We start from the raw sequence: 243,793 nt of genomic DNA on the forward strand, positions 1-243,793 counted from the left end.
TTCAATGATGCGTCATTTAACTGAATGCTTCTACAGTACTCTTAAAGCCATAATCACCCATTTTCTGAATACAAAGTGGGGTAAAAACAAGATACACTATGGAGGCAAAATCAATAAACTCGCATTCACAGTACATGAAATACAGTAAATGGTGAATGCCAAGATTATTTAATAGTTTAATGACAAATATTGCAAAAAAAAACACTGTCAGTTCTCTCCATGGAAACAATAAATCAGGAAACAACAACCTGACAGAATCAGAATATTTACATCACAATAAGGAACATGATAAAATTACTTATGACTAGATTTTTTTGTAAACCACAGTGATAATGATTATTGCCAATGAATCAACGTTAGTGAAATACGTCAACAAAATTTAATGACATAAATTGCAGTTCTGTCAGAAGCGATTAAATACTGTCAGATCTCCTAAGCAAGTCAACTGCCAAGTTGTACAGCAATAACAGAAAAAGCCCTGTCTTCTTCAACGGATTTTTGGAAGGTTTCCTGAATTGCAATCTATTTTTGTATGGCTAGAGAGCTGGATTCAATAACCTGAAGTTCATGGCAAAAGCAGGGGACATTCTGTTTTTCTAAACATAACATTTTGGTCCTAGGCATATTCTCCATGTGACACTGAAAATGCATCCGAGCAAGTCATGGAGGCCAGCCACTTTGGAGCAGTTTTCATTGAAGACATATATTGGAAATTAGTTCTTGAACTAAATGATCACAATAAGAATGGTCTTTCCCCACTGGACAGAACATTCATTGAGGATGGGGGTGGTCTGCTGGCAGGACAAGATGAGTGAGTAGATATTGCTTCAAGTAACCTTAGTCTTTCGGTACTCAAAATTTAAACAACTTCTCATTTTCAGAGTGCAATTTTAAGTGAAATCTTTCACCCACATGCTCTTTAAAATTAAGAAAAAAACATAATTTATTTGCTTGGAAAGGAACAAGAAACTCTTGGGCAATTAAGTCAAAGTTGTGGGCCTTCAGTAAGTTAGCAGTATAGAAAGTCTGGCTGAATGGCAATGGATGGGTTAATTGTTAGTGTTAAGTGAACAGCAGATGTTCATAATGTGTAACCGTTCATTAGCCACACATAGCAGATGATGAATTAACTACAAACACATCATTGTTGACACTATGTAAAAATGAATAAACAATTAAACTCTTCCTCTATGGAAAAAGTGTATCCATAGTCAGGTTTAGTACATAGATAAAGGGATAACTCAATTCATGCCACATAAACCACAAATGGGCCAGGAAGGGAGGTGCATTTCCTCACAGAACATTTGAGGGCTATAACTCAAGGAAAGCTCTGTTACTGTTGTCAGCAATAGCACAAAGAGAATGAGCACAACTTCTGCTTAAGTTTTTTACTATTTTTTTCAACAGCATTTTAAAATCTTTTTGAGGCATTTCACATTTGCTAATTAAGTTCAAGTTAATTGCAAAGGAATAACAGTAAAATACAGTGATTTGGTATAGGGGAAGCTGTTTTGTAGCAGAGTTGTCTAATGAAAACAGTCAAACCCTTTAAAATGACCTATGTGTTTAAACAGTGAAAGCATGTTCTCACATACAAAAAAGGGTCTTGGCACTGAACTTTCTTACTCTTCTTACTCTGTCAGAGACTGTCTCAAAGTCAGGTTGTATTCCAACAAACTGCTGGGTCAAGGCAAACATTTATGAAGACTGACATCCATCAAGTACCAAACATGTTGAACGATAATCTCGTGACTAGTGACTGACATTGTCATGACAACATGCAAGGTCCTTAATTCTCTTTTTCTCCTGGAAACTGAAGAATGTTCCTGGGTAACCCTAATCCATAATTTCCATCCATGTATGTTTAAATGGAATTAAAGAAAAATGAAGAATTATTCAGAAGAACAGAAAAAACAACAAACTTCATACAGAATTTACTCTCTATAGTTCATTCTGGATCTACAGTCTCTAATTTTCGTTTTGTAGTTTCTCATGTGTTGAATGCTGACCACTTGTCATGTCCTTCAGCTTGTTCCAGCCCAGCAATTGGTTTGTGTCTATTAATATGAAGGATGATTATTTTCAGTTGTCACATTGCAATTCTGGAAAAGCAAAGGTGCTTTCTCAGATTTGCACTGAAGGCATGGATCTTTCATTTTTTTTTTCTGAAGTCTAGGTGCAGGGTGCACTTTTCCTCAATTATTTAAATGACTGGCATCTTCTCAGTCAGTAGTGGGAGTTCTTCCCCAAGTCTTAATTCACGTTACTTATTTGTTCTATTCTAATGAGTCCTTTTGTTATGCTTCTATTTTGTTTGCATGCATTTTTCTTTTCCTTAAGGTTTTCTAACCATACACCTTCTTGACAAACTTTGTTCCCTTGGGCAATTCCCTCTGTCTCCAAATTGGGAGATCAGACTCCTCCTTGTAAGGCTGGGACTTACATGCAACGGTCTATGAAATGGACAATGAGCTTGGGGAGCATGGTGTCTTCCTTGGATGGCTGCTCCCATCAGGGCATGTTCTGTAGTTTGTAAGGCTTATTTTCTGGCCTTCTATTTTCCTAGATGGAAACTGCATTTCAGCTCCAGGCTTCTCTCTATATATTTACCAAGTTTTATTATATGAAAAGGAAATTTCAGGATAGTCCACTCCTGTTAGTCAACACTCGAGTTCTAGAGACTGTTTTGGAACCCTCTGACTCCTGTTTGACCTTTTCATCATCCATCTGTTTGTGGTATCTTGGGTACGCCTATCCCATCATTCACAGCACCTGCAATCCGTCTTCCATATGGAACCCTGGGCTATCTTCACAGCTCCAGCTCCCTGTGAAAGGATACAGTCATCAGTTTCTGTGTCGCTCTCTGCTAGCCTCTGATGCAGGTAAAACTGACACAGGTAGAACCACGCACACTTCAAAACACCTGAAGAAGGCTCCACAGCTGAAACAATCTGTTTCTTTTCTTCTCTTTTCAGCATGGAATAAACATTTACTTGTTTCTTTACAGGTAAAACCACATCACTGCCAGCTTCAAGACAAGAGTGATGTGACAGTGTCCCATTGGCCTGATTTGACACACACTAGCTTATCAAAGGAGAGTGATGTAGCACTTCCCTCATTGGTGAAGACTGCTACTTTCAAGAAACCAATGCTGTGAAGACAAATGAGTGCTTCAGCTGGAAAGGTGATTTGCAATTATAACAAATACTGCAAATGTGTCCCAGAATACCAAAATCAAGATTCAGTTTAAATACTGAATGTCAGCTCATCAGCCCTATTTGTATTTTGGCACGAAAAAAATATATATAAAAGGTGTCACGTATGATAGAAGAAAAACTGGAATGACTACCAGCTTATTGATATACCTACTCAACTTCGTATTTTTTTATGAATTGGTTCACATTTGCTTGTTAACGCATTAACTTCTGTTTTGCTAAAAGTCAACAGAGAGAGATTAAAATTTGTTGGGTACAGTTTGTACAATTCAGTGCCATGGAAACATCCTAATTCCAATATCACATTTTTGCACAGTAGTATGAAGTTTAATACACTGTGGGCAACGACAATTCATGTTTAAAAAATAAAATAAAAAACAACTTAGTAGTTTACTTTTTTAAGAGTCCGTTTCAGTAGTGTATTGGATAATCTGTGTATGTGTAGCAAACATGATGCGTAAGGGCATCTGCGCAGTCATGAGCAAAACAATCTTACACCTAAAAAGGCTAACGTCACTTTTAGCATTAAGAATTTAAGAGAAACAGGAAATCCTAATTTCCTCAATATCTTTTTTAAATAGCTGGAAAGGTCGCTCCCAGTAGGTTTCTACCCTACTGCTGCGTTTTTTTCTCAGCTGCGAATGACTGACGACTGAGAAGGATTATGCAGCTAGTATGCAAAGTGTAACAGGCTACAGTTTACTGCACCTCCCGGAAAAGCATAGAGTGATATCCCTCCATTATTTATTACCCGCTACTTTTCCATTCTGTGGTGTCAGCCTGCGGTGCTGAAAACGCTGAACAGGGTGGGAAGAGAGGTGGGTTCAGTGTTAGCGTCAGCCTGTCATAGCAAGGAACTAGAGCTAGCGAGAGGAGGACGGTGCAGAATCAGCCCAGCTCCCCCCTCCTCCAGAGACTACTTGGCCCTTTGACGTCATGTGTGCTCCTTTAGGTTTCTATAGCAACCCATTTCCCTAACCCCTCTTTCCATCTTCCTCTGGTAGGTTCCACAATGGTACAGCCAGCATCTTGCAGCACAATGGTTGCAAGACGGTGAAGGGGAGTGTGATTCAGCAAGGAAATCTCTGATTCCCCCCCCTTTTAATTTATTTATTTTTTTGTTGTTGTTGTTGTTCGGAGGCTATCCTTTCTTTCCTTACAAAAATAAATCCTTGGCAGAGATAACTGCGTCCCTTTGCTTGCACCTCGCCCGGCGGAATGTATTGAAAAGGACTGTGTCAACTGGACCAGGATCGTCGTCAGCTGGCACGGAATGGTAGGTGATGTTGATGTTGATGCAGAGAGGCTAACCTGCCCGAAGGGTGGGGTGGTGAATATTGATTGCTGCAAAGGTTAATGAAGTCGACTGATGCCATTGTAAAAAAAAAAACGGACGGAGAAAAATAAGTAGAAGTGTAGCTGGCTAAGACACGTTGTAATAATATGAAAATAGACATACATCTTTCAAAGTAGATGTACTAGATCATTTACCATTTGCATTTAGATGTCTGAGATTAAACACGCTTCGTCACATGCATCGATTTTTTACATTGTTTTCTCAGTAATGTCCAACCCAGTTTAAGATTTTTTCATTTTCAGTTTCAGAATTAGCTCCTGCATTATTGTGTTATGTTAATTGTTAGTCCGTTTTTCAGTCATTCTGCGATTTCGGTGTGCAAAGCTATCAGTGTGTAGCGTAACTCAATTAAGGTACTGTATACATAGAAATATACAGAAATAGAAACAGGCGTTACACCGGAGCAATACTTGACCACGAGCAGAATCACACAGCAGGTGTGTGGGTTTAGCTACGTTTAGCTAGTCGGTGTAAAGGGTATTTATTAATCGGTCTCTTTTTAAATCAGGGTAAAGTTAGAAAAATAGCTAGTTAAAATCGTTCATCGCAGTATCACCTAGAATCTTAACGAGTATTAGTTTGCGTGTTCATCTTCAATAGCAAAGATTTTTAATGCATTACGCCCTCAACAGTGTACGGTGTGCACAGTATACTGCTGGGGGTTGTGGGGGGTCAATCTTTGGTCTTTTCCTCCTGCAGCGGTGTAAGAAAAATTGTATGATACAGTGGAGTGATGATACAAAAAAAATGGCCAATAATAGATTCCGTTATACAAGCGCTGTCACTGACTGTGGACAGTATAACAATCATTCTGACAACATAAATATCTTTCGCGTTTATTTTTGTAACTCCATTTCTGATATATACAATGCCATATATACTAGCAAAAAGAAAAATACTACTATTTCACATTTATTGTATTGCAATCACAGTATGTTCTATACTTACACATTCCACCGTTTGAAATCAAAAAGGTGCATTGTTTCTACATTACATTTCATTGTATTACGTGTAAAATAGAGAACAAACGCTCCTCTTACAGACTTTATTATTAAAACGTGGGAATAAAAACATTAATTGCAAATATAATTTTATTTTATGTAACTGTCCACAATTCCCTTCTGTTATTTTATTTTTGTCTCTTGTAGTTCGTTTGATGTCTCAGAATCCAGTGCAATAAGGAATGTAAGTGCTCTTAAGAATCGTCAAGAAAAAGTTTGCTTACAAGCCGAAGAGACAAAGTGCATTTGTTTCTGGAATTTGTGGTGTCTGGCAATAGAAATAAGGGTGGGATTTCATTGTCTGAAATAATAAGGCGTTTGTGGGGATACACTGTTTGAAGTCTAGATCATCCACGCTTTCTCACTTAACAAATTCTCACTCGTCAGTCGTTTATAGCGCAGGGAGAAATAATAGGCCATAGCCAGTGTATTGAAGCGCAGGAATATTTTTGCATGTTCTGTGAAAAGACCTTGAGTCGAAGGTTTGTATCAATGTACAGTAACTCTCTGACCTGTCCCTCTGGACTGCTTGCGCTGAAGTCAATTGTTATTTTTCATGACGGTGCTGCTCAGTCAGATTTTGAAGATGAGGCTCAAAAACAACTGACCTGTCAAAAGACGTGTGGTCTGTTAGAAACTCGTTTCCGATCTTTTTAAATGAGACACTTTTAATGGCACACAAAAAATACGGGAAAAAATGTAATATAACATCTTTGTTAGAGTTCCAGGAAAGGCTCCAATGGACACATTGTAGCTTTTCTTCGTTATCATCACGTCTTTAGTCATTAATACAAATGTCTTCACAGACCTATTGTTGCCACTTTGTAAACTTCATTATTTATGTTAGTTCTATAACTATTATATATCAGTTTGCCATTGTAAGCTAATTCAATTATGTGACTTGAAATTGATCACCCTCTACCAGAAAAAACATCGCTGTGATAGGGTATGATCCTATCCTAGTGCAAAATTTATGTGCAGTTAAATATTCTTAGGGCTTAGTGCTCACAGGTTTCAAAGATCAGTTATAGAGCTTTTGTTATTTAATTAGCAAGGCAGAAGATGCTAGAAAAAATTATAGGCGTGTGAAGCATTATTCCAATAAAGTTTTACTGAGTTTTAACATTTTTATTAGTTTACAGAAATGTATTGCAATGATTAGTTTTCACTTGCAAGTTGTTGTAACTGACATACTGTAATATTCTGTATTGAATATAAAGGTTGTACATATATAACATCTTACAAGGAACATCTTTCAGAACTTTAGTGTCTTTTTGGGAACAGTCTCTCAATTACAGTAATGTGAATATTAATTAGCTCTGACATTTTTACATCAGAAAGCTGAACCTTCTAAACAGACTATTTTCTTCTGTATATAGCCATGGACAGCTGTTTAACTCAGCTTAGGGCTCACCAGCCTACAGTACATACAGTATAAGGAGCAAAAGCAACAGACCATGGGCCTGTACCATACACATCCTCAATCCTCTGCTGATGAAGAGTTTTTTGTCAGGCTGTCAGACGCCAGATGTTCTAACCCAACTTGTTATAGCAAATGTCTTGATTTAATCTCACTTCTTCCCTCAGAATCTCACTTCTCTAGGTCATTCCAGGTTTCTTGTCAACAATGACCTGTTCTTGCAGCTTGTCCTAACTATTGTCATGTTAATGACTTCCCAGTTGTAATGCTGTGGTAGCTCAAAACTGTGGTTACAGATCTTTTCTCTCGAAAAGCCACAAATTCCACTTTCAGGTGCGGACAGTCCTGTTCCTTAAGCAAGATAATTGACCAAATGTATAAATGGAAACCTGAACTGACTGTAGATGCAGCAATTAGGTAATGGTACGTCTAAATTCTGTAATTCCCTTTGGACAAAAATATCAACCAAATAAATAAGTATTAATATCACTAATTTCTGCTGTCACCTATTCCATTAATTTTTACATTTTGCTACTTAGGTACATTTTCCATACTTGTTTGGATGGTCTAGAGGTTTTCTGTTATTTTGCTTTTATGCTCTGTGTTTGTATCCATTACATGCAGGGAGCACACATTAGTTGTGGCAAAAAGGTAGAATCCTCTTTGGAATTATGGTTGAGGTCTCCATATCACTATAGCGTATGACCCTAGTGACTCTTCTCTTTATTTCAGACATCTGTTTCCCAGCTGATTGGACAAAGTGGTTGATTTTAAAATTGATATCTTTCATTTTGGTGGCCTTGTAAGAAAAATACCTTATAAGCTTTATAGCAGATAGCTATCATGAGTAGGGAAAGATTGTGTACTTTTTTCTTGTAAAACAAAAGCAAGTTTAATATAGGCACACAGGAAGTAGGAGTTAGAGGGTCATTATGTAACCCAGTAGCTCAGTATGCTAAGTGTACTTTATAGAAAATGGAAAATAAATAAAGTATAGAATAAGTGTCTGCAGTAGTATTAACACAATAATAAATAAAATATGGGTTATTTGAGCTATCAACATGGTATGTCAATAAATTCAATATATTATATAATTTTATTTATACATTCTACATAAATTGAATACTTTGTTGGAATTTGGCTTGTAAAACAAAATATGTACATATGTTACATATGTGACATGTTATTTATGTTATTCAATTGGAAACTAATATACAGAATACTATTGTAAATACTTTTTGGTCATACAGTAGATTGATCAGCCAATCTATTGGTCAATCAACATGGTTCTGTACCATGTACGCAAAATACGAGGAAAAGCATTTTCTCTCTATTATATTATAGTATGAGATACAAGTGACGTAACCCTGTTGTATTTAATTCATTAAGTAATTAACCAATTAACTTATTTCATGAATATATTCCCTACCCTCTTAGATCCTGTAGACGTTTATATTTTGATTGACACTTTCCTCTTTATGTTTAAAAACATATTTCAGATATGTTTGTTTCACAGATTTTAAGGGTCCAAAAATTCGAATATGCTTTTTCTAGATGTGTAGCAACATTTAGTAAAGGACTCTTAAACATCAGTTAATATTCCATTAACTGTTGTCTAACTTGTATAGTTTGGTTCTTTTAATATTATAATATAATGCTCTGAAACTCTTTGTACTTGTTCAATACTCCAAAACAATGATTAGAGTTGTTAAATGGTGATTTGTAGTCCCCGTTCTCTCTGCACAATTTCATTAAAATAAAGTAAGTGGGTCATTAAGACCTACTTTTGCCTGTAGCATTGTACAGTAGATAGAAGGGAGTGGCAGGATGAAACCCAACTTCTCTTTGAATTAAATCAGTGGATCTGAGGCTGGAGTCCTCTGAAACACACGTGCTGTGGTATTGAACTATAACCATGTGTCCAGGTAAATCTGTTCACGAAAGTGTGATGAAATGTAGGGATGGATGTGGTGTTAATACAGTATTAGTTTTAGGGTGAAATTACTCACTCTAATGTTATATCTACTTAAATTAATGAAAATACTTTGATCACATTTTTATGCTTAAAATCTAAAATGATACTGAGAGCTTTGTCTTAGCAGACTTGTTTTACTATTTTAAATTCTTAAAATATATGTACATTATACTGTATATGTAAATGTCACTATTTTGAGAGGAAGATGAGCAGAACATCTCAAGGTTTCTGTGTTACCCTCTGGAAACATACTCCTAGTTTTTAATAAACTCAAACTTAATATACAAAAGTTTCAAATGGTGTTAACACATTTAGATATTCTTACCAATAAATAAAGGCTGTATTTACTGTTTGTAGAGAGGATTTATATATATAGCAATATGCCTTGATGAAGACGTTTCATGGTCATTTATTTTTTATCGAAATCTGACATTTGTGAACTACAAAATGTGTATTTACCATTTGCAAGCTGCAAAAACTTATTTTTGTGATGTTTTACACTTGTCTTCTTAGAGAAAATTCAGTAATGTAACGTACTGTATAACTTCTTCAGATTCTAGAGATTTTCCCATTTGTCTTAATGAACACCCCTCATCGGTCTTGTGGAAGAGATTTCCCTTTAACCCACATCGACAGTGATGACTTCAGAATTGCATTAACCTCTCAATTTATAAAGCAGCATGATTGTCCTTGATCTCTTCTGCTGTTTTTCATGTCTGGAGAAAGAGGTGTTGAGCAGTCAAACATTTTGCCTTGAAGGGCTTAAGGGCTTTTCCAGTCATCAGTGAATTGCCGGTGCATTTTCAAAGCAGGATTAACATACTCAAATATGTACAAATCGGCTTTTAATAAAGATTAATATTACAGTAAATTTATTAGCCTTTTTAGGTGGCTAGAGCCTTTCATCTCTGATCATTAAATTTTACACTAATGTTGAAGAGGCTTGTTTTTTCTTTAGGTGCTAAAATATAGTGTATGTTATCCATTTTTTCTGATTCTTCTTGTCAAAAAAGTGCAGTTCTCTTGAAAGCAATTTTCATGGCATGCTGTTGCCATAAGTTATTTTCTATTTTTTAAGATTTACATCAATCATGAAAAATAACAATGTAGTCATTCTTGAGCGTGAAAGTATGAAATGAGATCACATTTTTTATATAACAGGACTCTGTCCTTGATACAGAGTTTAAAGGGCCTGATACAAGATGGCTGTAATTACTTCGATGGCTTTAATCAAACCAATATTCAGTACTGCACATTCAAAATAATTACTGAATTGTACAAATTTCTGTTGTGAAAATGTTGCATATTTTAGGTTGAATAAATGAGAATTCAGTAAAATGCAGTAAGATACGGCACTACTTTACAAAGCAAGGTGGGTAATTATAGACAAAAAGAATAAGGATTAGAATTTATCATGCCTTCATAGCAAATGTACTGTACAGTATATCCATTACAAGGTGTTTTAGATCCACAACTTCTATAGTGAGTGGGGGTGAAGTAGCACTGCAAAGGTGAGAGTTATGTTGTATAAGCAGATAAAGTATGCATTGTAGGATTTACATGTGCAGTCTCGACAGGTTGGTCTTGAAGAGATTCTTGAAAAAACAAACCTGAAGGTTTTCTCCTGATGTACCTAGGTATCTGCTTTGGGCACAGGCTCATGGGAGTCAAGAATGAGCTGGCCTGACAGGTAAGCAAATTGTACAGTTTTGGGTGAGTCGGAAGGGTTGCTGATCCAAAGTGTGTCATGTAAAAGATCTGCGGAGAGTAGGAATGAGGTAAGATAAGTAAGGTAAAGGTATGTATTGTAGGAAGGGGAGATGGAACCAGAAGTAATAGGGATGAGAGGGAGCAGGGGAAGGAGGCATTGTTATAGAGTAGATTTTGAAAGGCTGAGTTGAACATGACGTACAGCAAATCTATCCAGGAAGAGACTGGGTATTAAGTTTGAAATTTGTGAGTAACGGTCAGTGTTACCAAGATGGGAAAGACAGCAAACCTAAATGTGATAAATCAGAAAGTGGGGGTAGAGAGAAAAAAAAAGGTCTTTAGATCCTTGGCAAATACTGTTGCTGTAGAGAGGGAAGGTTGAAGAGATGGAGCTACACCATGAAACCCGGAAGGAGCAGAGAAGAGGTAAGAAGAGCAATTCCTGAATGTTCAAGGTTAGAGAATGGCAGAGGGTGACGTTAAACATGTGGCAAGCTGATAAATGTGGTTAGTCATGTAGGAAGCACGGGAACAGTCAAGGAGAATTGAGAGAGGTGAAAAAGAAGAGATGGATGAGGAATGGTAGCCTGAAACAGTTTTGATTTTTTTGTTTATGTGCTTTAGTGCAGGCTGAATGCAGAGGAGATGAGATTTGAAGATGAAGAGTGGAGAAAGTTGAATGGTGTTATTAGTAGTATAATCCATATGATGTTTATGACAAATAATAATAATTAAAAGCAGAATACTCATCTGAAACAAAGTCACATTGTACCTTTGTGTCTTTGATGGAGACACAATGCTGCTAAACCTGTGTGCTGTGAAGTTCTGAAATGCAATATGGGAGACTCATACTTGTCTTACAAATGTCCTTGCTTTGAGTAGTCAAAGAAGAGGAGCCTGAAGATCCAGATAATTTATTCACTGCTTTTTTCCTCCTTGGCTTTCACTGAGTTGTCTGTGTTCAGACAATCACATCAACTTGTTCTTAATGAAAAAACAAAGATTACCTTCACCAGTGCCCAGGATCTATAATGTAGAATCCAATCAAATCACCCAGGTTTCTTTGTTCTAACTTAAGCAAAGGTTATTACCCTGGGGAAAAATACCTTTTGCTATAACTAAAGGTCCAAAGCCTTTAAGATCAATTTTAAAGTGATTTTGGTATATACAGTACTGTGTACTTCTTTCCTATTCTGTAAAGAAATAGCAAAAATATGTATGACAGCACCTCCAGACATAGTTCATTTAATTGCTTGCTCCCATCTATAGTCTATTGTTATGGATTATATAGAATATTATCCTGAACAGTGAAATGGCTATGAATGTTTTGCAATGTTTTTATTTACAGTGTATTTAGCACATATTCAAAGTTATACTAGTGTGAAAGCTAATTTTAAATACCATAGTTTTAAGTTGTTTTTGAATAAAAACATCAAATAAATGCAATGCTGGTAACATTTGGGGCTTAAGCTTTAGTTTTAATGGTAAATTAATTAATAGAATTAATGGCCAAGGTTGCATGTCATTCTATATGCTTAAAGTTCAAATCATGCATTGATGTCCAAAAAAGCTTCATTTGTCATCAAGTCCAGTGGAGTAATGCTAAGATTATAATAAACACAGTATGCAGCACTACAACATGACATCATGATTAAAAGCACTAAACTAAAAACAAAACTGCTCAGAATATGATGTGGATATGTAATAAAAGTGGGATTTTCCATTGTGCAACACCTTTTAGTTAAGTGGTGTTGTCTGACAGAGTCTTATATTTACTGTAACTGCACACCATCTTTCAACTTTGCTCTGTGGAGTAACTTATGAAAAGTGAATGGTTCTAAGAACCAAAAGTAGGTATCTTGTTCACTGTCTATATAAAGTACTCTGTCATATATACTTTAAAAATAGATCATTTTATCAGCTAACTAAAAGCAACCCAATGAAAGTCAGCCTCCTTTTGTGTGCAATCTTTCTTATATTCATTTAGTGAAAAATTATCCCTTCAGACATCAATATTAAATCACTTAAACATTTTCAGATTAATTATAAGGAACTTTACTTTTTATGTTTTGTTAGTCAGTTCTCAGCAATATGAAGGTGAAGCATTGTTCTGTTAAATGGACTCTAGCAGTAGCATACTCTAAAGACAGTCTTCCTAGTCTGGGGTCCACTGGTTTAGCAAACATTTTTTAAGGTTCATGAATGTCTGGCCACATTAAATAGGAAGCTGTATTGGAAAACAGAAAAAACAATCTTAACCAGAAAATCCAAAAGTATAAGGACAACGCAATCATTTGTGATTACTCTAGAGACAGTTTTCATAGTTCAGGGTCCACTAGCAATGTAGAATGCGGTTTCTAAAGTCCCCATAAGATATGGTTTCTGGTGTTTAATGAAATTTGGTATCAATGCACATTAACTGTAGAATATTCTGTCAAGGACGATTAAGCAAATGTATTAAAATTTATTTTTTAAATGTAGTTAACTATAATTTTAAAATGTCTTATATATGTTAAATACTCTGTAAATAAAAACGTATATATTTATGGAAGAATACTGATTTTTTTTTCCTGTCTCTACAGTATGTTTTTCTACATAGCCACTCAAAATGTTAGAATTGCCCAATAGTCTGGCTTTTCTGCCCCTAGGAAACATTTTGATTAATTAAAACTAGATGCTTACTGTTTGTGTGCATCTTCCACTGCAATAGACTGCAGCAGCTTTCTGTTAAACTGCTGGAGAAATGCAGTGAATCTGCTGTCTGTGGCAATGCGCTGCACTGAAGGGTATTGCATGTTGAGTAAGATTAATTACTTGGAGACCTCCATTGAGCTGGACTGGCCAGAGTTGCACAGTTACATGGAAAGACTGTTATAGAAATTAATTAACTGATCATTTTGAAACAAGTCATTGTCTGTTACGCTGGAGTTTAGGCAGAAGTGTGGTTTGAATCTTTCTGTTCGGTCTTATATGATTAAATCATAGAACCATCACAATGTGGATTAATTTAGGGTATTCCTACAGTATGTGCATACTGTACTGTGTCAGAACTGGTTACAAAGTGCTCTTGACTGATTTGACTATTTTAATCCTGTGTTAATCTAATGTAGATGGAAAAAAAGTTTCATTGATGATTCCTGTCGGTCATTTTGTTTGATAAGTGAAGAGGTTAGTACACTGCCTTTAGGGAGAACACTCTGGAGTGACGTGACACCATGAGGATTTTAATAACTATTGGTGCAGTTTGCTCAAAGGTCAGAATGGTACAGGGGTCAAGGAATTGGTAAGGACCTTCCTGGCCCCCATTTAAACTTTAACACTGTTGTCATAAACATTGTCAAAAAATTGTATTAGGTCTGCCCTTTGCACACCACTGTCCCTTGAGAGATTGCAGTTTTAGAATGGAAGCACTTTTCTTTGATGTCATAAATGGTAAAAATCCTCCCCTCCATTATGCATTGAACAGATACAGTGAGTTTGTTGCAGTGGAAATGTTTAAGAAATGAACATAAGAGCTCTAGATCTTTGAACTTTTATGAGAACTTTAATTGTGAGGGGCAGCATATGTCTTTTCCATTCTATTTTGTCACTGCTTTACATGCTTATATGAAGATGGTACTGTACCTGAAACTGTAGAAATCTAAGTGTGACTTGAATGATCACCTTTGTGATAGTCTCTTGTCTTAATGTAAGCGGTTGTGTCCTATGTGTGGGACAGAAGGATTCAAAATGAATTATGATTATATATTACCTTAGTTAATCTACATCACTATTAATGTTTCAGCTATATGATTGCTTTTTTATGGACAAGCAATGACAAAAGAGTAGCCTCTGTTTAACAGTTCTGTAAAAGGAGTTTGTATCTTTTTTCTTTTGAAAGAACATTTTCCAGAGACAAATCTATCTCAGGAATTGGTGCATAGCACATAGCACATAGTACATAGCACATTCTCCATTTGTTATCCTCTTAGGGTTGTGGTGGTAAAGCCATCATAAAGTTTAATCAGATGTCAGGGATCAGCCTCACATCTGCACAGAAATGAAAACCAGTTGGATATGATATTGCAGCGCAGCAACAGTAGGATTTGAAAGAAGGTATTAATCTGGCTAGGAAGCCTAGAGAAACCAAATAGCTTATTCACATATTCAGCCCTAGATACAGTAGGTGTGCAGTGAAAGGCTCTGATCGATCACGCTAGAGTAGCTTTGTCATGCAGTCAGCACAGAGAACCTGGGCAGGCTTGCTTTACCTTTTATATAACATGTACTGTAAGATGAAGTGGTGAAGTTCACAGAAATGAAAGTGGAACTGACAGAAATTGAAGTACTTTGTCAGCGATTTATTAAATCTCTGTCTTGCTTTTTACCCCCTTTCAAATATTCATCTGTGTTACTTTAGAGGGGTTCACCATAAGGAGAGATCAAGATACACCAGAGATTCTGAAAATGTCTGCGGTTACTGTGAAATCTGACAAATCTGAATGAATCTTTTTGGCCTTGTTATTAGACCTACAGTATGTAATGAGTTGCAATTAAATGCACCACGCACCTTATGTACTGTAAAATAGTACTCATGAAAATTTCTGGCTACCCTTTTTTAAAGTGAACATGATGTATTTTGATTGGAAACAGATAGAATTGTGTGGTAGCTTGTACATAATTGGTTACTTGCAAGTTACAGAATTAGGTGTTCCTAAGGTCATAAAGACTGAAATGAAGAATATGTATTTTATGTGAGCAAACAGAAATTTGATGCTAGTGACTTTACTTTTGGTTTACACTGTGCTATCACATTTTAATTGTTTCAAATAATTAAGTAAAAATGAAATACAACTGCTTAGACCCATCTAGCCATGCATTTTGTACTTCCTTTATAATCTTTTGTACACAGCCTGTATAATAAGTCTGTATACCTATTACTTATGTAGTGTACATTACATTGTATACATATTATTAAGTCTAATTGCGTCTACTAAACAGTTTCAGAAAATGGTTTTAAAAGCAAAAAAAGGTTCAGATTTATCTGTTAACATTGTGTGTTAATATCGTGTGTCCTAAGTATTAATATGTCCAGCACTGTATTTGTTTTGGCCTTGAAGGTACATTCTAGTTGAAGCCAGAAGCTTTTGTCACAGTCAAGTCTGGGAGCTGAAGGATAGATTCCAGATGAAAAATCAGCCCGAGCTTCTCTGAGCACATAGAAGGTTATATCGAATGCAGTGGGACTAGCTGCTGAACGAAGCACTTGTGGTGGTGGGGGGCGGGGGGGAGGGCTGGAAGAAGAGGAGGGAAGAGAAATTCCAGTACCTCTGCCGCAACGCGCAAGTAAAGAGTTCACTGACCTGTTCAGTGATGTGATGAGTATCTGCTTTGACTTAATGGCTGTCGTTGAAACAGCTTGCGGTAGAAAACAAAACAACAACATCATGAGGGAGAAAAAAAAAACTGAGCTGAACTTTACATGATAAATGGGGAAGTTGTATACAGTACATTTTGTTTTAATGCTGAAAACCCCCGAAACGTTTTAGCTGTCTGTTTGTTAAGGCTGGAGTTATTGTGTGAAGCCATCCTTACGAAAGCCGACCTTGGGAACTTTGGCTTTTTTCTATGTACAGTATACTGTAGATATTGCTTTAGAAATACAGTAATATTGCTTTGCACTGTTTTACTGTGTTTTACTATTGTGAACTTGAAAATGAAAATGAAAATACAACTGCTTAGACCCATCTAGCCATGCATTTTGTACTTCATAGACAATGACTTGCAGCAGTAAACTTAATTTAGGGTAAAGATGTAGAGTTCGTAAAAGCATTTTCTATTTTAAATCACAGCATTATTATTATTACAGTGTAGTGCAGTAAATCGCAATGAAACATGAGAAACCTATTAAAAGAAAAGCAGATTGCAATGAAGGCAAATTATTAGAAAATATGAAAGAAAACCACAGTAGAAGTGCAATATTAAGCTGCAAATTAAATCCTTCTGTGCTACTGCAACCTTTTAAATGGTCATTTCTAGCCATCTAAAAAATGTTTGACAGAGTAAGCATGAAAGATGATGTACTATGACAGTAACTTCATAAAAATATTTTATTTTCCCATCTACTGTGCTGTTTCACGCTGCTGCTTTTAGCCCAGTGCTATTATTTTTCTTGTTGTGTCACAAAAGTGCATAATTTCATATGGAGATGTCATACGTACGTGTTGTGCTGCTGAAGCATTTTCTATTTAGCACTTAATCATGCAGTCAAATTCTTAACAGGTGTGATGTGCACTTCAGAATGATATGCTGTGCGATTGCCAAATTTGACAATTGACAATCTTTATCTAGACATGAAAAAACACTTCAGTTTACGAACTACTGTGAAAGGCACAAGGATACAACCTTTTTAGGGTGAAAAAAAGGTTTTGCTGACTTTCAAGTACTGTATAATTTAGTGATCACGAGTGTAGTGTGTTGCTTCTTGGAATTTTGTCATATATTCCTAATATCTGATATTGAAACTGTTTCCATTCTGTCAGTGTCAGTTTTACAAACAGAAAATCAAGATGGCCTCTTCCTATTTAGAACCTTATGGAAGTTCTATATACAGTATACTGAGATGTGGAATTATTCTAGATTATACTAGAAAAGGGAAGCACCTAGTAACTTGCAGCACATTGGACTATGAATTGGACTATTTTTCATTTTTAGCACTTCAACACTTTAAAAAAACAAGACAGAATAATATTGTTTTTTTATTTGGACTGAATAACATAAATTGGATGGTGCAATATCCATGCTGATCTGCACAGCTACAGTACCTCATATCTCTTGGGTTGTATGTTCAATTTCAGACCAAGAAGCCTTCCATTTGTGTGTTCTACCCATTTTCATATACTATAGGTGTTCTCCCTCAACCTTCCAAAGACATGTGCTGTATATGTTCCCTGGGATGGAGTGGTATCCTGTTCAAGGTGTAGGACCGCTCTGTGCCTTTTGGTTGGAGGGAAGGCTTCACGTAGCCGTGACTCGTACCAGGAGTGATTAAAAGAATGATAAAAGGATGGCCAAAGCTTGATTGTACACCAATTTTAACAAACATGGAATGCTCCAATTTCAAGTATATAATGTATGCATTTTGAACTTTTTTTTAGTTTTAATTTTTTTTTTACTGTCATCACCCTTCCGTTAATTGAGCTGAACACTCCTAATGTCAATAACCACTAGCTCCTATGGTTTCTCTTTAATTTCATGTTTATGCTTTGCCCTGATTTCACCAAAAATAGCTGTTGCTTGGAGAGAACAGTGTAAGTAATACCCATGCCGATAATCCTCTTAAGCCAAAACCCCATAGATGGGACATGTCTACGCTAGTGCTTTCTGTACAGACAGAATGTCTGTGAGTAGTGTTTCAAATTGAAAAAGAGAATCAATAAGATATTTAAAAAAACGTTTGGAAGGTAGATAATGAAAGAAAACCTACTGACAGCAAATGGCTCTTCAAAATGCTTCTGTTTTCGTTGAAATAACTTAGTAAAACAGCATAACAGTTTACATAATCTACTTATATACATTATTTCAACATATCATCATATTGTAGTCTCTGAATTGAAGCATTAGAATGAACTGATAAGTTCAACAATGCCACATGAGGAACAATGGAGGAACTACTTGACTTGATCAGGTCAGTCTGTCTCACTAGGACCACAATGTGGCATTGGCAGCAAAAGGGAAGGCAGGAAAAGGAAACTTGGAGAAAAGAGCTAGTACTGCTATTTGTATGTACTATGTGTAGCATGATTTTGGCAATAGAGCCTCTGTGAATCAGCCATGTTGATGACAAATGTTAATCAGCATAATGATTTGCCTATACAGTATGTCTGTTGAATAAAATGTTTGTGTACCTACAGTACTAATACAATATACTGTACTACTACAATATATTTATGTGATAGTGACTTTATGACTTTGTTGTTAAAAGCAATGTTATTCTTCTGATGCTCAGGATATTGGTACTTATGCTAAGAATGAGCTAGATATTAGCAGCACATGTGTACAGCCTCTTGCTAACTAGATGGGGAAACAAGAAATGTCTTTTCAAGGCTTGTATGTGTCAGAAGGCAAATGACGGAACAGGATATATGGACCCTATGCGAGGCAGTAGGTGGAATGTCTCTGAGATGATTCCGTAAAATTCCAAAAGTACCAAAACCTAAACGTGTAGCAAAGCCGAAATCTAGGAGTCGATTTAGAGCTGAGTATCTGATTATTTCCAAAAGGTAACCAAATCCAAACGTGAAGCAAAGCCGCAGTCCAGAGGCAGAGCTATGGAAAACTAGAGCCAAGAATCCGATAAATTCCAAAAGGTAACCAAATCCAAACTTGAAGCGAAGCCGTAGTCCAGGAGCAGAACTAGGAAAAACTAGAGCCGAGAAGGACAAAAAAGGTTTCAAAGGAAAATATCCAAAAGGACGTTTACAGGTGAGAAAACCTCAATAGTGAGCGGGGACAGGAGTGGAGTGAGAGGGTATAAATAGGGAAGGGTGTGTGGAATAAAAATTGATTAATTAGTCCATGAGCGTTAGCATGGAGAGGTGCTCGTGAGAATGCAGTGACATTTAATTGTACAGTATCCTCCCCCCTGCCCACGGGCGGCTCCTGACACCGCAGACTGGGTAGCAGAAAGGGAACGATGGAAGTCTTTGATGAGGCTCCTGGCAGGTACTGTATGTGTCTTTCAGGGACCCAGGACCTCTCTTCTGGTCCGTATCCTTCCCAGTCAGCCAAGTATTGGCAGTGTCCCCTGTGCCAGCGAGTGTCCACAATCTTGTTGACTGAAAAGGTAGGTGAGCCATTGTGAGCCGGGGAAAGGGTGGCTGAGGTTGAGGTTTAGAGAGGGGGGAATGGTGATAAGGTTTATGAAGGGAATCGTGGAAGGTTGGATGAATACGGAGGGTTGGGGGAAGAGCGAGACGGTAAGTGACCGGGGTTATCCTGGAAACAACTCAGAAGGGGCCAATAAAGTGGGGGCCCAGCTTGTGAGAGGGTTGACGTAGAGGTATGTTCCAGGTGGACATCCACACAAACTGCCCCTTTCTGAGGCATTCTGCCTCAGGAGTCCACTTACCCTGATTGGGACCTTTGTGGGTTAAGGCCGTAATTGTCTAATAATGCGACAGTAAAAGTTAGCGAATCCTAGGAAATGTTGAATCTCTTTCAAATTCCTGGGAGTGGGCCAGTCCCAGATGGCATTGGTCTTGGTGAAATCCATGATGTAACCCAGGAAATGTATCTTAGAAACTTGAAAAATGCATTTCTCCATCTTGGCATAGAGATTGTTCTGTATAAGGCGATTAAGAACCTCTCAGAAGTGGATAATGTGCTCCTGAAGGTCACTGGAGAAAATTAAGATGTCATCCAAATAGATCAACACGAATCTATGCAATATATCCTGGAAAATGTAATTCATGAAATTTTGAAAAATGGCCAGAGTGTTGACTAAACCGAAGGGCATGACCTGATATTCATAATGGCCATGGGTGGTAATAAAAGCCGATTTCCATTCGTCTCCCTCGCGGATGTGGATGAGATTATATGTGCCGCGAAAAGCTAATTTAGAACAAAATGGTAGCACCCTGGACAGATTCTAAGGCAGCACGAATAGGAGGTAGGGGATAGTGATTCTTTACAGTAATAGCATTGAGACCGCGGTAATCTACACACGGTCTCAAAGATCCGTCCTTCTTCTCAACAAAAAAGAAGTTGGCACAAGCAGGAGAAGAGAAGAGATGGATAAAAGCTGATTTCAGAGTATCCTGGATGTAAGTTGGATAGGTGCTTTGGATTCTTGTAAAGAGAGCGGTAGATGCGCCCCCTGGGTGGTAAGGTTCCCGGGATTAACTCAATGAAACAATATAAGGTTGATGGGGGAGAAGGGAGAGTGCCTTTTGTTTACAAAAAGCCAGCTGTAGATCAGAGTAAGTGGGGGGAATAGAGAAGGAATCTTCCTTGGCGATGAGGGCAACAGAAAGTTTCTGAGGGAGTTGACAACAATGTTTAAGGCAACGAGGTCCCCAGGCTGTGATATCATGGTGAGACCAGGAGATATGAGAATTGTGTGCTTGTAACTAGGGGTAACCAAGAATGAGCGGAAGCAATGGTGATTGGAGGAGGAGAAACCAGATCTCTTCCTTGTGAGTACTGTAGCTCCAATATGAAGAGATTGAGGAATTGTCTTCCATCGAATGAGACCAGGAGACAGGGATGATCCATTAAGAATCTGGAGGCAAATGAGAGCATAGGCCGGCTGCAGGGGAATCTTCAGTGAAGAGGCGAGTCCAAGTTCCCCATGGCACCTAAATCAATGAAAGCCGGAAGAAATTTCTTGTATTTGCCCCAGGAAAGAGTTGTTGGGAGGTAGAGCACGGATGCAGAAGAAAAATTAGAAAGGGTACTGACCATGGTGGATGGAGATGAGGTGATTCCTCAAAATGCGGGGAGAGGTGGTTGTGAGAATTTGGTGACGTTTAATTGTATGCGTTCAGTTTGTGACTATGTTAAACCTACTTTTAGCCTAAACAGTAATTTATGTGTTCATGTCAATGAAGAATGAAACACAGCTGGTAATGAACCAGAAAATATGGACAGAAAAATGGCAGCAACTGCTGCCACAGTCTCCAGAAAGGAGCCAGAGGTGAGAGCATGCAGGGTGGATGATAGCCATCACCGTTGTAGGTGTGATATGGCTTCCTTGAGTGAAAGACTCCAGGTCATACTGTACCTGATTGTGATTCAGTCTTCAAAGAACTGGAAGAAGGCAGTGAGGAGATATGATGCTTTTCTGGTCTTATTCTATGGTTAGCTTGTTGCTTAAGATGATGTTGCCTTTTAGTTGCACTTAAAAATGTTTTTTCCCCATTGCCTTTTAAAGAGGGAAATTTGTGATTTTTTAATATATGTATTTTCTGAAGTTTTTAACAAAATGGCACAACTAAGTGTTGAGATTTTCAGCTCTCAAATATAGTTAGATTTGAAAAATATGATTTGCACAAACAACAACCCCTTTTTTTGCAATTTCTTACAGGAATGCCCAGAATTAAATAGTCATTAAGAATATCAGAGCAAAAACGGTGTCTTCAAAGGAGGACATTCCTTTATTGCATCTGGCACTATAATTCCTTGTATAAAATGATCTTTTCCTTTTGGTTTGTGTTTGAAGTTCAATAAATTGATAAAAGGCAAGAGTTGTAAACCTGAGAATGTAATCTAGAAAACATTTTGCCTAAATTTAAGAATTGTACTGCTTGGTTTAAATCCTGTGTAGTGAAAAATCATGTTAACATATAGTAATGAATCATCATTGTATCAGATATTCAAGTCCATGCTGTTTTTCTAGTGGCTATACTGTACCACCTTAAACCGTTCTCTTAAATCTCTTCTTTCAGCTGCTGAGCAATGTTGGGCCTGTGCATGAGAAGATCCAAAGCAATGCCCCATAGTGTTGACATGGATTACTGTGTTCTAAGAAATGTGTTTTCTTTGGATGATGTGTTAAACTGAAATCCAGTCCTCACTGTTAGCAGTACAGATCCCAAGGTACTCTTTAAAAGAGTAAGATGTTAACCCCAATGTCACTATCGACAGTGGTACTGTAGATCACGGATGCTGGCCTATTTGAAGTTGATCTATTAATAAAACTTTCAGTTGGATCTTGATCTCTTCTCTCAGGCATTGTTATAGTCAGGATGTAGTTGGTGTGCTGCTTTCATATCCACTTGATTGTATGACAGTTGGTTCATGTGCAACTATGTTTAATGACAAAGTGCATTAGGACCCTGGTTGTGATGAAAGGTCCTGTCTACAGTACGTATTAAAATACACTGTATACTGTATATATATATTTATTTCTGGATGAAAACTGTGAATTTGAAATTCCACTTTTATAATTATTTTTTGTGTTACTTTACATTTTATGATATGGTCAAGTTTTTATATTTGTAAGTTTGATTCTCCAAAATTAATTCCATTCTCAGGGCTTTTGTGCTCAAACTACAGAAGCAGGATAACAAAGTGAATGCCAGTAGTAAAATATTTATGAGGTTAACTGAGAAGGAAAGAGGGTGAAGTATCGTAAAGATGTTTTTAAATTGATGGAGGGTTTGGAACAATCTGCATTTTCTTGGTTAGATGCTCCCATGATTAATGAAGCATCATTAATTTAATTTAATTTTTATATATCAAACACTGGCTTAAAAACGTCTGCAGTGGTATATGTGATTAAAATGCCCTCATTTCCAGCATGTGCAATGCAACAGATTGTACTTGTCTCAGCGTCATTGAGCATTATTTTATATTTGTAGAAAGCTACTTGTTTTGAAGTAAAAACAGTGACTACATAATCTTCTGAAAGAAAGTGTTTTGTACAGGACAGGTCCTAATTGAATTAGAAATACAGTATGGTAATACTTCTGTCTTTACAGCTTCACCACAGAAGGGGCTTCCAATTTAAACAGGTTTTCCATTTAGAATTAAATTAAAAATACAGTTAGTAGCCTTTGTGTTTGAAGGCATTGAGGTCACTCTTAATCCTTGGAGGACAGTGTCTAGTTAAAATATAAGTGTAAAGTAGAGGTTCTGGATTTTAATAAATTTGGTACATCTCGGTGTAGGTGCTTGGATACAATTATTTGAATATTTTGTAAGTCGTTGACAGCTGTAAGGTTTTATAAAAGTGTCAAGGGGTATTAAAATGGAGGGAAAACAGAAAAACTAAACCTTTAAGTTTGCCCTGATTGACAGTATGTGGATCCATATACATGTTTACTGTTAGAGGATAACTATTTTTCCCCACTACAATTCTTCTAAATCTGTCAACATGTTTATAAAATCCAACAGATAAAAATGGGTACATGAAGATAAATTAATCTTGACAGACAGCTCAATAAAAGGTGACAACTTTGTTGCAGTGAACAGGGCGATCTTGAGGACATCTGTCAGCCCTGTACAGGGGTGTTACAGTACATGCAGCACCAGTGAAACAATATGTGAACAGACATGCTGGTCCTATAGATTTTAAGAATTCTTTGTTTATTGGTCTCATTCCTTCTGTGACAGCACTTGAAATAATAAAATAAATTATCACAATATTGCATTTATAGTATGTTTTAAGCTCTCAATTCTTAAAAAAATCTATTCTGTGTTAATATATGCCATTCCATCTGTTTGGATTGGCTTTCTGGATTTTTAAAATCTGTTGAAAAGCTTTGAAAGATTATGCTGCTCATCAGACATACATGTATAGAATTAGGCCTACTAATGGGAATGATGACTAATCTTTATGTAGGGCTGTTCAGCTTATGGTTATTGTGCTTTGTCAATATGTAGTAACATTAACGCATTGTCTGATCTGTTTATGTGTGAATTGGTTCTAATACAAACATTCTTTGATATAATGCAATTTGACCTTTTTGTGTTTTAGCAATAAATCATTCAGTGATAAGACCTCTGTTCTTTGTTTGCTTTATGTTACTGTAATTGTTATTGGTTTACTTAGACCGAAACTATATAACAAAGTAGATCATACAGTATCTGATGTGAAAGTGGACCACACCTCCCACTGCACTCCCCACTCTGCGGCGTGTGGGAATGCACAGCTATCACACTGGAAGCTAATCAAGACTGCGCTTTAACCCCCACGCGCCTGCAGACGGGGTTCATCATAGAACTGAATGTGTTCCCCTCACCGGCGACACAAACATTTACTCTGATCCACAAAAGGATTCTCACCTTTACTAGAGAACAGAACATTGGCAGACGGTTACACACCGGCACACCGCACAGAAAACAACAAGCGCTCTGCCGGTGCTCAGGCAGCTTCCTATTACATCCGACACTATCACACTGAGGACAATCAAATGTCTTTATTTCCCACTTTTAAGTGTCAGTTCTGGAGCAGTACCACCGGCTAAATCTAAGTGTTTCCTCAAAAAGGTTTTTTATTGTAAGATCACATTTTTGTACGGGAGTTATACAATTATACAGTAGTTGCACTGTATTGAGGTATTCTGTAACAATAAACTACAAAACTACAAAAAGTACAAAAGCCTAGACAGACCCAAGGAGACATTAGTAAAGGACAAGCATGAAAACCAACTACACCTCTTTGGTAACACTTGGGATTAAGTTGTATAAAATGTTTAAATAGATATTCTATTCATAAGCATGTCAGATGATTGTCGGTTCCCTAGAATGTGAACAACGTACTCATAGATACACTGTATTGATTATGCTACCCTGAACTCTGACCATAGCACTAATCCTAACCCTGACACTAGTCTTAATTGAAACTCATCTCCACTGAATATCTATTGATTTTTGTTAACGTTCTATAGCACCCTGAGTTTTAAGATTTGAATGTGCATTAAATCTTTATTCATCCATTTTAGCCTAAAGCATGACCATCTATGGTCCCTTAAAAGAGTTAAAATAGCTCTTTTAACAGCTTGGATTTATTTGGGTGGGAGGTACTGCCCAGCTCACATACTGTAGCTGTGCTCATTTGCTCTGCTCTCAAGTTAATATTCAGAGCTTTTTGTATAAAAGAGCATACAAAGAAAGAAAAAAAAGCCCATGTACATTTTTAAGTGGATGGTTAAAGGACATACAAATGATTCAATCTGTATTTTGACTTTAATGTTTTTGTTACTAAGTGTTTTCAAGCTCAACACTTAAAATTCAGCATTGTTTCAAAGTTTTCATGAAATGGCTGTGTGTAACACAATGTTTCCTATTTAGCAAGAAAACAGGAAAAGGTCTGACAGGAATACACCATTTTGTTGGCACAGCATCAAGAGTGTAATAAATAATGGAGCTACAGGATGAGGTAGTTAAATTGTTGTTTCTAGATCTATCTTGTATAGAGTACTATTCCTTTCCTTAAAATTGCTTAAATTTATCACTTGCCTTCTTTAACATTATTTATTGAATATTATACTCCATAATGGGCTCTGTTTTTGTGATCCCTTATAAAATGTCTACCTTAAATTTAAAAGATTTTAATTGCCATGAACTCTAAAGAAAGAGGATAGACACCTGTTTGTATGCTATCATTTTCATACAGTACATCCATGTTATGAAGAGAGCTAACCAAATCCACAGACCAATCTCTACAGTTGAATTTCACAATCATTTTATAGTTATTTAAGATATTTCATTGCTGTTTGAAGAGCAAGTCTGTTGAAAGTCAATTAAAATGAAAAATTAGTCCGATGAGTTCAAATCTCATTAATCGTGAATGAATCAGACAAAGGGCACATCAAGTAGCTCTCCTGATGTAGCTACTCATCTTTGACAAGCTGAACAGGATTGGTAAACTTAACTTTCACTTCTAAAAATGTAAACTGAAAAGATATTTTTAGTGAAGGCACATTAACTGAAAGGTTTTTGGTATGTATGTATTATTTTTATATACATTAAAGTTACTGTATATTTTCTTTACATTCATACCATGATTATTTAGTGAGTACTGTAAACTTTGGCAATAGAAGTGTTATATGCAGGTGTACTGTAAATTAAAAGAAATATGCAACCATTTAATTTATTTTAATTCCCTGGACATTGTTTTCCTTTTCTTATAAACTAATATTAAATACAGTGACCAACTTAATTTAAATTGTAATTATTTATTTAAAAGTTGTTTCTGTATTTAATCTTAGTATATTGTTACAGTATATATTTGCAGCTCTGTAAACTACACAATAATATAGCTTTTGGTCTGCTCCACCTGGAATTAATGTCTGCAGATTTTCTAAGATGAAAAAAGCTGGCTGTTTACATCAATAGAATATGCTCAAAGATTCACGCTGTACTGCACTTGTATATGATATATAGATTATATTTTGTTTTGCTGCAGGGCGTGACTATTCAGAAAAAAATATCTAACACTTTTCCTTATTGTTATTAATATGCAGTTCATGAAATACATTGCTTGTAAATCAGGTTCAGCTTTACAGTGGCTGGGATGAATAAACAGCATTTGCAGTAGTCAGCCTTTATACTTGTTTAATCCATCAAAACATTTGATATTTTATTCTCAATACTTGCTGTTTCTTATTAATAACCTTATTTATATTAATCTACTGTAAGTTTTAGTTTTTTCTTTTGTGTGTGATCTGCATTTAAAATGCTTATACATATTACACACCCTATGGAACACAGACAATTTTGAGAAAGGAAGTCTATGAAAAGGCTTTTACTTTTAACCCATATTCTTTTATCACCTACTTAACTTCATCAAGGTCCCTGTGTGATCTTGAAAGCCTGGAAAATATGAAACTTTGCAGCCCCAGAAAAGTTGTCCTAGAAAATGTAATGGAAAATAAATAACTTATTTTTAATTTACAGACCTACAGAAGTGTTGAGCAGACAATTATGTACTTAAACACTCGGGAAACATAGTTAATATTTTATTTTTTGTATATTGTGGTTATTTGAAAAGTGAAAAATTCATTCGGATCAAAATAAGCTCAATTATTGTACAAAAATGCTGATTTCACTTAGAAATGTACGGACAATTATTCTAGTGAAATTGAATCCAGAGAACCCTGCTTATTTTTGATTGTTGCCGAGATAGAAAAAGCCATTAAGACAGTCACCAGCCCTGATCAATGTCCGTTTTATTTCACCTGGTCCTGCTCTGTATTATAAGTAAGTATTACATCATACTGTATGTATTATTAAGTACCCAGCTGATGGTACTTCCCTTCGGGAGTGTCTTCCTTTGTACCTCATGTAAATCATTAGACACTGTCAGCTGCACTTTTGCTATTTGTAGCCATCCTGGAAGAATACCAGTGAATTTAGTGTAATTTCATATCTAAGTGTCTTTAAGACCAGACAAAGTGTCTAGGTTAGGATGTGAATGAACAGGTATTCAATTCAGTTGTTTTCCCTGATGGGGCTGGAACAAGGTGTTGTTTAGTAGGACTGGGCTACTGTTCAAACAATCAGACACATGGCAGGTTGTAGGTTTTGTGGTTGGAGATGGAGGGAAAGTCTAATATGGGAGATGAGCAAGGATATTTTTTTTGCTGAATAATGTTTCCTCTCTGCAAGTAGCGAGAATATCTTGAAGTGGCAAGAGTATGTGGTAAGAGCAAAAAGAGCCAATAAATGTATTCTGCCAGAGTTTGACATATTTGTAGTCAGTTCCATCCCCTTCATTCAGCAGACTCAATTTTACTGTGGTTTTGAGCTGAATGTTTTGCAGGTTCTACCAGTTTTCAATTGGATTGAGATGTACTATAGGGCATTTTTCTACTTGGAGAAGTTGAGAGAAATCTGTCTCATGGTTCTCATGTCAATAACAATAACAGGTCAGTAATATCACCCTGCAACAGGTTAGCAGCCATATCACCCTGCAACTCACAACTGGCAACCCACTGAAGCTAAGCAGGCGTGAGCCTGGTCAGTACCTGGATGGGAGACCTCCTGGGAAAAACTAAGGTTGCTGCTGGAAGAGGTGTTAGTGGGGCCAGCAGGGGGCGCTCACCCTGCGGTCCATGTGGGTCCTAATGCCCCAGTATAGTGACGGGGACACTATACTGTAAACAGGCGCCGTCCTTCGGATGAGACGTAAAACCGAGGTCCTGACTCTCTGTGGTCATTAAAAATCCCAGGGCGCTTCTCGAAAAGATGTCCTGGCCAAATTTCCCCCCCCTGGCCTTTACCCCATCATGGCCTCCTAATAATCCCCCTCTATGAATTGGCTTCATTACTCTGCTCTCCTCCCCACTGATAGCTGGTGTGTGGTGAGCGTTCTGGCGCACTATGGCTGCCGTCGCATCATCCAGGTGGATGCTGCACATTGGTGGTGGTGGAGGGGAGTCCCCATTACCTGTAAAGCGCTTTGAGTGGAGTGTCCAGAAAAGCGCTATATAAGTGTAAGCAATTATTATTATTATTATTATTAGTAACACAAAAGACCACTCAGAGGGCTTGCTCATTTGACTGAGGTAAATATTTTGGCTATTAATTCTTCTATGCACTCCTATTTCATTTTTGCGCTCATAATCACAATATAGACATTGTCCATGGCATGAAAATACGGTAGTGTGTAACGTCCCAGTGTGTGTTCTGTGTGTTTTTTCTGTTATGTCCACACTGCTGACCCTTGATTGTTCTCCCTTCCCCATTGGCCAAACATCACACCACTGTTTCAATATGATGTCATCACCAATCAGCCCTCAGCCAATCAGAACTCATTTTATTCTCTATTTAACATGGAGGCTTTCAGGCAGAAAAGGCCTTTCGTTTGACTTTGGTCCCGTTTGGTTTTGGTTATCGCTTTGCTTCGCTTCTGGTTATTGCTTTGGCTTCGTTTGTTGGTTTGTTTTGCTTTGTGTGTGTGTGTGTATTTTCGTATATCTTCGGCTTTGTTGTTTTGCTGGTTTTATGTTAGTTTCTTTGCACTTTCGTTTGTTTGTGTGTTCATCCTTGTTTTGTCATTACCTTGCCCCAGTGTTACAGTACATGTTCAACTTTTGTGTTCTTTTGTACCCTGCTCCTATTGATTATTTGTATTCCTGGTTCACTTGTGTTTTTGTGTGAACTTTTGTATATAAGGTTAGTTTAGGTTGTTGGGTACACTTACACACTTAGTTGATTTTGTATTAGTACACTAGTTTAGTACGGGTGAGTGCCATTTGTCTTGTATGGTTTTGGGTAGTCAGTGCAGGTTAGCTAGGGTTTTGAAGACGCAGAAGTTTGTGTTTCAGGTTTTCTTTTGTAGTCAGATTAGCTTTCCCTCACTGTCCTAGCCAGCTCCATTTTGTTTGTTATTTTCTTTCCTTTGGCACCACTCTAGTTCCTTACCCTTCTCACGCTTCCTAGTCCCTCACCAAAACCCACCTGCTTCCAAAAGAATTATCCTAAATGTTACACCCCTTTACCCCTAGACACTTGGGGTAGTAACATAGTGCTTGAAGCTTTGGAAGTCCTCATGATTGTTAATTAGTCCTGATTAATAACTCATTCTAACAAGTTGCTGAACTAATGGCATCCTTGGCATATGATACAATATAATGCTAGTTTCAGGCAGTATCAATTGAGTGACTAGACCCTATCAAAATGACATTTATTTCATATTTATATCCTAAACCTGTACTGTAATAAAAGCATCAAAAGACACGCAGACAGCTTTCAATGTTCCTTAAGTATACTAATTGTGCACCATTACAGTCAGAACAATTAGTTTTGTCACTTAACACTTTCAATCATATTGATTTGAAAGAACTAGAAGAGCTGTTCTAAACAGTATGTGAAAGCCTTTGACAAGTCAAAATGCCACAGTTCTTAAAATGTTCAAAATAAAAGACTTGAAAGGTTAGAAGATAAAAAAATGCATCACTTTTTCTTAAAAGACTGTTTTGTCTCCTTTTTTTAATACCATTGAAGTCATTCAGCAATTCATATTTAAAAAAAAAAACTGTGTGACTCATTTGAAACAGTTATGAAGGTGTATGAATAGTACAATGGAAATGTGCAGTACTTCCTGTGCTGTTTGAGCAACTAAATGTATATATTTTTTTTGGTGTTAGGAATTGTTCAGTACATAATTTATACAGTCTAATCCCTGAAAATTACAACTGAGTACATTGTTGCTGGTAAATGAAAATGTTAACAATATTTTTTACTTTAGTATAAGTTTGTATAATGATTACATGAGTATGTTTATGAAAATAACAGCACAGCTGAGTTGCATAAGTCAATAGGCATTGATTTAGTGGATGAAATCTGATGGCCTTGACCATGCTCAATTGCTGAATACTTGAGAATGGAACCAGAGCCTGTATTTGATACAACAGTATATGTATATGTACTTCATATGTTAATAGAGAGAGGTTGAAGTAGTTAGCTATGTCAGCATGCGTAGGCTGCAAAGAAACAAGTAAAGGTTTATTCTATGATGAAAAGAAGAAAAAAAACATTATTTCGGATGTGTAGCCTTCTTTGGCTGTGGAAGGGTGTGCACACCCCAAGAAGGCTCCACAGCCGAAACGTTGTGTTTCTTTACTTCTCTTTTCAGCATGGAATAAACCTTTAAAGTTCCTAGAGAGAGGTTTTCATGGTTTTCAAACCTGAACTTAAACCGATCAGTGCAATTGATTGGTTTAATTAAAAGAAAAAGTAGGTGTTGATATTAGAACTGACCTTAAAGTTATTTTTCAAGCTTTTCTTCAACAACCCAAAAATGTGATGTCAACTGTAAAGGGCATGAATACAAATGAAAATAATAGATCAAACCAAGACTAAATATAATTTTAATAGCGAATTCAAAATGTCTCATTTAATGAAGGTTTTCTGTTTTCCAGAACCTCCTTGCTTCTGGACAGTTGACATACTGTACAGCTTCAGGTGTTGGGTTTAGAATTTGCATTGATGAATAAGCTGTAATTCAATTAAAGCCAAATAATCCAGTTTGTTTAAATGCATTGTGTGAATATCAGTAAATTTACATTGTACTTGAAGAACATCTCATAATAGTTAATAATAATTGGAGAAAAAATCTTCAGCTTAAGTTATGAGTTATAATAACCAGAAAGTGGAGTGTTCCAGGTCTTCAAAATTGGCTTATCTACAATATGTGCAGCATCCTTGCCTGTTTCAGCTTAATATGTTATCTACCAACAACAATTAAGTCTGGAGTTCTTCTTGCTTCTTTTAAGAAAAACAAATCTGAAGAAAACAATATGAATGTACTTTAACCTTGGGAGTATTTGTATTTTCTATTAAACCATGGAGAACGTCAACATTTTGTTTCATTTGGAATTTTCTAGGCAGCTGTAGGAGGCTGGCTGTTGAATTTTATTTATGATGCGGATCGATATTTGCACTGCAGCTGTATTCATAAATCTATCTCATAAATAAATAGTAATACACATACTGCATAATATTAGTAAATATTTTGTTACACTTTTTCTTTTTTAGGCTTCACTTACTTAAAAATTAATAATGATATTAGAAAATCCAAAAAGTAATTATTTGAAAACCCCCACAAAAATCGATGACATGCCACTTTTACCAGTGAGCAATGGAGAACCCGTTGGTTCTTAAATAGGAAAGGCCATCTATCTAAAACTCCAGCAGAATTGTGTTCTTCATGATTTGTGTTTCCAGACAATTCTACAAAAAATACTATTTAGAATAAATTCTGATACCACTGTATGGTCTTCGTCAAAAAGATATAGGTGGATATTTGTTAATAATTTCAAGAAAAATGTCTTGTTGGCTATTAAAACTATTACTTGATGCTACAGAGCTCCTTGTTGTGCTGTAGTGAGGATATATGTGTCTTGATTCATCTGTGTGCAGTTAAGCATGTGGAGCTCCCTTAAGCTTATTTAAAGTGGCTCAGTGTGAAGGCTGTCACTTTATGTTGCAGTAACAAAGAAATTGTCTTGACAGAGTTGTACAGAACTCCCCAGCATTTCTGGTTGGTCATACAAAAGCTGCAGTTTGCAAAAAATATAGAATTAATGATTCTGGTGTACATTCTATATCTATACAATATGTATTACATGTATTTATTCTGTAAATATAAAAGCTATGTACACAAGAAAGGCAATTGTGTACCTTCTACTTTTGTGTTATAATTATTTTTGTTATATTTTCCAAAGATTTGAAGCATACAAAAGTTAAAGTAGAAAACAAAACTGCAGTACAGTCATTGACACTTGTCACAATGCTAGGAATTATAAATGGAACAGGAAGAATGCCTATATATGCTGTCTGCAAAAGTATTAAAACCTTCATACACAAGCCTTGTTTATTTCCAACACCTATACAGTAGCTGTGCTTTCCCTTAAAGTCATTTTGAACAGTTGAAGTCATTTTATTCCTGTCAGAGGGACAAACTGAAAAACAGTATTAGATGTGTTAAATGCTCTTAAATGTCATACTGTAGCTAACTTTTTATTTGACATTTTATTCTTTACATTATTGATAACTTGCAGCATAGGTACAACTTTTTTGTACCTTTCTAAATTAGTTTCACTGTTTGTGCATAATGCTTCATAATGAGTTAATAATAATAATAATAATAATAATAATAATAATAATAATAATAATAATAATTGCTTACACTTATATAGCGCTTTTCTGGACACCCCATTCAAAGCTCTTTACAGATAATGGGAACTCCCCTCCACCACCACCAATGTGCAGCCCCACCTGGATGATGCGACGGCAGCCATAGTGCGCCAGAACACTCACCACACATCAGCTATCAGTGGGGAGGAGAGCAGAGTAATGAAACAAATTCATAGATGGGGATTATTAGGGGGCCATGATTGATAAGGGCCAATGGGAAATTTGGCCAGGATCCGGGGTTACACCCCTACTGTTTTCAAGAAACGCCCTGGGATTTTTAATGACCACAGAGAGTCAGGACCTCGGTTTTACATCTCATCCGAAAGACAGCGCTTGTTTACAGTATAGTGTCCCCATCACTATACTGGGGCATTAGGACCCACAATGACCACAGGTTGAGTGCCCCCTACTGGCCCCACTAACACCTCTTCCAGCAGCAACCTTAGTTTTTCCCAGGAGGACTCCCATCCAGGTACTGACCAGGCTCACACCAGCTTAGCTTCATTGGGTTGCCAGTTGTGAGCTTCAGAGTGATATGGCTGCTGGAAAGTTGGAAAGAAACCATTATTTTCTATTGCAGTTTTATGAAACCATGCAAAATATTGATTCTAAAAGATACTTCATATATTCTGACAAATTCAATATAGTTAATTACAGCACATCTGACTGTGAGAATGAAGCATTATTGTTAAAAATATATCAGGCATACAAGCCTTCTCTTTTCATTGCAGTTATCAGCTCTGTACAGTTTGATTTAATACTGCATCTAATATATATCTAATATAAACAGTATATCTAAACTATTGAATTGGCTGCAGATATAATGCAGCTCATAACAAAGTTTTTCTAATTTGCAATTAGTGGCAGCAATACAATATTGATTTATGAGACCGCAATGCATGATTATTAAGTTCCCCTTTCTGCCTTCAGCTTCACAAAGTTGAATTAAGTCAAATGAAAAATTGTTTTAACTAACAATGTGGCCTTGCACAATTTTAAGGCCTTAGTTCAGGATTAAGGATTCAGGATTTTTATTTTTCATGGTCATCTTGACCATTGACTTAAGAAGGAATATGAGTTTAATGCACATAAAAGTCATTAATAACTCAAACCCAAAGTAGTAACAGCTACTACAATTACATAATGAAACTTCTTAAGTGTGTAGATGTTAGGAAGAATTTAAAAATGATGTGTTATAATGAGATTTGGCTCTGAAAGGAAGCCACAGTTTTGGCTCAGAATCACACCAGTGGGGCCAGGGGTTTCAGCCAAGATGAAAGCTTCCTCATAGCACTGCACTTAATCCTCAAAGTGTCTTTGGTTTATGTAGGCTTGGTTCTACATGGCCAGCTACAGAGACTGTAACCCAAAGATCCTTCAGCACTTGTCAGACTGAGGAAGCTACACCCCATGAATAGGATACCGTGGATTTGAACCAGCAGCTTCAAGGCTGTAGAAAAAACACTGAGACTCCAAAGTGAGTGGCTGATGTTTGTAATACATTTTTTAAATTTAAGCTATCCAAACCATCTCAGTAAACATTAGTTTGTGTGTTTATAGTAAGGTGCTGTATTATAGACCTGTAGGGCAACCGGTTAAGAATGATGCAATCAGCAGATTTAGAGCTATTGATGGTTTCTGCTGGGATTCTGTCTGCAATATGTCACTGCTGATTATAGCTAATAAACACTTCTTAATGCTTTCAATAGTTACTCTGAAATACAGTACAGTCTCCCCCACCTCCCAAGTGAAAAATAAGCATTAAAATGTTTGTTGATTTCTTAACCCATCTGAAGTTTCTACAAATTTCCCTATGGATTCCTGACCTTAATCTTAACAGTAATCCCAACTCAATTACATAATATTATAACTAAAGAAAGAGCATGTTAGTGCTTTGTTAGAATATCTGTGGTTTTAATTAACATATAAATCTGAACTTACATCAGTATGATTGATTATTCAGTAGCACATTTTGTAGTTGGTGCATGGTCCCCCCATTTATAATAATTCAATGCATGTCTGTATTGTTAGTGCAGCCTGACAAATAGTAATGCTGCCACTTTGTACTCTTTCTTAGGTGTAGTGTAGGATGTCCATTAGATTGGACTGCAGGAGACTTTTGAAGGAATACAAAGCACTGTACTGTACACTGCATGTAGGGGGGTTTCTGGTGATTTGCAGTGGGTTGTAAAAGCTCTGCAGAACAGTACAAAAGGCTGTACTCTTCTTTATCAAAGAGGATTGTAGGGTTGTTTTCACTATGCACTAAAACTTCCCACCATTTTAGGTCTGGAAAGGTACCTTTCTGTTTCCTTAAGCTAATTAACTATACATTAAAAACAGTACAGAGCTTGGAATTATAAAAACAAAACCAGGAGTAACTGTTTTAATACATTTCCAGGCTTTAAACCTATAATAACCAAGGTATTTCAAAAGCAGAATTTACATTAGGTTCAATCCATAATATTCCTATCAAAATTGAAACAAATTCACCTTCCTCAGATTAGATTTGCAATACAGTGTATGTCTGGTTTGACAGTCAAGAAAGGATTTATTAAGAAAGCTGGGAGAGATTGTGAGGTACAGTATGTCAAGCATTGAATTCCACAATGATGTCTCAGTCTGCTTATTTTAAAAGATCTTTCAATAGTCTCCTGTGAGAATACTTCCATGGAGCAGCAGTTTTGGATACTCTAGACTATGGGCATTCTAATTGTGCATAGAACAATTTCAGTATTGAAACCTCTGCAGCTAGTCATTAGCAGTTGTCGTCAAAGAGTACTACCATGGCAAGTTTAAATCTTTTTGTACAGTACCTTTAAAGAAACAACCCAGTGAAATCTCTCAAGATGCTAATCGAAACTTAGCAAAGTTCCTAAAAATGTTTTATTCTGATTTTTCAACATTAAGGAGATTTTTAGAAAGTGAACATAGGGTCTAATTTTCCATAGTTATTTAAGTGCTTTACTGATGAGTAAAGAGATCAAAATCTAAATTTAAATTTGTAACTTTCGTCAAAATTTAGAAATGTAAAAAGACAATAATTACTCAGCTCTCAATCTTAAATATGTATAATTAAATACATATTGGCCTATTTGAACAATGTTCAACAACAAAAATGGAAAATTAGTAAATTAGCTCAAAATGGTTTTAGCTATAAGTAGATTTTTAAATATTCTTGATTGTAAAGCTGAAACCATTCATTATATATTAGATTCACTATTTTGTGTATTATTTTATTAATTTTGATAAAAAAATGTCTTTGTCAAGCTTAGAAACTTCATCAATCAATCACCAAGAAGCTCCAGAAACGTCTACACACAAAAAAAGTGTGAAAGTGGTTCTGCTGATTCAGATTTGGCAACTATTTTAATTCTCTTTCGAATTGCCAGTTAGTTGAAGATAAGGGAATCTGTCTTTAACATTACTGATAAGATGTGCCTCACGTTAGCAGTTTTAAATGCACTTTTACATATTTCCCCTTGTGTCTTCTGGTTTGCATTTCACTGTTAACTGTAAACAAGTTTGTAGATTTAGTTTTGTCAGTGCTTTTGAGGGATATGATTACTTGAATCAGGTCTTTTCTTTTCAAGTCTAAAATCTTTTTATATGGTTGCAGCACTTTTCCCATAATGAAACATTAATTGGGAAATGTTCACAGAGAAGAGAGACTTTTAGTGGTTGACTAATACCACCTCTGACAACAGCCTGCTTTTCCTTAGGAGTTTCCCATCAAAATACTGACCAGATCAGCTCAACTTTCAAAATCAAGATCCGGTTTTAATTGACCTGTTCAGAATTAAAACAGAAAAATATTCATCATACTGTACATAACAGAAATATTAGTGCAATTTATATGATCACATTGTAAGAACTTGCAGAAGTGCAATAAAACAGCATGTTTTTAGATAATTTTTAATTACCTAATTATGAATTGAATGTATAATGTGATTGATATTAAAATTATACCTTCCCACAAAATATGACACAACTACAGTACTGTACATACTGAATATGAAGAAGACAAACTGTATTGGATAGAGAAACCAGTGTATTTAGTATTGACTGAAATACATATACTGTATAGATATCTTAATTTTTATTGTGTATTAAGCAATAGTGAGTAAATCCTCATTATGAAATTTAACATTTTTAAAGTACCAATGGTTGAAAATTTAGCTTTTACATTTGACAATATTGATTTTTTTTTCTTTAAGTATATACCAATGCTATCATAGTAATTAAAATACATTTACAGACTACAGATTTGCTCAGAATAAAATGTAATATGGAAGAGAAGAAATGCTTATTTTAGTTGAAATCTTGGTTTTGCTTCACTTAGCAAAATAACACTTATGTGTTTTTGCATTCATTTATCTTATAAAGTAGGAGAAGGCCTTAGAAGAAGAAACAGTGTCTTAATAAAGAAAAAACAGACTTATTTTAAACACAATTCCTCTCCACTGGTACATTTTGTAGAAAGAAAAAAGGCATACTTTTAAACTTGTTAGAATGGCTCTCTCTTGTAATTGTAAAGAGCAGATTTATTTCACAGAATCATGACAAGTTTGGTTAACCGAGGTTCAGAGTTAGTACAGGAAGAAATACAGCTCATTCCTCAAGCCTGAATCTTTCCAACACCTGTATGTTTGTACAGTAAATGCTTACTGTACTTGAACATAATGCTTGATTAGTCTGGTTAAACATGCATTTAAAGTTGTTATACAGTAAATACTGGATGTAATAAAGTCAGTGATTAAGCTATTGAACTACTAAATTAAGTTCAGCTTGGATTACTTGCAGTATGGGATCTGGCATTAGAATTGTTATTTAAATCTGATGCACAGATAAATCTAAGACAGGGTAATTAGCCTAGCTGTTAAATACTTCAAATGTTTAGAATTTTAAAATCTGCCATTTAAAACTGGCCAATTTAAAATTTCACGGACTATATACTTTTTGACTGAAACAAGAAAGCAGGAACTGTAGAACATGGAATCTGACTTGATTTGAAGGAGATGTGCTTCAAAACACAAAGAATACCTAAGGTACTGGGCTTTTCAGTTCTGAATTCGGCATGGGAATTGGGGATAATTCTTCTCTTTTTCTGAAAGTGACAGTGATGCCTAGATCTCAATTAACACTCAGTGAGGGTATGCCTCTCCCTCTTAAATCTAATTTACTACAAAGCCTAGTCTGTCTGAAAGCTATAGAAAACTGAAGCATTTTTTTTTATGGTGGAACACAGTGAATGCCCGGTGGAGTGGAAAAGGAGACTGCGGCAGAAAACAAGAAGAAAAAAAAGATTCTCTTTTAGTGTGAATCTGTGTAAGCTTTCCGTGCTTCTCCATTTAGTATTTCTTAGAATTATTACCTTATTCAGCCGCAAAATGTTTCAAAAAGTGATGCCCGGCGTGTTTTCTGCTCTTGTCAGATACTAGGTTATGCAACTGTAGAGAGAAATATCTGCTGCTATTATTTACTTGATCAATACACAGTAATGTCTACAGCAAATGCAGAATACTGTTTATAAATGCACAGCAGTGTGGTTATTTAACTATATTGCTTTGCAGTATAGTTATTTTATATTTGTCTGATCTATTATGAAATATTAATACAGTGATTACTGCATTGTATCTTTGAATCATTCTATTACTGGCATCTTAATCTGTTTTTCTTTTTCCTGGAAATAAACTGAACACTATTGGGTTTGTTTGCTCTACCTTGCCATTTTCTCTTTTCATATTGTAGGCTCGCCTGGCCCATATAATGCTTCATAAAAAGCCCTGCAATCCCAAGAAGGAAATCTTTCATATTAAAAGTTTCTCTCACTGGCTCTTGAAAAGCTAAATGTCAGTACAGGCTCACATGTTTATTACGAAAACACAAGCAAAATTAAATTGTATTGTGTCACCCTAAATAAATAGGAAATGATATCAGTTCAGCAGTTCTAGATGTGCCAATCAGACAGATCCCAGAGAACCAAGTACTGTACTGTCTGTATGCCTGCACCACACTTCTTGGAAGCAGTATAAAAAGCATTGCTTACTGTCAGAGAGAAATACTGCTGTGCTTATATACTTTTTTCCTTCTGTGCATGATGTCAATAACAGAATTACAACAAGGATGACATATGTATAAGTACTTGGCAATTACAGCTACCCTATATGTACACTTTACCAGTGACAATTTACAGTCCTACCTTAGAGATCTACTGTACTGTAGCTGTCTCTTATTTTCTTCTTATGCCGGAAGAGGCCAATATTGGCATTTGTCCATAACATATACTGAGAATCAAAAGAAAGTCCTCTTTTGTGTTCAAGGCTTTATGTAGAACATCCCAAAATCAATGCAAGTGGGCACAGTCCAATGTGCAAAACAATACACTAACACTGTTAGTATCAGTCAGTGGTTATTTTTCTTTTGTATCTTTAATATTTGTAACAAATTGTCAAAATACTGGTCAACTAAGAAAAAATAGCCTATAAAGTAGAAAACGTTCCAAGTGGTAAGCAAATATATATATAATATTCTTAAACACCACATTTCCAGCAATGTTTTCAGTGGGGATGTCTGAGTTTGATGGCCTCAACAGGACTGTCTAACCTCATACTTATATTTGTTTAACCACAATAGAACAAGTGGAGACCCCCCAGATCCCAATTTCATTTCTCTCACCAAGGATGAAAACACATTCTACTGATGTCAGGTGTTAATCAACATAATGATACTAACAGTACCTACGTGAGACAGTATTTGTTCCATAAAAAGTCAGTGAACCAGACATGTTTACCATTTTGCCAACAATAAAAAGGTGAATTTTATGAAGTTATATGTTGCTTTTGATGCTTAGTATATATTTTCTTCTGGGCATATCTGTCTCCCCACAGCTGCTACATTGGATCAATGCTGAAAGAACCAAATAATAGAGGAATATTTGTTTTCCTTTTAGTAATTATTGCTTTGGAATCTAAAGCAATTAAGCTTAAATGATTCAAAACATCCTGTATTAGAGAAGCTTTGGGCAGCAGATAGTTGGATATAGGAAATTAAAATTAAATGCTAAAGGGATGAAAATTCTCCAATAAAGTGACATAATCTGCTGCTTTCTTATCTCAAACACCCACTTAAATTGCCAGTATAAGCATACTATTAAGTACTGGAGCAGCATGTTGCCTTTACATTCCCGCTGCTGTGAATCTTGGTTTTTAATTGGCTCTGCAATTCACATTGCTTCTTCATTTTGTGCATATACTGTGGATTATTTTCTTCTTGAATTTAGATCGAACTAGTATTAGTCTGAGATTGAGAAACTATGCATTAACACATATCCCGTCTTAATTAAGATTTAAAACCTCTTTGCTTCAGTAGTGATTGCACAGATTAGATAAAAAGTCCAGCTGCTACTGCATGGTGGCCTCGGCTGTGAGCATGCTGCGCTCCTTTGTTAGGAATGATGGCGGTGAGTGTGGAGAGAAGCTTATTAGGGCTTTCTTCATCTGCTGAATTGCTCAAGGGAAAAGGTTAATTGCTTTAACAAATTTAGCTACCCATAATCTTCATGATGTACAGAGTTCAGTGGCAGGATTGCTAATTTCATTAGATCCATAAATGCATTTTTTGTGGTCTCTTTTAGAACCCCTGCACATTAAGTATGTTGTTGATTGTAAAATACAAGGAGAAGGCCAAGATCTTGTTTTATTTAATGAAAAAGAACCAAGCAAACAACACCAACTCTATAACTGCTTGTCCTGAACCAAATCGGAACTTCAACTTCAAATCACAAGCGTTAAACACGGTATTTCATGGATTTAAAAGAAATGCACAATTGTCACATTGGCATTTGTCAATTAGTTTGATTTCCCATAAGAAATACAGTACTGTATGACATCAAATGGGTTTGTAATTTCCAAACGGCAAATGTATTGAAGTTTTGATTTGGTTATCAATCTCTGCTTTTGCATGGCCATAAATTACATAAAAAGACTTCCAATTAATAAAATATGCCTAATAAATTAAAATTTGTTAACAAAAATGATAGAACTGAATTCCTATGCCTAACGAGTCTTACAATGAATTTTAAGGCCTTTATCAACATTAAACAATTTTTAAGAGGCTGCTCCTGTCCTAAATTCCTTATATTACAGTATTTCATCTTCTAGATCATGGTACTGTACATTTTGTAAATGATAAAGAGAGGAAGAGATGCATAGATTTTAGATAGTGTCTTTTTAGCTATCATTTTACATATCACTTAAGTAGTTGACTCCGCACAGGGCATGGTCAGGCTCCCATTCTCTCCTGTCACACCCCTTTATAAGCTCTTTTGGGTTCCTTTTCTTTATCTTACACACACTCTCCTCCAAGAGTGGTGATCATACTGACCCTCCCATTATGGTAACAGGATACATGACTCCACATTCCATTACTTCTGGACGCTTTAACTTCAGAGTCTCAGGTTCACCAAGTTCATCCTGTTGTCCTCACTGCTAGGAACCTCCTGCTCCCAGGCCCCAACACAGAGCCTCCTGCTCCTACTCCATTGGGCCACTGTTTCACACACAGCCAGTTCCTCAGACTCCCAGGTCCACCTCCAGCCCTGATGTCCTCTTCCCACAGCCACCAGGCTGGGTAACATAAATACACACTACCTACATCACCGAGTCTCTTTGGCACTACACACCGTGCCGAGACCCAACACACTGTCCCTCTCTAACACCCACACCCCCTCTCTGGTGCCTCACTCTCACACCCTTAGGTAGTGCCCAGCCACCACTGTGTTACATCTATGCAGCTGCCAGCACACCTCACTGTGCCCAGCCACCACTGCACTGCCTCCCAGAGGTGCAATTAGATAGACCCCACTCCCTTCCCCGATACCACTGTATTGCCAGGGGGAGGGTCCATCTACCACACAACCCACTCTGGTCCACCCACACTACCTCATTTATCAAATCACAACTCACTCATACAGTCCTGCCCTCACACCCTAGCAGGATGCTGTCCCTTTAAATCTTTCAATGATCTCATAAAGCTCCGTTTCTTCTGTTCGTTTCCTCACAGACTGACGTTTTCACTCTTTTCCTCGCAGGCCATTCCTGTCCACAATCCCCTCCATGATTGTCGTTCTTCTCCACCCCCTCACGGGGTTACTACAGCGGCTAATCAAGTCTTTGCTCACTCATACCGTACATGGCGGCACACCTTTCTAACAGCGCCGCGACTAGTAGCGTCTCACACCCGCTACTGTCATGCTTCGGCTCGGCTCGCAGCAGAACCTCCGCATTTGTTCTCTCACCACTACAGCCACAGCAAAACCGAGGTCCCCCCTGCCTCTTTCCCCCTTTAAATCACTTCTACACCTGGCGTTCATTCACATTCACGTCAGGTGTGGTTTCCACGGCAACGCGTCTTCCTTAATGCGGGGCTCAACCCCCCCACACCAGATACTCCCTGCATTGTACCACAGCATCTAAAATTTTATGAACAGAAGATTTATTTGACCTTTATTTCAACTAGCTGAAGAAATCCACACTAATACAATGAAAACTGTGATATGTTTTGCACTCTCCACTCATCCAATATCTGCATCAGTTGACAAAGTATGTTCTCCCAGATGCATACTAATCAAATTCTAAACAGAAAGAATAAATGCAAGAAGTTTTTTTAAATAGGAACACTGATAAAAAATAGCCATTTTAATGGATCTTAACTTAATATTCAACACTGAGACCTTTCTTATCAAACTCTCAGTGAGATCTGTAGCATTTCAATAAGCTTTCCTTCCACTGGCAGGTTATTTATTCATTCTCAGTGTTACTCCTGTACTAACCAATACTTCCAAAGTGGTTATTGGTACAGTCTGCTGGTGACACACAGTAGAAGTCATATTTAAGCAATTTGAGCTAATATTCAAGTTAAACAGTTCAGATAATACATACTATCAAAACACAACACAAGCCCTAACAATTATCATTTTATTCATTATGAAGATTGTAGCTTTATAGATGTGTACTACAAAAAACACTGCAATATTGATGATTGCCTTTTTTATTGTTTGTTTTATATGATCTTTTATTATACTCTATTCTGTGGGAATAATCAGATGTATATAGAGCAGCTGCATACACCATAGCAAGTGTCTTTGACTGTTAACACATACAGTACAGTATTTCAGTACAGTACATACTGTACTTAAACTGTAGTCCTTAGATTGAAATCAAGAACCAAAAAAAGCTATTATCACATTAAAAATCTCATTAATGTTATACCTATTATTTCTTCCTTAAGAAACCTGAAAAAGGTGGTGGCAATAATTTATTTCACCTTGTGTTTATAACATATTATTCGATATGAATTACCCAGCAGTCTTGGGAAAGGTCAATGGGTCAGGAAGGCAGCATAATAACCATCAGTCAAGTTAGCCTTGAGAAACATGAACAGCAGAAAGTAGTGTAATTAAATTTTAAGGTTAAGCAGGATTTAATTCCTTTCACCACGTCACTCTGACAGTCTTGTCCTACTAGCAGCCTTATGAGATATGACTTCCTGATCTCGCTGATCATTTGTTTTCTATGCCCTTAACCAGTCAGCTGTGTGAGGCAAAATACACATAACACCATTGTGGTCAGAGAAAGGTATCTTTGTTGCTTTGTCCTTCATTTTGTAAGTAGGCTGCTTCCTTAAATATTTTTCTAGATTATACAAATTGAGAGATTGTTGGTCATGGTTGTGAATAAAATGTTGTGATGTGAATAAATGTTCCTGAGTTGTTAATGCAGGATAAGTCAATACTGAGTTTCCAGTCTCCTTTGTTGCAGGATTCAAGTACTGTGTAAGACAATGACTGGGAAGCTTAATGCGGTTTGTACTGAAATGATTTATGAGGGCACATGCTGAATAGCCCCATCTGACATGGTGATTACATGGTATGAAAGCAGTGTGAAATATAAGATTTTCAGTGTAATCCAATGGGACAGTTCTGTGTGTTTATCCTTCATATTTTCTGTATTTCTCAGTTCTAACTCTCTTGTAACTCTTTTAACTTGTATGCTGGCTTTGCACCAGGTTGCAGACACTGGGTTATGGGATTATGTTGCTTTCCTCTCATAGCGCTTCTTACAAGCATGTTCACTGAGATGTCAAGCATCATCCCAGCTCACCCCATCAATGGGGCTCAGGTCTACAGAGTAGGGCACCTCTTTCATAGCTGTCACATTCTCATCTTGTACAAAAGCTGTGTAAGAAAGCTTCTCGTTAAAAGGTTGCTGTACAGCAAGTAAAGCCCTAGGACTTGATTAATATAGTGCCATCAATTGCTACAAGAGAGACATCTGCCTAGATCATCACACATTGCTCCATCAATTGGTGTTTTGCAAAAAATAATTAGCATACTGTATCTTTCTGCTGTATAAAGCACATGTCTATCATGTTGGTTTATACAAAGCCTTGATTTACTGTTAAAAATTACATGGCTGCACTGCTGGTAAGTCCACCTGTAAATACTTCATCCAGTCTCCAACATACTGATGGCATGAAGGTGTTGTCTTCTTGATAAGTGAGGTATTTTTTCCTTTCTGTGTTTTTCTAAATATTCACCAAGTTTGAAATTCAAAAGGTTAAATGGCCTCTCATCTCCTGTGCCAAATCAACTCGCTCACGAATGAGGTGATTTGGTGTTTATTCTACAAAGTGACTTCATTGTATCAAGATCAGTAAGGAATGATCAAAATTTTCTTGATCAAAAATTGATCAAAATGACACCAACAACAGTTTCATTAATATCTAAAACTCATATACTTGATTTTTCTAAAAACATAGACACATAGAGTGATAAAGTTCTTTTGATGCTCTGTGTATCAATAGAGACAAAACGTAATAAATAACATGATGAAAATGAGACAAATATACTTCAATGGGTTGAATTTAGGACCAACTCCATAGTGTAGCTTCTGTTCTTTAGAGAAGTATCGTACACTGGTCACAGTAGTCCAATGCAATATTATACAGTAAGTGATTACCAGTATATGCATTAACCAAGATGCACTTTTTCCCATTCAGGGTGTATTCTTCTCCTAGTTCAGCTTAAAACTGCAGAGAACCTGACATATTCTGAACCTCTAAGTTTCTCATTTTTGTCTAATAACCTGTGTAGAATACCCTTTAGCTAGGAAATCAATTTCAAACTTAAGATGTCCATGTAATATAATGTCCACAATTCTAATGAGCATGAAATACACAACTAAATAACACATACAGTAGCCAAGTTATAGAGTATCTCCTTTATTCATGTTTTTGGTAAAATTAAAGTTCAAATTCACTGTGACAGGCCTCTTTAATGTTATTCACCTAACATACATTTCAAAATTCCTGTGAATGTTGTGTGCTGTGAATCAATGTGGATCACATAGGTGTGACTTGGAACAGCCACTGTTTCACTGTTTTGTTTTGTGAAGATTCAGCTGTTCTTTGCTGTTCTTTGTACAGATATTCTTTGCTGTAGTTTAGCATTCAGTGGCATTGTTAAAGCATTTTTGGACATTTTCAATATTTTCATGGCTGAAGCCTTTCTAGTGATATACTGTGTTGAGTACGTAACATAATCTGACTAGATGGTGGTGTAATAGGTTTTCTATTTGTGCTTTTGTCTGTTTTATTTAGAATGTTCATACCAGTACTTTTATACTATAGAGAATAATCTACTTAAGGAGACAACTTTGAATAATATTATTACATACCTTAGACAAGGTTAATTGACTTGGCTGAAAATGTAAGAAAACTACCTTACATCTTATATCTATAGTGATTCTTGGAGATCACTACATTCATACTGCAGTAGGAGGGTCACAAATATAATCCTGTTCCATTATGTTGCCAGTCGGTAGGCTCTAGCAAATGAATGTGAGCTCCTCAGCTGTTACATCCACATGGTCATAACAAACCTGTACCATCTAATTGTTCTTCCTAGTCTTATGTAAAAATGCTAATTCAGTGCATCTTAAACTGTACCCATGAGCAACACATCATCGCTGTACCAATATATCTATTTAGAGACGTTTTATTCATGTTAGTAACAGAACATTAAGAGGTAATTTTAACATGCATTATGTGATATTTAAAATTGATGATAACAAATAATTTTTCTAAGCAAGTTGCACTTGTTTGGCCTGTAATTTTTCAAGACGTTGTGTTATTTTGTGGCAGGCAAAGTGCTTTCAGTGGATGGTCCTTCTTCAGCACCTTTGGGTCCCAAATTATGCTGTCATGACATGTATTTAGTTCACTCCTGTTATTACTGGCCTAATTAAATTATCCAATTTCTTTGCATTGTACACCGTCTTTCAGTTTAGTAATAATGAGATAGTTTAACCTGTATTTTGAAAAAGAGCTGCTATTTTTCCTTCAAGGAACAATAAACAGAAAAATACTATGTTAATATACTGTATTGTCTATTGAAGTTTAGAGAGACTGCTGCTACTCTACATTTTAAACATTATTTAATATCCAATTTATATAAGTAGTGTTCAACGTGCTGTTCATTTTCAGAGTTTCAGCTCTCCTTTTTCTATGGCAATGAGCTGTTCTATGATAATGAATGCATTAATTGCAATAATGACCCTAAAACATCATATTTTTAAAGGTTATATACGGGAAACCATTCGAAAAAGACCCTAGTTTCTCAACTATTACCGTAAGAACATCATGCACACCATTTTCTAACTGATATAGCAGGTAGCTGTCATTTTACAGAGCACTGAACAGAGGGGGCTTTGAAAATGTATGTACATCTAAATGGTGTACTTTAGTCCATACAAACTTTTTTACAACTATAGCATTTCTATTTTCAGTAATAGTTCTGTCAGAATCAATAGTATAAGCTTGGAAATAAATTTCAAAATGTCTAGTTTGGGGGAAAATTTGATATTTCATGTTAATATTTTTATTTTTATTTTTTATATTATTTTGCAAGGAGAATCAATTAAAACAATGTCTTACTTTAAAAGAGTAATTTATTTACATTTTAGTTGTAATATTATGTGTTAAATTACTGTGTGTACTAATTTACAAGGGCAATGGCATCTTTGTAGGACCCTAAAGTAATTTGAATTCTAGAGTACTTCTAATCAACTTTGAAAACTGTTTCAGAGTTATTATTTCTTTCCTCACTGTGCAACAGTGAAAAACAAGAAGAAAAACATTAAGAACACAAAAGTAAAGTAACACAGAATGTAATAACAGGACAGTGATAATGCACATTATCTCTCTTTTAAGAGGTGCCTTTAGCTCTGTACACAAAGTAATACTCTGTTGTCCACAGAAACTTAAGAGGCATGTTTAAGAAGGAGAGGGTTCTTTGTTAAAAAAGCGCAGGCTCAGTTATATCATTTTGGGTAACTGTTCTAGGTCTTGCATTGATATGGATTTTAGCATAGTTTTGGATTAGAAAATTAAACGCTGGTCATTTTCTGTTCTCAGGTATTTTTGAGTCGCCATTTCTTGTATTACTGCAGTGAACCGATCCTGGATGTGAAGATTGCCTTTTGTCAGGTGTGTGTTCCTTACAGGTAAACAAGGTACAGTATTCATTCACTTCCATTTCCCCCTCATTACTGTATATTACTCTGTGTTGTATATGAAACCACTGGTGTCAGTGCAAAAACACTTAGCTGACTGATGTGTGAAGCAGGTCAATCCAGTTGTCTTCAGTAACGTGCAGATGTGGGTTAAAAATGCTTTAGTTCAATGTTGGGCATAGCAAGACATGTGCAGTGAAGAGATAGCCTGTGTTCAAACAGCATGTCTGAAGTGATATCTGGCTAGAAAGCCAGAACTCTGTGTGCTATTGGAATGATACAGTAAATTACATTTTTATCTTTTATTACTTATTTAATTACTTTTATTTTATTTATTTATTATAATTCCCTAAGTTGTATATTTACTTTATTTAAAATTAAGAGACAGGTAAATGAGACGCACATTCATAGAGAATGGGGAGGAATTGGGAATTATATTCATACCTGGAAAAAATCTATTTTCAGCAGACAGGTTTGATTGCTATTGTTAAGGTTTGGTTTATGACATATCGCACAAGGACACATCTGTCTTCCATTTTGGTTGGTTAGAGAGCTACAAGTCCATTGCGCATTTGGGATTCAAACAAGATAAAAATAGGTTATTTATTGAATAACATTATTTATTTTTTAATCCTTAAGAAAGTAGCATAGCATAGTGGGTAAGCCTCTGCACTCATTACTGAGAAGTTGTGAGTCCAAGTCTGAGTTCAGAGCTGCTGTGATTTGAATACAGTACTTCAGTTCCTCCTATCCACCCAGCTGTTAGTGGGGATCAGCACTGATGAACCAGTGTCTTGTGCTCTCTATTCTGTTTAACGATACAGAAACCAGGATGAGCTCTGGTCCAGTGAGCTGTTGTGACTGGTCTTTTTCAATAATCCAAAACAGGCAAAGGAGGACTGAATTTCTTACTTTGAATGAAATGCACTTGGCATCCACATATCATTTCAGAACTTTGTTGTTCGATATAGTCAGTTGCTTTATTGGGCTATTGAGGTGTGGTCACTCAGGTGTAAAAACACAAAAACAATCATGTCATGTTTATAATTAAATGGAATTGTGTAAATTTGGTAGTGTAAAAAACAGTACATCTGACAAGGTGATGAATCAAAAGAAAATGTCAAACATTTCTTTTTAACAAGATTAATGAACTCAATCTTCGGACCAGACTTACCTTAGGACCAGAAATTGATAGGTTGACTTTGCAAGACCGATCCAAGTTTCTCATTACTATTAGCTTATTCTGGGGAATCCTGAATTTATTGTAAGCTTGCTTTTTCATTTTTCAATTAGAGTAAGCACTGAGGGGTCATGTTGGCCTTGAGAAAAAAAAAGAAGATTTTTATACCAGCTCTGGGGAAAATATATTTAGTTGCACCAGTTTATTAACCTTCTAGATTTGAAAAGCTCTTTCATTCTCAAAACACACCATCACTGAAGCAACCTAAGTGTCTAAGGGACAATAGTAGCTTATCTCTGAAACTCTGTTAGTCTATGCAAGAAAAAAAACAAAACAACAAAAAGATCATTAAAGGCTTCCGCAGTGGCAGTGCTTATTATAATATTAATTGCTCTTAGGTTTGCAGCCTGAGTTGCTCTGACCAACATATTCTCTAAAGAAACAAATGAATGAAAGGAGCACATTTTTTTAAATGTAATAATACATGGAGCCCTGTACTGTCCTTCTCTGTATTTGATATTAGTTTCCAGAACACTTATAAAATTGAGTAACAGCAGATCTTTAATTTTACAGCAAAATATTTAGCTTAATCATTAATATTTTGTACAAGGTGGAAATCAAATACTGTATATCTGACTAGACCCAGTATGGCAAATGTTTTCTAAAATGAAATATGATTTCCATATTGGAAACACTCACACACTTGTTGTATAGTTGTTTAAAATCCAAATATATCTAAAGAGTATTATAAGTCTCTTCATGTGTTTCTTTTAGCTTCAATAATTGATTTATTTCACATATCCATGAAGGAAAATTACAAGAAAAAAAACAACAGGGCATTTTTAGAGGACATGTGTGAAGCTGTTCAATTATTTAGAGAAGAAATGTCAAACAGAAAATGGAGATAATGAATGATGGCTGCAGCTTTCCTCATTGCAATAACAGATTGCAATTACAGCAAATCTTTGTTAATCAGGATCAAATTAGTTATGTCAGTTTAATTGTGAGACACTGCAGTGAAAAATGGGCTTTTAATTTACAATAGATTTTATTATCTCTGGATGATCTTTCCGGTCCCATACATCACGGAGAACAGATTTCATCTTTACTTATTTAAAACATTATTTCTTTCTGGGTTTTACGCTATTGCTTTGCAATAATAATTCAGTTGTGGCTCAGCTGGTTTAAACACATTTCTGATAAAACCAAGTTTCACATAGAGGCTTGGTGATGGATATACTGTAGATTGTGGTGTGATATGATACAAATGGATTTGAAATAAAGGAAGACAATACAATGCTTACATGTAGAAATGTTACTCTTTCTGTGATACAGTATGTAGTGGGTTGCTGTTTCCGCACAAGATATTTGTCAGGGAGACACACTGGGGGTAGAGCTGGGGGCAGGGGGAAGCGTGAGGTTTCCAAGGTGACAGAGGGACGCTGAAGGAAGAGTCAATGAACTTGTGTGTGTTCATGCCAGAACTCCCCAGCAGCTAAGAAAGACTGTCCTGTGCAAATTTTCTTGTATTCACAGTCACCAGTTCAGTTTGGGAATAGCTCTTATGTACATTACAAGACCATTAAAAGTTCTTTCTCTGTACACCACTGTGTCAAGCTCAGTGATTCCATGCTACAGTATAATATCATCTATTGTTGTTTTTTATGTACCATTAGATTAGTGGTTTCCATTGCATGGTCCTTATAGCAAGGAAACAATCAAATGTCACCAATGAGAACCAGTTTGTTAAGGGAGAATGGGCCAAAATTCATAAAAGCTAATGTGAGAGATATAAAGTTACAGGAAACGTCTTGTAGAAGTCAATGCAGCTCAAGGAGGTGCCACCAGTTACTGAACCTAAAGATTCACCAACTAATTCACAAAAGGAAATTTACTTTTTGAACATTTTGTAAATAATCTATATATATATGTTTTAATATGACACACAGGCGGGGAGAGAGAAGCTTGGGGTCAGGGTGCAGGGTCAGCCATTTATATGGTGCCCCTGGAGCAGCTGAGGTTAAGGGCCTCACTCAGGGGCCCAATGGAGTAGGATTCCTCTACTGGCAGCAGGATTTGAACTGGCAACCTTCCAGCCACAGGCGCAGATCCTTAGCGACAGAGCCACCGCTCCACCCAAAAAATACTCTACAAGAATAAGCTGTAAAAATAGCCAATGTGCACAAAAGTCATAGACCTGTGATAGGAGATACCATTACAGCAAAGTTAAAATTGAATATTGAAGAAACAGTTGTCAAAGTTGCTCAGATGAACTTGTGTAAGTACAGTATCATTTTTAATCATTGCTCCATATTATCTAGTAACAGAGATTGCATCTATTTGCATATTTATTGGGCAAAAAAATCTTCTGTAAGAAAACATTTCAGCACAGAAAAACAGTATTGACCTGGTTTAAGGACAAAATAAGGATTTTACACAGCCACAGGAATGTTTGAATGCCTACTGGGTTCGTTATCCTTCCATAGATGCCTTTGACAATGACAAGAATGAAGGTAATTGGAAGGTTTTGTAATTGCCAAGGCAAGACCAAAGAGACTACTAATGACAGAAATTCCCAAGTCATAAAAGGATTTTTGCTGTTGAATGTCTGTACATTTGGTTCTAAGACAGCCCCAATTAACACAATAAATGCAGGATCCGGAACAAGTGCTGTAAATGTGATGTTTTTCTTACTTGCTTTTTATTTAACTTTGTATGTAAGTTTGGTTAAAAAGGTTATGAGTCTTTTGTTGCAAATGTTTTACACAAATCTGAATATGTAATATTAAAAAGAATGATGAAATCATTAAAGTAAATCAATCAGAATTTAAATTGCTAGTATGTTCCTTGCTTTTATGAATTGCCTTTGGATGCCCATATAGTGCTTTCTTGCTGCACAATTTCTTTACCCTTTTCAAATCCTAATTAGCTACTTATGAATTCTGGGTATTGTATTGCTGTCAACAGTATGAAACTCTTTCACATTGTACATCACAGATGTGAGTTAATTATAGCTGAAAAGAAGTCTCATAAATAAAGCTTTTAGGGGAAATTATGCACCAGGCACAGTTTTTAACAGAAAGGTACAATAATCACAGAACTCCAAGTTGACAGCCCATTTTTCTGATATTGATCGAAAATTTGCAAAAATAAAAAATAAAAACCTCCTAAAACAATGATTCTCCATCTATACAGTTTACAACAAAGGGTACAGGATTTTCTGATCGGTACTGTATGTGGCTGAAATTTCTGTAAGATGCAAGTCTGTAAGAAGCAAGAACAAATTAGTCACTATCTCAGTTTTGTCTCAGCCCACACTGTGTCTGTGAGAATGCTTTAATGCCATGTCCCTGTGGAGTTCAAAACTAAAATTTCCTCCTTTGCCTTATTAAAGACTGAAAATCAGATGTAGTGTACAGTGTTCAGTTGTCATTTCCATAGGCTAAACTATAACAGAAACAAGCCTCTGACTCTGTTCTCCCTAACTGAACAGTTAATTTGATTTCTTCATTCCAATGTTAATATCTTATAGAATAGACATGCTTTAGAATCTGTCCATAAAAGAGCAACCAGATACATTCTGGTTCTCTGGGTTTAAGGGAATGTTCTACAGTGACATGATGAACTGAACCTTTCTCAAAGAGAGAACACTGAGGGGACCTGATATGAATATTCAAAATCCTGAAAGGCATTGACAAAGTCATTTCAGAATAAATTGTGAATCACAAACCAATGTGCACAAATGGAAACTACAGTACATGGAGGTACTTCTTCACCACATGGTTGTGAGAGTATGGAACAAGCTACCCAGCCATTTTGTTGAAGCTGGCTAGATGAGGTCATTGTGTCAACTATTACCTTTAACTACCAAATGGGCTATGTGAGCTGAATGACCTCCTCTCATTTGTAACATTTCTTATGTTCTTCCTTCATAATATACAGTATACGCCTGTGAAACAGCCATGGTCTATGCAAATGCTAGAGTTATTACATTGAAATTGATGTTAAAAGTAAGGACCAGGGTTTATGTCTGGGCAATGGGAGAGGTCGCTTGGATCAGAGGGTTTAGAAATATCAGTTTTATGATCTTAATATTTTCAGAATGAGAAAACAAAAAAGCACAAAAATCTAAAACCTAGAGAGCAGGAAGCATTGCTAAAAAGTAAGGTAACACCCGCAGATGTTAAACTCAACTCTACTACCAAGATACTCTACCCAAAGGCAACTCAGCTTTTCAGAGTTTGTGTAGATGTGTCTCATAGGACAGCAACAAATATCTTAATGATGTCATTAAAAGCCAGAAGCAAGATACAGACAGTGTCTGACTGTGAGTGACAGAAACAGGAATGACTTGTAATGGCTAAGAGATGCACTGTTTTTTGAATGACAGAAATGCCTATGAGATTTACTTACGGCCATATGTCCCCTCAAGGCTTTTTTACTGTTGTTACTGCAAATTGCACGTTACCCGCTAAGAAAAAGAGAGGTAGTTGTTTAACGTTTTTGGACGTGGATGTAAATTAATTGGATCATGATGGATTAGTATGTTGGGTATTGTTCTTTTTCCATGATTGGCAAAACTACTGTATTAGCAAAGTAAATAGAAAATAGGCTCTTTTTCCCCATCATCAAAATTTGGAATATTCATTTTTCCAACATCATGTATGCACTGATTATGATTTGAATTCTGTGTACATTATACAGCACATGTAAACTGTTTTTAATAAATTTTGTTAAATGGAAATAAATGTATGTATTGCCATATTTATGGCACTTTACAATAAAACAAGACAAAAAGGCAAAAGCAATAGTGACAGGTATATACAAATTAATCAGAATTAAAAGATAGAAAGCTAGACTTAAGACAGAATTGTGAAGTGATGACTGACTTTTCAGATCAAATACAAACTAAGAGATCATTTCACAGGCTTAGCCCCACAAAAAAACAATGCAGAATGGGTTTAGACCTTTGGAAACATAAAGAAGGCTCAAGTTAAAAAAGCACAAATGATGTGTAATTGAATAGGGAGTTAGGATTTCCCTGATGCAGTCAGGAACCAAACCATTCAAGCCTTTAAAGGTGAACAGCAGCATTTTGATCTTTATTTTGAACTCCACAGGATCCATTGCAAGGAAGCTGAAAGGGGAGATATACTATGCTTGTGTATTTTGGTTTTAGTTAAAAAATGAACTGCTCAGTTCAAAACATGCTACAAGTTGTAAAGAATGTTTGGGTGTACTAGCAAACATTGCATTAGAATAACCAAGTCTGAAAAAAGATATACAAGCACTATTACGAATATTTACTTAATTATGAAAAGGCAACATTCTGCATTAGAGTTTTAAGTGTGAGACTCAGTTCAAAGATGAAACCAACATTCCTGACCTAAGTTCTGATTCCAATAACATCAACAGTCAAAATAAAGTTTACGCGGATGCAGCTGGTACAGCAATCTTGTTTCTGTTACTTCAGTCTTGTCAGAGTAAATATGGAAAAAACAATTGCTCCTATTCTTAGCTTCATCTACTGTAAATTTGTGTGACAAAGCAGGCATTATTTTATTAGTGCAACAGAACAGAAATAAACAATGACTCTCTACCTGTAAAGTGTCTGATTTAATTATAACAAATAGATACCAATCAGAATGGTACCAGGAAGCCCTATATGATTTTTTGGAATCAGCACAATAGCAGGGTGAGTTTGTATGTTAGTACCTGCTTACATGCCAGCACTGGAGATCTTGATTAGCATAATCCTGTAAAATCATTCATGTGCAGTGGTTTTCTTGCCAAATATCTGCAGACAAGGTTCTGTATGGCATTACTTTAACTCAAGATTAGATTATTTAATTTTAATGAAACTGGATTTCACATGACGTTTTCTTGTGGTATACAGTGGAGTGCAGTAACCTTTGACAAGGCATTTAGGGTTAGCCACGTGTCAACCCCTTGACAACCTTTTAAAAATGCTTCAACACCTCAGACGTGACAATATACCAAATGAGTTTAATTCATTATCAGTTATTGGTATTACCAATGACTGCCTATTCCCATGAATCACAGTAATTACTTAAATGAGATTGATTTGCTTTTACTTCTTTTTGCTTTATTTTTCTGTCTATGCATTGATTTCAGTGCTCTTCCAGTGACAGACAAAATTACACATTTTTATTAATTTTCAGTACAACAGTGTTTTTTTGATTGTCTGCATGTGCCTATCAAGCTGTACAGTATGTAACATCACATGGCCTATGGTGTTTTTACTATAAAATAACAATGAGAAGAATTTTGTTCTATGGATTTTTAAATTCAACAGAGGAGCGCAATGACAAATCAATTGTCAGATACCAAAGAAGCGAGAAACAATATTTCTGATGGTAAGAAAAATGTAAGGGATTATACATTATTAGATTATAAATTGTTATAAGCAATTTGCTTAATACCTCATGTAAGGGCTAAATAAACTGTTGCCTTTTTGACCATTTACATTCTTATTTTCCAATTTTGAAGAACCAGGGTAGCTGTAATAGAAGGCACTTTAAAGCCTTGTAAATCATTTCTAATTTCTGTATTTTCACAGGGGTTTGGTAAACAAGTGGATGTTTCATACATCGCCAAGCATTACAACATGAGCAAAAGCAAAGTGGACAACCAGTTCTACAGTGTGGAAGTTGGGGATTCTACCTTCACAGTTCTCAAACGTTACCAGAATCTAAAGCCCATTGGCTCTGGGGCTCAGGGAATAGTTTGGTGAGTATATGGATTAAACCTATTATATGTAAACATATCAGAGATATTGGTGCCTACGATGGCCTATAGCTAGAACAAGATCCATCTTCACTGTTTGCATGTTTCTTTTTCTCAGCAACAGATTGTGCAGTAATAATTTTCCCTTTAAATTGATACATTAATTATTTTCTTATACAGAAGTATATAAAAAATTGCACACCTCTAAACAAGACCACACTAATACATGCACACATGATTTTATTTGATAATTGGCAGTGTCTTTTTGATTTTGAAGAAGTGCTTCAGCTTTCATATCTTTTGTAAAGTGCATTATGTTCTTGCTCAGTGAACTATAGTTGGTAAACTGTAAAATTCTTAACCTTCACTAGATGAAAACAAATACTGAGAAACTAATTTTAGCATTTTTGATGGTCTGCTGTGTTTTTAAATGCCTGTTATTATTTTAATCTATAGTATTTAGTTTGATTGACAAAGATAAGTTTCTGTTATTGTTCTTCAAAATGCTCTTAGTTATTTACCTGCTGTGGCTAGGAACTAGACTAGAGGTCAGAGAATGTGCTGTCTCAACCACAACCTTACACCCACAACATGAATAAAAAAAACTTCTTGACTAAATACTGTATTCAAGTACCTTGTATATCAAGAATAAACATTTAAATAATGTAGCTGAGTATACAAACCAATGTGTTTTCATACTTTACTTTACGTATGATTATTAACTATTAATGACAACTTTCCCATCTTAGAGAATCTTAGAGGATGATCCCTCCACTGGTACACTTAATGACCCTTTCACAACATTATTGACAACTTCCCCATCTTACATATACTGCAGCACCTGGTGGTTTTACAAAGTTTTGCAGTCCGGCAGCAGAATTTTAAAAAAATACATTGGAACATGCCATGCATACATATTAAAGCACACTATTCATTGTGCATTCTGAATGGCTGGATCTGTATATACAGCATGCATTCTTCCAATTTGCCATGGGGATCTTCCAAAATCATGTTTTTTTGTGAATTTATGTGCACCATTTTGCAATCATAGATTGATCAAAGAAAAACTATTAATCTCTTCAATAATTCTAATACTTTCTTATTATTTAGAAAACTAAGACATTAAAAACATAGAATTGATCAATTTAATTAATTTGAATGATGCCAGGTGGTCAACCTCGCCAAAAAACAAAGGCATACACGACAAGCAAACAGAAGTATGAGCCCCTGAAGCTTTACTCCAATCAAAGAAAACAAAATTGATAATCATCTTTCAAGATCTTTGTCAAACAGACTTTAAAAATAGTACAGTCTTTAGTTTAAATGATGTGTTATTTTTTGAGAAATGCCAACATGATCTGTAACTATCTTCCTGACAGATTCTCAGTTTTAATTGCCTATTCTTTCAGAAGTTTGCCATACAGTAGTTGTGTGGAATTATTTACTGGAGTTTGGGATGGAAATGCAGGAGGAGGGCAAGCCTTAGTTCAAGAAAATCACAGGCTCAGATGTATAAATACCAGCCTCTAGACATTGGTTTCTGTGAATTTGCCAAGCTAAGCATTCTACCATTCCCAACTCAACAACCTCTTGCTATATCAGGAGGTTTCATCTTCCTTGTTATTGTGGCAGGCACTCTTCCCTCAATACAAGTGGGTTAAACCTAAAACAATACAGTTTCCACAATTGCATAATTGAGATTTGACTACATTCAGAAATAGCTGCATGTTACCACTACCTATTATATAAAAAGAAAATCAACACAATATATTTTTCTTATGATAGCCTTAGTTACAGTAATATAGTAACATTTTATTCTATTAAACTTTATTCAATTTAAGAAATGAACGCTTTTAACCACGCACTTGATGATTATTGTAAAATGATCGAAATCTTATGATTTTTACAAGACCTTGCATTTCTTTTCTAAGAATATTTATTTGCATCAGTATCATCTGTTAGATAGAGTCTGTATACTGCTATTATTAATCCAAGTACTGTACCTTTAATGTACAGTATATCGCCTGTATTTCAAGAATTTTCTGAAGAAGCCTTCTTGAAATCTAAATACCATATACTGTATACCATATTGTATGATCAGCTTGTATCTATTACTGCTGTTGCTTCTTAGTTAAAGAATAATAATAATTGCTTACACTTACATAGTGCTTTTCTGGACACTCCACTCAAAGTGCTTTACAGGTAATGGGGACTCCTCTCCACCACCACCAATGTGGTATGACGGCAGCCATAGTGCACCACACATCAGCTATCAGTGATGTAATCACAGATACTCACAGAGCAGAGTAATGAAACTAATTCATAGATAGGGATTATTAGGAGGCCATGATTGGTAAGGGCCAATGGGAAATTTGGCCAGGATGCCGGGGTTAAACCCCCACTCTTTTCGAGAAACACCCTGGGATTTTTACGTCTCATTCGAAGGACAGCGCCTGTTAACAGTATGGTGTCCCCGTCACTATACTGGGGCATTAGGACCCACACGGACCGCAGGGTGAGCTCCCCCTGTTGGCCCCACTAACACCTCTTCCAGCAGCAACTTTAGTTTTTCCCAGGAGGTCTCTCATCCAGGTACTGACCAGTCCCACACCTGCTTAGCTTCAGTGGGCTGCCAGTTGTGAGTGGCAGGGTGATATGGCTGCTGGCAAAGAACACCCATGTTTTCCAAATCCACATTGCCTAACTTATTATGTCTAATTCAATTAAAGTAATTTACTGTAAATAAGAAATACTAGTCTGTAATTGTTTGGTTTGGTTTTGTCACTCATTTGGATTAGCACAGCATAAGCAATTTTCCGGTCACAGGACACATGAGACTATAAGAAGAGTTTTGTTAATGGCCTATAAGTAACATACTGTAAGCTATTTCCTTAAGTATAATTGATAAAACACCTTTGGGCCCTGGTAATTTTTATATTAAGTGCACATAGTAGCTGTAATACATTTTCCTTTTTAATGCTAATAATATTTAATATAGAACTTTGTGCTTGCTGTGCCTTAGGCATGTTTTTATTTCTTCCTTTGTAAACACTTGAGTGCAATAATAGTTTAATACATCAGTCATTTCCCTATCATTACCTGATAGTTAGTGTTCCTATATAGCTGTTATACCAATGAAAACTTCTGCTTATACCTTTCTTAATTAATTAATTTACAGTAATCATTTCTTGCCTGACTTTGGTTTACTTAATTAGGGACACTTTTCTTCAAGCAGAATATTTTTAGTCTGCCATCCATTTTCTACTGAAATCAATAATTATCCTGCCCAACTCTACTCTGATTTTCTGAAATTGAAAACCCCCTGTTTACAGTGGTTAGCATGATTGCCTTGCAGTACTGGAGTCCTGGGTTCAATTCCAGAACTGAGGAGTATCTCTGTAGTGTTTGTCCCATTGTTTGCATGAGTGCTCTGATTTTCTACCACAGTCCAAGAACATACTGGTAGGTTAACTGGCTTGTAGGAAAATTGGCTCTAGGTGTTAGTGTGTTTGTGTCAGTGTCTAACCTGCTCCCATGTGACCACAAATTGGAAGAAGTAGTTAGAAAATGGGTGAATGTTTAAAATTAAACTAAGTAACCTATTTGTTACTTTCAATTTATATGGTCTGTATTGATAAGGTGGTATTTTAGTTCCATTTACAGGCATGTTGGTTTTATGATGTATTTATATGATTACATTCTGGTAGGCACTCATCTGAAATCCTTTATCTAAAGGCTCATTCTGTGTAGGGCTTCTTTCCAAAACACAAACAGATATTTATGCATAGTATAGTGAATGTCGAGCACCAAGCCACAATATGCAGCTGAGAGCTAGCATATCACCAATTTATGAGTACACGTTTGGGAGGTCTGTCACTATTTCTGGCTTTTCGGAGAAGCCTGCTCAGTCCCAAAAACCAGTCCAACACAGATATATTAGTTAATAAAATATATTCCTCTGCTTTTTATCTTCTGTGGATCAACTCTTCAAATGTTCTACCATATAATAGACTGGAAGACTGGAAGAGAAACTCATGAAACTCCATTCCTCTTCTAAAAATTAAAACTATTCATTACATTCACAGGGACATGCTTAACAGGGCTCACCCTTCAATATATGGCCAGGCTTTCCCTTTAATGGGAAGGAATGTATCCCTTGTCTCCTTGGACACCTACTGATGTGCCCTACATGGCTTATTCTTTGGTGCCCCAAGCCTATACACCTGACTGATGACATGCTCTGACTTCTGTTGCTCTTGAGGAATGTCCAATTATGCAAAGGACCAATCAGAGGAACTTTTTCTGCCTGTGCAGTTTCATTTCACAGGGGGCAAATCTAAGGCAGGTGTGTCCAGCTGGAGGAGGATACAACCAAGCTTAAATTTGTACTATCACCTATAGACAGCCAAATGGTAGCAAAAATCTGTATACTGTATGTATAGTTCCTTGAACCATTCTTAAACATAATTATGCAATCTGATGTAAAGATAATGTTTCTGAGATTGTAGACAATTTTCTTACAGAAACATACAATCAAAATCATACACACTGTACAATTAAGGAATCCATTACCAGCAACGCAGTGCAAATACTGTAAGTAAATTATTACTCCATAAGTATTTACGTTTTTAAAAGTGCTGAGCAGCTTTACAATAGCACAAATTACAAGTTGGACTTATTCTGGAGCATCATTATTTCCACATTGTGAAATAGATGCAGTTTGTAAAGTTTTGTTGTGCAGCAGTGTTCTTGATCGTTACTGTATGTATAAAACCTGATCCTGGTGGCTGCTAGACATATTCTTTTCACATGGTCAGGGTGAGAAGATTTGTGCTTGCAATTTATAACATGGGAATATATTCTCAAGGATTTTCTTTGTGTGCATGTGAATATATAAACAGAGTCAATGAATGAGCCATTAAAATGTTTTGGTTTTGTAATTTTGGGAGAAGTTTGCTACTTGGATATTAGAGTACCTTAAAGATAAGTATAGTAGTGGTGCATGCCAAGCACATCAGTTGGAAGAATATAACTTTGCTTCCAAACTGTTACGGGACTACAAGACTAAACACTACTAACTAATAGGCTGCATTAAGGAAGATCTTTTTAACCCAGAGTTGAAATGAGTATGACTCTGGTATAGACACCAGCATTTTATTGTTCTTGATGACTTTATTGTGACTTGAAATGAGCAAATAAAATATGTATTTCTGCAGTTTCTTTATTGGAAACATGTTCCTTTATTGGAAATGTGCTTCTGCCTGCTCCTTCTTGCCCCTGTACATCCTTTTCTTGAATTTCACAGATAATCACTAAGACATGTTTTGGAAATTGCATCATATTCCGCCATGACTGAAGCCATGATTTTACTTCCATTTCTTTAGTGGATATATTCATGGATAGATCTACCTTAGTGACAAGGATTGTGGAGCTTTTCAGTTCTCGCCATTGTTCCACATCTTCAGTTTACTTCATCAGGATGCTATCATGTTCTAAGTTCAGAAAACTCCAGTGCTTCCCTCCTTATCATCACCATGCCATTCATTACTGATTGAGGCCATCTGTGGCAACCTTCTGCAGTCATGTAATATTATTAGTCACCACAGACTCTTCAGCAAGACTGTCATCCAGGAGTCTACAAACAGTCATATGTACTCTTATTAAATCAATGCAAGTGTACGTTTTTCCCCACCAAAAGGTATGGAGAAATACAAACTAACCCCTGTACTTTTGAAACCTCCCCCAGTGAAGACAAGTCAAACTTGATTAATATTTGTTGTTTCATTAGTTTAGCCGACATGCTTAAGTTGATTATGAGGAATTACAGTCATTAATAAAAACTACAGTCCTCTTCTGTGGCTTTTAGGTTTTGTATTTTCTGTGTTGTTATTGTGATCAATAGGTGGGTGAAAATAAAGAGGAAGATTGTGAGTTATATACTGCAGTACAGTTAGTTCAGTATCCATAAGACTTCCAGACCACTTGGCATATGGCGCCAAACAAGCAACGCTCAGTCTAATTGTTCATGACAGGTCTATTTGGAGATCTAATCACAACCAAACCAAGAGCTATTTTGCAATGTGCAGAACTCTATGCACAGATCAATGGGCATGATTACAGCACATCAAAGAATAACAAACAATATTTTGCCACAGAGCTTAACACATGCTATAGATATTTTATTGAACAAAACAAATTGATAATGTATCTTAAAATGTCTTACATTCAGTTACTCAAAACATTTGGTTTTGTGATATATCTGTAATGTCATTTGTGATCCACTGTCTTAAATTGCAGAAATGATGCTGGAAGCAATAAAATAATATTTGAGCTTCTGTGCTGGCATTCATTGCTATGAGGTGCCTGCTGTGTTAATTTCCCACTAGTCTACAAAGCTTTGTTTATCTTCACAGTGATTGCTGTGGAGTGTTTGGTTTTCTCCGGTGCCTTGGATATTTTTAAATATAGATGTCTATGAAAACACACAAGGGATTTAACAGTGAAAATGTAATGTTAAAGGCAATTTCTGATTCCCAAATTTCAGCTGTGCCCCAAAGCAGTTAACTCAGTCTCTTTTGTCTTGCAAATATGGCTGACATGTTCTATCATTCCTCACTTTCAATATTTCCCATTATTTTAAAAAATACACTTATTAAAGCAATACACTGATAAATGAATAACTGCCGTGCAGAGTTCTAGGGTTTGTGGGAACATTAAAAATTAATCACTTATTACACTGTGATAAATGTGTTTGTAAAAGTATATATTTTGAATTGCAGAGTGAGGTTGAGTGCACCATTGGTATACAGTAAATGAACCAATAACAGATTTCTCAGCACATTCAAAATATGCCATGTTTGTACAGTAAGTGCTGCCTTATTATCAATAATCTCTAGCTCAAGTGAGGGATTGAGATACAAAATGTCCTGTTAAATCTACTAGACTTTTTTTTACTATTGTTACTATTATAAAAATCAAACTATGCAGTAACATACTGTAGTAAGAACATACAGTTACAAATGAGAGGAGAGCAGTCAGCCCATCTTGGTAGTTAATATCTAACTGATCAGAGGATCTCATCCATCCATTTAGGATACTGTACATGTGTTTTCCCCCGGACGTTGGGTGCAGTATCTGGCTTTCAGTGTGCTTATATCCAAAATGTAAAGTCTCTATGTATTTAAACATTCAAGAGGGGTGGGACTCGAACCCCAGTGTAGGTTTAAGGATTTTCTGATACAAACTTTGCTTAATTATTGCTGAATGAATGACAACAACCCACTGTCACAGATGTCGGAAAGGACGAACCATGGAATGGCAGGAGAGTGAAAATACACCCTATGCGTAGCAGCGAGACGGGGGTTAGCCAGGGCTCAGCTGTTCAGGAAATGCCATGTAGAAACCTATGCCCTCAGGACAGGAGTGACCTGGTGCTAGGTGGGTTCCAAGACATCTGAACCTCAATGCTAAGCGAGGAGCAGAGCAGAAGCAGGAAGTAAAAAGGCTACACAACAAGACACACCAGAAAGACATGAGTAATCACAGGGAACTAGGAACAGGAGAGAAGTAGAGCGCCCTCTAGATGTACTGGGTATGACACCCACAACTATTGGTATCACCGTCATCTAAATATCTGAAGTAATATGGGCGCGGCATTATTGAAAAGTTAAATTTGTTGATTTTTGGTGTGTACTTGCTCCAATACACCTTAGTTGTAATGCATCATAGCCTGTTTATTTTTATACGAACACCTGATTTTAGACTACATGTAAAGAATACTCATTCTTATTTTCAGCTACGGACATTTTGATTTTGGTGCCCTCTCGCTACATAACTGCCATAATTTTCACCATATTCTCTGTGTATTTTGCAATGCATGGTTCAAAACATACACAAAACAATTTTAAAATGTTTCATTTCTGCCAAAGCTTTTCTAGAAGTGTGAAAGCAATATATGAAATTGTGGAACTTTCTGAGACCTGTGTGTTCTGTGGCACAAGTAAGAATTCATTTCTATGAACATTTATATCTACAGTTCCATAATCTAAATGAAACCTTGACTTTCTAAATTTAAGGCAGCTCAAAAGCCTGTTGTTATTAGGGGTGAACCAGTGTAAATGGTTGATAGATATACAATAAGTTTTTAGGGACTGTTCTGGCCAGCAAGTTCAATTTTGAGGCAAATGTTGAATCTGTTTTCAAAAAGGGCCAACAGCCTCTATTTTTTATTAAAGAATCTCAAACATTTTAAGGTTGATCATTCGTTTTTGATCATGATCATCAGTCTTTCATTAAATGTATTGGATTAAACTTTTGCCCTGATCTGCTGGTTTGAGAATCTGAATCTGAGAAGTAAGAACAAATTGGCAAGTATTATCAACCTATGTCAGAAAGTCATTCAGTCCTATCCCATGTCTATTTACACAAGTAAGTCTTGTGTAAAAGTAAAATCCACCCTTCATCCCCTTTTTGATGAATTCCAAATACTCCCCTTGGAACGTCGATACAGATTTCCCAGATTAAAAATGAACAGGTTTATGTTCTCATATACCTATAGCCATAACCCTGTTTAACACACTGATCCTCTGTTGCTTTAAAACAAATTACCCCTAGGGACTAATAAAGACGCACTCTCTCTCTTTATTATTTGAGCTAAGAACATTAGCTAAATGGGAAAGGCAACTGAAGAAAAACTAAAACAGGCTCAGGTTGATGACCTTTGTTCAAAAAATAACCAACATTTACAGTATATCTTTTCAGAAACTCTAGTTAATAACCTAATGAAGATACATTATGTAGTACAGCAACTACTGAACATGAAGTAGGTTGGGGTGGCTGATGTCTTGCGTGTATAACTCTCCTCAAGCCAAGGAGACTTTCGATTGGAATCATTTCATCACAATTGGAATCAGCCTGCCCTCTTTTTATTATGAAGAAAACTAAATGGAAGGTTTGTTTTGACTCCTGTAGTCTAATGTTTTTGATGTACCTTTGCTTTGTATAAAATTATTAGTTTGAATAAAAAATGTTTAAAGTATTTGTGTCACGCCCTCTGCAGCCAGAGGGCGCTCCTTCTCTGTCCTGTCCCTAGTTTCCGGTCTGCTGTCCTTCCTGTCCCTCTCTTCCTTGGGCTATATATTTCCGGGTCTTGCACTCTGTCCTCGCTCAGCATTGACGTTCGGATGTCCTGAGACCCGCCTAGCACCAGGGCGCCCCACGTCCGCTCCCTGAGGGCATAGGTTTCTATACGTCATTCCTGAACTCTTTGCACTAATGAGCCCGGGCCTTTTTCCCGTCTTTCCGCTACGCATATGGGTCTTTTTCCGCTCTCCTACTCCCCACGGCTAGTCCCTTTGGACGTCTGTGACAATTTGGAAGACTTTTAACTATACCTTTTAAGTCAAAACAGGTCTTGTAGTTACTACAATTCCTTTTAAGCCCTTGCTCCTAAGAATTTAATGAAATCTACATGTTACATAAGTGATTATTTCAGTACTGCCCCCAGGAGGTAATAGCTATTGGATGTGATTCTGTGTTATTAATGAATATGGACATGCTGTCCAATACTAAAGTGAAAGGAGCACTCTATCTTTTCGTCATCAGTTATTGCTTCCTACTGTTGGAAACAGATGCCTTTAAAGAAAGGAACATTGATTTAATTTAAGTTCAGTGCATAAAAAGCAGGGTAATAGTCAGATCAACAGCTTTCTCCATTCAGTTTACAATTATAAAGTCCTACATTTACAATTCCAGCAGTTTGCATATAGACCTGTTTTTAATTAAAAACTACAACAGGACCATTTTTAAACCCCCTTTTGTTCCTGACAGACCTTGCTTTCTGTTTTAGAAAGTAGCTGTAAGATTTTGTAACTCGCAAATAAAAAAGGAGAGAGAAAAATACATACATTTATATGTACAGTATGTATACATGGAAAATACATTTTTTCTTCAAACTAATACCTGGAATACGTTTTTTTTATTATTTTGGTATAGCAACTATAGTACTATATACAGTATGAATAGCTTGACTACTTCAGAGTTTAAGCCTAAGAATTATTTAAAATATTTTGTTATGACACTAATTCTAACTTAAAATCCCCTTTATGCAATCATCTAAGTCACCAAAATCATCAATCTTATTTGATTTTTTAAAGTCAAATAAGTGGCACAAGTAAGCTTTTAAGAATTGTACTATTATTATTATTACCACCAGACTAATAGTAAATACATAGTCATAATGGTTCAAAAGCTAGCAACAGTTTTAATGCTATAAAGTACTTTCAGAAATTGACATTTATTTTAACAGGAAAGAAATATATGACTTGTTTAACTGTTAAATGCAAGTCCTATACTGTATATCACTCCAAAGAACCTTAAAAGGCCTCTAAATTATTGTAGTAAAACCTTTAGACTTGTAGCATCTAGAATTAGATGAATTAGTTTCGTAGCTGTTTCTAAGTCAAACACCCAAAATGAAAAAAAAATACCATGTATAATCGTTATTATCTAGATTACAATCATGATCATTAGGATTATGGTCATTATAGTAATGACTGTGATTACTTTTTTTTGGTTGCCTTCAGTGAAATAAAGGCTAAATTCTTATCAGCATGGCCGAAGCATTAATCAATCAGTCATGAATTATTTACTTTTCAAGAAAAGTATTCCTCACAAACTTTACAATGAGTTAAACTGGGCTGCAGAATATATCGTATGAACTTAATGTGAAGATAGCAGGCACGTTTCCTAAAACTAAGAGAAAATTAAGTTTTTAGGATTTTTAAGTTGAGAGTAGGATCCCAGTAGTAGGATCTTATTAGCACTCAACAGTTGTCTGGCCTCCATGCTTCAATGTATTCCACGTATTATCAGGGTTCATTTCCATGGAAAGCTACAGTAAGTGTGTCCAGATTTGGAGTGGAGTAGAAGGCCATGCCAATGATTTACATGTCCAAGAGGAATAATAAAGATGTTAAACAAGAAAAGCTCAACAACAAATCCCTGGGAAACACCACAATAAGATGCTCTGAGTTCATGTTTTCACTAGTAAAGAATACAGATTATGTGACTAGACTTATAGGGGAATCAAGCATCCCAGACAGACCTGCATATTTTAACAAACATGATAATCCAAGAGATGTACATTTTTTGTCCTCTGGTTTGTGTTCACTTGGATTCAAATTTGTAGAAATAAGTGGCCCATCCCCATCCAAGGATATCATTGGAATTTGTTGAAAGACTACAAGTGTGAACAGTTTTGAAGAAAAAAATTGCCACTATGTGATACGGTCTCTGTAGATAATCTCTCTCTCTCGCACAGTCACAACAGATATTTCATCCCAAAATACCCTTTTCTGACATTTTGAATATTATCTGTTGCATGGAGCTCTGGAATATGAACTTGTGAATATCTGATTTCCCATCTCCTTAATAACCTTTTGAATTCATCTCTACTTGTAACTTTACACATTATGTTTTAAATGCTTGTAATGCTTAGGTGGATAAAAAAATTGCCCTGTATGTACAGTAATTATCCAGTGGACGCTAATGTTGGCTTGTTCATCCTTTGCCTTTCGCAGTGCCGGCTATGATGCTGTCCTTGATAGAAATGTGGCCATCAAGAAACTCAGCAGACCATTTCAGAACCAAACCCATGCCAAGCGAGCTTACAGGGAGCTGGTGCTGATGAAATGTGTCAACCATAAAAATGTAAGTCTGTGTTCACAGTACTTGTTTAATTGCCTTATGCATCTCTATTGCTTTAGAATAGCTTCCAAGAAATGAATGTTATTAATAAACCTGGATATCGCTGTGTAAAAATGTAAGAATTGTAAAAAATAAAGCAAGATAAGTAACATTATGTCTGCAAAATTACGAACCACTGCATTGGCACTCGGTACTCAATTAATGAGATGAGACTTGTATTAAAAATTACAGGCATATTTAATAATACTGTACATACTGTATATATTTTGATACTGTTATGCAATTATTAATTTAAAAGCAAGTACAATTTTATTTACACATTTTATATCACCCTAAAACATTGATCCATTTACCAATTTAACTTTTGATAAAGCACAATCTACAATTGTAAGTAATGGATCTACTGTAAAAGAAATAATAAGACCCTTTTAGCACTACCCAAGAATAATTTAAATGGTCCACACCAGCTTTGTTTGGTTCTTGCCTCCTTTGACAATTCTGTGATATTTCAGTGCCTTAAAGGTGTAGTACTGTATTCACAGATTTGTTCAAGAATATTTAATGGTTCTATTTTATTCTATTAATTTTAAATATGTTCATAGTTTAAAGCAAATTAGAATTTGCTATGAACTACAGTATTAATGCTTAATCAGTATGAGCACACTTATGGGATATTAAATAGCCGACATTCAGCATGACAATAATTTTAGTTATTTTTAAACAAAAGGTAGATTATCAGGACTATAACCATTATAAACTGGAATGAATAGTTCTGAAAAATGATATATTACTAGCATTTACAAGACGTCGAAGGATTTCTCCTTTGCTTATTTTTAATATGTGATCATGCTTTGATCATGCTATATGATAAACTTCGTAACAGTCATACAAATCTGAAGAAAAATGTTTTGTTGTCTCTTTGCTGCATTAGAACTCAATCAATTTGAAAACAAATTTCTGTGCCTCTACTTTCACGTGAATTGGATGTTTTGGAAAATGAGCTGTTCAACAATATCGTTAGGCTGCCAGCGCTTTTATAAGATGCTTAATCATTATACAGCCGTGAGCTGCTCTAATGCTGCTGCTTTTCTTTCCCTCAGCAACAGCGTTTAATTCAGCAGTGTCCTTGAACGAGGGTCATTCAAACCAGTGCTGGAGCACTGATCCATTTCATACGCTGTCTTTGTTCACAAAGGAACCGTGTGCTCCTGAAATTGTTATTTAACCAATTGCCTGCTGTGTGATTGTTTCAAAGTACTTTAAAGCTGTGTCTGGTTTTTAATGTTGCATATCAAGGAATATGAGATGGGTGATTACAAGTCAGGGCTTCAAAAATTCACTACTAATGTCCCTTAGCAGTGCCTGTGGTACTCATAACCCTGGAAAATAACCATTCACATTAATATTCAAATAATAACATTGACATTTTCATCTTCTCTTTTATTGTATATACTGTATTTCTTTGCCACTATTCCTACCTGCATCGGATTCTGATTTTTTTGCTGTCTTTTTAGTTTTCTGTGTATGCGTACTAAAACAGGAATCTTTAAAGTTTTTTTCATACTTACACTCCTTAGGATCTTTTGAAATTTTGTCCCCAATTGACAGAGCAAAAAAAAACCCATCGTGTTAGACAGTTCTCTCTGTGCATCCCAAATTTAAAAACCAGAAATGGTTGCAAATGTATTGATGTGCGTCTTGTCCTATGTCCTGTTGATATTCATACTTAAATCTTCAAGACCCGATCTACCTCAAGCAGCAGTATTAGCACCTTGTAACCTGATCTTATCAGATCTCAGAAGCTAAGAAAAGCTTGACCTGGGATAGGAGATCTCCAAGGAAATCCTGGTGACTGCTGCCAATAGTGTTGGTGAACCAGTAGGGACATTTCCCTCTGTAAGACAAAGCATAATAATTGCCACATGCTTACCCAGGTGGGGCTGTGCACCTTCCTATAGGTGAAGTGCTTTGAGATTCTTTGGGATGAAGAGCACTGTACAAATGTAATCAATTTGAAATATCCTGAAATATTAATGTAAATTGAATAACATGACAAAGAATTAGGAGCATTCGCTCTTTTCCTGGGGGAAAAAAGTCAGATCATTTTTCTTCTAAATCTGCTTTTACTGTATTTTTGTGTCTCTGTTGTGCTCTTCTGAGTGAATTCATTTTTTTGTATAACACTGAATATGAATATTTTAAAATAAAATGTTACTATTATCCACATCAATCATACGTTTCTTACTTTATAGTTCCTTTGAGCTTGAATTAATGTTGCAATCTTTTAAAGAATCTGTTTATTTTTGTCTTCTAGATAATCAGCTTACTAAATGTTTTTACGCCACAAAAATCATTAGAAGAATTCCAGGATGTGTAAGTAATCTTATGATTTTCATATCAAAGGCTGTTTCAGTAAAAAATAATCCTGAATACATTATGTAGCACATGTTTGCAGTTAGTCCAATGTGTGTAATAATGGTGTGACAAAGAATATTTCTGAAACTTGGAAAATATAACTCTCACTGTAACAGTGAGAAGCGATGTCCTAGCATAACCTTTTAAAGAAATGCATATTAAAATGGCAGAGATAGAATTGTTTTTTCTGAACACGGCAAAACTCTGGACACCCATAGATACACTGTGCAAAAAAAACAGTTATTATTTTCGTGATTCCAGGACTGGGGTAAATTAGGGTTTGAATCCCTATCATTTGGTTTTGTGAAACATTGCTGTTCTTTGGATTTTTAAGTTCCATTGGGTTTCATTTCAGTAGTGACTTCTGTTTCAAACATCAATACTTGCTTCAAGAACCTACTCTGCTGAAGTCTAATAAGAAATCTAATGAACTGTGCTGGCCTTGTCTTAAGGGGAGTTGTGCTGGACACTGATGCATGAGCAGTGGCACTGCCCTGTTTGCTGCTCAAATACATACTCATGTGATATTTCCCTCTAGCCATGTAATGGCTTTGATTATAATACTGTACTTCAACATGAGACAAACTGCATCATCAAAGGTTTTGTCTAAACCCTGGTCTCTCCTTTGCCCCACAATTTCCGGACATAATTTATGTACCCATAAAACATTAAGATGAAAGATAAGAGTATATAATGAAAAACTGTTCATGAGATCAAGATCACACTTTATAAAACTATAAAGAAATACTTAAATAAAAGTAGAGTTTCAGTCTCTAGTCTGGCTCCTAACCTGTTAGTTGTTCGTTCTTTATTTGCCGGTGTCAGTCAGCACAAAACTCCCAAATTCTTGTTTTGAGTAAGGTAAGAATGTGAACCAGAAATTGAATTGAAAAGAGCATTCAGGTTGTGTTCTTGCAGTCTAACGTGTCACTTATTTGTTAGCCCAGGTATTTGGAACCCTCTTTGCCATACGCTGTTAAAGATAAAATTGCACATACTGTACACACTCTTTGCCCATTTTACATCAGATGCATCTAAATTGTTCTAAAAACTTGTTCTTTTCGACTGATGTCCAGAAAACTTTTGCAGGCTCAAGCCCTGTACTCATACCATCTAAACAAATCCATCACTGAAATTAATCTCTATTTACATTTTTTCATTTTCATTGTATACAGTATGTCTCCCTTCACATGCCAAACAGCCCTCAACTAACTCAGCTCTTTCCTCCCTTGGACAGAGCTGAGAAGCACTGTAATTTATTTGCAAACATGGCCAGAGTTTGCTGAGATTCAAAGTGCCTCAAAACCACTTATGCTCATCCAGACTTGAGGCACTGTGGGTTTATACTTTTAAAACTGTTTAACAGCTCATTTATCATAAACATTCTGAGCTTGACAGCAGACTGATTGTGCTGTGTATTGTCTCGACACACTATGGTGCTTGCCATTGTCATGACTTTTTCACTCGAGGAAAATAATTTAAATGCCTGACAATTTTGCCAAAGACAGTATTATACAGTACATACAGTAAATTGACTGCATGATTAACACACCTATAACACATTCACTTAATGGACCCATAGCTGCCAATACTTGATCAATTTAATCAATTATTTAAAGACTCATAAATAACAATCAACTTCCCTAATAATACTTGTCACGGATGTCGGAAAGGACGAACCGTGGAATGGCAGGAAAGAAAATAGACCCTTTGCGTAGCGGTAAAACTTAATGACAGGTCTCACTTCTTTTGTACTTGTCATAGAACCTTTTTTAAATAGTAAAAAGAAATTGCAATAAATCTCTATTAATAATGGCAATGCCTAGAAACAGACACATGTAAACTTGCTCCTAGTGCACCTAGTGTGTTTGTGGCTATAGAAGTCAGCTACATTTCCATAGATCTGCTTATAAGTAATCTTTGCATGCTATAAGGTCAACAGAGGCTTAGTCATTTGCTTCTTTTGAAAACAAATCAAGGGGAGAGTGAGCCGTCTCAGTGTTCAACAATTGTGTGAAATTTCCTATCTCATAATGAAATAATCTGTTATTCAGTAGGGGGTATTTTTTAAAATGTGAGTTAAGATTTTTTTAAGGACAGGCATTTCACAACTTTTTACCTTTACAGTATGTTTGTTTCTTCCTTTATTAGTATTTATTCATCTATTTTACTGTTTGTATTTCTCTGACGTTGGATTTTATTACTGATTTTATCTTCACTATGTATACATGTACAGTAGGTTTCCACAAAATGAAATTTTCACTTGCTGAATGGATCAAAGCATATTAGTCAAATTCAATTGGACAAATGGGTCCAATTAAACTTGATAAAACACAGTCTGTTTTCTCTGTTTCTGTTTCCATTTTGTGTCAAATAAAAAGAAGTCAATAAACACCAGAATGAGAATGATTGTGATATATTAATACATGTTTGTGCACATATATTTCTTAGTATCCTTAAAAAAACAATCCTGTTGGATGCTCTTGGAATTATGAAAAAAATTGGTACACACATGATTAATTGCTTTTACTTCAATGGACATTCAATTACAGCATAAAAACTCAATTTGCAATGATAAACAGAATGGCACTGGTCTGCTAAGTCTCAAATGTAGTACTTTATTGAGCACACAGAAATTCAGCAGTCACTGTGCAGTTCTACTGATGGAACATACTGTATCAGTGTTTTCTTTTCCCACTGTGCACATCCCAAACAGTAGTCACAATGTTCAATAAAAACCTGAGGCAGCATCACTATCCAACATGCTACCATGCTACAGTATATCCACATTCTTAACATAATTTTCTAAATCAACACTATTCAGTTCAATCAACAATATTATATTATTAGAACTCAATATATAATAATATATAAAATATACAAAATTTTAAATAATAATTACAATAATATAATATATTATGTATCTACAGTATTCTATTATATTATTATTCTGCTTTACTTTTATGATTTTTTATATTGTCTTTCAATCTCATGTGATTTTTCATTGAAAAAAAATAGTTTAAGGCAACATATACGATTGCACAATACTAAACCAGCTTTCAGGAAAGGAACAATGAGACCAGAGGGAGCTGTAAAGAGCTCCCAGATTTAGCTGGTGCACAAAAGCAGAAAATATCAATGAAATTACAGTATATCCCTAGGAAATCATATAGTATCAGTCAGATCAGCCCCATATTTCTAATGTTAAAGATTATAGATTTTAATTCTCAGGTGAGTATAACAATGATATGTAAAGAACTGAATATAGTAATAGCATTGTCTATTTTTTTGTTTGCAAAAAGAGCAAAATGTATGAAAAAAAAACTTGTAAAAAATATATTGTTCTGCATTTCATTTCAGGATTTGATTCCTAGCCTTGTATTATCTCTGTTACCCAGCAATTGAGTTTTATACAACATGGGCTTAATTCATTCCTCACAGGCACGAATTTAATCAAGTGAAAATCAATATGTTGGTAATAAAAATGCATCTGACCTGAAAGTAGATATTTGGATTCAAGTGTTAGTCGGCCTTAATTTAGATGATCATATTAAGTTATATTTAGAATATTTGGTTCATATCAATCTGAAACAGGTGCAAAATCAGTTTTCAAGCAATAATGTTATTGTTTTTTCAAAAAAAGTAATGGTAATCTTTTTAGCAGTTGAAGATTTTTTTCATCCTTAAAAGATTTATTTGTTAAGCATCATTTTTATTTAAAAAAAAACAAAAACAATTATGAGACAAATATAAACTGTTTCTTAGCTTAAGTCTGTAGTTTTTTATCTTTGGTAATGTGATTTATTTATTGAGTGAGATTTATGGTTGAGTCAAAGGTTTGATCTTGTCCGAATCAAGAGTAAAAAGCCTGGAATAGTTCTTCTTGGTGATAATAACTAAACTGCACATATGAGAATAAGAAAGGCAATCTATTCGAAAGAAGAAAAGTGAATCCTTGGCTAAAACCTTGGTGATGTTATTCTGTTCTACATTACAACAGAACAATGTACTGTAGTGACTGAACCCCTGATTTCTATCTACATGTCCAAACTCCTTAGTCGCACTCATAAACAGCATGTGTTCAGCTTTGAAAATAAACGCACAAAAGAAAATTAAGAAAAATAATAATTGAACCTTTTAAATCTAGAAATTATAAGATGGAAAAGTTAGATTGTGAAATGTATCTGTATTATGGAGTTGACTTCATTGAACGATAACATTATTTTGTCTGGCTGAACTGCACTACCAGTTTTCATACAGAAATACAGAGCGCCAATTGTCTTATCTGTGAGTTTCTCGAGGAAATGTGGAGTGGATGACTATAGATTTCATTTACAGTATGTATTTATTGGCACTGTTTTACATAGGTTGATGCTTGCAATTCATGTATAATTGTCTTCTGTAAAAATGCTAAATAAAATGTGTACAGGAAAAAGTGATCAATATGCTGTGTTGAATATTTGCAATTACTGATGGCATACAACATGTTTATGATCCTTTTTTTTAGTTACCTGGTAATGGAGTTGATGGATGCCAACCTCTGTCAAGTGATTCAGATGGAGCTGGACCATGAGAGAATGTCTTACCTGCTCTATCAGATGCTGTGTGGTATCAAACATCTGCACTCTGCTGGAATCATTCACAGGGTGAGCAAGCCACAGCCCACTGTTATTATGGAATGGAACTTTCAGGAATGACCTGCTGTAATACAACTGTTTTGTGTAGCGGATTATACCATATTAAGAAAAAAGAACAAATCATAGAATTTATAACATATGATTGATATTAAATATACCCACTCAAACTGCCATATGCTTTAGTTTATTTTATATACTGTATATCTAAAGAGCTGTGTATCTTTAAGCAGAATTTATATCAGAGAGGATATGTAAGTAAACGTTTTGGTAGGTATTAGATTATATATTTTTATTTTTTTTAGATAGTGCCTGTACTCCTTCAATTAATCACTCATTCAATTCTGTTATCATTTATGAACTTTCTATTAATGCTGTAATAATTTATATTGCTATACTGTATACCCAAACTTGATTCTTAAAGATTCTTTTCTGAAGAGTAAGATCTGATGTTAACTTTCTGAAAGTGAGTTAAAAGAGTAGACGTAATGTGAGTGGAGAAAAGAGTTGTCAAATTTAAGTAAGCACTTCATTTAAATGTAGTTTGGGACATAATTTGAGGTGATTTCATTGTAGCAAAAAAAATTGATATCCATCCTGAAAATCCTGTCCTCATGTAAAACTGTACACACTTTAATTTTCCCAAAGGACCTGAAACCTAGCAATATTGTGGTGAAGTCTGATTGTACACTCAAGATCCTTGACTTTGGGCTGGCAAGGACTGCGGGCACAAGCTTCATGATGACTCCCTACGTTGTGACCCGTTATTACAGGGCTCCGGAAGTCATTCTGGGAATGGGATACAAGGAGAATGGTATGATCTCATTCCCAATGCTTTCCTTTGCAGAGGGACTTCCTTTTTATATTTTCCTCCAAGCTCAAAGTAGGTATCTAGGTATTGAATTCCAGTCAAAAATGGAATTGAATTAAACAAAAAGCACATTATAACACATGAACACGTCTAGCAGAATAAAATAAAAAAGGATGAGAAAATAATTCTCACTTTTGCCTCAGATAATGGGTTAATTAATTTGCACATTATTTTCAAGCTCTTGAGAAGACCTTGAATTACAAAAGAAATAGTTATAACAATTTTCCCTATTTTGTGTAGTTCACTGTCAGGAAATGTCAAGGATTTCCCCAGATTGTAAAATCTATTAAGCAAATGTGCATTTGTAATATTATGTCATTATTAATTTCATAGTGGCGTTGAGTGAATAGGTATGTAAAAGCACATATTACACAAATGAAAAGACAAATGTGAATAATACAGTATGTTAAATATTTATATTAAATAATGTAATGCTTAAGAACATATTAGTATAATTCTTATGTTAAGACTTTAAAATTCATCACTCTGACTTTCAAAAGATCTTACAACTACGTAGTACAGATTACGTAGTACGTAAATGTACACAATTAGAAGACTTTATCAAAATTAATCTTCCACAAATTAGCATCATAAAAATAAAACAAATTATTTTTTAAAACAATGGTTGACCTGACCTGGACTTCCTCTAGGATGCTTTGACATTCCATATAAATGCATTTTGAAATCACTATTAACATTCTCAGATAAACAGTTATAGTTGTGTAAGCTTAAGTCTGTTGCAATCTGACCTTTGGGGATGCTCTGTAGATACTTTTCTTGTATTAATACATTTGACAGAGGACTTTGGGCTCTGGGAAAGTATGGATTTTCTGTCTCATAGGCATTTCCTTTGCGATTTTTTCGGACACCCTTGGTCCAAACAACACTAATGTTTGTACATTATTCCCTTTCTACTAATACTAATTTGTCTTAGGATAACTGCTCCATTCAAATCATTCTTCGCTGTCTATTTGTCAGCAATGTCTTGTTTATGCTAACTTCTCATTTGTTCTCGCAACTCTTCTTTTTTCTGTACCAACAGTTGATATATGGTCAGTTGGGTGCATTATGGGAGAAATGGTCCGTCACAAAATCCTTTTCCCGGGAAGGGATTGTATCCTTGTTCAGCTTGCCATTGTTGATTGATTCAGATATTCTATTTTTTTTTAAATAATAGCAGGCGTCTGGTAAATTAGGCATGATTTTTTTTTTGATGAACACAGTTTGTCTATGCTTTGCTGATTTTTAAATAAAAAATTAACACATCCAGTGATACAAAAAGGAGCTCACAATCTCTTATTTAGCAATTAATTTAATGTCACTATTTAATAGGAAGCAAATTAAATCTGTTACTAATAACTACTCAGAATTCAGAGAAATAATGTAACAAGCTAACAAATAATGTAAATTGGAGTGAATGAGGAAACAAGTTCTGAATACTTTAAACCCGGACTTTTATAACCTTGACAGGGGAAAGTTAATTATTTCATGAGGCCTTTTAGATGACATGTGGATGATACCATTACATATTGATTAAATTCTAAGAAGATATTCCAAGCAGGAAGCTTCACAGTGTATTCAATCCAGAGAAAATCTGAAGGGTGCAGTATATAAGACCAGAGATGCAAGTTTGGATTTCATTTTTCACTAAAAAAGGCAATGCCAGTAAATATTTTAGCAGTTACTTTGTAAAGTTTTACGTGGATACAATATTTCATGTCAAATGTTGTTTTCTTATTTGACTGAATGAACAATTATATTTATCATCATTAAATATGTAGAATAACCTCTAAATCATCTGAAAGTCAAGACATGGTGTTGACTGATCAAATATGATATCACCACCAACACACTGGAGGTAAAAAAAATATAATCTTTCAGTGAATAATAGATATGCAAACAAAAACTGTAAAGGCTTTTCAGTTGTAATTTACGGTTATCTGAAAATGAGCACCAGCAGGTTTCGCTTTTCTAACTGAATTTAGATTGCAGGAGATTACCACTGTCATTGATCCAGGTTGACAGTTATTGTGACCTTGGGGGAATGCTTCTGTATATGATTACAGAAAAGTCATTCTATTGGCTTTCTGTTGGTGCACAGAGAAAACCATCTGAAGTTTATGTGTGTCAGATAGGGTGTGATCGAAACCACGTCACTTACGAAAACCATTTTAGGAAGAAGAATGAGGTCTTAATCCACTTATCTTTAAAGGTTTACTATTAAGAAATTAGTTACATACTACAGTATATGTGTGTTCATGAGAGTTGGGCAACACCATTTCTTTCCGTATAAGTTCCTATGAGGTTATGCACCTCAATATTTTTTTGTCAGAGGTAAATCAGCCCGTATACTTCTGTTAGGTACCCTAGTAGATTTAGTTAATTTCAGTGCTTTTTAACCACAAATGCTATACCATCACTGAAATACCAAATTCTGCTAAGCCAACGACCTTTCTGAAGTGATTGCTTCTCCCACCTTGGGCTACAACCAAATCTTGAATATTAATAATTAGACTTTGCAGAAAGGCTGCAATACAGAATTCTTTCCAGAATGCCTTAAAATAACAAATAATCCAAAATGTTTTTAATGACCTGAAGTCCATTTTGTTCTTGTGATAAAATCTATTAGATCATGTTAATGATTCTTTTACAAGGGACTATGGGTCCTGCTCCAACTTTTAAATAAACCCTAACCCATCTACCCACTGCTACAGTACGGTTGCTCTGTCAACAAACATCCCTTTCTGTTTTGGCATACTCCCAGCTCTGTATCCCCAGGGGGCCGACTTAGCAGAATCCGGAGGTATTTTGTAAATATTAACTAAATTTCATGCTGTTCATCTTCTCTTGAACTTTGCACTAGATTTGTGTGACTGAGCTTTTGATTTTGTTTGCTTATAACTTGCTGTTTCCATTCATTTTTCTTTGACTACTTCTTAAAATGAGATGAATGTGGTTACCTTCACTAATATCCAGTTTGCAAAATGTATCCAGTATTTGTGATGTACCTCATATACTGTATACCATTGAAACAGATAGCAGCCAAGACGAAGGGACACTTCCTAGGGACCTATGGCAGTCCATCAGCTATAAGGTCATACTGTACCACATTGTGTTATAAGTAAATTGTAATCATATTGAGTTTTTAAACAGAAGGTCAGATTGTAATCTTGCACTTCTGCCCTCTTACGTATATATACTCACTTGCTGTCCACAACTACAGTATGCATGCATCTTTTCTAGCTCCCCTCCCTCCACCCCAGCTGCACCCTTGCTCACTTATTCCTCATAAGTGAAGGCGGTTCGTTGTGCCTTCAGCCAGGGCTGTCATTACTTCAACCAGACACCAGGCACCATACACTGAAATATTAAGTATGCTGCCCCTTTATGTTTATCAGCTTGTTTTTTTTTGCAAATAGAATTTAACCGAGAGAAAACATTGGGAAAACTAAACTTTATATTATCAGTCCTTTACAGAAAGTGAACAGATTTCTCTGCCCTAAATTTGCACTCATTCACATTATTATGCTAATAATTTAAATGCTTGTTCACATGAAGTATAATGGATTTTTATTATTAATTTGTTTAACAGATGCCCTTATTAACTTACAGTTACATACAGTATACTCAATAGAATGAGTGTATTGACTATAACAGACAACATAAAAACCATTAACAATAAATAAATCACACACAGCATATCAGCATTAAGATAACACTACAGAAACAAAGTGTACAGTAGGTGCCTAGTAATACGGAATAATGATGGAATATGGGGAGCTGGAGCAGTGGATATAATGGCTGAGGCTTAAATACAGATGAGAAAGGAGATCACTACAGTGCTAATGGATCAGATGGGTTTTGAGGCAAAATCTGAAGGAGGTGAATATACATGATCTCTGTAGGCAGTTTTTTCCAACAGACAGGGCAACAGTAAAGAAAAAAATAGAGAATAAAATGGCCATTAGAGAATGAATTAAAGAGTGTTGCTGGTATAGGAAAAGTGGAAGGATCAAGATGTTATATAGGAAGAAACAAAGGACTGGGGTAGGAAGGAGATTACGGTATATACAGTACTACAGTATATACACTTTCTTGTCTTTTTGCTGTTTTATTATACTGTTATGTACTGTATGAAAAAAATCACAGATTTATTATTTAACTTACGGTTCACATTATTTCTCTGTCATTGGCATTTCCTATTTTCTAATGTGCAATTTTATTGTTATCCCTAGAGGAACTATTTCATTTTAGTTGTTCAAAATGTTGAATTTTCAGCAAGTGCAGGTTATAAACCCAGCCAGTTGATGGTGGCTTTTCATTTGCAAAGAAAATGTGCCATCGGGAAATAGGTATGCAATTTATGAGTGGCAGGTGGGTAAAAGTTTTAATTTGATCTGAGCCTTAATGTCGAAAATGTAGAGTTGGAGAAATTGCAAAGTTAATGGTTTCATAGTGCTTTATTTCTTATTTTTTATGTTTTTTTTTTTCTGGTCAGAAGCACCAGAGCTATAGGTGGCACCGGGGCTATAGGTTATTGCTCTGTCTAGATGTTGATTGTGCCATTTTTTTACAGGGTGAACACAAATGCTCACCCTGTGTTCATTTTTATTTTAAAGGTGGTAGTGGTCTTTTTTCATCTCTTTATTTATTAATAAATAAAGATGTTATTTGATGTCTTTTGAAGATGTTATTTGTAGTACCATCAAGAGCAGAGGGAGATCTTCATTCACCTATTATCAGGAAACTACGTATTCTTTTTATGGGCCACAACAACCTGGAGCCTATCCCAGAAGCTCAAGGCAGGACTGCACCCTGGAGGGTGCATACTGTACACAGCCCATTCTAAGGCACACGTATAAAACTGCAATTTAGAGATGCTAATTAAATGTGGAAGTTGGAGGAAAACAGAGCAACCAGAAAAAAAAAACATGGAAAAAGAGACATTTAAATAGCACTCACCTGCTGTATTTTTGTTCAGAAACATCTGAACAGACATTTGTGAATTTTCACTTTTCACCATGAAATTTTTAGCAAAAAATACAAGCCCACAAAAACTCAAAATTCATAACCATCTAAGATAATGTTTAGAATGTCTTGTGCTACTCAAGTTAAAAGTGGTGTTGAAAATCAGGCGATACTGTATGTTCTAGGTTATATAATGAGTTTAAAATTATATGTTGAAATTAGTTATTTAAGTATCTAAAACTAAACATTCTGTAGCTTTTACAGATTATATGGAAAAATAGTCAAGGAAATATGGTCTTTAGTTTTGTGGCAATATATAGTGCTTACTAAGTTGGCTTACTTAGTTGGCTTTTTCAGTAAAGTTTGAAAAATGGGGGACAATTAAATTTAATCCACACACAAATAGGAGGGTGTGGCAATCAATGTAACTGCCTCACAGCTCTTGGGTCTCTAGTTTGATTCCCGGACTGGGGTGCCTTCTGTGTGGTGTTTCCATGATTTCCTTGTGTCTTCAGCTGTTATTGTTTCTTTTCAATTGGCATCTCTAAATTTTTCCCCATACACTGTACGTTCTTGAGGTAATACCTGTTTTCCCTATGATGGACAGATATATACAGTCGAGGTTGTAGTTTGAGTTTGCTCCTGTGTCTGCTTAGTTAGACTGGGCTTGTTGGGAGCCCCTAAGGATAGTGGTTGCTGAAAATGGATGGTAAGATACAAACTGTATCATCACGAAATTACACATGTGTGACTTCTTTCTGGATAAGGGCATCTAGTAAGCAAATAAATAATAACAACAGTATTAATTTCTTAGGAGTGCAACATTTCCTGGTGATCTTCATACAGTATGTTTATAAATTCTACTGTTCTATCAATAACAAACCAAGATTCTCTTTTCCATATTGTGCAACGTAGAAAACACTGGGTCAATGGAGTTCTGGGTTGAGCAGGTCAACCAAGAAAGATGTGAGCTCTCAGTAAAGGCTACACCAGTCAGCAGGTGATGTGGCCCTGGCTCTATCTGAAGATGTTGCTTTTTAGAGCCAGGGTCACATCACTTGCTGACTGGTGTAGACACATTCTTGACTTGCTACTGGGAGTAGGGTACAGTATGTACAGTATTAGTCAGTTAGGGCTTTCTAGAAACCTAGCACAGGGCACTCTACACTGCAGAGCTTGAATTATGTCAAAACAAATTATTGCCTCATGCGTGAGCAGAGTGGAGAAGCCTGTCTGCACTTCTTCATCCTCCTTATAGGTATACAAGGTATAACAAGACACATTATAATAGATTTTGTGATTCTAAATTTATCATAAAAAACAGGGTAAAAGAGTAGTAGAGGCAGGAAAAGCATTGCATTACATAAAAACAAGATTACTCAAACTATGGTACATGAAAATGACTACAATTTACTTAATAAGGACTTCAGAAGGATTGTAAATTAAAGGAACATATTTGGTCTGAAAACCTTATCCAGCTGTTTTGTGAAGAAAGCTGTAGTATTTGTAATATAACTAAGAGTTTGTTCCTGCATCCAACAATCCTTTGTGAAAAGGAGTGTTTAATCTACTAACAGCATAACATTAAAATTCCATATACTGTAAGCCAAAGAGATATGTTTTTGTATGTTAAAAACATTGGTATCTTAAAAGGAAGTTAAATTTATTATAATTTAATGTAACTATATAATTCTTGAATTGAATGAAAATTGAGTTTCAATTACAAGAACATTGACAACCACAATCATTTAACATGAAAATAAATTTAAAATATGGATTTATTTGCTGTAGTGCCAATACCTCCCTTCTTTGTACAACGTCTAAGTGAAGTGTTCAAATTGGTTTGAAAGAGCTTTCACAGCAATTTCATTTATTATATTTAAAGCATTGATTTTTTTATTGCCTGTTACATTTGATGTTATCTTGGTTTCAGTGGATATGTGGTCAGTGGGGTGCATCTTTGGTGAAATGATTAGAGGTACTGTGTTGTTCCCAGGCACTGATCGTATCCTTCCTGTGAAGCCTTGCTTTTGTAATAAGTCAGCTACGTTTGGAAAACCACAGTATTAAATACATTTTATATCTGCTGTATTATTCTTGAATGATAATGTCCTGGTTTAAGTAAAGAAGTTTGAAATATAAGACTCACTTTAATTTAGATGTCTCCTATATTGGTTATAAACTTTATTGTCATGATATTAATCATATTATTACTGTACACATTACCCTTTATATACGGTATATCCCTTCAGCCCTACCCTTGTGTTAGGAATATAATTCAGTCAACTTGTTACTTACATGTACAGTAAATAAGCTCCTGTAGTGGACATTATCACATTCATGTCAGTTTATGAATATTTTACAAATAATAATGCTTTTTACCAAATGCTCAGAAGTGCTATTTATAATTCCTAATCTAAAATGAAACCAAGACGTCTTTATTTTAACAGAATGTTCTGCAAAAGTTGTGGATGACAACTTGAATGAACTATTAGATTTTTATGTGTTACAGGCAACAAACTTACCCTAATGATGAAAGTCTTCATAAAATATGTAATAAAATCTATTTATATATTTTAGCTTTTATTTAGCTGGGTTTTCTATTTTATATTACACAAAAATGTCATTCTTCACTTTACATTTAATATATTTGTCATGATGTGTCCTATGGGTCTAGAACTGGAAAATATAAAGAAAGTGTTTTTTTCTGTCAACTGTATTTTTATTTATTGATATTAAAAAGTATTGGAGTTGCTATTGTGGTATTGACTGTGGTCTTTGCCACTATAATTAGAATATGTTTGAGCTCCTGATGTTCTTGTGGAAAAAATGTGAATGGCTTGAAGATCCAGCCAAGTAGTGTGATCATGGACTTTGTTAGGGAAATAATATCAGATCGTTCGTTGTTGCAGTGACCAAAGCAATAACATTACTTAATTAAATCAAACAATTTACTAGCTCTTCAATCCAGGAAAACCATAAAAGCAATGCACAAGTAGCAGCTTAGAGTAGTTTTGCCTGGAGCCGAGTCAGCATGTGTAGGCTACCAAGAAACAGGTTAAGGTTAATCCCATGTTGAAAGGCAAAGAAAAGAAACGCTTTTTCGCTGTAGAGTCTTCTCTACAGGGAAAGTAGCAAATAAATAAGGCATGGGAGAGCAAAGAAAAAATGGGAATTGGTGATTCGCTCCCTCTCACCTACTCTCTTTTTTGCTCTGCTATACTTTACTTGTTTGCTAATTTCCCTCTCTCCCTCACGCCTGAACAAGGCACGATGTACAAAGCTGAATTGTTAGACAGTACAGGAAAACATCTTGTGTGGAGCTTGTGGCAGTTCTAGAGATCAGGTTACGGGCTTTCTCTAAGTGTACAGAAGGAACTCAGAAACATAGACAGGCTTTTATCAGTCCAAGTTCTACTGTCAGTTCTTCGTATTTAGATATGATGACACTTTTTAATTTTCTTCAGCTTCATTTTTTAGTTTCAGAGTTTTGAAATTCATGCAAGTCAGCTGACCTACAGTACTGTTAAAGAGTTAATAATTCAAAGGAGACATTCATTAATTGCGTGTTTCCATCCTTGCCTTCTTGCTTTTTGTTTTTACTTTATTTTATACTCAGAAAGTCTGTCTTAGAATTTGTCTGTCTTCAAATTAGTGCAGAGTGCAGAGTTTCTTCATACAGTACTTTAAGTATCTAAAATAATTCGTATATGCATCAATATTTCAATTCACACAAAACAATCCTTAGTAATGGGTTTGTGTTGTTTATAGTCATACTAAATATATTTTCTTTATGAATATGCTAAATCAATTTATCTGTTGTACTATTTTGCCAGATTTTGTTTAATCTTATTGTGAAGGGAGCACCAATGTTACTTTGTTTTCCAGGGAGCAACAGTATCTCATGGCATTTGTTCCAGCTGTGATCTAAATTATACTATTGGTCCATTAATTTCATTAGCCCATTTTTCTGGTTCTTCGGGACTAGGGTTTCAGATCTCTGATTCAGGATACTTCTGTCTTGCCTGCGTCATTTTGGTTGCTGCTACAATTAGGAATAAATATGTTGCTTTCAGCAATTTCTTTTGAGTGTATGAGATCTTAAGGAACAAGAGTTAGCTGTGATAATACCAAATTCCATTTAATTCAGAATGTCAAATAATATACTAAGAGGCATTAAAAACATAACAAATGTTAAATATGGTTCCAATGCTTATTTGTTTACGTTTTTAATTGCTGTCACTATAGGGTTTTAAACCTGTGGGCCCTGTAATGGAGAAACTCATTATAATATATTTTTTTCATTATCTAGCAGGAGTTTTGTAAATGATCAATTCCTTGAAGGTACAGTATTGAAAACTTGGGTCATTGGAATTTATATTTTATATTCTGAAATTACCATTGCAGACCAGACATGAGCTTTTGCATGTTTTAGGAAGAACATGTCAAAGCAATATTTGGACATGTTATGTTCTCTGTGGGTCAGATATATTTTGCCAGTACACCTGATCAAGAATCATTAAGAAAACAATTCAAAGACCACATCTTACATTACACCGACCACATTTCAGTACATGATCTGGCATATACACAACATCATCTGAACTTTAAGGGAGACAGGTATTGTAATATTTTACAGTAATATAAGGTTTCCCTGTTATCTCTCATTATCGTGTGGCTCTATGGTCATATTATATTGGAATACAGTTTTTAGAGTAACATTACATATCATTATCATTAACTAGTGCTTTACAATTATATATTTATATATAAAATGGTTGCATATTCATTGTTTTGTGATTTGTAACACTAGTCATTTGTAAAATGAACCACTGAAAGGTATTCCCTAGCATTTCTAATGCATTTTCTGTGTTTGTTTAATTACAATGCCTCTACTGTATATCATGCTATCACAGCATTTTCTGAACTACAGTTTACAGTAATATCAATAAAATCAGAGAATAAAAAGGATAAGGTATATCCTTCATACTACTAGATCACTAATTATAGTTACAGCTAGATTTCTATTGTATATTTTTAGGCACAGTGCAAATAAAAATGTTTTTTGTATTAAAAGGTAAACATTTTGGTATGTTCTATATTGAAAATCACATGTTGTAGTGAGTCAAAATGAACTTCATTAATTCTTACTAATCATTTTGCTATGTACACCACTTCACAGTAGGTTTTGAAGAAGATCTGGCTTCATCTATAGACTCTGAAAATGCAATATAATATGCTATGGTTTTGCTGAGAGCTACTGTACTGTACCTTCCCTGAAGCATACAGCTGCAGTGTCCATAGCAGGCACTGAAACCTTTGAGCTACTGCATGTTTCCAGGGCACTAATTATGTACTCTGTACTCTGCCCAAGAACATTAAGAGATCTATATTAATTCTTCAGATAATAGAATTTTATTCCATTTATATTCATCAAGCAGAAAACAGAAGTCCAGAAACTGCATCATGGCGATTAATGCTAACATACTGTTAATATTTCAGTGTATACAGTAAACATGTCTTAAACCATTATTTGTGGTAGATTTTCCTTAACCTTGACCATCTCAGACATTGATCAGTGGAACAAAGTCATAGAGCAGCTGGGCACTCCATCCCCGGAGTTTATGAAGAAACTGCAGCCGACCGTACGCAACTACGTAGAAAACAGACCCAAGTATGCAGGGCTTACCTTTCCCAAGCTCTTTCCAGACTGTCTCTTCCCTGCTGACTCTGAACACAACAAACTCAAAGGTAAGGCGTTTACTTATAATACTTTACTTATAGAACCTGCTGCCAAAGGGGACAGTGACCCCTCTCTGAGAGAGGAATTAACACACCATCTGAGAGCTAATTAAGCTTTTTTTTCCTTTTGAAGTATGGCACAGTAGTCACATGAATTTAAGGATAACTAATCTTGTCACATAATTAATAGATTGTGTCTATTTTGAATAGCAAACTCAATCGCGTTCGCTGATAGGGGTGTTATTTGACCAGGAAACCACAAGGCATGATCTTTTGACTTAATCTAGTACTGTACTTTTTATAAAGTAGATCACAAGAAATTGATTTGGAAGATGCTGCATCTGGCCCATACCATTTGTTTCAAGTGAGTTTGTAGGCTGATTGCAATGTTAGCAGGGAAACATCCAGATTAAATTCTGCTTCCCACAGGGTCACTGGATCCTCAATGAATATTGGACTTTCTTCAGAAATCATATCCAGTTACAATGCACAGACTAATCATTTAAAGATCCCTGGTGAAGTCATTGTTATCATAGTTTTATATATATATATTAATTTTGGAGTTCATGAACATAAGCTTACTAAAGAAACAGACATGAAATCCTGCAAAAAAGTAAAATTCTGCATTAAGAATTCTTGCTATTCAGTCATTTCTGTTGTCTGCTGGGTTGTTAGTTCTACCATGTTCAGTTGTGCGTTTCACAAGGCTGAGATATTTGTGCATGAATAATGGAGCAACTTGTTCATATATTTTATCACAAACTGTAGAGATAAAGTAGAGCTTTAAATCTGCCTAAATTAAACCAATGTTTAGATTTCTGACACTGATGGAGGAAACAGATTGAATCACTATAAAAACATTGTGTGATGAATATCTCTTAATGCTCTAGCACCATGTGTTAAAAAATAATACAGTTCCAGTCCTCCAATGCATAATTTAAACATCAAAGTCTCTTATCCTATTTACACAAATAACAATTTCATAACTGCCTGCCTGTGAGGCCAGCAGGACAATGCCTGTTAGCAACAGAGACATGAAGGGTTTTAAATATTCCAACTGCAATTCAGAGACATAAGAAAGGCAGACAGCAAGTGACTGGCAGATTTAGTCAATAGTCCTAAACCGTGATTACTGCTTAACTAATAACGCCTACTAATTATCATGTGAATATCCATATACAAAGTCAAAATCTCTGACTTTTGCTTCCTTTTATGACAACAAACATGCATCTGAATCTGGTGAGCAAGTGGTTCAACATGTACAATGAAGATGCTGTTTTATAGCCTGTGAATTTCCTGCAGGAGTACCAGCTTCCGATTAACAGTATATCCCACCCTGCATTCTTTGCGTGTAGTAACTTATTATGGAATAAAGCAAAATTGCATAGATGATTTTCTACAACATGTCAATATATTGAGTTTGAAATCTGTATTCACAGCCAGCCAGGCTAGAGACCTCTTGTCAAAGATGCTTATTATTGATCCTGCTAAGCGGATATCAGTAGATGAAGCCTTACAGCACCCATACATTAACGTCTGGTATGATCCTGCGGAAGTGGAGGCGGTGAGTGTGATTACTGCTGATTCTCTTCATCATATTGATTAACTTATTTTTTGTGATGAATACTGTAGGGACATTTCCATTTTTGCCAGAGTTAGGAATGTCCATGGTTCTGGTTTAGAAATTGAATAGATAGTGATTTGTTAGATGCTGAAACAAATACAGTACATACCTTAACACAGTGACATTTAAAACACCTCTGTGTTTTTCTGCGCAGTCCTTTGTAACAGTTAAAGAAAGTCCATGCTGATTATAAACTTTGTCACAATTTATTATTTTGTGTTAATATTTACAGCAATCATGTTGTTAGTCATTAGTGTAGTTATATATTTTGATTTTGCCATTATAAGGCATCTAGTGCAAAGAACTTATGTGGAAAATTCTAAACCTACTGAGGCATTAAGGTGTCACATGCCCAGTTGTCCAATCAGTGTTTCATTTTGAAGACTCAAGCAAAGGCCCCTGAAACTGTGAGACTGCAAGAGACCTGTTGTTCCAAAGGGAAAGTAAATCATGTTTTTAATCACAGTTTTCATATACAGTACTCTCTGCAATTACTGTTTTGAACTAAATGAGTGAATTCACAAAGTGCAATATTTGCTATTTACCGTAGTGTGAGATTTGATCTTTAAACCATTCGCCTTATGTAAATAGTAATTAGTACAGTAGTTCCTCCACCAATATTACAATTTGGTGTCTGCCATATCTTTGCTATTCATGGGTTTGAATGTGTTTCTTTGTGTGAAAAATAACTATTTAATGTAATTGATGAAAATCTTCACTGAAGATATTAGGGGTCTCAAAACAGGTCTTCCCAAGGACAAATGAATTCACAAAATGAATGCCAAATTTATACTGATAAACAATTATATTTTAAGAAAATGATTTTTTGGGTATGTGTTCCACTCATTCCATTTAAATTCATTGTATGCATGATATACTCAATTACAACATCAGCAATGTAACTACTTTCAATTATTTTCATTTCTAGTGTTTAAGAAAACATTGGCAAGAAATCAAACCACTGACACTGCTGTGTATATGCAGTGTATATGTATTATTCAAATACATTTCTGAGACCTTCATCAGTGTGTAAATAAGATTACGTGTAGATTGGGTAAAAGTAATTTCTTACCGGTCACTTGTTAGAAATGAAGGCTCACAAGAAATATAACAGAGAGGCAGCAGGGGTAGTGCCTCATTATTTTAACTGTTAGTAAAAACACAGTTGTGAAAGATATTGTGAAAGAAACATGAAATATATACTGAGACTAATGAAGTAGAGTTAATATGGTTTAACTAGAAGAGATACTATAACTTAAAATAGTTCTGTTTTTTAATCTGAAGTAGTATTTTACATTTACCAAATTATTTTCTTCATATAGGCAATGCTTTTTTTAATAAATAAAAATATAAATGTGTTTACTATTTAACTATTTGATTGCTGCTTGGTGTAAGTGGACATTTTTTATTTCTATAATACAGTATATTTTCACAATGTTTTTAGGTTTATTTATGGAAGAAAGTACGATTCCCGAGTTACGGCAGTACTTCAACTTTGTAATTGTCTTGGCCACCTCTGGATTTTGTCCAGAAACAAATAGCATTCCAAATTCCCTCAACCTGTCTATTCTTTTTCCTCTTTCTACTCTTATTTTCACGCTGATGAAGAACCGAGATCTCGTCCAAATATCCATGGTAAATAATATTTGACCTTAGAAAATGTTTTTAATGCTAGCTGTACAAACATGTAGCCAAAATTTTACAAGAGGGGCAAGTACTGTATTTTGCATAAAGATTTGTTTGTGTGCATGTGCGTGTGACGTTATCTGTAAGTGGAAGCAATGAACTACTCTTTTCAAACACTGCGAACTGGTAATGACCCCTTATCCTTGCTGAATTAAATGTAGTAGACTATTCTTATTCTGTTAAAATCAGACAGAGGCACTAAAATGCAAAAAAAATAGTTTTAATTTGACTTTATAATCTTTCACTTCCTTAATAGATAGAAAAAAATATAAATGTTTAATTCACTTTTGTGTGAAGAAGTAGTAATTTCACTACAACAGAGAACTAAGTCAGTGAAGTTATTTAAGTAATTTGGGAAACTGAAATGGTTGAAAACTTAAAGCCCTGATAGGTGTGATCCAGTGAAACTTGCTGTCCTTCCCATTCCTTTCCACAGCCTTGAAAGTGATTGCATAATCTAAATCTGTTTTACCTAGCTGTCCATCCAGCCTGCCTGCTGACTATTCTATTCCTTTACATACTAACATACTCAAATTCTGCCAATGGTTAACCTTAAAGTCAAGTAAAAAAACTTAAAGTACTGTTTCAGTTAAATTGCTGTCTTGGACTTAGTGCTCAGTAATTCTATCTTCCAGTGTGCAATCAACCCTTTTTTATTTTAATCTGTCTAGCTGTAACACCCAAGAAACAAATCATATCTGTTCTGTAATGTACTAGGGCATTGGGATACTATAAAATCAAAAAACATGTCATGTTACCTACTGTAGGTATGGAACGTTCTGTGTGATATTCCTTTGTGTGTAAATGTCAGAAGAATAGATGAGGAGAATACAGTTGCTCTGAAAGTAGCTTTTTGTTAATTCGGCCCTATTGAGAAATGCAGTTTAAAATGTTATAGGAGAATGATTTTCTAATGAAATGATTCATAGACGGCTTAATGATGCTGTTATAAGATCTAGAAGTGCCATGCATTATGTACTTTACAGGTCAATAAGTCCATGTTTCAGATGATGCCAAAGGTTATGTCTGATTGGATATATATTGGATATACAGTATATACATTCCTCTCTATATATGAATTCTGATTCTGACTTAATTGGACTCACAGATGAACTTGTGATTGGACAAGCAGTGTTTAAATGTCTGAGATCATATGGAGGACTGAAACATTTCATTGCCAGCAACTACTGCTGCACGCCGTATTGTTGTGCATTTGATAAATAAACTTTGATTTGATTTGATTTGATAAATCTACCATGCTATAGGTAGGGAAAAATAGATCCAAAAGAAAAACTTTAAGTGGGTGGCAGCTCCAACAAAAAGGCTTATCATCAGGTATTATTAAAAAGGAACATTCTAAGAAGCAGGGCTGCCTACCTGATTTGAGCCATTTTTTTTACATGAACAGGGGATGCCAGTATCTTATTCAGTACAACCCAAGACCCTGTGTCGTTACTTTTTCGAGCTTCCACAATATTAGCAGCATCTGATAAGTAGTATTTTCAGAAGTTGCTGAAGTGCACTTATGTCTAATCTTAGATAGATACAGTACTAATAACATATATACATACAGTACATGCAGGATATGGCCATAGCAAAAATACTGTATGGTTCAGAATTATTTAGCTATCAAAGTAATGGTGTTATGTAACTTGTCATCCATAATAGCCCACATCTTAAACTATAAAAACATAATTGGATGTTCTATAAATGCTGGAATTAATTTATTTTGATCTCTAGCAAACGTTCAGTAGGTCTTACTGTATAGTGTTATTTCTCACATCTATGGAAATCATGGTGGCCTTTGGTAAATATATAATTATTTGGCTCTGTTCAAGATAAAAATTGGAAAAAAAAACTGCTTTCTTCTTTTACTTCATTCTTTTTCATTGTAAAGAATAAAAGTAAGAAGAACCAAGGGAAGAGCCTTTTTCAGCAGCATTTGCTCCTTTTTTTTAACATTAGCAATGCTTGATACTACTCCTTTTCTAACCTTTTCATAATGTTTTCAAATTTCATTTGTTAACTTTTAACAGCATGAAGTTTCTTTATGAAATCAATGGATATTCGTGTTTTGGCAGTGTAAATTTGTGTACAAACATTAACATAAAACTTACATGGCCAATGCAGTATTTCCATTTTGTTGGACCTTACTAGGTTTTTATTTTTGCTTCTGTGTTCTGTGCTGCTTTGTTTATGCTTTGTCAAAATTTCCCATACTCTCGTTTTTTCTGCACTTTTCAACTCGATCAATACTTGCAAATGATTAAAGGTGCATCTTCATGGTTTGTCTCTACCAATGTATGCGAAATAGTTGGTTTCTTTTATATTCCGCTGTAAATCATTTGTAGTTTCTTACAAATTACAGTATATTACAGTTTATGAATGCATAATGAACATGTTGTGTTTAACATTGAAATATGCTTAATGCTGATTATATACAATATACACTGGTGAACATTTAGTGTCATTTTAAGTGCCTTCTACTTCAAGCATTATTTGGTTTCTTAGCTTTTTTTACTGATCTTATAAAGATATGTGCTTACTGTAAGCAAATTGACTTTTTTCAGTTTCATTTTTTAAAAATTGCTGTTTTTAACTTAACAGAAAGGATGTGCTAATTGAGAGACTGGAATGGGTAGAGCATGATACTGTAACTATATTTATTTAAAAATGATTAAAAACATTTACACCATTAATCCATTCGCTGTCTTTTTTTTCTCCTCAGCCCCCTCCACAAATCTATGATAAGCAGCTTGATGAAAGAGAACATACTATTGATGAATGGAAAGGTAAAACCCTGAAATCACTTCCAAGCCGGGAAGAAACATAGGTGTCTTTGATTACAAACTACACTTTTTAAACAGAACAAGAACATGAGGAAAATTCCATATGCCAGTGTTACTAACCACACTTTTATGACAAGAAATTGTGTTTTATGATGGGTAGTTTTTTTCTTTTTCTTTGAACATTAAAATGTAGTTGATGGAAGATCATTTTTCATTTGTCCAAAATAAGTTAAAATAGTTTATTTCTAGTTTTCTTAACTATTTCTTGATAAAGAGAAAAAATCAAACATTTCTTTTCTAATTAATAATATAAAAAAAAGATTAAATGAGACACATAATTGACTATTAAATAGATCTGTATGATTTGCTATCTGTGTCTGTATGCAAAAAATAAATCAAAAATTTAGAATATTGTCTACAATGTTGGCCACCATGGTTTAAAAAAGATTTGTGCTCTGGAATCCTTCCTGAAAACAATGACCAGGTACTGTACATACTCAGGTTCGAAGAAATGTCTTACTACTGTATGACAGGCTTAAATAACTTACTACTGTATATTTACAGCTGTTTTGAATAGAAAAGACTGCTTAGTGGCTTGATTAAAGTATTCAGACTTTTCATACTGTAGCTATTGAAAAATGTAACCCATTGGAATTTTTCACAACTAATAGGGAATACATAAATGGGGAAGGAGATTCAACACTGAGAACAGAAGGTACTATTTTATACAAGGTTTTGTAGGAGTCTGAAACAAGCTACAAGTCTATTTTTGAAGGTGATGCCATTAGTGCTTTCAAGAAACAGGTGGGCGAGATCTTTGGATCAATCAGCTACTAACAACAAAATGAACCAGATGGATCAAAAGGCCTGCTGTCATTGTAAACCATTTTATGTTCTTAACATTTTTAGTGAAGTTTGGCATTGATGATGCAACAGTAGAGTACAAGCAAATCTACAAGATAGCTTGTCACATTGATTGCAATGAAATCCTTTTTTTTCAGAGCTAATCTACAAAGAAGTAATGAACTTCGAGGAGAAAACTAAAAATGGTGTTGTGAAGGGACAGCCATCTCCTTCAGGTACTCTCAGTACATAACCTAATCTTTCTGTAAGTGAATTTAAAAAATAATTAGGTGTGCCTTTTACCAAAAAATTCCATTGTGTTTAGCTCATTTGTCATTGTCTATCATTGTGTTTAAATTCGCATACAGTGGACTTTACTATTGAAATATGGTATCTGAATAAATTCATGTGTGAATTTCATCTGGAGTGTAAAGCAGAATATCTTAACATAAAAAGTAACACATTATTGAGTACAAGGTTCTTATTTTTATATTTTTGCATTTCTTTATAAAGTGAATTTCGACAGTTATTGAGGAAAAAACATGCTCTCTTTCCATTTATAAAAGGTTGTAATCATAGAAAATGCATGCAGTCAGTCATTTACATTATATTGTATTTCCATATCTCTGTATGCTTACTGTGTCATGATATAAGGATGGAGCTTGTGGTCTGTTTTCTGTCAATTCTGTTAAAATCTGTTGAGGTTAATAGTTACATTTAGAGAATAACAGTATGCCATAAATTAAACATAATCCTTAGAAAGTGGTACTTTGTGGTATAGCACCAATGAACTTTATGCTTTGGAATTATGCATATTTATTGGTAAGTACAATGATTTCTTACATTTTCTGTGTTAAGTAACTTTTCACAGCTCTTATATCAAAGGATCTATTTTACAAATAACTACTATTAATACAGTAGCTCTTGATAGAAACTGTGCAACCTGATCTGCTTAATCAGTAATACATAAGGTGAGGTTTTTAATTGTCATGTTCTCAACTTTGAAAATACACTTTTCCCCAACTATTATCAGTGATAATATTAATTAAATCATGTTTACATTCCTTTGTCTCTGAAAATTAATCAATTCTGGGCCAGAATAATAAACTCTGAAACTGAGCTGATGAGTCTGCTTGGTGTATTAATAAACACCAGAGGGCAGTGCTTCACAATATTAGACTGTCTATGAAAAGAAACCTATCTGAGAATCCACAGGAAAACGAAAAGGCTAAGTATGATAATATAGTAGAATAATGTGCAATATATTCATCGGACTGCCTAATTACATGACTATGCAATGTGTTAATTGAGTATTTTTAGTGTCAGAAGTCATTTTACAGGTCTGAACGTTTCCAAATCTAAGGTATTACCAAAGCTGTTTGAAATGATCAAGTGCCACCATTATTGACTTTCCAAGATCAGATCTGAACACATGTTTTTTTTTTAATAGAACCTAATATCTGCTGTGGGTTAACAACAATAAGCTCATTATATTAATATATTAAATACCATATAACAATATATGAACAGATATATAATACATTATGAACAGAAATTACATCTATTAGAGCAAGTGAAGATGTCTAGTCAACATAAAACATTAAACACTTTTTGTATCATCTTTGTCATTATTTTTCTAATAACATGATAAGTATTCTAAAAGCAGGAGCTGTACAGAGACGAATTTGCAATGGATTTTTCAGGAGTTAAGTGCCAATATATCAGTGTAACCTTGCTAATGTAATGGAAAATCTTTCAGCTCTCAAGCAGCACGTCGGACTGCCTTAGGGTATGTTAAGGAAAATGGGAAATTTTATTTCTATGTTATTTATCACATTTTGAAGTCTTCTAAGTGAGATGTGAACAAAATATTTTTCCTATATTATTGTGCATTAATTAAATTGATTAAATTGATACAATAACTAAATTTAAAATATGTTTTTATATTTATCTAGTTTTACTCAAATATCAACAACTGAATTACAGGAAAGCCCATATAAAGATAATAAAAGGAAGAATTAATATTACTCTGCTAAAGGAACACACAAACCACTGCAGCTGTACAATATATTGATATTAAAAATAATCCTGATGCATTTTTTGCATCTCTCAGGTTTAATGTACTGTAGGGGTATTAAAAAATACAATACAGATGGCTTCCTCTAACATTTCCTCTAACATTTTTTAAAAAGACTTCATTAATAAATGGTTCACTGGCATTTACAAGTCTTTTGTCTTGCCTGTCAGATCAGGGCTGCTTGGTGGCGTCTTTTTGTTTGAATATAAACACTAACTGGTGCAGTAGTCGGTGATGTGCTCTCTATTATTGCCACCATTACAGTATGCATCTTTGGTATGGCCAGTCAGGCCATGAAAGTTAAGTAAATCTATCTGGAATGATCACCAGTAAAATAGAAAGCACTATTGTAACACCTAATAATACACACAGCATAATCATGCTGACCTACAGTATGGTTTGATACATCTTAACCATATGGCATTCAGAACAGAACTAAGCAAAAACCTTTCCTCTGCTCTTTTAAAAAGACTTCAGACTCCTCCCAGGAGGCTGATTGAGTGATTGTCCAAAGTAAGAGAACAAGGCATGTAGCCACATTCCCATGCTGTTCAGTCCCTTGACCTCCCTTCCCCCCAGCCTAATCAAGTTATCAGTCACTACCAGTCACAATGTGTTGTAAGCAAATGATTCAATGCCTAGTGTTTTCTACTATTCTAAAAACTGATTTTTATTAATATACCTTAATTTTGGTGAGAAAAAACCAAATTTGCCACTTGTATGATTTGTATGATTTACAGTACATCAGATCAGAATCTTTACAAACCTGTGCACAAAAAGTACTAATTAGCAGCTAATATGACATGTTGCAGTAGCCATTCCAAAACATTTACCAATCAAATCTAATGAGCTCAATTGCACCTGTTCCTCATCACTGACGTAGTTTGTCCTTCCCTACACATCCATGAAGTCTAAAAGACTACATATGGACTACAAAATGTAGTTTTTTTTTAGGATTTACTGTTAGATTAAAATAAAATGGACAAAATGTAATGTATAAATTAATATAAATATAGACATTACAATATATAGCATATTTTATATACAGTAATACTGTATGTATTTTACTTTTATACATCATGTTCATAAGTCTTTCCCAATAGCTGAGACTGTAAGCATGTCCAGTAAGTGCAGAATGTAAGAATTCTTGCTGTAATACAGCCAAGAAACAACCAGTGCCACATCTTCTTTATTTGAAGCTTTACACTTTGATAAACAAGCACATCATTAGAAACTGAAAAGAGCTTTTATCTACTGTATAAACTTTAGATAAAGGGGCATATTGTAGATGTGCAGCTGTTTATCTTGTTTTATTGTAATACAAAAAGTACGATTTGAAGAAACTGTACAGTATTAAGCTTTAGTTATTGTTTTCTTTAATGTTTTACCTTCCACATCTGTTTAACATATTTTCCTTCTCTTGTCTCTGAATGGAAGAAGGCCTTAGTTGTGTGATGTAATATACAGTAGTTGAACAAACTCGAGTTCTTGCTGTTTTTCTGTCTCCAGTATAATTTTGGTTGCATTCAATGAGTTTTGCTGTTTGCAGGGCCTTAAGGGCTTCTTTAACTCTTTTGTGCTTTCATGCTTACCATCGAGAAGAGATTTGCCTTTACATACCATATAAGTAAATAAAGTGAAGATATATGGAGTGCCTACAAGCCGATAGGGAATGCTGAGTGTTCATGCTGAATCTGGGGCTCTCTTGTGTTTTGAAAATCGGATATGTGATTTTCCCTGTTGCATACCACTGTCCTGTTTATGGCTGTAGATGATGACTAAACCTTTTTGAAGAGGTTTTATTGCATTCTTGAAAGTATTTTCTTGTCTGTCTGCTGAGTGGGCTATATTAGATTGTAGCTGCAGGGACTGTGTGGCACAGCTACAAGAGTGCTGTCTTCTAGGCCTCACAGGTCTGGTTCTTTGCTAGAATGAGTGTGTCCACAGCAACACAAAAAAAATACTTCAGTTGTTGTATCCAAATCATATAAACCACCTTAATTCAATTGGTCACGTAATGAACCTGCTATGTAGGGTGGCTGCTGGTAAAGGATGGCTGCAAGGTGTCACTCAGGTGGGTATTGCATTTTAGGTGTAGATAAAGTCATTCTTCTCCTATACTGTATGTGAAGGTACTTTGAGTTCCTTTGCGATGAGAAGGGCTATACAAATCTTACAGTTTGAACTGTTAAGTGTAATTAATTATTAAGAGGACATCTTGGCACCGCATTGTTGTTCAATAGCAGATTTCATTTTAATACAAGTTGGAAGTTTACTTCAACTCATTCAGCTTGGTTCAACTTGGAAGAGTTTTTTTTTTTGTAAGATTATAATGCTAACAGGGCACATTTCCCCTCTGCAGCTAGACCTTGCAAAATGACTGCCCTGAGGAAAGAGCTATAATTTGAAGGACAGAAATGAAGGTTCCTTGCACGGCTCATTTTCATTTTCAATTTAGAGGTTTGAGTGGTGTTATTTTTCATTGCCTTATTATTTTGTTCTCATTTCCCTCCACATAGTTTGCCAGGTTGTGATACACAGTGAGGTGTAAAATCCTCTATTAATATTTTATACATTAAAAATCATTAATACATAACAATGTATGAACTGCCTTATTTATCATATATGAAGTTTTATTATTCTGTGTTGAATATTAACTTTTTATGTTTGTGGCTAATTACTCTTAAACAGCTTTGACCAAAATTTGGTCAGAACCCTCTGGTAATGTGCACAGATGTTTTTAAGAATGTACATGTATCTGCCAGACAAAAATTCCTAAAATAAATTGTTCAGAAGTTTCTGGTCATGACACTACTGCGTATTTTCCAGATATTTTCATAGCTTTGCCTTTGAAGAACACCAGGACAGTCGAGAGACCAGACCCAACTAAAAGGGAATATAAATTTCTGATAGCTACTCTTTATAGCTTATCATATCTGTCATGTAGAATTGTTATGTCGATAGACAGCTTAAAGAAGCATAGATTTAAGAAAAGGCCCGAAGATAGACCTCCCACATGTTTGTTTAGGTTTTAGAACTCATTTGACCTCACATAATAACAGGTTGCCAGCCCCTGCCGATGACAGTTGGGACAATGAAATCAGAGGAAATACTTCCCCCAACTCGCCTACTTATGAGGACAGCTAAAGAGCCTGAGTAACCTTCAACAAAAGGATTGAGCAACGTAAGGAATTGTGGGTGTGATAGTCTTTTAAAGCATTTGTAGGATTAGTATATCATTCTCCCTCATTTACAGGCTGTTTTCTAACCCAAACCTTTGTTCTAATCTAACCTACAGGTAAATATTTTTACCTACAGTAGTTCTCAGTTGTCCAGGTTTTAAACCATTTAATCCTTGCTTAGCTTTAGTATACAGTTCTGCAAATGGCCAGGGCACTTTCCTTGCTTTGCATCTTTAAATCCACCTCCATTTATTCATTTTCTGTGTAGTCTTCAAAGAAGTCTCAAGGTGCTTCCTGCAGTTCACAAGACATCTTTGAAGATGTTTTGCAATTAATTTTAGCAAAAACTTTTAATGGTCATCTTTGTGAGTTGTTTTTGTATGCTTATCTGGGAATTCCTCTCTTTCGTGTACTTTGAATGAGTTAAAATGAGTGTCCTGCAATTATAAATAATAAAGTAAATTGTAAGTAATGAAAATTAAACATCATCATCCAAGTTCTTTTTCCTGTATTATTTCCATTGTTTTTAGATGTACAACTTGTTTGTACAACTGAGCAAGTTATGGTAAGGGGGGTAAATATACAGTACGTCAACAATTCATCATTGCTACAAAAAAATGAATGTTTATACCATGGCACATGGATGTTGTAGGTTTTACAGACTGAAATACAACGTTTTATTCTATATAATAAAAACTATTCTGTTCTGTCACTTTCTCTTTAGATTGTTATCCAGCATACACCATTTAAATGGGTGTTTTCTCTGTGAAAACAATAAATACCAATTTAAATGGTGTACACTGGATAGAAATGTGCTCTTATGCTAAATTTATGTTCACATTCTTTTGTGGGTTATATATTTTAAATAATAGAAAGGGGTAGCATGCAGGAATTTTGGAGTGCATAGTCTTTTGTAAGCATTAAGAAGTTAAAAATATATAGTGAGGAGCATTAAAAATGCAACAAATGCCATTGGATATAGCACTCATTTATTACAAATCTAATGACTCACAGTATAGTATTCAGATCCATTTATTCAATGGTCATGTGAAGCATGACAATATTAATTATTTCCTAGAAGTTTGCACATTCTAAGGATTCTAAGCAGAAAAAACGAAATATGAAAAAGGATGGCATGGTGGTATAATGGTTAGCATTACTGCCTATTGGCACCGGGGCGTTCAATTCCTGGGTAGCTACCTGTGTGGCATTTATATGTTCTCCCTGTGCTTCTGTACTGTAGGTTACTGTTGGGTGTTCTGTTTTTTCTCCCACAGTCCAAAGACAAACTTGTAGGTTAATTGGCTTCTACTGTAGGAATATTGTCGCTGGTACAGTATGTGTGTTTTATCTGTGAATGTCCTGTGATGGACTGGTGTCCCATCCAGGGTGCAGCCTGAATATGCGCCCTTTGTTTGCCAGGATAGTTTCTGGTTAGAAAATGGGTGGATATATATGAAAAAATGTTAGCAAAATTATGAATGCCCATAATGATCAAAACTACGTACTGTAGCTGTACCATATACAGTATACACATGCTCATGTCTCCACCTAGTGGCTTAAGAGAGATTTTGAAACTGTCACATATCTAAACCTTCTCTTCAAGCTGAGCCAAAGGTTTATTAACCTATCATTGACCTTGTTACAGTCTATAGATGCTTTTTCAACTTTGTGTAAAATACTAAAAAATATTTTTAATTGTGTTATTTTTGCCTGTATGGCCCCTTATTACAGCTAACGCGCTTGCTTGTGTCAGCAAAATGAATTAATGACCGGAAAACAGAATTCTAGCTTAAATAAAAATGGAGAAAGATGCTTTGGTATACCTTTTGTACAACCAGAAACATTAAAACAGAGACTAACCTAATTTAACCCATGCTCTTCCCTTTTTACCACACTAAATTTGTAAGAACGTTTTTTTAAGAACTGAGGTAAATCAGTGTACTGGCATCCAAGAAATAGTCATTAAACAATGGTGAAAACATGGACATTGAACACAAAGCAAAATCAGCTTGAAATGTAAAATAAGCTATGGTTGAAGTGCAAAATATATCATGTAAACCATCATTGAATATCTCACAAGATGCTTACCAACACCTCCATCCTTAACTTGCATTCTCTCATGTCTAACACCCTAAAGCTTTAAACCTTTTATTAAGCAATTGGTTTTTTTTTTAGTTTTAATCCCATTGCTGTTGATTTTCTTAGCACAGGTGCAGCCGTGAACAGTAGTGAGAGCCTCCCTCCATCCTCCTCAGTCAACGACATCTCCTCCATGTCCACTGACCAGACTCTGGCCTCTGACACAGATAGCAGCCTGGAAACCTCTGCAGGACCCCTCGGTTGTTGCAGGTGACTAGCCGCCTGCCTGCGTAACCCGATGTTCTTCAGAAGGTGAAATGCTACAGAACACGAAAAAAAAATAACAGATCAGCCTGCGTCTTCATTATAAAATAAAAAAAAATAAGAGAGTGGGAAAAAAATAACAATTTCATGCAGAAATGTATATTTATTAACGTCTAGTTGCTTTGCTTATAACCTCCTTCATATGGCATTGAAAAAGTAAAAATAGCAAAAAAAAAAGCTTAGACGGGCATCTGTAAAGTGTAAATTACTGGCTGAATACCAACAACCCTGCAAGCTTCTGTACTGATATGGCAAGGTGGGCCCCTTCTTTTGTGATTATTACAAACCTCTATAGCCCCAATGTCAGTTACTATTTATTACATTACTAAAACTAGATGTTTTGCCAGCTCCAATAACGAATTAACCCTTCTGAAATTAACATACTCATGCACTGTATGAGACTACACTGGGGAAGGCTTGTACAGCATCCCTTTGTACATATGTAATTCTGTACAGCTGATATGTAGAACAAGTGGGACTATTGGCCAGTATTGGATTAGCTGCAGACCTTGCCATATCATATCTTTGACCTTAGTTGCCCTTGCCTGTAGTCCTGCATGATTAAAATTTTAATAATATGATAAATACGTATGAAGATTTTGTTTATAAACCATGTAAGTGAAATTTGGCCAGGTCAAGAACACGAGAGTTTTGGCAACAGTTGTACCTGAGTTGCAGGGGCGAAGGTGAATTACTGTCATATAAAGAGCTCAAAAATTTATTTCCTAGCTGTTTGTGTTATATAAATCTGTTGCATTACAGTGCTGTCCTGGTTGTCACACATTTTATGCACGTCATAAGGTCCTAATGAAGTACATTCATAACACTGAAGGTTACTTTAGTTGTGTCTGTGTAACTGGGGCAACAAGTTACATTCGCCTTATATAAGTGCGGAGAATACAGAAATGAAGAAGAAATGAACTTAGGAGTATTTACCTCATCACAGTTTTTAGTTGTTGCTAAGGTTGTAAAATACAGGCTGCAATCCTTTTTACTGTGCACTGATTTTTATTATTTTAATTTTGTTTTTATGAATGTTTCGTTACTTAGAAAGGGAAGCAAAGATACAGTGAACTACCTAGTACCAGAAATCTGGATTGCCTAATGTTTTTTTTTAAATAAACTCTAAAATTGGCAAGTGCCTTTAAACATGTAGACGTTTGTAACCTAAAAGAAATCACCAAAAATCACCACTGGTTAATTAAGATAAAGTGAAACGGCAATATATCTTATTGAATCTATTATTCTTCCGGATAACAAATATTATCAATAATATGTAATTCATCCGGAAAGCCTTGGAAGACAGTATGTCTGATCCTCAGTGAGGTTATGTTTGGTTGTAAACTCTAAGTTTTACATCTCTGTATGATTTCAAACATCAAGGAATAAGTCTTTTTTTTTCCATGTCAAACTATGTATTGTCTGTTGTCTTGTGATTGCCTGCCCCATTTACCCTCGCACACAAAACCCTTGGTTGTTTTCAGATGATTGCATTTATTCAGGGTGGCACAGTGGCTAGCATTGCTTTCTTACAACACTGGGGCCCTGGGTTCAATTCCTGGGGACCTGGGGTGCTATCTGTGTGGAACATGTTCATGTGGGTTTCCTCCCACTGCCCTGATTTCCTCCCAGTGTCCAAAGACATACTGGTAGGTTAATTTGCTTCTGTAAAACTGATGTGAGTTTGTGTATACGGTATGTGCCCTGAAATGGCATCCCATCCAGAGTATATCCTGCCTTGTGCCTGTTGCTTGCCTGGTTAGACTGCTGTCTCCCCCTATGATCCTGTACTGGATAAAGCAGTTTAGAAAATGGATGGATGCATTTTTTCATGATCAAAATGTTACACCTTTCTGAATTTAAAGGAATTATCATACACAGTCCTGTATGTAATAATTCATAAAACAGTAATAGATGAGGTAATTTACTTAGTAATTTACTATTTACTCATATGTCTTTCATGCACACCAGTTAATATAATGTTGTTAAAATAAGGCATGTTTATTTATTATTAGCATTAATTGCACAGTGTATCATTCCATGAAATTTTTTAACATTACCATTATTGTTACCCTTATTAAGCCAGAAGAAATGCATGCATTAAGAAATAAAAAAGCTCACAGAGTTCAAAGAAAACAGTATGTATACTTTGTCATAGACATGGATGCAAACAAATGAGATTCAGGCAACGCCCATGACTTCATGTGTTCTTTGGGTTGAAGCTGTTTGGTTACATGTCGGAGAACTAGTCAAGTAGTAGACCTCTGTATGCAGTGAGTCTGTATGCTGATGGAGGGATATAAGACATTGAATGCTGGAAAAGAACCATCAATGCCTCTTTTCATACAGGGTGACATCAGTGCCACCAGTTAGGGATGGCCTTCTCTTTTCATTGTTCAGTTTCTAAGCTACTTTACTTGTCTTAGGTTCCAGTGCAGCAAAGTGTTTAATAAATTACTAGTGCTTTGTCCAAAACATCTTACATATACAGTATATGTATACCTGGGTTACTAAAGCAAGCTGAGTGAAGCACCTTGCTCATGGGTATAACCCAAGACCCATGACCTTCCATTTAATAAGTCTGTCTTACTCATTAGGTTTTCAAGTACCTAATTGGTCCGACAATCTCATCCCTCTGTGCTAGAAAGACCATATACTGCATCCAATTCTCACTTTTGTCAGACTGCTATGCTTTTGTGAACTTTTTTATTTGTGTGTTTCATTCACTACTTTGGAAGTGCAGGCTAATTGTTAATATTGTTTCGATTTGAGACTCTAGAGTTTAAAGGCTATAACCTGTCCTGGATTTAGCTTTAAGCTTTTGAATACTTTCAAAGAGTGATTGGCTGAACTTTAGGCAGGTGGTGATGTAAAAAAATTCCTAAAGTCCAGCAGGACTGCTACTCTTGAGAATTGGTGTTTTACACTGTTGGCCTAGATAACGAAGGCTTGTGAATTTGTCACATTTACCCCATTCAGTTACAGGGCACACCAGTAAATGATGACCCATTCTAGATTGATGTGTGTCTGGATGATCTAACATTCCCAGCTCTCCTGTAGGTTGCATTAACCTAGCTTTTCTGACATTTACTGTACACAAGTCAGTCCAGATCTAATTATATAAAATTAGTTTTGGCACATTCTGTGCCTCTTACTATTTAAACTGTTTGTAACCCTTTTTTCAGACACATCATTCAATATCATAAAAAGTTATTCATCACCTGATCTGAATTGCCATTTTGGAAGAATATCAGCCCCAAACATTGGCTTGAACTTTAAGTTAAGTTAACTTTCCAAGTAATATTCTCTTATTGATATGATACTGAGACTTTGCACTCCCTTAAAAGAGTAGCTGTGAGATGGAGGCATTTCCAGAATTATAAAGTATTCAAAACTAAACTTCAGAGTTTTAACAGTACATAATAATTCAGAATCAAAATACAAGAGGCCAAACTGTCTGTATAGAATGAGCTAAATGAATGTGGTCATTTCTTTATTTTTTTCAGTATGAACTGACAATCAAATGTGTATAGATAGACCAGTAACAAGTGGAAAAAAAGAACCTTTGAAAGTTAAGATTTCACCCAAAGAGAAAAATCACCTTTTCGTATATTTTACTTAGCCGTTAATCATGTCATATGACACTGGAGCTGGACTCCAGCGTAGTACAATATGTGACACAGTGATGATATGTAGTTGCAAAGCTAAACTTGCAGAAGAATCTTGTGAAAGTGCTCTAAGGAAAAAAAGAGCATTCATTACCAGTACCATACAATTTCACTACAGGTGGTTACATTGAAAGTGCTGAGTTTTGGTATGGATTGTCTCCCAAGTGTGGATTGATTTTCTGTGAACAAGTTTACAAATGGCCTCTGTATAATCTTACAAGGTAATTAATAAGGAGCCTGTGCCCTGTAACTGAATTCTTCAAGTGGTATCCTATCTTGCCTTTCGAAATCTATTACATTACAAATATTCATTGAAGGAATCTGCAGTTAAGACATATTTTCATTGGTGCAATGAAACAAGATTTGAATTAGACCTTTGGTAAAAATAAAAAAACACTTTTTAATCTTTAATAGATATTTTAGAGAGCATTAGTTTTAGGACATAATTTATTGTATTAAATGCATGAAGTTGCATTGAATGGTTTCTTGAGCTCACATGAATCTAAATCTACAAAAAACATAATCTTTGATTCAGAGATTGAGGATGGCTACAGTTCAGGGCTACAGTTCAGGAGGAAAGTGCTCATTACAACATTATTTTGCTGATCAGAACAGCTTTCTGTGATTTATTTTTGGTAAAATTTATGATTTCTAACATAAATTGGGGTAAAGCTCTTGTTTGATAATAATCTATCTAATATAGATTGCCCATTTATGATGATAATGGATGTTAGGTGCACAGAATAAGTTGTAAAATAAAACAATATTTTAGTTTAAAGACTTTCTTTTATCATTTTTTACATTAACTGTTCAATTCTTCTGATCCCTTAAAAATTTACAACAATTAACAATTATTTTAATCTGTTAAAAAAGAATAGCATTGTTCTAATACATTAAAGCTATTTACACTATTTTGGGATATTAAACATTTAGAATAAGCAAGCATTATTTTTTTTTGCTTATGTAGTAGTGTGAGTGCATCAAAAAGGCAATGGACTACATTTCCTGGATTTGTTTAAACCGATGACAAGGTCATGCTAATTTCAAGATTAAAACCATTTAATACAGAAAACATTTTAAAGTTGTGGAGTTAAGTACATAAGATCCCCTGGCATTGTCGGACACAATCAATAGGGATCATGGTTGACTTCATAAAGCCAACTTCTGTTTCCCTACTGTTATTTATCCATGTCTGAGAAATGAATACTGAGAATAAAGAAGCTTTATTACTTTTAATTTTTGAGTTACAGGAAATCTTACATAGCTCTATACGGACGTTTATGAAATTAATGTTGTTTTTTCACTAACTTCATTAAAAGGTAGCTGAGCTGATAGTTAGGTCAGATCTTCTTAGAAGCTTGGTTCAGAAATCTACAGTAGTTTTACAGCAGGCAAATTTCAACATTTCAAGCATCAGTGATGCTTAATCCTGGTTGATAGAGAAATTTGTCTTTCCCTTACATTTTCAACTTAACATTTATTTGTATAATGTTAAAAACTGTATATCAAGCAAATCACATCTAATAATAGCTGTTACAGGAAATGCCATAACTCAATAAAAAAAAAATTCTCCAGTGTTTAGGAATGAGACAGAGTCTGTGCTCACATGAATTACCCATCTCACATATAGATCACGACACCTCGCAGTATGACCCCTTTTCCCATTGTATGCTTTTGTGGAACGGTGAAAGGGCTGTTGAAGAAAAATGATACTTGTTAGACTTTTCTTTGTAGTAGATAGAGCTGTTCAGATAGACCCCGTGTGCCAAGTGTGCTGTTTATGTTGTCTGTTTTATGTCCACATTCCATAGGCTAGCAAATCAGTCTTTGGACATTCATTGTTTTTCAGTGAGCTCCAAACTTGACAGTCTAGCAATCATTTTGCATGGACAATGCTCCCAAAACGTAACTTTAGATAGACCTACATTTAAACAGAAATGTCACATTAAATATATATTTCAGCTGTACCTTATACCTTTTGCCAAATAACCTGATGAATTTGTTTTACATGAATAGCCAATGTACGATTCTTGGGAACAGAACACTAAGGTTCACTGGTAAATTAACTGGAGCTGGCAAACAATTCCGATTGGACTGGAAGAATTCTTTACAAAATTGATGGCGTTCATCCTCCATTAATGAAAGACAGTGATTATTGTACCGCAGCTTTGTTGTAATTGAACCACAATGGTCTGTTACTAAGAAAACTAATGTGCTGCTGTATTATTGTATTTGCTTTAAAGAGGAGCTACTACATCCACACGATTCACAGGTCACAAGTGTCAACTTTGTATTACTTTTGTCATTTTTAATGACTAGTCTGGTTTGCCATTATTCATCCTCAGAATTGCAGTCTTGTATTAGTGAAGCTGTAGGGTTTTTCTGTTTTTAGGGGAATCCCCGACTGCCAATAAAAATACATTTTTCAAGCTTTTCAAATAATTTCCCATTGCCATGGAGGTATTTGGTTTTATAGCATAAATTAAAACTTGTTAAAACAATGTTCTTCAAGAGACAGCCCGTTCAGAACACATTGTATCCACGTGTACTGTGACAGCTATTTGTTTGGTCTGACACTTTTCTTTTTGTCCTCTGGGAAAGCATCTTTGTGGCATACAGTACATGGTGCTACTCTAGATTGTTTCACTTTAATTACTTCCTAAAGTTAAACACCTCTGAAACAAAATTTGATGATTTTTGTTTTTGGTACATTAATTGAAAAAACCCATCTTCTTTTTTCATTGTCAAAATGTTCGCTTCAGAAGGTGATTGGAGCTTGACATTTTTATGCTTTGTTATGTCATTACGTTTGTGGTAGTGATGTAGCTTTTATACAAGAACATTTTCTATATATTTTCTTTATAGTGTCAGTTTTATTTCACAGTTTGATAATAAACATGCTGTTCAAGCAGGAAAACATCTAAATGTTGTGGCTTTATTTAAACTCTTGACTACTACAGTATAAAATCTCATTCTCCCATCCCCACACCTACTGTAGGATACCTTTCATCTTAAGATTAGACAGACTTTCACAATTAACTCACAAAATTGTGAACATCATCCCTCAGTATATCTACTTAAGGCACAAAACAAGTTTTAAGCTTTTTTAAGTATATTACCTCAGTTCATATTACCATAGTTGGACAGCTCTAGTATGCAAAACAGTACTTTGCTTAAATAATCAAGCTCTGTCTTTAGCATTGTTTTATTGGGGAAAAAAGCTACGCAGTGCATTTTATATCTCATTAGGCCTCCCTTTGCTAACCCTACTGTATGTACATCAGCACTTTTCTTTACCAAATTTCATTACTTTTATAGATGAGGCAGAGTCATCTTACTAAAAAGACAGCAATACTGGCAGTGATCTAAATGGTCGAGATTCATTTTTATTATCCTCCAAGAAACATTACAGTGCAATAAACAATTGTCTACTGTGGTAGGAGTGAGGGTGGCTGCTTTTCTGACATTTGAAATTAAGTATTTAGAATCTTGTGTCAAGTCTAATTCAAAAGACATTGAAAAATAAATCAGGTGGTGTTTTTTTTTCTTTCTATTCTGTTTTTTCTCCCTACTGTTAGTGAACCATTTTGTTAAGACGTAAGACTGATTTTCTGTATGTGGTTCCTACAGCAGTGCTTTGTAAGTATGCCAGTTTTTCAAACTCCAGCTCCAGGGTAGCGTTTGAATTTAAATTTGAAAAAAAATGAAATGGTTAAAAAAACAACAAAAAATGTAGAAGCACTCAACATTTTAAAGGTACTGTGTATGTAAAAATAAATATATGTATGTGACTGAAAATAAAAACTTTGAACTTGGAAATGGATGTGTTCTTTTTTTTAACAAATTTATTTTTTATACATTTCTGTCCTTTTCTTCATATCCAGATGCCTTCATATTTCTTGCACTCGCACTCACCAGATTGATACATTCACTTGATCTGCAATGTTGTCCTTTTGGTAGGATGAAAATGTATTTATTGCCTTGTTTCTTTATTAACTGCTTGTGATTTTGCTTCTTTCACCACATCTGTAGTCATTGGAACATTTTATTTTGCCCCCTCCATCTCCCCCTGTGCAAACACACACATAATCCAGGTTGCTATGTATCGAGTGAAGATTACTTTCTAGAACCTTCTTGAAGATCACAGAAAGAAAAGAAAAATACTGTAGCACTGGAGACAGGGCTTTACCACAGCATTACAGAGCTGTCTCTAAATACTGTGTGTGTACTCCCATTTCGATGGTGATTTGTCTATGTAACCATAATCTTCACAGTTCTCTAGCTATGTTTTATATTCACATAAAACGTACTTTTAAAAATTCCCCATAACTTAATTAAGTTTATAACGTTTCTTGGGAGTTTTACTTTCTAGAAGGCACCTCCAGGAAAGTGGTGTAAAGCCCACCTATGTCAAACTGGAGTCTTCTGACAGTTATGATTATAGATGGGTAACAAAGAGGACTAAAGCAAACACTAAAATTAATGGTTAGGCAGCTTCAATCATTTATTAGGTGTCAAGGCAAAAGAGCTGAAATGTTACTCCTTGGCAGAGAAGGAAATAAACAATGTACGTGAGAGTCACATTTAGCCTCTATCCATATTTGTCTGTTTGGCAACAAAGCTGAAACTTCATTGTATTCCCTTCAGCAGATGCTGGGATCTTTGCTCTGCAGTGCCATGCGATGTGTGGGTGTGGGTCCTATCTCATGTTGCTTTGATCCCTTTCAACAAAATTGTATCCATTAATCACTACAGAGGAGGCTGCCTGTAAACTGACCAAATAAAACCTGATTTTCACACTACAGTAACACTTCCAGGTCTGTGACACTTACATATCCAGGTGTTTAAAAATGAGTTATCTTAATGTGCAAGATTTCCTTTGAGGATACTGTTTTAAACAGCTTTTTATTCACTTTATCCTTTTTTCAAACTTCAGACCAGTTTTTAAATTATTTTAAATGTAAGCACATCTCTTCTTTAATATTTCCATTTTCACTTCCATTATTACCAGACCACTATTACTGACTATTGGTGGTCAATTATTTAAGTGAATATTTTTTTACTAATCCATTAACAGTCTATCTCATATTTTACTACTTTACATTTTTTTACATTACACATCTAATTTATCTAATCTAACATCCCCACATTTCAACAGAATGTACATAAATGCTAAGTGTGTTTCTCTTTTGACTTCTATAGTAAAAAAAAATACCCCTGCTGTCAGAGTACAGCCGTACTGCATTTTTTTTGATTGTTCTGAGGTTAGGTTCCATTTTGAGCTTTCATATTTATATTGCTGACATACTGTAATGTAGGTACTCACTCTTGAACATTAACAATTATTTTTCTTGCTTAGTTGGGTTTTGCTTGGTTTTTCTACTGAAAATTCACAAGCCACTTACGTTTGTAGGTTAAAATCTGGAAAACCACAAGAATGTGGTCTTGTCCATTCAGATGAAATTTCACTCTAAATAGAAAAAAATCATGAAAGCCAACTATCAAAAAGTTAAAAATATGCTCATAATATTAATGGCAAAATAAATGTTTCTGAAACTGACTAAATAACACAAAATTTAATGCCCAGCATTTTTAGATGTTTGTAATAAATAAGACAAATTGATTTGAAAAACAGATAATAAATTAAAGAATGAGAAGCCCACTGCAGGATTATATTATATAACAAAATATTAACTACTAAACCTACTGTCACTGAAAGTGCTAAGAGTCACACAAACACACATCTCTCTCTATATATATTATTAAAACAGCGTCTAGAGTAATAAAAGACAAAGGCAAAGGCACTGTACATAGCATATTTTATAAAATATTTACATTTTCTTTTTTTGGTCATGGACAAAGTCAAATGGCACAATAAGCACAGCCATGATATATTTTAAATTAAAGATGTTTTTTGTTCCAGGGATGGGGGAAACATAAGAGGAAATGAAATTGATGTACAACTAATTGTACAGTACCACATTAAAAAAAAATAAGTGCAAGGAAAAACCTTGATTTGAAACAAAACACAATTTTCAGCTTAAATACAAGACTTGCATTGAAATATTTCTTATTTCAGATATTTGCATGTGGTTGCTGCTGACATACTGTACAGTACCTTGTATCTATACACACAACCAGATATAACACTTACCAGTAACATAAGCAGGTTATATATTTGTAAAGTACACAATAAAAATACTGGCAATGAAATGTTTCTTTGTTTTCCTTCTAGATTCATGACTCGAGTGCTAGCCTCAGTCAGGTGACCAGTCACCTGATACTCTACTCACACAGCAACAGTGTTCGAGAAATGTTTTTTTGGCCCAGTTCTGCCCCTTCTTACTGAATCCATATAGTGTTGCCTCTCTCTGGTCTCCGGGGCTCCACTGTTAATTCCCCAAATGTGGAGAAAAACTGCTCCATTTCCTTTTGCAGAGTCTCATTTCTTTTTTCAGCATCCTTCTTCGCTCGTTCAGCATTTCTCAGCTTTATTTCCACCATAGTGTACTTCTTCCTCTCCTGATCCAGCTCCTCGTGCAGGGACACCATTTCTGCTTCCAGATCAAGATTCCTGTTTTCCAGGCTGTAGGAGTAACAATAATAGCAACAAGAAATATTATAATTGAGGAAAGGGGCTGGTCATGGTACAAATAACTGTTCAGGCCTGCATGTTTCAGACTGGTGGAGAGTTGCATTCTGTGTGAGCCAATAATCCTCTGACAGCTGCACTTATATTTTTGTATTCTGCGACAATAGACATTTCCACACTGATGTAATGACTTTCAGAACAATATATGCACTGTGTGTTCTGAATGTCATTTAAATGCATAAAGGAACACATTTTAAAAAGAGGACTGTGCATAGAGTAGTCAGACAACCTTTTTTTGTTTTAAATCATGCATACATTGTTTTAGAATGCTTAGTGGAGATAGTATTATAGGAGCTGTTGAAAAATTTTGCTCTTGAGCCAAAAAAACAGTTACAGGTTTTTTTTTTATTGTCTTCTCATTGTCTTCAATCCCTTTAATTTGTTCCTTCATTAGGTGTGATAACTGAATGACTAACAAATCTGAATTTTGGGCAGGTTTTCAAAAATCATGATCATGTATGCTGTTGTTTAGCAGCAATACATACCAAATTGAGCTACTGAGTGTATTAACAAATGTCTGGAGTATTCTTTTCCACTGTGCTAAAAGAACCTTTAGTTACTGAAAATTCGGTAGATACAGATTTTGTTTCATTTGAACATGAGGTTCCTTGTAATGGTTTTTAATCAGTTCTAGATCAGGCGGCAAGACCTAGTGAATCACTAGGATATTTTTACAGTGTGGGCATTCTAAAGCAGTCACATGGGAATATGCAAAGAGTTACTGGAAGGTACTGTATGCAAAGTTTGCTGGTAATAAGCAGTTTTCTAATGTCAGTCAATTCATGACTGCTTATTAGCATTTCCCCTAAAGGAGGTATTGTATACTTATTTACAAATCCACACAGTTTCACCTGATCCCATGTGCAAGGCAAAACAACTGAAGGACAGTCTTTTGTGCTGTTTGTTTTGGTAAATGCTCTTGTTGTGGCACTGAACTCTTCTCATGACCTCTTGTGTCAATATTCAGGCTCATTTTATTTTTCTTTCTATAGTCAGTCCCATTCAACAAATCTGCAAACTGCACATACTGTATATACTGCAGAATGGTCTACCAACAGGCAAAACACTTTATTATTTATATTACAATTTAAATGCAAAGAAATCAAGCCAGTTATATTGGTGGTTCATGTCCTGCAAGGAGTTAAGTCTAATTTTTTTGTCTTGTGCTATTGTAGCTGATTATGGTAACAATCTAAGAGCAAAAGAAAAATATATTCATAAATTAAATACATTGACAAATCTATTTTAAGAAAAAAAGATATAAAACAAGACCAGATTTAGTGTTACTTAACATTGCATTTTCCATGGAGTTTAAAAACTTAGTTAATGAACAAAAATGAATTACTAATCAAATCGTGATTCCTTTATAAACGCAATATACCAATCATTGAAGTAATACTGTTAATAAAAGGTGCTGTGAAAGCTGAAATAGTTTTGTGCGAGAGATTTATAATGCTGGATTTTGATTAGTTATAGTCAGATTGAGTGGTTTATCCTTAGATTAATCAATTGATGTAAGTGTAGTGCTTTGTGGTGGATATAATGTTAAAGTTGTACATTGACATATAAAAGCTACAGAACGCTTTTAAACTATTATGTTACTCTAGTTGCACTGCTTAGTTTTTCACAATAATTACAGTATGTACTAGAAATAATAAATTGCTTGTTTTCCTGTTACACCCTGAAGATGAAATAATGATACTAAGCTGCCGAAGGAATGCCTTTCCAAATCATACAAGGTTTTTTGTATTGTTTCCTTAAATACAGGAGCTCATACCTCTTTAGTCTTGTTTCATATTCAGTCTTTTGCTTCAGCATTTCTTGCTTTAGGCTGGCCACAAGGCTATGCAGGGCACTGTGATTGCTTGTTGTGTTGTTTGCCACAAATGTTTCACTGTTGTCACTGCTGCTAGTGGCTCGGCTGCTTTGGCCTCCCCCACTCTGACGGTCAAACTTGCTGTCGAATTCCCCGGGCTGAGAGATGTCATCTCGGGAGGGTTCATCCAGAACAGGATCTTCAAAGTTCCCACCAAAGAAGTCCTGCTCAGGACAGGTGGTGGTGGAGGAACGGCAGGAGTTAGAGTTGTCCGGTAAGGAGATTTCACAGGATGATGTAGACCAGGTTGCACTGTCTACACTCTGCTTGTCCTCACAGTTGACTGATGAGTACTGCTGTTGAACATTGTCATAAGTGGACAGTCTGTTCTGCTGTGTGGACTGCTCATTCAGTGAGTCCTTCTGTTTATTGTCCCTCATGGTCACATAGCCATTGGGCATCCAGACTCCATTGCGGGTGTTCAGAGTGGCATTCATCACGTCAGTGCTTGAAATACCCATTCTCACCCCTCCATTGGGCACACCACTGGTACCCATTTTAGTCCCCGTCCCTTTCAGTGATGATGTTCTCCTGGCCTGCAGAGTCCCATTAGGCAAAGTCTGGCTCTTCTCCTGCATATCCAGTGAAGAGCTGCTGAAGGAGCCATTGGTCACAATCCCACTGCCCTTACTGAAGGCCGGGTTTTTCTTCACCATGAGAGGAGGGCTCCTGGTGATATCGAACTTACTGCTCAGACTGTTCCGGGGGCTGCTTGACCTGTTGGCCCCCAGGGAAGTTGGAGAGCCATTGTCAACACTGTTCCTCTGGGGAGAATCTGGTTTATCCCAGGAGCACTGCCTCACTGATACTTCTTTGGTGTTGTTGTTCTCTTTATTCTGAAGCTGTCCTGTGGTATATTTCTTCTGAGCCTCAATGTTGTTGTTGGAGACCTCATCAACCATCTCATTCTCCTCGTCTTTGGGAAATAACATGTCGTGTTTCCCGATCATCACAGACATCAACTGCTGCACAAGCACTGTACCTGCCAGAGTGAAAACAAGCCAATATGTTTGTGTTATCTGTACAGTAGTTTTTCATTTATGTTGAAAATGATTTTATTTTTGGGAGGACTAAAAATCTAAGAAAAGCAAAGGGTTCACCTTCCATGATTGCCACAGGGTCCTCTATCTTAGGACGCAGAATGTTTGGCCCGAACACAGTGGCCAGGTTCTGAACACTCATTTTATTCACACCTGAGTACGACTGAACTTCATCAAGGAACCTGGCAAATTAAAAAAATCACAAACAGTAATTAAAAGACAGCTTAGTAATAATTATATTCTGTAATAATGACTACAACCAGAATGTAGTTTTATAATTAAATACATTTTACTGATTTTCTTTAAATTTCTGTCTGCCATCTATTTCTTTATATTATATTTATTAGAATGGGAGATACTCTACCTGCATATGTACTTAAGCAGGTTGTAGTTGACTGGAGGTAGGCTTTTTACTTGTTTCATTAATTCCTTCATTCCCTGGATGAAAAAAAAACAATATTTTTGAAAGATTTGCAAACCTAATCTACAAGTGTATACATTTACATGATTTTTACATGATCATTTTCAGTCTCTGTCAGTCTGGAACACCTTGGAGCTTTCTTTATAAATAGCAGTACACACCAGCCAAGAAGAATGCTTCTCTCTCATTGGATAGTATTGATACAGTAGCTGCAAATGATATACCTTTATATTGTCGTTGATATTGTGCTTCTAATTTTTATAGACAGAACTACATTTTAAATTGATTTTAAATTTGACTAAAATTTAAATAACTTTCACTATGTTAAACGATATTTTAAATTTTCTGTGAAATACTACTTTTCTATCATGTTGGTTTAAATCGATTTTTCATCTGAAGTCCATGTGTTTTATACATTTATAACAACAATATTTTTTTTTTCTGTGAAATTATGGCCCAAACCCAAACAACAATAACTTAATTTTCCAGAAATTTTCCCCAGGAAGAATTTTATCACCTTCGCTCTGAAGTCCCATATGTCTGTCTTTATTTAGAAATGAGTCACAGTCAGGATACAATAGGGTCCTGTACAATATTTCATCCATCCTTTTTTAGCCACTTTATCTAATACTGGGTCACAGGGCAGCAGGAGCCTGTCCCAGCAAGCATCAGGCACAGGGCAGAATACACCCTGGGTGGGACACTAGTCCATCATAGGCATACATAGGAATACAAACACACTCTCTTACACCAAGGACAAATTTCCCATGAGCCAATTAACCTACCAGAATGTCTTTGGACTGTGGGAGAAAACTCAAGCGCCCAAAGGAAACCCACGCAAACATGGGGAGAAGATACAAACTCCATGGAGATTGCACTCCAGGTCTGGAATTGAAGCCAGGGCCCCAGTACTGTGAGACAGCAATGCTAACCACTGCTGCCTACAGCTCTGTAAGAGCTTATAATTTTTTTTTCTTTTGTAAAACAGGCTGCCATGTATGGAAGAAAATACATTTCAGTGGTTGTCTACATTCATAAAACATCAAATCTATGGGTTACTCCTAACAAATGATGATGTTATGAATAACAAAAAAGATGAAGGGGAGAGTATTCACTAGTTATTATTCACCGTGTCTATGTAAACTGAATAGATGATTATTTTAGGTGATTGCTCTGTTGCCTAAATCAAATATAATACCCATGAGGCACGGGAGATTGAAAAAAGCATGAAGAGAGAGGGGAGTGCAATGGTTTGAGTAAAATAGAACAAAAGATTTGACACTAAACTTACAGATTCTTCATCCTTGTTGAAGAGTTTAGTGCAGGTAAGGAATTCTTCATATTTTGCAAATGGTATGACTGGTTCTGGAAGTTCCCTCAGATATAGCTTGAGGAGTGAGGCCACGGTGTGTACATCTGTGTTACTGAAGATAAAAAGAAGATCTTTGTGAGAATTAATTAAAAAGATCAAAGGAATAATGTACAGGGTAAGAACTAGTAACAGCTTACAATATACTTTTACACGCCATCAAAAAGTTCTCACTAACTACAGCTACTCTGCATTTGGGTGTGTACATACAGAAAACATCTCAGCTCTCGTTAAGATCACAGGAGCTGACTTCCCAAAAAAAGCATGAAAAGATTAAATTTTCACAGATTTTAATCTGAAATTTTGTTTCATTTTTCCAGTTTGATTAAAGTGTTTATTTAGAAATGCAGAGCTGTTGTATTTGGCCTAAAAAGTAAATAAATGTTAATAGGAACCTCAGTTTAAATCATTTTAAATGAACATACAGTGGTAACAACTTCTGAAGCAAATACAGTATAACACGTGAGAGGGATAAATGGCAGAGTAGTGGACATCCTGCAACAGGCAAGATTTATAACTCACTTAATGAGAGGATTTCACATAATTCACTTTAGGTGGTGCCATTTCTGAGTTATGGTGTCTGTTACAAATCTATAATAAATTCCAAGGCTCTGGGATTACCCAGCTATGTGCTGTCAGTGGAAAAGACATTCTGTAATTTAATTTGCTAAAAATTTTCACAGGCTGATTTATGACAAGGTACTAACATGCACAATTCCATACTACTGGCACATTTTAAAATAAATTAAAAGTAGGTCACCTTATAAACATAAGACACTTTTTATGTAACATTAACTCATCACTGCTTGTGTCTGCTACTACAATACTTGTTTCATGTAAAACTTGAAAATGCCACTTCTGAAAAAGTTGTAGATGAACTACATCTTCTTCTTCAAAAAAAAGCAGCCATCCAAATCAAAACACTGTGCACATGACAGATTGCCGGAAAAACGAAAATGAAAAAAAGAACAAGCAACAGAATATTCTGATTTGAGACATTGCTTAAGAATGTGTATGCATATTTTCTGAGGTGCTTCCAACAGTGTTTTCCTGCACCAATAACTTCAGTCATGCACAGATTGTGTTCATACATTTTGTGAGTTGAATCCATACTACATAGAGCTTATCTGGGTTTGCATCTACCTGTTGTTGGTGTAAGTGCTACCAAGAGCATGTCTTGTTTCAGGGTTATTTTTTGTTCTACTGGATTTCTTCACACAATCCATATTAAAAAAACTGAGCATTCTTTAGCTCATTACGTTCTCGAAAACTTGCTGTCTAATCACATACCTAGCCACCCTATAACCACTTACTTAGAGGAGAACTCTGTGAGGCTGTTGATATAGTGTAATAACATTAGTTGAGCTGTTTCAACACTGGAATGCAGGAAGCTGTTATTGTTCTTAAACTGTTTGAGCAGCAAAGTTGTTAAGTATTCCTTAGCATCTCTCAATGTCAGATGCAGTAGTGCTTGTCTGAGTTTAGAGGACATGTTCTGCTCTAGGGGTCCTGCTGTCTTGCAGTCTCTGGCTGCAGCATACCACCATGTGGCCTACAATCCGTAACTGTCTTATTTCTTTTTCCAATTTGCAATGTTTAGCCTCAATAGGCCAGGGAAATTAGAAGCAGCCAAGAGAGCTGAGTTTGGCTTGATCAATATTTCCTAATTGAAAAAAGTTCTTATTTTTACAAGGCAGCATCCTGTGCTTTGTAAGGGACCTGCAGAGAGACATTTTATCATAAGCCCACAGATGGTAGCTCTGCACCACTGATTACATACCAGGTACATGCATCACCACTTTCAAATCCATGGTGTTTCTTCAACTGATGGTCATATAGAAACAACCAACAGGTGATTATAAAAAAGTTTGTGCTGTCAGATGCAGTCTATCCTATAAAATGATTTTGTTCTCTAAGATCTTAAAGTACCATCCTCTTTGTATTCCCAAAGAGAATATCCTTTGAAATACTGCACCACAAAATGATCATGATCTGCAATTAATTAGTTATTAAATTAATTTCTTATTAAAGGACCATTCTATATGGAAAATGTCAACACTAAAATTGAAAAGTTTTTAAAATCGGTGTTCTCTCATATGACAATAATAATATTTTGACTATTGGAAATTCAACATGGATGCATAATGGCAGTGTTTAAAAGAAAGTCACATACAATGGTCAGTATTAAGAAAGACATGTACAATGGTCAGTATTAAGAAAGACACATAAAATGGTCAGTATTAAGAAACATACTGTAGGTAAAAATCTTATATTTTTAAAAGCACAATATCAGTCGTTGGTTTCTTTCCTGGAGAGTGTGAAGAAAGTGAAACCTTTCTCTGTATTGGATTAATCTTTGATAGGACATAAGAGGTTTCTGTGAAAAAAGAAGTAATAAGAAAGATACCCAGACAACACTTTTCTTTTGAATGACCATTCTTACCAGTCAAAGGATGGCTTCTCCCCACAGTCAAAGGCATCCTGAAGCTCTTTGACAAGGTTGGCTTGTCCCGGCAGACGGAAAAGCCCCTCCTCCTTGAGCCCTCTCTGGCGAATGAAATCCACGCACTGCTCTACCAACATGGGCGCCATCTTGTTGCCAAACCTCCTCTCATATCGAACGGTCTCCTCCAGCTTCTGACCAAAGATACCTGTATCAAGGGATAAGCACATCTATATAATTAGTATCGCAATAAAGAAAACTGCTGTTGAGTCTACTCTTCATTTTTAAATGGCCGCATTAACTAAAAGATTATACTACATTAAAAAGAAACTTATACAAAAGATCTTGCAAGTGTTTTTTTTTTCATAGGGAAAAGACTACTGTGATCACTACCATAAAATCTTTCTTTCAACTAAGGAATTAAGCTGTTAAATCATGCATGTAACCTCTTGTGAAGATTCCCAGTCAGCCAGTAAAAATTAACCCAAGACTTATAGATGCCTCTGGATTTACTCCTTATACTTTGCTTTAACAACTACTCTTTGCTTTACTTTCTACGTCTATGAATCCTATTATATAATATACGAATATTATATAATTATATTTTTCAATAATTAAAAAATAAGAAACATAAAAAAATTATAGTGACAAACTCTTCTGTAAACTGCTGCACTGTATGTCTAGATAAAAACAAACGTTTGAAAAAAAAAATGTGGCTTCACAGACTGGTATAACAGAATTTGACTTTTTCATCTGCCTCCTTCATAATCCAAACATATTTTATATATTCACACTGTGTATCCTGTTTCAGCTTTTCTAATTGTTATGGATATTTCCTTTATTTAATCTAATTGTCAGTTTTTGCATTTGTGTGTTAATGACTTTATTCATTGTATCCTAGAAGTAAAACCAGTTCCTAAAAGTGAGGGTACTGTATCTGATGTGACATCTTACTGCTGCTGCTCCTTGCTCAAGATTTTGTCTGTGTTGCTCTTTTGAAGACTGCCACACAAATTCAGTTGTTACGTTTTTCATAAGCTAGTGGGGAACAAGAGATGAAGTCTCTTTTTCTCTGGCTGATCTGGAAGCTTTGACTTTACATACTTTCAAGTCTTTGGACAGAAAATAAGCCATGGCCTGGGCACTTACTGTACATACATCATTACTACTAGACAATAAGATTTATAAGAAATGTGTCACTTTTTAAAATGATTGTCTGATTGTGTTAATGTACACATTTGCTTGGAAAGGAATATAAAACAAAAATGTAAAGCTTTGAGAAAGTCAAACAAAAGCAACATTTTAATGTCAAGTTCTGTTAACACACACAGTGAAGTCACCATTTTGTCAATGTTTGAACATTCCACTACTCAAATGCCTAATATGCAGCTAGGTTTGCTGGTAATAGATGCTCTTAAACACCTGCAGAACAGTGGATTACCTAGCATAAATATCCAAAGGTTAAATTTTACATTACATCTATAAACCTAGAACAGTATAAGTGCATTCTCAGCAGTTTTAATTACTGTATATCTCTTCATTACATCTTCATTCTGTCTTAGTTCATAATTCATTGTGTTTTGTTACAGTTGCATTCTCATAATTTGTTCAGAATTCAAAAGCTTTGATATTTGTCTAGATTTTTTTTCCTGTCATAACTTTAAAATGTACAATAAAATCATGTCCTCTCAGTAAATGATTTTAATTGACTTTAAAGTAGTTAAAGAGAGATTCCTAATTAAGGTCTCTTTCTAAAGCCACCTTCTTGTTCCATTTAAAAAATACATTTTACAATTATTGCAGTTTACAATTATTTCATTGCCCTAAAGGGGACTTACCTCTTCTGAAATTGATGCATCTCCTAATTTTCTGGTACATGGTTTTGTGAATAAAAACCTGGTAAACAAGTGCAGCAGAGGTCCTTAATCTAAATTCCCTGCTCTCAAGCCTGTCTGAGAATAGAGCTCACTCTATAGCACAGTCAGTCTTTTCAGGCATTAAAGACACTGGAAAAAACAGGTGAAAAGATATGAAAATGTGCTCCCCGAGGACATTCAACAGACATTTTTTTTTTTAGATGTTATTCTCCTGTGGACACCTAATCCATAGGTTTTTGCTTGGGAATCTAACCCAGTCAACCAAGTGCATATTCGTTTTGTAAATACACCTCATTCCACACCTTGCTATGGTTTCTATGGTTTTTATCCTTCCATCTTATCTGTCTTCACTTTGCTACACATTCGATGTTTAGAGGCCTGAGCTCCACGTTTTTCTGCCTGCTTGCATGAACTATATTAGCATTTTACTTTCTTTGCATTCACTTTATAATGGCAGTCATGAGAGGTGCCACAGGACACAAAAAGCTTAGCATCAAGCATTTATTTTAGAGGCATCACTGGTTTTTAGTGTTTTTGTTCATTTACAGAGAGAATCGAATCTGAACTGTAATTTTTTAAAAAAAGTCTAAATAAAGAAAATATTCATCAGGCCTACATTAATACAATATCATCAAATTACAGCAAATTCACTATGTTGACCATAAAAAAAAAACATAAAAGCCTTTTCCCCCAATGTATTAGCACAGAATTTATACACAATCCAACAGCTCACATTCCTATCTGAATCATTTAATAATGATAATCTTTTAACATGGAACAATAAAAAGAACCTGGAACATCCTGGCATTTCCATAGTTTATAGGCCAAAAAGGAGCTGTCATCATTTTTGTTCCTTTAATTTTATTGGTTTCAAAATATACAATTTAAACTGCAAGGCTTTCGAAGACAAAACTCTGTCCTGGTTTTCAGCAGCTGTCAAATGTAGCTGCATTACAGGTTTCAATTAAAAGCCTCCTTTGGTACGCAGAGGTTATACCAGTGCCTTAAGCCTTCATAGCGTTTTCTGTGTTCTGATCACCTTTTCAGGCAGTTAGGCAGTTTCACAACTCCATAATCCAAAAATCAAAAGTTTTTCATCTTCACAGTCTAATAAGTAAAGGGAATTTGAAACTGAATCAAACTTACTTTTTTCTCCTCCTTTTTCTTTGTCAACCTGCTGACCACAGCACAGCCCAGTCTGCTCCTCCCACAATCACCTTCCAGTTCCTTCTCCTTAACCCTCACCTCCATCATGATTATACATTCAGAGGCAACAACATTCACTTATCCATCCCCCCTTTGCTCCAAGTCAGCATACAATAATCTAATCAGCAGTAAATGATTACAAAAAACCTGCTCTGTCTGGGCTGGAAACAGGCATTTCACACACTCTAAGCAGACAGACACATGTAGGATGTTGACTTGGAGAACCAGAAGTGTTTTTTTTTCCAGTTTTTCTTATTGAAGTAGGGTTAAAGTAGCTCTGTCTGACTCTCAACAGAAGAAAACAAAACGAGATTTTAAAATGTCACTACCCTAGGCAGCAAGGAAGTTGTTTAAAAATGTCCCTGCAAGGTACAGCATGTACTCTTGTAGTTAACTGGCAAAAACGCAAGCCCATCAGTATCCCTCTTCACCTGCCCAGTTGTGAAATGTCTGAAAATGGAAACAGCGTGCTTGTGCATCTCAGCGCCTTCAGCCTTATATTTCACTCAAAATGAGCTGAGCCAGAATGCAGACGCAAGCTCCATGTAAAGCAGGGACAGCTGCAAGAATATTGCCAGTACGAAAATGCAGTTAGCTACAGCAGAATCTCACTAAATATGCCGTTTAAAGACTAGTCAGAAATACATTTTGCCTCCTGTTGTGCTTTTACAATTTGGTGTAAGAGCTACAAAGCCCTGTAAAATATGTTAATGCATTTACATTGGATTTAAATAATATTACTGTGCTTATTTAATAATATTATGTGTTTTAGAGCATCTGTTACACTAACTAGGCTTTTTAATAAAATTATTCCACTTTTTCTGCCAGAATCAGTGCATCTGAATTGAGGTGTCCTTAAATTTGTCTTTGCTAACTACATCATATGGTGAAGGAAGTACAAAGTTGAAAGGCTTCAACTTCTTGATTTCACTACACCTTAGAGGACTTTTGTCTGACACAAAAACACAGATCACATGTTATGTAGTTGCTGAATTAATAAATGCACAGTGAGTACAGCCCCAAGAGTTTTACAGAGTAGGTGCCAAATAAGTAAACAGTGTTTTAAAGGTTTCTATAAAATATTGTTTCTTGAAACACTGAAAATTTCTGCTTCAATAGGCTCTTGCCTTTTGCAACACATGTGAGGGTTTCCAAAGCCGAATTTTTTTTCATCCTCACCAAGTTTATCGCTTGGAAGAAAGTACCGAAATTTAATTGAGTATAATAACAATAGAGCTTAGAGATTACAAACGACATTTCTAAATGTATAAACAAAATCTATGAATATACTGATAGGGAAATTATTAAATAATTGACCTCTACTGTAGGTTAAATTGACTGATTATAAAACCTTAATCCTGTCCATAGCCTGATTGATATCCCTAACTCTAAAACCAGTGATTAAGCATAAGAAAAAACATGTGCAGTATACCTGCTTATTATATCATTAATGTACTTTTGCTAAACTCACTGAAAACTATCATAAATATGATGAGTCATTTCTGGTTCAATTTTTAAGTCCAATTCTTCATAATATACCTTAGTGCATGGTATTTTAAAGCGGTACAGGTCTCTTCTTGTACTGTAGATGAATGTTTTTTCCCTACATATGTACAGTTATTATTGCAACAGAGTCAAAACATATTTAAACAGTAGCTTTAAAATAATGTCTTAGCTGAAATGCGAACATGCTCCAGCTGTAATCATGCTGACCTTATTGAAGAAACTTCTTGCAGTTTAACACGTGTTCTGGGGCTCCAGACCACAGAAACCTGCCTATTAAACATGCAGGTTTCTGGCTCTCCAGGACCAGTGAAGTGACCTCTGATCTGGAGGATCACTTAGACTGTAAGTGTAATGTATTCTGTCACCCTGTTTCCCTGTTAACTGACATATTTAGTGTCTTGAGCAAATACCATTCTCATAACTAATCTTTAAGAGGTTTATATACTGTACTGTAGTACTGGGTGAATTCACTAAGACTTAAGGATTATTCATTTTTACTCACTCAGAGGTATTAAAAAGAAATGTGCTTTGCTTTGAGAAGGTATCTGTCTTAGTTACTATCATTTTGTAAGTCATTTCATCTGTTCATAGTCATTGTACATTTCTTCAATATTTTTGTTTTGTCTTTACTTAGCTTGATCAGGAAACAGACAAGTACAGTATAGGATTCATGCCGGGGAAGTCTAAAATCTCAGTCTTCAAGCCTGTCACATTTACTGCTGTTAGACCAAATGCACCTTTTTAAATAACTACATCCATTCGCAAAACTATTGAGTGATTCAAATTGTGTAGAAATCATATACAACTCATCTCCTATAACAAGTACAGATCTGGTATGTTGCAGCCATTTAATTTTCTTTACTATGTATAAACTATTGGCAGGTTCTTTGACAAAACAAAGACTGTATATAAGTAATTCGACTTACTGTATGTGCTAGAACCTACAAAGGCCCAAGAATAAATCTAAATGGGTTTTAGCATAACAGGATATAGATCTTCCATAATTTGGAAACCACAAGTTACCAGCAGAGAATTAAAAAAAATGGATTAATGTATAATGTGCACAACCCTGAAACTACTTTTAATGTCTTTAAGTTCTATGGATTTCTAAAACTGAAATCCCAGTTTCCTAGCCTGTCCATTTAAATCACAATACAAGGAGGGAAATGTGGAATTCATATGTCAGTTAAAAAAAAAAACAATGGGAATGGCCAGAAAGAAGGAAAGCTCCTTAGAGATTGAATAGCAGTAGACAACAATGGAATTTACACAATTAGCCACCCTCTTTCAGACTTGTACACTGCCCTCCGTAACCTTTAACATGAGGGCAGTGTAGCTTACACTGGAGGATACTTGACTTACAAAGGCCTATGTGGGCATCCTGTTCTGGACTTTTTCCCTTGAGACAGAAACAGTGTTTCATTGCTCCCAGGGGTTCTCTGGACTGGAGGACTTGTACGATTATCAAGGAAAACCCTCAATCATTCCAGGCATAAAGAGGAAACCCAATGCTGATGGAATACTTCCTGACTGAGTCCTACACCTGCTCAAGCCTTTCAGCATTAGGAAGACTATCCTGCATTTTCTGAGAAATTGAATCCATCGTTGCCCAACCTAAAGGCCAGAGGACCAATAATTTGACAATATCTTAAATGAAAACCACCCCTGAGAGAGTTTGTCTTATTTCTCAAACTCCTTCTGTCATTTGTGGCACGTAGCTGGAACGTATTCTATCTTTTACAGTATATTATATTGAACAGCTTTAAAATGATTAAATTGATTATTTAAAGGAAAGATACAGTAAATAGTAAACAAGTGAAATGGTTTTAAATAAACACCATTTATTTAAGCTTTGGATCAGGATTATGTTAGTTTTAAAGTATGATGGTGTAAAATAAAACTTATCAGAGCCCAACTTGTCAAGAGTAGGTGTCCCAAAACAGAATTTAGCAGTGACTCTTAACAGCCCTTGCACAGTTCTTTGACAAGAATGGGACATAGTTCCTCTCAAATGCATTTTGTATGTGATGTTTATCTCTCATGATTACCTAGAGGTTTATAGCACTTTGTTGTTCACCATGTGTTCTCTTGCTGCTCTTTGCAACATAGAACTAGGATGTGTACTGCACAAAGATTTAATAAGCGAGAGACAACTCTTAATACATATCTGACACAGTATGTTGCGCTTTTGTAGAGCTGTCAGCTGCTATGAACATCAAATGCTTTGCACTGAAAACAGCATCCATCCTTTATGCATTCTGGAAAATTGGTGCCTGTGGTGCAATAAACTCACAATCTACAGAAAAGGAGTGTCGGTATTTAAAAACAGTTTTATATATGGCATCCTTAATGTTGTTTCTCATTAAATACATGAGCATATTTTCTTCTTGATACTGGCAGTGATCAATTAGTCTTTCGTCAATGTCTGGTCCATTTATTATCTTTGTCACTTCCTAAATCGTATAAAAAACACAACAAGGGAATGAATGCTCCATTGTATTGTAAGTATTTCTGATAGGTAATTGTAGAATACTACTGAACATATGACAATTTTTATTATACAGTATTTATCCCATGATATTCTAGCATAAGCATAAGAATGTATGCTTAAATGAACTGGTCTGCTGCAGCAATTTTCATTAACTTTTTTTAGCTCTGTGAATTAAAACTCAATAGGTATAAGAAATTAGTTCTCTCACTTATTATTCACAGACATTGCAAATTCAAATTTGTTGACTGGAGACTCAAATGGTGGTGCTCCTACAGAAGGGAAAATATGCTGGTTTAGCAACTTTCTCTTAATAAATTTTGACTGTTTTTACGCACTGTATTAAGAGTAATACTTTAATTGTAACTTTAGAACCACATTTTCCTGTGTTTCTATAAATGACAGTAAATGTAGAATTGAGAAAACAATTCTAATTACTCTACATAAACAACTGAGGCAGTTTGCTGACAAATACAACTCACTTGTTAACTTTGCATGTAGATTACTTTAGAAGATTTCTGCTATGAAATGTCTGCTGCACAACCTACATTACATTAGTTATTACGGTTACTAGTGAGAAAGAAGTATAAACTTTACAATTTGTACAAACTCTTGCTCGTGGCTGGACCAGGAGTTTGCAACAATATGGCAACTATATAGTACTTCCACAAAGTTAATGATTTTGTGCTTAATTTGGTATTTGTAAAATTTTTGTTAACGATATTTAATTACTGGTCTGAGAAATCTCTTTCAATAATAAACAGCATCTGTAATTAAGATGTAATGCTATGCTTTATTAATGGAAAAAAATTAAATCTTCTAATTGTATATTTATATTGTATATACAAATATATTATTTGTAATAGATTTAGATTAAGCTGATTCTCTGTTTTTCTAAGAATGTTTCATATAATGTCTGCTCCAAAACAGCACATACACTTCATGCTTTAATTTAAAAAGTGATTTTTACTTAATTACATGCTAGAATTGTATCTTAAGGAGCACATTTTTATTATTGTGAATTTTTCCTTTCTATTCTTTCCCAATTTTATTCATTTTTTTGTTTCATTCCCCAATGTAGACTTATTGAATCTCTGTTGACGTTTTTGCTTATAATTTTATATGTTGGCCTAACTCTTCAGAAAATCTGCAAGGGAACAAATGAAGCAGTGAGCTATACAGTATAAGTATATCACTGCCGTGCAGACTGAATAAACTCCAGTCTATTGATAAACTGCGAGCACAGCACAATAATCTTTCCCTCATTGTTCATCACAGTTAGTTCTTTTTTTCCTGTCCATCATGGTTATTATGGGAAGAAACTATGCAAGCACAACCAAAACAACACTATTTCTCTCTGAATACAAATAATACGATAAGCAGCATGCAAAAAAAATAAATATTGGGAAAATACAGATACAATATTATAAATAAGTCCTTCCATATAACTGTATACCATACATTATTCACAAATAATATAGAATATATCTGTCAGGGAAAATAGAGTACAAAAGCAATTTGTCCAGAATGTATGAGAGCAAGGATTAAGCAAAATCCTTAACACCAGAGAAGATCTTATACACCAAAACTCAGGAAAAGGCAGTGAAGACAGTGTTTGGTAACAATACCAATTTACTTTTAAATAGGTTCCAGATTACTGCCAAATTACTTTTGGAAGTAATATGGAATCTGAACTTCTAATTAAGTAGTTAAAGTACAAATGACATAAACAGGTGTTGCTTACCCTAGGCACCTGAGATAGAACTCTAGCCAGTTTCACTGAAAGTAAAGCATTTTATTATTGAGGTGTTACACATGTACTGTACAGTAGATCTGTGGTGCAACCACTAGTTAATTATTACCTCCTGATAGTTCTTCCTAAGAAATATTGTCACTCTCTTACATATTAACATATTTTAAAGACAAACACAGTAACAGGTTTTCCCTACCCTGAAACTCAAAACAATGTTTTTTGTTTCGTGTTGTTCTCTTCTTCTGTAGCTAGTAGTCATAGATCAAAGTGTTCCTCTGATTTAGTTTCTCTCTAATACATAAGAATTATTTTAAAATGTGATATTTGTTTTTGGAAAGCCTGACAATTCATGACCAAAGAAGTAGAAGATCTGAAGTCAATACACTTGATAGGTTATAATTAACCATACAAACATATAAGATATACATTTAATAAAAAAAAATATAACTTAAGTTTATCATCTACCCAAAATATAGGCTTAGTCTCCTTGGTACTCTCAGACCTTACATTGTAAGGTACCTTATCTTCATAGGACTTGAATTTGGGTCCACTGCACTTGTCAAAGATCAACAGTACTGCTCCTCGCATTTTACATAGAATACAAATATAGACAGAAGAAAAACAAAAGACACATTTGTTCTGTAACTGCAGATTCCATTCATCCCTTGCATTGTGCAAACAATGATGCGGGTGACTGACCTCCACCAAAGGGAGCCCAGATGACTCTGCGGATGGTCTTCACCCAATCCTCCATGTCATTCTGGGTGCTGGCCATAAGAAGGTAGGTCTCATGATTAGCTGTCATCCGCTCCCGATCTGCCCCTGAGGAAAAGGCACAAGAGTCTTTATTATCATTACAGTGGCATCATAAAACAAGTAAAGCATGAGCTGATAACCTCCCCAGTCAGGAACAGGGCAAAAAACAAAAAAAGGAGAAGGATTTTAATACAAAAATCACACATTATCCTATTCAATTGAATATCACTGGCACTTAACTTACTGGTATTACAATGTTACACTGTGTTTTCTGTGATGAGGACTTTTGGCTCTGCAGCCTCCAAGTCTCATTAGGTTTCTCAAAATTCACAACATCTGCAAGGTGTCTGAAAAACAAAGACTGAGATACTTCCTGCTCAGTGTCTAATTATATTCACAACTGAAAACCTAAAGGAGAATATAGGCAAAATGGGAAGGATGTTCTTGTACTGAAGAGAAAGTGTATTCTTTTCTCCAAAACACATCGTTGTTATGATTTAATAAGTGTTGCTTAGATGAATGTTCAAACATTTTTTCAATTCTCCTATAATGGATGTTGTTACAAATGGTGGGTTGCGAAACTGGTGAAAATCAGGATTTGACCGAGCGGCTTAGTCAATAAGTAAAATAATTATTCATAACCCCCAACTTGTAAGTGATTTTCTAGCAATATACCCAAGCTGCTGGTATAATCAGAGGCACGTGAATTCTTTGTACTCCGGCACAGCTTTCGTTGACAGTCAGATTAGATTTGGATGATCATGAAGTAGGGGCTCTCGGCTGGCCCAAGCTTCAAGTCCCAACTCCTCTGGACTCACCCCACCCCCTCAGCAAACATCTTCTCAGCTTTGAAGTTAGAAGTGTTTACTCTTCCAAGAGTCACAAACTTTATCTAAAATCTAACAGTTTAAAGTACTTTTTTTCTAAATGCAAAGTATGCCAATAGTCATAATTAATTTTGTGCAATCATAATACATATGTCAACATACACAAATGTCAGTATGGTCTCCATTCAACAGGTTGATAATTCCTTCTATAGATATTTCTTAATTGACAAAAACATGTTTTCTACATTTTGGAAAACTGATGTTCTCTTTTTGTATATTTGTAGCACATGGAAGCACTGTGTGAGTAACAGTAGACTCGTAACTTGAACTGAAAGCTGGTAACTTTTACAACAATCCCTTAAGTTGTATCTCTGTAGTTGTACAGACCAAAGTTACATTACAGCTTCTAGAAGAAATACTTTAAAATAATTCTTATAATAAAGCTATATTGCAAATGATTTAAAAGTGTCTGAAAGATAAAATAAACTTTATGTACTTAGAGAAACAATATATTAATTTCTCAAAAGAATATTTGGGTGGAGATAAAATGTCAAAATATTCCACAGCTCCAAAATTCAGATTAAAATACATTTAAAGTCTGTGATGTACTGGAATGTGCAAAATATAGACCAATAGAAGCCCGGGACTTGCACCACTGATGGCTGGTTAGGACTCAGCAGAATTAAAGAAAGGAGAAAATGTATATGACATCCTCACTGATGGATTTACATTGATGTCCATATTTGTACTCACATGTGCAAATATGGTATTCTACAGTAGTAAGAGAATGCAAAGGTGAAATTTGCCAGTAAATAAACTATATGTGGTCTATATTTTGGGACTTTCTTAAGGCATACACCTCAGAGAGTCTTGGCAACAAAAATGTATGTTGTTTTAAGGCTTTGACAATACAAGTTTAAAAATAAAACTAATTCGTAATCTGAAGCAGACATCTCTGAGGATTTCAGATGATAATTGCTCACAAGCCAAATGGTGCTTAAAAAGAAACACGTCACATTGTATCCCAGTTTGGCAGAAAAGTGACAGGAAGTTACTCAACAGTCAGGAAGCAGGACCACTGAGCACACAACTCAAAGAAGAGTTCATTCTCTTCATTATTCAGCCATTAATACCCAAAACACAATAGAGAATAATCTACACATTATAGCCAGTGTTTCTCATGCTTTCTAAGGCACATGCTTACCACCGTATTTTACAAGTTAAGAAATAAAAAAACAAGCAATATACTTAATCAGATGCTATTTCATTGCCCCATAAAACAGCAAACAATCCTGCATGCAAGAGTTGATTTTATAGGGAGATATGTGAAAAAACTTACTTTCAGAATTTACAAAGCTAGAAGTGATAATTTTAAAATAAATATTGTCTAAACCTTGTTATAGTCATTTAGTAATTTTGTAGCTGTGTTGCACAGAACAGAACAGGACTAATGAATTGCTTTTATTGTGTGTATCATTGTTGATCTGAAGATCTTTATGGATTCATCTTAAAATAATACAGAGATGAACAGGTTAATTAGTAATTGGCTATCTGGATAAATTATTCAAGAGGATAGTGTAATGTACTCCAGCTTTATGCTGTATCTCAGAGGAATTTGTAGTCTTTAATGATTTTGTTGGAGAATAACCATGTCAGCAAAAAATATGTATTTTTTATGCATAATATACTGTAAATCAAGGATGATCAACAGTCAAGGGAATTCTAAAATATACATACAGTATTGACCATTTTTATTATATCTCTTGTTCTCTTTGACATTACAATGTCCCATCTCCCCATAAAAAATAACATGTTTCTAGAGAGATGTAAATATTTATATAGATGTAAATATATATGTAAATATTTTAATAATATATTTTATTTTATCTGCATTGGATTATACCTTCGAAGTGCATATACTATAGTCATTCTTGTGTTTAACTAGCCTCATTATCATTAAACAGACAATTTTAAAACAAATTAGACCTTTCTAAATAAAATAATAGTTTAACTCCATGACTACAAGAATAATTTGTCATTGTACAAGCACATGTACACATGTTATAATTATTTTAAAAAATTTTATAATCTCAAGTAGGTGCTATTATTTTATTACATTATTTTTTGTCTTTCTTTCAAGTCAGATAATTAGTACAGTAGTTCCACTGAGTTTCAGTTCATCAGATATACTGTATATGGTTTAGATCATGTCAAAGGTTTGAACTCAGCATTAAGCTTAAGATATCTTAGATAAACAAATTCAGACTGGCTGAAGGTTTGTTTACAGCACATCTGCTATCTGGCATTTGAAAGTCTTCTTTAGGAACTTATTGAAGTTATATCATGATGAAATATGTTAATTTTTTAGATTGTCTGAACTGGGTGATTTGTGATTTACAGTATAATCACTATAAAGTGGTATTCAAAAAACACAACTCTATATATAGTACACTATATTCCATCCAAGACTTTCAAAACAGAGAACTTCAACAGGAGTCTAAAGTCCACAAGGTTTTACAATGCAACACTTAGTCTCAGGATGGAACATGCTGCATACAAAGACTTGTCAGACTTTTCATGTGTGTTGTGTCAGACACAGCAAAATGAGGGACAGGTGGAGTTAATAAACACTAAAACATTTCTACGCTGTAAGAATACTGTTCAAGCAAAAGCCTTCTGCCAAAACCGCTGTTCCACAACAGCCATGTGTACACAGTTTATACAGTACAGTATATTGATCTTTCTTTTAGATTATAAAGTATATTGATCTTTCCTTTAGTGTTATTTTCAGTTTTATAGAAAAATATATAAATTCAGCAACTGTGAGATTATCATCTGACCTTTAAATGCAAAAGTGCTTGGTGTGTGTCTCCTATTTCTTTATAAAGGCCATTCTTTGCCAAGGCCAACACTACTACAAGAGCAGATTAGATTCTAATTTCTCTCACCTGTGTATCTATCCTCTTCCCTTTCTCTTCATTAAAAGCTGATCCATCATGTCTCTTTATTAGGAAAGTAGATTTTTTCCCTCACAAACATTTCATAATATAAATGAGTTGTTTATTTTATGTAGGATTCATAACAACAAATCCACATATGTTTGGGTTTTTTTTGGTCAGCGACCACCAGTATGCTGCTAGGATGTTGCTAATGTAAAGCTGCTTGAGATTTGCTTTCAATGATACATTGATAATAAAAAAAAACTTGCTTACTGCTGACTGGTCACCAACTGCATGCCCTCCAACAGCAGAGTTGCCTACCTTCTCATCCTTAAAAAAATAATATATTTTTGCTCCTTGTTATGGGAAGCCCTTATGAAAGTCAGGACAACCTACTGGCTGCATAGGTCACAAAAAGAAACATACTGTAGGCTGTGAATGTGAGTATTGGACTGTGAAATAGAAGCAACAAGGGTGTGGCTAACAAGACAGAAAGCCCAGTTAGAGATGAATCTGTGTCTGTTGATGACACTCCCATGAGTATCCTAGATTATTTTCTGTTTTGCAAAGAAACTAGGTTACCATGGCCTCTAGGTTGGCCTTTGTAATTAGTCTGATGAAACTAATTAGTTCAGCTGGGTAGCTGCGTCAGTATGTGGAAGCTGCAAAGGAACGAGTAATAGGTTTATTCCGTGCTGAAAAGAGAAGAAAGAAAACACAACATTTCGGCTTTGGAGCCTTCTTCAGGTTGACCTCACCATTGAAAAACTTTATGTTTTCTTTCTTCTCTTTTCAGAATGGAATAAACCTATTACTTGTTCCTGATTCAACTAATGATCTCCTTCTAAGCCGCACCTTGAAATAGGTAGTTAAGAATACTAGTTCATGTGCTGGTGTCAAAAATGAAATGTCTGCATCAAGTTTATTGAGACAGGGAGGGAGGAACTACTGATGCTACAAGGCATGTCAGTTTACTGGTTTATATCTCTTTGGGAACTCTGAAAGAGGTTAAAAAACAGGTTTTGACAAGGCCTTTGTAAGGAAATTGAAAGGTACTGTTATCCGTGCCTGGAGTTTCAGTGTTCCAACTCATGGCTTTTCTAATTCTCTTCCCCATTTAGTCAATGACCACACTCCTCTTATGTACAGTATATGTGTGCTCACACTTCAGGAAATGCACAGGTGAAATGCTGGTTTCAGGCCCAACAGCCTGATAAATTTACAGTCGCCCTCAGAGCAGTGGCATGGCACAGTAATTCTGAGGCCTTACAGGATACACAGGCTCATAGAATTAAAAATTAATAAGCAGACTGAAATGTTAATTCAGCGGGAAAACACAGCTGAAAGAGGCTCCTTTTAACTGATGAATTGCAACTGAAAAGGGAGGCATCGAACTGACCATAATAACCCTTTACAAGAAATTGACAAGTGACAGTAGAAGTCTCAAAACAATATTACTGCAGAATGAAGTGAGGTGTGAATTCCCATATGTTAGGAAAACTAAAGAAGAAAAAAAATTGCAGGGTTATTGGTATCATCAGATCCCTAGACACACTACCACATATAATGTAGGAGTCTCTTATATAAACAGGACAGTACTGTATATAAATGAGAGCAGCTAGGCAGAAATGTTGCCACAGGTGGTATCTCCTCTCCTCAAAATGCAAATGAGTCTAACATCAGAAGTTTAAAGACTACTAATAAAGACTACTAATAGAATTGGCTCATTACATTCCTTTTCATTAGTTTATGTACTGTATCTGGGGGTCAAAATGCAGATACTGTAGTAGGGTTAAGGAGGCCCATAAGACAAGAGATTATTTTGGCTGCAAAGCTGAAAATCAGCACTACCTTAGTGCCACATTAGTAGAAATGTTTCTTTTTCATTTCATGTTATGAACAACAGAATCTCATGCACATTTTTAAATTAATGTTCTTGTGCTAAAGGGTGCTAAAGGTGTGAAGCATTTTCAATGAAAATGAACATGTTATTTACTATCCATGTATATTTGGAACAGACAACCAAAGCAAAGGAGAGCTTATAGGATTTTTCTGCTTCAAATAGCATAAGAAAAAAAAGAAGAAAAAGAAAACATAAATTATGAAGCTGTGATAAAAAACACAAAAATATAGTTGAAAGCAGTTAATTAAAATAAAATCACCAGATTATATTATTAATAAATCTGATATGTAATCATACACATTTATGCTAAATAATTCAAATTAATGTAGTAAATTAAGGTGATGTTCTTAGTATCTTTACTTGATGCTGTAGTTATTGGATAGCACTAGTGATTTCTACTTCTGTACTCTTGATCTCAGTGGGGATGATCTAGCTTTCAGAGAAACATCCATCTTCTACGGAATCATTAACCTTCTTTGATAAGACATTGACTTGCTGTGTCTCTGGGGTCTCATAGATTAACATTCAAAGTGTTCAAAGACAACCCATAAATTACAAAATACTCCACCATTGATAAATGTCTCAATAGCAAAGCAGAAGAGGTAACAAGTGCCTTTCCTGTTTCTGTGGTGAAATTTACTGTATGTTTCTATGATGCTCAAATTCATCATTTAAATTCCAAAATATTTTAAAACCATTATAAGCCACATTGCATGTTTTCATGAATGTTGTAAATTATTCATCATTTATTAATTTTCTATGGAATTTGTGTCCAAACTGTTTCTAAGGAGTAGGATTTTGACTTTCTTCAAAAATACACTAAATACAAACTTGTTATTCTAATGAAAATAATAATAGAAAATAATTAAAAAGAGAAAAATCAAATAATGTGTGTATCACAAGTGAGATTATTATGCATATAGGATCCCAAACTAACTCCATGCTGTTTAAGAATTTGCTAAAGCCTAGTAATTAAACTGCCCTGATGGCATTTAATAATTGCTTCAGACAGTGTTTAAAGACTATCTATTATTTAGATTAATAATATCCTTAGTGTAATGAACAGGTTACTGTCATAATTACAGTACTTTTTCTTAGTGTTTTTTCACATTGTATTCTCTGTGGGGTGGTGAAGATTGAGAGATATTCACTGAAGATGGGAAATACATTTATCTTCCTGAAATAACATCTACTGTGTGTAAAAAATATCAAGTATCCATACCTTCTTAAATGACAGTAATTACTGTACAGTATTGAGGTATGCCAACATTTTTTACAAGGGCAAAATAAATGTGATTTAACACATCTTTTTTAACTAACAATTATGAAGTTCTTCAGTGCATTTTCACACAATGTAATTTAAGTTTTGCCTGCAGTTCTGTTCTCGCCTTTGTTAGCAGCACAGAACAAATCACTTAGAATAAGATGGTAGCTTTTATGTTTAAAAAAGCAAGCAAGTTACTCATAGAAATTTATCTCAGTAAATTTTTCTAATACAGTATGCAGCATTACTCTTTATTAGGAGCACTGATGCCTTGCAGTTTCACTTTTTGGTTATGAGTTAAGCAATTAAGCTTTCTGGGATTGAAAGGCATCACAATGAATAACTGTGATCATTTGATCCAGTAGAGGATGAATGGATTTCCCATGCAATTAGGGTTTTGTTTCATTTCTCAATTGTACAAATCATTAGCAACCTGGAGAACTAGTCATAGCACATAAAACAAAATAAATATTTCACTTCATCTACTGTATATACAGAGATAGAGATAGAGTACATTATATCCAGAATATGGATATATTTCTTAAATTTTCTTGTAATATAAGTCAGCATTATCAAAACATCATCAAACAGAAAAAGCAAACATTTTGTCTCTCACACATTTTTGCTAATTTCAAAGAACATCCTACAGTACATGCTGTTATAGGCTTCTTTTAAAGTAAACACTATGCTGTGCTCAGCACCAGAATTTTCAGCATGACAATCTGTTTTTTAGAACTGTACAGCTCAGCGTTTCAAAATTAGTCAGTCTTCAGAATGATTGCTTTCTTATACTTCATCAGCATTACACTAGCACCCATTGCTTCAAAGTCTAAGAAAGGAAAAAAAAACAGCCTGCTATACTGACCCTTGTCAAACACTCAAGAAGCAGTCACATGGGGTACTGTACGTTTCAGCTTAATAGCCACGGGAAGTCCTTCTTCTCCACAAACTCAGCCTCGTTAAAACATCCACGAGCCACTTCTTGGGTTAAGCTTCATACACCAGCTGCCAGACAATGGGATTAGTGAGCATTCCAGGCCCCTCCCCTTTTGAACTGAACCATTGAGAGTGGAGAGACTGAGCTGTCAGCAACAGCACTGCAAAATTCAGATGGAAAAGCTTGGTGCAGAGAGCTCACCACAGGCAAGGAGGTGTTTAAGGATATTTTCTAATTAATACTGCTTGCAAGCTCGTCTCTCCGCTCTCCACACCTCCTGGGCATTCAGCTGGGACTAGCACAGACTGAAAACCTTGTGAGAACGAGTACAGCACCAGGGAGAAATAATAAATGACCAAATAGGGTGGCAGGCAGTGAAGACCAGACAATCCCCTATGCATTTCTGTGAGACTTATTTAAATATTAGCTCAGTGACAGGTCTATTTATTAAGACTTTCACTTGATATAAAGCTCCATTTTACTCTTTTGACAGCTAGAGCTTCACCATAGTTCACCAAAGTAGTATCCTGGGGCTATCATAACTCTTTGCAGTCATTTCCTTTTGTCTAAGGTATTAAGAAGATCCAAAATCAAGTGATTCAAACATAAATCACTACCGGCAGAAAAATATATTATCAGAAAAATAACTAAATTCATTTTCCTATACATGTAAATGCCTTTTTTTTAGTCACTCTTAGAGTTGAGCTTATTGCCATTAGAAGTTTGCAAAATCATCTAAATGCTGTTCTATTTGTAGCAAAAGCTACATCTCTGTCTAATGTTGACAGATCAACTAAATTAAGTCCTTGACATGGCTGTCATGAGCCTAACTGTTCTGGAACCAACTGTTTCAAAAAATAGACTTTAGTTTGAAAAGCCAATGATGCTAACATTCATGGAAAGGTCTAAAAGTCATAGGCAAATTACTCTCCTTGTTAATGGAGACATGGAGAATTCTGTACCAACAGACTGCAGTTCTTTATGAATTAGATTTGCATTGAGGCTTTGTGGCTTTACGTCTGTCAATTCACTGACAGTACACTCCAACAGGCTTGTCTGTATACAGAACAGGTACAGTCATTTCTTCTCAGAAAACCCTGAATAAGTTGATTACATCGACTTTCTTGCCCAGGTGTAATAGAGACAGCCTCGCACCATTCCCTGAGCCTGCAAGTCAATTTTAATTTAATAAAATAGCAACAACGTGTCCAAAAAGTTGAAAGCAAGGCAGCCATCTGCCACACTCTACATACATACACTAAATTGAAACATTTATGAGCTTGAAAATGACTAGTGTTATTGAGAATACAAATCTGTCACAGTGCTAGGTGGACTGAAATTTAATGTGAAAAGTGTTGTAGTGAAGTAGAAGATGAGCTTTTAAAAGTCCCATTGTTGGCTTAACTGGTTAAAGGCTGCAATGCTACAAGAGTAGGCTAAAGTCATCATCATGACATGGAGCCTGGATCATGTTACTAGCAGGCTAGGATCAGGATTCTTCAAGTAGTATTATTATACAATGGGTTCAGTGCTGTTGGGGAGTAGGTTTAGGTTTAGTCAGCACTTTCTTGGTGTTCAGTGAAATAACAGTTTCTATAGCTTCCTAGGCCCTACAGGAATTCAGTGAGGGACACACATCACTGCTTGTCATTCCGAGCTTTTGATGCAGAAAAGATGAATGTTCCGATGTCTGGTGAGGGGGGTAGTAGGAATAGTCTGTATGAATTTCCTCATTCTCTCTTTGTCCGTATGGGGTTCATTACTGCAAAACTGAAATCCAATGATACAATTGGCAATTTCAAAAAAGGAGGAAAAACGGCAATTCTCTTTTAAGAAAACTAAAACAAAAAAAAAAACATTGTGATTTTTGGTAGGGGGCTGTATTATATTAAAAAAGTAAGTCTGATTTTTTGTCAGATTCGTGATTCCTTCTTGGGTTAACTTCCAGTTGTTTGAATGGAAAACCACGAAGATGGATATGTTTATGGCATTTTGGTTTCATGCAAAATCAGTGTTTCACTGACATCTGGGGTTTCAAATTCTTGGAAGCACCTCCAATATTTTAGTTAATTGAATTATACAAAATCAGACCCCAGTACAAGTCAATTGAGTTACAAAGATAAATTAATCCTAAACTTAAAAGTCATAGAATTAAAATATTTCATAGGAAAATTAAAAATATCTTAATGTCAAGTAAGACAATGACAGAATCAGGTAAACTTATTCATAATACAAACAAAATATCTAGGTGTTGCTTCATTGTGCAGTTGGTGCATGATAATATGATTCAATACTTTGCAAATAATGATTTGCCAGTGCCAGTTGTTTATATTATTCTGATATTGCCTGTAAATGAGTTAGTTTTGTGCTGGTTTAATTATTAATCATGAAATAAGGATTGCAACTCAGAAAGCAGATCTAATTAAATTGAATTGAAATTGTTTAGATGCAGTTTGGGAAATAAATGAAATCACCTTCTGTATCCTTAAACTGCTTCTTTTGTGAATTCCAATTATATTTCTGAAATGTTATCTTAAGGGAATTACATATTAACAATAAATACATTTTGCTTAATGACTTTCTGAGCAATTTAACAGAAACAGATAAACACAAAAGTCCTTTAATACATACAATCATTTTCTATTCAAAGACAAAATATTATTTTCTGTATGTAGTGGATTCCCCACTTTCTTAATATACAGAAGTTTTCTTTTACAATCAAAACAAGGATTAATGTAAAACATTTATAAGCATTATATATTTATAAACTGACTTCCCTTACTGAAGCTTTGATTTTCCAATTTTAATAGGTATGGGCACTGTTAGTACTGTACCTACTTAATGTGTAGATAATACTCCCAATTGCACAGAGCTCTGTCTGGTATAGAAAGTCTTCTACAGTCTTTTAATGAGCAATGAGAGATGATAATGACAGGAACTGTTAAACACTGGCAACTTCTGTATTTTCAACCTGCTATGTTGTATACACCACAGATTTATTCAGACTGTCCTCTGACTATAGTAACTCGGACTTGTAGTAAACCAAGAAAAAAATTCCCTAAACCTACAGTATGAAAAGCTGAAGGCTTATACATACTAGAAGCTGCTTATTACAATGATTCATCCCTAATTCATAATTCATCCCATTCAGCCAACATTCATCCCTAATGCTTTTTGATGGAAACTACAAGATGCCACTTTCAAAAACAATTAAGACTAAATAAATCAGCAGAGACTGATTTGATGGCAATAATTAGCTGCAACAGCCAACCTGCTGGATAAGAAAAAATAACCCTTTCTTTTATATGAGAGTACAGGTACTACCATAAATAATCCACAGTGAAATGTAATATGGTGATGATGCAGTAGTATCAAATACAGTGTATTGTTCTTGGATTGTTTTCAAAAGTTTTAAGCAAGTTCCCTGCCTGCACTACTTTGGTTGATAACTGACAGGCATGAAAACAAATTAAATACAGCAGACTGTATGGATTAAAGCATTTAACCAGTCCTAGATTTAAACTAAATTAAATTAAGTAAGGGGCATTCTTGAAAGATTCATTCTTATAGTAAACTCCTGAATAGACCCTCTAGTCAGTAAAGAGGAACAAGATAGGAATTCTCATCAACTCCTAATACCTCAAGTGGATTTATACATTTTCATACCAGGAATTCAAGAAATTCAAGGAATTCAAGCTGAAAACTAGCAAAACACACAGTTCAAGACTTTCACAAAGTCCTTTGCAAAAAAATAATACAATGACACTTAAGACCTCCAAGGTAAACCTGGGTGTCCACTAATTATTCTACAGGATATTAATTAAATAAAGGAATAATTTTTATTATTATTATTGCTTATACTTATATAGTGCTTTTCTGGACACTCCACTCAAAGCGCTTTACAGGTAATGGGGACTCCCCTCCACCACCACCAATGTGCAGCATCCACCTGGATGATGCGACAGCAGCCATAGTGCACCAGAATGCTGCTACACATCAGCTATCAGCAATGAAGGATCAGTCATCTCCTATCAGTGGGAAGGAGAGCAGAGTAAGGTAGCCAATTCATGGGGATTATTAGGAGGCCATGATTGGTAAGGGCCAATAGGAAATTTGCCCAGGACATTGGGGTAACACCCCTACTCTTTTCAATAAATGCCCTGGGATTTTTAATGACCACAGAGAGTAAGGACCTCAATTTTACATCTCATCCGAAGGACGGCGCCTGTTTACAGTATAGTGTCCCCGTCACTATACTGGGGCATTAGGACCTACATGGACCACAGGCTAAGCGCCCCCTGCTGGCCCCACTAACACCTCTTCCAGCAGCAACCTTAGTTTTTCCCAGGAGGTCTCCCATCCAGGTACTGACCAGGCTCACACCTGCTTAGCTTCAGTGGGTTGCCAGTTGTGAGTTGCAGAGTGATATGGCTGCTGGCTAATAATGTGACAAAAGTGTTTGGAGTTCTCCTGCTGTACCAGTATTGCAATCTATTCTATGTTCTTGTCATTAGAGAGATAGCTTATACTCCTGGGGGCACAAGCACCAGTTATTGAAGTGATGGATACTTATTCAAGTCTCTGCCTTCTTCAAGAACTGTTTGATGTTGACAACTGTTTTCTTTGCCTCAGGTGGAAAGGAGTTATGGAACACTGTCAAAAGAAGTTTCTTGTTGTAGCCCAAGACTTTGGGCTGTCCATAAATCTGACAGAAACAGAAATAATATGTTAAGCTGAACCTAGGAGCTCTAAACAGTAAAAAAAAATCAATAACCATAAAAGGTGTGAAACCAACACAAATACAAAAAAACGGCTTGCTTCAGACATGTTATTAGTGACAGTAGTGTGGCAAGTACTGTAGGGTAGAAGTCTAGATTTTCAAGGACATCTGGGAAGATAAAACTGCTTTAGAAAGCGTTGGGTGTACACAGTATGTATGGCCCCTTGACCTCCTTGTTTAATTGTCCATGTACTGGAGACCTGGGGGGATGTACTGTTACACCCAGTGCTGAAGATAAGATACTGAGGTAAGTGGCATTGAATACTTCTTTAGTATTTTAGTGTTAACATGAAAATTCAGATCCAAAACAGCATGCAACCACTTTTACTTAAACACAATATCAGAACAACTCAACACCCCATTCAAATCCAAATTATGATTTACACAGTATCTTTATTAAACCTGTCATGGCTGTGCTGAATGCAGCTGTTTCGGGATAGTTCTTTCCATTTCAAGAATGTTACTGCTCTCCCATTTCCCATGCAGGCCTATTATTTGTTTCAGAGCTGGAAACTGATTCAATTTATAAGAAATGAACTTACTTTGATTTAAAGGTGGTTGGGGGAAGATTCTAGACCTGTCAGTGCCTGACTGTGCAGCTTAAATGTGCCATCTTAAATTTAATTTGTCAGTCAACAAAATAACCTTCATGAAAAGGAATACTTGTATTTCTCACAGATATAATATCTGGACACCCTGCATTTATGGTTATGCCATAGTTACACAGATATCCACTGATTTATGATAATTGAAGCTATTAGCCTCCAGCAAGAAAAAGATCTACACAACGCTCATTCACATCAATGAGAAATCCACTCCCTCTGAATTTACTATGCAATACATGCATGTATAAAAATCTTCATTTGACACTGTTGAGCTAATTTCCATTTTTTTGTTATTCTGTTCCTTCGGTTTGAGGCAATTTATTCACGGGGCTGTACTTTACAGCTTACATTAATTGTGAAGTCATGTCTTGTATTTTTAATGGTCTCATGATTAATAAATCTGGTTAAAGGGTTTAAAAGGCCTTGTGTGAAAGTCATTTTATTGAGTGAGTGACAAGTCCAGACAACCAGTTGCTGGAAAATAAATATACAAATGAAGAGCATGTTATGATTTTTGATCCAGCTGAAGCAGCTTTCAACCATTGCAAAGCAGAGTAAACAAAGTAAAATGATTGAAAAATGGCAAAAATATAGTGAAAGTTCTACCTCAACACTGGCCTGAATAACTGATAAAATGTATTTTCCTCTTGAAGATATGTGCTTGTGTAACATGTCTGTGATGACATTCACCCAGGTTTGTCAAGAGTGCTCAGAAGACACTGGCAAGGCACCGGCCTTCTGGCATAGACAGTATGGCATACTGTATGTCTGAGCAGTTTGGACTGGACACTCAGTGGTATTGACTATTAAGACAGCAGTTAAAATCCTGGTACTGGCCACATATTTTACAAATTGTTTTTACTACTTCAATGTATGACTTTTACTGACTGTATGAACACTGAAGGTACTCAGTACTTTTTAGCATTATGTGTTCTGTATTTTAGTATTTTTAAAAAATTGCAACAACCACTGAGACTTAACAGCACAGCTTTTCTTTTATTAACACACCGATCACATCAAACACTCACTGCACGCAAAACTCTGTTCCACAGTTGCAGCCTTCCCACAGTACCCAAAGGATGGCAACAGCATTTGCTGAAAAATTAATGTGGCATCTATGATTGATGTAGTCTCAGGCCACATAAATGTCAACTAAATGAGCCAAATGCCACTAACATCTGCAGGAACCTTTTATCTGCATTGTGAATATGTAACACCATTATGAAATGTAAAAGGCATACAAAATTATGATTCAGTGAAGCAAAGCTCACAAAAACATTCCTGTGAAAGGTAAATGGAGTGTAAAAATTTATGTATGGGTGTGTACATTATGTACTTCACAACTTTATGTATGTGTATGTATATGTGTGCATACACTGTATACTGTATTTATGTATCAGTGTGTTATTGCTTCTTGCATTCTCATACATTTATGGTATTCTACTTCAGTTAACTTGATTTTATCTCAAATATTGTTAAATAAAATTGAGACTTGAGATTCTTTATTTAAGGTTACAGCATACTCACATTTTAAAGGTTTGCTAATCCTTAGTAATGTTTGGAAGTCCTACATGTTATTAGTAAATATTGGTCAATAGAGATCAATCCAAGTATATCAGTATTGGATGCTGAGTTACAGAATCAATCTAAAGGTCTAAATTAATATGGATTATTAGAAACTTGATATCACATTTAAAATTCTCCTTCATATCTGAAGACTAAGTCTCTGAAATAGGAAAATCTCTTCTTGGCGATCTTCTTAACTTCTTTAAAAATTATGAAAGAAGAAAACAACGTATTTGAAAATGGGTAACAGCATAACATACAGTATGAACAAGTAATAGGTTTATTCCATGCTGAAAAAAAAGAAGAAAGAAAACACAACATTTCGGCCGTGGAGCCTTCTTCAGGTGTGACCTCACACCTCACACCTGAAGAAGGCTGCACGGCCGAAACGTTTTTTTTCTTCTTTTTTTCCCAGCATGGAATAAACCTATTACTTGTTCCTTTGCAGCCTATGCATGCTGACGCAGCCACCCACCTGAACTATTAAAATAATAATAATAATAATAATAATAATAATAATAATAATAATAATAATAATAATAATAATAATAATAATAATGCCTCTAAAAATCAATAATTCAGTTTTTTCAAAATTAAAAAGGAAATTGATAACATTGACCAGAACTTATGTTTGCTTAAAATTACACCAAGTAGACACAGGATACAAAACAGGAGGCACCTCTTTGAGAAAACAGTGTTTTGTAAAATAAACTGGTGACATTGTGAATTGAAGCCACAGACTTTGGTTCTGTAGCTTCACGTTGTTTACGAATGCATAAATATGGTCTCCATTAATTTTATGGCATTTTTTACTATTTTCTTAAACATGACAAATTGCAGTTCAATAACAAAGCAGATATGTACAAGAAAAGTATGTAAACAATTGCCCCTGTTACATTGATATTTTGAGTCCCCTTTACACAACAAAGGAAGCTTCACCTTGAAGGCACATTTTTCAAGACACCTGTTTCATAGTAACTACAGGTCCAGATTGTGAGTGTGCTCCAGTTTAAGTGACTTCAACTGTTCGAAGATTGAACAGTACAATGCTCATACCAAGATCTCTTTTTTTTTAACTTCTCATGCTGAAAACAAAATTGAAAAATAGCTTTGCTATTACTTTTACACTTTCTATTACCACTTTCATCTTTTAAACCCAAGAGCTGCTGCAGACCACAATTTTATTTGGACTCCAATGAAGCAATTGCTTTTTTAATGTATTTTTGCTTCTTTTTTTGGTGATCTACACAAAACAATGAAGGCTGGCTACAGATATTCGTTGGGACTGACTCAGCACAAAAAAGCAAGATTTAATTTAAGCAATTTCATTTTGCTCCACTGCTGCCATATTACATTATCAAAGTAAATTGAGTTTCACACTCACTTGAAAATAACATTAGGCATTCAGTTGGGAAAGATTTGTATTGTTTTTTGCAGGCACAATTGGCGGTGGGTGTTTTTTTAATCACTATTTGTATTTTTGTTGACAGCAGATCTATTAATGTAACAGTAGACAAACAAGTGCTTTGTTTATTCAGATAGGAAAACAATAATACAACAGCAATAAAATGTGACAAATAAGCATGCTTATTTTGTTTTTTAGGCAAAAAGTGACATCAAAAACTGAATTAAAATTGTAATAAAACCTTTTTACATGGCTTCTCCTTTACTATTACTGTAGCTACAGAAGCAATACAAAAAATGAACAAATGATTTAGGAACTCTAACAGAGACTGCTTCACATAGTTGATAGAACACTCAGAATGAACAATCATTCTAGGTAAAACAAACAATAAAATAGAAGTAAGAGACACAGCATCCTCTGTTTAAGGCTGTTCTACTCATAACACTTACTAAAATACAGTATAGCTGATTTCACAGTTTAGTAAGAACTTATGTTCCACTGACTGCTTAAAGGTTGTTCTACTGAAAACACAAACTTGTGTACCTACAGTACAAGCTATATGTATTTAAGCAGTCAGTGGGACATACTTGTTTAGTAGAACATACTGTACTAAACAGTGCAATATGCTACATACTGTAATAAGCTGTCAAATATATTTTATTAAAAGACGGGTAACTGTTGTCTTACAGTATATATAATTAGTTGGACAGTTAACACACTTTGTAACACAAAGGCAGGTCAAGGGTCTCTGAGGAAGTACACAAATGTTAAACTAACAGTACTATGACACTGGATTCATTGCATACAAAACAGTAACTTTGCTGAGTAAAGATGCATCTACAACAAAGTTGAAAAATTGATCATTAATCTAACAAATGTGAAAGTCAGATCATTCAAGACTGAATGAAAAGCCATGCAGAATATACAGTATATGCTTACATATACTGTTAATAGCCATCCAATTTAACATTATCATGTACACAATATTACATATGACCAGCAGCCATATCACTCACAATATCACTCACAACATCAACTCACAACTGGCAACCTACTGAAGCTTAGCAGGTGTGAGCCTGGTCAGTACCTGGATGGGAGACCTCCTGGGAAAAACTAAGGTTGTTGCTGGAAGAGGTGTTAGTGGAGCCAGCAGGGGGCGCTCACCCTGCAGTCCATGTGGGTCCTAATTCCTCAGTATAGTGACGGGGACACGGGGGCACATATAAAAGGTGCTGTCCTTCAGATGAGATTTAAAACTGAGGTCCTGACTCTCTGTGGTCATTAAATATCCCAGGGTGTTTCTCGAAAAGAGTAGGGGTGTTACCCCGGTGTCCTGGCCAAATTTCCCATTGGCTTTTACCAATCATGGCCTCCTAATAATCCCCATCTTGAATTGGTTCATTACACTGCTCTTCTCCCCACTGAAAGCTGATGTGTGGTGAGTGTTCTGGCGCATCCAGCTGGATGCTGCACATTGGTGGTGGTGGAGGGGAGTCCCCATTACCTGTAAAGCGCTTTGAGTGGAGTGTCCAGAAAACCTCTATATACAGTAAGTGTAAGCTATTATTAAGTGCAGCACTTTATAGAGGGGTATACAGAATACAATCCTTTGCACCTGGAGAAAATCAAAAGTTAGGAAAATAAGTTAAATAAAAAAAGGGGTTATGATTTAGGAAAAATGTTTTCAATCATGTACAGCTGAACATCTGATATAGTGGAACACTGCTTTTCTAAATTTAGGCAATACATTTAATAGTTAATATCATTGTTATCTTGATAAATCTGACTTTATTCTTGCTAGCATTGGCTAACATTACATTTAAAAGTAAATATTCTAGAGAACACAAATCTTAAGACTGCATTGACTCATTCTTTAGATCTCAATATCTTTGCCCACCTTTATTTGACTCAGTCAAAAGAGCATGCTGAATGCCACGGACACGATCACCAAAAGGTTTAAGTAATTCTGGGAAGTAATAAAACTGCCTAATGGAAATACAGAAAGTATTAACAACGTGACACTGACTTAAAGGGTCATATTAGTCTTGTATCTTTATCATTGAAAGTTTTAAAAACATTCAAGACATACATGTCAATCAGCACGACAAAGCAAAACCAGCCAACAATTTTCACCTGAAGGGTTTAGTCACCACTGCAAATTCAGCCTATCTATAATGGACTTTTAAACTGCAATAAGTGTACAGTAGCTGGCGGCATGACTGCACTGACCAAAAATCAAGCCAGCTGCCATTCTGGAGACACTCAATTCGCCTTAATACTATAAATCCGTAATTAAGAGATAAGAAGTGTTTCTCCATCCTTTCGCCATGGCTCCAATATGAAAAATATCACAAAAGGTCAGGAAAAAAAAGTCCCAACCTACAGTATAGAAAAGCAAAAAGTTTTTCATTTTAAAATAAAGTTAAAATGCCAAGAAATAAAATTGTACTTAGGCTGTGTATATACACCATTGAATCCTGGACAGATTCATGTTTGAATAATTATACAACTCGGTTCCTTATAGGTTCCTTCCTGGATACTAGCCAGGATGTAGATTAATTACTTTCAATTGAGAAGAGAAAAACTTCTCTCCAATATCAAGCAGTATTACCAAGAAACATATTTTACTCATCCATCTCTTTTGTAACACATCAACAAATTCATATTTTTTTAACTCAACATAAAAGTTACAATTTCTTAGCCTTTACCTTAGTTGGTATTGGTATACAGACACTTAATCCCCTTATTTTAAGTCAAGAAATGTATTATTTTAATCTTATTTAATATAATCAGGCTTTCCTGTTTCTTTTTTGAAATTCAGATGAGATTTCTAATATAAAACAATAGTAATTGAATTATATTAACATTGATGCTACTGAGTAGGAGTGCAATAACTGAACAACATGTGGGCCACAGTAAAATTAAATTATTGATAATTCAAGCTATTTGTTGAATATTCCTTGCAATTTACTAAAAGCTTATGTTTTTTTATCGTATTAAGCATGCTCCTCTTTCTTTAAAAGCAGTATTATGACTTGGAAGTTTCATCTCTGCAGACTATGCTGTGAAGAACTCACACTGAAATAGATCAGTAAGCTGATCCCACTTTGTCGCCCTTTATTTAGCCATAACTTTCCAACTTGTAATGTGAAGTGTGGCTTTGTTGCACAAGAAATTATCAACAGCTCCAGGCAGCCTAGCATGCACAGTCACCCATGGAGGCAATAACACTCAGGCAGCAATTACTGACTTCAACACGGTCACCAACCCTAACAACACAAGTGTGTCGCCAAAGAGCTGGGATAATTATCATGTTGCTGTGTCAAACTCTAGTCTCAGACATCTTAAAATGCGTTGCCATAATCCCAGCATCATTTTTAGAACAAGCAATTTTTTTTTATCTGGGAGGACTACTGCCAATAGATTATTTTAATTTTACATTTCCAGCTGAAATGTTTTACATAAGAACAACCTGTTGAATAAAAAATCTGAATGTCCATCTACTTTGCCTTTATTGACGGTTTTTCAAACATTTGACTGAAAATAAGTACATTTCCAATTTAATGCAGATGTCTTATACTTCTTATTTGGGTGTAAGGGAATTTGATGTGGCTCAGTGCCTTTTTCAAGTGTGTCACATTTAACAGAACTAAGGCTATACTTAGTGAGCTGACACTGATTTCTTCCTACTAGTTCATCAGGAATTACCCAAATATCAGATTACTTAAGCCTTCCCTAGAAAACCAAACACTAACCTGTGATAAAATGTTCAAACTAATAGTGTTCTTTATTTCTGAATTCAATACAGAATCTTTGTTCTCTGTGTCATTATTCAGTTTTTACCTGATACCTGAAGGCAAAGTGTCATGTAATCTTTAAGCATTTTTTAGGTTATTTTGATACAAGCAAGTTCAAGTTTTCTTTAAAGTTCAAGTATCTAAATTGAACTAATTAAATGGAAACTATACCTTGGTGAAAGAAGACAACTATAGAACAATGGGAACTGATTGGTTACACCCTTTATGGAGAAATCAGAACTGGAATTCATTTACTTTTAAGAATCCTGAATTTTAACTATATAGATATGATGTATAATAATTTCATTCTGCCATGGCAATTGTGACAAAGCAAGTTTTCTAAGCTTCAGTAACTATCAGTAGCTGAAAAATGTCTCAGGCAATTACAGATATTCACATGAGGTTTTTTTGTTGTATTAATACATAATCTGTTTTCTGGATCTTGCACAAATGCAATAACTATGTCTATTTATACATTACTGGGAGTTGTTTGTTTTCTGAGTTTCATAGAAAGTTTTTATTAAGTCCATCTTTAATCATTTAGGCCAAATCTTTAATAAAGTGCTTAACTTAGCTTTATTTAGAATTGAACATAATTTAACATAACAGAATTTAAAAACTAGTACTGTGGCAAGGAATTTAAGTTCAGTTCTTACATTTATACATAAAATAGGATCATAGGTTGTTACAAAAATAACTTGCAGGTGATATAGTTAAAATAGGCAGAGAGAAAGGGCTTATTTAAACTTTGCACATCTAAGTGTACTCTATGTGTAACAGGGTGCAAAAGCAGGGTCTTACAGTGTGCAGAAAAAAATATTTATCTTTCAGAAATGTTAAAAGCATGTATTACTATGGTATAACTTTATCTTTTACTGGTTCATCTTGCAATCAGAGATGAACAGACATATACATGTAGGAACAAGCCTGAATTCAACATTCTCATCTAATAACAGCACTCTGGGAATTCCTCCTCAGTATAGGGTTTGTGCATAAATACCTGCTCTACACTATTGTTTTGCGTCTCTGAGTAGTTAACCAGCTCAATCTACATTCCATTGCTTTATTATAAGTTTATAATGTAAGTAACACAGTAAGAAAGATACTGTATAAAACCCTTAATTCATGAAAATCTACTATACTGTTTTGTATTGTGCTACAGGCATATTTCATAGCATACATATTGTATGAATGTCAGTATAATGATTTGTTTAATTTTATTACTGTGGTGCCACAAGCATTACTGTGAAATTTTAAAAATATTTATCAATACAACTCCTACTTAAATTATCTTCTAGACTATTACTCTTACTCAATAACCTGTCACATCATAAAAAATTACAAAACCAGACAGATAATTTTAAAAAATATGTTTTACTTGTAAAAACATGTCAGTGTGGTTGTAATATTTTGGTTGCTCTACTTAAAATCATAAAATGTGTCCTTGTTTTCTTCTCCTTGTTCTTCTCAATAATGAAATGAGCAACTTTTAACTAGATTTATCTTAATCAACAATGCAACTGTTCTGTATTTAAAATATTGGAACTACACTACTCAGATTATGCAAAAATCTTATTTTAATGAGAGATGGAAGAGTTGTTTTCTGCCTTGATTCAAACTCTGCGATACGATTTTAAAGTACTGTACTTAACAACAAAAACACACCCCAGAAATTAAAAAAAAAAGTTGTGAAGCCAGAATAATGAAAAACTACAGTGTGTAGAGCTTATAGTATTACCTGCCAAAACCTGTGGCTGAAAACATGATCCTCCACCATAAGAAGGGTTATGAAGGGCCTGCTTTGCCACTTCCATCTTGCAGTTTAATCCCTCAGTCACCAATCCCATGAAAGAGGTATCCAATGCAAGATTCACTTCCCACCAGTCCAGTGTCTGTGAACAATAGGCCCAAACCCAGTGCTTGTGCTGGCATAGGCCTGACTTTAGAGAGCATTATTGCTGTGCAAGGGATAAAGTTACACCCACCTGTCCCTAATAACACAGACTGAACAATGGGGAGATCACACAGCTCTCTGTGTGGCTTTGAAGTGAAAAGTTTTATCTCATTTGCTTGTCAGCATGAGCAAACACACCACCTTTAATTTTGCAAGCCTCTTTGAACAACTTCAGCTATTTTGGACAACTTTTCTAAAAAAATACCTACAACAACCAATGACATTCAGAGTGTGTTAACAAGAAAGCACAGCTGTATCATTCCTTTTTCTTTTTCCGCTCCTTAAAAAAAATAAATAGATTTTTTTTAAATATGCTTTATATGCAGTCATTGGAGAGAAAAGAGGAACAACACAGTAATTAGCAGAGTGCCTGACGTAAATGATACTGCTGGTTTAACCTGTTAATTTAGACAGACAAACAACAGTTACACATCAATTTTAAGAAAGAAGACCATTTTACAGCCTTGTTCAGTTCTTTCCCACCTAACATTAAATATGGAGTGGAAACTGCAAATATTAGTTTGGGGCTGATAATGGCCTCACTGACATAGCATCAAACAAAATCCTTAATATAAATTAAATTCCTGTGGTTCCATGCTACTACCCTCTAGCTTTCAGTTGTAGAACCTCCATGTCTGTACCCAGGTCTGTACGTATTGGGGTGTGGGGGGTCCAAGTAACACAATATCAGTGAGGACAAATACAGTAGCATAAACTTTAAAAAATGTTAAATCTAAAGCAGTGGGCAGAGGGGGTCATTGGCTTCAACTTGTAACATACTGTATTCTTTAAAATGGGTGCTTAGATATTAATGTACAGTAGCAGATACCATTTTCACTTTGGTGAAATCAAACCAATGGTAACTGGCTAGTGTTCAAAGCAATTAAATTACACAGAGAGAATAGCTTCTGCAGTCCTTATTTACGGGTTACAAAATTCTTTATTGCAAAGTTCCTACATTTGGTAGGTATAGCACATCTTCTAATGTAGATAAAAAGGAGTTCAAGTGTGTGGCACAGTCAATATAGCTTGTTTCCTGGGAGAGAAAGCAGGATTATTAAAAGCTATTGTGCAGCTCTCTCTTCAGAAATAATATGCATTACAGGAGCAACGACACCTTTAGGTTTGTCAGCTAATTGCATTCCCTTGCACAGTCACCCACTCTGAAATTGTCTATGAAAAGGCCTTCCTGATGCAAAGGTTTAGGTTACCACAAGTACCTACAGTATTTGTAGTAACACTTGCAAAAATAAAACACCACCTACCTAATTAGCTGAGCTCTTTCAGAAGCTACCCTCACCACAGACCTGATTACTTTTTTTTTTGCCTTATTGATTTATAAATTACCGTCACGGCACTTTCATCATTTAAACCAGTCTATCTCTGAATCGCAGAACAGTATCTGGTGTAAAGGTTACCTCAGAAGAGATGGATGTCTCCTTATTCGTGTCTTTTCTGTTCAGCACTAGGCTTATTATTTTATTTCAGGTGGGTAGCTGCGTCAGCATGCGTAGGCTGCAAAGGAACAAGTAATAAGTTTATTCCATGCTGAAAAAAAGAAGAAAGAGAACACAACGTTTCGGCCGTGGAGCCTTCTTCAGGTGTCACACACCTGAAGAAAGCTCCACGGCCGAAACGTTGTGTTCTCTTTCTTCTTTTTTTCAGCATGGAATAAACCTATTACTTGTTCCTTATTATTCTATTGCTCAGTTGGGAAAAAAATGAAACAATGGTGTTTTGTAATAATAAACAGGCTCTTCTGAATGCAGTAGGCTTAATTTTGTTGAAAGCTGTGAGCAACATTGTGTTGCTGCTGAATTCTAGGAGGCCAAAACCATAATTTTAGCTAACTTGATTTTATACAGTGGCACATTTCACATAGTTAAAAAGGTAGATTGGTGATTATTAACACAGTTATTAAGTGTACACTGGCCACAGCATTTTTTGGCTTATGCCAATAAATCAATGCAATTGAAACAAATTCAAATATCCGACCATTTCAAAAGCAATAACCTCTGTTTTAAAAAAAAAATAGCATGATTTGATTTTCATACTGTTAGAGTAGAATTTCAGGTTTTTCATTAAACTTGAGACTTTTCAATTTCACATTCTACGTACAGTAATTACAGTAAATGAAATCATCCAGTCTAATTTCAAATACCAACAATATGAACATTGCTCACTTTGATACTTTCTCATACCCCATACTGAACAAACGCAATTATCATTACTTTCATCACATTTCCATTACAGTTTTTTTTAACTTATTAGTAACAATGAAGAAATAAAGTAGCACTTCCTGGATTTGTGATTCATTAAGCAGTAGAGACAAATCAAAATTAATTTACTGGAAGAATACTGTATATATTAATTTTAGTAAGCGAATCTTAGAAAAACAAATTCAAAGCTCAAAACAAATGTTTACATTTCTTTAAAGCTGTTTGCGCTGTACTTTTTCCTTACCTATGGTAGGACTTACAGTACACTGATCCACTGATCGTATTTAAGACAACAGACACAAAGTACCTAAAACACTGCCAGGAGCTTTACTATATGAATTTACACAATCATATTTGATTAATGCTAAATTCATTCATCCAATCTGAAAAAAAAGTCATTCGAAAATGAGGTGTGTATCTACATGAAAACAGCTTCAGCAGTGATTACTCCAGAAGGTTCTCCCTGCAGTGATGGATGAAATACTGAACTTTCTAATTTCAGTATAATTTAAATAATTAACATTCTGTAATAGGGTAATCATATAGCTATTTAACCACTATTACAAGTTCTGCGGAGATATTCAAAAGTCTCAGTCAGTGCACTACAGTCATTTGTTCAACATTCAACAACTAATGCACTGCACCTCATATAAAGGTCTGTGCTACCAGGCTGTTTTATATTTTTTCTATTTTGTTTTTAATAATCATTTAATCACATATAATTACCTGATAATTATATAGACCACATTGCCTCAGTCCAGCCATAATACAATACTGTCTGTTTTTGTCACCTGTGTGCTGTTGCGTGTCAGCGACTAAGAAGCAAATATTTAATCTCATAACAATTCCCAGCTGTCCTTGTAAAGCAGAGCTTAGTCAATTATTATTACTCTTTCCACTTAAGAAAGCCCAAGAGTCACTTTTATACAAAGGAAAATTTTATGGGATTGAAAAGTATATAATAAGTAGCCATTTATTGTTTTTAGCAAAGATTCATGTTAGCTTTTGGATTCACAAATTCAAAAAAATAATTTGGAAGCTACTGTAAATATGTTCTAAACTTTTACATTTTTAGACTGCAGTTTTGTAAAATAGCAGTAAAAACAAATAAAACCAAGCCAGGAATGAGAATATTTATATTAGCACAAGGTCTAACCTGGGATTTGTACGTGGCTGGTTAAGGGGATGATTCAGTTTCATGACCTAGGGCACATGTGAGTATAAATCATTTTATAGCATTTACTGCTCTGCGAGTCTACATCCCATGAAAAATCCTTCAAAGTGGGTGGCATTGTCTCTGCTGGTTGAGGAACTTTATTTTCTGCAAGACTATGCAGTCAGTTTCGTTTGGATAGAGGAATGTCAAAGTTAAACCATTAACAACATTGGAAAGTAATAGTTTATTCCATGCTGAAAAAAGAAGAGAGAAAACACAACGTTTCAGCTGTGAAGCCTTCTTCAGCCCTCACACCTGAAGAAGGCTTCACAGCCGAAACATTGTGTTTTCTCTCTTCTCTTTTCAGCATGAAATAAACCTATTACTTGTTTCTTTGCAGACTACACATGCTGACACAGCTACCCACCTGAATTACATTAACAGCATTGACAGGCGTGTCGGTTGACATGAACTGATGAGTGTCAAACGTTTTCACTATCAAGGCCTGATTTTTGCCATTCTTTTAACCCACAATGAGATTACATAATTTAATTTAATTTAATTTATATCCAAGCAAAAGGAGTACATTTGTGGGGTACTCTTAGCTTTTTAACTATATAGATTAGACACATACTGCATATATACAAGTATAAACATCTAAATCTGGAAAAGAAAAATTAAAATGTGTGTTTTTTTCTTGAGCACTACAGTATGGTGTGTTTATACTTTGTTGTGGTGTTCTTTCCTCTGTGCAAAGCAGCAGTTTACTTAAACATCATCAAGACAAGCAATCACAGTTTGCCAGGGGATTGCAACTTATTAATGGCACCTCATCTGGGGTGAATGCAAAACAATTTTACCAGGGCACTTAAACCCAGCAGCACTTAAGGACAGTCCACATGTGCTGTATCATTTCTACTGATTAGTCAGACAGTGCAGAATTGTGCTTTCCAATGCTACTGTATAAATAGCTCAAGAAAATATACAGTAATTATCAAATCAGTGTCATCCAATCATTTATTGTACAGTAGGTCTAGTGTCAGAATTTTGGGATCCTTGGGTAGGAAAATAATAATTTTGCTAATTTATTTTTTAGCAGTCCATTACCAGGACCTCCTGGCACAGTGTTTAATCAATAACGAGGGGTAATATCCCCGATATTGTCTTTAAGTAGATGATTTTCACATTTGACCTACAGCAGCTCTTTGGAGTTAATCCTAGTTTCAATGACATTAGGAAACAGAAAGAGTACAACCCACTCTGGATGAGATGCTAATCCATTGTAGAGCCTACCCCCAGCAAATCCCGGTCTCCATTCATGCACCTAATGACATCTGCATACTAAGACAAAGAACAAATGACAAGGACCAAACAAAAATGTATCTCCTTGTCTAAAACTTTTGTAAGAAGCCTGATTACCTCAAATGTAATAGTAAACATTGAACAGATAAAAACTTGAGGTTTATTTGCAAATAGAGAACAAGGAGATCAAAAGCTTTCCACAATTATTTTTTTCTCTCACTAATCTCTGACTCTGAGTTACAGCTGTTTCATCAGTGAGAACATAAGGTGATTATGATGAAGCAAAGAACAGATCTATTTAAGTCAATCATATGACCATTTGGAGAAGAGCACTTTAATAAAACACTTTTATGAACACATACCCAAAGGCTAGAGGAAAGCTATTATTATTAAAAGTATGTGATCAGGTGATCATGAGCATAGCAAATACAGGTTAACTCTGATTGGTTTTTGGCTTCCACAGAGCTCATGGTCATGTACAGTAGGTGCTGCACTTACTGTACATGCAAGAGGAACTTGTCAGAGCATAATGAGCATCAAAATATTTTCTTATGATGTTTCAAAATCCTGGACTGCAGTGTTATATGATGAGCAGATAAAATGATCAAGCCCATGAATATCTGTGGAATTATTCATTTAATTATGGAATAAAAACTATCAATATTAATATTTTTCATTAATTATAATGAAGAAGAAATAGCATAAAGCAGTGTTGCTAGTTTTAAATCTTATCACTTTTTTCAAAGGTCACATGATAACTCTTTATTGCTTCTCCATAAAGGTCTGGTTGCTAAACAATGAGTTGTAATACTAATGCTTACACCTGTTGCAAGTTTTCCATAAGAAAAAGCCTCAATGTATTAGTGCTTAACAGCAAAACATTTTATTTCATTTTTGTTTTGGACCCTGAACTGGAATGCCATGCTTTTTGAGGTACCGGATTACAGAAGAACCACCCTCAGCTTTCTTATGGAAAGTTAGCACTTAACACTAAGCAAGTAGACTACTACGATCACTGCAGACACTCATTGTCATGGAAACTAATAGAAATGTTCAGCATTAATATGATTCATCCCAGAGGTCAAGGACTTTGTACTCTGAAACATGCAACACCATGCACTTAGAACTGCCTTCAGAAAAAAAAGTACTAACAAGAAGGCCATGAACAGATCTCATTTAATGCAGTTCACCTTCTCTGTTAAGAATTCATGAATCACATTAGAAATTACTTCTCCCTCAGGAACTCTGTACCAACACCAGGTCTAAACCATTTTGGAGATATACTATTGAAGCGGTCATGCTGTCATGAACGTTATGATTTCTTTTAAAGTTGCACAAAAGTAAACTTCCAACATTTTAATTATTTTTAAAAATAATTTATATTGAAGCTCACCTTAAACCAGACAGACAAAAAAAAAGACACGAACTAAACCTGATTTTAACTTTCCCCAAACATAAACAGATTCAGGTTATATCTTGCGCCCTGTCTGAAGCCTTCTAGAACAAAAGCCTCTTCCTGCTTGGAAATAATGCTATGCCTTGGTCCCTTGGTTATAAAATATAGCAAGTAAATATTTAGTGATACTGGCAATAATGTCTTACAGCCACATCTGTAACAGAAACTGTTTTTAATGTCTATACCATCATACTTGTGCGTGTATTTCAAAATCAGTTGGGGTAAATACATTCATCTTCACTGATCTCTAATATTCCCATTAAACTATGTAGTCACACAGTATGTCCGAAAATTTAGCAAAATCCCTTTCAACCAGCAAACTTCCATCTGCTTTTAGCATTTACACAGGCTTAAGCATTGATGTATTCAGGCAAAATGTAACGTTAATCACAGTGCCAATGTAACATGTCAATCACAGACACAGTGCTTGATCCACCCACCACATTCTAGTGCATCTTGCAAAATTGGTTCTCACACTCAATGCATTCTCATTTAATAACTTTTTTAACAGCAGGTTAGTGGTTTCGCCATGGGCACCAGGATAGGATCTAGCTATGCCAATATTTTTGTCGGCTGGGTAGAAGAATGTTCCTTTGCTTCCTACTGTATACTGGCTTTGTGCCTGACCTCTACAAGCGATACATCGATGACTGTGTCGGTGCTGCTACATGCTCTAATGACAAGCTAGAGCACTTCCTGCATCAATTCACTAACTCTCACCCATCCCTCAAATATACAGTTAACATATCTTTCTCCGCTCTTCTGTTTCTAGACATATATTTATCTATTAACCATCCATGACTCTCTACCATGGTCTATTACAAACCCACAGATTCACACAGATATCTCCTGTACAGCTCTTTTCACCCCACTCACACCAAAAACTCTCCCCCCTTTTCACAGTTCCTCAGGCTACGTTGACTTTGCAGTGACAACATAGATTTCCAGAAAATCTTTTTTTTTTTCATCAACAGAAGATACCCCACCCAGATTATTGATAGGGCCCTCACCCGGGCCAAAAACAGCCCTCGGATCATCAACACGATCAGGAACTTCCAGTGTCACAACTGCATTCTCTTGGTGCTTCCCTACCACCATAACACACTTTCTATCCCCAGGACCATCATTAACAACTACTCCATTTTAGATGACGATCCCTCCATCGGTGTAAACTATTTTTTGACTGAAAAATCATCTCATACCACCAACCATCCAATCTTTGTAAACTTCTGGTTCAGAGCTCCCTTCAACGCACTCAGCAATCATCCCCACCAGGCACCTTCCCCTGCAACAGAACTCGCTGCATCACCTGCAAATACATACAGTATCTAACACCACGCTCATTCAGGGCCCCTCAAGTCAATTCCGGATCACCCAGACGACATCCTGTACCTCCAACAATCTCATTTACTGTAGAAGATTAAAGATTACTCCAATCCCATAGTTTCTCATTTCACCTCAGACGGCCATGATCACACTGATTTCTCTGTCTCTGTTCTCAAAGAAGGGTTTCTCAACTCCCACAGGAGAAAGACAACAGAAATGAAACTTATAGTGAAACAGAGTTCACACCTTCCCTCTTCTCTCAATGAAATACTTATTTTCGTGTAGTTTTCTCTATTCTCATACAGGTTTTGACTTCACGCCTTTCTTCACCCTTCTTCACGTTATACTTCCTGAGTGGCCTCTTTGCCTCTCCCCTCTTCCCTCTCCCCCCTCCTCCACTTTTCAAGCTTTTGTTTGTGCTATTTAATCTTTGCCGTCTACCCTGTCTTTCTCACACCTGAAGACGGCTCCACAGCCGAAACGTTGTGATTCTTCTTTTCTTTTCAGCACGGAATAAACCCATGACCTGTTCCTTTGCAGCCTACGCATGCTGATGCAGCTACCTACTGTACTTGAACTTTGTTAATCACTGATTGCATACTCTATATTAAGCTTTTAAGTTATTAATACATTATTCGGTTGTTATGATTATTGAATGATAAGTACAAAGAAAGTGTTTTCTTGTATTCCTTTGCTTCCATTTTTATTATCTCTAATTTGATGGTACAGTACATTTGGTTTCTTCATATTGTATCCCCACAACTGACCTTGAATATTTCTTTACTGAATTTCAAATTGCCAAAGCAGTTTGGGTAATCGGCATACAGTGATCTAGTTTCAATTAGATGTACTAAAGTTTTGAAAATTTCTTCTTTCTATACATTTTCTGGCAGAAGATAATGAGATAAAAGTAACAGCTAAGTTAACAAGTAATTTAACAGGCAATGATTCATTACTGTTAAATTATTGAAAATAAACCTATAAACATGCAAAGTTTATTAGTTGTGTTTTACAGAGCACAGGTAAGGATGAGGTATAATTTACCCATCTTCAGCATGTCCATTCTAAACTTTTCTCTTTTCTAACATTAATCACATTTTAATTATACTCTGTGTTCTATTTAAGATTTTATGTATCGATTTAGTGTAAAGAAGGAATATACAGTAAAAATAAACAAATAAAAAATGAGTGTAACCTCTTAATATAAAGTGACATTGCTACTGTGTTTTGTAAAATCCTTATGATAAAAAGAACAAATCATTTAAAACTTAAATTTCAAATTAATTATTCAAACTCTTCAATGAAGAGTTTTAGATATAAAAATGTGATGATGTCCTGGGCTTTTATTTTCATTTTTGATTAAAATAAATCCTTAATCTTTCTTCTGTTGTCCTGTATATAGGTGATTACAGTACATACAGTAACTGGAATCCAGTTATGTTTTGGGAAATAATATTTTTTGTGTAGACATTTGTCACTGAAAATATCACATTGAAGTTAGCAATAAAAGAAGATTACTGATTGTCAAATACACCAAAAATATTGTAGCGTTTTTGAGTTCATGCAGGACAAAGGACAAGTGGAGACGAGATAGCAAACCAAGAAACCACTTCTATCTCCTATCTCAAGGATAGTGTAAGGGTAGCAGAAGTTCCCATTTCTTGAATGAGCAATACCAGTACCAAAAATACACCAAACACAAAAGGATGCCACAACTGGCTGCATATAGGCTTGTAATTTCCTCATCATTAGTCATCTATTTCTAAAAACTTGTCTTAAAATATTTTTCTTTTTTTTTACACTTGTGTGTTTGTGAGACAGACTAATTGCTTGTTAGATGACAATTGACACGTGTAATCTGCTACTAAACACAAAGCGACAAAATCCAGTGCATTTACTGTCTGTGTGATGTACAGTAAATAAGATAGGAAATACTGTATGCACAGTCATTGAAAACCTGGATGAATGATTTTTGCAGTTAATTGAACTATCTGTATACAAAACAGTCATAAATCCAACATAAATCCACACTTAAACTATTTGAGTTCTCACATTCCGAAACATGATTCAGATGGCATGTGTTGATTCGCTGTGTTCAATGCACAACCTAAATCTGCATGTTACTGAAAGGTGCATTTACAATCAAGATCCTTTGTTTACAATAAAAAGATAAGCACAGAACTAATTTCACAGCTGCAATGACACTTTAAATCATGAACTAAAGAGCAGGTTGAATAATAATGGATAAAATATGCATGGCGTAATAATTTGGATATGGATAGTGAAAGCTCTAGCACCACATTTCCTGCAGAGGGCCAGCTTCCTTTCCTGACAGCTAGTTAATCAAAACAAGTAAACACAACCCTGTGCTAGGCTGGATAGAGGCTGCTGAGAATTCTGTGGGATCTAAGAGGGAAAAGGTTGCTTCTAATGTGTAAATGCAGGGAGCTGAATTGATTAATAGAGTGGCTACACCTGTGAACTCTGATTTGCAGTCTCGGCATGTTAGCTTAATGGTCTGAAGCATTTAATTATGCATTATACAGTACACATACAATAATATCATAATGGTTTCATGTACTTTAATGTTTGAAACCATAATAGCCCAACTGCAATATTTATTTTTGCCGGATTGTGATGGAAAACACAAACATACAGTAGGTAACAAGTTTTAGGTAGGTAATTAGTTTTTTATTCAGGAAAACTTTTAAATCATTCATTTAACCTTTTTTTAAGGTTCTGTATAAACACCCATCCACCCCTTTTCAGTATATCAGCTGTATACTGACTGAAAGGAATGAGGTAAAAATTAAGTCTAGTGTATTCCACACCAACAGTGAAAGACGGGACCACAACCAGAATGAAACACATGTACTTACAGATGCTAATTAACCTGAACAACCTAACCTAACCTACTATTTACATGAACTCCTAAATGCAATCAAATCTCTGATAAGACTCCTCCATATTTTACATACATAACAGGCAATGTCTAGCATTGAATATAGTCATTTACTGTATATTCCATTGTCACTTTTTGTTCCAGAATTAAAATTAAAGGCAATTCTCTGTTTAAGAAAGTAATATATTTTAATCTAAACAGGAGAGACACTAGCATACTGTACATGGTTTACTTCATCAAGTGGCAGTAGACATGTGATCCAGTCAAGAAATTATTGTGGCTCAGTGGTTGAAAAGTCAGAAAAGTTTTCTTCTCACTCTGAAATTTAGGTTCAAATGCTGTACCTGATCCTCGTCGTTATCCAGTCTCTAAAAATAAATAACCTTCTGCCTACTGCAATTTGTATTCTTCTAGGAAACTCCTTGGCATGGATCCTTAGCCTTTCTCCTCTGTGCATCACAGCTTCCACATAACAGATTCAGATGCTAGGTGAATTTAATGAGTACTAAACTGAACTACCGTACTCAGCTGAAATAAAATGGATGGCTGTCCTGCTCTCAGCTGCATACAGTACATCATTAGTTCCTTCCATGAAACATTCTAGAAATCAAGATTGGATGTTTACCCGTTATGCCTTCCGGCATGTAGGGACAGCAACGTCCTGTTGCTGTTTCCGTAACATTGTTTTTTTTCAGGACAGGGTTGTTAGCCTTGTGCCCGACATCCAACATGAAGGACCTGGTGCCCGGGGTGGGACACAAACCCACTACCCTAAGATTATGAGTCTCATGCACTACCCACAAAGATAGCTGGGGCCCAGAAATCAAGAGTACTGTAACTGGGAGGCATACTTGGAGGGATATTAGTTTCATATACTGTATATGTTCTTATGCTTTTTCTGTTCTTATCTGTTTCTGGAATGAAAATATTTTCCCATGTTTTTCATTCAGTTCAGTTTTGCAGTTCTGTGCTCTGCAGGTGTTTCACTTAATAAAATTGGCATGTGTTCTTGAACAAACATGTCTTAGTGATAGACCTTCAATATTCTTTAATTTCAGATAGAATCAATAAGTTATCAAGGTAGACACTAATGTGTTATTGTACAAATCCTGTACAATCCTGTGATCGTGTTGAATGCATAAAACCACAGTAAGTACATTTGCTGCTTTGTGTTGTATACTAATGATGAAAACAGATTTGTATTACAGGATATTGAAGTAATATGGAGAAGCTTGATTCCCAGAATAATAAACAGTGAATTCAGTTGTTGCCAAGATTTTTTTCTGTAATTTGTTTTTGTCAGCACAGCTCAAAGAAATTAAACGATTCCCCATTTATTGTTAAGACTTTCTGAGTATTGCCAGTCTGTGTTACACCTAGAAATGGATTTGTAAAATTAGGAATAAATGTGATTTTCTGAAGAAAAAAATCTTAAAACATTAGGCATACAAAATGGACAGAAATGCATTTATTGCCCTTATACAGTATAAATTGTTTTATTTGCTTTTGAAGAGCTACTCATCTATTTTAAGTATTCTGTATTCAATATCCTTATTCAAATTTAAAACACAAAATCTAGATCTCAGAGAAAATCATATACTGTATACAAAATAATACAGAAAAATAAACAAAGATAGTTCTATGGAGTAGATGGGCAGACAGATGGATAAATAAAAATAACATTTTTTTTTCATTTTGCCTGTCTGAATAGATATTTTCCATGTTTTTATTGTAATTGCAAAAACTATGGAAAATGACCTTGCAAATGGGTATACCCGAGATAAACCTTCAAAAACAAACCGTGTTTGTATATTTGGGGTGGAATCCAAAGCTGCAGCTCTAATCTATGAGGATGCCGAGGTATGAAAAACAACACACTCAAAGAATCAATACTGTTCGGCCTTTGGGCCATTTCTTCTCTAAAATCTTTATTTTCAATAAGCTCAACACCATTCCAGCTCTAAACCCAACCTTGTTAGTCAAAACATCAATCTTGATGTTATTCCGAACCCTTCTGCAGAAGCAATCACATCATGAAACATACACCCACACAAAGAACTAAATAAACATTCATGCATATGGCAGCCAGAGGAAAACAGTTATGGACAAGCTCACAGATGCAAGGATATATTCAATTTCACTGCAAAAACGCCACAACAGGCAAAGCCTGTCTGTAAAGTGAACTAAAGGCTGTCTGCAAAAATACTTGGCTAATTCTTTGTAAAAAGCCAATGCAATCCATTGATACATCTTACATTAGATGTGTGTCACTGAGAATGTTTCTTCATTTCTATTTTTCTAATTCTGTATAACAAAGGAATCAGTTTTGCAAGGGACAATCTAAATACATTTGTACAGTAAATACATTCTTATACAGTACCTTTAAAATATACAGTAAGTAAAAATAATTTAACAACTATATCCATTTAACATCCTTTAAAATCCAATGTACCTCAGTCAAAATACATGGACCATTCAAGCATATGAGCAAGGCAGTTCTTGACTACTCAAACCAGGCATCCTTTCCTTGTAATCTTAAACCTTCTCAGAGTCATCAATCAATAACAGACACAAGAATGGGGTTTTCTAGGGGGAAGATCAAATGTAAATCTGACAACATCCTATTGACAGGTCACATTTTTCACAGCAATTATGGAGAGCATGTTTTCTGATTTAATTGACTGGTCTTTTTCAGTTGAATCCTAGCTCTATATCCTTTCTGATTTTCCACTCTCCTTGCCCCCTTATATCCTGATTGTTTTCTTGGACAAAGCTCCTGTCTAAACCAATACTTGGGGCCAAATTCCCTGAGTTCAACATAATGTGTCAGTGAAAGGGACTGCAAGGAATTTAATTGGAGTGAGCCATCTGAATTGTAAATTTGGCTGTAAAACTGCTGACTGCAAGGCCAGCATCAAACCAGGAATGTTTCAGATGAGATCTTAATGCCCCTAAAGCCTACCCCTTTCACATTTATCGTATCCCATAGGCCTAGTATTGGGATATCAATGGGACTGAGGAATTGGTCACAGTACAGTTTATGCAGGGAGAAATAGTTCAAAACATGTTGGCCAGTGAAATTCATATCTTTCACATATTAAGACATGAGGTTATTTCTACTTCAGTTTGCATGTCTTAGCATTCCACTATGAAGAACATGGTGTTTGAATTAATTATGAAAATGCTAGTTTGTTTTTCAGGTCCACATGAAAACATGCACAATGTATCCATTATCAAACTTAATTTTTATTTTAAAGAAATATATTCTGCTTGTCAATATAAATAAGCTGCTATTTATTTATAAACAGCTGATTTATTTATTTTGTCAAACAGGATGTACTTTTTAATTTTTTTTCTAGTGGATGTACAGTGTAGCTCAATGATAGCATGCACCAGGTGGATGTTACATACTGTATAACAACAATAATATCAATAATAATGATAATAATAATAATTCTTTACACTGCCTGGGTTATGTGACGGTGGCCATAGAGTCCAATATGCTCACAACACATCAGTTATCAATGGGGAGGAGAACAAAGTGATGAAGCCATTTCATAGATGGGGATTATTAGGAGGTCATGATTGGTAAAGACCAATGGGAAATTGTACCCAGAACACAAGGGAAACAACCCTACTCTTTTCAGGAAAAGCCCTGGGATTGGTAATGATCACAGAGAGTCAGGACCTCAGTTTTATGTCTCATCCGAAGAACTATGTACCCTTCACTATACTTGGGGATTTGGACCATTTCCAGCAGAAACCTTTGTTTTTCCTAGAATGTCTCCCTTCCAGGTACTGACCAGGCTCACATCTGCTTTGCTTCTGTGAGTTGCCAGTTGTGCATTGCAGAGTGATATGGTTACTGGCCATCACAACCCATTCTTGGGTAGAAAGGCACTTGTCATTCCCAAGTCCACTAGGTATAGATGTATATGTCCAACTCTGAGAAATTAAAAAAATATATTAAAATAAACATTGCTTCTTGCTGCTTTAGGAATCCAATAACCTCTGAATTTTAACTCCTATTGTACACAGAAGTATAAAACTGGACGGCATCACAATTCCCTTTCAAATCTTTGAGTTCAATTTATGGTCTTTATTGAGAGTACTCCCAAGCTTTGCATACTCTATTCTGAGCTAAACCTTTTAGCCTTTGACCTCCAAAGCCAGGCAGGACAGCCCTCTTGATCATCAAGTTGAAAGTGGATGAGATGACATAGAAGGTACATCTGGTGATCGATACATCCTTTGTGTTAATGGAGAGAAGCAGGCATATGTTCAGACAAAGGTAAATCTTGGTTAAGACCTTGTTGGATTGCATACAGTTTCTTACCACAGACCATGGAAGAAATATCCTGCCACAGTGATCTTCAGTGTTTGAGTATGATATGTGAATCCAGTAAAAAACAGCAATATTGTTCACAGACAGCTGGAGCTGCATCAGTGTGTAAGCTACCAACAAGTAGTGGCTGCACACATATGAAGAAGAATTCAGCCAAAACACTTGATTTCTTTTCAGACAAAATTAACCTCTGCTTGTTCCTTTGCATCTCACACACAAATGCTGAACCATAGCCTTCCCATTGCAGACATCTTTAAATTATTTGTATATATTTATTTGTTTTAAAATGATATTTCCTGGCCAGGGGGCCTGAAAATACAATTAACCCAACAGATATTTTAAAAATCTCATAAACAAATATAGTCATTTTTATACACTTCAAAACTTGAATACATTAAAAGCTGAAGACCTGACTTTAAAATAACAACACAGTAAGAGTGTTTGTTGAAAAGACAAAATTTCATTATACTATCTGAGGCAGCTCTGATGAAAAATTGAATCAGAAAAAAACCCAAACTAATTAAACAACTTTAATTTATATATCCAGAAGAGCAGAAAAACATGATGTTACATTTATAGTTACTGTAGCTCAGTTTTCAGTCTTATTTTGTGTATTTTTAAATTTACTAATCACAGGATAAACTTTAAATTCTCTTACTAAATATAAATTCCAAAACATTCTTTTCCCTTTGAAATACAACACATTTTCAGCAAACCTGCAGAAGAGTTGGACCTCTTTCTGAATCTCTCTGGAAGTTAGGGAAAGTTTTATGTAACTACTGTAGTTTGTCAATTTTTCTGTTTGTCAGACAAAAACAATTTAGTACACATGAAGCAAAGATTTCATTGTGAAATCAGTTAATGGCAATTCTGATGATGAATGAAAAAAACGTAGTGATGTCTGCACCAAACAGAAGTGCTTTGCTTTGTTTATCATTCTTGAAATTACCTTTTTCAAATCCCACTAATTGAAGCTGTTCCTCTTATCCATATCACCCTGCAACTCACAACTGCCAACCCACTGAAGCTAAGCAGGTGTGAGCCTGGTCAGTACCTGGATGGGAGACCTCCTGGGAAAAACTAAGGTTGCTGCTGGAAGAGGTGTTAGTGGGGCCAGCAGGGGGCGCTCACCCTGCGGTCTGTGTGGGTCCTAATGCCCCAGTATAGTGATGGGGACACTATACTGTAAACAGGCGCCGTCCTTCGGATGAGACGTAAAACCGAGGTCCTGACTCTCTGTGGTCATTAAAAATCCCAGGGCGCTTCTCGAAAAGAGTAGGGGTGTAACCCCGGTGTCCTGGCCAAATTTCCAATTGGCCCTTACCAATCATGGCCTCCTAATAATCCCCCTCTATGAATTGGCTACATCACTCTGCTCTCCTCCCCACTGATAGCTGATGTGTGGTGAGCGTTCTGGCGCACTATGGCTGCCGTCGCATCATCCAGGTGGATGCTACACACTGGTGGTGGTGGAGGGGAGTCCCCATTACCTGTAAAGCGCTTTGAGTGGAGTGTCCAGAAAAGCGCTATATAAGTGTAAGCAATTATTATTATTATTATTATCCATACCCTTTGACCAGATACATGTCTGATTAATTGCATGAGCTTTCTCGATTATTGATTATTCTAGAACATAGAGCAACATCAATTAAGTATGACATCCAGCTGCACGAACACAACATATGACACTATAGGACAATGTTCAGGTAAGAAACAATAGAAATCTTTACAGGGGTGGTAAGCTGAATGTTCTAAAATTATAGATCAGAGAGTATAAATGAAGCTGAGGTGAGATACAAGATGACTACATTCTTAAGACTTTCTTAAAATTTAATTTTAGGGGTTTCCTCTAGAGCAAAGTTTGCTCCCATTTCTCCGAAATTACAAATTTCAAAGTGAAGATCTAGCAAGGGCAGCAAAACTTGCAAAGGAAACACTAACAAACCAAAAAAATGAACAAAGAAAATGAAAAGTCTTTTTGACCCATCATATCACATTGTATTGTATTATATATATCACACATAATGATATGACATTGTATTGTATTATATATATCACACATAATGATATGAGATGGTAAAATACATGTTCAGTTGCAACCCTTATGAAAATAAATAGTCATAAAGTGCATTAAATCCAAAATTAGATCAATTTGCATAGATTTTGCTTGTCAATCAGAATTTAGGAGTTTCAAGTGTTCAATTTCCCCCATATTCAGTTCTGTGCTTTTTTATAATTATAAAAATTCAAGAGAGATTTTATAATTTGACAGACAGTAGAATAACTGAAAGCCTTTGAACAATGAAGACTAATTATATTGACTTACAGGTAGTAAGATAAAAAAAATGCATGTCAATTTAGCCACCACACATTTCAATAAATACTAATACAATTTTTGAAGAGGTCCATTAGCTTGCATTGCCATGCATCAGATTGCCAAATGGCCCTCTTTTGCTCTCTTATTACAGACTGATTGCTAACAGCTCTCACCAAATTCAGTAAAACATCATTGCCCTTTGTAATTATAGGAGGAGTCAAAATGTAGATCAAAAGGAGAAGCTCATACAAACACAAATGTGTCAGCAAGTTTCATGTTATTAGCTACAGGGATTCCAGTCCCAATGTAAACTTCTAGCAAAATTAAGAAAGAAAAAAAAGTAACATATGAATATCATGACAGGGAAAACTAGGTGGTAACTGAACATTGAAAGCTAAAACAAAACCACAATATGATTATATTTTATACATATAAGAGTTTCTCTTTAGGGAAATATACATAAAGATAATTCCACCCACCTTGATTAAAAATATAATCCATTTAGAGCCTTGAAAACCCTTCTCTTGAGTAATAAACCAGCTGCTGTGTTACTGTGGCAGTATTCAGCCACGCATCTGTTCCTATCTGCTTGCCTGCTGCAACTTCTCCAAATGATTCCATCGCACAGGAATGGGAAACACCTCCAAGAGCCACTATGCAGCTAGTATCCAGCCCCCCATTTTGTGTGTCAGAGCCAGGTATGGAATAACAGTCACAAGGTCAGAGCAAGGTGAGAGGGCCTTAGACCAAAGTATACCATCTGGGAGGAGGGAGAGGAAAGTGGAGGATGAGAGAGAGCAACTGACGGAGTGAGAGCTGTCTCTTGGAAGTGACACTACACCCTGTGAATTGCAGACTGAGACCCCCCAGTCATAGAGAACTAGTAAATCTGATAATCGAACTGTGGCGTGCAGCCAGGCTACTCACCCATGGAAGCTTCGCTTAGACTATAAATACAATCCGCAACCTGAGTCCAAGAGACAGCAATCTGTTCCGGTGTGGTAAATCTGTCGGATTGTGATTAAAGATCTTTAATGGTCTCCTCTTTCATTCAGTAATCTCAGCGAGACTCTTAGGTTACCTAAGGTTATTATCATTAATTGCCAGAGGGAATTAAAAAACGAGGTACCGTACAGTACACACAGAGGAACTTGTCTCCAATGTAGCCAAACACTGGTAAAGAAATAAAGCTTTGACAAGCTAGAACTTACAAAACATATTCCAAGGAAGAGGTCTGATTTTTTTATACAAGGAAGCTGCATCTGAAAACCAGGTTTCCTTACTTCTTGCACAATGATTTCATTACTGAGAATCTCTTTTCCTGACTTCCACCTATGGAAAACATCACTTAAGCAGCTAAGAGTATTTTACGTTGAATAGGACAAGCAGGTGTTATGAGTTCTGTATGAAGTTAATCTTTAGAAAAAGGAAAGTGTAGAACATTTACCTGTCTGTATAAAGTTCTCTTTATTGTAATCCTTTTTCACATATAATTTACCCCAGGGAAATATGAAGAATTGTACATGTAAGAAAGCTTAGTGGAGAATCAGCAAACAAGCCAAACAAGCCACTCTTCAGGACTAGAACTGGAGACCCCTCCAGTGTGTGTAATATTACATTTTATTACTTCTAAAAAGAACCGGGTCAAGAAGAACCAGCTTATAATGAACACTTGAATTCACATCAAGGACAAATACATGGAAAATATTTTTAGGTTTCCAAAAACTGTTGATGCAGCATGTGCACCTTAATGAAAGTACAAATCATTGAATAAATTAAGCAGAGCTGGTATTTGGGATCATAGAGGTCTGACATGTAAAATACCAGCTCATTGTGATGCTTTTATGTAAGTGTCTGATTTTTTTCCCTCCTTGGCATTTTCCACTGCTGCAGTTCCTGAAGGATTCTCTGTGATTCATTGATCCTTGATTCTAGGACAGGGCATCAAGCTGCATTGTGTTATTATTCCTCTTAGAAAATAATCTTTCGATCTGACCCAGAGTGGATCAGACTAGTTTATAGAGCTCTTCAGCCAACTGTACTGTACTTTCTTCTTACATTATACAGCATTTTGGTCCCCTTTAAAATAATTGCTTCCCCAAATATCAGTTGTACTGCTTGATTAAAAATAGGACATGCAATTTTAATATTTCCTTTCTCAATTAGCTCTGTATCATAAAAGCATCATTGAAAATGCTACCATTTCAATTTGTTTATTTCACTAGAAAGAATTTTATACAGAAAGAAGGCACCATAGAGAGACTGAAGTGAGAGTAGGGCTATGGCCTGGGTGCTACTGTCAATTTACTTGAGTTGTACACATGATGGCCAGTGTGTTTCTTGGGTATTGTAGAGTTGTAGTATGTTCTTTTCTCTTTTCTCTATCACATTAGAGTCTTCCTGATTTATTAACAAATTCAGCATAGTGGACTGTGATCACGTCAGATTGAGTGATACACTCTTAGCCTAGACACCCGTCACCTATACATTATAAAAAAAACAACTCAAAGAGATCTTGATGATGCTTCTCTGAGTCTATCCAGGCTGTTAGAATTTACTGACTAAGATAAAATAAGCTTAATCATTTTTAAATTGCTAGTTTGCACCATCATTAATCTGAATGCTAGGTTGCAAAGCACAATTTTCGAGTTTCATTTCATTGATCCGTGCATTAGGAATTTGAACTAATTTCACTGTGCAGAAACAACATGCAAATGGGTGAAAGAAGTCTTCTTGAGTCATTATAACTGCAATCTACATTAATCTCTTGTAAATATCTGCCCCCTCTCAAATACACTTGATCACTTCATCTGTTGCTGAAATTATGTGCTGATGCAGCGTTTGTGAAATACAGAGTAACTTTAGTTTTCAAACCAATTTAAGTCTCTTTTTTGGGTTTATGGTTGCTTCACTGCACCTGTGAAATGCAAATCTGCTGTGTGAGCTGATGCGATACTATCCTGAGCCTTGCCTGATTGTTTGAGGAATCTTTCTATGGTATTGCTCCTAATGCACTCTCACTGGATTTAACACACTGCAGTTTAAGAGGAATTCACATTAAGCAATTGCAAACACAGAAGTGATTAATCACAATATTAAGTTTTACTCTTTATAGCTGAAAGCCTTTTGAGAGGGGTATTATGATTCCAAATAGCTTTTGTAAGATGTGTACAGAAAACTGAAAAAAAAACTCAATTAGATTGTAATCCCCTGTGGTTTTAAATTACTGCATGTTTTACAAGCATCTTAATACCCAGCTTGTTCTTTACTAAGGGACCTGTCATGATGTTAAAAAAGAAATGAATAAATTAGTTAATAATAAAAATTATCTTATTTCCCTCTGTGCTCTCTTTCAGTTGTTTGCCTCCTTTCTCCTGAAATAATATAATTATAATTGCTGTTTTTGTTTCCAGTTTGAAGAAATACTGTCACATGCAAAAGGGAAGAGTGTTTTGTTTGATAAATCTTGTGCATTTAGTACTTGAATAGATAATATATTATTAACATGGTTCACTGTGATTCTAATATGTCTGTGATGGTAGATGTTTTCTGTTGCATTTTTCTCCAAAACTGTCACAGATGTTTAAACTTTTCTACCTGATTCAGGCAGCTAGGATGTAGGTAAAGATAGAGGGACATCATAAGAGCTTTGACATTTTCACCTTGTTCAAAACCATCAGTTTAAACAAAAGCTACTGTAGGTTATCTGTAGAAGGGATATTTCTCAGTTACAGGGGATTATTTTTATTTGCAACACACATTATACATTCATAAATGTTAACAAAGTAGCTTGATGTTCATAAATTGAGAATGAAAGAGCTCCGCGTTGCTTGTTTCATGATTGTAAATATTAATATTTAATTAAGGAAAATGCTATCTCTGTGGTATTACAGTATATCATGTTATACTTTATAAGTTAAAGATTTAATTTTCTAGATTGATAATGAATCGAGTTTGAGTGTCCTTGCATAACTCTTACCAACATTTAATCACAAAGTAAACTTGAGATAAAAGAAAAATAAAGTACTTACCGTAACATCTTTTAAAAGGAAAACAGTGAAATCCATCTAATATATATTGTAGGCATACATAGTTTAGCTAGTTTCTAGTTGAAAATACTTTCCAAATTTGAAAGCATTTTGTAAACAATTTAATATATTCTGTAGCAGATGGAATTTTAGTATGTTATGTAATTTTAAATCAGCATTTATTTTTAATTGTTTAATTTTTATATGATCTTGTCTAAGTCCAGGTGCCAGAGCTGGCTCATCCTATGATTAGGGCCCAAGCTTTTCATTTCTCAGAAATGGGATACTGTCCAGTTCATAATAAAAGAAACATGGCCATATGGTAACCACTATGGGCCAGGAATACAGGGATCCCAGTAGCCTCTGAGCTGGCCCCATGGTTGCTTTCAATTCAATATAGTCACTGAAACTCTTATTTGGGTTGTACTAATTGGCATACTGTTTGTATACTTCCATTTCCAACAACACAGAAACAGGATGGCAGTCTGCAAGAGCTATAAACTGAGCAATTTTGATTTAAGAGGTTTGTTTTTCCTTTTGCAGAACTTTTATTTTGCTAATTGCTGATGATGATGCATCCCTGGCATTACTGTACCTTGCTATTCTAGCCAGTGTACTGTAGCATGCTGATTTTCCAATGCTACACTTGAATAAGCTATAGGGAACGCAATGATGCCATGAAGAGATACTCATATTCTGAGCATTTGCTAGAGTACACCACTTTTCATGCTCCACTGTTTTTTTTTTTGGTTGCTATTGCCATTTGTTATTTTATAAGGAATTAATTATATCATATAACAAAAAGGCTTCCTCAATTTGTGTGTAATGCATTATTGAGTTTGCTGTGGCTTTTAGTGCTGTAAATGTTAAAATTAAGTAACCTAAAAAATCCTCCCTCACACCTGAAGAAGGTTCCACAGCCGAAACATTGTGTTTTTTCTCTCTTCTTTTTTTCAGCATGGAATAAACCTATTACTTGTCCCTTTGCAGCCTACGCATGCTGACGCAGCTACCCACCTGGGAAACCTAAAAAAATGTCAATTACAGATTGACTATGTTAAATATGGAGAAAATATCTTGATTTGGCCATCTTGTAATAAATATCTAACTCTATGAAAAATGTTTTTCTAAAGCCCTACACTGCTATTTAAAAATAAAACTATAACTTTTGTATATTGAACTTTTCCAGCTTTCCACTCCAGTATGGAGATTTATAGCCAGTTACTACAGTCCATCTTCTTTAGAATTTGGAAAAAAAAAAAACATGAACTGAAACCTCCTCTCCCACAACCAACCCATGAAGAAGTAGGATCTGTCCATTAGTCATGGAGTTAACTCCTGACTTAATGACTTTAAGCTTCCCCCTCATTGTTCTCTTGAAAGTTCTTTTCTTTAAATTCAAGTTGCAAAATTCAATACTGTAGGTTTTTCTATGAGAAGTCTAAGTAGGTGTAGTAAAATAGCTAAAAACATTAAAATATGCCATGACTCTGCAGAAATGTAACATTATACTAAAGAAAAACCTATAAACTGACACATACAGTATGTTTCTGCACCAGATGTAACCAGCTTGAAATAATGAGCACATACTTTACGTTTGAACCTAATACAATTAGCAGTACATGGGAGATACAGCATGAAGTCCCTTTAAAGATGTGGTGAGCACACAGCATGCAATGTACTTACTGCAGCTACTTGTCTTTAGTTATAGTTAACACCAAAAGTTTAAGTGATGTAATAGGCCTCTTTTCTACACCCCCATACAATCCCTGTTCACATTAATGTAAAGTAAAGAAAACAGTTAAGAAAACATTTGTAATTGTAACTCACTGTATTGTATTTTGTCTTATCATGCAATATTTTTAACTGGAATCTTACTCTCAGACTGACGGCTGCAATGTCTTAAAGCTGTTTAGGTAACTGAGGGTGGTAGTATCTGTAAGGCAAATCGTTTCACTAGGTGGAAATACAGTAGACCCAAGGTTGTGATTAGAGAACTCTTTGATACACCAATATACACACTTGACAATTTTAATGTAAAAAAAAACTGTGATAGCTTCAATTTTTTTTAGATCCACTTGCTTTTGAAGGAAAACTGAAGAAGGCAAAGATGACTTACAGGACAACAGGTCAGAAGGACAATTTGTCACATAGTGGACAATATTAATAATCATGCTGTAATAAACAAGTAATAATCATGCTGAATAAAAGACCTCAAGTTTTTATTGGTGGGGGCTTTACAAAAAGAACGTTCTATATGTACTGTGAAACCACACTGAGCTCAATCTGAATCTACTGTGTTTCTGATACACTTTTCATTACTTTTTTGATTCTTAAGGGAGTTTTTCAGCACTGGCTGATTAATATCATTATTGCAATCTTATTTCTTATAATGATTGTAATGCCAAATCCCAGTGTTCTGCATGTACCTACTACGTATTCTGAAAATGCTTCTGCACTGCAGGCCATTAGACTATTCTCATATTTCTTTTTTGTAGTTCTCCAGTTTCTATTACATCCTGATTAAAAAGTCCATTGGTAATATAAATCCCCTTCCCGAGCTGGAGCTGAACAATCCATTACGGATGTTAGCAACTTTATTTAGGCCACATTCCAGCATTTCTTTTATTTCTTATTACGCATAGAGACAGCTGGGAATAGCTCAACAGCCCTAATGTGAATTATGGTCACTTTTACATGACAGCCTAGTTAGCACACAGTGAAATACAGTAATTGAAAGAGTTCTGAGGGATGTGAGCATGATCCTGCACAGTACCATTTGTTAAATACCCTTTTGCAAACCTTAACAACAGGAATGAATTGCTATTAAACCAAAGAATAAACGTCAGGCCAGCCTTAGATTGTGCATTGACCTAAACAAGTCAGGACTTGTGCTGTATGTATTCATGCAGTATTACCACTTTAATGAAACTATTTAAAGTGATGAAAGATGCCATTAAAATTTATTGGATAGGAGTAATTTGGGACTTGTAAGGGATCAAATGATACTTCATTTCTTTAACATATTGTGCAGCATTTCTGCAAAGGCTTTCTTTTTCTCTACCATCAAGGTTTTCGATTTTTTAACACAGAGTTGCCCATCCACCATACTGAACAAAGAGATACTGATTCTAGAGGGGATGAAAATATTCTGACTTTTCTAGCAGCTTGAGTGAAATAAAACTGAAAAATGAATGCACACTTATAAAATAGTCTGATTAAATCCTCTAACAAAAAAGCAAACCATTGCTTATTAATTTCTGTATTTATGTTCATTGTTTTTGTATTGTTTCTTCCTTAGTTCCAAGATGTCCTCAGTAATGTTATTTCTGTCTTTTAGCATGGGTTCAATCGAAACAAAAATCAGTTATTGCCATGTACAAAATCCTTCACTGAATCGCATTCAAGTCTTTGGTTTTCTGTTAGTGTAGAAATGACTTCATTCTCATTAAGGAATGGCAAAATGGAAAATGGTAAGTACTGAGAAAAGTAAAATGAACACAAGAATAATCACCTAGTGTATGTTTCCTCTTCCAAACCCAAATGTGGTGAAAAAAGAAGAAAGCTGAAAACAAATTAGTGTAATGTCTTATGACATTTAAATGAAGCATAGCTTCTAACAGGGCAGATGTAGTGGGCTGGAAAATAACTCCTTTGCATTCTTATCTTATGTTCCGAGTGGCACTTAACTATGTGAAAAAACAACTTACAGTAGGGACTTTGGAACAAGTGAGTTCCTATAAGGTACAGTACACTACATATCTTAGAGTATATAGTATGCAAAATTAAAATATAGGCATTGCTCTATCATGAGCAGACCATATAATGTATGGTTAATCCTTCATATACAAAAATAAGGAACAAATTCTTATTCACAATTCCTACATGAAGAGATTTTCCCGTTTATACAGCAGAGCACTTACTATAGCAATCTCAACAAAGTGCCCACTGGAGATAGTGTATCACCCACAGCCCTCTCATCCACAGCCCCACTACTCCATACTGCTGCTGAAATTAAAGGGATGCTCACTCATGTTTGGAGAGGCATATGGAGCATGTGGGCAACATTCCCGTTCCCTCTCACATGCCAAGCAAGCAATCAGCCATTTAATATTAATAATTTGAGGTCATACCCTTAAATTGCATTTGGTCACATTTAGTTGCACAAATTGTCTTTATTAGAAAGGAGCACAGCTACTGTAGATTGCATTGTTGTGTAATAGTAATTAGATTTTCTTCTCATCATGGATTAATTCATTCCATGTGAGCTCTCGTTTTTGGATGATTGTTATGTACTGTATTCACTTTAAACCTCCACTTCTTCTTCAGGGAGTCCATTGAAGCCACATTGCCTTACCTGCCAGATATCATTAATTGGTTAAAGGACATTCTCCAGCCTCATTCAGTACCATGTGCTACAGTATTCATTGAGGAAATAGAGATCCTGCAGGTCTTTTTGCACCACAGAGAATCCCTCATTGACCACACCTACTGTAGTCCTGTTAATGTGTGAGTGACACTCTGTTGATAGCATTCCCCCACAGCAGTGGTTCCTATCATCCCACTGTCACTACAGATTGCTCTGATCCAACTAGCACTCCATCTTTTACTTTAGAATCTACACTGGTTAACATGATATGCCAAACATTTACGTTTCCCTAGATCTTGCGATTTTAACACAGGGTCAGATGATTGCTTTAGATGTAATGTGTTAGCCAGTTTAGATCTTGAAAAGTGGTTTTGTACGTTTGTGGGAACAAAAACCTGCACTGGTATTGGACAGCTCTATCTGTATTTTAGAATCACTGGAGAAGGTGCTGTAACAGTAGAGAAAAGAAAAACATTGACGGAGATTGTGTAAGGTACAGACTTTCAAACATCGTAAAGGTGAGTAATTTGCATCAATCTGATGCCTTCATGAATGTATTGCCAACCATCCTTGTGGTGGAGAGTTAAGCTTAATTAAGACAATTACAAAGTTACAAAGCTTTTTTGGAAAAAAAATCACTTATATAAAGTGTTGAACTAAAAGAATGTGTTCTCTTAGGACAACAACATTTGGGCACAGTCAGTGCTTCATTAATCTCTTATTCTACGAAACAGAGGGCAACCATTGCATTTAAGGAGACCTTGTGCCCAACTGTCAGATTGACAAATATTTAAAATACCTATTTATAGTCTAAGTAGACAAAAAAAACCTGATGAATTGTGAAGAGTAGCACAGTAAATTGTATGCTGGGGATCATGTCGCTGATTGATTTGTTAAAGGCTAAAAGCTTTCTGCCTCTTTTCTTCTTCTTCTGTCTTTCTCAAGTAATTTATTTGCCGAGCACATTGTTAATGTATTACAGCAGCGTGGCTTTTAGTTTAATTTTGAATAAACATTTTCAGGCTAAAAAAAATAAGATATAAACCCTTTCACAATTTCCTGTTGATCACAGAAGGACCAGAACACACTGGTGTTACAGCAAGACTGCATACATTTAATTAAACAATCAACATCAGGACTGTAATAATAATTAAAAAATGAAATTTATAAAGTAGTGAACATTTAAAGGAATTGATCCTTGAAATGAATCTGGATTACTAAAAATTAAATTTAAAAACGTTAAACAGGACATATGCAACAGCCTAACAATTGTTTTTGGCAGAAACTGTGCTTTTTAAACCTTAAAAAAGAAAAAAAAGAGACATTCCATCAATGATACTTTCTTGAGAAGAAAGAGACTGGCTTCTGTGTCATGCCTGGGTGTCATCCCCAAGAGCTCTTCAGCAGCCGATTGCTAATGCCAAACCTATTTGCTATTTTCGTTATGCATGCTGATCAGCTAATCACAGGCAGCAGGAGGCCTTGGAGAGAGAGCCTTTGAATGTAAGAGCAGCCTTGTTATCACAGAGGTCACTGCCATTCCAGCCACCAGGGCATTTCTCTGCTTGCATAATGTGTCACAGTGCCGACTCAACAGTATCATTCTTTAAAACATTTCAGTAATAGGCAGTTCTTTTTCTTTTGTTTTGCATCATCAATGAGACTGGATTCCTGACATGCATCAACCAAGAATTAACATTTTTAAAATAAGTGCATTTTTATAGAGCTCAATCCAAAAGTGCTTCACATATAAGAGGGGACTCAATTACTACTACATACCTGGATGATGTTTATTAGATATTATTCACCAGCAGGACCACTAAACAACAGATTAGATAGAGAGGTGAGAAATTACCTCACCATTTGAATTAAGGGGCAATTTAGATAGACTTGATTGTGCAATCACCTGGCAAAATTTAGCTACAGTAAGATACTATGGATAACACTGTTACGAACAGCTCCAATGAATCTTTAATGATCAAGTTGTCAGGACATTTGTTGAACATCTCATCTGAAGGACACCACCATACTGGAGCACTGGTTATTGGAAATTCTTTCCAGAGGGAAGAGTGTCACCTACTGGACCTCAACAACCTGGTTTTCCTAGGAAGTCCCGTATCTTAGTACTGACCAGTACCTGCCTTGCTTAGCTTCTGATGTCTGAGATCAGGCTAGAGGCCGGTAACACTTTGTTGCCTGAATGAGCACTTTTCTGTTATTCAGAATGGCTTATAAAACCTGGATCTCTCAGTAGCATGTCCCTTAAAGGGGAACTATGATGAGTGCATTTTAACCCATTATGAAATTACCAAGTACATGGTAATGTGTAGGACTTCCAATTTACAAAGTGAAGTGACAAAGTTTCAATGTATATGTAGTGCCATGCTGCTGTCATTGTCAGCGATTCAGAATGAGGGAACAAAACTTCTGGTGATGCAAAAGCAGCCCTATTAACCTGTAAACATGCTTTACACCAAGTGAATTTTAGTACTGCATTAAAAGTAAATATTAACTAAAATACACTCATAATAATTAATCTTGGTAGGAGACTGTATTACATTAATGCAGGTACCTCAAACCTTTTTTTTCTCCACAAGCATTAATAATTATTTTTTTACAAATCATGAACGGAACACTTTATGAAATCTTTTGCAATTCTAAAATATTGTAGCCATGCATTAATAAAATGCACAGATTTGGTTACATACTCTGCACTCAGTTGCCTTTGTTTTCTTTAAGGAGTCCTACAGGACAAACCATAATACTTTTCTTTACAGCTGATGGAATTCATAACATTGATTTAACAATGTAACCATTACTAAACCAAATTCAATCAATCCGAAAGATGACCTAGTGCTTTTTTCAAAATGGGTCAGTTAAAAACATAACTGTCTTCCAGACCATAGGGATTTATTGCTAATTACCAATCCTACCTTGTTAATACCATGAGACAGAAATCAACTCAATCAATTTTTATAATCACTTAACAGCATGAACGTTATAAGCAATAAGATAATTGAAAGCAGGTTTTTCTTTGGTTCAGTGAAAAAGATGCAAAACTGTATTCATTAAACCATGCATTTATATATTGACAGTCATGATTAATTTATTTGTACCTGTATCTGAATTGTACAATAAAATCATTCACACAAACCAATGGCTGTCTGTTGCTTTGCTATGTCAATGAAACATTAATTCTTCTTGGGTTGGATTTCTATTTAATGTACTGACAAACAGGACAACAGCAAAATAAAAAAAAACAGTACAGTAAATATGCTGGTTGCATTCACATCACAAATAATCAGAAATATTTTAATGTAATTTTGTAAAATCACTGAGGCCAACGATATGTAACATATTTGTATCAAATAATAATAAATTACAGACACCTTGCATTTACTGTACTGTATATAGTGCCTTTCATACAGTACCAAAGGGACTTGAATGAAAGACACAAACATAAATGAATAATTCTGTTATCAATAAGAATCAGAAAAGAAAAATGCAAAATGTATGACCTTTTAAGAGACTTTAATAGAAATTCTGAAGCGCAATATAAACTAATAACACAGATTTAGCTCCTGTAATCCACACTTCATTATGAAATGGCTTTGGGCAGGGGTATGACCTTTGAACACTGAAAATTTAAAATACAGTAGGGTCCCTATGTGCACATTTAGGGGAGAAGTCTTAAGGTCACTGTATAGACCTCTTAAATACTCAATAGGTTGGGATTAAGCAATAAGTGCTTTACTATATAGCTCATAAAATTAACGACTTGTGACTATCTGTGGAACATAGTGAAAGCAGCGCATAAAGTCCCCAAAGAACACTAAAGGCTTAAAATGTATTGAAACATGGCTGAAACTTTGCATCTTAGATGCTAGATTGTAAATGAAGCAGATTTTATAATTGTTTTTAGTGATAAGAAAGTAGATTAAATAATTCTTGTTTCTAAAATTAGATTGTAATAAATGTCACAATTTTGATCAAGGATTTATTTGCAAGCAATCACTCTAAAACAAACTGAAAATTTGCATCCAGAAAAGGACATTTTGCAGAGTGATCACATTGTGTTTACTGAGTCTGAATATTAAGCTATACATAAAGATGTTAGATATTTTCACATAGAAATAGTGCTTCTCTTAATAATTATTATTTATACAGTATTTCTTTTTATCTTGAAGGATCCCAAAAGCTTTATTTATAGAAATGGACCAGAGGAATTGAGGCACTTTCTATCCACCTGCATCACTTACAGCAGAATCCTGCTCTAGTATTCCTAGGAGGTTTCAAGGAATTGTAGAGCAGGCTTAGTTTTTCTTCGTTTCTGAAATATAATGAGCTCATGCTAAAAGATGGTAATGCTGAAGTCCAATAGTCGATCTACTAGAAGGGATACATTAATGTATTATCGCTTTTACTTCTTCAAATATGCAGTACAAACCGTAGTTTATGAACAACCTTACCAAGCCATACTGTATGTTTACTTCTTTATTTTCTGCCAATAACCCTGAAAAGTACTTCTATAATGATTGATTTCAATGCACTTTAAATGGTGCACTGTGCAAGTGCACACACAAGCAGAATATACAATTTAAAAATACTGAGGACTATGAGAATGTGAGTTTACAGTACCAATTTAATTTTAATGTTATCTAAGTGGAAGTAATTCATGGCTGATATTTATGGTGCACAGCTTCCAGATGGTACACTGAATGAAATGTGATTTCCTTAACTAACTACTGGCATAGTAAGTATTGCAGAATAACACCTGTATCCACATTTTTAAGAAAGAATTACACAACCTAAGAGTCTCTAAATTATTGAAAAGGGTAAATCTAAGCAAATACCTTGCTCAGGATACCAGACTTGCATGATATATACTGTATTTAAAGTACACACCTAAATACAGTAGTTAGACTTTATGCTCTGTGCTTACCAATGTAATATGTTATTTCCATGTTTCTTCTCTTAAATGCACCAAAATGTTAAGCAGATACATAAATCTCACATAGTTGTTTGCATGTACTGTACATTGCTGTGTGTCTTATTCATCTTAGACAACAAGGTTAAATCCCTTCATCTTCAGAGCCCAAAAGACTCTGTGATAAAGTGATACACTCAGTCAGGAATGATAAAATAATAATTAAAATGAACCAAAGAAATAAATCAATATAAAAACGTGATACAGTACTGTATTTTTCTAGAAATATACTGAGAACAATAATTCTAAGTCCAATATTCTAAATCTTTTCTAGTGTTTTCAACAAATATAAACTCTACGATTGTTATTAGCAGTATACTGCTTAGTTTGAGAGAGAAAAGGCTAAGCTCGACATTTAGCAGTCTTCACATTGATCTTCAATATTGTGATCATGTTTTTGAAGAATATTCAAAACTTTATCACAGCAGCTCAAGCTTAAGTAAAATATGAAGTGTTGTAGTAACTCATCCACCTTTGCCAATCAAATCTAGCCGAATCATTGACAGGTCTTCCTCATTATTAACGTATTTTGTACCTCTTGTATATCATGCAAAAGTTTTTGTGCTTTGAAAATAATAGTACAAATCCATTACTATTACAGATTAAGTGTTGGCTAAAGGTTAATGACAAGATCGCCACAGAATTATGTCCCTGCATAAAGAAGGATAAACACTGAGTGAAAACAGCAGAACAATGTAAAATGTCTTAATGAAAAAGTCGTGTGCACATTCATTTACTGTACTTTTTTCCATGTCATATTCAAGAATAGGTGCAGTCTTTAACATTGCTGCCTTGCAGTGCAGCTGCCCTGGGTTCAATTCCAGACCTGGGGTACTATCTGCATGGAGATTGTACAATACTGTATGTCCTCCCTTTGTTTGCGTGGGTTTCCTCCAGGTGCTCTTGTTTCCTCCTACAGCCCAAAGACACATAGTGGTAGGTTACAGTAATTGGCTTACTTGAAAATTGGCCCAGGGTGTGAGTGTGTACATGTCTGTGTTTGTGTCTGTGTGTCTGCTCTGCCTCACTCCTGTTCCTTGCAGGGTTAGGCTCCAGCTCCCCTGCGACCCTGAATTGGAAGAAGCGTTTAGAAAATGGATGTACAGTATGGATATCGTACACATACTAATAGAATAATGATACAACAAAAATCTTGTGAAAAATAAACAAAAGTAAAACCAAAATTGAAGCACTGCATTGTATGCCATCTTAATGATATCTTGTGTCTTCTACATTGTACTGCAATGATCTCAATCAATGGTTTCACAATGGCTCTTTATAAAGTATTTAGAAAAGCTCAATTAAGTCTATAACATTCTGCCATTCAATACCAGGATGAAAACAAATCTGTGAATTTTGAAAGGTTTTCCCAACAGGACTGGCTCTGACCTTACTCCCATTGTCCTTGTGTCTTGAAGAGCCCACGTAAAAGGGTATAGATTCTTATTTCAAGTTGACATTGGCTATCAATTACCAGGATAAATCAGATGTCATGCACTACGAAGAGCAGTGCTTTCCTTTTACTTACCAGTGAAGCTTTATTCAGGTGAAGACCTGCCTTTTCAGCCACAAAGAGTTCATTTTCGCAGTTACACTGTAGTGCCCATCAGTGAATACATGTCAATGGTGTTACAAAGAGAAGAATGCATCTAATTTTGCATGATATTTCACAAGCTCAGGTACTTTGTCTTTTTCGTTGCCTGCAATAACATACTGCATAAGACAAAGTTCACTGCAGAACAGTGAAAATTTTAAATAAAACAACACTTCACAAACATTTAAAAAAGATCTACAGTAAAGCCAGACAATGGATTCAATGGATTTCTAAAAAACAAACAGCAAAATAGTAATACCGTTGGTTAAAATGAATCCTTGCATTAAAATATAATTAAGGGGATTGCCATGGTCAATACTCTCTTATTTCATTTCATGTCTTTATTCTTAACAATAAAGTAACAGTTCATGTGCTTTGGGTCATTCTCTTTTGATAGCTCAATGCCATTTTCAAATGGTAATTATTTCGGCTACCTTTGAAATTGCTGTTGCTATGGTTATAACTGCCATCCAGTGGCTTATAGCAGAACTGGTTTCATGCTGAAATGTCTGTTATACATTTCTGTTACATGTCTGTTATATGTCCAATTTCCTGGCAACTTCTAGTGAGCTTTTGTTACACTACTGCACATATCATATAATTGAGTCTATTTATTTAAACAATGAGCCTATATAGAGGAATATGAGAGTCTTCAAAAACAATGCCTCTGTATCAAGGCAATTATTTTTTGTTTACTGAATTTTTCTCTGTTCAAATTCACAAAGAGTGAACTGAGATTTTAGCCTAAGAGTGGCATTGTTTTCATTATTAGGACATTTATTTCAATAACCACTAGGGGGCGACTGTGGAACAAAGATGATAATGTTTTTCATGTAAAGTAAAATTTAATCTGCGTGCAGTCCTATATAACATTTTTGTAAACTAAAATACTGCGAAAATATGAGTCTATATGAGAAAACTGGCTAAGAAGAAGAAGAATGTATTACTGCCCTTTACTAAAATATGTTTTGTCAAATGCCCTCAAATGTTTTAGATGTTTATAAAATTAAATTATTATATTACTATACTAAAATTACTATTTATTATTATAAGAATTGTAGAATTATTTTACTTTCCAGATGAGGGCACTACTATCCCTATAGATTTACAACAGAATATTGTATATTTACTCTACAAATAAATATAAGCATATACTGTATGTATATTAACAGTGTCTTGTGGTGTAATACTGTTTATACTTAAATTGCCAATTTAATGTGGTTACAGATCGTAATTAAAGGGCACTTTGTTATAAAAAAATTAAGATGATTCAGGTGCGTGCTACACATTTGTGGTGGTCCCTATTATCTGTAAGTGGCTTTAAGTGGAGTGTCCAGAAAAGCTCTATATACAGTAAATGCAAGGATATTATGTACATATATTATAAATACTACTCAATACTCACATTGTGAAGCTGTATTATCTGTTTGTATTTTTTACATATTCAAAACAACTTTTACATGAAATTCTCCTCTTGCTTTTAATCTGTCATCGGTTAGAATAATATTATGCGTTTGCGATTGATTTAATTCTACTATGGACAGTGTAACCAATTGTAATTCCTTGGGAACAAACAGTAAAATAGCTGTTCCTATCATGTGTGATTAGAGATATGTTTCATATGGCTATGTTTGGAAGCATGAGCTAAATGAATTCTGAAAGATTGCACAGCCCTAGGCAAGAGAGGTGTACTGTGTACACAGAGATCATTAACATTCACTGTTCCCTCAAGCTGTGTTTTGTGACCTATACACCATGTCAGACAGTTTTCTCTCTGGGATCTAATACTTCTCAGGTGGAATCATAGGAAATATTAAACCATATATCTAAAGTTTCCTACTGTAATCTCTTTCACACTCACACACAAAATACACAACTGATTATTCACTACAAAGAAACCCCACATTGTGTAGTCCCTTCTTGGACAGTACACACCATATCAGTATGAAATGTTTAAGAGTCTTTGAACTAGTATTATTGATCGACTGTAAATGAAATGTATGCAGTAAAGTTTTTGCAATCCTGTTCTGCTAGATTGTTTAGTAAATTAGTACATATGTATAGAAATTACACATTTTGTCATTAATAGTATGTTATGGCAATATTAAATTACTTTAAAAAAGAAAATGTAATTTCTAATCATGAATTGAGGCCATATTCTGATTTTATTGCCTCCTCAATCCTTTGCTTGCTTAAGGCCTCAGAAATCTGCTAATTGCTATTAAATTGAGTAAACAATTAGTTAAATTAAGTGACTAAGAACTCAGGGTGAAACAAAAGCAGAATCAAGATTTTTGGCACCAACAAGCTAAAGTTAAATGTTCTTTTAATGCCTTAACATACAGGTACTGTACATGTTTCTGCCACCACCAATCAACACAATAGAATGTCCCTTTTCTCAGCTGTTCCTTATGTTCTGAGAAACCCATTTTAAATTCCATATAAAGTTCATCTTAATATAAAGATATTGCTGCAGTACTGTAGCTCTTTTAATAAGAAAAATAGAAAACAATGATGTAACACTTTTAATATTTACAGATCACTGTGCTAAATCTGAACACCCTCTTGCACAGAATTATTTTTGCTGCAAAGATGAAATGTAACAGGCACTTTCTAATGATGTGCGTGCTTAAAGGCTAAAATGAAAAAGAGAAAACACAAAGTCTGCATGGCTAAATCTATCTTTGAAGCATGCCAAATGAAGTGCAGTGACTGGAAGGAATACACCATCTGCCACCATTTGGCACAGCTTGGCAAACAGAGTACAGAGTGACTTATTGTCAGAAACTTAAGCAATGGAACCTGGCATTGAGCCAGGTATCTATGTATTGCCAGGGACATGGAGTCAGATTTGGAGGAATGTGTGTCCAAAATGTTTCAGAAGTCCTTTTCATCAGGACAAAACTGTGTGTATCATGATGTCAATTAGAAACATCTTGCTTGAATTACAGTACCTTGAGTGATCAGCTGCGTACACACATACAAAAGAATAAAGACAAAATATAAACCTTTTCACAAAACCTCAAGCAAAAGATGCAGCAGACACAATCTTACAAGTTTCTGGAGCTTTGCTTTGTGTATTATATACAGCAGGTTACATTATATAATTCGCTTTTCCTGTTGGGTCATTTCTGCCTTGTCTGTTTGTCTGAATGTGGTATAGCAGGAAATGATTGCTTGTGTATGGTTTCCACAATGCCTTATGTGTGAATGTGAGAAAAGATATCATAAAAAACTGAAATGTTTGGCTGTTAGAATGAAAAACATAGATTTTATGTAAAAAACATTTGAAAAACTCATTACCTGAAATAACAGACAAATTTAAATTGCGTTAGCTGCTATTTCAATGACTGCCTAGATAAAACTGAACCCGTGCTGCAAAATGTTAGTATATAATTTGATGACTTTCCTAATTTATTCAGGCAGAAGGTAAATTACACTGCTGGGGAGCTTGCTCTCCATGGCCTTCAGAAAAGGTTTTGCAGAAAAGGTAAATGCCAACACAATTAGCACTCAGTAAATTTTTAAACGTGGTGCATCTTTGAAGCAGTCTCCATGCTGACACAAAACACTGAGGGCAGGAGTGTTGTTGTTTGAAACACTAGTTCTGAGTTGCTGAAGGCCGGTCTGAATGCTGGCGACAGTGTTAAATGTGTCAAAATCACACCCAGGTGAATTTGAAGACATTTTCAATGAGGAAACCTTTAAATTCACTACAAATGGAATGTTCCTCTAATAATCAATAATAATAATAAAAATATTAGATTGATTCTGACCACTTTTCCTGGATGTAAGAATATCTCAGATAGAACTACATATTTCACTCTACATGTGGCCATATGAGGCTGCCACAGACAGTGCAGGACTCGCTAAAGTTCTTGTAGAATTTAGAGCTCACTAGTTGTATATAATTCACTGATTACTAAGTATGTAAACATATTGGAATGTCTGAATTTTCACATGGGTTTTTTCTGTATGAAAAGGTGCGTCTTGACAGGAAACCAGAGGATAAATGGATAGGGAATTGAGTGAACTGATTTGGGGAACTATCAATTTGTTATTTTAAGAAAGTCTTTTGCTTTTTGAATCTGAAGTACATCCTTGTTGGAGTCTCATGTACAGCATGAAGGTTTCTGAGCTGTGCTTCATACTTTACATATGTAGAATGTATTCAGCCTTGCTCACTAATATATTATAAGACTACTGTATTTTAAGAGAAAAACAAAAGGGGCCATTCTTATGGAGAAATCTTGGCAGTGCTTATTTTTCTACAAATGTCATTATGTTCACATTCCACCAGGCTTTTCCCTTACAGCGGTGGCTTCATTTTTTAAATGATTTTGCATTACAACAGCTGAAGGGATGAAAAAATGTTAATGTGACTTTTTTTGGAAAACAAATTGTTCTGTGCTAAAAGCAGTGCTGTTGATAAGCTACCATTACTCACCCAAGTTGTTAATTTAATGTTTCTTTTGGAGACCTTTAAAGTCCGGAAAAGATGAAGGTTACCGTTTTTTCCTTCCTTTGGACAAATTGCCTATGTAATTTGTTCATTATGAACAAGAGAGAGAAAATAAGTATTAAAGTCATACCTTCTCGTTATTAATATCTAAACGTGAAAATTGTAAAGGTTAATTGAAAGATGGGTTATTTTTTAGCTTCTAATATCTATTTATCACATTGCATACATGATTTGACTTTCATTACTAATTAGACTTTAATTTGAAATACAATCTTCTAACTTAAAGCAATGTTTGTGAGGATAATGTTCTTTATGTTAAATATCACAGCCTACACAGCCTTACAGAGGTTATCAGGAGTAAAGTATAAATAGGAAATTCTAAACCTTCAGAATTTACAGTAAAATATAAATTGGCATTGAAAGTTCTTTTTTACTAATGACATTTTTCTGTTCTCAAAGTGTCTTTACTATGATTTAGAACAGATTGGATTATGCCTCATTAAATGTCAAAGAGCCAGCACAAAATCCATCCATTTATTATCAGAAAACTGCTTATTCCTGATGAAGGCAGCAGCAATCTACAGTCCATCCAATAAGTTCATAACACGGATCTTCAACTTGGACAAGACCCAATCCATCACACAAAGACAACAAAGAAACAGATTAACCTAGCTGATATGTTTTTTGGAATGTTGGAGTATACCAGAGTACTAGGCAGCAAAATACTTTAGTTTTGACGTCATTTTAAAAAGAATAAATGAAAATTAAAAACAAAAAACAAGCTGCAATTATAATAATAAAAATAGCAACAACCAGCTTTCATAGTAACGGTTATGAGACTGACCCATACTGTAGTATTTAATACTTTAAAACTTATGGTAATATTTTTAAAATTAGATCTGTTTAATTGTGGTCCTGTAAAGAATTATTATATATTGTATTTTCACATGAATGAGGACTAAAAAGTGTGAGCCACTGGGCACTTTTCGGGTTAAACGAAAGAAGAGAGGGGGTCATGTGGTCCGGGCTATGATATGGGCATCAATTAGAATCATCAAGTAGAAAGGGCATGTTTGATGGTACAGAAACCTCTTTTTGTTTGAGGTCACAGAACAAAACAAAACTTTGTTATATATGGAGAGTGAAGATGTGCCCACTGAAATGGCAAAGTATTAAAAACATTAATCAACAGTGTTTTGTGGTTTTCACGATATGTATACAAAATCCACTATATGGGCTCATATTTCTGGAACAGCATTTACTTACTGTACCTCAAAGCATCAGTGACAATAGGCTTCAGGTCTCACATAAGATCTAAAAGTTCTTTCAGCATACACAGGTTGTCATTTCAAGCATACCTGTAATTAAAGAATGTCCCATGTGTGCTCACAGTTATTTGTCAACTGTTTTTTGCAGTTATCTTTGTCCATTTAATATGAATGTTTTGCAGATAAAGAATAAAATTCTACTTCAGGATGCTGTAATAGTCTGTAACAATCAAAGAACCAATGTGACTCCTGTTTTTTTGTCCTGATTTTCTTTATTTAACTTACCTTTTCTAAAGTTTAGAGGTGGAAATTACACTGTAATAAAAACTAATTTCTTTCATCCTCATAATTTTTGAATAAAGTAATTTACATGAATACTGTTTTTTACATGAATAAAACCCTTTAGTTTATTATGAAGGCCCAAGTGAGTGCTTTCACTTTCACTAGTGGTATGTTGTCTCCTAGAAAGTACAGATTAGACCACGATGCATGGTTTTGTAGTATAAATCCGTGAGAACATCTTCAATTGCCCATGCAAACATTGCATTATTCAGTACATAATATTGCTGTAAAGCTTACATCTAATATCACAGATGCTCTCATTCTGCTGTATGACTCAAATAAACCACAATAACCTTCAGTAACCTTCTATCAGCCCAAACTGTTATGTTCCCTGAGAAACAGATGAAAACATTCCAAAAAATTAATTAAAACTCTGAATCATTTCAAACTAGGAAGCAGGTAACCTTGGTACTACCAATTTATGGCAACAGTATTGTTTTATAACTCTTCCTTTCAAATAACACATTGTGTTCTTATTAATTAAAATTTTTTTACAGACATTCAAGATATTCTTGTAAAGATCTACAATATAAAATGGCTTTAAAAAACTAAACCCTGAGCCCGATGCATTTATCTTTAAAAATTAATTTCAGTAGGTATCAATAGCATATTTAATGTGAATGAGCTACATGGAATGATCTGATTCATTTATACTTGTCAATTTTATATTGCAACAGCACAGGTTTAGGTGCCGTGGAGCCAAGTCTTCTTTAGTGATGAATCAAGGTTTGTGTAGACCACCCGATGGATGTCATGAGTGTGCCTAGATGAGTACAATCCTACACTAAGTGCTGTGAACATCAGATCATTTGATGGGGAGGTGCAGGTGTGATGGTGTGAGCAGGACCCAATATACATAGTGATTGATGGCGACCTCACTGCACAGTGCCACATTGCTCAGTTTCTGAAATCTTCTGGAGTGTTTCTTGTGCACTCATCCAGATGTGACAATATAGCTTGGGAAGCAATGGTTTTCTTCCAAGATAAAAAGCTTACAGTAATGCTGTGGATGCTTTGCTTGTCAAATTTGCTAGGATTCACATGGTATTTATGACTTAGAAAAACTTGTTTGTCCAGGTCAGGCTCTATGATAGGAATGGAACAGCATTTGCAGCCTGGTGCAAAGCAAAGGTTTCATATGTACAGCTTGTATTGCTTCCAATATTGGCCACATACATTATATAGTTTTTGACTTTCACAACAGAACCCCACATCAACCCTGCTGATGACAGATGTTAATCAGCATAATGATATTTACTGAACCTATGTCATGTTCAATGAATTGTCAGTGCACCTGCTACAATAAAATGATAAGACCTAATAAAATACCTGCATCATGTTATGAGAGATGCTGTATGGTTTGTGGAGCTCACTACATTTCATGTAATTGTAAGGGTATGTAGAAAAAATGGATACAGTATATTACTTTTCCTAGAGTAATTTCCCTGTCTATATTGACAATGTAAACAACTGTGTCCGATTTAATTTTCTTATTTTCAAATGGGAACAGCAATGCTAATGCATACTGTAGCTACCAGAGCGTGTTTCAGCACTCTTTGTGTCTCTCTACTGTATATGCAGGACAAAGCATATCTTGCTTTGTAATGTACAAAGTGGATGTACAAAGAAAGGCACACTCTTGCAATCGTGGATTCAAGACATAAGGAGGGAGACTTTAATCATTAACTGGCATCACAGCATCTCACAGTAGTGATGTACCCTACTTGATCTTGTATTAGTTTTCTTTTATTCTTCTCTGCTGTGTGGTAGCCTTAACCCCCCAATAAGTGAGGAACATTGCACCTTCAAGCTTTCATGCCTCTGCCATCCAGATATATAACTTCACTTTGCTGAAAGAGAGATAATTAATATTCCCCACCTCACCATAATTAAGCTATAACTAAAGGTGACAATAATATGCTACAACATCGGGCACAAAAGAATGAGCCCATTAAACTTCAATTAATCTTGGTTTGTCAGCTTTCGAAGCTACCACAGCAGAACTTCAGTCCAAGGAGTTTCGAAACGTGATGTGCTTTCAAATTCCAGTCATTGGCACCTCTTCTGCAGAAAGTAGTTACAGTATGTGTTTTACAAAGGAAGCAGAAGAAATAACATACAGTACATTCCTTCTCCATTAGACATTATTCTACACCTTTGGAGTCTATTATTTGCAGTATATGGCACTATAGTAAAAACCTCTTGCATTGACTTAATATCAAGTGTCTGCATCTACGCTTTTTAGACAAGTACAGTATTTAGTGACTGCAGTTTGGAATTTCACTTACACATATATAGTCAAAATGTGAAATAGTTTTTCACTAAAGTAAATGCAACTACTCTTGACTTCTGATTTTTTGGATAAATAATGCTTCTGAATAATGTGTTTTCATTAGCCGGTTTGGCAAATTTTCTTTATATGTTTTGTGGGATTTTTGTGGCATACTTTTTGAGGGATTTGCAAATTGTAATATTTTGTCCAATGCAATGTTTTCAAAGATGTATTACTTATTTTTCTTTTCAAACATACAAACACATTTTAGCTTTCTAGTCACAGTGTATTCCATATTGATTTTGAATGGAAAAAATTAAATATTGTACTCTCAACCAACAAAGGAAGAACTGAAATACCTACTGTATTTAACTCGTGCTGTAACTCATTATATGTAGCATATACAGGCTAAACATACTAAATACTAAGTCCTTGGTGGCTCATGATCTTGCACTGATAATTACATATGGCTGCAGGATAAAACATCTCTTGCATGCAATATTTTCATTCTTAGTTATTAAACATTTTCTCTTCCTGGAGTCTTTGGGTACTTAGCTTAAACACAATTAAGTCACTCAGAAAGTAATGTTAAATCACCATTTTATGAGCATGAACATGTTTTCTACTATTATAACATCTTTTACGTTTACTGGTATTAGTAGAGCCCGAGTCAGAAGAAAGCTTATTTGGTGTTATACTGTATATTATATATTGTATATCATAGGGATATATTGGGACTTCTCTGGGATGCAATCACTATGAATCATGGGATATTAACTCTTGCTGTTTAACACCGCTGTACCCATCCATCTTTGCATTCGCCAGCCTGCTGTAATTATAGGTGCTATTTGAAAGATGAGTCTTGAACAATAAGAGTAGATTAATAATGATTTTGTAAAAATGTGTTTTTATTCAGAGTTCCAAACTAGATATAAGTCTGTACAAATATATCAATATATGTATATAAGTATTTTCACATTAGTGTTGCTCCTTGCATTTCTGAATTCATATGAAGACTCTTTGGCAAAACTGAACAATAATAGAAGAGAGCTATTAAGGACAAAGGAATCAAATATATGCTGAATTTTGGTACCTGTGAGACAAACCCCATTTCTAGAATAACCAAATTAACAAAACCATTTTGGTTTGAACTTTTTAGAATGTTTCGGTATCTATTTTCCAAAAGCTGAAGTCAAAACCAGACAGGTTGATAGGATATACACAGCTCTTTTATGAGCCCAATTACCCGATAACAAACACTTCGCTAAGTAAAGACACTTGTGAGTTGTTTTAACATGTAAGGTCCTAAATATTAAAGTGTTTGAACAATATCAAAAAATGAATTGACTTTATTATCTATTATCAAACTACTAAGGTGTATACTGTAAGTACAGTATAAGACAAGTTTTCTTTCATGTGAAATTAATACTAGGGTTCACTTTGAAATTTCCACACTTTTTCATAGTATTTTCATCTCTGACATTTTGTTGAAAAACCTAAAGAAAACATGTGTTCTTACTGTGCCAGAAAATCATGTATCAGTAACCCCATGACATAATACAGGATTGAATCATATAGTGCTCACAAGAAGGGGTACTCTACTCAGCCAAAAACCTGTCATCAAGTTTAAAGAGTCATCTCTACCCCACCCCAACACACAAAAACAAACATAACATCACATTTTTACAAGTAGCAGCCTAAATCCTGTTCTTAAACACAGAGGTGTTATCAACAATAGGAAAAGTGTGTATTGTACAACTTACCAGCTTTTGGTAGTAACTCTAAGTGGTTTAATTATATCTCATAGAGAAGCTGTCTGCACCTTGGACACTGTTTCAGGTTTGACAAAAAGTGCAGGACATTGAAGGTGAGTGCTCAGACCTCACAAACACATAGAGAAAACAGAAAGAAGACTAACACCTTAGTGGAGAGTAGGGGGGTGCGCTTACTTAAATTAACTTTGTATTCCAAACAGACAGAGTGACAATCAGATTTCCACAGGAGGCAACAAAAGATATTATTGAAAACAAAAGCTTGAAAGTTATGAATATATAGTACCTGGAGTGACTGAAAAGTCACAAAAATAAAGATAAAAAATACAATAGAACTGCTTATTAATTCAGAGGTACACGACTGAGGAAACACAAGCAAGGAATGTGGATCCTGAGTTCCAAGTTGAATGGTATGACCTGTGGTAATAGGCGATGCAACTGAGGTCATAGGATGCCCTTTGAAGTTGTAAATTAAATGCATGGCTTGGAATAGAATACTAGACCGCCTGGAAAATGATAAATCTTTAATTATTTGATCTGACGTTCATACCATGGTCTGCAACATGAACTACCCTTCCTTATGCTAAAAGCAGTGACTCATATCATTTCTAGAACAAACCTCTGGCAGTGCATTCTGCACTGGCGCCTCAGGGGCAGAAAGGGGATAATAGTCCCCTCTTCAGCTGGCTGAAGCAACACAGCTTAAAATTGCTTGGACAGTATAATGCGGCTGTGGAAGTATCTGGAAATAGTTAATGATCTTTATAGTTAAAAAAAACTGAATGAGGAAAAAAAAATCTTGGCACATCTGATTAGCTTCTTCACACATTAGCTGCATCGATTCAATTTTGGTCACGGATACTATAGCTGGATAGCTGAACTGAGTTCCACAGATGTCTTTCAGTTTTGAAAGCATGTCTTAAGAATAGAATTCAGAGCATTACTCATCCTCGGAAAATGTCTTCTCTTTTCTTTGTGCTTACCCGACTTCAAGGCAGCATGGGTTATTTCTGTTTAATGAATGAATTCATGATGCTCTTTTTTTCACCAAGAGTGAGGGCTCTTTTATCAAAGAATTCACCAAACCCAAATGAAGACAAGAAAAAAAACTAAACTGAACAGTCTAAGAGACAAACGCTATGACGCTAATCATACTTTTATTCCTATTGTTAGTATTGCAATATCGATTCCTTTTAAAATTTGATTTAGGTTATATGTATCTACAGAGAAATTCTAATACTAACTCTACTATTATTATCATCATCATCCATGGATCTTTATTATTGCAATAATTTACATTATACTTTGATTGATTGACTGTCAGCCATCTACTGTATGCTGAATGTCACAGTGAGGCAAAAGCATTGATCTTTCTCAATTATCCTGGCCACCTGCATACAGTACAAACTCTGAAACCAATGCAACCTTTTCTCTTGTAAAGGAAGCTTGATTACAAAGAAACAAACAAACGAAATCCATATACTGTACATCCATGAAGTTCCTTTCCCAGGGACTAGCATAGCTAGCATCAGTGTGTTCCATTGCATTCCTCCCTTCTCCACACTATGTAATGTGTTTGCAGCCACTGTGTTGAATGACCCAAGACATCTGTGACATCTGTGTGGTGCCATGTGTGAAGTGTTTTCCTACTGCAGCTGCAAAACCCTATTGTATGCCACAGACATCAGTGCAGGTCCCAGCTACCTAGAGAAGAGGAAATGAAAGAGATCTATTTCTTTAATAGTATGATCACCTGAAATGGCATGTGTCTGCCCAGGAGCACCAATATCCATCAATCTGAAAGACACCTGTCCTCATGAATGTCCCAGCAGACTATCCATGATGCACAGAGCACCAGACTACCTTGGCCTGGATGCGATGCAAGTCAACGGAGGCCCACAGAGATACAACTTGCAATTGCTTAGTAAACTTAGCTAGCACATTTTTGGACTATGTTAGAAACCCTGAGCTCCTGGGAAAATCAACATAAACACACAGAACTCCCCATAGAAAGCATCCTGGATTCACCACCACACCAGAGCACTTCCTTAGAGTCAGTTACCACTGTTCTTTAAATTACTTCTGAAGAATAACAGGCTGGGTATCCACACACACAGAATTTAAATTAAAGACTAAAAGTATTATAAATTCACAATGCTGTGATTTTGGAAGGATATGCTCCAGTTTAAGATGTTCTTTAGGAGATGATCCTCAACCGAGCCACAATTGCCAAATCTCCACAATTATACCCTAGATTTAGGGGGTAGTTGAGGCCAAGAAATGTGTTGGGGGGGGGTGTTAGCAATTCTGGGGGGCCCTGAAGATGGAGGGGTAATTATCTACACGAAAAGGCTTCTATTTCAAATCTTTGGAACCACAGTCCATCAGGTTTAATGCAGCAGGTCTTTTTTAAAATTAATTTGACAAGGGCCATATAGTGTCAGTGATGGTCAGAATAAGAACTACACAATACTAAAAAACAGCTGGAAGAATATGTTTCTTGCCTTCTCTGAGGTGGCATTAATTGGTAGCATTAGATAAGTGCCAATGTGCTTCTCCTAAGATGTATTTTAATGACATTCAAAAGGCAAACACAAATGCTATTGGTTCAGGGCTCTTCCCGTTTTTAAGGCTTCAGAATAAGTTATTTTAAAACATGTCATGCTCCATTTTATTAGTGATGTTACTGAATCACTAATAAAACGACAGATTGCAATACAACTTCAGTATTGTTTTTGTTATTGTTGCTTTTTTAAGTAAAAAGCAACAATAACACAAGTATTATTCAAATACCTCAGAAGTATTCCAAGTCATTCTTGGAATACTGCTCCATAAAATAGTTTCCTACCTGGAATGACCTCAAAGAGAAATTTCCCAGGCTCATCTCCATTGTTTGCATGTTCAATGACTCTATTTCCTGGTAAGAAAATCGCCCCCTGCATGAAATTGTAGAAAAAGAATTGTAAGTAAACAGTTAGATGCAAAAACTGAAAAATACTAACTAAATCATTAAAATGTTGCAGAGCTGTTTCATTAGATTAAGATACAGTATGTGTTTTATGCATGCTTACTGAAAAGAATTTAAAATAATTTTCCGTTATATTTTTAATGAATTTACAAATCATCAATGGGTATTTCTTCATCTTTAAATAAAGATAAGAAGACCTGTGTCAGAAATTGTCTGTGTTTGAATTGTCTGCTAAAAGTTCAATTTATCCTTAGCTACACCCTTACATACAGTAGGAAGCTGTTCGGTGGTTGCCTTGGAAAATGACAAGACATCAATACAGTAAAATAAAAGTTATTATTTAGAATAACAAAGTCAGCCTATTACTGAAAAGATTCTTTCTCATCCATACTAAAAAATGGATCGATCATTTGAATGTATTTTACTCCCATTTCCCTCCCATTTAAATAGTCATGCAGTACCATCAGTAGGGTTTGATTTCTCTACAACCTTGTCAGCTACAATATAAATAGAATAATCTGTGTGGCTGGTCAGTATCTTAGAGCTCCTCTCATCTGCTTCAGTTTCCCATCTCATGTTTTGTTTCCTTTTACTGATATTTACTATATTTAACATTTTATTTGAAAATTTTTTCATGCAATTTAATTAGAGCTGCAGCACCAGTAATACATTGCTCCCAATGGTATCATGATGGTAACAGCATGACATTTTGGAATTTAGTGGATTTTTGGCGAAAACCTTTTTAATTTTCAACATGTCCCTTTGTTCTGTTAACCTGTAAACATGGTCAAAGATGTTTCACGCTACAGACTGAATGTTCCACGAGATCTGGGCTTAAAGCTGGTTAAAAAAACATCAATTTCCCTTAGGGATCAATAAAGTATTATCTATCTATAAAGTCTTATCTAAATGATAAAAACACTTAAGTGAAAAAATGAAATATAAAATGAAATAAAACCTACTCTTTATGAATATGAATGAGGTCTTGCAGCTAGTCTCTGAAATCCACTTTTGTAGTTTTCATGCATGGCAGACCAATTCTAGACCCATTATATTATTATAATATACTATTAGTTATTGAATAGTAAGCCATTTGATGTAGAAGGAAAAGATTTCTGTGGCTCTACGGAGCCAGGACAGAGTACCTTCTAGTTTTAACCTGAACAGCAAGACTGTAGTCCAATCCATGATATACAAAAAAATGCATGCTCTGAATGTTTTTTCCATCTCATTTATTAAAAAATGCATCTGGAAACGTCTGGTTAATGACATTTCCCTGCTTAATCATTTCGGAAGAGTATTTCTTACAAAAACAGTATAGTAACCAAAGGCAGCTATTCACGTAAGGCAATTTCCATCTTGAATCTGCCTCCCTGGAGCCAGAAGGGCATTTTTGTTTTCTTTCAGGGCCCTGGATCCATTAATAGATTGTGTGATATTGGATAACAAAAGATAGCCCTTTTTGGCGTCAGTTCCATTGGTTCCAAGATCCATAATTGATTCTCTCTTTTGTTTCATGATATTTCTCATATTATCAATTTAGACAGTATGCGAGACAGAGTCTCCAAGATGTGGAAGAGCAGACATTGTGGAATGTCAGGAAATACTGTATTTCCCCTGTCAGTTGAAATTGTGTGCTGTTTTCTTTTGTTAGTGAAACAAGCTACTGTACAGTTAAAAAAAAAAAAACTTTGAAAGGATCTAAGTCTATAAATCCAAGTTTTTTATACAACAACACGCAGAAAAGTGTGGTGAAAGCTCTTATTAGACTAGGATGACTAATAGAATAAGCACTGGTGTTCCATATACAAGTACTGTAGATGCATTAGCAGGTCCTGTCTTTTACCAACACAGTAAAGTACTTTGCTCAAGAATACAAAAAGAATGCTCTATCAGGGACTTCCAGAATTTTAGTTTTTAGCCCTAGCCACTACACCAAAATGTAGCCCTTGTTGAAATGTTTGGTACTGCATTAAATATTGGAGAATGCTTGCTCACAGATTCCTCCCTTTTCAGGTTTTCCAATCTAGTAAGTTAATAACCCAAATGTTTGATGGTTTTTGATGAGTAAATAGGGATTCTTTAAAATCCCAATTCTCCAGCTGCAGTGTAACCCAGGCAAGAAAACGTAGGATTTTAGACAGGTAGTCTTATAGAAATATATGAGTCTCCAAACAAAGACAAAGACATGGAGAATTAAAACTGTGTCTATACATAGAGAAAAACACCTTACTTCAAGAGTAATAAGCATTGGATTAAAAGATGTCCTAAGCAAATATACATGTACAGTACTTACAGGAACATACAAACAGATATTTCCATCTTTTCTCGTGTACTTTACATATTCCTAATCATATCTCTTGGCAATTTCTGTTTAAATATACATAAATGCAGACCTAATATTGCAAAGCAAATAGCTGGTACCATCAAAAGTGGGTAGATAAGGCGGCAGGACCTCTAGCACCTTAAATGTAAGAAAATGCAACACATACAAATTAAATGACAACACAGTCTTAATGATATAACCAGTGCCGAAAAATTGTTTTACACTAAAGGAAGATGATGCTTTAAGGGACAATAAGATTAATACACTGTAGATTAGTTCAATTTTTTTTCAGCTAAACAGCTAAAGATCTTCTTTTGGATATACAATTTAATCTTAGAACATCCTTTGTGAATTTTTAAAAAGACAAATATGCTAAGTTCTGCACTTTTGATACAATTGCTATCAAAAGTAAATCAACATGAAAACACCATCTGTTCTTCTTTAAAGAGATTCCTTTTCCACTTATTTTCAAGCTTTCAAGCCGTGCTGCAAAAGGAGCGAAAAGCTCAGTAATGTTTACTGGACAGAGAAGCTACATCCTGCTGTAAAAGAGCTTTAATGAAGCATGACTTCTTTAACACTTAAGAACCGGAAAAGGTTCCTGTACCAAATATGGTATGAACCATATAAAACAATATTTTGTCAAGCTTGCATGTTCTTTAAAGTAAAAAAACCAATAACACTTGACGTAGACTGTGGTTTTTGTTACAGATCATACTTATGGTTGACAATTTCAGGCTGTGATATAATCTCTCACACTTATTTCCGTCTGGTAATTTTTGGTAATAACCAGGAAGTTAACATAAAGTACAAAACATAATAAAATTCTGTAATTCTTATTTTCATAATTTATATGATCTTTGAAAATTAGCTTTTTTCTGTATTTCTGGCAGTTATCCATGTCCTTCTTCTTATCATTGCTATGCCTTTATTGCACTACACCATGCATTAGGTTTACTGGCACAGCCTTTTCTATTGCACAGAGAGTCTAACACATAGGTTCTAACCAAAAAACAAGCCATTTTTACCACTTGCATACAGTATTTGCAGGTTTATTCTATTAAAATACTCAAGGCAACATAGGGACTAAGTCCACTTGTAGACCCACGGCTTTGTTTTGGCTGCTGTCTGGAGTGAGGAGTTCAGATCTCTGTGTGAAACTTCAACTGCTTGACCCTAGCTGCTTCAGTGTGCATTTTACTCATCTCATTATGTTCTTAAGGCAACTGCAACTGTCACTTTAGGCAATCACACAAGGGGGCCTAAAGTTTACTGAATGCTATAGGCAACTGTGGTGTAGAAGAAAGGTGTTCTGCGACTACTGTATACAACACACGCAGTTGGATATCATTTTGTAAGTATGTTGTCAGTTAAAGCTGATTTTAATGCATTTCTGATGTAACTACAAAATTACTCAGAATATTTAAGAAAATGCTATGAAGTGTAAAAGGTCTTTCACATAAAAATTACTAGAACTACTTTTTCTATAAATAGTATTGAAGGATACCTCACAATGGTCATGAACTATAATCTAAAAAGGGCTCACTGAGACATAAAATCATCATCTTGTGAGCAACGTTCCCTACTGCTTACTTGTGGGCAGCTTAAAAATAATACAGCAGTTGATTTTGTACAATTCTGAAAAGTAGTTTGGAATGCCATCCACAGAGTCCTGCCATAATTAATTAAGCAGCGCCCATGCCATAAAATATTAGTATCAGCCTTCCTCTTGAGCCTCTGTGTCAGGTTTTCCTGATGTGCAAGAACAATATACAGTACCTGATGCGGAAGTGTTTGGGCCTGTTCTGTTTTGTTGTACTTGCATACTTGTTAAGGTTTCTCATTTCAATGGTCTATATTATGTATGCTGGTTGTTAATTATCCACATGCTCTGCTGTGCAAGAGGGCTTTGACAATGCATTGTTGTTTCTTTAATGCAGAAACACTATTTTATGGTGATATTCTGCTATAATTTTAGCAATACCGTTTGAAGATAATCAGGGTGAACAAGATAAGTTCATCCTCATTAATCTGTGTTTTGAATCAAAAAAAGTAGCCACAGGTTTATAGATATGCAGGAAGGAACAAGTAATGTTAATGATGAGAAGCAGCTGAGTCAGTCAGGTTTAAATGATAATTATGGTGCATTAGTTACAACAGCATACGGTATTGTCTGCTTGTGTTTACCTTGAGTTTTTGTGATCAGGGTCATGAAGATTCTCATGAATGTGAATTAAATACAGTTTCTCTAAATACAGTTTTAAAAAAACATTAAAAATTAATCAATAAAACATTTTGATTTGCTGTTATCTAGACACCTTCAGAGGAGCAAGAGTCTGAGATTCAAGACATAGTTCAGCACAATGCATATCACTAGTGTTATTCACAGGCAAGATTATCATCATTAAATAAAAGTAATATAAGGCCAGTTTGACATAGTGAACTAAGTAAAGCCATACAGTTAACTGCAGTATTTCAAGTGCCCCTTAGGATTCAATTAGGAGAGTACCACTGCTGTGTGAAAGACCATAAAAAAGATACTTAACCTTGGCTGTTTCTACTTAATGTCCTTTCATTCTGAGTCAAAGCATTTTTAAGAGCTTTAAATTGGTAGAAAAGCCTTTTCTGGTTTCCTATGAGAAACTGCAGGTAAAATGTATATTTCCTAATAAAAAGATCATTTTTTAAATTGAAAGGAAAGACTATTTGTATATGTAATGTGTGTACATAATGTGAGAGGTTTGTACACTGACTTTACCTCCCCAGGCTGACACAGCTTCCCTCTATAAGTAATCTCTAAATCTGACCATTTGGACCACTCAGAAATTTGTTATGTATTAAATTACAGGCATAGACAATTTCATGAAGCTGTCTGCCAAAAAGGGATGGAAAATTATATCTTCCGAACTTCTATCATCTGGGAAACCAGAACAACAGATGTTATTCAAGACACCATCATACAGTGTGAATAAAAAAACAAAAAACCCATTGTGAATTTTTTTTAGAGGAGCTGGAATGATGTTGTGACTATGCAAAGGAGCTTTAATAGAGAATCTAGATTTTGTGAAGCTCCGCCAATTTAAATTAATTTTTTGACACTAGTTCTTTCAAATAGGCTCCGTGACATGCATATTGGTCACCCACACCACGTGAACTGAATTCATTTGATTTTTTACTAATGTGGATTTCAGTATAATCAATGCACTGAGAATTTTAAAGTAGGAAGTGAATGACAAGCTTCTGCAGTTTCGTTTGATGGTCTTGAGAGAGCACAGCAGAATTCTGCAATGAGCATGAGGAACAGAAGATAGGCATACAGTATTCAACAAATCATGATAATGTCTTTCCAGTCTTACACAGACAATTTCATTAATTTGGTACTTATTAAAAAAATAGTATAATTTTTCATACTGGTAAGAGGGACTGCTGTAAATACCATCTTAATACTATTGAAATTAGAAAAGCATTTGATATACTGTAGTCTATTATTCTTTTGTAATTTACCTTGGAGCAGCGTGTTTCATACATTATCATCAAACTTAGAATAAAGAGAATAAAAACAACAAACAAAAAATGCAGTTGTTAACATACAATAAAGGAATGTGCAAAAATGGAATATGAAAAGGAAAACAAAGTCATATTTATTAAGTAACTACAAAATGCCTTATGCCATGGAAACAGTGTCAAATGTAACAATGATAAACAGTGTCACACTGGGAATATACAGTAATAAAACATGCCGTACTGTTACCAGTATTGGTATATGAGAAAATAATATCACAGATGTGTGTGTAACCAAGTACTGATTTTTCCTCCTACAAAGAAAATTTACAGCTGCAGTTGGCTGTTCCACCTCTACATTTTTTTTAAAACTCCTGCTAAGATTAAGCATGTTATAGTTTCCATGGAGACTGCTGAATATGTTTGTTAGGGGTTTTTGGAAGCCTGTTCTAAACTACCATCCAGTGTAGAAGCCACCGAAACACTCCCCTCTGGGAGAGTCTATCGTTGATTTTCATCAATACAAAAACGGTGCCAAAATCTAAAGTAATGTCTGGATTCATTGTTTTTTTTAAATCAACATGGTTTCATGTCAATTGAAAATGTATGACATAATGCACAGTATGGACAGAATGAACCTTATCAACAAAGAAGTCAAATAAAGTGCTTGAGATATTCCAGTGTTACTGCAGGGACATGTAATTCTATTCATTATGAATGTGTGGACATTATGTACATGTGTTACTAAAGGATTATCCTGTGGTGGGTTTTACCCACCTTACTCCAGGGGTTTGTTCCCATGTTCCTGTGTTGCTCAGTTCTCAGAAAAAAATCAAATAACAGACTTTCAAAAACCTTAAGAATTTAATGCCTTAAAATACCCATTAATTCATTAATTAAACCATTTAGTATACAAAGATACATTACAATCACATTTGATCACATTACAGACACTGTTTTGATCCTGATGAACTGATTTGTGCTTTCTTGTATGTAAACTGCTAGTAGTTGTTACATAGTTAAGTAAATCCTATTTATATATCCTAGTATTTATACATTTTCATTGAAATTTCTATGAAAACACTGAAATAACCCAGATGCTGTACCTTTAGATATCTACAGTACAGTACAGTATGTCAATTAGAGAGGTAGGTGATCTATTATCTGAACACCCAAACATTTCATAGAAAATACAGTCAAATTAATGGAACCACCAACATTATTCTCTTATACTCTTGTAAAAAGATATTCAATTCAAAATACTTTATTCATCCCCAGGGGAGCAATTTATGGATGCTATATGCTGCTATTCACTACTAATACTTTACAGAATCTCTTTGGAATATGGTGGATGTCTTGTTTGCATTGCTTCTTTGTTCTAAATATCCCACATACATGGAAATAAATATCCATTTCAACTATCAAGTAAATCATACTTTAAAAAAGGGACTATACAACAACTACAGTTTTCCAAAGGCTTTGTAAAGCCTTTGCATAGAATGTGGTCTCTAATGGCAGTCTGAAAAAGACAAGACATGCTTTCAATTAACATGTTGAGGAGTTGTAGGATTCTTGGCATGTGATTTCTCAGTGCTGGAAGTATTCCTGGTGGTTCTCGAGGAGCTCCAACATGTTAGACTTTCTGTGTCTTTTCCCAATGGAGCCAAGCCTTGCTGTCCCTCAGTGTGTAATCTGAGACAAAAACCTTTGCAAAGTGCCAGACAATGAGATGTAGGATTTCATTTCTTGTTCAGACAGTTACCTGCATCTTTGTTAAAAGCACAGAGCTTTGATCCTGTGATATTTCGCTCATATCGTATTTCCCACCCACACAGAATTTGCCATTAAAGGTGGACGTGATTGATTGCTCGATTCCCCATACACACTAACACATTGTGAAAGCTAAAACAATGAGTAGTGCAGGGGTTTCTGGAAAATACAAAAATACTTTTAAAGACCTTCTTGTCCCATCTCTATTAAATATAAACTGTGACATTTCACCTAGGGGGTTGTTACAGTAGGTGGACCTACTACATCAACCAGAATGCAACATTTTCTGTTATCCTGTTCGACACCCATCCTTGTGTTTTCACTTTTCTTCAGTGACACATTAGGAAGAACGGTCATGATCCATTACTTTCACTGCCATGCTGCCATCACATCCACCCATCGCTCTTCACCTGAAGATAAGTTCTCTTAGTCTTCCTTTGAACTGTCAGAAGGGTCCTGGGGTGCGAAAAGATCTCGGGTACAAACAGTGGAAATGAGGTTTCCTCATCTGTATGACAGGGTTACCAGCTCGGCTACTTAGGAGAGCCTAGTAATAGTGTAGTACCTCCTCTAGATTTGTGTTTGGACACCTGATAAGGTTATTCCCTGGGAGGCTTCTGCTGTGGCTCTGCCAGGCGCATTCCCTTTGGAAATCCCCCCTGGAGGAGGTGGAATCTGCAGTCCCCGTGAGTCTAACCACGACAGGTAGTCAAGTTTGGAATCTATGCAGGTAAACAACACCTTTGCTTTGGAGTGAGGATATTATTGTGCTGTTCTGAACTGCAGCTGTGACTCCATGTGAAATTTTCAGTGTACAAGTCATTTTCATTATTGCAGTTGGTATTTCTGAATGTCAGATTCATATGGACACACTCTGTACGTAATACAATTGAAGCAGTTAATTGATTGTGTAGGCAAACCTATTCTTAATAGGTTCCAGGATAGATCCAGGGATCTGATCAGATAAAAAAAAAACCCTGACAACAACACTGGACAGTGTAATATTTAAGAGATATTATACTGTAGGTTATAGAACAAAAGATTCCCCAAAAATCCCATACTGCTATGAAAGAATCAACCTCCAACTAACACCATCATGCTCTTTATATCTCCAAATATTCTGCTAATGAACCCCATGTGAAAGTGCTGAATTAATCAACACCAATAATAAAATTAAATAACAATCTCCTAGTGTGTCTATTTACAAATGATAGAGGCCTTAAATGGCATTTAGAGACTGGTTGGCTACTATTGTAGTTCTCATTGTTCTGCAATTTTGATGAAAACTTACTCAAAACACATATAAATGTATGCACACGTTATAAAAACACATGTTTTTACATAAAGGTTTCTTGATTTGTTTAATTAATCTTAAAGTGATCCTTCAACAATTAATATGGAAGATCGTTAAATGAGAAAAAATTGAGATTTCAAAACAAAGTATCATAAGCAGTTGAAGAATAGTTCAAATGAATCACAGTTTCACAGGCAGAGAAAGCAGTCATTTGACATTTACTGTGAAGTTTTTGAGAAGTGGATTCTTGGAAATAAGGTACAACTATGTTAATTATAAATATATTTCCATTTTCCTGTTTGAGTGTATTAAAAAAAATCTTTTGGAATCTAGTTTAAATAGCTTGTGGTTTAACAAGAGTGTTCGACAATCTCTATGATTTTTTCATTTCTTTTACAAGGCAAAAAATTGAAACCTGTGGTATTGAACCAGAGAGATGAAGAGGTGAAATAAGCTATCAGGTTGTTTCCTCCATTTTCCTCCTGCATGTTTCTGCATGTACAGTACATTATTCTCAATACAGAATGCCTTTGGTCTCATGAAAAATGCTTTTAAATTACTCGAAGAAACACCTTCAAAAGAGTGACATACTGTATGCCGTAATGAAATTAAATGCTATTTCTATTATATCTGATTTTATTAATAAGAATTATGTTTTGAACTGAAACATTTTGTATCTATAGTATTACAGTATATTGACCTACGGTGCAATTTGTTCCAGAATAATTTCTTTGAGTCCTCTGAAATAATACAATAACAAAGAAAAACTGTGTACCATTAAAACCAAAGGATCAAGCAGTTCGTAATAGACAGCTTTAAGACCTCTTTAGATCTTAGTATCTGTTTTGGTTAAAATATTCACTGAAATCCAGGAGGGGATTTCCTAGTTCTGACCTGATTAGATTGAAACAACAAATTCTAACTTGAAAATCCAATTCCCACTACCTGTCCCAGTGTATGTTAAGCCATTCAGTTCTGAATGCACTATTCATCAATGTACTGTATGAATGTCAGTACTCCATATGGGCAGAAAGCTGCGAACAAGCAACAGATGTGAAGACATCTCAGTCACATCTTAGAAAAAAAATAATATTTCTAGCACTTTTCTTTAAAAGAAGCATTCTCTTAAGTTCTTTAAAGATTTTTTAACACACCCTGAAAAGTTGCCTAGTTGTTTTAAAAACACATGAAAAGTTTTACAGTACATTATTTTTTCCCCACCACAGATATCATCATAAGTATTATGATAAAAAAATCAGAAAACGTGATCATAATACTAAATACCCTACATCATCAGAAAGCTGTTTATTCCTGGTAGTGGTTACAGCAACTGGGAGCCTTTTTCTTGCACTTCAGTATTTATCAAACCCAAGTCCCAGGACCTGTTAGACAGTAGCATTAACCACCAGATTACCATTCAGCCCTTTTAACAATTATCCTTGTATTATTGCTGAATTTTAGTTATATCGTTTTATATATGTTTTTTACAAATTAGATATAGAAAATATATTTTACGTGATAATTCACAAATCTTCAAATGCTTTTTTATGAATGTTAAAAACAACCAATACTAACAATATCTACATGCTAAATAGTTGCATTTTAACTATTATCCTTAATTTGTCCATTCAAGGCAACGACATGCAGAATGCAGTGCAAGAATGCAGTTTGTGAGATGTACAGTATTGCAGAAGTAACACAATGAAATCAGCACAAAACAAAATATCAGGAGAGCAAATAAATCACTTAGTAGATAATCCTAAATCAAAATCACATATTGAAGAAAAAAACAACTCGAGAACATTTCCAAATGAGATTTGTCTAGCTTATTTGATAAGATGGTGAAGAAACCAAATGTAGTGTTGAAATGGGGGCTCTGAATTAAACACAGCTCTTAACATGTCATTGTAACATATTTCTCATGTCCTTAGATACTGACACCCCTAAAAACTTAACAACACGGTAACAGAAAAAGAACCCCAAAGGCAGGAAACCACAGAAAGCTTGCAATTAACACTGCCGAAGTGAAACTAACCCAGTCTGAATCTAAATATAAACAAGCTCTGCATTTTGAGCGAATCGGTCCATATATTTTTGTCTGAGAAGCAATGCAATTGTTTCATTTTTATGTACATGAACAGTGTTCCACTTCAGAAAGCAAAATGCTCACAGACCAATTCTGTTCAAAAAAGCTTTCCAGCCTTATAACAGTTCTAAAACACTACAGCTGTCATGCAATTCATTTTTAATGTTAATGTTAATTTTTTTTTCTTCATTTTAATAGCTGCTTTTGGCCTGCTTGTTTGAATTGTACATAGTCTGTATGCCACGTTTTAGTATTGCTCACACACTTCATGAACATTTGTTGATCAAAAGTGTGAAATGTGGAAAACCTCCACTGTAAAACTAACTACGCCTTTATTATTCACCACTGGTTGTAAGAATGGAAAAATACCATCACAAAACATTTAGGAAGAAAAGTTTTTTACTTGAGACCCTTCTGTTTAGGAACTTTTTTTCTTGTACAGCTTGCACTGCTTACTTTTTACAAGAGATATGGTGCTGGTTTGTAGGAAAGAAAAATCTATCCATTCTTATTTTAATTTGATTATACACTACTGGTTTGCGGGAGAGCCAGAACCTACCATGGCAAGCAATGGGTGCACATACTGTACAGTACAAACACACAGACTTACAGTACACCAGGTTCAATGTTACTGAAGCCAAATTAATTACCAGTAGTCTTTTAACTGTGGGAAGAAACCTAAGCACCCAGAGAAAACACACGTGAACTCCACACAAATAGCACCGCAGGAATTGAACACAGGTCCCAAGTGCTGTGAGGCACCAATGCTTGAAAAGGAAATTTCATAACAAAAACCTTTAAAACATTATAAGATATACACTACAGTATTACTTTTGTTCATAATATGAATAATATTTCAGCAACTTAATGTGTTTTTTGCAATACATAGCAGCATAATGTTTATTTAAAAATATAAAAGTACATTGCAAAATTGTGCCTGGAATTAAAACAGCAGAAACCTACTGACATACCCATGGTACAGTACGTGACCTATTTTTTGAAGTAATGAAGCAGAAGAGAATGGATTTATGGATTTTCTTATATAGTAAAGGGCAAACTGCACTCTTAGAAAAAAATGAGTTTTTGAAACTTCAGCAGGACACTGTGACAATGTTTTATTTTTCACAAAATAAGAAAAGTGTAAGTCAAAAGATAATTTATCAGACTTTCATACAGTGAGCAAATTAAAGAACTCTCCTACTGTATTTCAGCATTTGTGTTTTATAAATCTATTACCTTTTTAAAATTCATGGCCCTACACTGGTTTTTAAAGCTGTTGTTTATAAAATATAGTTTCAGATTTACATTTTTTCCATTGCTTCCTTTTATAATGTGTACTTCAATAAGGAGTTATTTCTTCTAAACTGAAATGAAAGTGTCATTACCCGGAGAACTGTTCACACAGCTAGCCACCTTAACAGCACAAGAATAAAGTTTCAGTTCTCTGCACTGAAATTTTTAGCTACATACTTTTTACAATTCTTTCCTTGGTTATATAAACAGTTTGTCCTATTATGATGCTTTCTTGTTTGTTCAGTTTGGGAATATGGTATCCTATTTTGAATTACACTCATCCCCAAGAATAGTTGAGTGCTCTCCAGTGATTTGTCAAGACTTCAAGAAGGCTAGCAGGAAACAGTGCACTATTTTAAATGTCCAAGAGATCACCACAAAAACATCATTAACAAAAACAAACAAAATGTTCTGACTGCCTGTGAATGGGCATGCTTAAATGTATAGAAGTTCTACTTTTCGAATTATTTTTCTGTTAAAATTTTATCTCCCAAGCTGGGCTGGTGATAATGATGATTTCTTTTCAGTGGCAGAATCGCTAGAATTGACATAGTATACAGTAATACATTTGCTAAAATTGTAATTAGCTTGGAAAACCAAACTTACATATACTGTATGCAGTATATAAAATGAGGTGGATGACTTTGACTCAAGAACTCTAAAGACAAACTTTGCCAGGGTTTTGAAGTGTGATCTGCTAGGTGAAATCTCTGCTCAGACTGTTTATTCTTAGCCTTGTAAGTAACCGTCACACAGATACTGTAAATATTTTTTCTGTTAGAGACATTGACTTGCATGTCATTGCTGTACCAGAATATGGGCCGAAAAAAAATCCCTTTGTAAAAATGTGACTATTGCATGGTCGCAAGGCATGCCTACACTCCATGAATCAATGGGAAATAAAGCTGACTAATTTAAGACGTGTAACGATGCCAAGTCAGTCAAGACATTTTACTATTGGTGTCTGTTGATTTGAAGCAAGCAATTTTCTAAATCAACAGACATACAATACTATACTACAGTACTATGGACAATTCCCATCCTTAACTTATAAAAACAATATTCATAAAACTCAGCATCAAAGACGCAAAGGAATGTGACATCTATACTCTGTAATATTATAACCCAAATCTCCAAAGAATGCAGCTATGCATAGATCAAAGCATATTTTTAGAACCATCTGTCCATTTTCAAAGTACAGAAGGTCCACGTAATATTCTAACAATTTAAAAAGTAACAAAGTCACAGAATTTTTCTTTAACACTAAATGTTCTAGAAGATTAAGCATGCAATTGGCTACTCTTTAAGTAACATTATGGCGTATTTGTGGTTGAGGTGGAACATTATGAACTTCTGTACGGTTATATACTGTAAATAGCTATGGGTGTGAATCCCCTGAATTAACTCATGAAAAACTACCTAGATTTTCAACACCAACACTGACTTACAGTGTCTTCTGAAGCTTGTTGATATCCTGTATTCTTTTAGACTGCTTCACATTCATCTTTTTATTTTTCATTGTTTCAAAAGTATTAGTAAAGCTCCATATTATATAATCTGCATCATCAGAAAATATATCTACTGAAGTGTAAAGAGTAAAAAAAAGCATTTGAAAGAGAATGTGTTTTTGAAAAAGAACTGTGTGTAACATAACTACAAAGAAATTAAAAACTCATTGAATGTCAGAATGTCTGAGGATCTGAATCCTGAGTAGCTTAATATTGATGGAACCTTCTAAAACACACATGCACCCAACTTAAAGAACACCATTAAGGATTATGGTGTTTTCAAGAGGCATGGCAGAAATTCCCTATTTATGGGAATTATAAATGTATCATTAATTATGAATACTATTTCAATATAGAAATTAATTTCTATTAATTGCATAGTGCATATTAGGTCAAATCAAGCGGCAATTAATAGCTATTTTAGTCTTATTAAGGCAAATCAGTGTGGTATACAGTAATTGTACTTTGAAATGACACTCAGTGAAACAGGTGTATTTGGGTCTTACAAGGATCATTCAGGCTTACAGCTACTTTCACAATAATGAAAAGGAAACGGGAAAGTCAGTTAATGGGATCTCTTAAGTTGATTATTCAGAGTGCAGTAAAATGGAAATTCTATATTTTGTCTCAAAGTAAACCTGAAACAGCAGTAAAAATCCCAGGGCGTTTCTCAAAAAGAGAAGGGGTGTAACCCCGTTGTCTTGGCCAATAATGGCCTCCTTATAATCCCCATCTATGAATTGGCTTTATTACTCTGTTCTCCTCCCCACTAATAGCTGATGGGTGGTGAGCATTCTGGCGCACTATGGCTGCCGCCGCATCATCCAGGTGGATGCTGCACATTGGTGGTGGTGGAGGGGAGTCCCTATTACTTGTAAAGTGCTTTGAGTGGAGTGTCCAGAAAAGCGCTATATAAGAGTAAGCAATTACTTTTTTTCACCTCAATAGCTACAAAAACTCACATTGCTTTATTCAGAGCACATGAATAAACACTGGCTTCATAGTGTTTATTTTGAATTGGGTGTACATCGGTAGACTTTGAGTGTTTTTTTTTTAATAAAGGACTTTGAGTATTTCTGCTGCATACAAATTGTATTAATTGATGTATTTTTGATGGGTGCATTTAAGCCACACATATCATTGAAGCCATAACATTTTATGTAATCAAATCAGCAGTGAAGGACAGTCTGCTCTGTGGAAGTTGAACAAGCATAACAGTAAAGAAGCAAGAAAGAAGTAAGTACATTTACATTAGAAGCACAGATTGACCAGATAACATACAGTCAGATGGAAAAAGATTGAAGTAGAAAATATTTAGCAAGCTCCTAAATACTTAAACACAAATAATGAAATAAATGAAATAAAAAAAAACAGGAACAGATGAAACAAAACTAACCATAACTCTTCCTTGGGCCTCATTGCTAGACTGAAAACAAAAAAGCAGCATCTGTAGTTTCAAACCAAAATGTAAAATACCAACCCACAAGCTCAACATCATGTGTAAAGAGATTTTTGCTTTGGGGTAAAAGATTTTCTACTCTGAATAATGAGGGAATAAGTATCCATGAAGAACCGAATAGAATCTCCATTAAGTAATACTTTCACATCTCAATGATCATTATCATGAGTACATTAACTATGAAAGCACAAAGCCTGTCTCTAGGTGCACCAGAACTGCCATAAATCCTGCCTGCCCCCATGACTGCATTTGGTATAGCGTTGGCCAGGAAGGGTTGTCATTCTGATAGAAGATTTTGTAAATATTGTAAAAAATGATCTGCAGTTTCTACTCTCCGGTTTGGCCCAGAAGAACTTAAACGGGTTTAAATTTCCTTCCTCGGCTCTCTCATTCTGACTCAGATATAGCACTCAGCTGCTTGGTTCAGGATTTGATACTGGAAGTTTGTGGGGTCAAATCCCAGGTTAGGTACTGTTGCTGTACTCTAGAACAGTGTATCCCAATAGATTAACAATGATAGCATAGTAATAATCATAGTAAAAATCCTAACCTCCGTGGACCAAAGCCTGTTAATTGTATCAATCACCTGCAGAATTATTGCAGAGGTGTTGCCAATGTGCAAAACCATGTGACCTATACAAACTGGATTGAAACTCTCAAGAACCAGGCTTGGAGACCTGTCTATGCAGGTCTTCAAGTCCTGGGACTTGCTACCCTTATAGCCAGTTAACTTTAATGCGACAATAAGCAGAAGAATATGTGTCCTTAATCTTCTTGTGTAACAACTTTCTTGTGAGACTGTTAAAGTTATGATACGAATATCCTCCTCCCTGAATTTGAACCCTGTTGAGAATTTGTCAGATGAGCTGGGATGATATGTGACATATACTGTAGGGCTCAGAGACCAGTGAACCTGCAACCCTGTGCAAAGCATGTATTGTAGATTTATATCTTGTATTGCTTTTAGCATTTATTAGCATTATATATCACAGTATACCTGGTGTTGATCAGCCCTGTTAATGCCAAATTTTAAGAAGTGAAATGAATTTACACCTGTCATATGTGTTCAATAAAATATCAGTGCATCTGCTACAAAACATATCACCGGTTTCTTTTGGATGCTCAGTATAAATAAGCACGTATACACTTGGATAATCAAAGATGAGTAACTATATTTTCTTAGTAATAACCTCATGTATGATCAATAGGGAATTCAGAAGACCATAAGCAATTTTATTTAATGTTGTTCTGTCATGACAGTATCATCTTGAGTTGCTCTGAATAATAATTATACATGCCAGTCCAGCCCCTTGTTAAGCCTAACTTGTATGCAGTCATCCAAGAAAATGTGTGATTTCCAGCTTTATTAGGGAATTATGTGATGTGGAACATTCATATTGAAACTGATATATATGAACTCTTGTCAGATGTGTCCTTGGAGAGAGAAAATGCTCCCATTTCAGCATAAAGATATTCTTAATTAAACCTGATAACTTGTCAAAGATCCTCAGAGCTCTTACGATAGAGATGTCATTTTCAGTCTTAACTGTTCCACAGAGACACAGTGTGCTGGTTTTCTTAACAAGATAGTACTTTAAGCCATGATTATAAATGGACTTAGTTTTTTTTTTCTTAACCTGTAACTCAACATAATGATAAGAACAAAACACGCATTGACCTTGTAGTAAGAGACCACATGTGGATCAGGTCTGGAAAGACCTGATCATTTAATATTTTCATCAGTGCTCAGTTTATTTAAAATTCTGTGTGCATTAAAACTTTAAAATGGTCACAGGTAGGCTAGATGTGATAATCATCATGGTGGAAAAAAGTTCAGCTAAATATATATCAAGGATAAATACTGTTTGTTAATACCCCCACAGGCTATACTGTAATACATTCATTAAAAAGTACTTCCAGGGGAACAGATATTTGTTTCATATTAAGAATTGAAAGAGTATATTGAGCATACTGTATATCAAACATATTTGGGGAAAGATCTTCTAACTTATTGTTTATTGATACATACACCTTTTATAATTTGCAAATTAGGGCAGAAAAAGACTAGAAAAGATATGTGGCTCTTTGCAGGCAGACAGATGGAATAACTAATGTACAATAACATGGAAATTACAACTAGTCAAATATATTAATTCTTGCTTTCTCTTTGATTCTAACAGAAATATGTTGATTAGAACACTCAAAATAATAGATCAATAAACAGGACCAGATTTGTCTCTGGATTCTGGATGTGGAGTACTTACATTTTGAACACATTTCTAGACCTACAGCAGCAAAACAGGGCAGGGATTTGAGGGGTATTCAGGCAAATACTGATAGACACATTAGAAGTATTTGCCATACAGTATGCTACCATACCATCAGAATGTTCAGAAAGTGGGCCAATTCTGTAGCTGTCTTTCAACAAAGGACCTTTCAGAAATTACTTCAGGTTGGCAAATAACAGAAAAATAGTCATCATAGTTGAGACCAAAATCATCAAGTAGGTATCTTGAAGAAAATAGAAAAGTTTACAAGGGTTTTCAGTAATTCTGAAACAAATATAATGTATTTATACCTGTATCACTGATTGGACAGTGAAAGAATACATGGTACTGTACATAGAGTAGGATACATTATTTAAATGCCCAAACAAAATGCTTAAATGAAAGGAAAGTTAGAATAGTTTTGTATGCACACCATAAAAGTAACTCCAAATGGGATTTTACAAAACCTTTGATTGTCAGCATGCTAAGTCGTCTAAATGTGTAAAATAAACGAGACATCATGTTCACATAAAACTGCATGTTAGGGTTAATGAAGCCATATGTTTCAAAACACAAGGTAATAAGAGACATTTGTTTCCTCGTGTATTTAAACAGTTTACATGTTTCTCATTTGAAGTCTTCAAAATTAAGTAAATATTAATATGGTATCATAGAACCTGTACTGTATCTAGTGTTCTTTCAATGCATGAAAATAATGCTAAATGAAATTATTATTGCTATCATTGCAACTGCAGCTACTACCGATAGGTTCAAAACGTAAATAGCGGAGGAACACAATATATGATTACTATGAGATTTTATAGTATTTATGTAGTGTCTGGACAAACATTTATGATTGATATGCCAAAATATGTACAGTATATAGAGAGAATGACTTCATTACATTTGTTTAACCATTTTCAAGTTAAATTTAATTTAAATAGAATGTATTTAAAATTAAATATAATTATTCCACGAAGTTGTGGCACAGGGATTAGAAAGGCAAAGCCGGGCAGTCAGTTTTTGGGCTAGAATAAGCTTTAGAGGCATTAGGTCCAAATTAAGGCTAGAAGGGCTGGAATACTTTAATATATACAAATACAAAAAACAGTCTCACTTAACCCACACCCTTATGTAAAGCCAATAACTGCATTCAACCATTACTAAGAAGCACCCCAAAGTTAATTAGGTATGTCTATAAGAGATATGCACTTATTTTAATATCTATTGGCATATTTGTGCAATGCAGCAATTGAAATTATTTTTTTCTCAATGGTTCAAGGAATTAAACTCTATTGCTCTAAGCCACTGGCAACTGTTTTCTTTGAGCTTTTATTTTGAATGTAATTACTAAGTTGCTTTGTTATGCAAAAATCCGGTCAAAAGACAGACATCTTAAGGCAAAATGAGGAGCTGCCCTGGGAAGAGAGTAAATTAGATTTGTCATGCAGTACTGACACTGTGGCAGCCTATCTCTTCCAATTACCTATCAACTATGATACCAGGGCATTTCTGTAGCATTGCATTCACTGATTTATTTGTACATTGCAATGGGCTAGCTAGTGTATTCAAATTGTTTTAGGGCAGTGCATTGACCTACAACCACTGTTGCTGTCAAAGGAATGATTCGGTTTCCTTATACCACAGTAGCTTGTGATAATGGTTTGAAGCGTATAACAAATTAACTTAGTTACAGAAAGATGGAAAAACATACCTCTGTTTTCTTATATTATGTATATTAATTAACATTAGTGGTTTACTACAGTAATTAAAGGAATGGAATCCACTAATGTGCAATATGGCTGAAGTATTTAACTTTTGGTTATTGTGTATTTAATTTTTTGTTACAGGCTGTCCAACCCATGGCAATGCAGTGTTATTTTTTATCATGCTATTATGTTTATTTAAAAAAGACATACAAAGGTGTAAAATGAAGAAAAAAGTGATATCAAACCACAGACAGGATGAAACAATGCTTAGGCACTCAAAGATCACTCTGTAAATGATGTTACTCAGATTATGTTTTTACTATGGTTCTAAACCTTAACAGCTGATGATAAGCTCCACATTATAAATACAGTATGTTCCTCCACAGTCTAAGTAAATCAACATATGGCAAAAGGACATTTAATGTTTCTTTATTAGCCCTATACAATTTCTTGCATTAGGAATTCGGCTTTTTGCATACCCCAGCCTTTTCTCCATGAAGACACAGACACACAGATAGGGAGAGAAGCTTGGGGTCAGAGCACAGGGTCTGCCACTGTACGGCACCCCTGGAGTAGATGGGGTTAAGGGCCTTGTTCAGGGGCCCAACGGAGTAGGATTCCTCTGCCAGCCGCGGGATTTGAACCAGCAACCTTCTAGTCACAGGTGCAGATCCTTAGCCACAGAGCCACCTCTCCACCCGTTTGTGGAAGTCCTGTATATCTAATGTCCTTATTTACTTTGTTATCATTATCATTATTGTGATTCTGACAACCTTTCCTAAACAAAATTGATTGATTAATAAAATAATGCTCTTTTATGCAAGTAAACACCATAGTAACTATTGCATTTCACCTTCAGTCATTTAAGTGTCATGGAAGTACTAGTGGTGTTGTTATAGCCTGTCACCCTGGCTTCCTTCGAGAAAAAGCTAAATGAGATCCTAGATCATTAGTTACTAACCACCAAATGGGCTAGACGGGCCAAATTGCCTCCTTTCATTTGTAAAATTTCATATAGTCTTATGTAGATCTCCTTGGAAGGGAATTCATTTCTTCTTTTGGCTACTTTGGGGAAGAGAGTTTATTAAACACTTGTAGTGTAACTTGTAGCACCAACACTGCTTGAAAGACAATCAACCTTTTCTGAGAACTTTTTTACTGACTCAAAATAGAGTGTCAAAGAAAACACTACAAAAAGAAGGAAAATAAACTCTGTTTTTAAAGGCTCCTTAAGAAGGGCAGTACCTTGCAAACACTCTATTATTATGTTATCAGATAAGTGGCTACAATTACAATAATTATTCCATTAATTCAATACAACAGGCTGCTTCTTTGTGGAATGAATTATCCGTGTGTAGAGCACAAGCAGCAACAGGCATAAATCAAACTCATTTCTTGCCTACACGTGTCTGTTCTGGTGTACAAGATTGGATCTTTGACATCATTCTCCCATTCCTCAAATTCTTGAAATAACAAGAGATGAGCAAATATGAAACCCTCTTTCACAGAATGGCACTTTCCCAAATTGTAAACAGGCCTCTTCTTCAAGAAACATTTGGTATCTGCTGTACTGTATTCAAGAAGAAAGCTTCTTGCTGGTCTTGCTGTTATTAAGAAACACTTATTTCTGGATTTTAAGATCGAAGGTTGAGTGGCCATACTTCCTGAAACACAGCAGGGACAGATGCTTACACTCCAGTGTTAGTGACAGCAATTAGGAGAATGAGACAAATAATGAATGGAGACATCACATTCAATGAGTTGGCTAATTAATAGCAGTTTTTTTACCTTCATGCTTCATCACCTTTTGTAGACTAACTCTTGAAAATGAGTTTAATGAAATTGTTGTACAGCTTCCACCAAGACCATGATGAATTTATGATGGTGACTTTTACAGATTTGTATTGCCTGAGAAAGGCATGACTTACTATGATTGTGCTTGGTTGTTATTTCTTGTTATTTTATGGACAACAAGATGGATGTTTTAGTTTATTGTGTCATTTCTATACACATTTCAAGGGGTGCTTAACACTTTAAAAAGTTACAAGGCTTGTTTTACTCTTTTCATCCCAAACCTTGAAATAGGAAAACAGAAATAAGAAGCAAATTCAAGCTAATCGATTTGTTTTTAGATTCTCCTTTCAATAACGAATTAATATATATAATAACTACAAATCACAAAGATACTGTCAGAAAAATAACAATCTTGTTTACAGCAGATGCACAAAGGTACATTTGTTATGCTGATTAACATCTGTCATCAACAGGGGGCCTAATGTTAAAGTCACAGACTAGCATCATGTTTGGCCAGCAGTGGAAGCAGTACAAGCTCCACATAAATGATAAATGTTTTGTACTGGGTTGCAGATGGTTGTCTTGTCACAATCTCCCCTTTCTCTCGCAAAGTCTAGGCAAGCATATCACTGTTCACTGGTCTTTGAGCTTTAGATGAGGTGATGTAGGGCTTAAGCAACAGTCAATTAATGAAAAAGATTCCAAAAACATTGAATCAATATCCAAAATCCAAATTCTGTTAAACACATGCTTACAAAAACAGATGGGTTATTTCTGTTGTTCAGTATACATGCCTTTATTGTTTACTGTTGTGTATTGCCATTTTTGTTCCAACTGCAGTTCCAACTACATTTCAGATCATATCAGAAAAAACCCCAACAATAACAGCATTTTATGTTCATTTTCACTCAGTTGAACTAACCTTAATTTTATACAGTAATACATAGAACTATTGTTTATTAGCAGGAAAAAAAATAATCAGTCTTGTTTTCTTGAAAAGTACATAACTGGCCATTTACTTACAAGAAAGATCCACCTAAAAAAGTGAACATTGAAGAGGTACAGCCCTGAAAATGTCTTAGCACCCGATCTTTATAACTGTGTTTATTTACTTGGTACAATAGGCAATCATCCTACTATCATCATCCTGCTCTTATCATTCATGTCCTGAAGGGAAATCATTGGAAAAAAAAACATATTGTAAAAGCGAATAGGTTATGTGACAAGTCACCAAAGCTAAACCTGGTGTCAACTACTGTATCTCTCCACTACACAAGACAGAGAACAGCCCTAGTCCTGAGGCATCCTGTATTGTGCTGACAAAGATGGAATATTCCATTTATCAAAACATATAAGGGTTTTGTTCACCAATGGGTTTCAGAACAACACTTTCATTCTTTGACTGAGTCTATTCTTTTTGTCTGCCGCCCACTTCCAGGTCTGGGATACTTGACCTTCACATTTGGCAGGGAGTTGACTTCCAAAGCAGAGGTGGTCTGAATGCCTTCCAGAAACTCCAGGCTTGCTACACATTTACAGTCAAATGGGATCCTAACAATGAAGTGGGCAGCTTAACTGTTCCAAATTAATGGAAAAGTTATTAGAGTATTAGAGAAACCAAATTCTTCTGCTTCCCCTATTCAATAAACGTTCCCAAATATGCGAGTCCTGTTCAAAAAGTTCTATAAAAAATAATTTTATCATAGTTTATCATACTGCTCTTTGTCAAGTATGACAATGGAGAGGAACTGTTGTGAATAATTCTCAGTCTTTCATGTGAGGCTGAGTTTCAAAGTTGAGTGCAGGGAAAATGTTTATAATGTACACCATAAAACAATATTTGGCAGGTCTTTTCTCATCACACAAAATAGAATTCCCCGAGTATGTGAAAAATACTGCTTGTCATATCTTTCACTGCCTGAAAAAAATGTATATCGGTAGATTTGCACACATTATCTATACGCTGTTCATTGTCAAGCAGGCTGCTTACGTCATTTACAATAGATAGCATAATGGAAATTAGGCCTGGATTTCAAATAAGATATTTCCTTCACAATCCTTTGAGAACAAAATGAAAGTTTATTTGAAAGCAACAGTAACATTGATCCGACATGAAGATCTGCTATAGCATCAGTATATCATTCATTCATGTATAAAAAAGATTTAGCTGTGAATTGAAGTGAAAACAATAAAGGAATTTGTTTTCTGAATACTGTACATAATCGTAGCTTAGATTAAAAACCTGTCATAATGGCATATTCTGAGTACCGATTAAACTTCTCAAATTGAGGCTCAAGGAATATACATAATGCCATTTATATACGTACTGCTAAATTGCTTATGAAAACCTACAGACACACCATTACGCATTTGATTTTAGTTTTATTTTTCTATAAAATGGTAACGCATACTGTTTTAAAAAAAACATACAGATCAATGGAACAATTAATATTATCCCTACATGATATTTCACTGAAAATTTTGAAAGATTTGCTAAGTTCAATGTTATTCAAAAATTTGAATTATGCAGTATGACAATGCAAAATTAGTATCTGGATACCTGTTTGGTTCAGAGGGAAGATGCTAAATATAATGTGCCAATAATTTATTTCCATAGTTTCTCTAATCTGTTAAGTACCTACAGTATATGGCTGACATATTGATTCAGATTGTTTAGAAAAACATGCTGATTTGCTAACACTCAGCACCAATAGATAGGATAAACCTGTACTAGTGTCAATTCCAAAGGTACAGGTATTGCACCCATTAAATGGATAACTTGGGGGTCAATACCAAATGCATGTAAGCCTGAGGTAAGGGCATCCTAGATGCCTGTGTGAATATAATTAAAGGACCTAGGATGCAACAAACAAGGCACATTCTTGTCTGCATTTGTAAGAGAACTTTCAAACACAGTAAAGTATTTGAAATGCTAAATATAGCTCTTATAATATATAAAAATGTTCCCACAATTTCTACTAAACAAACTTTTTACATTGCTTAAAGTATATCCAATAGGCTGGTAACTCTCCTATTCATTTATAATTAGCCATTACTTTCTGAAATTCATTTGTGAGCTGTTAGGCTGAGTGATAATATTGCCACTTGGATTTTATCTTCCACTTCCAGTAACCCCTAAGCACACATTTGCCAAATAAATATACTTTATTAAACAGGAAACATTTCAACACAAGCACCATACATAGATTTTATATCAACAGATGGGTACTATTCTACAGTAGACAGATCATGAGTAAAAATGATTTGTCTTTCATTTTCTTTAGAAGTACCTGAAACAGCATGAGGCACTGTAGGTGCTTGAGAGTCGTCAGGATCAACAGCATCCTAGCCAGGTATCCCCATCTTTGAGGAAGTGCTAAGACATACTGTGACATGCAGCAAATGTGAACGACCAGCTGTGAGGAAGTCTTTTGTATGTTAATACATAGTCACAAATTATACCATGGGCCAGGCTTTGATAGCAACATAACATCATTACATGAACAGACGCGCACAAGGGGTATTCCAAAGATAACCATACCTTAAAGTTCTTATACCCTTTAATATTAAAATATCAAATATGAATGCTTGATCTCTTTGTTTTCCATTTCCCATGTCAATTTTGCAAAATTTTCCCATCCATGAGCACAATTTAACATTACTACTCAAAATAATCTCATTGTCAGTGTTCTATGAATCTAGGCCAGAAATGACATACTGTACTTAAAGTTACTGCTCTGCCCAAACGTGAGCTTTTTTTTTAAAAAAAGGGCACATTTAAGTAATACCAAACATGATTTGAAAATCAAACGTAGTTGCTATTTGATTGCAGGAGAAATATTTAATGTACTGTAGGAAGACCCTGAATTTCAAATTATAAACAGATGAGTAATTATTAGAAATGGAAATGAAAGATGTCATATATTGGTATTTAATAAATGACTTGTTTCAGTTCAAGAGAGACAAAAATATCTCAAGGCCATGGAGCAAACAAATATGATTTAATTATTTTGATCTCATAAGCACCAAATGTTCATCTGGCCAGCAGCAAGGCATTTGGTGGAGTGAAAACAGATGTACATCATAAAATATCCAAGGGAAGAAACTTTCCAAAACTGCCCACTCAACTAAAGACTTACAGAATACATTCAAAACAATAAATTGTCAATTCTAGAACCTAACTTAATATAAAATGTATGTTTAAAATCTATCTTCAAGACTTGAGAACCAGATGAGCACTGCACAAAAAATGAATTGCAGTACATCAGTCTATTTTAAACATCAATTTTGTTTGATGTGTTTTCTGATTTAAGCCTCATTATATATACAGGTATATGCAAATTATATATGAATGCATTTTCTTTTCCACATCTAAAAGTACAGTATGACTGCAATTGAAAATCAATGTAATGTATATTCATATTTCAACTTTCTCAGAAGCAAATTTTTATTTTTTCACTGATCCTGTTATCCATACTATGAGCTAATAAGTCAGTACAATTTTCAGCTTGCAGGTTCAGATAGGAAAACAGTATGGGTATGTGGCATTGCATTACAAACATGGAAAAAGAATACTTTTGTAGGTCAAATACTTAACTTGCTTAATGAGTGTTTAAGAGAGACCTGGAAACAGAGGGGACTAGTACTGAAGCTTAGTTTCTGAACCCATTACCTGAAGGTTATGGGTTCAGGTCACAAACACAGACACCGCTGCCATAGCCTTAAGGGGGTTATTCTATCCCCTTGACTTCAGTCAGAACAGCTGTATAAAGCAATGCTATGGCATCAACATGTTCTCAATCCAGTGGGTAGTGGTGGTGGAGTTACTCTCAGATTTTTATTAGCTAATGCTGCTTTATCTTAAATTATGTGATTTCCTGCAGTGAAGATTTCCTCTAACAACCGCTTTAGCGAAAAATGATGAGAAGGAAATAAGCTGAAGGAACCTATGTCTGATAATATCTTAGAACTTGTTTACCTCAAAGAGCAAGCTAAAAGAAAAACTGTAAAGGAAACACTTTTAGAGTATTTTTATGTCATACTGTATCTGCTTTTAAGGTGAATGTACTCAAGGAATAAAGACATGTATTCACTATCATGAAAATATGATAATATTGTTATACTTTCCAGGGCAACAAAGTTTTCCATAAATTCAGGAATAAGGTTTGTAAGATACAGAGAGGAAACTGTATTGCTACTTTGTGTATTTTACTGTATCTTTAAAGCTATGTGAACCCATAACAAACCTTGGTATGCTATAGACAGAACAGTAGTGCATTGTAGAGCAAAAGAATCTACAACTAAAAAAAATTGGTATGCTGTTTCAAGATACAAAGTACTCTAAATTCAATTGGAATTAAAATCCTGGACTTTAAAACATACAATGATGTTCATTTTCATGAAATAAAATGGAAAAGATACTTCTGTTTGTCTTCCCACATCTAGTTGCTGGGAACCTGGAGAGTTCTAACTGGGAGTCCATTGAGCTGCACAATGCAGAAAGAAGAACTTCTTGTAAAGGGTTTACTTACCAAGGCCTTTGTTTCATCTTCATCTTTGTAATAATAAAGCTGATCTCCCTTCAGAACAAACCAGCGTGTGTGCCAAGTCTTGACAAAGCCTCCTTGCTTTCTTAGCCACCCACACCTAATGACATTTTGCCTGCTTCTGCCTTGCTGGGGACTGTTGTTGGAGCCACTCTGTTCGTCCATTATAAGACGTATAGACCTTTCTGTTAGGAAGGAAGAGAAAAGAAATGAAGACTTTTAGGTTAATAATGTGCTGTTCCAAAACCTGGATTTATAGAGGCTGACTAATAGACCTGACAAAGGACTACCTCCAACTGTTTTTTTTATTTATTTCTCTTGGAGAAGCTAACCCAGTTTCTTTCCCTTTCTCTCAGCAGGGAGCTAACCTACTTTCTAAAGTGCCATAAAGGTAACTCCAGCAGCACCAACCAAATAACAGGAAGGACATTTGAAGTACAGTCTGATACAGCACTACAGCAGTGCCTTTTCAACTTAGGTATGCAAAACCTACATTTCAAATTTTGGAGATCATATCAGAAAATTAACTAATAAGATGGTTATAATAGCAGCAGAAAACAGGAAGCAAACAAGAAAGAATACTTTATAAGCAGTAGAGCAAAACAAACTACTCCTAACGACCTACCCCACAACATTGATGCTGAGGCAGTTTAACCTCTGCTCTCAATGATACTATATGTAATTGACATACAGTGCTGTTCTTTCACAAAAGAACATTCAGCACATAATAACATGCCCTTGCCCACACAAGAATGTACCAACCAAAGTAACACAGTAGTAGTAATTGTGTCAGAATTGCTAACTCTTTTGCTGTAGAACAAATTTTGAACCAAATAATATTCAAGGAAAGAAAACCAACATTTTTCTTCAGCATTAGAACATAATGGTGAATTACAGTCACTTTGTTGTTTATATTCATTACCTTTAGATATGTGAGATAAAGTAGGTTTTCATTTTCTTTCTAAACGTGTAGCAGTTACATTAATCCCAAAATTATTTTTTGAGTTTATATATTTTATTATATAACTAGTGAGATTTAATGAATCTCAAGAGTGCAATCAGAACTTATAGAAAGTTCTCATTTCTAAAATAAAGAATTTTGTCTTTTCAGATATTCAGTGTACTAATGGGCCTGTAGTCCAAAAAAGAGGTTGCAGCACTGATACGAAAACTTAAGAAGTTGGTTTCCGAAGTGCACTGTAAGTACAACATCCCCTCAAGAACTCCACTACTAATGCGCGTTATAATATATACTGTAAGATTAAAGCTCATTGACCAATATCTAGATACTGAAATGCAAAATGAATTCTGTTCAAATAATATTCAAACAAATCAAAGTTTTGATAAAGGTGATGGTGTTACTGATTCTTATATAAAAATGTTTTTATGGAAAGTATATATTACAAGAAATACAGGTTCAATCCACCCTCTAAAGAGCCTAGATTGTAGTATTGTATTGGAGTGTAGTGGTATGTAGGGGTGTGTGTGTGATAGTGCAGACAGTAAATGTCTGTCTGCAACACGTTATAGCTACAGTAGCTTCTGCCAGGGAGTGTGTGGATCAGAGATGGCAGGGTTTCGTTATGGAATAGTAGCTGGCTGGCAGGATTTTACATATTACCATTCATGAGATAGGAGAGACCTGAGGGCTCTCAAAGTCCATTGCAGGCTACATGGTACAGAGGTGGCAGGTCAGTGGACGTGCCGGAGTGGACCTTCAACATCTAAGATTGATTGATTATTGTAACAGACCAGGTAGAGTGGCCAGTGAAAAACTAAAACCACTCAGGAAATCAGTTACTGGGAAGGTGTGGTTGCTATGGTTTCTGCTGTGAGGATTTGTATGGACAAAGATTTTAAAATAACAAATCGTGTGCTCGATAGATGCTCCTGATGAGAGGGTTTGGGTGTTTTAGTAGCTTTGAAACTATGCTTTGACCAAGGAGTTTTGTGTGGAGGTGGTCATTAGTATCTTTCTATAGAGGTTGCCTTTCTTTTTTCTTCTGCAAAGAAATGTAGCAAATTAATTTCTCAAAGCATACTGTATAGCTCTAATGCATAACATTTTTAAACAAAGTTCCAAAGGAAGAAAGAGGTGAAAACATTTTAATACCAGAGAAAATGCTAAAACAGTAAAGTTGGCCCTATTAAATTAAACTGCACTGTTTTTAAGGAGACAGACTAGTCCTTAACAGATACAAAATGGAATGGCAGAGCAATTTTTAAAAACATCTCTGCCTACTGTATGTGAAGATTATTCTGGTGTCTAAAAGTGTTTTATGATATTTGGAAAGACCCAAAATAAAATACTGAGCAATTAAAAAATATCAAATTATGTGGGACTGTACATACATTACAAGGTGTAACTAAAATATGCATGTGACTTACAGTAGTTTTGTAATTTCTTGTTGTTTCCAAAATAAATACATTACAAAGCAAAGGATACACAATGGGAAGAAAAATTTTGATTTAGAAAGAAAAGAAGAGCACAAATATAACAGATTTACATCATGTATTTGTATTAACATAACCAGGTCATAAGTCCTGTTTTGAAATGCTTAATGTAACTAACTGCTTCTGGTTCATTTGGTGAGCTAAATATCCATCCATTTTCAATATCCATTTAGTCCAAAACAGGGTAACAGTAATCTGGTTCCTACCTCAACAGACAACGGTCACAAGGCACAAGGGTGCATGCCACCCACACTTAGAGTTCAATGGGGACAATTCAGAGACACCAGTTAACCTAGACAGTATGTCTGCATTCCGTGGGAAGAAGCCAGAGCACCACGGAAAACCTACGCAGAGACCATGTAAACTTGGCCCGGAATCAGACATCCCCAAGAGCCATGAGGTAGAACTTCCACAACACCATAACACCCGTGACCTAAATGTTCTGCAAATGTACAATTTAGTGAGAAAATACCAGTCATGGAAAAATTCTGGATATTAGAGACATCCAAGAAATCGTTAAAATCAATCCATCTTGAAAGTTGTCTCAGGTACAGAAGTAATGTTTTTGGATTTTGCCTTGTTTCATCTTGTCTATTGTGCTTAAGCAAACAATGCAAAAAAACTCCACTTAGTTTGTATTTGAAAATTTGCTAATTTTAAGTGCAGAATCCTTATTAGAATAGTTTCAAATTAGCAAATACTGTACCTCTTCTTGAGAACTTCTAATAGGGGAATTCAACTATCTCAAGAATTCTCCTTGAATGTCCTTCTTAAACCGTTGGTAATAGTCCAGTGTCAAATCTTGCTTGGAGACTTTTTATGAGTTGCATAGGATATTTTATTAAATTGTCAAATGTCAACAGCATCACACTGTACCAAACTACACTAGACATGTTTGAGATTCTACATATTGCTGCTTACATTTGCTAAATATATGACAAGATCTTTGTGATGCCAAAATATACTCCATACTGCTTACTCTTGTAGGACAATAATAATTTATTGTTTGTGAACTAATGTTAACACAAAATATGATAATTGAATGTTAATCTAAAAGTATTACTAATCAGAGGCATATTCTGATTCCTTGTGTACTTCTTCAGTTTCAGGCATCTAAAAAAACAAGTGAAGAACAGCTGTTTGTGCTATTTCATTAGGATATCTCAAATGTATTATCTCATTAGAGAGATACTGCACTGTCACTGTTACCACCAAATAGTTCAGAATATTCCCAAAATCAAGAGTTATATCAAACTGTATATAGACTTAGACTCACACTCAGTTGATGTTAACTATTTGACATTTTTGATAATGTCCACTACAGTACAAAGTCACCTCAAAATTAATAGCTGCACTTCAAGTGACAGGTCTTTTTTGACATAAAACTGCATTTTCTACTAAAATGGAAGATGAAATGAAGTCTTTTTACATTTTTTCTGATTTTCATAGACATATTTCATATTTTTGAAGAAAATCACTCCAGTGCCCAGTCATATTATTCTTCGGCCATTCAACTAGACACTTTAGATACAGCAAATTGGAGCACAAGAATTACACTATTGCTATACAGTATGTTCCTTGCCATACTGTATGTAGGTTCCTTGTACATTCAGGGAGAATACTCTATTATAAGCATATTAAATATCATAGGACATCTATATTTCTTTTACATAATTGTTAAACATTACACCATAGAACACTTTTAAACAAAAGATATATATATTATACAGTATAGACCAAAATGTTTTGCCAAAATGTCCCTTTGGGACAATGTAAAATTATTTTAAAAAAACTAACTGCCTTAGCTATAAATCAGAAGACTAGAAGAGAGTTGTAATCAAATTACAGGATCTAGTTTTCCTTCTCCTCAAGAAAAGAAATACTCTTCAAGAATTGATATGGAAATCTGCTTGCCATATGAAATCTGACAGACTTGTTGCCATACCCTGGGTGACACACAACTCCATGGTATCACATACAGTCCAAGCACATTTTTCTGCAGACATTAGTAGGGAAGACCATGCAGATGTTAGCCTGAAGCAGGCAGACCATCTTAGAGATGATGACTGCTTCATGTTATAGCTCTGTCACTATGCCAAACCTTCAAAGCTATGATTTATCATGTTCGCCCATTGCCAGAAACAGTAACTTTCCTACCAGAAGGAAAGCTAGAGAACTGTCCAAATACTGTGGGATTATTTACTCTGAAAAACTCATGCCACTTATTCCTGACACCTAACTTGAAGGTCAAATATTTTAATCAGATTTGTGAAAGCTCAATAATATGAAACAAAAAAGAAATCATACAGTATTTCTGCTGCATGCCATTTTAACATACAGTATCTTACATACTATGCAAATGATGATTACTACATTGATGAATGTAGTTCCCAATGACATACTGATTACAGAATGTATAAAAGTAGTGGCCATTTGATTCTTCTTGATTGGATTTGTAAAATATTTTCAAGGTGAATCATCTAATTTAGGTATAAAGGTTCTAAATATTACCGGTCATGTTTCCCATAAGTACAAGATCATTTATTTCACACAAATTCTGAAATTATTATGACATCCTTGTATGTATGATTCAAATGCACTTAATTCTGGTCTTGTACACAGCAGAGGCCAGATGTCTGCCAGCAGAATTAACATAAATTGTCCTAAAGCAGACTGCTAAATAGTCATATTAATGCTTAGTGAAGTACATCATGTAACCTTGCATGCAAATGTGAACTCTGAAAAAATAACAGAGCTTGATTTGGGAGAACTGTCATGGCAGAGTTAAAAACTAGTTTGCTGTGTTTTAGCAGAGGGGTGGTATTTCCTGTCCAAAGCTAAATGCTCCATTTTGACAGGTGGAAAGATGCCCTGGTAACACTGCCACTTTGAAATCACCTTCAGTTCCTGGCAAGCTTACAGGGGATCTATTGTAGAAACCTATGAATACAATATACAGTATTCTGCAGAACAAGCTACAATGTTTTATGTATTATTTATAATGTTTTTGAATATGACAGTAGTATTAAAGTAACACGGAAATCACTATCATTTAAATAGAATTTAACCTGATTTGATAACTTTGTCTTAAAAAACAACATATTTGGATCACTAATATCTTTGTAGGTTTTACAAAGGCAGGCCTTTAGGCTTATGACTGGCCAGTTGCAGGCTCAAGTCCCTGCTAAAGTTGCGCCCTTGAACAAGGTATTTTACCCCAGTTTCTCCAGTCCATCCAGCTGTGTAAGTGGAAACCTGCATTCTGGGGGGAGATAATCTCTACGATGGACCAGTGTCCCATCCAGAGTTAGAATCGTATGCTCTCTGGGCTGTTTAACGCTACTTAAACCAAGATGAGTTCTAGTCTGATGAGCCACTGTGACTCGGCTATTGACTTTACCTTTTTTATTGTGGTGTGGTTTTTCTCATGTTATAATACCTATTGATTTATATTCCTTATAGAGTATCTGTATTATTTTATGATTTATATTTCTTTCTCATCTTTAACATATTTTTTTTACAGAACTGGTATTTGAAGTTTTTAGATTAGTTTACTGTTTGAACAGATCTAAACAAAGGAACCAGATTTTATTTTTCCTGAGAACAGTCCTGAAGTGTAGAATAGGTGGTCCAAAGATCGAATTATGCATTGTAACCAGGAAGATCCTGATTCCTAGCTCAGGTCCCAATTCACTGTTGTCATAAACAGGCAGTCCTTCAGATCAGTTGTAAAACCAAAGTCCTGTTGTAAGTACATCTAAAGCAGCACATAATAACACATAATTCACCAGCTTACCTAAATAAAATGCTTTGGATTAAATGTTCTATTAAAGTGGATAACAAATTAAAAGTCTTCCACTTAAAGTTCAAAACATTAATTATTAACATCACAGAAGCCTCCTCTCCACAAATGATGAAATAATTTAAAAAAGCATGTACAGGCAGGTAAATCCTTTAATCTATAATTTTGTCATCAATGCCACCAAAACTGAACCGAGAATACATGTGTTACTAAGAGAAAAAGATGTCTTTACTGTAATCCTTAGATTCACCAGTACTTTTGTGTCCTTCAATAGATAACTGTCTTTCATAATATGATTTTTACACTAATGAGGAGGTGAGGCAGCAGCTCAATGTGTCTTCCATTCACTAAGAAGATAGTACAGTTAAGGAGGATATACAGTAGCATGTACTATATATGATAATATGTTTTATGACATAAAGGAAAGACTGTCAGTGGGCTTTCCTGAATTCATTTTTTTCCAATTATTGTAAAGACTTTGATGAATCATGTAAAGAGCCTGGGAACAACCCTACTATTTTTTACACAAGTTGAACTCTGGGTTGCTAATATCTTTGCTCAGAACAGCTTGACTATCTGAGAAACAGATTACAGACACAGATAAGGAACTTCTGTAATAGAAGTTTAATGTTTTAGCTTAGTATGAAGTCTGTAAAATCTTCAAAAGGTGTGGATATTCTATAAAAATTGTGGTTTGGGTACAAATTTGGACAGCTTTGTTTGTGAAACATAGCACTCCATAAGAACATTTTAAAAGTAAAAATATGTGCTTAAACACCTACATATTTAAAATTCAAGCAGCCTTAAATGGTATAACATGCAGCACCATCCCTACTCATACAATGTTTCTTGCAAAAGGAGAATAACACAATTGTATATAAATATTAATGTCTGCAGTACAATAAAACGATACTGTTATCTGTTCAGGAATGCAAAGACATTAAAGAATCTTGGTACAGTATGACTGTGGAGAAGAAGGAAAAGTATTGTTCTGTCTCTAAGTATCCCTGTAACTGACATTTCAAACTGTTGAACCATGCTGTATATGAAGAAGGGGCAGTATGTTAATGGGGGAGGATAACAGTGATCTCATGACTGGACAAATTGCAATTGATAGTGGTTCTGAAATGAAAACCCTCCCAATAGGCCAAGTAATCCTCAGATTGTTTCTTACAGAATCAATTATTTTATTTTTGCTTGTCTTTTTCTCACTTTATCATCTATCTCCTTTATTTCACTTAAACACATTATGTCTAGGAGAAATGATCTTCATGTGTATACAATGTGGAATGCTGACATTATTTTTACCAGCTTTTAAATTGGAATACAGAAGTTGTACAGTATATCATACAGAATATAAAGTAGTAGCTTGTGAACTAAAATAAATTAAAAGCTTAGGACATAGGACAAAAACTCACTTGATTATCTCTCTCACTCCATCTATGACTTCTCCTTTTTATACCAGATGCTCTGATGAAAAATTAAATCTTGTCAGCATCAAAAATCTCCATACTACAAACCAACCACAGGAAAGTCCCTGACACACACCTCCTTCAACATGCACTGGTGCTGCCTGAATCTCTTCATTTTGCTAAAGAAGCTGTTTTGATATACTGTTTTGATAAACTATAAAAAATCTCAACAGAACACAAACATCCCCAAAAAATAACTATAGTGTCAAACCTTGGTATCAGGGTTGTGAACTGCCAAGCCTAGGGGTGGTGGGGCCATGTCTCAACAAGCTCTGACAAATTAATCACCAGGATTAGTCATTCCACTATTTTTGTCATCACACTCAGTGGACCAGTGTCAGTGTCAGTGCCCAGACTACCAGCACTAATGGGCAAAGTAATGAGCCAAAACAAACAACCAATGTAAACAGCCATTGTCTCAATGTCAATACATTTTTTGTCCCATTCCAACAGTGGATTCTCCTTTTCGAACCCTGCTTTTCTGATAGCAATGGGATGAATGTGTGACAATGTCCCCCTGAGGCACTGAACTGAGTCAAAGGCTGGATGATGATCATGACTTTGTGCTTGTGGCCAATTTGAAATAGCTGCCAGTTATCCAGTTTGATCTGACCTCCTGTTACTTGACCAAGAAACTCTGAAACTAGAGATATCTTACAATTCATTTTACTTTCCCATTGTGTACCCACCATAACTGTTGAAAACTATTATCATGTTTTTGTTTAGCAGACAGCCTGATCCAATGAGACTTATGAAACAGACACCAACACAAATAGTACTGTATGAACAAAAATTCATTTAAATAAAGGAGAATACTATAAACGTATTGCTTGCTGAGATAGGCCCTGGGTCCCCCATTGCCCTGTTTTGGATAAAGTGGTAGAAAATGAATTAATGAATATTAAAATAAATCAAATAAGGATGACAAAGCAGTGATGCATTCTCGTGTTAGAAGTGAAATGCTTCTGCAGTACAATGCCCATCGAGCAGTGAACAACATGTGGGAAGATATAATTGATTACAAGAAAGAAGAACTACCATTGAGCACAGTTCCCCATCAGTTGGTAGCAAAATTCCACAATAGTGTGAGATCACGGTTGCTGTCAGAACAGATACTTTGAGAAGAGGGTGGAAGGCAGTTAAGGACTAAGTAGCAAATAAGGTGTTTGTTCGCCTATCATAGACAATTTACTGAAAATATAACAGATGGAAAAGTAAAGCAGGACAGTATATTGTATCTGTAAGAGGGGTGGTTGAGGATTTTGTGGCGTTCAAGGCTCAGAAATTTTAAATGAATGAGTAGGCTACTATATTTGATTATGGTGCTGTTAGTGTGTGATGTCAGGGGAGGGGGAGGAAGGGGTCCATAGAAATGGTTGCACTGGGCCACACAATCGGCAAGTTACACCACTGGGTTGTAGAAAACCAAAACCTATCATGGAAGGCAAAACAATCTACTGTATTTCAGTGCACATACATGAAGAACATGTGAGCTCCATTCAAAAGGCAAATTCAGTTCAGTTCCCTTTATTGTCATTCTGCACTTATACAGATGTACAAGAGAGAATGAAACATAGGTTCTCCTGGGCCGAGGTGCTCAATACACTAGAACAGACAGCATAATGTAAAGAGTAGACACTGAACAAATAAATGAATAAATAGGTATTTACAGTAGTGTAAGTAGTGATGTACAAATAAGCATTCTAAAATCCAGGGGTGGTGATCCCAGGGCTTGAGAGATGTGAGAAAGCCTACACGCCACTGCGCTCCTTCACATAAAACTAATACAGTGGTTGTTTCTGACTTTGGTAAAAAGCCATGGTAAAAAGCATCTTTACATTTTATGTAACGTTTGCTTACTGAACCCTGAACTTTCAATTTCTTAGTTTTATTTGTCCAATCTCTTTTCCTGCAGTGTTTCTGGCACTGTTTTTCCTTTTGAGATAGCATGTGTGTAAGTTAAACAACTTCAAAATTCCTACCTTTCACATGACTTTAAAGTTCACCACTATTGCTGTTTAAATGCTTACAGTATGAAATGTCCTTGTGGTTTTGAAATAAAGCAATTCATATGGTTTTAATACATTCAAGAAATACAGTGGTCCTTGTGGTCACTTCTGTTCCAGAACAAAATGCCATGGAGTAAGTAGCATGTACTGTATAATGTGTCTGGCCTTCCTAGCATACCTCTTTGTCTATAACACTTGTACTTTATCCCTTCTTAATATTTTAAACTCTGTTAAAGTTTTACACATATTCCTAAGCTACTGAAGACCTGACTAAAAAAATGAGTGCACTTTCAAAATTAGCAACACATGCACTAGAGATTGTTTAGCAGATGTCAGTCAAAACCACAGAATTTACATCAGGGATGGTATTAAAATTGCAGAGCTTATTAGCTGTGTGACTTTTAGAAAACATTAGCTGATTCACTAAACTTGCTTTCATAGACCATGAAATTTCAAACAATTAGTTTTCCCAAACTTAGAGCAAACAGAACACCTGGAACATTTCAAGCACATGTATCAGACCATTCCTTTAGAACTCATTCACAGTTTCCAGAACATTCTCAACATCTACACACAATAACCATTACAGATGGACACAATATAGCTGTTATCAAAATACAAAACTGTTTTCCCTGCTAAAGTTTTTTTTTAAAAATTTGATTAATTAAATACATTTTTATTGTGGAGATTCAGTCAAGGCTTATTTGTACATCCTTTGTCAGGAAGGAGACCTCTATCTCCAGGCTTATAAAAACATCAAATTCAAATAAACTGTAATTCATGGAGAATTCGTGAATATTAAGGTAACTGTATTTTTTAACAGACAAAAGGTTTGTAAAAATTATTAAATGTACAGTACATTTGGCTGAAGAAAGGTAACTAATTTCTACATAGTATGTTTTCTTTTACAGTAGGATAATAACAATAAGAGAAAATGGAAAAGAATGCGTTCTCCCAAATATATTGTGAAAAAATACAAAATTACAGAAAAATCTATTTTACTACACCACATTTCTTCCTGAGTACGCACAGTCTTGCATTTAATGCCTAAGACCCATTTGTATCAACTTACATTTTCTTATGTATCTAAGAAACATGAAGTGTTTGTGCCGATGACATTACAAGAGGCCATCTACACAAAACTACTGTCTACACAGCAAAAAGCATTTGCTTGTTATGCAGTTTACAGTCAACAACAAGTAAGTGTCACTGCTTTTCTGTGCTTGCACAATTCAATATGTTCTGCAGACACATCATGTTATCTGTCTTCTTTACAGATAACAGATTTGTCACTATTTCTGTGGATAGTTGTGATGGCCAACCCATGTAACAAACACACCAACAAAAAAGCTTGGTTTTGCTGTAATGAACACTACAGAGACAGTATTAATAATATTTCTCTAAAATGCATTTATAAAAATGTGAGACATACTGAAAAACAAGTTAATTTTTTAACTACAGTATATACTGTATTTATCTGAATCAATACACTGTATAAGCCCATTACTCACTCCCAGCAACATGAATTTTTTATTCCTTCTGCTTTTAACAAGCTACCAGACCCATTATTCTAACCATCTGTGTGTCTGTCCCCGTGCCTAAGTGCCAGCCTGGCAGCTGCTATAGTTTTGCAGCCAAAGTGCGAGACTGCAAATTCAAGAATGCCTCTCAAACTGTGGTAAAACTACATGCGACAATACAACAATAAAGAGTTTGAACACATAAAGATTTACAGTTTTTCTTATATTTATGACACCAGTTGTATATTCAATAACAAAACACTGAAAGAGTCAAGATCTCTCCAAGTCTGCCCTGTTTCATTCTAACCACATACTACTGTATATTATGAGTCACCGTCAGATATAATGAGTAGGACTGGTAAACTACTACTTTTAAACTCAATAAAAAAAACTCAAAAAGACAAGGATCCATTTTTCATAGGAGATGGAAGACTGCACAGTGAACTCAATACAGGTACAGACAAAAGTTTTCCATCACCATAGCACTACTTACTGTACAATCTAAAATTAAACAATAACTTATGCCAAAACACATACTGTATTTATCATGCATGAGTACGGATATACTATACAGTACCATATATCTGGGATTGTACAACACTCGAGCTGTCAAAAATTTAATTATCTCTCCCAGAATCGAAAATTCTTTGATGTTACTTCTAAAGATTTTCTGTTTGTTCATGCTGGAAAATTTGAAGGTAATTTGATTTTATAAAACTTTGTCTATGAAAGAAATAAAGAAAAAATGTTCATTATGCCTCTCATTCAGAGGTTGCACATTCGATTAATGACTCCATGTGGAGAATTAACTTCAAAGATGCTGGGTTCAGGGAAGTAAATTAGACATACACCTTTAAACTTTTCATTTTTAGCATTAAAGCGGGAGAAACGTTTCCAAAGAATACCATGGACTCATACATTTGCAGGCATACATACTATAATGAAAAATATTTTGTACGTCTTCTTTGGGGATTGGAAGATTTGCCTTCCACAATAACTATTGTATACAGTACCTTGTTTTCTCTGACTAGTGCTAATCACAAATTTAAAGCAATTTGATACAGGGTGTTTGTTCTCTGTGATGACTACATATGAGAAAATTGTGGTCTGAGCTTTGCAACCCTTGTTCTTCTTTACTGTTTATCTGCTCGTTAGAGGATCTAGAGAAGAGAAATGGTGATAAAGGAGATTTGTCTTCCCTGTATAAATTAGCTGTCCATAGTCAAATGGTGACCAGGAAGGGAAGCAGTTAGACTAATCTTCCTGACAATTGAAAAGAAAGATGCATTTCTAAGAAAGAACTGTAAACCTAGCAGCAATGTCTTGAAATGTAGTGGTTCAAAACAACAACTGTATATTGAAAATGTATTCTTTTTTTTGTTTTGCAGATGTACAGTACAATATACTGTAAATGCTATGTGCATCATGTAAAGATGTCATCCTATCTTCTTATGTTGCACCACTAGCTATACCACTGTATACAGTTACAGTGGTGACATTCTGCTACTCTTAATAATAAATGCAACTTGCTCCTGTTTTGCTGAAATCCCTGCATTTAATACCATGTTATTTCTACACTCCATTAAGTGTTATGTACAGTATGTATTGTAAAAGTAAAAAATTATTTAGGCGTTTTTTATTTAGAAGATGCTTCTCTCTACTAAATAAATCCCCCTCCGTGCCAAGATCAGGCAAGAATTTTCTAAAACACAGCTAACAGATGTGTCAAAGGGCAACACAGTGGTGTAGCTGCCCTACAGCTCCAAGGTCCTGGTTTTCATAAATGCAATGCATGGCTGTCTGTGTGGAGTTTACATGTTCCCCCGTGTTCATCTATGGATTTAACTGACAATTCTAAATTGTGCCATCAATTGCATTCAATCCAGAGTGTCTTCTACCTTGTGTCCCATGCTTTCAGGATAGGCTACAGCTTTCCATAATCCTGTCCTGGATGTTTTGCTTTTTGTCTGAGCCTACAACCGATAAACCCTTTTCATCCTCTTTTTAGTGATTTTACTTTATGTTGGAGAGGTGACTGAAGTTTTGGAAATCAACCTGTTTAATCCGTATCAGTTTGAACAAATCTAAATCTGTTTAGTCTTGCAGCCCAATCTTTTCCAGAAAGAAATATAAAGCCATCTTGCCTGTGTATAATTACTCTCTCCAAAGTGTTGCTTAGTTTAGATATTCATTAAAATTTCTTAAATTAATGACAATGTCAACATTATGGAATATTGTATGTAAAAGTAAATATGATATCTTCTTTGTATACAGTACTTTGCTGTGGTAGAAAGGTGACATCTGAGACTTTCTGTTCTTCAGATAACTGCGGTATGGTTTCTATGCACATGAAATCTGCAGCCCCCTTCTTTGACGGATTTCTTGTTTTGTTTCCCACTACATACAGTACGTGTATACTGTATGTACATATCTATATTGTACTTAATAATGAATAATTAATAATTGCTTACACTTATATAGCGCTTTTCTGGACACTCCACTCAAAGTGCTTTACAGGTAATGGGGACTCCCCTCCACCACCACCAATGTGCAGCATCCACCTGGATGATGCAACGGCAGCCATAGTGCGCCAGAACACTCACCACATATCAGCTATCAGTGGGGAGGAGAGCAGCGTAATGAAGCCAATTCATAGATGGGGATTATTAGGAGGCCATGATTGGTTAGGGCCAATGGGAAATTTATATTTCACTTTGTGATGTTGAATTATCCTTACCGTTCCACTCCATGTGGATTATCCCATCACTTATCTGTTCTTAATATTATTTTGATGACATATTGAAAGTATGTGGTTAATTGTTTTTGTTTTGTCTATACTATATTACATATTTTATATTATGTATCAAATATGTAATATAGCATATATTATGTATCATATTACATATCCAATTATACATTATTTGTCCTTGTATTATAATGATTGTAACTAACCTTACAATAATAAGAGAATAAGAGAGTCTGCTAAGCAAAAAATATCACTTAAGACCATACATGCAAAAAAGCTGATAAACAATATATGTTATAGGTGGAGAGTCTCTTTTTCTGGTCAATTCCAGCTATAGTATTGTGCATCCTGCCTTCCTTATTTGTTTGCTGTTCCTGTGAGGTAGTGAGCTATCTTTGTTAAAATATATTCATGCAATGTTTGCATGAGTGAATTGATTCTTAATTGTGTGTTGATTTTTAAGAAGACTGGCAGTGTTTACTTGAGGTGCCTCCAAGCCTCTTTCTCTGTTGGATTAGCAGGAATGAGTTCTGTCAGACAATTTATGAACCATCTGTAATTATACCAATAAAATCACATTTCTAACTACTACAACCTGATGATAAATAGTTAGCAAATTACACTAGAAAAATGAAATAGAGTATAACAAACTAAGAATATCCTTCTATTGCACTCGTTTATTTTGCTCATAAGGAGTGCTAGATTTATTATATTCAATTACATATTGTATATACTGTGTTCATAAATACAGTAAGATAAAAAGATTTCATAGTGTATATTGTTTAAATGCTAGTTTGGATATTTTAAGTCTGGAAAAGCATTAGGAATCATAGACAAATACCCAAGACAAATATAGCCTCAAGTTTGTGACCCATCTTGGAATTTGAAACTGTAAGAAAACAAGCTGAAACTAAAAGCCTGTGCTGAAATTACACTGAAGTGTTAGGAGGTACACATTCCTGTGTGAATATGTGCTTACAGGGGGGTCGTACAGGGGGCTTTCAGTTCAGAGTCACAAGATCCATCATACCAGATTGAATTGGTATCTGCTCTTCAGACTCCTACGTATAAGGGTATCATTTATTGGAGAATAAAAATACTGCCTACATACAATATAGCATACATATTTTATGTTTTTTTCTAATATTGTTGACGTACAAAAGTAAAATTAAAGAAACAGAGAAATTGTAAGTGATATAACAAACACAAATATATCATTTAAAATTGTTTTTTTTCCTCTTAATTTCTTAAGCCAAATTGATCATCACCCCTGTCCATCACTCTCAGCTAATAATATAAATACATCCTCCACATTATGCAATGTCACAAAAATCAGCTTTTGTTATATTCTATATACTCAGGCAGCACTGTCAAGGTGTTGAAGGCTTAGGCAATTCTCACTTGTTATACTTTTAATCCAAAGGGGCATTGTGTCAGAGTCACAAACACTGGTTAATTAAAAATCTACCTGTAAGATAAATGTCTACCAGTCCTTGGGGAATCACACAGCTGGCTCAGGTCCGGACTACTCTAGCTGTTTTTGGAATATGGAGTTCAGCCTTTGCTTCATACTGGGACCCTATCAAGAGGAGCATTTTTAGTCATTTAAACCATAGAGCTGAGACAAGTTTCAATGGTTTTCATGAAATATTTCAACATTAACCCTTAACGTTTATCTGGTGAATTACTGTACACTTAGCCACAGTTATCTGTGTATATAAAAATTCTGGGAACCTCACAAAATCATACATGCCATATGATCAGCACACAAATGTACGTTGATCAGATAGGAAAAACATTTGACCCATCTGGTCTGTTTTGCTTTTAGCGCTTTATGGATTTATAGATTTCATCTCACTATGAAATCTATAAAAAGGTAATTTTCACAAATCCTATTTACTTGAAATAAAGTCTGCTTTCACATTGTTAATACCTTGCAGAATTGTGAATATTTATATCAAGACTTTAGTCAAGGTTAAAGTAACTCATTTAATCTGTGTATGACATTCTTTCAAAGCCAAGTTTATAATTATATCAATTTAGCAAATATATAACAGTGGTGGGGTTTATATATCAATTGATGTGAAAACCGGTTTGAAATATTGCGCATATTACTGTATGTAGTTGACTATAAATACAGCTGGAACTTCCAGAAGAGAAAAAAGAATTAAAATTCAGTACATACAGGAGTATGTTACCCAACCAGATCAAAACATGGGAGGATAAAGAGGAGATATTTCTGTAAATTTAGAACTTTGTATCCTTTTCTGAATATACTGTATGTGATGGACAATTTATGCATTTATTTGGTATGAATGGAGAAAAAATCATGATAATTGGTCATGTGTTTCTTGTTGATTTGGAAGAAGACATGGGAAGACCACACTTTTTGTCTGTATCACTAGGGGGCCCCTTTGTTTTATTTTAATTTCAAATGATATGCTATTAATTTGTTCCATCTCACTCTATCTTATACAATATTACATTCATGAGCTACTAACTCTGCTGTATCACGTGCAGTACAGGGTGTTAACTGCAGATTTAGTTACGTGGGCAAGGGGTAATTATTAATTTTCCTGTTTCTCCTGAGTTGCAACAAAACACAAATTAGTATTAGGTGTGAGCTTTCTAGTGTTTGGGAACAATGGATTATACATACTGTATACACTATGCACTAATCCACACCATCACAGAAAAGGCACCTCTACGGTTAATATATCATACTGTAAATGGACCTCTTCTATAAATGTGAAAGCTGTGTGTGATTCCAGTGACATCACAGATGTGTTTGGAAACTGTGCTGGTTCTGACTCATTCTTTCCCTTTTTCCTTTCAGTTTAGAAACTCCCAACATTCATTATTGCAGTTATATGGAATGCCAAATCCTTGTTGGAATCCTACTCCTCCACTGATCTCTGATTGGTGTTATCTGGCTTGCTCTTGAAGTCTAATTGCCCAAAAATTAAATCTGACTTTGAAACTCCAATATAATCCACAGAGTGGTTTACTCCTTAGCAAGAGTTCTTCTTCATATATGTGCTAAATAAAGACTTCTATTTCATGCTATAGAATAATTGCACAAGCATCTATCTGACATTTTGCTTGGCTGACATACCTGGACTATGGCAGTGAAGACTCTGAAGCACCAAAATCCCTACTACATACAGTATGCTAAACCAAAACATTATCCCAAAAATTAAAGAAATACAGCATATAATAACTGTGTTTGCCAAATAGTTTAAATTTATACACAATTTGTTCTGTTGAATTTTATCTAGATTTGAACAGAGTGAATTCAGCTTGTATTAATTTCTTTTCTTAATTATGTGGTAGACCTATAGTACGGTAGGTATTACCCCTTTTATTTAAATTTGGATGTAATATGCAAGGAATATAGAAACATTTTTGTGTAGACGTTTAGGTAACTTTTTTGTGTAGTTTTCACTTTTTACCAGAATGTTTTACCAGTCATAATGTAGTTCAATTCAGTCAAATGTAGCCTGAAGCTCATTAAACACCTCTGGGAAATAAGATAATAATAATAATAATTGCCTACACTTATATAGCGCTTTTCTGGACACTCGCTTTACAGGTAATGGGGTCTCCCCTCCACCACAACCAATGTGCAGCACCCACCTGGATGATGCGACGGCAGCCATAGTGTGCCAGAACGCTCGTCAACACATCAGCTATCAGTGGGGAGGAGAACAGAGAATAATGAAGACAATTCGTAGGTGGGGATTATTAGGAGGCCATGATTGGTAAGGGCCAATGGGAAATTTGGCCAGGACGCCGGGGTTACACCTCTACTCTTTTCGAGAAACGCCCTGGGATTTTAATGACCACAGAGAATCAGGACCTCGCTTTTACATCTCATCCGAAGGACCTGTTTACAGTATAGTGTCCCCATCACTATACTGGGGCATTAGGACAGGGTGAGCGCCCTCTGCTGGCCCCCCTAACACCTCTTCCAGCAGCAACCTTAGCTATTCCCAGGAGGTCTCCCATCCAGGTACTGACCAGGCTCACACCTGCTTAGCTTCAGTGGGTTGCCAGTTGTGAGTTGCAGGGTGATATGGCTTCTGGCATTATTGCATTAAGATGCATTATTGCAGGCACAAAACTAAGTGTGGAATAATACAGACAAATTGTTCTTGATGTATTATATTTTGAAAGGTAATGCCAAAACTTATCATTTTATAAGATGTTACAACATTTCACATCAACCAAGGAGGTTCAAGGACCCCATAGGACTCAGGATGAAGATTGCACCAATTTTTCAATCGGTTGGTCTCTAGGTCTTCTATAGCCTGTTGTTAACTAGAGATTAAGTAAAAGTAATGTGTACTGTATGTCAACTGCTTCAGTCAGAGAAAGACTCAGGAACACACTTAAAACAAGCAACTTAGTAGCAGGTCCATTTCAAATGCTGTGACCTCCTAGTAAAGGACAATAAATGTATTCCCTGGCAGTTTTGAAAAGGATCAACATCAAGGCCTGAGCTCCCTCAGATAAGAAACTTGGTTTGCATAAAAAGCAGTGGCATGTGGTGGTGAAATGTTTTCACTATCATTACAGTTCTTACTTTAGGAGGCAATTTGTGTCAGATAATCAGATATGGTGTCACTCGATTTACAGTATCATGACTGTTTACTCCAGGACATGTGTCATAGCTTGTCCAACACTGGCAGTTTCCTCTATAGCAATGGTTCTCAGACCACACAGTGACAGGTTACGTTACAGATGGCTGCAAGTCAGTGAAACTACAAAAAGTGCTAAAAATACCACAGAGACATAGAAAACATCTCACTAACAGCACACAAAACTTTCTCACTCCACTGCAAGCTTTTCTTCCTTCTAAGTAAAAACAAAATTATTGCAGGTTAAAGATGGAAATATAACCTCACACTATAGTAAACTTAAATTGATTTGTCCTAAAAATTTGGTAAACTTTGAAATGTTGTCAATCTGGCCACAAAATACAATATAATAGAAATCTACAGTACCACACATATTTTGTTTTTGCTGTTCAACATAAAGCATCAGAATAATATACAGACTGATTACGTTTAGAAAAAGGATAACAAAACGACACGATTATGATACCACAAGGGGTGATAATTTAACAATTGCAAAGTGTTATTTTTTCTGAACAACATAAATCATATATTCATATATATATATCACCTAATAATTTGAAAGAAATAAGAAATATGACTTTCTTTTTTTTGGCTCAGGCTCAGGCTCAGACTAGTGAGAAGCGTTCAGGTTGAGATTAAGACACTTGTAACTACTTGAATATGCTCTCTTGGTTTTTACTGACTCTAAGCCTGATTGCAAACAGCCAACTTTCTTGAGTACATAATTTGCTAATTACCTGAAATATAAAAAATAGACCCAGGGTTCCCATTAAATCATTTCCAGCTCCGAACATTTACTTAACCAAAACCTAGACAGCATCATGTATATTTATGTTCTGTATATCAGCCTTGCATACACTATGTCAGTATCCACTTTGTTACAGAGAATGATTCCCATCTAAAAAGAAATATACAGTAGTAGGCTGTTTATAATTCTCAGGGTATGTAGAACAGTCATCCAAACCTCCATAGCATCTATTAAGATCCCTAAGCATCCCTGTCCTGTTGGTCTAAAACATGACCAGACCAGGGTCAAAGCAAACACAAAGCAAAACCTTTCAGAACAGCTGACAGCAATCTGATCCTTCTGAGCCACGGCAAAGTTTGGACACTGCAGACATTCCTAATGCTGCGCACATTTATATTGAGCGCCTCTGCACAGAGAATAATAATAATACTAGTGATGGTGCCTTCTGCAAAGCTTGTTTAGAGATACCTGATATACTGTACGGTATATTGTGATCCAGCAACCTATTTTAATCCAGTAAGGAATGCATCTAACACCACCGTTCTCATAGATCTAATGATGACCTAATGACTGACATAAATAAACATAAGAATGGGTGCCCAATATTTAATATCAGATGTTCCAGAAGCATATTTAGACTGTTAATTCATTTTCAGGTGACTGATCACTTGTCCCTGGAACATCCTGTCCCCATGAGTGATAAAATTCTTATATTTATCTTATAATTTTTTAAAATGCTTTGCATCAAATTATAGAAGTACAATATAAGTACAATGGTACAAGTAAGAGTCCTTCCTGAAAATATTATGAAGTTCATTTCAAGAAATTCCTCAGATAGATTGTTTTTTATTGTAGCAAAGTTCAAGCTTTATGCTTCTGATGACACAATTAAGACTGACTCCTAGCGCATTTAATAGGCCAAGAAATACCTCAAAGTTGAACTTTAAAAAAAATGAATTTGCCTAAAATTAATTTAGGCAGCTAATTATTGTGCTCTTTGACAAATCTGATGTCAAGAAACCTTAAGTTTAAAAAGACAGAATACAGTAAATTCCATCTTTAGATTAACACTGAAACACTCATGTTCAGTTTTAAGATTTGTGGGAGACAAGACAGGTATTCCCGCAGTGGAGCTTAACCAGTATTGAGTTAAAATATTCCAAATATGTTTCCTAGTTTAGGGTTTCAAAATAATCAATATCCATTCCTTAGTATCCCTAAAAACACCTTTCCATAAGCAATGTACTGTCCTTATGTGTTCTGATACATATCAATCAACATTAATTACATTAATACTGACAATACACTAACACTGACATAAACTGCAATTAAAAACAGAAAATGATAGATTCTGTTCCTATATATCACAACAAATTATATATTGTGCTGGTATTAATTTATACCCCAGCTGTTAAGTCAGAGTGTGACAATGGGCAAGCAAACATTGAATACAAACCCATGCAAAAAACAGCAGCAGCAATAATAAAACCTGTCATACAGTATATAAAATATACATGATAAAATATGTTACTGGTATCCTCTGAAACAGACAGAAAAGAAGCAGACAGTTCTTGTCAATTGCTGTTTCAGGAACAGCTGCTGTTTTAGGTCTGCAGTGCTGAGACAGAGAGAGGGAACCTGTCCTGTCGAACAGAATGTGACCTCTAATGGTTGTCTGCAGACACACACTCACTCACATCATATCACACAAGAAGGTATACCTACCCTTGAAACTGCCTCAGTAATCCAAAATGAGAAAAGAAACAATCCACAAATACTCTTTTATAAAAAAAATTGCAATCAATCCAGGAAAAGAGGCTCACTTCACAAAGAAGGTTGTTTTTGTCAGCTCCATATAACTCCCGGTAGCTTCTCTGCTGGTTAAAATGGGGAAGTAGAGTGGAGCTGAAATTAGCTGTCACAAAGTTTTCTCTTGAATGGTCAGACCATCTGCAGAGCTGAAGTCTCCAGGGGGACTGCTGCTACATTCAGCAGAGCAGAGCCACATGGGTCTGAACAATTCCTCTCCCGTGCTGCATCAGCCAGTAGTCCGAGAAGTTAGGCACAGAGGCTGAGTGTGAGCAGACAGGAACGCGTGTGCATCTGTGTTAGCATGTTTGAGAAAGGCAGAAGTAACTGTTTGAGAGCCAGCCCTCTCAGACGCTGCCTCAGGTTTCAGATTACACAGGCAACTGGCAGCTCCAGTCTTTACTGCCTGCCAGCCTGCTTAGTCAGGGACTGCCCCTCTGTAGTGAAACAGCTCACCACCAAGATATCCTTGGAGGAGTAAACAAATGCCAGTGTTCTGTGACCAGTCTACTAGGGCGTTTGGTGCACTGCTACCTCCTCTTACTGCTCTGGCTGACACGCACAGACACGCAAACATTAACAGCTGAACTGCTGTGCTCAAAAAAGACATTAGCCTTACTGCTATCTGAATGGATTTGACAGTGTCCGTTTGTCTAAATGAAGTGCACCCAGGGCAGGACTGAGGACGTGCATGAATTAACTTTTTTAATTTTTAGCAGTTGTGAAAAACACACACTAGCAATATTCTTTCTTCTTTCCCAGACTATCTAGCCACCATGCCATGGAGAAGCCAAGACATCGGAGCTCGGAAGGTGGTTTATCATTCATTCCCATCAATCTTTCCTTCTCCTCTCATAACAAGAAATGTGTGTTTGTCTTGTGACCTGCACTATGTTTTTACACAAGAATCCAAAATTAAACTAGGAGCCTATCCACCTACTGTATCACAAATTACAAGTATACAGAACCTCACTCAAACCATTTATAACCAGATAAATCAGTATAGAAATACTGTAGTTCTTATTTGCACTTGAATTGTTTGCCTTGCATGTTCATTTTTTCCACGAAACCAAAACTAACCACTGTTATGAGATTTTGATTATGGTTTGTGGGTCAAATGTAATTTTATTTTCAGACCTGCGTGTTATTGCAAAACAAGAGAAAAAGGCAGCTGCAAAAAATATTTTAAAATTAAAACTATCCATTTAGATAGTACTTCAGATAAACCAAAGCTGGTGTTAAAAGTATCCTCAATTTTAAGATGGTGCTTTTTATGCCATGACATAGGTCACATAGTATGCAAATGCATCTACATAGATAAATATCTGTGGGTGTTTTTACACTGCTTAATTAGAACCTGACATTTACAATTTAGTTTTTGAGTTGATTTGGGAAATGCCACTGAGGGTTAATTCAGGTATGTGGATTGCTAATAGAAGCTGTTTGAACATTCTTGGTACCTGAGTTAATCTCTAGGTGAGTTATAATATTACAGTAAGTGGAAGGAGGCTGCTGGGGAACATAATATACTACCATACCTGTAAGTGAACAAATCATTACTACAGGAAATCCCAACTGCTGACTTCCTGCTCAGTCAAAGTACCACTGACACTGTTTTTATCGGTCTGTAAGTGAGTCAGGAATTGTGCTGGAACATTGCTCCTGTTTTGATGA

General features: G+C 35.3%; 2 protein-coding genes across 17 annotated transcripts; one reads left to right on the top strand and one right to left on the bottom strand.

The window, feature by feature from the left end:
• The first annotated feature begins 4,220 nt into the window (after nt 1–4,220).
• Nucleotides 4,221–107,736, top strand: mapk10 (mitogen-activated protein kinase 10). 13 transcript variants are annotated; one of them, XM_015340143.2, is made up of 15 exons: nt 4,221–4,491; nt 5,721–5,757; nt 47,282–47,353; nt 55,140–55,309; nt 66,886–67,015; nt 69,327–69,385; nt 73,935–74,073; nt 74,710–74,875; nt 75,975–76,046; nt 85,469–85,651; nt 87,082–87,206; nt 88,875–88,901; nt 91,681–91,744; nt 92,743–92,820; nt 100,057–107,736. In XM_015340143.2, exons 4-15 carry the CDS (start codon nt 55,188–55,190, stop codon nt 100,197–100,199), a joined length of 1,308 nt encoding a protein of 435 aa, XP_015195629.1. In that variant the 5' UTR covers nt 4,221–4,491; nt 5,721–5,757; nt 47,282–47,353; nt 55,140–55,187; the 3' UTR covers nt 100,200–107,736. The 13 variants fall into 13 exon arrangements, with proteins under 13 accessions (XP_015195629.1, XP_015195638.1, XP_015195639.1 ...); XM_069186977.1 differs by lacking the exons at nt 4,221–4,491; nt 5,721–5,757 and adding exons at nt 25,523–25,541; nt 97,724–97,845 and having other exon boundaries at nt 100,057–100,148; XM_015340152.2 differs by lacking the exon at nt 5,721–5,757 and having other exon boundaries at nt 4,410–4,491.
• Nucleotides 107,737–109,719: 1,983 nt separating this feature from the next.
• On the bottom strand, nt 109,720–242,517 carry arhgap24 (Rho GTPase activating protein 24). Of its 4 annotated transcripts, XM_015340178.2 has the most exons (11): nt 242,036–242,517; nt 236,391–236,501; nt 220,905–221,104; nt 194,247–194,334; nt 127,248–127,370; nt 117,719–117,926; nt 115,198–115,330; nt 113,850–113,923; nt 113,546–113,667; nt 112,347–113,427; nt 109,720–110,503 (listed from the first exon to the last, which is right to left on the bottom strand). In XM_015340178.2, exons 3-11 carry the CDS (start codon nt 221,082–221,084, stop codon nt 110,260–110,262), a joined length of 2,253 nt encoding a protein of 750 aa, XP_015195664.1. In that variant the 5' UTR covers nt 221,085–221,104; nt 236,391–236,501; nt 242,036–242,517; the 3' UTR covers nt 109,720–110,259. The 4 variants fall into 4 exon arrangements, with proteins under 4 accessions (XP_015195664.1, XP_006627206.1, XP_015195665.1 ...); XM_006627143.3 differs by lacking the exon at nt 236,391–236,501; XM_015340179.2 differs by lacking the exons at nt 194,247–194,334; nt 220,905–221,104; nt 236,391–236,501; nt 242,036–242,517 and adding an exon at nt 166,784–167,050.
• Nucleotides 242,518–243,793: the final 1,276 nt, after the last annotated feature.

Source organism: Lepisosteus oculatus, chromosome 3 (genome assembly GCF_040954835.1).
Source record: "Lepisosteus oculatus isolate fLepOcu1 chromosome 3, fLepOcu1.hap2, whole genome shotgun sequence".
NCBI lineage: Eukaryota > Metazoa > Chordata > Actinopteri > Semionotiformes > Lepisosteidae > Lepisosteus > Lepisosteus oculatus.

Excerpts from the sequence above, each read along its gene's own strand:
- mapk10 (XM_015340151.2), top strand. Across the intron at positions 74,074-74,709 it reads CTGCTGGAATCATTCACAGG|GACCTGAAACCTAGCAATAT; the intron begins GTGAGCAAGCCA and ends ATTTTCCCAAAG. Across the intron at positions 88,902-91,680 it reads ATCTCGTCCAAATATCCATG|CCCCCTCCACAAATCTATGA; the intron begins GTAAATAATATT and ends TTTTCTCCTCAG.
- arhgap24 (XM_006627143.3), bottom strand. The coding sequence starts at position 221,084 with ATGGACGAACAGAGTGGCTCCAACAACAGTCCCCAGCAAGGCAGAAGC. Across the intron at positions 115,331-117,718 it reads GAGAAGCCATCCTTTGACTG|TAACACAGATGTACACACCG; the intron begins GTAAGAATGGTC and ends TTTTATCTTCAG. Across the intron at positions 110,504-112,346 it reads TATGAAACAAGACTAAAGAG|CCTGGAAAACAGGAATCTTG; the intron begins GTATGAGCTCCT and ends TTACTCCTACAG.